Genomic DNA, 288,358 nt, shown 5'->3' with positions numbered 1-288,358 from the left:
GGAACAAGCACACAAGTGCAGAACATCTCCTGAGGGAGGTACAGAGAACATGTCCCATGAATCACGCTGTAGAAGTCCTTTTTTCCTTTTGACAGTAAGCCCAGATCCACCCCAGTGCCTGCATTGTGGGTATCTACAGTGAGATAAGACTAATTTCTCAATCAGATTTGAGAATGCAAACTCAGATAGTGCTGAAGAAGTGGCCTCACTCTTCAGTGAAGACACTAGAGTGACAAAAAATACTGCTGCTTTTCAACTCAATCCTCTGGCCTTAACATGTAGCTCTTTGCTCAGAGTTTTCCCACTATATACATTTACTTTTATTTTACAAACTAAATACTCTTTCGACACAAGAGAAGTCATTCCAAATATTATTCTTAGTTTTTCTGATACGCTTTGGAGTTTACTTTTCATGCATCATTGGATTCCAAAGGAAGCTGTTGTAATTTCTCCTTATACTATTGTAGGTGTTGATGTTTTTGGATTGGCTGAGTTAATATACTTCGCAGTGCTTCCCAATCCACGGTAGCAATTAGCATGAGTTTGTTGTCTTTGTTTTACCACGAAGTGAGCCATCAATTAGACGCATACTAACCAGAATAAGAGAATGCACTGGAGGCATTAGCACTTCTTTTTAAAATAGGAGCACCTGCTGAGTGCCCAGTGGTAAACCTGAAATGGAGGAAAGTGTCAAAATATTTGCTGGGTGGATACTTTGCGTTAAGTACCCAACCTGGGCTGCCTATTAGGCTTAACTACAATTAGAAGGAGAGTGGCTATCGCTGCTCTTAATTCACTAAGAAAACATGAATAAGTGGTTTCTAATTAGCTTCAGGCAGAGGCAGAGTCTCCCCAGAGGGGGTTCTAGGTCCACGTGGAAGCTCCCTGTGGGATAAAGCCTGAACATCCTCCAGTCTCATAGCATGCTGGAGATGGAGTTTTATTAGAAACATCTACTTAACCCCACTGCTGTGTCTTCAATGCCACAAATAACAGCACATGGAGTCCATTTTTTTTTTTTTTTATAAATCCTGGTTTCAGCTTGTAAAAAATCCAAAGGATATCTTATGCTAATAGCAACATCATGGGCTCTGTCTTCCTTGGCTTTACTGAGAACTTAAGCAAAATTCCCATAGACTTGAATAGATGATTTGTCTTTGGAAACTGGGCAAACTTATTGCTCATGTGACTAATTTAAATTTTCAGATTATCCATAAATGCATTCTAACTGCATTACTATTCTAAGAGGTGGTTATAAACTACTGCCTTTTTTAAGCTATTCACCCTCTTTTTCTTGGTTTGAATTACACAAAAGCACTATCTGAAGCTATCTGATTGGCTGTCTAACACTGAGAGTGTCTCTGTTCCTTGCTGGGTGAATCCCTAGCTCACGTTCCTGTACAGAATGCCTAAACAAACAACTCTGTATTTAACACTCAGGGAATGGCTTATCCACTCAGATTATTAAAATACTCTCTGTTCCTCACAGTCCTTTAGTACGCAAGATTATACCTATTTCCAGAAACTGGAAGTAGTCTGTTTCCAGGGTGAATTTGCATATTTCAATTGTATGAGCACAACCATTCTGTGAAGCCTTTGTTAAGCTCCAGCTCTAAGTAAATATGTCAAGATTTGTCTTATCACAAAAGACTGAGCTCAGTCGTTGCCCAGGATTTTAGCTTTAGTGATTAGTGATTCAACTATTCTTCAGAACTAATGATTTGGCCGGCATAGGATTTAATCTTAATTTTGGAACTGAACTGTCTCCTCTTCTTCAACACAGTTAAGAACCCTTGTTTTAGCTATTTTTCTTGATGTAGCACCGCATTCACCTGTAGTGCTAGTGAATCCCCGTCAAGTCCATGCACGGCTCTGACCATGCGGGAGCTCAAGGCAGGCATGAGGCATGTGCACTTCCCATCCCTGGGAGGGCAAGCAGGCACTCAGGACACCAAGCAGCCAGAAGCAAAATAAGGAGTCAAGGAGGAGGAGGAATTAGGAGGTTACCTTCTGTGAATGTTTGTGCTCTGGCCACCCAATATTTGATTCCTCATCTCCAGGAGATATGTTTTTACACGAAGCATTCACTCATCTAAAATGTCAGTTAGGGCCAGATTTAGGGAAGAACTGAAATCTTCAACTATTTTTATTAACAGTTCTATTAAAGTCTTCCTGTTACTCAGTTTTCACCATAAACTACTCTCTCTTTTACATCCCTCCCATTTTCTCAGCCATGGCAGGATGTGATATTGGCATGAAGAAATAATATGCTGAATTGTTATATTCCTCCTATTCTAGTCAAGTTCTTTGTGTTATCTGTCCCTTCAAAATCCAGACAGGATGATCTCATTAATACAATACTTCTTTAAACCTAAGCCAGCCTCCTACATGATGCTCATGATATCTTGCCACTTCATGTAGGACCTGAACTGAAGTCTTTCCTGCTCTCCAGAGTTTCTTAAATGACCATGGAAACTTTAGACCGGAGATAGAAAGCAGGAGATATTTATGAACCCTCTATCACCCTTGCATCGTTATTCACATGGGAAGGAAAGGAAGGAAGGAAAGAAAGGAAGGGAGGGAGGAAAGGAAGAAAGAGAAGGAGGAGAAGGCAAAGGAAGGTAAGGGAAGGCAAGGGAAATTTGCTCCAACATAAGAAGGCATCTGACAACAAATTGAAGTTGCTATTAAAGAGCAAGTCAAGACAGGAAACTAAGAATCAGAGATTTGCCGATTTCCAGGACTTCTACTGGTCTAGATGACTGTAGCTTTTTGTCATAGTTCATAGAACATTTTTTAAAATCTTTAATCCATGAAGATTGACAGTAGTGTTTACAAAAAAAAAAAAAAAAGAGAAAACCAATATAAAGAACATTTCAAGAGAGAATGAATTAGATGGAACCCTTTATGAAGCCCCTTTTTATCAAGCCCCTGTCAGATCTGGTTTATTCTATCTGATTTCTTCATCAGCAACATGGAAAAATGAGTTAAAAAACAAAATTCAGGAAACTGGCCCATCTCTTTTGAAGTAGGCCAAATCCTTTATGAGTTTTGTAGCCAAACACTCAGATCACAGAACTCAGTGCCTATTGCTGCCCATCTCAAAGCTGAACAGCAGCAAATGTCAGTATTTTTTAGGGGAAGATGAATGTTACACCTGGGAGAGGGAAAAATGAATTGTTTTCTTACTATTTCTTCTCTTCTTTTTTCCTTTGGACAGCTGCTCAGGATTTCCTATGCTCAAGGCAGTCCAGGCAGAGATGGATAAATGGGACAAGCAAAGGTGGATGATAAATGTAATTTATTTCTTGACCATATATGTGGGATATACTTATTTGCGAACAGTTTGGCAGGGTTCCAGGTATATATTATTCATTAGTACATTGCATATCAGTACATTGCACCGCTGCATGAATGTACTTTTGTTTTCATTGTCCTATTGGTAAATTTAAAGACTGAGCAAATCTGTAACTGGTCTTCCAGCCTTTTTTGTAATTTAGCAATTGTACTATGCCAACCAAAGGTTTTTGCAGAATTTGCCAAGCATTTTTTTTTAGCTTTGTGAATAATAGTACTTGCTCTAAAACGAATAAAGAAACACTCAAGCATGTTTTGCAATTGTGTAAAAAGCAGTGATGAAATTATCTTGGTCACGTTTCAGAACAAAGTGCATCCTTGAACTCTGGACCAGATCCATTCTATTCCATTCCACTAACACTCTATATTTAGGACATCTGCGCTGCAAATCCTTCTCTTTGTGCAGCATAAACTTGCTATTGGGGCATGACTGGCCACAAAAATCCCCTATTGGTTCTTTGAAAAGCTGAAGAACACAAGGTAAAATGTACAGCAAGCTGTAAAGTGACCAATATCCTTTAAATATTGTGGGAAAGGGCCAGGACTATGTGCATGAACACCAGCAGAAACTAGTTTTTCATAGATGGAAAATACTTTCCCAGAGGCAATAGAAACAAAATAAAATAAACCAAAATACAGTAATTCTGGAATTAGAGGGTATAACCAAATCTTTTCCCTGCACGTATTTTTTGTTCAAATGTTATTTCCGTTTCGAGGGGCTGCCAAAATAGTCTAACTTGTCTCCCAATAAAGTTATGTGCTATTCCCTCTGGAGCGGGTGGGGAAAAGGGAGTCAAATGAGGCATGTTATCAGGTAACATAAATAGTTTACAGTGTTTTGAAATCATGGTCCCTTTATCTGACTAAGGGAGATTTGCCAAGCATTGACTTTAAAAGCAGGAGGAACTTAAATAAGACTGACTCCTAGCCTGCCAGAAGATGTTTCTTTATGATTTCACCCCAAACCTGCAGCCCTACTATTTTTCTTAAAAACATGTTTTGGCTTCTCTCCATCTAAAACTTTTGCTGATCCACTGTACTTGGCACATTAATTTTCTGTGATGATTTTGGCAACCATTAGACATTGGCTATGCCAAGCAAGGGGGAAAAAAAAGAAAGGAAACATGGATATGCTTGACATGGGGTTAGAAAGTTTTCCTTTCTAATGCATTACTGATAGCAAGCACCACTTCGCTAACCGTAGATAATGTGTAAGAAAAATTAATAGGAAAGAGATTATGATCTGTTATTTTATCAAATCTGGCCATCTAAGGCAAGCTACTGGATACTAAGTAAGATCTGGTATTGCAAACTATAGTGCTCATGTTACAAGCAGCTAGCTCAAACTTAGTAAAAATATGTCTTTTAACAATATGGATGCAGTAAAACTCTCATAAGCTCCAGGTGATTTCACCATCTATTTTGGAAGTTCACTTTGCATACTAACAGCTGAAGAATCCACTCCTCACTCAACACAATAAAACTGGAACTGTGGTTGATAGATAGGATCTTCTGCTAATGTCCTAAAAGCAGTCTGCTGATCTTCCATACATTTTCATTTCTTCTTGTGTGATATCTTTCTTCTCTTTTGTCCTCCTTGCACCTGGTGGAAAAAGCCCACACAAAGCCCAGTTGGGCGATAAGGCCCAGCTATCTGACAGAGATACAAAAGCGTCTCCCTCGTGAAAAAGCTGATCGCCACTGTAGAGCATCCCAGAAGCATATGATTGCTGTTCACAAACCTCATGTTTTTCATATACTGAAAAAAAACATTGAGGAATTTGGGTTAAAGGAAGGAGCAAAGAGAAGGTCACTCAGAGGGAACATAAAGTTTGTGCTTTCTCAAAACGCAGTACATTGAACTGTTAGCTATTTACCGTACTTTTCCATCAAAAATATGGATTACTGCGGTGCTGGAGCGCTGAACCTGGAAGCACAGCATATGCTCATCACACTCATCAGTTGGTGGAGGAACAAGGGCTCTGGTGTAGCACAGACCAACAGAAAAAGGAGGAGGTGGAGAGGTAACCAAAGATATTGAGTATTCCTCAAGTTCACAGGTGGAATATCATCTCTATTTCCCATGTTCAGATATGTCTCAGCTCTGTAACTATGGATCATCACTGTTACCTGAGAATAAATCCATGTTTGTGTCTCTAGAGTTTCACTGGGATTTGAATGTGAAAATGAGCCTGAAATAAACAACAACAACAAAAAAAACAGCAACAGCAAAGAAAAAAGCAAAGAAAAAGAAAAAGTGAGGAATTTTGGTGCTTATTCAGGTCTGTTACACAAGAAGAGACCTCTCGTGGCAAACATAGGAACCACCAAACAGCTACAGTAAGGAATTTTCCCAAGCCAAGTAAGGAAAGTAGGGAAAATAATTCCCCCAAATAATCACAATGTTTTTTGTAATGTATCTTTTCAATAGCAGAATGCTATGGGATTGAAATAGACCATAATTAGGAGAAAATCAGAAATAAGAAGCAAATTTAGTGAAAGAGAGCTAAGTTTTCAACTAGATTACAACACGAAAATTTATCAGAGCCCCATAGGAGGATTTAACAATTCTGTACTGCTAATCAGTTCCTGATTTCCTTGTAATTGACAGTGGTTTATGGCTGCGATGCTGCAGTCAGCAAATACTAAAAAGATCTTTTATGCCAGAACTGGGCTAGTATCTTTCCCCAACAGCTAGTCTGAATGTGCATAGTACATGACATCTCTAAATGCATCCTACTGATGCATTTAGAGGATACATGGATACATGTACCTATACCTGTACATGTACATACAGGTACAGGATACATGAAATAAGAGAAGATCAATCGAGCAAAACATATACTAAGTTTAAACAAAATAATCTGTTACTTATGGTTCAATTTCAAACTTCCTTATTTAAGCTGCTTCTCTTTAATGAACAAATCACCTTTTAAACATTATCAGTGGAGGAAGCAATCAAATATATCCTGAAACATGGTGAAAATTAAAATGCAGTATGGCATGCATAATTATTTTGAAATCCATAATTTTCACCTAGTAGAAGATAGAATATAGTGTGTATGTATGTTTAAAATCAGGATTGAGGCTACATGTCTTGTGTTATTCACTTCTGTTCCCTGAGAAAATGACTATTCAGGCCAAACTCTATTAAAACAAATTCTACAATCTTTAAAGTAATATTCATGCCAATAGAAATTCTAAGTAACTAAGAATTGCACAGGTTGGCCAAATAAAAGTTTTTTCTTAGTGAAACATTGGCTCACAGTGCATTATTGAGCAATGTCATTCATTGAAAAATGCCAGCTTTCTGAAACCACCAAACTATCCTTGCATATCTGGATGTATAAATACAGCCATGAAATTTTAGACTGAAACCAAAATGCTTGAGTGAGATGTCAGAGCAGCCAGTAACCTAAAAGGCTAGGGGAATTTTCCTAAACGTCCATGTTTGTGCATTTTTCTAGACTTGATATTCTACAGAAAAAGCTGAGTGATGAACTGAATGTGAATTTTCTCTCTTCCCTGGTGAATTCCTTCACCGTGCCTTAGCAAATGAAGTTTTTTTTTTTTTTGTCTTTAAAGTATTCCCACCAAAACTATTTTACTCTAATTTAATAGTCATCAAGCAGCTCAACAGTTGGTTTCTGGAGCACTTCATGGGAAACAGCAGACACATTCAAGAACTTGCTCTGAATCACACCATGCTAGAGCAGGAACCTCCATGGATCTGGCATAACTCAGGTATGTGTCTACTGGCATTCTCCCTCCTCCTGCTCTTGGAATTTTTTTTTTTTTTTTTGGAAAAGTCTTGGTGTAGAGCAAAAACAATGGTTAAAATCTCAGAATATTTCACTCATTGTTCACCAACCAGCCCTAGCAAATGTAAAAAAGGTTTGTTCTGCGTGAAAGAAATACATGGAAGAGACACAACAAGAAAGTGTATTATTCTGTCCTGTTGATGATTTGTCCTAGGCTTCTTTCATTCAAATTATCCTTTGATAATGTCAATAAGGTAACGTCTCCTTTACGCATAAGGTTCGGTTTCCTGCACTTTGTAGCTTGTCACTCTTTTAGGAAGCTGCCTTTCTTCTGACTTCAGTCAAAACAGGGATATTTTGCAGAAATTAACCGAGGACTTATTCATGTGATATGTTCAGTTGCACTGTGGAAACTCTTTGGGGCTACTTTCCAAGAGCAAATATGAATGCATACTTTATTTCGACAGACCTCCCAGTACACCAGGGCATTGAGGAAAACTTTTTTAAAATTTCTTTTTGTTAGAAAAAATAAAGGGATAAAAAGCTAAACCTACAAGACCACTGTGCTGCCCAATTCTCAGACACTTGCTGCTATAATAAAATACGCAGCTGGAGATAAGGAACATAGGGCTCCATTCAAAACGGAGGCAGCAATATGGGTACTGGACTAGGGAGCTATAAAAGCCAGCACAGTGAAGGAAGAGTCACTAAAACACTCCAAGAGGAAATTCTGAGCAGAACAATGACTGAAACACGGTTCATCTTTGGACCTTAAGTCAACACTGCAAGACGAGGCCTCCTTCTTGGGATTCACAATTCCAAACCTTCCTTCAGAATTATCCTACTTATTTTTCCCTGAACAAAGGATTTTGCTTTTAACTCAGCGATGAAGCCTCTTGCCAGAAAGGCTTCAATTCCAGCTTCAGCTTGAGGCAGTAGAAAGCCTTTACTTCCCTAGCAACTGCTACCTTACTACGAAGGCTACTCAAAAGAGAAGATAAATGATGGTCTCTTAGTGCCTTTCTAATATTTCCCACAAAATTAAAGCGTCATTGGGTGGAGGGAAAGAAAGCATAGGGAAGAGTCTGATTGCCTTGTTCAGCGGTTAGAAAGTGGGAAGACCTCTAGGGTGTGTTTTTCATGAAAATGTCATTTGACTGTTTGATGAAGAAACTATCAAACAAGAGGATCTTAGTTTTATTCAGTGCAAATTTGATAAGCATGCTGTAAGAATATGCCATAGCCCATTTCATGACCCAGTAGGACATATAGGTAGTAGAAAGTCTACATCATGACCTCTGATGTGCCTATGTGTGCGTTACTGATATAGTTCTGCAAACATCCAACAGCAGAAATATAGGCTACTGCAGTGTGCCAGGGTAAGACAGCATCTAAGCCACATGTCAAGTACCTGAAACATGGACTTAAGCACCTAAAGTGTGAATTAGTTTCCCTAGCTCTTCTGTAACTCTAGCTGCTGCATTACTTACTCACTTTAGAAAATGATACCCTGAATCTCTGATAAAGGCCTCCAGACATTACTGCAATATAAATAAAAACCAGTGATTTTGGCGTACAATCACTTTCAAAAAGAGTAGCCAAAATGCAGTTATTTTTATTAGTGCTCTGCCAGTCTTTCCTCCTTTTTTTTTTTCTTGTGGATGACAAGCTACATGAAGGCAGCAGACAGAAAAGTTATGTGACAGCAATAAGCACTTATATATGGACTTAGCAATGTCTCTCACCAGATGATTGCCAGAACAAAGAGCAATGATCTAACCCTTTAAAAAAGAGATTGAGTGGTGTCTTGCTCTATCAAAATAAACACTAAATAAAACTTTTTAGAATATTTTCCATGAAATTATTGCATATAATTATCAGAACCCTAAAGAGAGCCAAAATACAAAATCTTGGAAAGGTGTATATGTTTCGTGTTTCCAAATGCGCTTTGATGTTTCAGTAGGAAATACAATTAACAGAACTTAACTTATGAATCATCTTTCAAGTTGTTTATACTTATTTCTTCCTACTTTTTTCCCGCTTTAATTATTTATTCAATATTCCCTCAGAGAAGTAGATGAGGGGAAAGAATTATTTATATAATGGAGACCACATACTGTATAACGAAACATTTCATAAGTAGCACACTCACTCTTGTCCTTCATAAGTGTTCACAAAGAATGGTTTTATCCTTCGTGGGGCAGGCTTATCCAAAGTAAACAATGTCCTCCTCAAGGAGTGTATGTTGACATGTTTGTGAAAAATGCATGCAGTCTGCAAGAGAGACATTGCTCTGGATTACTACTAAAAGCCAATAAAGATAGACATTTTAGCAAGAGATGGAGAAAATGGTTGCATTGAGGACATAATTCATGGTAAGCTTATTAAAAGGAAATCTTTATATTTAGGAACAAAAGCAGCATGTTGCTATTAATCTTCATTTAGAAGGGGGTACTATAATAGCATTGTGATAAGTGAACCGTCTGATTTCATTTTAGCACCACTTGGGAATTTTTCAAAGAGATTTTTTTTTATTTCCCTGCTTCTCGTTGAGGACTAACTTATGTATCTCTACATGGCACTGCATTGTGTCATGTAGATGAATTCATAAGAACTCTTAGTCTCATATCTCTGATACTATCCCTTTTTCCACACTTGGATTCACTTGACCAATGGCTCTGTGTAGTGTGTTTGGAAGCAAATTCCTGATTAGGAGGTAATTTATGATCAGAATAAAGATCACACTGTAATTGTAAATATTAAGATCTTTGAGAAAAAGACTACTTCTAACTGGAAATGCATAAGATTTGTGGTTTTTACATTAAAAACTGCATCTCCTTTAGAATGGAAATGCTTCACAAAATCTTGTTAATTTTATAGAAATCATATATCAAAATCAAGAAAGAAATAAAAAAAAAACCTTTGCCAAAATATCCTGCATGAATATTTCAGAAACATTTTTTTCTTTCTGATTTAAACTTCATGTTGAATTTTTCCATGCTATGATGCAAAATACAGTTCAAAAGGCACATTCAAATGAAATGCTTTGACTGAATGAAAGCAAAACTTGCCTCCTCCTAGCCATTTTGTTTGTGAAAAATACAGAAAGGCTAAGGGTTTGTTCTTAGTCCGAACATCTCAGTCATCTGAAAGATATCATTTTTATTCTCCTGCTAGCTTTTACCAGGGTCCAGAAAAAATAGTCACGGCCTCTAAGTTCTTTCACAAATATTAATATTTACAAAAAATAATGAAAGTTTAATCCATATACACTTCAGATATATATTTTAAATATCTAATAATTATCTACTCAGAATCATCTGATAAGGTTTTTTTCCAACCATGCACATTTATTGTAAATTATATAAATAAACCAGATGAAGAGATATTTGATTTTTATCTCATGATTTTAAAAGTTTGTTAACACTATTGTGTTCTCAGTCATTCAATTTGTAAAAAAAAAAGGTAATCACTTTTAAAAAGCCAAGAAATTACAGAGTTTTGGTCAATCTCTTGAAATACAATTCTCTGATTTTAACTTTTTGCTTTTCATATTCTTTCCTGAAGAAGGGTCACCTGTTTACTACTCCCAAGATTAACAAGCTTTTGAGAAATGTGGGAACATAAGGGACTTTTTCATCAGAAGTTTAAGCAGATAAGAAATGTAAACACCTAATTCACAAACTTTTGCTCCTGATTTTCCCCAGTTACAAGTAAGCTGTGGAAAAAACAGTTCCTTGGTCCTGGTGCAAGACTCAGCTATAGCCAGGTTCAGCACTGGGTCAAGACCCAGACGTGCAGGATCTGCCCCAGCTATGCCCTGGTACCCTTGGAATGTTCTTTCTGGACATGCTGTGCAGAAAAGAGTCATGATGAACTCCAAAATGTGACTGATCTGAATAATCAGGTATCCTGGGATATTATTTGTACGTTGCACTGTTTAAATATGTTTGTAGCCTAAAGTTCTGGTCAGATAACTCAGTGAAGACTCACGTGCCAAAATTTTAGCAGTTTATTACATCACCAGCTCTCTATTACCTAGAGTCCATGTTTAATCTATTATTTAACACCTTTTCCCATTTTTTAACAAAACCAGGAAATCTGGACAAATCAAATCTTCTATTAGATTGATGTATTATCCATTTATACAGCATCTTATCAACTATTTTTTCTTGGAATGATGAGTATTCAGGGTGCTTATGGTGGGACATCTGTTCAGACATGTAAGAAATACATCTCATTAAATTAGTTGATATAGTTCAAATAAGGAGAAAGAAGTATCCCAAGGAACAACTTTGGGGATTAGAAGCTAGCTACAATTTATTTGGGAACACTTTTAATTAGGATGTAAATTATGATTATGATACAGATTATTATGATTATGATGCAGATCATTATGATTTACCCTCACTGCACCTAGAGCACTAACTTGAGCGAAATATAGTAAATACATGTAACTCTACATTTAGCATATATGAAGCTGAACACCCAAAAGAATGGAACAAAAGAGTTTTTTTTCTTTTTTAATATAATCTTTTTGCAGTAAATAGCATCAGATTTATTTCCTGGTGCAGCTCACTATAGACGAGGATTGCACACAGAGACCTTCACAAGTTTCTTCTTCTTTGTTTCATACACAGCAAAGCTAGGATTTCCAAAAGGAATTAAAAGCACGAAAAGCCCATCTGTTAGGCAGAAATCCTTATAGTGCCTTCCACATGGGAGTGAATTTTACTTGATACGAATAATCGTATAGCTGTTGTAATTCACAAAATCTTTAGTGATATAAAAAACAAATGAGAAAGTTATCTTATTAGATTATATTTTTACCAGCTGCAATTTAGAATATTTTTATATGACATTGGATAGGTCTGTTTGACCTTTAATAAGTCTGATAGTAACTGTTTGCATTAAAAACTAGCATCACCAGGTTTATTTGAAGAAGTAAAGGCTCCAGTCACCCGTCATACGGCAAACTTGTAGGGTTTTTTTTAATAGCTTCTTCAAACCATACTTTGGAAATATATGCTATAATGCTCTGAAGAAATTAGCATTCAGTGTACCATGCTGGATGCACAGCTCCATGAAAGTGAATTTTCACATGTTGTTGTTTCAATACAGAGAGGTAAGGGGATTCATAAGAGCCAACTTTATCCAAGGCAGGCATGTCTCCTTAATATTTTTGAATAGTCACTTGGGAGAGAAAGTCAGAAAATTAGATTTTAGTACTTTTCTTTTTCTAACTGAAAGTCCACCAAACCTTAAAAATAAAAAAAAAAAAAATTAGTACTGAGTTGTGCAGTGTTGTCATAATGGTTTTCATTTATAACCAAATGCCCTTTCAAGGTTTGTTTATTATTTCTAAATTCTCCTAAATTGATTGTTTGCTTGTGTGCATATGCAGGATTTTCTGTACATAGTTTGGAGGTGTTTTCTGCAGGGGAAGGTTAAATGTTTCCAACGTTTTCATGAACTACCATCAGATGTCTTCCAGACCACTACTGGTTCCCAGAACACAGATTGAGGAGTACTGCATTAAAGGAGACATTTCCTTTTTCCATTGACTGCGGAGGGATTCTAAGGGGATTTGGCACCCAAGGCTAGGGTTAACCTTTGCAAACACCAGCTGTAGTTTAATTTTAGACGCATATTTTTGGGGGAGGGTGTTATGTGATTGCAAATGGTTGATGTTCGTGGTAGGCAGTACTTAAGCAAACAGAGCTTACATTAAGAAAGAAATGCAACATCGTGGGCCAGTAAAAGCTGTTATACTGTACTTCAAACTGTTATTAAGACCTTGTTGAGGTCTTAATAGTACCACAGATAAAAGCAGCAGAGACGATTGCCTGAGGCAGGAGAGTTGTTACAGTCCCTGTAAGGGAACTAAAAGCACAGTTTCAGCTGTCTTCTTGAATCTCTTATATATAGCTTCTGGGGACTACCTGGGTATCTACAGGCCTCTGAGAAGGGGTAGGACCAGGGACCTTAGCTGTGGATCCAGACTGTGTATTAGCATATGAGTTTTCATGCTTCTGATAAGGATTCAGAAAATGGCATTATAATGGATGCATCACAGTAGCTGCATCTGGCGTTTGCCACAGTAAGTGATATTATAAGGCTTCAATTATGGGTCCTAGGAACTCATGATCAGTTTGCAGAAAACTTTCATCTACTCTCCCAGTGCTAGGTTCCAAACTAGAAAAATAAGAAACTAAACCAAGTATATCTGAATAGATAGAAACCACCACCTTAGAGCTTCAAAGTTCTGTTCACAGAATGAGCTCAGGAAAGAAAGCAAGGAACCCCAGTGCTGGGAGTGTACTCAGCTTAAAATGAGTGCCCCAGACAATTGTATTTCAGTTCAATATCACTTGAAGTAGGAAGAAAGAATTTGAAAATTTAATATCCATAAAGGACTTTTGAATATGAAATGGAAGATTATCTTCCTTTCACACATGGAGTTTTTTATTGTCCAACCAAAAGGGACAACCACTTAAAAACACAGCATGATGTGAATGAGTGGTCAGTAGTTGGGATGTACAGCATATTAAATTTTTCTTTTAGCATTTCCCTTTTTTACACTAAGATCCCCCCTCCCAGTGCTCTTATACTAAGCTCTCAAGTGCTGAGACAGTTACTCTGCTGTTTCAAATTCCCACTTCATCTAGTCAGTAGCCAGAAACAGCCTCTGCAGCGAACAAGCAAAGGGTGAACTGCCAAAATGAAAATTTCCAATAAAACAATGAATTTACACTGTGTTTCCAGGCCTATTAGAGCAGTAGAGATTAAATGCACTTTCACAAGTGTTTGTGCCACAGAAGCCTACATTTTCTTAGGTAGTGAAGCTTACCATATGGAAAGATCTATATGTCGTTTACGTCTCAAAATATCTAAAAAAATGAGTGCTTCCTCCTCATGCATGAATAAATTATTCTAATCTTTCTTAACCAAGAGTGTATATGTATTTATGTGAACCTGTAGAGTGCATACAGTATCCTATAATGAATAACATAATGTATAGAACACAAGTAGTATCAGACTATTTTTATATTAATAGGCTTGACATTTTCAAAGCTGGTTGCAGGGGGAAGATAGAGTGAAATCTACTGCTTGTAGGGGAACTCATCCTGAAGATATAGCTGGAGGAGAGCTGTGAAGTGTTGAAGCAGTGCAGCTGTGCCAGAGCCAGTTCAAGTCCTGAGCTACAAAAACGGGAGAAGGCAAAGCCCAGATATTTATCTGGCCAAATGGGCTCCAAGAACCCTAACCAACTACCAGCACTGCCTTAATGCAAGGCAGAAAGAATGCGTCATCCTCTATAATTCACTAAAGAAATACCGTGTTTGCTGTGATAAGGGACATTAAAGCAGGTAAAAGAAGAAAAAAAAGATGATCTCTTGAACTTTTCAGGAACATACTTGATTGCTGCTGGGCTGCTGTTTCTTCTCATAGTAACTCCTGTTTTTTAGAGGCCGCCCCATCTCTCTCCTGTCCAGCTAACATGTCAGAGGCAAGACAGATGGTGCAGGTTATCAGTGGCCAACACAAGCAGGTTACCACTGTAACATACTCTTTATAGTTACATCATCTGACACCGCATTTTTGGATTTCTCTGGAACGTGGACATTGCTTTACTGTAGCTTCAAGACACATCATGTGGAAAAAGACATTAAATAATACAGAAATCAAATCACTATTATTTAAAATATCCCAAACTATCAGCAATTTCAAAAAATTCAAAAGAGAATTGTAAAATCTTGGCTAATTGAAATGTTTCTAATATAAATACCAATGACACATCTGAAGGGCTCCTGGGCCATTAAAAGAATGGAAAGTTTTATTGTGAGATGATGACAAGAGGGAAAGTGCTATCATTCTGACTCAGATTAGAGCTATTAGGGACCTTGAAACCCTGAAACCAATGGAAAAAGGCAAGTCAGGATCTAATATTACTTCCACAATTGCTTTTTTATGTACGAAAGCCACATGCTGTTCCATTGACAGAATATCTTACACAAAGGTGTTTCATTAGAGTGTAAGAGCTTCCATCTATGAGACACCATTCTTCTACGCTTTAACATGTGTGTAATGTTCACTTGCACAAGTAGAGTTGCAAGATTTCTTTATACAATTCACACAGGCTAGGATGGGCTCCTGAGCAGAGATGTTTTCTCCTGAGGTACGCTTTCAAACATATTTTATGCATATTGCAATAACACCCATTTCCACAGCCTTTTCTTGCTGTATTTACAGCAAGGGAGTAAAGGTATCATTCTTTCTGTTAGCTCCAACTAGCAAAAATACGATCGAAATGAAATAGTATGGAAAAAAAGAGATTTCTGCCCAACTTTTCTTCAGGTAATGTCACTTTGGTTCATATGTGCATGTTTAAACTCTATCAATAAATAGATGAGGCAAAGCAATGATTAAGTATTTGTGAAACATAAAGCAGACATTTAAAAGAGAGTCATTAAAGACAAAGACAATTAGTCAGACTAAAAAAACAAAACACTGAGATATATATGTCTAGCCTAGATACACACAGTAGCTGCAGTCTGGAAGCATTTATCCTTGGATTACTTTTTATCTATTAATAATATTTGAAAAATGATTCTTCCCCCCAAGTTATTTTCATGAGACAAGTATAATGTAAAATCTTGTACAGAATCAAAATGTAAATAACATTTATGGACAGTACTTGAAAAAATCTCCATATGTTGCAATCTCTGGACTAAGGTTTTTAACTCGTAAAGAATTTTATTCCTTTAAATTGAGAAAAATACCGAGTGTGTCTGTCCTGAACAATATAGAAACTAAAGCTTTTTAACTGTCATTGCTGTGACTAGCTTTAGGTAGTGATCAAGGGCACTTGAAAAGAACATTAGATGCACAAGAAATAGCATCAAATGATATACCCCAAAAAAGTATGTTTTTCAGTCAAAAACAGAGCCTGATCCAAAGCCCATTAAAAATAACTAGAGACTTCTCATTTGTCTGACTGCATCTTAAATCAGACCCTTAGCCACAACAAAGTACAAAATCATCCGCAGTTGACTGCTAGCAGTTGATTTTCTTCTTCCGGAATCATATGAAACTGCAAAATCAGATTGACAGTGAGAGTATAGTAATGAGAGTGGTAAAGGAGAAAATCTCGAGAGAGTATATAAAGTGGCAAGTCACATTCATTAAAAGATCAAAACCAAAGGAGAGTGCATAAATCACAAGGCAGCCCCAGTTTGAGCTCTGGCTGTTAATGCAGGTTTTATTGCAACTCTTTTCTGTGACTTTCAATAAAAAAAGCATCTGCTGAACTATCAGCAGTATTTGATACATATACTGCCTCCTAGATACAGAGCGCCTTCTGAAAGAAATGTGATCACTTCTGAGCAGTTTGAACTGTTGAATCTTTTACTACATTTTAAGAGAAAAATATGTTCCGTGTAATTCAATCATTTCCCTACTTTTTTTTCCTTTTAAAGTTAGGGCTTAAAATGTTATTGGTTCCTAAATCAAAAGCATACATATTGTTCATAAGAAAGGACACATAAGAGGAAGCCTGCAGACGCAGAACAGTAGCAATGTGAAACATATAGCATTTGCATTAATATTGAGATTATGGCTTCTTAGCAATTTTCTCTGTGAGCTTTTTCTCACTAGAATAGTGCAATAACTTTGTAGAAATCTATTGCCTTTTAACATCTTGGGAGAAGAGAAAGTATTCTGTTAATTCAAGTATTCTCAAATTCTACTTTTCTACCAAAAGTAAGTCTGCTTTGCTTTTGCATCTGCAGCCTACAAAGGAAAATACTATCCTCTTCCTATGTGAGCAATTTAAATGGATGAGAACACCATTGCTACACAAAATGTTTGGTGCTTCTCGATGCACAGACAAGGGAAACTCTTGCTCATCATAAGCACAATTAGTCCACTAGCATTACTGGAGACACAAAAAAGCACTGTCTGTTCTCAGGCGGCCGCTCACCTTTTCGTTATGTGGTTACCTGTCGTCTCTTCAACGGTGCGCCAGTTATGGAACAGGACCATTTGTAGGATGAACTTGGTGGCAAGCTTAGTGAACTGAATAAAAAGTATAAAATTGCTCTGTTATTTTCAGGTACCGTAGGAGATCTAGTATTACTAAACTCAGAGGAAGCAAGTACTTCTTCTGTGGGTTATCTGTAACTGTAAATAGACCTGTTAAATATATTTAAGTGAATCTTTCCAAATACACATAATTATCACAGCAGTAAAGAGTAAGGTGAGGGCCAGCAGGGCTGTAATATTCAGTCATCAAGAGGATTGTAGCAGCTAACAATAACCAGCAGGAAAATAAATATACAAAATGATTTGGTTGTGAGAGCTACTTCAGATGTAACTGGTTTTCTTCAAGTAAGATGGGTTTAATACCACTTGTACAAACCAGAGGGCTAGAGTTTACAGCTGTAGTAAATAACACTTTGAAATAGTATGTACAGGTGAGACAAACATGAAGTTGTCCAGTAACTCCTTTCTTACTACTACAACCCAAACTAGACTGCATTATTGTTACAGGTTGATTTATCTTTCTTGAAGCTGTTAAGTTTCATTACTTTTCATTTAAAGTAGTTGTTAGGAGAAAGACGTTAAGTGGAAGGCTGCTCAGAGAAGTGAATGGAGTGGGCAGAAGCATTTAACAGAAAACAGTCAATGTTCACATTGTTTATGAGCTGGGTTGTGAACCCGGGTAGAAAGTCACAGCTATGGCTCTGAAATACTGATAGAGAAAGAAGCGTTGCACATCTTGAACAGCTGTTGTTTGGCTTGGAAAGGGACCTGAACAGCCATCTTTTTGGATTAGAGTGCTAGCTGAGAGAGATGGTGCTGGGGGTAGGGAAATCATTCAATAGCACCTCGTTTAAGAATGCCAAAATTTGCGTTGTTCACGTTAATCAACAGAACAAAATGAAGGATACCTCACTGTGCAATTCTCCTATCTCCAAACAGAATAAGACCTCAATTTTGTGTAGTCATTTAATTCAAAGGAAGTTAAAATATTATGTTGCATATTATCAATAATAGTAAAAAAACTAGTTCTTTGCAAGCAAGTCTTCAAGAGTCACTCAAGGTTTGTTACCTAGAGATGAGCTGATATTAAAAATACTTACAGAAACATCTCCATACCAACAGAGGTCTGAGTAAAATGGTGTGACATAAAGTTTTTTTCTTTTTGATTTTACTGATTACATCCTCTCCTTCAACCTGAATCATGGGCTCGACTCCCCTTTTCAGTATTCAGTATAGTTCCAAAAAGGTGATTTAAGGAGAAACAAGTTGTTCTGTTGAATAAATAAGTCTTCAGATCAGAATAAGTGTAAATGCATGAATTTCAGTGGTGTTGTGGGTGGAGAGAGAAGGTCTGTGAAATCTCTTTTTATTTAGGATAATAGACATTACCTAAGTCATACAAGTACTGTTGTTATAACTCTGACAGTCTCAAGACAAAGAAGGACTTGTGTGCCTGAATTTCCCAACATTTTCCAACCTAATAAAAAAAATAGTGCCTCATATATATGTTTCGTAGTTACAGCAGAAAGAGTAATAGGCTTTTTCTGACATTAAAATATTAATGGAAATAATATTTTTGGTTGTCATGCAAAAACTCAGATTGTGACATCACATATATCTCTGCGTTGTTGTTTCTTCTAATGATTAATATCCCATATTTTAAAGCTTACCTGTATTCCAGAAAATTCCACATATAGTCCCAGAACGCCTGTCAGACCTGCTGGAACACATTTTAGGGACACGTCAGACTACCTTTAAATCAATGAGAAAGTACTTTTGGCTTAAGTGACATCAAGATTTCATCTGCTATATCTCTGCTCAACAAAGACACAAAACATTTTTTAAATATTATTATGCAAATATACCTGAAGTTTCTTTCTTTTAAGCTGTTTGGATATTATCACGTAAGCTGACTTATTGCAATAACTGAGGCTCGATAATTGAATAATTACAGTTCAAATTCAACAAAAAAGCTAGTTTGTGCAATTACCTTCTAAAGTTTCTTTAGCAAGCAATGGTGACAAACAGCTAGAACTGCTCTCGTCGATTTAAATTGGAAAAACATTCAAAACATGATCTTGCCAGAATGCAAATAACTGTGCTCAATTCATAAAGTGAAGAGAATTTGTTTGAGAATATGGCAAACTGATTATTTGTAGGAGTTGCAATAACTTAAATTTAGCTAGGGATTAAATTGTACTTAAGATGCAGTTAATTGTTTAAGTTGATGTTTTATGAGGTGATTATTTTTCAGCATAGGATAAAAGCATTACTTAATATTAACATAAAGGAGTAAGAAAAAGAGCATTTGACTTAAATAACGTTTTCATTTTATTTCAAGTAACTGAGTAATGATAGATTTTAATGTATTATTAACATCCCACCATAAGAAAAGAAGAAAGATACTATACATGATTATCTTCTCCATTATTTTATTTCCACCTAGTTTACTTACACACTCCTGCATCACCCTGGATGTATAACAAAACTAAACAGTTGGTGCTTCCAGTGGCTACAAATGAAAAGCCTTCATTTTTTTTCCCACTGTGTCTAAAACAAAATAAAGCTGTTTAACATGATTAAAAATATATAGTTCTGTTACTTCTCGTGACATTTGAATTGCTGGAGACATTCTGCTTTCCTCTTCTAATGAGGTGTATTAGTCAAGAGCTAAGAGCCCTTTGACCCTAGGATCAAGTGCCTACCCTGCAGGGACAAAGCTCAGTATATGGGATTATGGGTTGACAGGAGACAGCTGGAAGAAATACCTGAGAATTCACACTTAAAGTAATCCCTGAAAATTGAATGTAGGTATGTGGAAGTAACAATTATGTTCTCTAGTGAAAAGCCTTATAAAAACTTAACTAGGGTTTTGGGACCCCAGCTAGAGCTGTAGTAGCGAATGAAGCAGTCAAGCATGTTTAACACTACGCTCAAGGAGGACTGCACTTTCGTGAATGAGCTTAATCTCCAGTTGATTTTACTGCTGACGCCTTCCCTCTGCTAATGATGTCCTGTGTTGTATACTAATATAATACCAAAGGATTTACCCATTATCAAATAACAAAATACTGAATGGTTTATTTGTAAAGGTTCTTCAGAGGACAGTGATGACAGATAGTTATAAATGCTTAAGATCCATGGATTGATGGATATATAAATGTGGCAGAATACAAGCATTGCTCATGTTTCCTGTACAGAATAGTGATCAATCATCAGAAACAAAAAGCTTAGTATACTGTATATGTAGTTATTTTAATTTAAAATAAAAAATATTCAGCTACCCTTTTTGAGTTGCTTATCCCTTTTATTCATCTCTTTGTATCTTATGGCAAGAAAAGTATCTAAAAATAATATTTAAAAATTGTAAATCAGAACAGCTTTGGGTAAGAACTTAATTTTTTGTTGACTGAAACAATAACAATACAGAAAAAAAGATTGTTTTTAGCTCAACCTAAGAAGCAGCCATGACATATAACGCTTTAGGAGATTTTTTTTAGAGTTTAATTAAAATGGGTATGCTTTCTTTATTAAAATGTACTTGTAATTAAAATTCTGAATTTTTTTTTAAAAGCAAAGAAACAAAACATTTAGAGTCTTCTGAACATTTAGAGTCTTCAGGTTTGCTTGTTCTTTTTTCCATTAAAGACATTTACTGAAATCAAGCAAAGGTTGCTAGTTCTGCCAACTCAGTACTTCATTTTTCAATACAGAAATTGCCTAAAAATACTTCTACGTTCTCTGTCAAATTTTGCCTCCAGGATAAGAGATTGTTGAGATATATGGTCTCTATTTAAGTTCAAACGAGATATTTCTATCTGCATCTTGAAACTGTACTAGGACCTTCTATATCCACTTTTTTTTTCATTGCTTGTCAAAGCACTGGCACAACACTCTCATGCATTTCTAGCGAACTCATCTGAAGCTTTTGTCCCCGTTTTGTGCTTGAAAAGTCCTTATGCGCTCCAGGTAATATCAATTACTAAAGATATCGGCAAGTCAAAACTAGCAGGGTCTGACACGAGACGGGAACCTTTCTTTGTAGTCATTCTGCCTAAACCAGCAGGAAAGAGGTGAGTAGGATACAGCTGTCTTTTTTCCTCTCTCCTTCTCTCTCTCGCTCTGCTTCATTCTGTGCCAAGGAATTGTCCTGCACTGAGGTCATTTTTCAGTAGTAACCTAGGATCTGCTCATGCTGATGCAGGAATGAGTCCTAGCTGGGACACTACTACCTTCAGAACCCACCACAGAACAAATGAGCATAAAGTTAGTTCATCAAACCGATTATATGCCTGTGTTAATGATACATTCATATGCAGCTTAATGCAGATTTGAATCATATGCTTATAAAAATAAAATTAGTCTTGAATGAAGCCTGAATTAGTGATATAAGAGAGCCACCAATGGTCCAGGAAGGTCCTTCAATCAAAAAATAGCCTTAATCCTGCCTCGATGTTTTAGGGAAGGAGGTAGTGCAAGAATAGTTTGACTTAGTCAAGGCAACTGGAAGTTCCAAGAGAAAATTTATCTCTTTGCCAGCACAGTTTGGTCTTTTGTATGCAGCTACTGACTGTATGGTTGAAATGAGCACAAGCCTTACTTACCTTGATAACCTAACTAAGTATTCAGACACAATCACTGTGGACTGGTGCTGTTTCTCATGGAAGAGTACATCATTTTTCATATGTTGTATATGTTTTGGAGTTGCTATTTTTTTAAATGCAATTATTTTAAAAACACAATCAAGATTTTGTCCTGAATGATAAATTACGATCTAAAGCAAAGTGAACTTGTTTTGTGATAATCCTTTAAGATCAACAGCTGCATAGCTGTCTGGCTTACACTGGCTAAACAAACCTGAATACAAATATATATTGTCCATTATTATAATGGTAGGGAAAGGAAGTAAATCTGTCTTTCTTTCTGGAAAACAAAATAAATTCATGCCAAGGAGCACACTTATTTATAAATACAGCAATCACAAGGAAAGTAATAAAATAAATCCTGTAAACAATGCAATTATTCTGTTTATTGTAAACTTGACATTGCATTTGGAATGAGCTCCTGGGAGATTTTCCTTCCCTTCCCCTGCTGGCAAGATGGATGTCTCTGCACATGAAATGAAAGCTTTTGTCTCTGTGTAGTATATGCATGTTTGGGTGTGGGTGTATATATGCCTAAATTCTTGGTACAGAAGCAAGTGGGTAAAAAGGTAATGAATTTAAATTAAATAAATAAAATGTTCCACAGAAGAAACTCGTTGAATAGCTATGCTTATTTTGTAAAATGAGGCAATTTCAAGAACATTTTTAACTAAAAATAAACATCATGAATATGGTATATTTAGAGCATTGACTATATCTGTATTGAGACCATCCATTTTTTTAGGTGCACCTACTTAAATTCTACTATTTAGAAAAATAATCCAAGTCAGAGTGATAAAAGGAGGAAAAGTATGATCTTAATTCCAGACAATCTTTATTGTCCTCCCCATTCGCGAGGCACAGATGGATTAACTGCGTGCAAGTAACAATCAAGATTCATAAATATGAGCCTACTGAAAAGAAAATAATGAAGCTGAAGTTGCATCCATCTTTCAACCCTTCTCTTCTGAGGTGTCGTACATCTTTCTTAGTGTTCTGTAGGAGCCTTATATGTGATTGTGATGCTAAGACCAGTGAGAAGGAAATAGGATTATTTCTTTGAAAAATAATGAGGGTTAAATTAAGCTTTAATTTAAGTAAAATTAGGGTCAACTCAATAGAGACAAATGCAGGCAGCAAAGACCCATGGGAAGCCAATATGATATGATGTCCGCAAGCAAGGCTGGCTGTCACAAACGCTACTCCAATAGTGGATTATTTCTGAGCTTCTTCTATAGTTCTTGGACTTCTGGGAAGCAGAAAGACATGTAAGCTTTTTTACAGACTCTTTTCGTGTTCCACTCTCCACTGAGGGCCAAAACAGTAAGAACAGACTGATCCAAATTTTGTGGGGATTTCTGGGGTTATTATCTTCATCAATTAAAGCAAGTATCTTGGTCAATTACAAAAATATTAGAAAACATACATGTTCATCCCTGGCACCAGTTCAGTGACAGGGATTATTACAGAAAGTTAAGGAATATCAAATTATTTTTTAAATTAATGATAATTAATTATTTTAATTCTGATAGCTTTGGAATTTATGTTTTAAAATTTTTATAAATATATTAAAATTTATCAGTGAATTCAGAATCTGTCATATCCCTAACCAATTTTTTCCGGTTGCTATTTGTCTTCTGTTATAAACTTATTTCTGGCTCGTGTAGCTAGTCAAAGAGAGATCTAGTGTGAATTAGTAATAGCTGCAATTATAAATATGCTTGAAGCAATGAAATTTTACGTATGTTAGAACAAGCATGATATTTTGAGTTTCCGATATTATCACAGACAGTGGCATCGGTTGGCTTGTGCATTCAGTTGCAAAACTGAGATCTTTGAATGTAAAAACTTCAGAATAATAACTTTCCTGTGCCACGTAGGACCTAGTAAAAGACAATCCTGATCTCAAGTAAAACTTCATCATTCCATGTAAATGGAAATAAGAATAAATTCACAACAAGTGTAATGTCACAACAAGGAGTCAACATTAATAGTCTTTAGAAATATTGCAAACTTTTTTTTATAATATTCTAAATAGAGGGCTAACTTGTGTTTTACTTTAGCATTCTGTATGTGCTTTAAAATTGTTTCCCCTGTAAATATAAATGGTCCTATTTTTCTTCTTTCTTCAGTTTTAGGGGTTTTTTCCCCCCTTGATTTGCCTTTTAGGACTCTGATGTAAGTGCAGCTGTGGTTTTTTAAGAGGTGTTTACGCCATTTCTTGCACACAGCTCATCCATCACACTCTGCTCAGATACGGCAAGAATTCAAAATGCAGCCTGAGAGTGGCACAGACGTTTTTGCCTTTCATAAAGTGGCTTAGCTGAACCTGGAGCATCCCCAGAGTCAGAAATGATGTGTGTCACCAACAAAATGTTCCTGAAGTGGATGCAGTGGGTTCTCCGATGTTCCAAAATATGTCAAAGAACAGAAATACTGATGTTAACATTTGATATAGTCAAACTTGAGACTCATGAGCTGAAATGATATCACTTAGTAGTTACCGCAGCTCTTACAGTGGCTCTGTTTCAGGTGTCATCTTTGGTATGAAAAATTTTCCTTGGATCCAGCTTGTCCTTCCTAACTATTCCTAATGAAACAGTTTCTGACACCATATAAACAGATTATATGTGAATCTTATTCACATATAAGATTATGTCTCTGATTAAAAGCTAGATTCAGATATTTCATAATAAAAACATAACATCAGTTTCAGACATGACTTTGCTCCCTTGGACAAACTTTGATCAACTAAGGTTAGAGCTACCTTCCTCTGCTGCTTCACAGGGCCAGCCAAGCCTATCCAGAGTGATGTCTGTGATTGCTTTCCTTTGGATCACCTCCTGCTTTATATTGAACAGAGGCTACAATTTTAGTTTATATCTGAAATCTGCAATAAAATCCTTTCATCTTTATGAAACTTTAAATGTGCATGTATAGGTGGTACTGAATTCTTATTACCAATGGGAGAAGCATGGGGTGAAATCCTGTCCACTGAAGTTACTCGATGCGAAAATTAACGTTGCAGAGCCCAAAATGAACGCTGCATATAACCCTGCCTGCCTCACACCTGGAAAAAGTAGAGTTTCACATATGTTTTCACTTCTACCTTTCTAACCTAAGTTTACCTTGGTACTGAGAGTATAAAAACAGTAGCTAACCGGTTTGATCAGTCTGAAAAGCAGAGAGAGGAATTGAAAAATATTATTTTTCAGCACTAATTACAATGTTTGCCAATGAGAGCATAAGAAAAAAGAAAAATCAGTGGTAAACATATTAATATACAGCTAGTAGTGAGATAAAAATAGTTCATTAACTGGCAAATAGGGGGGAAGCTTGATGGGTGCTTTGGACACAAAATAAGGAAGTGCAAGCTCCAAGGAGTTATTACGGGCACAGATCTCCAGTCTAGAGGAGGAGTGGATGCACTCTGTTTCATCTCCACTCACAAACATGATGATTTCATAAGTACTCGATTTAGAAGCTAGGTATTCAATCCATCTTATAGTTTAAAACTTACATACTGGATCTCAGGTTCTTCATAAAGGAAAATTATTCATCACAGTTTAAATAAAAGAATATAAAAATTGTTTCTTAGCATAGAGAAGTTAAGCGTAAATTAGTTATAAGCAAGTGATACAAGATTGTCTTCTCTCTACCAAAAAACTTGGATTTGATCTAGCTTAGGCTAAGAAGCCTGGACTTCTAAATCTAACTCTAAGGGTTACAACTTAATTCCAAGGCCCGAATAAATATGGCTGTTGGCATATGGGAATTGTCTGCAGAAAATCTTCTTTGTAGATAAGAATAATTATAATCAATGAAAAAAGTAGCATTTATGAAATGTGGACCTAAAGTTACAATAAAAAAAAAATAGAGTGTGGTTTTATGATGTATCGATTACCCTTTTTTGATCTTACCTCACAATAAATATGAGATAATGTTTTAAGAGGAAGAGCCTTCAACAAACTGACAGTTAGTGGGCTTTACATTGCTGATGTGAACCACTTATCACAAATTAGCCTGTGTCGCTGAACAAAATATCCTTGCAACAAAACAATGAACTCACAACTCTGAGTGGATCTGCCTAGCACTAAGGTGAAAGTTTTAAGTCCCTTTGACCCTGGCCAGTACCTCAGTTCTCCTGAGATGTCTGTCAAGCACTTAACAATGAAGAAAACTTTGAAGAAAATTGATTACCATTGCAGAAAGAAGTTTAAAATCTCTTTGGATCCAACACTACATATGACACCTTCAGGCTTTCACTAGAGCTTGGAAATGTTTGGGAAAAGAGCCTAATAGCTATGCAAAAGTTTTACTAAATGAATTACCTAGTGAGGAACAAGGAGGAAAAAAAAAGAGAATTTGATATAAATTCAAAATGGCACCCAAGTTGTTGCTCTGAGCATTTGTTGTTTCCCTCAAACACAATGGTTTTCCACTTCACAAAATTAAATGCAAATTTAGAAAAAAATGGATAAAATAGATAAACAGTCAGATACCTTTCCTAATCTCATAGGGAAGAATGTGTGGCTAAGCTTCCTGCCTCATTGCAAGACTCTTCTACTGACCATCCTGGAAATTGTAACAGGGCAATGACCAATGGCTTTGCTTGTTCTTCTAAATAAAATATACCAAGGTTTTCTAAATAAAACCAGCTTGAGCACTGATCCCCCTCACTGTTTATTTGTCAGTACTGTCCATAGCACAGTCCTGGCTCATGCCAGGAAGGGCTGTCTGATGTAACACGTGCACATGACTTAAGGAGCAGTATACTCCAGGCACCATTTGCTGTAAGGAGCATGGACAAGACTGAACAAAATTAGGTTTCCTCAAACCTAAACATGATCCACACTGACCTAGCAAGACTTTATACTCCTAAACCACTCACTGTCCTTGTATTACAGCTCAGGATATGCTCTGTATTCCTATTTCTTGTAATGGAAACACCATTCTGATGGGTGAAGCTCAGGCTTCACACTACTTCAGTCACCCTCAACTGAAAAAACATGTACATAAATAATAACTTCCTTAGGAACACCCTCAGCAGCTAAAGGTAGCCCTAGCCCAAGTGCTCTGCAGCATGAATGTAGCTAGTTTGTACCAGTTGCGCACTGGACCAGAGGGCATGACCCTATTTTATTCAGCAGCATTGCTGTCTACAGGGTGTTGCAGTCATAACAAGAGTTCCACGAGGAATCTCAAGGGCCAAGGAGCAATAGGGTGAGCTGCTTTCATAAGTTTTGGAGAAGATTTTTTCTGTTCTTTTGTGCTCCAGAATCTACCTGGAGCTTTCAAAGAAAAAAAGAAACCCAGTAGTCTGTGACATTTTTATGAGGAAAGCATCAAAGTAGGAATCAGTTGCTAACTTTTAGTCGGTACATCTGCCTGAATTTATAAACATGATGAGACTCCCATTAGCATTAATGCCAAACCTATGTACTAACCCTGTACAGTAGCAAATCAACCTAAATTAGGCACTGATGTATGATTACACTTCTCTCGTATTACCAGAGTGCATAGTGCAGAACTTACACCAGATTTCTGCTTTTTTAACAGATTTATTGTAGATGCGGAAGGACAGACAATATCTTCTGCAGGAAAAACTTTGACTGGCATGCTGCTGGTAGCTGATCTGACAAAAAATCTGCCAGGACAAAGTTAGCTTACCAAAATCTTTGGATTAAATTTAAATAAATAAACTAAATATACATCAGACAATATTTTGCATTGTGTGAACATGATGCTTTTAATCAAATACCAAGAGCTCAAAAGCTGGATTTACTATCTCATCAAACTTTACAACAGAGAAGAGAACTAAGAGAAATGTAGGGCTACAGTGGTTCCTCACAGTGAGTTGTTACCTCTGAACGCTAACATTTCTGATCATGATTATTAATTGTTCCTTTACTGAGAAATAAATATGTGGTCATCGCATGAAGAACTGTTTAAATGGAGCCTCATCTGGGCACAGTGCATGGCTTGTAAATAATCTAAAGTAAACAGTGAAATACAGTCTACGTTCTGCAGAGCTTAAGGAAAAGTTGGTGGGATCTGAAAAAATATCCAGCCAAAAGAGGAAAGAGAAAGCATATATTTCATAATGCCCAAAGAAAGCCCACCAGAGGAGAGGCTACTACAAAGTTGATTGAACTATAAATCTGCAACCAATAATACCGAAAAAAGATTCAGGGCTTGAGAGAAAATTATCCTACATAGAGGAGAAATGCAAAATCTTTTGTATTTGGCCTATGGGAAGCCGTGTAAGCATATTAGGATAGTAGAGAGGGCACAGAGAGAAATATGTTAGGATCTGGGGAATTCGACTTCATCTGTGTCAGATTTAACCTTCACTACTTCTGCATATATTTTTAAATGATATCTCCATTGAGAAGCACTGAAAACTTCAAGCATGCAATATTCTGCATTCTTGCATTCCAGACTCTTTTTTTCCATATTTTTAGAGATTCAACAGAGGAATAAGTCCATGTTCTGTTTACTATCTGGCACTATCATATATAAGTACTTTGGAAAATTTCTTCTTTAGAGGAAGGTAACCCCAGATCAGAATATGCTTACATTTGGTGAAGTTTTCTTACAAATATGTAGTTTTAATCTGTTTTACCCCTCCTTGATTTATGTCATTTTCTATATAAAGTTTTGGAATACTTCTAAACTTTGAGGAAGTTCAGAAATAGATCCAAATCTTGGCCCCTCTAGGATTTTAAATGCAACAGAAGTGAATATGTTTGTCCTGTGCCATGGAAATTATTTCAATTTCATGTTTTAAGCATACATGCCTCTTGAATTTCCTTTCCAAAAAAAACCCTACCTTTTAGCCTACTCAAGAGTGCCAGCTTTCAGCCAATTTACCAGCAATCAGAGGTTTTTATTTATATTGCCAATAAATCAATGTTTTCTGCCAGCAGCTCTGTAACAAGCACTACTCTATTTTCTGCTGCATATATCTAGGAAACACAAATATGAAACTACAGAAGGATAATTGCTAGAAAGTAAGGCACAAGATGCCTTTCCCAGTACTGCTAGCTGGGCATATCACTTGCCATGGTAACAGGTCAGAGAGTGAGTAGTGGAATTATCTGGGGCTCAGCTATATGTAACCCATGTGAACTCTGAAAGCAGGGATCTCACCAGCCTTTCCTTTGATGATGGGCAATTTTCAAAGCAACTAGTCTCAGAGTGACCCAGCTTTGTCAATTTTGGTTTACAAGGTGCCAAAAGGCTTTTTCTTCATGTTGATTTGATCCGATGAAGAGTTTAGGGGGTTTTTTTTCCCCTTTGGTGTTGCTTTCAGGTTGTTTTTTAAGAGAAAATATTAGAAAAACTTGGAAAAAAGCAGAATAGTCTTATTCCCTTCTCTCTTTTCTACTTGCCTTCCCTCATATAATTTTTTCTCCCATCCAGACTTTTTCTTATTTCTTCCAACACAATAGCTATTTGCTATTTGCAAAGTTGCACTTGATTCCCTCTGTTCCAGCTGAGTTGTACTTAGCACATAGACCTGGGAAAAAATATTATTTCAAAGTTATTGCTGCTGCTTCTGATCATTTGAGCACAGCTTGGGGCCTGCCTGCCTATAACATAAATTAAAATAGTCTGAAGATCTGTGTGCAGCTGACAATGGTAACCTTAAATAACTTCCTCCACTGTTGTTGCAAAGGAGAGAGGGCCTCCTTCATCAGTTTTGTGTTGATTACAGAGTCACCTTACTTCAAAGGAGATCCACCAACTTTAAGATCCTAGTAAATCACCAGAGCAGTTGAAAGGAGTTGTAGGTGAATGGAGAATCATGCTTTTTCAGTTTCTCTCAAGCTAAACTTTCTAAAATCATAGATACACATGTACACTACTCTGTATATCCTTGAATCAAACAATAAAATGCTTTGACAGAGATATTGCTGCCAACAGGGAGACATCAGTATAAAGTTTTTGCTATTTCAGTTTAATGGTGGAAAACTGCTAATTTGCTGGTCCCTGGTCTGTATTCATGGCTTATGATACCCTCAGAGCATGTGCTGTGCGCCATATTCAACTACAACTAGAATTTTTTCCATCCATGCACGCTTATCTTCCTTGGAGCAGAGGCATATCCTCTTTCTCCTACTTTTCTCAGTTAAACTGAGATATCTGGCCACAGAAACTAGTAAAAAAAGCATCAGAAGCCCTAGGAGCATATTTAGTTCTTGTGTAAGGCAATATTTCTTTCTGAGAGCAAGGAACTGTGGCTGCTCCTGGCAGCTGGAGCCCTAGCTTTGAGTCTGCTGCGTGTTTTCTAAGCTTGGTTCTATTACTTCACTTAGCATCTTTTTTAATCTTTGACAGCTGAGAAACCTAAGAAATGTAGACAAAAACAGACTTCATAGTCATATATATTTTATATACATGTATGTATGTATGTAAATACACGCACACACATATGTTTCTAAGTATTTAGTCTACATATGCACATTTATATTTCACCTGTCCTTCAGCCTAGATGGCAGTTTTTGTGAGAATCTCTCTTTTTATATAAGACATATACAAAAGGAAAAAGTGTATACTGTTTTTCATGGGAACTCTGAGGGATAAGGAATCATAAAATGAATCTAGCAAAGCAATAGTGTCATGTTCATTATTGCAAGAGTCAAAGCACAGGATCAAAGGCTCAGGAAAAAACAAAGTTTGACAAAAAAGAATCAGTTGGGAGTAAGGGTCACAGCCAAACAGGAACAAAAGAATAAAGAGCAGAAGAAAACATCTGCAAGCCTTGCTTGTGGGGAGGGAGAAGGAAGTAGGAAGAGGGAGGAACCTTTCCACATACTTGCCCTCAGAGGTTTGCATACATTTGTGTACTCCACATTGTTTGAACCTGATTTATAAAATAGTTGCATTTCAGAGATAATGAACATCACGGATGACCTCCCCAGAGCTGGTCTCCCTTCCCCTTAAGGGATAGGGTAAGAGAGTTTTCTCACCACAGGAGAACACAAGATCTTTAGGGGCTCTAGCCACCTATCTCCTATAACTTTTGTGAGATGTGTTATATATGCTCAGATGTCTGCAGGCAATTTTCTTAAATATTAGTCTCCTCATTTCTTTCCTGGCTCCTCACTTCAATCTTTATGTATGTCTCTGTCAAATAGCAGGGCATGACAGAAAGAATCAGAGGAGCCAGATTCAGTCTGGGGTGCGCAGAACCAAACCGGCTTTGACTCCCAATGGACACTCAAAATCAGGAAACTGAGCAATGACTGAGGGCACAGACAGAGACAGCCCAGAATTCACTTTATATTCTGAGCTTCCCTACTCATCGTAGTCATTTTGGGATGGGCTGCAGTAAACCGCTGCAGACTAAGAAGGCTTTAATTTATACCAGAAGCTATCCTTGCATCCCAAATCACCTTAAAGGCAGAGAGGTACATGTATCTTCTGTCTAGTAATGGTCTGTGGGGAGGCTTTCATAAAGAAAGAAGTCACTTTCACAGAGTATTCACACAGGGTAACTTCAGGTAGGCAAGGTGATATTTCTTAAGCTTCCTCTACAGTCAATGAGGTGAAAAATAAAGATTAGCAGCTCCCTTTATATGGTCTCAGGAGACTATCACTTTTGATACATGTGTTTCCTGAACAGAAATACTCTTTTATTACTAGGGAATATTGTTCCTTCCCTAGCTTGCTTACGTCTCATAAACAGGTTAACAGTAGTAGATTGGTGCATCTTCGTGGACCAGTCATGGAAAGCATAAAATAAATCACCTTTTACACTTTGGCTTTGTATCAGGAAGTATCAGGATAGTCTTACCTACATGCAATTAGGCTATCCGGAAGATGCTCAGATGGATATATAGAGTAGAAAATAGCAACCATAAATGGGATAGTTCTTTATACTCCCTCTTAGATATGACTGCTATGTTTTCATAGTGCATCTTTTGCTCCTTATATTTACTTGGTTAATTTTTCAACTATTCCTGGGCCTTTCCCATGAATTATACTTTCCCTTATTGCTACAGAGATGTTTAAGCTAGTACAGTCTACTTATCGAAGATTTGGTTCTGTGGTATTCTTTTCTCCCTCATCCCTGTGAACTTTTGTTAGCAGATTAATTTCTCATGATTTGAATGCTCTGTGATGTAAATACTCAATGATCTCCAGTATACTGCAAACAAAGGTACAAAAGTCAAAGATGGTTTTTCCAAGATGTGACAGTAAATTCAAAATAAGAAAGATTCTTTCTCCAGACTTGGACTCAGATTTGTAAAACCTCTTTCTCATCCAAAGTACCATAAGTTAACAAGCAAATCGGTTCTGGACAGCATGTCCTAGCCAGACCTAGTTTATTAGGGCCCAGAATCAATTTGCGTGTCAATAAAGGAACGCAGTAAAATCCAGTAACTTGTGTAATATGGAAAGCTGGAATCAGTGTTACGACCTTCAGAGCTTTGGCTCTGTTAATGCACTAAATGTTTAATCTAAGAGCAATGACCTATCAGTTACTACTTCCACACAGCACTTGTGAATGCTTGTATCCTTTTGTCTGTAGCTTCTTTTAACTCTACAAAATGTAAATCAGATTTTTAGGAAAATCATAAGTGAAGATCAGTTTCTGAAATGAGATATAAATCTTACTTTAGGACTTGTAAATGTTGCAGGTTCAGAGGGTTATGACTGAGGAACACTTTACTGTAATATCACCTATCTTGAAAAATGCATACAGTTTCGGTTTCTACAAAACTTATTGCAGATAATTTGACAACTCTTTAAAATATATGTAAAAGAGTTCAAAAATAACCACCTTATGACATTAAAAATATTTGCCTGAATATTTGGAGTGTATTAACAACATATTGTATTATGCTGTCTTTAGATATTGGAACATAAAAATTCCGCATGGATATCTTTAATCATCATCACACTGTCTCATAAATGTGATAATAAATACTAAAAACTATGTAATGCACATACGGAAAATATAGACTTTTTTGAGACTTGCAAAGTCATTTCAGCTTTGCAAATCATGAATCTTAAGAGAGACATCACTTAACAGAGACAAAAGCAGGAAGAATTTGCGAACAGAGTCAAGGATTTATGATGGATCCATATAGGAGCTGTGGAAGACTTAGGCATCTAGCTACCATTTTACGTGCCTAAATCTGAAGGTTACAACCTCAACACCCAGTTAAAATGAAACCTAGCTTAAGGGTCACCTATATCTTCAATTTAAAATACTCCAGATGCCAAGAATTCTGTTCTGGATATGTCCTAAAAGGCCTTCATCTCCCTAGGCCCCAGTAGCACAAAGCACAGCTCGCAAGCAAGCTTTTCAGGATTTGCAAACTTCCTTGCAAATAGTGCAGTTGGTGGAATTTTCAGAGCATATCAAAACCCTACAAAGATGGGATTACCACCATGCTCTGCTTTCTCCAGTCTCAGCTGTAGATCTCTCACCCAAATATGAGATAGAGACCAGGCTCAGCTTCTTCTACCTGAAAAAACGGAATCATCATTTTTCACCTCAACACTATCCTAGCAATAAGACATCAGATATATTTGTGGAGATATGTCCTTTTATTTCCTTCTGTTGAAGCCATTCCGTTTTGCATGGGAACCTTAAGTATTCGTTATATCAGGAAAAAAGAGAGAAGGTATGAGTGAGTATGATTTCTGTCATCTAATAAATAGATTATCATCTGAAAAAGTTCCCACCCACCATGTTCCAGAGATAATTGTCAGGTTCTCTCATTAAGTATTAACAGGAGCAGAGGCTGGAGTCCTGTCCTGGAGTATTTCCTGTAATGAAATTCTCTTTGATGGCCTTGAGCTGAATGATAGCTCTGTCATATCTTCCAGTGAAGCTTTCTATCTTAAAGAAAGGCTCCTGTGCTTCAGTTGTTAAATCTTATTTCGGGAGCTGGAAAGCCACTTCTCACTTCATAACATCAGGACAAAGTAAAACTCATGAGAAAAATCTAAGGGAAGGAGGAACAAAAATGAGTCAAAGAATAAAAAAGAGAAGATAGTTTCTAATTCTACCTTGAAAAGCCATACCTGCCCCTTTTTAGAAAGGTAGAAGGACTAATTAGCTTAAAGAATCTTTAGGATAAGGTAAGATAAATGAGATGGCTTGGATCGCTACTAAAAATACAAAAAAAAAAAGAAAATGATACAGCATGGCTGTAAAACTAAAAGGAAATGTGTTGTGTTCTGTGATATATGCCAAAACAATTTGTTCTATATGAATAACATATCAAACAACAAATAACATCCCTGACATCATGTAGTTCATGAACGTTCTTTCCTTTCTGTTAACCTCCTCTCCATATCCAGTATACGAACTTCTTTCATGTGTTGGTCTGAGAAAGCTGCATGTAAAGGATCCCCTCATGACATAAGTAATGAAGTAATGAAGGAACTGAGCGCTGCTCCTTCACTGTCCATGGACTCTGCAGAAGGGCAGCTGATAAAGAACCAGCCAGATCCAGGGAGATACCCGTTGCTTCTCTGTCTCCAGAATTCACCCAGAAAAGTATATAACTTCAGGTTAATTCACTTCTACCATGATTCTCCCATCACCAGTATATTTACAGCCAGAGGGAGCTCTTGGCTGCATGGTGCTAATAAAAGCTAAGCTGCTGATAACACTTCTGTAGTAAACATTGGATGGAAGATGACTTTTGAGTGTGAATCATGCATGCTACAACAAGAGCAAAGACAGCACGAACTTATGTGGAAAAATGTGGTGGCCAGTACATGGAAAGCTATATTAAGGCTACAGGTGGGAAAAGATGTTGGACTCATGAAGAAAAGGATGCAGCTGAGGAAGAAAAGGCAGTCTGTAAAGTGAGTAAAAGGGCTAATGTGTAGGTAGCTGAATAGATGGAAGATATCCACTGGGAAGAGAATTAGGGAGTTTTTTAGGGGATGACAACTAAAAGTGAGGAAACTGAGAGGAAATCGTATGTTTGGTAATCTAAAAGAATTGTTTAATATATGTATTTGTGCCAAGCATTCTGCATATAATTAAGGAGAGTTTCTGCTTTGAGGTGTCACGAGGTGAACATTCAGGAGAACAAAAGGCATAAGATCATTTTTATATAAATCCACAACATCTTACAAGAACAAGGAAGACAGCATTTAAGAGAATTTGTACAGTCAGTCCAATCATTGCATGGGAGTGCCCTAACATCAGGACAGGGCTATCTATATGAAAGGAGTCATATAAGTTCCCACACAACAGCTTTACAAACATCAGTTAAGCAGAAGATAGTTTTCTTCTGGATATCAACAGAAGAAAAGCAGAGGAGACTTGCAAAGCCTTGAAGAGTTACTAAAAAATTAATTTTAGATTGATAAACAATGAAAAGCTGATAGAATGTGTGTGTGTGTGTGTGTGTGTGTGTGTGTGGCTTCTAAGCTCAAACTGGAAAATAGCAGCAACACTTTATACATGTGTTTTGGATGCCAAAGAGGAATGGAGGTGGCGAAGTTAAAATAAATAAAATGTCTTCTGTAGCAAGCTATTGCAGTTTATAGAATTCTTCCTTCTGACAACTTCCCAAAGTTTCTCAGTAGAGCATTGACACAGAGCGTAAATGGAAAATTGCACTTTTTGTTTTGGGCTACAGTTTCCGACAGAGTCAGTATTCTTGAAGAACAACAGAAAAGTGATTATCTCACTAATCCACAGGACCAAGTTTAACATATCAAAATATCATCTCTACAAATTCATATAAATATTAATTCAGCACGAATTAGTGCTTTTAGTAAGATTTTGAGACCTAGCAGAATACTTTACCCCAAGTATCATCCATACTGGATGTTTTCTGTATGATGCAAAAGTGATGAGAGAGGGAAAGATCTGTTTTTGTTTCATGAAAGGCAAATAATAAGCCATATTTCATCTGAAAAAGATAAATTTCTTCCTAGGGTAATAAAAATTCCTTGTGAACCCTGATCTTCCTCTTAAAGAGTGTAAACAGATGAGTATTTATAAAAAATGTTAGTCAAGATAAATGTGTTACACAGTGTTACTCAATCACTTGTTCTTTATTAAGATCATTCTTTTTCTATATCTTGTATATTTTCACTGCAAGCATCCTGGGTCCAGGACCTAAGGTCTGGTCTTCCTTGCACTTCTGGAAATCAAAGCAGAGATGCGGCTATAAAACTAGGGAAAGTAACATCAGAACTTGGTCCCTCATCTCCGTATTTGACTGAGAGACACCTAGTACACATTGAGGGAGAGAGATGCATGGATAATAAATAATAGCAATAAAAAGGAGGCAAGTGACCTTTTTCTCTTTTCTCAGCCTAATATCAGAAGACCTTGAGAACTTGACCTACTGGTGAATAAGGCATAAATCTGCTAAGCAGCTATGAATATATGCAATATAATGCCTTCTAAGGACTTGGAAAATTCTTTTCATTGTTCTGACCTCCCAGGGTTCAATATTCTTATCTCCTGGCAATGAAACATAGTTGAGACTGTTGTCCTGTTTTTGAACATTAAAGAGCATCTATGATGAAGCAGTCAGAGTTTGAACAACATAGATTTCTCTCAAGCTAAAACACGAATCCAGCTCTTGACTATTCACATAAAACTCATGAATGACGGAGTCCCTATACTTTCTAAAAGCTTTAGGATACTCAAAAGCTTTAAGGAGTCCATGTCTACTAAAGACTAGATTAAGACTTCTCTTTATTAAGAGAAAGAGCTCCTTCTAGCACAGTCAGTCATTTATCCTAACTATAACTTCAAATGCGACAACGGCAAACATTACAATAAAGCATCATCACTAATCACAGGTTTGCAACTGTAGACTTTGAGGTAAGTAGTGAATTAAGTTCCTTTGTGTAATGCAGAAGACAGATAACATAGGAAAATTCTATCTAAGAAAACAGTGAATATTTTACTCCATTCTCTTCTATAAATAGTACGTTACTCACTTTTTGGAGACAGAGGGGGGATTATAATACTATTTGGCTCTGCTGGCATAACTAAGGTTGATGAGGGTTGGGGAGGTTATGTCCTTAGGGTCATAGCAATAGCCTTCTTACCACTGAAATGTAGCTTATATGTCCAGTAAGCTTTTCCTCCACTTTATTACCTAGCCACCCCCTTGGGCTGGTACATAGCCTTCTGTTCCTACACAGCAGGGCTGTCTTTGAGCCATTGTATATCCTTATTTTTCTGCCCTTCTCATGGTTATTGAGCAGAACAGTAAGATATGGGCTACTGTGCATTTGTACCTGTTGAAATGCTTCTCCCACTAAAATAGAGTATCTGGCATAGGGCTGGTTGAGGAGAGTTAAAATTCCAACTTACAATTTAAAAATGCTATTAAAGGGTGAAGAGCTTTCACTAGAAATGGGAGCATGGGCTAATCTAAATAGCTTTGTAGCAAGCTGTTAACTCTTCTTATACTCTTCCAATACTGGAAACAACATAGTCACACACTGAATTGCTTTTGTTGTCCTATTAGTTTTCTAACAATTAGATGCCTTTAGACTATGCATTGGAGACAGTCTTCTAAAATAGCACAGGGTGTTCCTTATACAAATGACTATATAATAATGGCAAATTGAAGGATAAATATGGTCTCTGATACATATGCTAAACATCAAGTGAAGTTTTAATTTTGGCGGTGAATAACTGATCAGCAGCTTTTGGCAAGAAAGAGATAGCAAGGTGGGTGGACATATTTCTACACAGCCTCTAGGGAGGGAAGTAACCCTATGCTATCCTAGTATTTCTAGGTACATCTGTGATATCTCTCAGCACCCTATATTTCAGGAAGTCAGCCTGTTTGTGAAGTTATTGTAAGGTAGCAGTGGGCATAAGTAAAACACTGCTAATATAGTACTTGGCCAAAAGTAGCCTCCCCTGTAGGAGTTTGTTTATAAATTGCTTTGGTCCACTTGACAAGGTCAAATCCATTCTCTTAATGATGAATCTCATCTGTTCTGGTGCAGAAAGAAATGTTTTCTTTCACTTCTACGTGTGGTAAGAGCTCATTCATCTCTGTATGTTCTAAAGGGAAATCTAGCTACATCAGAGAGAGAAGGAGTATTCAGAGGGCAACTGATGGCCAGGAAGATATATTGAATTCACTTTCCTGGGACAGACATTCAAATGGTAACAAGTGATAGAAAACAGCTCTATATTTCAGCATGATGTGTGTTCTCTCTCTTATGATTAAACCCCCTGTGGGCCATCTGCATTTAATGGGTTAGAACTACTTTGTAGCTGCAGTTTTTTCCTTCCATGGCTCTTATTTATTTGAGAGGAGACCAAACTGCACTCTTAAAAGTGCAGTATGTAGGAAACACTGCCAAAAGAATGAGACCAAAAAGGCAAATTTATGAGCCAGTGTTGTTTTAAGCATTTAGCAGTATAAATAGGAAGTGTAGATAAATGTGGACATATAAGTGACTCTCTGTTTATCTCAGTTACATTATTTGCCTAAATTCCAGAAGAGAATTAGGCCAATTAGTTTATATAAGGGTTAATGCTCTGCCTCTGGACTAGCAATTTAGCATATGTGTAGAACTGTTTTCAAACTAAAACTAATATTCCTCCTTAGAACAGGCCTACTTAAAAATGAAAAGCGTTACTCAGATCATCCTTGTCTCTCGGATGTTAGCAAAAAAAAAAAAAAAGAGCAAAAAAAACCCCAAAAAACAAATATGGAAACTACTGTAATCAATTAGATGTAAAACAATGATTTAATAAAGTACAGTGTTTTAAAAATAGCAGAATGGGCTACCTAACAAGAAACCATTCATATAAACTAAGTAAAGTTATTCCAGGGCAATTTGATTTAGCATAGTAAATCTATTATGTATTTATTAGGGATCAGATTCTGGTCCTAAGTTAAGTCACTGGCAAGATTCCCATTAACTTCAATTAGGAATAGGATTTGTTCTTACGGAGATTTTTGAGTAGAGTTAAGGAAATTTCATCCCTCCTCACCAACACTGAGTTTTCTGGCTCTAAATATTCAATAAACTCTCCATCAATGATGTATTTTCCTCTTTTCTCATTGTATATATCACTTAAGCATTTACTAAATAATACTCACTAACTCAGATTTCCATTCCAGGCCTTTTTCTAAAAGGCTCCCCAAATCATTTAATATATAATTTATCCTATGTTTTCAAGTGACATCTGACATTTTTCCATATATGAATATGTTTTTCATTACATTAAAATGTTTTAAAGATTAATTTTAAAAAGTATTCTTAGTACTTTAGAATCTGAGTCATTCCCTTAATTTCACTTTGAAAGAAAAATGTAGTGACTGCTTTATATTGTCATTTTCATAGTTAAAGTTTTCAGCTGCTTCCATTTTTAATGATTAAAGCAAAATCATTTGAGTAAATACACCTGAGTATACACACCTTCATACAGGTCCAAATACTTCTATCTCTCTTTGGAGATACTATTTAACTTTCTTTTTAAGCATACTCTTCTTCTCAGGAATCAGAAGGGCAAAGCCATTGTGAAAATGTTAATTAGGACCACATACAGGCAGTTTGTTAATCGTACTGGATCTTCCTCTATTTTTAACAAAAATGTTTTAACCCTTTTAATAGTCCCTCTGCATATCAATAAATTGTTCAGTCACGGAGCAGCATTGGGAACAGGAGTTTAACCCTTTCAAACTACTAGACTTTAGCAGAAGAGTTGGCCCAGCTGTAATGAGAGTGGGTCTAAACTGTGGCTGGCACGTGCATATGGATGTTCTCACTGAAAGCACGGGGGTGCAAGGCAGGCAGAATCAAGCCTATTCCAATAATTTTTAACAACTAGAGGATGCAAAGATCATTGTTGCCCCAGTTTCTGAGAGATGAAGGGGGCTTCAGGGCAGCCAGCTGTAAGAGTATGTTAGAAAAGGGCTCTTATAGCACTATCACCTTGTGAGTCATCAAGTTCCACCAGGTATAACCCAGTCAGAAAGTACGAATTTTGTCCTGGCCCTGTTACCTGTAGTCTTGCAAGTAATCTTTCTCATGCTAATAGCCTCACTGACTTTGATTGGTGTTATTGCCTATACACTGACGGCTTTATTATATGCTAATTGACCCTATTGGAATAATCATTGTTATGAAGGCAGGCAGCACGAGCTAAGCTGAGGTTTCGACCTGTTTCCTGTGAAAGCTCCACAATAACCCTTATTCTTTCAGAAGGTAATAGTTTTGGAGGAATACATTTGTATTTTTTTCCTCATGTATTCAAAAATCAGTGACATCTCTTGCATGGACTGCATTTCAAGAAATTGATTTGGTCAGGAGTAGTGTAATCTTCCTATTTTTATTTAAATAGAACAACCCTTCCCCCTAAAATAGGTCGATATCTCAAATACATCTTATGTAAGACAGCTATGACAACAGATAGGTTCCTTCATTTGCATAACACAACTGTTTCAGGTTTAATAAGTTTGTGACGCAAGGGAGACAGGAGGTACTTCAGGAGTCTGGTAGTCTCACTGGCCCTGCTACCCCTGTGCTTTAGAGCTCTGCCCTAAAGCTGCCTGAAAAATGCAGGAAAAAAAAGCTGAAGTGCATGATTACAGAATTGAGAGACCAGATGCCTCTCCCCAAAATTATCCTTTAATTTCCCAATATGTTTTTATTGCCAATGACAACCATCTTCATACTGCCCTTGCTCTTTCAAGAGGTTTTTTGTGGGGGGGAGGAAGGGAGGGGACTCTTTCTATCCCTTGCTAATCCCATACTCTTCTTGCAAGCAGAGATAGGAGAGCTGGCGATAAAAGAATTATTATGTTCATAGGTCCTGGTAAAAATTAGGCAAGGGAATTTAGGCAAGGGTGGGAAGCAAGAGACCCCCTGGCTTTGCTTTTCCTCCTTACCCCCAGCACTGCACCCTGACTCTCCCCCCCGGAGCTTCTCCTGCCGTTCCCAGCCGTCACTGCATGCTCCCTCCTTCCCCCCCCCCCCAACACCTCCCATTCACTGCTTGCCCAGTCTGCTGTTTATTCTACACAATTTAAATCTGAAATACATCCTTTTAACTATCATGATTTTACCTTCTGGATATTTCCTTCATAAGTTTGCTTATACTACCAGTATTTCAAATGATAATTCACCAGTATACTGCAGCTGTTTTGTTTTGCACTGGCAATGCAAAGCAGCTGTGAAGCTGGTTGAACTCAACATATGCTTTAGCTTCTTTGGGCTCGTCAAAAGTGATATAAAATAAATAGGAAAAAGAAGTAGCTCTTGGACTGAGAGCTGTATAGCACACAATGCCTAACTATCCTCTGATGCCAGCTAAACCTGCAATATCACTTTAGAGGGGAAAGAAAGGTGTGTTCTGGAGATAGAGGATCAAGCCCCTTGTCACTTGGGTATGAAAGAGATGGGGAAAAAAAACAGTGCCTACCTGTAGAAAGAGCTTCCCTCGAAAATATTTTGAATGTTTGCACTTTAAGAGTTCTAAAACGAGTTTTAACACTGTTTCAGATCAAACAGATAGTTATTTAGAAATTTATCAGGGAAATTTATAGTCATTTATCTCATTCTAAAAACATTGAATTATTTAAATCTTTAAGAATAAAAATATTTATTTCTACTGTGTGAAAAGGTACCGGTATTAAATGTACTGTATTTGTTGTATTTGTTAAATAAGACACTTCAGGGCCTTACCATAAAGTTTGCAATCAAAACAAAATATTGTTAACACACGGAAATGAAGATTTTCAAAACTTGGCAGTATAAAATACTATGGCATTAAAAAAGTGAGGTGAAAAATACAATTCATTTCAGCTTATTCTCAGTAACAAAAAAAAGTCTTCCTTGATATGTTTCTGTGGTATGTAGTGCTGATGATTAAACTGTAGTAGAAATCACTTGTGTCCAGCTTTTCTGACTATCTTTTTGGTAAGGAGGCTGGGTCTTTAGCCACTAAATGTCATATTGTCTATCAGTCGGCAATCTGCACAAATCTGGAAGAGGACTTTAATTTTCATAGAAGTATTTACAGGTATTCAAAAATTTGGTTTCAAACACAGGCTTAAGTTTTTCAAATTGCTGATGAATCAATCACAGAAGCAAAAAGAGCACAGCAATATGTCATCACAAATTCTTCACAGTAATAATTACACCAATATTTCACTTTCTCTTTTAACAGGATAGGCACTCTTTGCCCAGAAGTTCTATAAATTTACTTTGCAACATTGCATGATGATCACATATCTCAAGCATTAGTTAAAATACTTGGCAGGAAGGCTATGTAAATCACCTCCTTTTGTTTTTAGTGCATTTGCCACATGTTGAAGAAGCAGTGAAAAGATTAGTTGCTCGTGCTAAGAAATCATTAAGTGGATAAAATCAAAGCACAAGAACACAAGTCTTGTCTAATGTGGGAGTATAGTCCAGCGGGAAAGAAAATCATTTAACTTGAATAGAAACTTGCTCAAATAATTTGCATATATTGAAATGCTTCTTTTCCAGAATTTTCTTATAAAAAGAGAACGCTACAAATAGCCCTGTTGACTTTATTCGCAGTATTTGTGGAATAAGGAGCTACTCATCCTGGTTAAAAAATCTGCGTCTGGCCTTTAGCCAGTGTGGGCCAGATTCTGCCATCCCTACCAGAGCTGAATAGTACCTTAAGCTGGGCCTGATTATGAACCGATTACTCATGTTGTGGTGAGCAGCTCTTTGCATGAATAGGGCCATTGTGAATAACCGTTTACAAGTGATTCACAATTTGGCCGATGTGAGTAGTCCCACTCACATCAATGCATCTACTCATGGAGTAAAGCGCTACTAAATAAAAGTGGCAGAATGTGACCCTGTTGTAGTACTTGACATCTAACATGAAGATACTTTTTCATTAGCTAAATGAAACGCTGCAACCAACAGACTATCATTCATTCTTTGAGACGAAGCTGATGCAAGAGCATGACAAGCTTAATGCAGGGCCTGCAACTTATCACACCTCAAGTTTAATGAAGGGTTGAATACCTGTTTGTCTAACGCATTAAGTTATGCTAGCAAATAATTTCCATTGCTCAAAATGGGGAGGAAAAATTAATTAGAATTTATCCTTTCCACTTAATAAAAATCAGCAGGAAGATGATATCGTCTTTTATTTTCCTCTTTGATTTTGGGAGCTTCAAGCATCTAGATATGCTGTGATGCTTGAAAATGGTTGTTTATTTTGCCCAAGCATTCTGTTACTGCAATAAATTCCTTGGAATTGTTTAATTTTACTCTTGACATAAAATGCCTTGTAAAATTGAACTTTTTTCTGGATTTCACGAGACAATAATTACAACTTCTGCTATTAAATTACATCAGTAAACTGAAGGAGAGCCAACAATAAAAATGGCTCGAAGTTTGCCAGTTAAGTTTTTGCTGCTTTATCCACTAATGATGCTCTAATAAAAATTATCTGGAAATCAGTTTGATATGTTCCAAATACTGTACCTTAAAAAATGATTGCGTGGAAACTGAAAAAAAATGAAAAACACATTTTAGAATTGGGAATAGTATGGCCTTTTTAAAAAACTATTTCCACCGCTTTTCTCGTTCAGCTTACGGCATAAGTGTCTATATAAATCCTCCATATTTACCTGTGCTAATAAAAAGCTTTTTGATTTAAATCATAAGGCTCATTTTACTGTTGTCTAAGCATACTATAAGAAAGAAAAAAATAAATTCTAGTCTGAATGTTTTTTCCCCAGATCCTCAGGCCAAAGTTGAAGTTCATTTTAAGAAAGAGAATAAAATTAAGAAACCACAAATTGAAGTATATATATGCATTAAACATTGAGTTTCTTACTAGTGACAAATAGGACAACCTTTCTTTCAACCAGCTTGGTATAAATTTGCTGTAAAGTTCTCATTTCCAACTGATCCTAATGGTTTCAAGGTTAAATTTATATATTGCACAGACGAGGAACAGAAAGGCTCTCTCTCCTATTTATGTTTTCAAGCTTAGCCTCATAAGTAGGAGGAGCAGGGCCAATCTGGGGGTTCCTGTGAGTTTGTTTTTATGAGTGCTGGTAGTTCAGTGTTGCTGTGATGAAATGTGCTTCCCCGATCTTCCCTTCTCCCCTCACCCACTCTCCACTTCTAAGTAATGGCCGGAGAGAAAAGCAAGAAGGAGCAGGGGGTGCCCAGAGAGTTGTATCCTGTTCTAATCACAGCCATGCAAGTCCTTCTTTATTTCAATTAATTTACTTTGCCTTTATGAACCTGAGAGACTGACTGTTGCTTTCAAAGAGGCTGACATTTCACTCATCTGAAGGAGCCTGGAATGTGACAGGGGAAAGGGAGGAGAAGTAAATCAAAGCAGATAGCAATTCTCCAGATGTAAAGTATTTTTCTTCCCCTCTATTTTTTTTTTTCCACCAGAAATGTCAGAAAGTCTGCTGACATTTTAATTCCTTTGTGATAGGCTGGGAGATGAGAGCCAAATCCTGCTGCCACTTCAGTCGACAGGATTTTTCCTATGGACTTTAAAGGGAGCAAAGCTGTCTTACACTCTGAAAAAAAAAATAAAAATAAGCAAAAGTATCAACAAACTGTAACTAAAACTAAGTGAAATGTACTCTTGTAACATCTCAAGATCAGTTACAGATTGAAACTGGCAAGCCTTGCTGGATAAGGTCTTTTTTTCTTCTCTTTTCAATTTGACCATAGCATAACAAAAGACAATTAGCAAGATTGACTCTTAACGGGGATATTTTCTAAATCTGGACTCTGCTGAAAGTGTTCCAGTACTTTTCCATGCTCTCTGCTAATCACCTAAGCTTCAAAATACTTTATTTGCTACCTTAAAAATTTCATTGAAACACTGGTTGATTTAAATAATCTGTGCACTTCTTTGAAAGCCCTATTAAACACCGTAATCCTGCTTCCAGCGACAGTTTTGGCAAAAATCTCTTTACCTTTAATAGGAATACACTTAGGTCCATAAAATAAAGGACTATCTCCCTTTCCCATTACATATGCTGTGGATTGATACACAAGTCCAATAAGCCCTACACAGACGTAGCAAAACAGAAGCGCTGACTCAGAGCAGCAGCACGGTGCTGAGAGAGTTAGGGCTACAAGTTCCATCTACAGCATGAATGGTCATATATTTCCCTCTCTGCACAGTGTGCTTAGAGATTTACCTCATGGCTTTAGTATAACAAATTTATTTTCCTCTACAGAGTTCCTCTTTTTCAAGTATTCATTTGTAAAGCATTAATTTTGCATGCAGGATTTTTAGAAACCAATAGAGTAGACATATTTGCTTAATAGTTTTATTCTTTTTTGCAGGTTCTATAATCATATTTCATCAACCAGTACAACGAAACATGTTTTTATATAGAAACCAAAACAAAGAGGGCTTGTTGAGCTTGATGTATGGTAAATCTATTTAGTTTATTCTTAAGTTTTATTGTTAAATATTATATTGCATTTGTTTAAGCAGACTTTCTGTATACCGTGATTTCTAGCATTCCACACACAGCAGCTTATTGTTGTGTCCTTTAAATATGGGAAATAAAAATGTTTTCGGTTTGCTATTAAAAAAAAAAAAAAGAAAGAAAGAAATTAAGAAAGGTTATTGCTATATTACATGGCCCAGGAAATATTGGCAGCATGCTCTTTGGCTTTCATCCGTAGAACTGCAATGCTGGAGGACCTCCTTTCAAATTCCGGCTTGGTTTCAAAAGCATGTCCATTGGTTGCCCCAGAAAGTAAAGAGTCAGTGAAAAAATTGTTGAGGGGCACATGGCTGAACTGATTCTGGTGGTTTGAAAAGCCTGTGTAGCCGGAATCTGTCCGGGGTGAATGGGAATAAGGTGTCATACAGGAGGAAGTATCTCGTGGTAGCATGCAGGAAGTAACCACAGAGCCGCTAGCCGCATTCCCTGCCCACAGATTGTTCTGAATCTGGAACATATAAAATGAATGAGATTAAATTTAGATATTTCGTCTCTTGTTTTCTGCATTATTTGTTTTGCTTCACTTAAAATATCCATAATTAGTTCTGCTCTGTAACAAGTACTTAACCAGTTCAGTGCAATCATATTAGAAAACACCATGAAGATACTACATGAACCAAAATACTGGATCATATGCCTTGGAGCTAGATCATTACATGAGTCAAAATGCTAGACCATATGCCTTGGAGCTACAGCTGCTAAATCGTATTCTCTGTTCCATCTTCCATTTACTCTGTGACTTTGCCCTGGGTATGCAACAGTGAACCTCAGCATGCCCATCAGTCCAGACAGTTGAAGGCTTTCAGTGGAAGCCTACAACGGAGTTCAAAGAAAAGGTGTCAAAGATTATGCAGTATCATAGCTGTTGTCATTATAAATCTTCTCCTACTCAGAAATTGGTCTCAATATGATGGAAAAAAATAGTGTAAAATGGTGAACAAAACAAACTAAGATTTCTCAAGCTATGAAGCCCAACAAATATTTAAAAAATGTAAATCTTGAATAGCCTTACACAGTTATTTTAAAACAAACAAATTCATAAAATACAAGCATGATTGATAGTACATTTACAAGTTCTTGCTACAGTTGTTTCATAGATGGCTTTAAGATAAAAATCCTTTTCATTATGTTGTTATACAAAAATCATACTTGAGGGCATTTCTTTCTCAGCTCTTAGCCTTAACTGGCTGCACTGTGTAGACCTGGAAAACATTGCAGGGCAGACTAGGAGAAAAACTTTGTGGTTACCAGCAATGTCTGCCGAAGATCTGGAGTAACCACGTATGCAAGCTTTGATGTGTAGTGCCTTCTATACTTAGCAGTCACTTAAAGCTTAACTTTGAGTCTCAGGCCTTCTCCATCTATATATACATGCTGTTTGTGGATATATATTTCTCTCATATTTATTATTTGATCAACAGACAGAAGGATTTTCAAGGCCTAGTACAAGTTAGCTCCTGTCATTATCCCTGACTGTACATTCTTTCATTCGTCCTCTCTTCTCTTCGCTGTAATCAAACTTCACATTCAGTCCTTCTCTGTTTTAAACTCTCCACTCTTTGTATCCCTCTGTCACTGCCATATGGATATACTCTGACCTTTTTTGTCATTTCTCACTTACACCTACCATTCTTCTACATAGCTTTATATTTCTTCTCTATCTTTACTTGCATCTCTTTCCCGAATGCTGATTTAAAAAAAAATCTAGAAACTGTAGTAGAGAAGAGAATATGATGATACAAGACATGTAGCCTTCATTCACAGTGGAGAACTTTGCCAAAAACCAAATTCTTTTCTTTTTCTTTCACTTTGCTAAACTTGCCTTCATCCTAAGAATCTGTTATCTGTTCAGTATACCATTGCTCTGATGCATTGGGATTGAGCCCACGTGTCTTTGTTTCTTCACTGCTGTATGTTGGAAGGACTATAATTACTCTTTGGTTAGCATGCAAAGTGAGTTCCCACTTCAGACTTAATTTTGCCTTCCCATTCCAGGTCCACAGACAAAGGAATTTTGGCTTGAAGATATGTAGGTTATCTCTGTGGCTGAGCGATTTTTTTTTCTGCCAAATTTGAGGTCAGTGGAAGTAATGAATTATGACAGTCACATGCACACACACATACACACGCACACACACACACAGTGAAAAAACGTTTCTAATGCTGAGTTGTTTTTTTTTCCCATTGTCCTATTACTTCGCAAGAGCACATACCCCCCAAACCACTAACAAACAGAAGAGATAAATTATGGTTCACTGAACTCATCTAGCTGAGATCTAGTGCAGATATAGAGGATGAGATAATTAGGCTCCTATTTTAAAAGTTAATATTTTGAAGTTACATGAGCATGGGTCATTAGGAGCTGACAAACTAATCCGGGCTCCTTGGCAGTTTCAGCGTTAGAAAAGAACCAGTCTGGGTCAATGTTCCAGCCCCGTTTCCTGTAAAAGGCTGGGGAACAGTCGGGGTAGCAACACGTCACCCCAGACTCTTGCTCTTCCTAGTCTCTCTGTTCACATGCACATGCATATGCACGCTTAAGACACCCACTCACACAAATGCAGCTTGCCTATCCACACACACGCGTGTGCACAGCTAGCCAGGCACACCTCAGGCATCTGTTCCTCCACGTCCTAGAGGTGCTGAGAGGTAAGGGAGTGAATAATGTGCCTGGGGGAGGAGATCAAGGATATTTCCTCCTTCTTGTGGGCCTTCTGAGATGTTCAGGAGGAAAGAGAACTCTCACTCTAGTGAGAGTTTCAGAGCTTTTTCAATCCCAGTACTTGCCTCCTCCCTTCAGCAGTTTTTAGAATATTCTCAAACATCAGACTCATGGGAGACCTTCCACAGCTTGCCGTGATCCTCAGCTACCTGAACCTATTTTGACTTGTAATCAGACAAACTTGTTCTTGGTCCTCAGAGAACAGGTAACTGATCTGGGGATTAAAGGATATGCCATATCTGGATCTATCTGAACCATTGCCTTGGTTATAGAAATTTGTCGCATGTAATAGCAGTCTCTGAAGGTTTCCAAAGAGAGCAATACATCTCTTATGGCTCAGCTCAGGGATCTCTGACTATCCTATTGCCTGGAAGATTTCTCATATCCTAAGATAAAGACATACAGGCTATGACAAAAAGGGAAAAGGGGATTTGCAATGTTTGGAAAGAGGAGAAGCATGTATGGCAACTGGAGAGTCACATAGTAATGCTCATAAGGCTTGCTGCCTCAAACTTATGGAGATTTGGAGTCACATAGGATGTGATGAAGGCACAGAGGAGAGTGGTTAAGAAAATTGCAGCTAAAAAAACTAAAAAAGCATGATGATATCTTCACAGAGCCTGAAAGCCCAAACTATATACATTCTATTCCAGTCATGAAGTGGACAAATCAGAAACTTGGTCATCCGCATGAAAACTTTCGTCTTTGTTATGTTCAGAAGCACTGGAATCTTTTATTTGTACTTTATTGTATTGCATGGTTGCTTATACATTTCTTGCAGCAGCAGTGACAGATTAAGCAACTGTTTGGGTGTTCTTTCCCTTTCTTCCTATAAAACAAGGTGCCCATTTCTATTCCCATACTGTTCCACTTAAGCTGTGCAGGTGCTGCTGTTTGCTGAATTGTAATAGGAAGCTGGCACGGTTAAACAATAATTTAGCAAAAAGGATACTGTTTTTTATACCTGAATAAAGCTCTGTAAGCAGGTTCACTGAACAGTGCCATAAACAGTACCAGCATAGCCAAGGGAAGAGTGTGGAGACAGGAGTCAGATGGGGACAATGGGGTGCTGTTTGGCACCCCCAGCTGCCAAAAAATGGCCAAGTAACCATGCCATACTGCTCTTTGAGAAAACCTGGCCTGTACCAACAACAATCCAAGTGTTATTAAACTCAGAAGTTGTGGGCCAGGCCATCAGCTCGTGGAAACTGGCTTAAGCTTACCTGAAGTGCCTGCCAGATTACTCAAGGTGAGGGTATGTCCTGTTATGCTCACAATAGATACTAATAAATACTTTTTTGCAAAAAGTATGTGGCATCTATTTTTCGCACTGCAGAATAAATGCAATGTCTTTTTAAAATATAAGATTTGGACTTCTTAAAGTGCTTAAAAGGGGAATGATCCAAGAAATAGAAAGCTAAGCTTTCGTAGTGCTGAATTTCTAATTTTAATTAATTATAAAGGTAGCAATTTTAAATACACACACACACACACACACACACACACACACACACACACACAATTGCATTCTTTCTGACGGCATTTCTGGGCCAAATGGTTAATCTCAGAACCTTCATAACAGAATCATTTTGCCCAGATGGGAACTAATGCATCTATGCAGCTCTAAAACATGAGCTAATTCTGAAGGTGCTCACCATCCCCAGAGCTAACTTATATAAGACAAAGTCTTATTTGTGTGACCCACTCAGATTGCTTTTTAAGACACCCTGTGCCAAATACTGCAATTGCCCAGGCTGCACAGATATAATTACTAGAAGAATTTTCCTCAAAATCTGTTTAAATGGGAACACACACAACTTACGCCTTTAATACGGACTTGATGGGCAGACTTCAAAAGGTTCAGAGGCCCAGTTTCAAAGTGTCCAATAACATATGTGGTCTGGAGGTATCACAAAATCAGTCTTTCCTTCCAGATTTCTATTAGTTTGGTCTGCAGCAAACTATAAATTTAGCACCACCAGTCTTCCTGATATTTTTATCCTAGACAAGCTTCTTTCAATTTAACTTCAGTGAGATTGCACAGGTGTAAATGAGAGCAGAATTCAGCCACAAATCCTAAAATATACCTGTGTCTTGTCAAAGAAGTATGTGAACAAACTACCAATTCTTAAAGCTTTCAGAGTGGTGCCCAACGTTCCCTCACTGGAGGAAGGAATCCAGGTTAGCAAACTGAAGTTCAGAAATGCCGTAAGTGGCTAGAAAAACTTTGCATCTTCTTTCACGAGACAGTTAAGCTTTTCAGAAGTATAATTATTATCAAATTTCTGTTCTTTAGCTGCTATACATGCAAATCATCCTGCCTGCATTTTAGTTGGCTCTCGGTATTATATCTTCAGTTTTTAGCAAGAAGTTACATCATAGATGTCTCATAGTGAAATTTAGGTGCGAAAGACATTCTTGTACTAAAAATAAATTCAGTAAAGTTTTACAATGAGTCAAAATTATCAGGCCTTCTTCTGGTATGTTGGAAGGAAAAGGGACATTATGTACATGAATTTAAAGAAAATATTTTTCCTCTTAAACTCTTGTGTGATCCACAAACTATATAAAAGGCAATTCAGAGACTGTGAATGAAGCTATACATACAGCACATCTCTGGTTTCTGTTAACATCACAAACAACTTGAGCTTTGCTCTTGTGGTTACCATGAAATTACCAGAGCCCTTCAATATATTTACCTACTGTATATTTTATACACACTCACACACACACACACATGCATCCTTCCCAATAGAAAAAAAAAAAATAGATTTCATAGCTGTGACAAGAATATAGCTGGAGAGTTATGGTTGTTAACATGATTACGATATCACGTCCTAAGAATATGACCTTCTACTTGACACTGCAGAGGAAAATTAGCTGGAGTAATAGGTCACCCCATTTGCTTTCATTGCTTTTCACTTTAAATTTTTGAGCTCCTGGAGTTTCAGTCTTCTTGTACAACGCTTGGATAAATTACATCAACTCAAATCTCCAATTTTTCTGAGAGTTTAGTTTACCTACCCTTAGTTCTTCCATCGCTAAATGGCTTTTCTTTTTTTTCTTTTTTCTTCCGTGTTATTTAGTTGCCTGCCTAGAGTCTCCTTGTAGCAGACACGCATAAGCACACACATTTTCTGTCTGAGTGGATGTGTGGTTTAGACCTTCACATGAAAAGAAGTGCTAATCTCTGTTAAGATCTCTAGATATGAGTGAGTAAATTATAATAAAGTAATTAGGTACTAAACCTTGGCTGTGTTCTCAGAATGATGCTAAGCATTGCAAGGGAGATAAGAGTGGCACTAACTGAGCAGTTAAGGATTTACCTGATTGTAGAAGGCATGTAAACATCAAAAAGATAGAATTGCTCTTTTTTTTTGTCATTCCTTCTTTTTCCCCAAAAAGAAACATCCTTGCACTGCCAGCAAATAAAAACATCCCGGGCTTGCACAAGAAGAGAGTTTAGTCAACTTAAACACAGCTACTCTAAACTGCTAGTTTACAGTTCATAATCGGTAGGCCGTTCCTGGTCCATCAGAACAACTCATGCCATCTGCCCTTGTCATAGTCTTTTTCTGGGGACTTCTCAGGAAGAGGCAAAGAATGGGCAGAGGTTTGCCATTACATACTGAGTATGCAGAATCATAGATTCGTAGAAAAATTGAGATTGAATAGGACCTCTGGGGTCACTAATCTAAACCCTTCTCACAGCTAACTTTTGAATTTAGATCAGGTTCCTCAAGCCATGCCCAATAAAGTTTTGAATATCTCCAGGTACAGAGATTCCACAATTTCTGTGAGCAACTTGTTCCAAGGCTTTACCACTCTCATTGTATTTTTTCCCATATATTGAGATAGAATTTTTCTTAATTTGTGATCATTACTGTACTGTAGAACAGCAAATCCAGCACTGGGCTTGGTGAACATGCCAAGATCATCTATGCTGTTAGGCACTTTAGGTTCAGGTAGCTATGAGAGAGCTGCAGCACACCATTCTCAGATATGCCTGTAAAAAGCAAAGTGACCCTTAGTAGCCAGAGGCTTATTTCATACCTTGGAAAATACTATTAAAAAGAAATTCCTATCCTAGAGTAACTCATTAGCCTTGTAATTAAACCCCAGTTAAAGCCACTCACAGAGTTCAAGGAATCCATGTTTTCACAAAAATACTGTAACAAGCAAAATGTTGAGACTCTGAGGACGACCACATACAGTGATGATTTAGAACCAAGAAAAAAATGAAAGTATAGTGCACAAACTACTTTGTGTAGAAGAGGCACCACCCAAAAAGATTAGAAGTGTTGTTCTTGTTGGAAGCTCAGTCACAGGAGTGCAACAGTCAGCACATATGTGGCAAGAGACACACTGTCCAGGTGGTGGCCCAGCCTGACTTCCATGCTGTCACAGCTAGACAGCATGAGTATACGATAAAATTTCTTTGAAGCTAGTTCAGATACGTCTACCACATCTACTCCTACTTAATCAGTGTGCCCATAGCCCTAGTGAACTATTGTGATTAACTGTCATTTATATGTCTATTACAGTTAAAAGAATTTTTAACTTATATAACATGTGGTATCTAATATATACCATATGAAAGATTTAATTGGAGCATGTAACTTTGATTATTGCTAATGAGAATTACCCATATGTACTAAGGCTAGAGCAGAACTGTAATGATGATCCAGGGGTTTAGTACATAACACATGTATATTGATAGCACTTCTACACTCTTTGGTTGCCAAAACAAATCATGTGATGCCATGATGTTCACCATATTTAATTTGATTTATCAATCTGGCAGATGGAACATACTTCAGCCTCTTCCCTCTTCTATTTTTGAGGGCTTCAACATTCTCCCTTCTTTCTGTACCCCCTTTCCTGCACTATTCCAATTCCCCATACTTCTAAAATCTTGCATCTCCTTGGTGTTCTCACCTAGATTTCACAATGCACAGCTGGATTTTCCAAGAAAAAATTAAATTCAGTCCTGTCCAACTCTTGCCTCTTGCTTGTATTTTCAAGTAAATACGAGGATCACAAAAAAAAAAAAATCTCAGAACTGCAAATTGTGTATGTGATCACAGAAAGGACAGTAGAACAGTAGGAGAGTATCAATCATTTTAGGAGAGCTTACAAGAATAATGACAAGTGAAACAGACTCAAAGAACAAACAAGACAAAAAGATGCAAATGAGGGTATGGGAAGAGGCTCATTGGGGGAAAATTGTTGCCCCTTATGTCTGCTTTTAAAGGATATAACTCAATTCAACTGTTTATTTATGTATGGATGTGCTTACATTTATGGAGATAATATCTATAAACTAAATTTATCTTACAGGGAAATCTGCAGGTCTACATGAGCTATGAATAATGTAAACTACCGATCAAAATTCCCCTCTTTTGTGTAAACAGAGAGGAGACGAAAAAAAATGAAAATTTCTCTCAGATTTTTTGGTCCCTTCCTATATGTTAAACCTTAAACATTAAGTCTGATAAAGTCCGGTACTCTTTGCAACATTAGTGTTCTCACAAGTCAGAGGACTTGACTTCTGTTTCACAGCAGAAGTAATCATGTGGACACCAATAAGGTAAGAGAGCAGCAAGGCTAAGCAGCCTTTTTTATTCTTCCTTTTCTGCACACAGTATATAGATCCACCTTAGGTAACTATAGATGTCTAGAGCCGAGCCAGACTATGGAAAGTAACAGACACTTTTGGAAGTCATTTTACCTTTATGTCTACTTTAGGAAGAAAAAAACTCCATTAACAAGATTTTCACTGACTTTAAAGGGAGCCTATCTCTAGCATAAAAGTCTATTTGATTAAGTTTCCTACACACAGGCACCTAATCTGGAGAACAACTGCCTCCCCTGAAAGGTGGATGCTTCCTGCATGTCCTGTATCCCGGCACCGTAACAGTGTCTCAGATAACCCAAGAGATCTTAACCAGTGCTTGACACTGTGTTTGGGTGACTGAAACAGGCCCCAGCATTTACCTCAGTGAACTGAAGTCAGTGTTTCCGTGGAGTGAATCTGCACTCGTTTTCCCCCTGCTAGGATGCTGCCTCTTAACTTTCACACCATCAGCAGAATATTGCTGGCTAATGAGGTGCAAAGTGTTTGGAATAAGAGCGTTATCCAGTGAACCGCTGCTGGCTGCACTTGAAAATGACTTGGAGCATAATGTGTTGCATCAGTAACAACAAATTTGAAGCCTGAATACTGAAACACAAATGAGATTGAAACGTCTCAACAAAATTAATTTTTAAAAAGGGTATATAAAATTTTTTCTAGAAAAATCTACTTTTCAGTATAATGTTATCAAAAGTTAAATATTTCGTCTGAATGAAAATTTGTTAACTTTGTGATATTTTTAATGCTAAAAATATCTAGTGTGTGGAAAATTTCAGCCGATGCTAGTCTTTACCGCTCGTCAATTTGATTTAATTTTATTTTATTTTTCCACTAGTATATTTTGCCAACAGGAGGTTCAGGAAGCCTAGAAAAATCATGTAAACAACAGATGATTGTCCCAAAATGTTATACTGACTGCTCTGCCCTGCAATCCAGGTGTTGCCAGTATAATTAATGGGAGAGCTATATTTCGCAGAACAACCAGCACCTACAGTCAACATACTGTAAAAATAATTTAGGTTAGATTGAATTAAGCAAAGCAATCTATTATGGTCTATAAAAAACAAAATTGTTTGTTACTATTTGAAGATTAAAACATGTAATTTAATAGCAAAGTTAGGCCGGATAATAGAAAATTCAGCGCTAGCCTTCCATGTGAAGTAAGTTGAAAAGATCGTTTCCTCACAGGAATATCTTTCAGGTTTATAGAGTCACACAATACATAAAGGTATTATGTTCTTAATTTGTACTTGATGAAGAGGGCTGGTGAAGAGATTAAGCAGGGGTCTCCACACCCTCTGTTGGCTGTAAAAGAGTCTGATTTTTCTGCTGGAGTGCAAATAGGATGTCTGTTTTGGGAACAGATCCATGATGGGGCTCCAAGAAGAAATCTTCAGACTGCAAATTCATATAATGCACAGCAGAAATTCACATTTTTTCTTACTCCTTCTGCCACACAGCAGTGAATATTCCAGCTTGATTTTATCCTTTTTGAACGTCATCCTATATTTTTTGCCAGCAACAGAAAATCTGTTTTCCTCCATGTTAGTAAAGGCTTCATAATCCAGCTCTAATCATCTGTGTTCTGCAATCCCCAAGAAAACCTCTTTTCTTGAAAGTATGGCCAAGTCTGTTTAATCTTGAGTGATGCCAGGATCACAATAAAAGTTCTTGCACACACAGAAAGCCCTAAATGAATGTTTGGTTTACTCTGTTGCATTAACTTTTCCATATGTGAGAATTCTCGGAGTAGTGAAATAATGGAATTGTTCTGGGAAGTCAATCTATAATAGTACCAAGACCAAAGATTCAGATCACAGTTTTAAATATCTCTTTCTTCCTTATCTGTAGGACAGTTTCATGAATTTATAAGTAAAGCATGTATTGTATGTTTACTTTCTATGACTGAGGCACTTATAAATGGAGATCTAGTTTAAAAAAATTGAATGTAGTGATGTTAGTGGTCATTGTGTTTTTAATATGAATTTTCATTTTCTCAAGTATTCTCCCTGTGACTAAGTTACATACATGGTACGTATACAGTTTTACTGAGGGTGAAGATTTAGGAATGTGAAAGACATTACCATGAGGTTAACAAGAATGTCAACTTACATCAGATGTTCTGCGATAATTGCCAGGATACATATTCATGCTCCAGCATATTGTAAAGTAGCTTTCTTCTTCACTGAGGAATAAGATATCTTCCTTTTATCATGGAGCCAAACTATGCACACAAGAACTCATCCAAAATACCCAATATACAGTGGGCTCAGACCTTAGTTTAGCTCCTTGTTTGTATGCGTGAAGTTCTATTGCAGAATAAATTAAATAAAACCCTCACAAAACTAAGTAAAAATGCTCACACATGACCCTAATTATGTGACTCCCCCTTGGAGTTAAATTAGTACAAGTTTCTCATGTAGATTACAAGAGTCTGTTAATGTGTGTGTGCCTGTCTATTTATCTGCAGCTTGTAGGCGTATGACTGTGTGCGAGTACTGCATGTTTATTTGTTTATAGATGAGTGCACATTTTATACTCCTATACATTTCAGAGATGCTTTATTTAAGATTATGCTATCAATATTTCCATTTAAACCTGCTTTTTTTAGGAATTTATGAATCAGTGATAAATAGTTTTACTAGGCTGAAACTTAGGTGTGGCATCAGCCTAGGAAAAACACTTTTTACCAAGTGCATAAAAAACAAATGCAATGAATTCATTCATCTTTTTTAACAATCTGAAAATACAGAATAGACATTTCATTAATTTCAGAATTTTGTTGGCAGTGTTCTCCTATAAATCAAAAGTGTTTCTTTTTTAGAAAAATTAATTTTGGCTCAACCATTTTAAATATCTACCAATGACTTGCTTAATTTCATCATCTTATACTAATGAAGCTCCAGACAGCTGGAAAATATTGTAGATGAAGTCTTACTTAAAATACAAAATGAGCTTGCAGACAGGTAATTTAGTCTAGAAAACTGAGTCAGGGATAGAAAGCCCAAAGCCTAAGTCCTATTCCTTCTGTGCCTGGTCACCTATCATGATACTACAGAGAAGTCATAAAGGCCTTCAAAAGATACTTAGACTACTTGAGTGAGATCAGTGGGTATCTGTGCACCTATATTTCCAAGAATCTGCCTAGGAGTGCTTAATTTTTTTTGCAACACACACCTTTCTTACCTAGGTAAGTCTCAGATAAGTATTGTGTCCTCCTACACAATACTATATACAGTGTTTTATGTAATGGTTTCTGATGTAATTTGGGCTAACACACTAGTGCATGATGAAATATTAAGAGGTAGAAAGATAGGTGCCAGCAGACCTGAAATAATTCTGCCTGAGTTATAAGCTGGTGGAATACAAGCCAGCTCTAGTTCAGAAACCATACCGAAGAACACTTAACTTTCTGAGAGACACATCACCTTAATTTGGCTACAGGACCAAGAAACTTAGGTTTGAGACCTCTGGTTCAAAGCTAATCACATTCAGCCAACACTGAGTATGAGCAAAGTAAGTCCATGTAGGCATATATGTCAATGATGCTTTTAAATATGACCATGTTACTGAGTCTGGCAAAGACATTGTTACCTGATCAACTAGAACACCAAGATACCAGAGGTGGAAAGATGTTACTGCAGAGACCCATAATAGATTTTTTTTTTAATGTAGTTAAAATAATGGGAAGCAAGGGAGATGAAAAGCAAAGCCTGTAAAAATAAAAGTATTAAATGCACTAAAACAGTCAGGCAGAAAAAAAAATAACACAGAGTGAGGTAAGGTAGGAAACAAATGGACTTGAGGATAGAAATAGAAGATTAAGATCTCATCACATGCATAGTCTCATCTGACTATGCAATAAGGGAGGAATAGCAGGGAAAAAGAAATGAGACAAGCTAGTATCATCCAAGAGAGATTTTCTGTCTCTCTGAATCTTTCTCCAGTCATATAGATTCAGTCCTGATTGTACACGGCCATAAAGTGGCTTCATGACAGTAGAAGACTTGTTGAATTCAACGATCTACTCAGATTCATAAAGGAATGTGCATGTTTAACAGGTTTGGGGAATCACAAGCAAGTTGCCTGGATGTCATGTAATTCATGCTTCATCTTATCAAAACATACAAGACCAGAGTGGTCAAGACACTTGTGTCTGTGAATGTATTTACCCGACAAGTTAAATCCTGGCCGTACTGTGGTCAAAATGGCAATATTCCTATCAATCTCAGTGGGTCTAGCCTTCACCCAGAATGTGTATATTGACCTTTAAGTGATTTAAATCCCCACATAATTTTACATGAAGAAGAACATAAGCTGCACAGCCATATTGCCAACTCTTTGGGTACAATTCATCCATTATAACTTATGTAAAATTCTACAGCTCTTAAAATCATTCTTTAAAAAAATACTTGTATTCTGAGAGCTAATTATTCATGTGAGATGTTGGAACTGTTGTTCACAATGGCAGCGCCTGTGGCGACAGTTTTTCATATTTATAAAGAGCACAGAAAGATAAACACAGTAAAGTCTTCACGGATCTTCTGTGCAGGTATATGCCTGGGGATGGAAGAGAAGATAAAGAGAGAAGTGAAGTGCTATTTGGTCTTTACCATACCTGAGAGTAGCTGTCAGTCCTTGGAAGAACAGATATATCATAGGTGGCAGCAAAATGGCTCTTAGCTTGCTGGATCTGACCATAACGTTCTCTTTTCCTCCATTTTGCTCTTCTATTCTGGAACCAAACCTACAGCAAACGAGGAAATAACCATGAAGGTAAGTTCACTCACTTACTGTCTAAAGAGTCTTACCAAAAAGCCAAGAGACTTTGGCCAGTAGTTTTCAAAAAGTCTGTGTATCTAGGAAAGAGAAGTCCTCTGCCTGAAAATAAACAACTTGCAGTCCCTGTTAAACATAAATCTTCTGAATATCAGATCTGCTTAAGCTACTTCTGGCTATTTTAAAGTATATATTATTTCCTTTCCACTGTTCCAAAAATAAGCTGAGGATGCTGGCCCAAGCTGCTTAGAGCTGTCAGGAAGTGCCAATTTTGAGAGAGTTGAACTTTTTAGAGGAACATCTCCAAGCAGCAGCAGGTCACACTGTAAAAAAAAAAACTTTCTCCTAAGTTTGCATGCTCACTGACTTGATGTGACAGCCCTCACACTGGCTTTTAGAGAAATACATAATCTTTATTAAACACTGTAACAAAAAGGCAAGAAAAGCTAGCTGCCAGGACTATAGTCTATGTTAAAAAAAAGGCTTCAGTGAGGCAGGGCCACAGATAACAATGAAGGAAAATAATAAATAATAATGAGATTGCAGACAATTTAAAACTACTGTGACATTTTTCATCTTTTTTGTTAGGAAACAAGTTTCTGCCAGTGGAAGACTAAAAATGGTATTTTGCACCTACTTTCTGAAACAATTTAGATTTAGATCTGAAACAATGTCGTGCTGGTCAACTAAAAGTTTCCTATATGCTAAAATAGCCTTTGGATTCATCCAGTAGTTTGAGCACCATGTGTTATCTCAAAGCACATTTCTTGCTGCCACTGGTATCTAACTAGGTTCTGTGGGCATCAAAAATATTCTCCTCTTTCCATTAATTTAGCTTGGAGGAGCCCAGGCTAAAAACTAGCTGAAGAGAATTACTCTGATGAATTAAAGGGATTGCTAGGAAAAGTAACTGTTTCCTTATAAAAGTAATATTATCCAATTAAGTCCTTATTATTCCGCTATAAACAAATTTATTCCAACTCTTTCAAAATAAATCATACCACTAATAACACTGCTTTTTTTATTTGAGCAATAGGGTTGGTTAATATTCTTGCTAAATGGATCGTGAACAGATTTAGATTGACACGGTGTACGAATAGATCTATTTTTGATTGACACTGCTCATGAATCACATTTTGAGGGATATTTTGTGATACCTGATAGTGAAATATTTAAAATAAAACTGCCTGTTGGACAATGCAATTTTTGGTCTGATCTCTGGAGAACTTAAGAAAAAGGGATGTAATTTTGCTTATTGCGATTCCCAATAACTCGTTACAAATTTAGTACATTTTAAAATGTACTCAGCAGTCAAAGCAAGGCCAATGCAACTGCTAAGTATGTATTGTTAGGGACCTTGTTGTTAAATTTGTATTATTTATTATGCCTGAGGCTCAGCGAAAAGAAAGAAAAAATTATCCTGTCTCCCCAGGAGGCACCAAGAACACACTAAGGGAATTTAGTAATGAGGCTCTTTCATTGAAAAAAGACCTCGACAATCTCCTTAAAATGGGTGCCAATTACTACACTGACATGCAGCAGGAAAGAGAACAACTTCGATAAATTAGGTTCAGGTTGGCTCTCTCTGCATGTATGCAGGACAAAAATTAAATTGGATCTTGATGAAATGGCGGTGAAGGGAAATGTGGGTAAGGTATCCAGCTGGTCACTCTGCTAAACTAAATCAAATAATTTGCTTGAATTTATGTAACTAAAGGAGAAAAAAAAAAGCATACTTATTTTTTCCTTTGACAATCCCGCAAAATGTTTCTATTTACATCGCTTTACTAGAAACTGACTTTTGGCAGAGATAAAGTAACCATTTGCCTCCACAAAGCTATGTAAAAATCTGCTGCTTGTTATCCTTGAATTGCCAGATGCTTGCCTCTAATGATGTAAGGCCTTTTAAATTGCTTAATCTTGTGATGGAATACTGTTGCTACTCTGGATTAAAATGATCACCATTTCCTTTCATATTTGGCTTATCAGAAATGCAAAGATCAGTTGTTTTTTAAGCAAAGGATACATGTGTATAAATAAAATAAAAATTGATGTATTCTGTGAAAGTCCAGTGCAGACACACAGAAGTTTTCACATTTTCTCTCTTAATTTTAATATTGTTACTGTACAAAGTTTCTGTAACTCAGAAGAAAGTCAATTGGTTGATTTTAACAGCTTTGTCATGTCTATTAATCTATTCTGGGAGTAGTTTGATGATTCCAGATCTATGCAACTGGAAGAACAGTGGTTGAACATTAAACAAGCATTTTTTTTTAAATCAGAATAATTCCTCATGAATGGAAGTCATATTTAGAAAGATCTCCCAAATTCTGAAGGAAAGGGATTCCACAGAGCCTGAAGAGTTAAAAGCCACTGAATGAAATTCCATTGACACCACTTATATTGTATCAATGTCAGTGATGGAAGAATTTGGACTCTGCTTTCAGATGACAGCAGTGAATATGCCAGCTGGTTGAATAGACATGAAAAGAACATTTATTTATAAAATTAATTAGCTGAGTTGGTTTCTGAAAGTGATCTTGGTTTAATTTTAGTTGTATGCATGTGCACTGATGTCTATTTCTTTATATACATGTGTGAGTACGTGCTTAATTACAAGTTGTGAAGTTGTTATCATATTCTAGTCACTAAATTAAAAAAATTAATCCCAGTCTGTAAGTAACTACAGGACTGCTATTCCCTAAGCTGAAATGAGGAGTATTACTGGAACGGGGAAGATCTCTAAAAATAGGACAAACTTGCAAAATGCAGCTCACACCCTTTTCTGCGGGAAGATCTCTTAAGGGGGAAAAGGCTATCTTTCCTGTGTATTTAGCTTCTTTTCTCACCATTACACATTCAAAACCATAAATATTGTCGAGGTTACTGTACATGCACATACTGAATAAATCAACTTTATATGTAGTTAAGATACTCAAATACAGCACTAAGTGGTCAACAGTATGTTTCACTCTTAAAATTAGAATAACATAAATTGGTTATGGAAGTTTAAAAACATGCAAATGTACTTCCCAGTTTTGCAAGCATTAAGCTCATTTCATTGTACAGAGCTGAAAAGATTGAGTTCCCACCATACACAGATACGCACACACGCACGCACACACTCATGCACGCACACACGCATATATGTATGTATACACACATGCATATATACACACACACAGATGCACATATATATGCAGTTTCACTGCCTACTGTTTGGTTAGAAATGAGGAATTTGATTATTTTTTAGGTTCATATTTCTCATTTCATAACACACACAGAATCCTCTGGTTGAGTTCTGCATCATCACTAGTCTGAACTACTACATCTCCCTTTAATAGAGTCTTTACACATTAACGCTCTACGTATTCACTGCCTGGAATTCTGACTATAAAACAGGACTACCAGAGATCAAGACTACTTCTGTATATGTCATTTTCTTGTCCTTTAAACAAGTTTCTAGAGCAGTAACACGAGTTATTTTATAAACAACCAGTTATTTTATCACTGTAGCGTAACACCTAATATCTATAAAGAAATAAAACAAAACAAGCTATTTACTATAGCTTTGTGGGCTTTCATACAATCCCCGAGAGCGTCCTTGATCAATTCCCACAATGCATAACCTGCCACGGAAACGCTGAGGTTTGGTTCCTACCTGGACTCTGGCCTCAGTGAGCTCTGTTCTCAGAGCTAGCTGTTCTCTTACATAGACATCGGGGTAATGAGTTTTCTGGAAAACTTTCTCCAGTTCCTCCAGCTGCAAACTGGTGAAAGTTGTTCTGTGCCTCCTCTTCTTACTGCTGGAGACGTTGCTGTCACACTTATCACCGAGTTCATCCAGGTCGCCCTTCTCCTGCATCCCTTTCACTGGAGACATCCTGAGATTGTTGCAATTGTCCATGGGCCTGTTCAGCTCTGTGTGAAGAGGCTGTCCTTCCACTTTAGTAATTCCATAGTTCACTGTACACGGGGTGGGGGAGGGAAACGACTGGTTAAACGGGGGTTTCAGACCCAAGGGTTCATATAAAACAGTTTCATAAGGATTCGGGTCCTATGCAATTACTTATTTCTACATGAGATTATGGAAAAGGAATCGATAATATTAAACACAAACAGGATAAAAGTATTAAGCCACCTAGAATTTTAACTGAGAACTGTTTTCAACAGTATCATCTAAATTTTTGTGGGGTAAGGAGACTACATGAGAATTCTAGAATATTTTTATTCTGCATCTAAAACAGATAATCATCTATGAAATCAGCTCCAACTGGAGTTGCCCAGATAAGGAATCTTAGCCCAAAACAGATTTTTATATAAATTAAGTAGCATAAAGCTATTGGCAAATGCTCCTTAAACTCGGAAGTAGATAAACGAAACCCTCTCAATTTATATGAAAACAACTATAAAATAAATTAAAAAGGTGTAAACTGACAAATCAAGAAGCAAATGAAACTGAAGATTAACCTCACTTTACAAACTCAATAGGATCCTCATACTTCCTCTCGGATTTGTAAAGTGGAATTGTTTCCAATTAAGTTTGTTATGGTTACAAAATACAGAGAGTTTCTGCAAAATGTTAACTAGATTGTTTCATATACTTTGTATCAGGCTGCAGGAACTGTTTGTCTTTAGGTAAAACCTGAGTGGTAGAGATAAGAAATATTCTTCCGTAGTTTCTTAATAAGAAATGAAAATAGTTTATATTTTTCTATTTTTACATATCTCACATCACTTAAAAAACATGCAATATGTTACGAGATTCGAAATGACTTTTTTTTTTTCAGAGACAGGCAAAAAAGTTAAAATCACTATTGTAATAAAAACCTATAAAGTTGACATGCAACTTACGATAAGAAGCTTGATTGGGATTTTTTTTTTTTAAATTCTCAGTAATTTCTTTTCTTTCAGTTCGAGGTGATTTTAACTAAACACTCCGAGGTGATTTTAACTAAACACAATTTTAAATACTTACCATCAATATATAGATCGGAAATGCCCCAAAGCCCCCAAGGCACACATTAAACGAGCTAATTAAGAAAAACTTCAATCTATAAATCAATTTTCTGCAGTTTTTCTAAGCTGCGTTTGCAGAAGTCTGTCATTATTTCCTGTGAACTATTTCATGCAAAAAGGGTGTTCTCAGAAAATACTTCAAGACCTACATAAAGTCAAAAAATGTAAGATATCGTTAGTCTCATTATTGCAATTGATTTTAACAGTATTTTCTGACCCTCTGCTAGACAAGATATTTTACATTAAGTTTCATAAGCATTGAATTATTATATTTTTTAAGTAATGGGTAAAATTATAAGCTGTGCACAAAATAGAATGATCGGCGTTGTCGTTTGCCAAGCAGCTGCGGGGGGGGGGGGGGGGGGGGGAAGGGGGGAAGAGAATATTTTACAAAGCGATTTGAATTAATTGCTTTTTTTTAACCTACATTATGAACCGGGAGGTCTGCGCGCTGCCTATTATTTAGTAACACGGCAGTAAAGCTTTGTCGCTGCAGACATTGCTATTTCAATGCATAAAACACGACCGAAAACACGACCTCCCGTTTCCATCTTCTAACGGGACCGAGCAGACTGACAAGCGCTACGTGCACAGCTCGCCGCAGCCCGCGGCTGCGTTTCTCTGAAAATTTGTGAGGATGGGGGAAAAAATAATAATAATAATAAAAAAGAAAAAGAAATCGCCGGCCGCCGCTGCGGCAGGGCCCGAGGAGGACCCCGAGGAGGGGGCTGGCGGGGCGGCGCGGGGGCTCCGCGGGACGGCGCGGGGGCCGGGGCAGGCGGGCGGTTTCCTGCCGGCGCCGCGGGGCTCCTCGGCCGCGGCGGGGCCCTTCGCGCCGCCGCCGCCCCCCGCGCTGCCGGCGCTCCCGGGCCGCGGCGGCGCCGGGGCCGGCGGTGCTCGGCGCTGCGCCCTCAGCCCTCAGCGCGGGCCGATGAGGAGCCAGCCTGGGGGCAGCAGCCTTCCTGGGGCGGGCAGAAAGGGCAGCAGCCGGCCGGACAGCCCCAAAAGGAAAAAAAAAAAAAAAAAAAACGCTTCAAACTGGGCGATCGCCTTTTCCCCTTGATTTTTTATTATCGGCATTTTTTTTTTTTTTACCTGACAGCGCCTCACGTACCAGCGCCCAAAGGCTGCGAGGCTCCCGTCGGTCTCCCCGGGCTGGAGGAGCCCTGGCCTGCCCGGGACGCCTCCAGCGAGGGCGAAGCGCAAGAGTGCGAATAAGCCTAGGATGGAGACTCACCGTTATTGTCCTGGCAGGGTGAGGTTCTCTCCAGCCTCACATGATGCTCAGCCCTTTGCAGAGGGTTGAAGGCCTGCACGCATTTGCTGCCTGACGTTTTGCTGTAAAAGGACTCATTGTCCAAAGTTTCCATAACGTGCTCCAAAGTGCCTCCTGCTCCCATGTAAAAGTCACTGTTCTTGCTCGGCTGGCTCTTCAGGGCAAACTTCTCGCTCAGAAAATCCATAATCATCTAAGGCTGCTTGAGAGCCTCTTCCCTAGACAGAGGCCAGACTGTGAGCAGGGGAGGGAGGGAGAGTGGGTGAGCAGATGGAAGGGAAGGAGGGAGGGAGGGAGGGAAGGAGGGAGGGAAAGACCTTCAGAGCTCAAGGAGCTGCTTTGCCTCTGAGCCTTTGATTTGTCTTGTCTTGAAAGGGGAACCCGAAGTTGCTTTTATATCTTGAAGCTCAGCAGGGCTCCTGGTGCAACCTCCCATTTCTAATGAATATGAAAATAGGCAAGCAGTGTAACTCCACCCCAGGTCCCCCAAGACCTAATCCCAACACAGGAGGGAGTTCCAGGCCCATTTTAGACAGACAGATCCGTTCCAGACGGACAGACACACAGCCCAGCGGGGAGGGTGAGTGGAGAAAAGGAGGGAGGACACATGAAAAGGACATTTCCCCTTCGCAGCAGACTCACATTTCTCCAAGCATTTTGGAAGGCAAATCATTCCCCTCCCCTCTCTCCCCCAGCTCCCCGAGAGGTTTAGAGCGAGGTAATGTCAGAGACAAACTCCTTCAGGTAATGTCAGAGGCGAACTCCTTCGAGAAAAGGGTCGTCTTTAACCGATCTGATTAATACCTCGGCAGCTGCAGTCCTGTTCTCTGAATCTGTAAGACTGAGAGCTGGCGCTCCTTCTTTATTAAAAGTTCAGGAGTTTCGGCCCAAAGTTAAAGTGAGAAAGAAATACTATGGGGTGTTGTTCGTGTTGTGGGAATGGAAAATCGGGGGACTTAAAAACAAAATAAAAATTCTGTTATATCAGAAACTGGCCCGGGAGAGAATTTAGCTGCTATGAAGTAGACCTCCAGTCTGCCTGTGGGTGTGTGTATGTGTAAAACAGCTAAAGCTTAAATCTCCTAGAAATTCAGTCACCACTGACTTGCAAAAAAAGTACAATTTCTGAATTGGAAATATCAGAACACAGTCTAAGGGCCTGGCTGGCATGAAGAAGAAATGAGGCATGTATGCATGTATTCCTACGGATACTGAAAAAGCAAATGATTTTCACCGATAGTGTTTGAACTTTAAAGCGCTGAACTACTTGATTCTTTTGCACATAGACAGGACTTAAAATGCAGACGAGAGAGATATGATATTAGGGGAATATTTAGAAACGGCCCAAAGAGTTGCTCCTTGCTTCCTATAGAAAGAAGAAAGCTGACATAATCTTCAAAATAAAGACAAGCGTGACACCGCTTCGGATGAGTATTTCAGCATTGTGGGCCCGAGCCTGTCTGTCTTCTTAAGGCTGGTTTAAACAGTAGTTTAGTGGGGCCTTCGCGCATTTGCGGGAGAAGGTGGAAGTGAAGCTTTAATGAGCAGTTGTAGCACAGGTGTGGGAATGGTCAGCCAGGACCGTAGGGACTTTTCCTGCGAGCCCAGGCAAAGGTGAGGAGGAGGCCGGTTCGGGTCCGGCGTGTTTCCTGGTGGGCAGCTCGCCTCCTCCTTCAGCAGGTCTCCAGCCGGGTGTTTCGCGGGAGAAAGGCGCAGCTAGGCGAGTGACGCTTGTTTTCAGCAGTTCCTCCTCGCTGCCCTCGCAAGCACACGCAGGCATCACCCAGCGCACACGCACACGCACACCCCCTGCCCTTCCCTGGGCGCCTGCAGACCCGGGTGCGTCCTCTCCGCCGCCCTCCTGGGGGACGCGTTACCGCGCCCCTCGGGCGCTGCCGCGGAGGGCTGCCCGCCGCGGAGGCCGTCGCCTCTCCGGGGTTTCTTGAAGAAGCGCCGCATTTCCCCCTTGCACCTTTTGGAGCGACGCCTGCTGCGGACCCGGGGAAGGAGGTCCTCTCCCTTCCCCCCGCCGCAGCCGCCCGCATCTCCGTGTGCCGGCGTTTCGGCGGCTTGTTTATAACTATGCCTTAAAAGCACTAAATGCCTTGAGGGAGGGGGAAAAAAAAAGAAAAAAGAAAAAAGCGCTCTCGGTGTCTTTTAAATGAAAGACACATGCACCGTTGTTGCAGCCTGCAATCTCCTTTTATCCCAATAAATGTCCCTCTTTAAAGGCAGCTAGTAAACTCCAGGGGAGCCGGGGACAAGGAGCATCCCATACGCCCGTAAAAGCAGCTCGCGGCAAGCAGCGGGGTTTTGGCGAGCGGGGCTGCCGGAGCGGCGGGTGCCTGCGGCCCTGGGGCGCCCGGACGCCCCGTGGATGGCCGCGCCGCTCCGCAGCCGGCACCCGAGGGTCCGCGCAGCGCCACGGCTCCGAGGGGCTCCCGCTCAGCCGGAGGCGGATGGAAATACCGGCCGCGGCTGAGAACCGAGCTCGGCACAGCCTGCCTCGTCCTCGATGCTCCCCTCCCCACCCCCGGCTGACCAAGCAAGACAAGCTCCCCCCCAGCATCTTCCTCCGAAGTCCCCGGAAGCGACTCCTCCCGTTTCTCACCCGATTTTTTGTAAAACTATGACATCAACTGCGAGATTAGCACCTTGTTCTGTACAGGCGTTCACAGTATCATCGGGCTGCGGATTAAAGATAGGGAGCGAGGCAGATGGTAACCCGGGTCTTTAAATACGCCCCTCAGCCCCTTCCCCGAGGAAAAAAAAAAAAAAAAAACCAGAATGGATTTCACATTATTCTTAGCTTCAGGGGCCAAATTCTGCTCTCATTTACCTCCGTACAGCCCAGCCGACTTCAAAGGGATGCAGAGATGTAACCTAGGGGAGAATTGGCGCCACGTATGGCATTCGTTCTCCTTAAAAGCTTGAAAACAGAAAGCTGATTTCAGCGGGCTAAAGCCATTTAAAAGGGGCTGGACAGATCCCGGGGGAGAAGGCGGCAAAGCAAGGGGGAAAAAAAATCCTGTGCTGAGGTGAGACAGCTTTGAAAAGCATCTTTCTTCGGGGACTTATTCCCTCCGCCCGGCAGCCCAGTTATTAAGAGCTGCGCGCAGATGTGCCGCTGTGTTTCGAGAGATGGAGTATCTCCCAAACCTTCTGTGGAAGGGTGTTAGGTGTGATGGGGAGACGTTTCGTGGCCAGAGGTGGTGTGAAGGAGCTCGCCCCAGCAATGACTAACTAGGAGCTCCTAGGGGGAAGCCCTCTCCCCTGAGATAACCCCGGAGCGCGGCTTCCCCGCCTCGGCACCCGCAGGGCTCCCCTGGAAAAGGCTTCGTCCCCCCCTCCTCCCTCACATTCCTTCCCTTCCTGAGATCACAAGTTACAGACCCAAACGTCGAAATGAGGATCTCGGATAAATTACAAGCGGCTCGCTGCTGAAAAATTAACTGACTTGAAAAAGAAATGGGAGAGCCCCGTGAAGGAAATCGCCCTGGAAAAGGTGGTGGATGCTGGTTCCTCAGCGGATGCTGTCGCTGCAGCTCTAGATACCAATTTCTAGCCCAAATATTGCCACTGCCCATTTAAGGGGTACCCTTAACAATGCACCTCAAATTCTTACTTTTGATTAAATAAAGTGAGAGAGCACCAATACGAGCGAGCGTCTGTCCTGGAAATGCCCAAGAGTCTCCATCCCCCTGTCCCTCCTCCCCATTTCTACCAGTATTTTTTAATCTTGGAAGTCAGGACACAGAAAAGGTGTTTTATCTTGGACTCTATTTTAGACTTCTCTTCCCCCTAGAAAACGTTACAACGCGAAATGTGTTTGTGGACTGACTGGAAAGAAATCATCGCTACCTGTGACGGGACTAAACGAATGTTGGGGATATTTTTTATTATTCTCTTCCCTCCACATGCACACAATCCCGCTATTCAGGAAAGTGGGGAGGTGAAATTATGGAAATGAGAGCGAGGTGTTTGAGCAGAGCGGTTGAGGACCGGCAATAGCGGGAACAAGGAGAGCGATACCCTTCCTTGAATATGCCAACAGCTACAGCAGGAAGTAAGGTTTATGAAATACGAAGAGAACTGAAGGCTATGTCAAAAGACAGGTGTCCAAATGGTTCCGTATTTCCATAAGCCTTCCGTTTTCTTTGCCAAGGCTTCACCTAGTCACTCATTTCACGTTTAAAAGCGGGGGTTATTATTAAATTAGATCAATTCGGAGTGAGGTTAAAGTGAAACCCACCGAGAAATGAACGCACCAGCTTCGATCACTCGGAAACTTTCTCCGGCTGCCAGTGAATATCGACCTAATCTGCGGAGGCGAGAGAAGGCGTAAAAAGACACTCAGCGATTCGCTCTAAGTCTCCCTTCCAGTGGAATGCGGGAAATTGCAAGTTATAATTTTAAAATGTAGCTTGACTGAGTTACATTTTTCCAAACGTCCTGTTTGCGAAAAAGAGTCACGTGAAGCATTATTACTGCAAGCACAAAATGTGTGATAAGTTTCAGTGCAGCCTAAAACAATTTGGGTTGGGGGGGGGGGGATGTTGGTTTGGGGAGGGGAGAGGGATCATTTTTCTTTTTAACATATTCCATAGCGCCTAAACTTGCTGATTATGCTTCGGATCTCCGTAAAGGCTACATAAAGGGATTGATCAAAGTCCCGTTTAACGAACTTTCTTTCTAAAGGGAGGTTTTTGTCCACCTAAGAAAAACAAACAAACAAACAAAAATCGGTTCTCATATAGGTGGGCATCCTTCAGATTTTCCGCTTAGAGGGGAAATGTTTAATTGACACTGTTTGGAGCAACTTTATTAAAACCTGTGATCTGTGTTACCACTGAAAAAGTACCACCAAAGCGACTACTCATCTATTCAGTAATTTAATGCTAATCCTGCGCCAGCAGAATAAGAGATTCGTGCATCTTCTTTAAGTACATATAGCGAAAGTTATGGTGTCGTTTCCCACTACGCTGGGCCCGAGCCTGGAGCTTTTTCCAGCCAAGACTCGAAGAAAGCGGGTTCAAACGCTCCCAGGTCTTATTCACAATCCAGCCAAAACATAATGACAGCAATCATTTCGCGGTTCCTGCAGTTTGGCGCTTTGACAATACCTCAGCTGTTTGGGAGGTTTCTTGCACAACACCTGCACAGATAAAATAAAGATTTCATGTGCCTCAAAGACATTCTGAGGGGGAAGAAAAGAAGTTGGGGAGTGGGTTCTTCGCCTTAAGAAAGTAGGATTGCTTTCAGAGCTGGGCGAGCTTTGATGATTTTCTTCTTGCAACACGTAATGACTCTTCTTAAACCGTCTAACGTTTCTTTCAACACAAAATGGAATGAGATAATATTTAGCGTGTGGATTTAATCTTAGCCCCATAGGAAATCTCAGCAGAGATGCTCTATAACAGCAGATTAATCTCTTATCTTGATCTAGTTCAAATTATAATGAATCCTACTTACATATGTGCTATAAAAACAAATCCTACAAGAATTTAATCTATGCGTTATCTGGATGCTATTATAGTCCTTTATCAAGTTTAGAAAGGATTTTAAAGTTGGGCCATGGGACTCAAAGTCCCATGCAGTTTGCCACTATACAGAGGAAGAAATCTGCTACTAAAGATGCTTCACATCTCATCCGATTTTTGCTTCACACTTCACAAAAAGAGTGGGATCCGGTTTTCCACTTTGGAATACAAAAAAGACACCCACAGACCTCCTCTACCTTCAGTTGGAGACGATGCGGCCCCTGGAGGAAGTCTCTGTCCCGGGCACCTTTACATGAGGGCAAACCTCGTGGCCGAACGAGCTGAGATGGGCTTTTCATGTCAGCAGCTGGATGTTCTCTTTGAAATCCAAATCCTCCCTCCCTCCGCTTATTTATTCTGCCTAATAGATTATAGAGATACACGGAAAGCAAAACACAAGCACCATGCTTCATATCAAAGAAATAGACGCTCAATAGAAAAAAAAAAGAATCAAACACGAACAAGAAATTCACTAGTACTTTATGGTTGCTGCTCTCTCCCCCTTTCCCCCCCCCCCCCCCCCCCGAACTGATTTCTTATGCGTTTTTTTCCCAAATAAGCTTGTGGAGAGTTTCAACTTTAAGAGCCTTCTAAAGAGACTAAGTTGATTTTTTTTTAAACCAACAATCCCTTCTTGCTCTACCGTAGTGAACCAACTGAGCCCTGACTGTAGAGCATTGAGCATTAACGCACCTTTGCAAAAAAACAAACCGAAAGAAAAGCCCTCCTTTGCAAGTTACACAGTCTTTTCTGCTGGCAGTTTGATTAATATTAGAACAATTTCGGATATATACGGGCTACATTACCGGAGCGACCCCGAGGCTCTGAATGTATCGAGGGGCCTGGAGAGTGTGTGTGGGGGGCTCCCTTGTCATCTCAGATGAATTGATTCTTTTAAGGCATGAAATATGGGTCGACATTCTGGTTTCTAAGCACGAAGTTAAAGGAAGGTGTGAGACAGAAGGCACAGGGTCTAAGAAATAGATCCCTGTTCAAGTTGGAGGCATTAACAAACGGATGCATTGAACTACTTTGACAGGGACTGCTGGTTTTCAAGACTGGCTCGTTTGAAAGACCTGTTGCTTTTTTCTATGTGATGTGTGCTAGATCCGATTAAAAAAATGTGTAATTCAGCGATGCTGAAAGCCACAGAGCAATTTTATTCCGGTCTTTCAGCACTCGGCTCTGCACAGTCTCAGCCTTATTTTGTCCTTTGCTGAGAGCTGCCTATATCTTTCGAAACGTGCATTAAGGAGCATCTACCCCCTACTAACAGGCTGAAGACTCTGCCCTTCTTACCAGAAATGGCTAGATGAATACAAAAAAGAACTTAGTGGTTAACCGATATGCTGCTAATATTTCATGCATGGGCCTCCCCCTCCTCCCTTTTTAAAACTTCAACTCCTGGAAAAACAACATATTTTAAGCTTTCCACACAAATATTGATATTGGCAAATAAAGCCAGCACCCAGTCTATGGTTAGAGACAGTCTTCTTTCTGTTTCTACCCCGGGCAATCAAAATTAATCCACTGTATTACAAATTGCTAAGGAGTATTTCACTTTTCCTGACAAACCCCGTACCTGGGATCCGTCATCGCGAAAGACCTTTTCCCTAGCACGTTTGTGTGGTTTTTGTTTCTAGCGAGTACCAGGGAGCGATCTGGGGGCGAGGGGGGAGGTTTCCTTGCCCAGCTTGAAAGTTTACTGTTCGGTCCCGCACTTGTGCCGGGACAAGAAGCTGTTATCGAGTAACCAGGGGAAAGTGGAGGTAGGGTAAGTGAAATGCCTTATTTTTCCTTTTGCTTTCAGAGCAAGCAGCTATCTGAGAAGAGAAAGGAGATCACCTCCTGGACCACAGGAAACCAGTGCATCCCTCCTAGCCGCCTGCAATGAGGGACTTCAGACTAGGGATAAATCATTTCAGCACTGCCCTGATCAAGGATCTGGGCTTAAACCGGCACAGTCAGGCTGTGTGCATTACTTGGACTCAACAACTTCCTGAGACATTATTTGAAATTAAAAATGAATAAAAATGGCACGACGTCATAAAGAGGGTGTATAAAATTCAGCTCTTTCTTATGGGTTTTTATCCAGGCAAAAATCACAGTGAAATCAATGGGACTGAGCCCGTAACGAAGAGTGAAGCCGTTGCTCGTAAGGAGAAAAACGAATTTATCTAACGACGTCTTTTCACAAAAAAATCAGATTTCTCTGTGCTCTTCACGGAACTGATGTACAGCGCTGCTGCTTCAGGGGACTAATGCTGAATTTAGCACCAGGAAGTGTATTCAGCTTCATAACGTTGGCTTTTATACAAGCTGCAAGCTAAGAATAAACTGCGAGGGAACAAAAAAGTCGTCAGAAATTACCACTTAGTTAAGACTGCGTGGTCCATGCATTCTCTTCTCTCCTGTCGTTTGCCCAGCAGTGCTTGTTTTCCGTGGCATGCCTTCTTCTTTTCGCACATAAAGGTCATTGTTTAAAGCAAAATTGCTGGAGAGCTGAATTAAATCACGTGAATGACAAATAACATATTAGACAAACCAGAGTAGGACTTACGTATTCTTGCAAAGTATTCTTGCTTGTATTCTTGCAAATGAATAACCTCTCGAATCTGCTACATGAAGTGATGGTGGTAGAAAGCACGTACTTTTGAAGGGACAGCCCTTATCTAATGATAGCATATTCTCAGGAAAATAAAGCCTTCCCCCCCATCCTCTTACATTCTCCTTTTTAAAGCGTGGCTTACAAGAACGGAAAACTGACACGAAAGAGAGGCATTTCTGCTTACTCTTTATTAGAAATTTAACTAAATAGCAATCGCGATCTCTCCTAAGAAGCTGTTCTATACAGATGCCCCTGGGTAAGAAGGTCGGGCATTTTGGCTGTGGCTCAGCTAATTGGTGGTGCTTGTTGGCATTCAGGCTTAAAGTAATGCCTCTCGGGGGAGTAGGGAAAGCTAATCTCTGATTTCGCTCTCTAAAAGTAATTTAATAAATGAATTTCCTAGGAAAATCCCACCCTCAGCTATTAACAAACACTTCTGATCACATCTAAACCTTGTCAAATAGACATTGGTTGTTAGCAATGTACAATGCTCTTGGCTGCCCTTATTATTAAAGAGATGGCTATTTCAGCCAGAGGCCAGTTTCTATCTGGATATAGGGGAGTCTTTAATGTTTGGATGCAAAAAAATAAGTAGTTATATAAATGGCAATCAATTAGCCAAGAAACTAAAAAAAAAAGTCACTAATTCCAAACCTCTATCAAATATTCAGCTGAAAATTCGTGGATAGGAACAAACGCTGTTTCTTGGCAGGTAGGTGTGTTATAATCCATTTTGTCAGTACAAAGGATCTATGTCACTAGAATAATGGAGAAAGTTCATCCTATGCTAATATATGAAAATCCATTTGTCCACCTGCTCTGTAAATAACAGTGTAGTTCACAATGACGTCATTCATTTCCATTTCTTGAAAGGACAGACAATCTGGGGGCAATTACACACTATTTCTGTTAAAATCGCTTTGAATTAACAGTGCTTGTCCACTGGCCATCACGGACATACAAAATCCCTTCAAAACATCTCTCCGATGAGTTTTTTTAGAGCTAACTCACCTCCAACATGACTCAACATCCCAAAAGTGCCTGGAGGATGAGGGTGAGGAGATGTGGTCAGCTACTTCCTGATCACTGTCTACCTTGAAAACCAGTGAAGCAGTTCTCCATAAGACCCATCTGCTACTTTAGTGATCTACAGTTACTTGCAGGCCACACCTATGTCTCTTTCCTGCACGAAGCATATCCTTCTGCCACTGTGTGAGAACAGAGAGTTGTCCTGTTTCTACCTCAACCAGAGCTATGTCCAGAACCCATTTCATGCATATCACACAGGCTCTTGGGAGTGCTGCAGTAGTTCACTGTAGATCAAGATTTTCATTTTCCCTTTAAGATCTTGTGCATGGAAGAAATTAGCAGTGACTTTGATTTGTCTTCTTCCTACAGACTACCAGTCAGAGCTCCTAGTCTGGGCTAATGTTTTTCAAAGTTCCTATATAAATGAAATTAGTTAATTTGTTATTCACTACCTTTCACTTTCACTGTAAAAAGAAACAAATCAAACTACAAAGTTTGCTATTGCAAGTCTTTTTTTCAACTACTATAGTTAAGTACAAACAGCTTGGATTTCTGATGTGAAATCTGGCAACTCAATCGTTTATAATGCAGTTGAGTTCCTTTCCTGCCTTTTTGGGGCCATCCAGTAATAACCTCTTTTTGTAAGGGTTTTTCTCATTACAGAAAAACATGTTAAGGTATTGCAGTGTACCAGAATATTCCCCTGGCTTTCATTAATGCTAAAACCAGTGAATTCAGTGTGTGTGTCAAAGAATGTACCTCCATAAGCACACATTTCCATGACCATGATGATGTGACACAGAAATCAAATGCATATTAATAGAGCACATTTCTCAGAGAGGGACAAACTGCTGTAGTGGGAGACCAAGTGACAGTTTTGCACCTATGTGCCTGAGGTCAGATTTGGACTCCACTTAACGGAATGTTTCTGAAAAATGTAAGTCTTACATGCTGCACATTGTCTTTAATGAGCACACAAGTTAATAAGTCATTATAATGAATTGTTAATAATCATAGTCTTCAAAGTCGAAATGTTACACCAACTCAATCTGAAAACAACATCACATTTCCTTCCTCTTTGCACCAAACCAACCTCTGTCCAATAGATACATTAGCTCTTTGCTATTTGGAGATCTCTTGAAACATAAAACCTCTTCGAATAACAATCTTTTGATTCAGTAGGGCTACTGTATAAAAAGCGTCTAAACACATTAGGAGGAAAATCTTTCTTTTTCCCAGTGAGAAACATATCAGCATTTGTCACATTTTATCATTCGAATGAGGCTTATCTGAGCACCGTTAACAGCTCTTTTTGTGAGGGATTCAGAGTACACTTTTTTTTTTCCTGTTGCAGCAGGCAATATGCGCCGAATACCGCTGTGCAAGCAATTGAGCGTTTAAAGAAGTGAGAACCAAGGTGCAGACTTAAGTCAGAAAAGAAACGGCACTTTAGTGTTTCGTTCCGAGGAGAGTTCACACAAAGCTTTTCAATTCGATTTGGTGAGTGACACCCATTAAAGTCATGGTGCATTTATGCACCCATAAACGCATCTCAGTTGTTTCACTCCTAATTTTGAATGAATGCTTTCCTACATCTCCGAGACTTGAATTTCATAGACGCCAATGACGATTTTTTAGCGCTTATTCACGTGAAGTTCCTCCTCCTTTATGTAAAAGGATCTACAAAGAAAATAACAAAGCGCTGAGGAAATCATGCTAGTGAGCCGTTGAGAGATCTGGAGCACCACAAGGACAGCAGCGCATCTAGAAAAATACAGTTTCGTGTAATTGTGGTTCCAGTTTTGATGGGCCATCCACTTCCACTGAATCCTCTGCATTCTACTCATAGCCATCAAAAGCAACTTTTAAAGACACTTATTTTTAAAAATATGTTATCCTAAACAGGAATTGTTCTATCCAGGTAAGAAAAACAAACAAACAAACAAAACCCGAGAAAGAAGAAGAAAAAACACATAAAACAACCTTCTGTTGTGCAGGATAGGGCTCGAAAAAGTCATGTCATAAATGTCACCGGACGTAGCATTCGTGTTACCACTACTCTTACATAGTGTAAGACATGACTATGAACAGCAGACATTTGCCCAGGCTCAGGGTTGCTTCAGCTTGTCCCTGAAAGCAGTAAAGGTCTTTCTGCTAGCTTAAACAGAAATTTGTGCCCTGCACTTTTATCCATATTTGACCAGACACACCACACTTTCAACCCTGCAATTCTAAAAAAGAATTGCATTGTTGTATACAACAATAAGACATCATATGCAGTATACACTGCAATGTTATATAAGAAAAAAAGCAACATATTTTGGCATGCTATAGAACAATTTCTGTTGGGTATGCTATTTAACATATGCATGACACCATTATCAATTTATGGAATACTGAAAACTGAAAAGTCATGTTACTATGAAACTGAAAAGGCATGTCACAAAATACTGTCACTCAAATTTTTTAACTTAGTAGATTGGATGTTAAAAAAACTATTTTCTCTTTACCAAATCAAAAGCCTTAAAAATATGTTGTGAAAATATTTTATTTAGGCTTGGAGGTTGTTCTCATTCAGGAACATCTAGAGGGCAAAGGAGATCAGGTATGAACTTCTATATGGTGAATCTTTATTATATAATAATAACAATACCTTATGAATTCTGAAACATGTCCTTACTAGATATTATTATTACATACTATAGGTTATTATATATATTAGTGACTATATAATACAATATTACCAATATTATATCCTAATAATATCTTACAAATTCTGAAATAAAAATATCCCTTATTCCCAGCTGTGGTGATGTGCAGATTATATGCACACCCTAGACCTACAGAGGGAATAATCTGCAAGAAGCGTTAAGCTGTGAACTGCTTGATTTTGTACTGTGCTCTCTAGTTAACAGACATAACAGTGGTGCATCTATTTACTGACTACTCTGCCACACATAATGGCAAACATTTTAACTAAGAAGATTTTTCCTTCAGAACTGATATCCTTTATGAATCAATTGAAACCATAGGGACAGCAGTCTTTGTGCAGTGACATTTAAAAGGCATCATACAGCAGACCGGGATATCAGATTAACACTTACTACATACATTGGGAAACAAATTAGATAATATAACCATTTAATCATATTTTATACCCTGCTGATGACAAGTAGGGTTTCAACAGCCAGGCCCAACAACTTGCACTGATCATCATCCCTCAGAGCAGTAATGAAATCTTTTCTGAAGTAAGCAGCACTGACTTTTCACATTTAAAATGACAGTAAAACCAGCACACTGATTAAAATGGGCCAAACCCTCAATTTTTATTAATTTTAAGTAACAAAGTATTCAATTTAAAGTTATCAACTCCAATACTGGAAGTTTTCCATGGAAAAAAAACATCTTTGAAGGTTACAATAAACACAAGTATTCAAAAAACAGAGATAACTGCTTTCAGTCCACAGTCATTTGTGCATATTCACATAAAAAGCACCTCATAAAATAATGTCATATGGAATTTAAGTACATTTTAAAAACAGCCACAACATAAGAATTTATGTTCTTCACTGACTGAAGTTTCAAGGCCCATTAGCTTCCCCACCTCTCTCAGTTTGTAGGGGGCTTAGGCTTCACAACACTGGACAAAAACAGATGATGAGGAAATACCAAAGACAGATTTCTCTAGATCCAGTTAGTAACTTCTACCCTCTAACTGGAAAGCATTAAAATAATGTTAGTCTTTGAAACCAAGGGGCCTTTTCTGTCCTGTATGTGGATGGGTAAAGCATTCACTGAAAGTAATGAGTAAGGTACCCACTTCAAGACTTCTGCCTCAAAGTAGTATAAACAGTAAAAATAGTATTTCTTCTGTTTCTTTCTCTAACTCTTTGTACCACAAAAGTTTTACACATGGGTCTGAAGGAATTTGGCTATGCGAACAAATTGAGTTATCAGTGTCCCTTAGACGTAATGTCAAACTACTCCAGCACAAAATAAGAGCATGGTAAATTTATTTTTTTTCTTTATTTCTCTAGAGAAAATGTCAGAAATTTTTGAAAGTATACAACTTTAATAGGGTGCTTTATCATATTATTTCCATAATTTCGGATGAAAACTCAAGATGACTTTTTGTATTATTAGGAAAAGATAGCTGAATCACCACCATTTATGTTTCTAGTGTGCTGTAAATTTTTGCTACTTCAGTAAAATATTCTAAATAGACTTCTCCAAGAATGGCATTGCTGGCTGTTAGAGACAGCTTACAAGCATATATTTTATTTGTGAGACAATGAGGATTTAGCATTTTGGTATGTGACATACATCCTATAAGCATGAACTATTATTGCATTTGCACATCTCAACCAGTTCTTATAAGCAAACTCAAACTTGTTTCATGTTTTCCATTTTAACAATTCTTGTACAGTTAATCGACTCTGTATTCCATACCACAAGAACACACAAGCAATTGAAAACACAAAGTATGATAACTTGCTGACAGGTATAAAATACTTTCACTCCCTAAAAAAGCCCACTGAAACCCACGTATAATAAAATAAGTCAAACGTAGTTAACTGAAATTATATATATTGGTAACAATCTAGAATCCAAAAATAACTGATATTCACAGACTTAAAAAGAAACAGCTCTCCACATGCTTTGGAAATCAAAAATTCAATTAACTCAACCAGCTAAATATTCTCTTACATTCAACTAATATTTTTAAGCTTTTGCCTTTTTTTGCCTGTTCCCCATCCTCCGCTGAGCTGTACTGGATGGTCTCGAAATGATATCCGTTCTTTACGAGATGGACCCAAATGTGATCTTTCCGGAGTAGATATATTCTTTTCTAAAATATAAACAAATATGTGAAATTAACAGCAAAACAAAACATTTCATTTCACTGCATTATTTTTAATATAATAATAAGCTATTCATATGTCTAATATGATAGCATAGGCATTACAGAATCACAGAATCACAGAATCATTTAGGTTGGAAGGGACCTCTGGAGATCATCTAGTCCAACCTCCCTGCTCAAGCAGGGTCCTCTAGAGCATATTGCCCAGGATCACATCCAGACGGGTTTTGAATATCTCCAGGGAAGGAGACTCCACTACCTCTCTGGGCAACCTGTTCCAATGCTCTGTCACCCTCACAGGGAAGAAGGTTTTATAATTTTATTTTTTTTTTTATAATTTTTATAATTACGTTTTTTCTCACTCTTTCTAAAAGTAATACAAGTATTTTCACAAGGTAGTATTTTTTAAAATAAAGTATTTATGAAAATAAACAGCAAAATTACTACACGATATTACCATATTTTTAAAAGTGCTACTACCTGCCACTTTGAAAATATTTTCAACAGATACAGAGATACACAGTGCTTTTGACAGTGATATTAGCAATGCCATGCAGTAGAAAGTTTATCTCTTTAACTTGTTATTGCTTTAATATATTAGTCCAAATAAATCAGATATTTCTTTCATGAAAACCCAGTAAAGCTTTCTTCTCCTTAGAGGTTAATATTTCAAACTTTGATGAAAGCTCAACGGTGCCAAAGCAAGTTTAAGAGCACACAGAAATACATGAAATAACCACATTCACTGTCATATATACAGACGCCTGAGTAACTTAGCCAATAGTTTCTACAAAATATTTAAGATAAGTTTTTTAATAGACAAAATAATCAGTAGAGCTGACCAAAGTTACGATATTTATTTCACACAAACCAGCATTTTGCAGTTAGAAATATCTTTCTTGGACATGTCTAATCATGTAAGCATCTGTGGAAGACAACAAACTCAGCAAGAGAATGACATGGTGTGGTGTTCATAATATAGCAGTTTGATAGATATAAAGATGTGTGTGTGTGTGTGTGTGTGTGTGTGTATACACATATGTATATATATATATATATACACATATATACATATATAAGCATGGCATCTGAGTTTACCAAATACATATTTTACAAATGTATTTTGCCATCTATCACAGGAAGACATCACAAATTATTTATTTTTGAAAAATATTTTTGATATTTTAACTTTTTGGCATTTTTTGATAGCTAATTAAATTTTTTAACAATAAATAGTCCCCAAAACTTAAAATAGAAAGCTTAAATAACATCACTGAATATAAGTCGATCTACTAGTACATATAGCATAGCTATATATTTCAAGGAGTAAGACCTTCCCTATTTTCTCATAGATGCTTTTCCATAGTCTAATAGATCTAACTGTCAGGAGCTTTTCCCAACCTGCAGCTCCCTCATTCTAAAGTTATTAATTATGGTAATTGTACCATACTAAATAGTCCTCTCTTTTCACTATTAAGAGCTTTCAAGTATTTTCAACGTAATTCCTGTTTTTTTTCTTTACGGCTCTATGGACGTCAATTATTTTCTCTTCAAATATATAGTTAACTCTAGGTTTACATGATAAAGGTTTAAAATGCTAGTGTCCGGTCTTTATAAGATGCCCATTTTCTTGCTTTTACTTAACTAATTTTCTCTGTTACTTTATTTATTTAAACACTCATCTTTCCATTAATTGTTTTGACTAGGAATCCTAACATATTCACTGAAGGCAGAGACCCTCAGATTAGTAAATTCAGTAGCTAATTTAGTGAAATTAAATAAATAAATCTAATAACACCTAATATGGTAATACTATTAAGCAGGTAGATTGCCTTCTTTTTTAAGTTAAAGAGATTTTCCTAAAATTGCAAATGTTGTTAAACAGCAAAAAGAATTAAGAATGTAGAATATGTTCTTTGTCAAAAAACCAGGAAGCAGCTGTTATATGTTTAAACTGGAAAAGAAGTTTGGGGCTAGTGTATGCCCAGGACTGACCCTCCCATGCCTCCCATGTCATCTTCAAGACTATAGCAGTGATAAAGGTAACACATCAATTATTTAGTTCTGTATTTTGAGGAAATAAATATTTTTATTACATTCATTTAAAAATAGAATAAATATAAATGTCAGAATAAAAACAACATTAAATTTGAAAGTTAGCTTAAAAGGGTTAAAGTCAATTTAGCAAAACCTCCTCCTATTTGCCTAAGCTGGATTCTTTCTGCACTAATAACTTCACTTGTTTTTGAACCTCTCTGTACTGCTAATTTTTATTTTAACGCTGGACTTCAGAAATCTGTAAATGTAGGGTTTCTTGCTCTCCACTTACAACCATATGATATTCTTTTTTACGGGATATATTGCCCTTTCATTACTATGAAATGTATACTATTATTTAATCAAAAAAAAAGACTTGCTGTAATTTGTTACAAGATACTTGTGAAAAGTCTTTATAAATTACTGATATATCTTTGCATTTTGGCAGAATGACAGCCATGTCTGCTACAGCATGAACTGTGCTTGTCTAAACTTCACGGTCAAAAGTTTACAGATTTTTTTTCAATTTTTAAATTATAATTGATTTCCGTATTGTTTAGAAGGTAGCAAAATATTTTGTAAACAAAAGGTAGCAACTTATTAACTTTGAGTGCATATAAACTGACAAAACAATGCTCTGTAAGTCTGTGAGAACCATCACTCAGAATTTGTAGACCCTGTGGTCTCAATAATAGGGCAGGATAACTTCCTCAGCCTGAAGATATTTTTGCAAGTTCCTAGATAATCTAAAAGTGTAGACTCTCCGCTCCCTTGAATTCAGGTTTAACAAATCAGAGAAGATGTTCCAAAAGTCTGACAGTTATGGCTCTCTTTTTCTTTTTCCAGCCTGAAGTGCTGGTTAGACTTCCTAGGGTGCACTTTACCATACAATAGCGATCTAAAGCATAGACTACTTTGTATTCTTTCTTTCCATTCTTCACACGGTCCTTCAACACTTTCAACCACATAAAATAAAACTTGTAGGGAATGGGCAACTAATTTAGAATGAAAGTCAGGTTTGTTACAAAGTGTAAAGACTGCAAATCACTCCCTTTGTGCGTCCCATCTTCCCATCTCTGAAATGGGCTTAATGTTGCTGGATCTTCTGATAAAGTACTTTAATGTCTACTAAATATTACTAAGAGATAGGTATTATTACTAGGATTGCTGTTCCAGTTACCAGTCCTACTACAGTGATGAAAGACAGAATTGGTATGAAGAATCAACAGCATTATCTTCCCTAAGGATGAATTCTCAAACACAGATTCGGGTCACACTGGCATAGAAGCTGAGTTATGTTGTTGCAAACGCTTGTGTTGACAACAGGTCTAATTCTGCATTATTAAAATAGCAATCTAGGTAAATTTTTCCCTTGAGAAATATTCCAATAAAGACAGGTCCAAATCAAATGGTTAGAATTTTGTTTAATTTAAGGGAAACTGGTAAGAGATGACAATGCCATTTTGAATTAAATGATTGAACCTAGAAATGTTCCTTGGGCATATAGCATCACTTACGTTCATTTAATGGTTTTAATAATTCATATGGAAATGAACACCTAAATGAAACCTTATTAAATCTATTCTGCTTACTTATATTTACTTATATATATACTACTTCTTCTTAGAGGTACACGTTTATAACTGCTCAGGGGAAGTTGTGTCATTTTACCATTTCACGGTATTTTTTCTATTAAGAAAAGGGTAGAAATTATAAAAAGTTCCTTCAATGTGCAGCAAATAAAACCAGGGTACACTAAAAATGAGTAATCGCTAGCAAATGAAAGCACTTTGCATTTCTTAAATGTTCTACAAAACATATACCCGAAGTGCTGCAAGGAGAGATATTCAGGTATTATTAAAATATTTAAAATCTCACTGAGGGTCTCTGTGAGATCCCTTAACTGCTGTTCTTCAAAGTGTACTTCCTGATTTTTTTTTCTGAGGGCTTATGGCTCTATCTTACAGTTTTACTAATGATATCTAAATATTTCTATTAGGTGGCATTGCGAACAGTTGCTACAACAAGCTTGGATTTGCAGTATCTCCCTTTTTTTCCCTAAAATGAGAAGTGCTCCTTGCAAATGAGGTATTAGCATATATGATGAAAAAACTCATATTATCAAAAGGTTTTGACTAGCAAAATAAAAGATTACATTTATTGTCTTATTTTGCTATTATATATAACGTGATCTATAAGACATATCTTTCATTTATATGCATATACATGTATATATACATATATACATATTTGCATGTCATTTATTTGTGATTTAAGACTAGTTGTAAGCGCTATTACTATACCTTCATTTCATGTTATATTCCATGAATATATTTGCAATTGGCCTTACTCAAAGGCAATAGCAAACTCACGCTGTCTCAAGCCTGCATCTAAGTATAAATTAGAAGCATTACATTGGTTTTACCCTATGTAGTACTGATATTTTTGACAATCATAATAATAATTACTTTTTATCATTATTGATACAATGATTAAATAGAATCTGGCAAGCGTATTAAGTATAATTTAACATGATATACAGTTATTCTCATACCTACTCATGTGGGAAAAAAATCTTAGCCAAGAAAAGCAAATTAATTTCTGCTATCCCAAACCAGGCTTTGGGAGATTGAAGCTGTAACAATAATTTACTATACTTTAATTGAATTGTAACATTTGACTACGTGAAACTCCAGTATATTTGGAGATATATTCAGATGCTTGTATATACCAAATAACCATTTCTTCTGAATATGTGCTGAAAGCTTGTCTTGGGTTCAGAAACATGCTTTTATTTTCAAGCAGTCACTTTTCTGTTGTTTAATCTGTTTTCTGCTATTGATTTGTTCTGGTCTTTTTTGGTTAAAGCCTGGGTCTTTTAACAAATGTCAAGGTTTACATATCCTCTGTTTTGATAAGTAATGCAATATGTAAAATGCTTTGAATGAAATTCTTGGTATCCAAGAAGAAAAGCTTTGTTAAACAGGTTATGATGGAAATTTTATGATGTATAGTATACGTCATAGGGTATTCATCGATCCATCTAACGTTGTGTGTCTGGATAGATAATTTATTTCAAAGTCCTTACCATATTGTATTACTTAACAGCAAATACAGCTTAAGGAGGCATGGAGAAAAAAAATTCAACATTTTAATGAAAGTGACCAGAACGAATCCTTAGCAGCAAAGCGTTTACATCAATTTAAGCTCGGGAAAGAAGCTAGGTTCAGCAGGTCTGTGAAAAAGGTAAATGCTACAGTCTAAGAAGAGTTGTTTTTTAATATTTTTATTTATGGCCATATTGGAGTCAGAATCATAAATATTTTGGTTTTTGGTTGCGCTGTTTACAATAAAAAATAAGAAGAAATATACATATATATAGTATTGCGACTTTATGGTGTTTTTTGTTTTGTTTTATCTCACACATATTTGAATAGCATTGAGAAGCCTCAGGAGCATCTTATCAGAAATCTCACAAAATCTGTAAGGATATGTCCCCTTTCCATACTGGCATTTGGAGATAAAACATCGTCCTGATTAGAATATTTTTTTTTAAGAAAATGATTAATTTTGATTACAAGTGTCCTTGACTTCAAGTTTGTAGGACTGCAATCTAAACTTAAAACTGTATAGAAACAATTAATTTAAATATTTTTTATTTATGAAACATTGAAGTTATTCTAACCTGATTATGCTGACAATTACATATGTGAAAATTTGAACTCTAACATGTCACTCAGGTATGTTAAGGAATTCACATATATAAGCATTTCCAAGAATGGTGACTTAAGTTATAAATCTTTATTGATGGCATTTCTACAAACCTAAATACAATACTATAGGAAAGATAACATTTCAAAAATGTTTCTGTAAAATGTAGCATTGTCCTAACTACAAACAGGACTTTTAGCACTATAGGTTATTAAAGTACAATACTTATTTTGTTTTCCATCTCCTTATCCATTTCACAAATTTTGACCATTTAGGCTGAATTTCTACATGTCCATTACCTGCCTTTGGCTGAAGATTTCTGAAAGGTCAGTCACTTCTAAGGAAAAAATATGTGAAACATTTATGTTGCCCTTTGCAGAAGAGATTGGAAATCTGTCAAGTAATGGAGTCTTTGCTTTTTTGATCTGTCCAAATTTGATGAAGTATACAACAAACTGTTGTTTCTACATGACTGGAAGAAACTTTCTTGATTTTTCTGGTTATATACCCTAAAACGCCAATCAACATGGAATACTCTTTCCTGTGACACTGCAAGGGGCTAAACAAGACTCTTCCTAAAAATAATGTTGAAGGTCATGCTAGGTCAAGGAACTTAGGAGTCTGCTTGTCATCCACTCTCTGTGTCAGACAGAGCCTAGCTACCAGTAAGCAGGAACCATGGAGAGGATAAGAATCAAATCTCCTATAGGAATGAGACGGAGAGAAAAGGCAGAGGGCTGCAATTAAAACCTAAGAGAGAAATAAGATTGACTTGGAGTTAAGGCAAGATGAACTAGGGCTAATTTAGCAAGCAGATAAAAACAATAACCTGATAGAGCACACAGAAGGGACTAGAATGACTTGACAACTAGACTGATATCGAAAGCAGAGAGAAAAACATTGGGAAGAAGGAAGTTATGAATTAGCAAAAAAGAACCGAGACAGAATAAAGAATTGGGATTAAGTGGCACTAGACGGGCCCTAACTCTCGGAATTTATACGATTAAAAGAAGTGGAAACATAGGTGATGACAAGAAAAGGGAACTGAGAATAAGTAGATCAAGAGTCTGGACTAAAGATCTGCCTAAATAGTACACTAAAACACATTAAATAAACTTGGAAGAGATTTAAACTAGGAGATAATGAAACTGAGAAATACTGGAAATGAATAGTTGGGTACAGTAGGGAATAGGGAGAGAGAGGAAAAAGTAATTAGATAGGGACCTGCAGAAACAGAATAGGACTGACGAGGACTTTGGAAAGGAAATCTAAGAGTGAAAGGGAGAGGAAGCTTAAGCTGGAATAAGAAGTCGAAGAAATAGAAACAAGAATTGATTATGTTATAAAAAAGAATTAGGGAATGCCAGGAGTGAGGAAAAGTCAGTAATGAACCAAAGACAAATTAAAAGAAAAAAAAAAAGAAATTAGGATCATCTTGGGGAAAAATCTGTAGACAAATCTTTTGCCCTCCAGTACAACTCTCTAGCACACCAACATTACCAAGTCTTCCTCTACTCTGATCTGAGAAATATTTCTGAAGCTACCTGACAAATGTCCTCCAGGAAATGATGCCTAATATGGCTATTATTTACTCTTATCTCATATGACAAAGATCCTTATGGTGGGTCTAATGGTTCTAAGGTTCCAAGTGGGTAACTAAGTTACAGGGCATCAATGCCTCAGAACTGAATTTTTCAATTTTTTTTTTACTTACTTTTTCCAAAAAAAACCTCTATAACATTCAGAAACACCCTCTAATAAAATAATATCAGGCTGTAAAATTAAGCATGTAGAACTTAGGAAAAGCCTGAGCTCAATTTCACTACGAATTCTTAGTTATGCTTTCATTGAAGTCTGCAGTGAGGTAGTCTTAATTACGTAACCGCCTTTTTTTTCCCCTAGAGTGAATGGAGCTTTTGTAATGAAGGAAATTGTTTGCAAACCTCCCTTTTCATGTGTTGCTTTTGAAAGTGTGAACTAGACAAGACAGAAGAGTGCAAGAAGTGAAGCTGAGGATGCCTGCTTAGGCAATTTAATATTGCCCTGAATTCGTCTTCTGCCTCCATTTTAAGAATGATATTTGGAAAATCACTTAAACTTTTCTTAAGAACGAACCGTGCATTTCTCCTTTTTTTAGTATCTAATTAGGGTCTCAGCTTTGCGGAAATACCTATCAGTCATAGCAGAGTCAATGGCAGTTGTACTTTCATAACAGTGCTTATAATACTATCCACTTTAAGAGAAACATGTTATAACATAATTTAAAATCAGTATCCCAAAATAGTCAATCTCTACTTTTGCTTTCTGATAAAAATACCCTCTCAGTTTACAGAAATGTTGTAGAAAGGCATTCTTGCCATATTTGTGAAATCCTCAATTGCTACATGAATGAACGTAATAAAAAAGGTCATGGAGAGATTGTTTCCTCAGGCCAGAGTTCGAATAATGTACAATGAATAATGAATAAACAAAGGAATGAAAAGTTTGCAAATAAATACACTGAAATACTTATATATTGTACTCTCTATGTCATTTTTAAGCATTTCAGTTTGTGCACTAAAAGTCAGGAAATGATTGGAAACAGAGAATGAGAATGTATACCATCATAATACATATCCGTAGAGGAAAGGGAAGGAGTAAGCCCCACTGAAATATTTATTTATGATTTTCTAGCTTTGAATTGATTTTGCAATCTCAGTAGTAGTCTCTTTAAAATATCTGTTATGTATAATTCCTTTTCTTTCTCTATGTAGAGATATTGTCTATATTTAATATTAGTATCTGTATATTATTACACTTTTTGAACTATTTTCACAATTCAAAACATATATGATGAAATTACATCAGATAATGTATTATTTTTCTCCTCATCCTGCTAAATTTAATGGAAGCAAGTTCTAAATGCCTTTTGAAATCTGGACTTAAATAATTTTTTAAAGTATGCAATCTCAAAGCGAGTTAAGCTGCATCTTGTAAGTTATCTCGTTCAAAAAGATGAGGAATGTTCTGTTAGATTGTTAACTGTTATAAGAATACATATGCATCTCCATATTCGTTTCATATGATTGACACAATAGTATCTTTCAACTATGATTAACCAGCAAGTAAATGTTCTGCTCCTGTGATATATGTGAAACTTTGCATGCATGAGAACTCTCATTATGCAAAATTACACACAAGTACTTTCCTGTTCAAAATTTTCTTCTTAAACACACTCGCCACAAGCCTGATTTTTAAACCGCTTGAGAAAGGAAATCAATAGGTTTGCTCTGATGAGTCAAGGCTTATATATAAGTTTGTTTCCTTAAATTTCAAATTAATAGCTATAAGTTATTAAGATGGTATACAGCAACAGGAAATACTAGGATATTATATCTGAGACTAGAGGAAAAACAGTAAAAAATGCATTGTTTTCCATGTTAGACACATGTGTCATATTGAAATCTTGGCTACTGACTTTGATTAAGCCAGGATTTCACTTTAGAACTTCACTTTTACCTTCACGATCATAGATTTGAACCTAATTTACACCAATTTTTGAGAGAAGCTCTCTTCTCAAACAGGTAATATTGAGATTAACAGTTCTCCATACCCATAAATAGTGACATCTATGTTGACTTACTTCCATTGCAAACTCAGGACATAAATCTATACTGAAAAGAAATTCATGGAATATACTTCATTTTTTTAGTTTTGTCATGATAAACTGTTGCTTTTTGAATAATATTTCTTCACCTAGTATTACACTTCTATTGTTACTTAAAGCAACTTCTCCCTACTTAAGAAAAAAAATCAATTACTTAATTTACAAAATTCAAGGAATGAGAATTAGACTTACAGAGTAACTTTTTTTTTTTTTGGTGAATTAATCATTCCTACATTTGACAAATCACTTGATTTTGTCAACATACTAACTATTTTGAGGTTTGCAGGGCTATACCTGTGTATATCTATTTGAAACATTACTCCTGTGTTGACCTTGCAGGTTCCAAATAATTTATCCACTTCACAAATAAAGAGGAGGCCCTTTCCCTACCCTAACAGTTAAATATAATGATGCCATTATCCTTTCATCAGCAGATGCATAAACATTATATAAAGGACTATCATGACCATCATTTCTGCAGACAGAAAAATTGATGCATATAGCAGCAAAATGACATTCCTAATATCAACTAAAGATCTAGTGATGGAACTGGAAACAAGCCAAAGCTCCTGAATTTGCAGTCAAATACTTTCTGTGGATAAAATATTGCCCATCAGCAACATTCATTTATCCTACATAAAAAAGTAGGTTTTAGTATCCACATCTGCACATGAACAAATTCCATTGTGCTGTGTGTTTTCACATATAGGACATAAAGTAAAGTTCAATATACTGAATCATGCTTAAAATAACATGAATAGTATTGAATTGATTTATTCATTTCTAGCACAATGATTTATTCTCAATGATTATTTAAAAGAAAGAATTAATATTAATGCCAGATGCAAAATTTGGATATGACACCACATTAACAATATAAACTCCGTCTACCTACACAATAAGCTGGCAGGATATGAGTAAGCTGTAGTTTGAAAGTCCTTAAAGAACCTCAACTTTATATAGAAGTGTGCCAATGCTAAAATACTCACCTCTCTGTAGAATTTTTTGCCTGGGTACAATTCTAACCTAACGTGTTTACGGGGATTCCAGATTGAAGCTATTCTGCATACTTTCAGCAGGTTTAATCAGCTTGTAACTGCTTTCCTCTGAACTTGCAGATATATGCTATGCATTAATGTACAGTGGATTGATAGCTCTGTTTCTGAGGCATATTTTGTCTCTTCTTTGGTAAGGCGTATAAAGGTATCTGAGTGGAAAGAATATTATGTTGAAAGTATGTTCAAAGTAATCAAAGATATTCATGCTTTCCTTCTAGGTATCAAAATCTGCTAAGTTTTAACTGCTTTAGAATTGTAGAACATTTTTTCATCCTCCTTGTGCATCCATTTTCTGAACAAAAATATTTTCATGGTACAGAATAATCTCCCTATCTTTTACTGAACACAGTACAGAGCTATTAACTTTCATATGGTCATCTTGCCAGCTATAGCTTACAGAAGAGATAGCTTTATTCCTAATATTGGGATAACAGTTGTAAATTCTAAGGTAATTTGGGATCAACATTTTACTAATTGAGGAAATTAAGTAATCAGTACTGCAAATATTCTCTACAAATGCATAGCATTTCTACACATTCCTAAGGAGAAAGACTAAATTTTACTGTTATCTTCCAGCAAGTCTGCTAAGCAGATAAATATGGAGGTACTAAAAAAGTACCTCCATATTTGATCTCATGGTAAACATGGTAAATTTCTAATGGAGACTGTATAAGCAAAACTAGCTTCATCCCTTACCCCCAAAGCCCCCAAACAGATCCCCCAAACAGAGAGAGCCTAAAAATGAGACACGAGAGACCACAGAGTCTATAGATCCTAAAAGAATGACAACAGCTATGGAACTGGAAAATGTAGGTAATACTAATGTTGAGGGAAAAGAAGCAGGAGTTTTTTAAAGATGTTAAGCTGTAGTGCTGTTTAAAACAGAGCTGAAGATTTTCTGAGGGACTCTTCATTATCAAAATAAAGGAAAGTAATAAAAAAAAAGAAGGTAGAGAGTTCTTCAAGAGAGAAAAAATATGGCAATTAGCAAAAGAATATCAGTTCAGATAAAAGAATAAAAAGGACAGTAAAAGAAAAGTTACTATTTTCTTGAAGTTCTAAGTCTTTCCTCTGTAAGAAAGGCCTTATTGAACTCCCCAGAGTTTAATAAAGTTACTTAACTCTGCAGAGTAACCGAACTGTAGAGTTGGAATTTATCTGAGAAACAAAATGGATAAATGTTTTGTAATGAAGATAGCATTTAAGAAGGCTGGTTTTAGAAACAGAGATGATTAAAGAATGACAGGATTCAGGCCCAAGGGTTGTTTTTTTTTTTTTTTCTTTCTGAAAAGAAATGTTTTATTGAAATTAGAGACTCACTGAAAGACTAGGATTTAGGGAAGAGAAGAACACAGAATTCCAGGCAGTATTTTAAATTAGAGTTAAAGACAAAGCTCCCATTTCATTTTATTTTCAAATTTTAGTACTTCTGGAAAAATCTCAGTCTAAAAGAACGCAGGTCAAAAGACAAGAAGTAGAATGAAAATAAAGTTTAAGATCAGTAGAAAAACAAAATCTTCTGCCTTGTGAAAATGATGGTGATAGGAAGATAATGTAGAAGATATAGACGAAACGCAACACAGGTTGGAGAGAACCAGATTAGGATAATAGAGTGGAGTTGAAAGAGGACCGATGATGGTCATTGCATGGTCACTAACTGCATATTAGAATAAAAAGAAAATCTCTTCCTATCTAGTTATCACAAATTAATTAATTTCTAATTATTGCAAAATCTTCTATGCCCACCTTGTAACTTGGCACTGATTACTCAATCAGGGTTCATGAAAGTATTCACAAATAGATTTTATTATCATCAATTCACTCCAATATTCATGGAGCTAAGAAAAAAACTGATGAGTGTAGGACTGATATTTGCATTTTACATAATGCTGACTGTAAACCACTAACCATCACGGCCCATGAATTTACGTTATAGAGAAGGCATATGCAGGGGAAAACAATGCAAGCTAATGCGAAATTGAAAGTTAGGAAATAATAATCAAAAGGTCACACATTTTCTTTTGCAACTCATTGGCACAAGGTATCAGAGAGATCAAGATTTAGCAGTGGTCTAGAACTGACAAAAAATGGAAAAAAAGCCTTGAAGAAATAGAAAACAAACATGAGTTACTAGAGAATAGAAAGAAATAATCATGATTTTGGGAAGTAATATAATCCAGCATGTTTGAGAATGACACCATTAGAGTCAAGGTACTAAGTTAGACAGATAACTAGTTAGTCTCATCGAACAACTGTTGCTGTCATCTTTTAGGTTTTTTTTCTTTTTATCTTTTTTTCCCCAATTCAATCCACATCAGTCAATTTTGCTTTTGAATAAAATGGAACCACATTAAATACCTTACTTAAATTGAGATACATAAATGCTTTACTTAAACTAAGATACACTGTGCCCACAGCACTTCTTTTATACCTTAATACATCTTTATGTTAAAGAACAGAATTAAGGTAGTTCAGGATTATATCTTTTTATTAATCCACTCAAACCAGGATTTTCTGAAATAAATAGTAATTTTCAGAAATTAAAAACCTTAAAATTCTTTAATAAGGTCTAATTTTAGAAATGCTAAGAATTTATCCCTGGAAAATAAAGTCTATTATAAGTACATCAAAGTACAAAGCAGTTTCCCAAAATATTTCTGAAAAATCTTGATTTAGCCTTTCTAGAAAACCCTGCAATAACTTTGAAGGATCATTTCTCTGTCTTCTTGAGAACACAGTCATTCATGTACAGCCATTTCCCTGAGGTATGTAAAATGCATTTTTTTCAGTATCAGATATACTAGTTTTTTTTTCTTGAGTAAATATACTTAACAAATCATTTATTCTGCACTCAAGTTTAGTAAAATGTTATTAATCAAAGCTTGTCAAATCATTGAGTTTGAATTCTCCTGAAAAAAGGGTGCAATGATTTGATTTAGCAACTAATTCAAATGGGGTCACCTCCAAGGTTAGTTTCTTTTCTAAGCCATTCTGAAATACAAATTTAGTGTTAATTCAAATGGGATACACCTACTGAATCATTAAAATAGTTTATAAGATTTTTCATTAAATATTCCAGAATGTAAAACCAAGAGAGATTATGCAACAGGAAATATTTTACAATGAATACAGTTTTAATGTCAAAATATAAATCCAAATGTCTAATGTTTTCAAATTGGGGACATCACGGAGTTAATTTACTGTAAATTATTGAAAAACAATAGTATTTGGCAAACTGACCTAATATGATAAACATGTCTATATACTGCATATATATTCTAACAAGATAATGGTAAGGTCTAGTTTTATATATAATATGCATGATAATTTAGTGTATCACAACTGTTTAATATTCTAAAATCAATGACAAAGAAATTTTTATAGATGCACATGTAGAAACATATATAGGAAGACAGGAGACAACACTCTGAGCCTTTTTTTCCTGCACCACAGAAAAGAGAATGAGTGCATATACATGGTATAGCAGATATATATTTTGCTATGACACACATATATGACCAGACACAGTAAACTCTCTCTGTCTCTCACACATGGCTCTTCCCGGTGATAGTTCTTTCCTGGTCCTTTCCTATTCTCTTCTTTATAAAGATATAATACAATGGCACTTGTTTTCTTTACCATACCCAAGCTCCTAATTAGGCAAGTCTTACATGGCTATCTTCAGAGAAAGAGCTTATTCTGATTTCTTTTTCTGAATGGCAGCATAGAATAGGTTACAATACAGACCATAATGGTATGTTGATATTAATATAGCGTATACTACTTAACTTAATTATGCAAGATTTATGCATACATCCTATTCTGAATATATGAATATAATGACAATTTTGCCATTGACATTAGTAGCTTAGACTTGCCTCATCTAAATTCAGGAACTTAATAATTAGCAACCTCACTTAATTTAAATGGTAGGGCTTCATCAGTAGCCAATGGAGAGAAACAGGAACATTCAGGACACAATTCATTCCGTTCTAAGATGGCAGGCAGATAGAAAGAATCATATTCTCTCTCCATGGAGGCACCTAGTTTAGACCAGGACTCTAAAATTTATCTAGCTTAATTTTAGGAACATAAATTAAGTGAATAAGCACTAACAACATTGTACTCACTTTTACTGTGGTGAACTAAAATAATGTAAATAAATCTTTATTCAAAAATCCTTTTAAAAATACATCATAAAGATAGAGAAAAGTATTTTTATGTATTTTATACATACTTAAATTTTAACTCAATTTTCATTAAAATTGAAAAGTCAGTACATATATAATCCTAATCAAAATAAGCAAACCTAGCAATTACATACTATTAGTGAAATAGCTGCTTTTCTATTTTGACATAAAGCATTTCAAGAAAATTCACTGCTTATACAGCTTTAGGAATTTCAATAATTTTGCCTGTTATTTAATAGTGCTTATATTTTCTATAATTTACATCTTTGGATTTTGAAGCTTTATTTATTTGCAAAATTCATCTTGTATAAAAATGACATGTAAAATATAGTATGTAATACTACATATACATTAAGATTTTCCTCAGTAACATTACGCAAAATAAAACACGAAACTTAAAATACTACCTTTTTATGAGCTTCAAATATTATTTTTTAATTATTTCATATACAGATTCTTTTGTTAATTTATACGATATTAAAGAGTGGTAACAATGTAAGGCTTTAAAAAGATTCTCTGCCACTAAGCTATAGTAAGTTAAATTCAATAGTAAGAATGTACTACATCATACTTGGTAATCAATATGATTGAAATCTGCGGCTTGATTAGGATATGTGTTCTAGTATTCAGTTAACAAAAGACGTATTTTACAAACCCATTTTGTTAAAATGTGGAGGGAGAACATTAAAAAAAAGCTTCTGGAGTAAAATACTCTATTTTATAATTAAGAGAGGGGAAAAATAAAAATCTTGTAAAAAATTAACCATCAGAAGATTTAATATACATCACAGGGGACCTCCTGTGGACTAAAATTACAAGAGAAAATTCTAAAGATATTAATGATTCAGTTTTTAAACAGAACGATAGAAAATGTATGGAAAGATTTTAGGTAAGAAAGAAACGGAAAGAGAAATAGCATGTGTTATTAGGGATTCCAAGCACACTCAGTTCCACCAAAGCATTTTAGTGATCTTTAAAACTGATATTGAAAAACCCCACAACTTACTTGATGATCTTGCTGAATGTCTGTGTGGCTGATTATTTTTTTCTCTGTTCTGAGTCAAAGCACTTCCACTGCTCATGGAAACAAGGTCTAAATCCGTGTCTTCTCTGCTTACAGGACTTGCCTGGGAGCAGTGGGAGAGAATGTACACAATCATGAAACAAAATATAACATTTTCTGAATGCAGCTCAAATTACCCCAAATAAACAAACAGGGTCTGTCAAACAACCTTCTTCAAAATGATACCACAATCCTTTATTGTTGCTTAGGCTGAACAAATGCACTATGTCAAAGCATTTTTGTAAATAAGAGCCGATTTTAAAATTGTGGTTTGTGATCTGAGTCAATGCAACAACAAAAGAAAACATTTTAGTACAGTAATTTTGAAGAAAATCAGTCTTGCAGATAGCTGATGAAACCTTAAACAGCTTAAGATCATTTACTGACCAGTCTATAATTTAAGCTATAGTTGAATGCCAGAGATGTCATATTGGATTATTTTCTGCAATATTTATGTTTTATCCAGGACACGTATCAGTTCAATCAGTCAAGGATCCAGTAAGTAATTCAATCTTTTTGTTGTTCACTACTTAACCATATCCATCAGAAAACATTTAAATTATACTTTAGGTAAGAGTATTATATTAATTATAAACTTCTAACATGCAGTGGTGGTATATTTTGGCATTAGGCATGTTACCTGAGCCTAAATATGGCAAAACAGAAGTGAAAATCATCTTTCATTTCAGTAACGTGTCCTGATTTTGTGAAAGTGTAGGGTAAAAGTTAGAAATACTGACCTGGAAGATACCACACACTGCAAATGGTAGATTGCTACTTTTGTAGAAATTACTTCATATTGGTTCAACAAGAGCTCCCTTACCTTGAAAAGAAAAGCTATTCAACAACAAAAGCAGCTACCTAACAATATTGTTGATCAGATACTGAGGGCCAGTCACAAACATGGGGAAAAAGAAGACATTGCAGAAGAGCCATCTACAAAATCCCCAGCATAGAGCTAGTCAGCTGGAAGTACTGAACTTAGGAGTATATTTAAATTTTCTAGTCCCTGGAACCTCAGAAGCAGAGTCCAGGATGTAGATCAAGTCTTCCCTCTGCTTGGGATGAAAAGCCCCAAATTCCTTTCAAAACCTAGGCATCTAACTGAGTTCACTTTTTACAAAAAGAAGGGAAAAAAAAGAAAAAAGAAAGAACAAGCAATGCTGGTGGTAATGTCAGCAAAATTGTACTTAATATCCTAGCAACTAGCCTGCTCAATCAGGAATTGAGAGCCTGGGTCTCAACTCCTTCCTCAGGGGGTTGAAGCCTGCTTCTCCCTTTTCTCAGGAAAACGCCATTACTACAAAGTTGTGGGCTATTCTGGAGGAGACGATCTCCAGACTTCCTGTTCATACTGGCTCACTGTACCAGGAGAAGCAATGCACCACTGCAGACAGGCAGGAAGATTGCTTTGTAGTCCAATTTAACTTAGAGGACTCGGATGAAATGGAGACCTGTTTCATTTCTTTGTCCTTATTCAGTGACTGTTTAATGTAAAATTCATTAAAAATTTAGTGTCATTTTCAAACCACCAACTCCAAAGACAGTTTTGCTTATGCTCTTCCTTAGTGGTTGTGTACCATTTGTGTCAGCACAGAAAGTTTATTCCTTGTTTCCTGAAGCCTGCTTTTTATATGCTTAATGACCATGAATATTAAGTTTTGTTTTGCACAGATTGCAGGCTGTATTATTGCTGTTAACTGTAATAATCTATTTTCTCTTCCAAGGCAGTATTAAGAAAATCTGAAAGGAGTGACAATTTTTTCCACCAGGTCTATTTATTTTCCGCCTTCTTACTGACAGTCCATTTAAGCTTGTTCAAAATCTTTAAATATAAAGTTTATAGTCTTTCTCTAGTAGAAATAATGCAATCATAGTGATGCTCAGAGAAATTCAGAACAAGGGAACTGATCAAATCATTTACATTTCCATCCAAATTGTCCCAACAGAGCAAAAAATTTGCTAATGTCCCAATTTCCCAAGACCCAGAAGGCTACAGTATTCTACACAACTATCTTTTCTATGGAATTATTATCCAATCCCTACCATCACAGATTCTGAAGCTTCATCATCTTGCAGACAAAATTATACTGTCTTATGTGCTAGGTTTCAGCAGGGCTGTCCAGTTCTCTGACTTAAAAATATTTGCTATATTCACTCAAACAAAGATAAGCATTTTCACTCAATTAAAGTCAAAGTAATAGTAAAAGCTGTATTAACTACTGGAGCAAATTTAATTTCAAGTTTATAAAGAAACTGACTGAAAGTCCTCTGAAGTAAATTAAAACTTTCCCTTTGAGACTAGAGCCAAAAACACTGGAAGCAGTTTAAGATGCTGGTACACTTCTTTACATAGTGCAGTATGTAGTGATGTCTATATTTAACTCTTTGGATATTTTGCCCTTACCTTTACCACTACAAACTTTTTTTCCCAATTAACTGGAAATTAATGTCAGTCAGGAGGAATATTTGCCTCAAATACCACTCTGAATCTGAGTATTTGTCTATTCCTATGTTGACTTACCAAGTTATTTTGTAACCTTCTCAAGGTAAAAAGTGTTCTCAAATTCAAACTATATCTTAATGATTTGGAGACACTGATCAATAATGAAGTGGTTATTTACTTACGTATCTTAAAGCAAGTATTTCACATAGATGAATGGGGAAATTAATTCTACGTATCATTCAGCAAAATTATATTTAATTTAAAGTGTTCAGCTTAAACTGTAAGTTAGAGTGCTTTTCTAAGCACTTATGTAGTAGCATTAAGCAATGTTATCAAGATTGACAAAATAAAGTCTTGGACTTACTGCAGGTTCCTAAATAGGGTTCATTCCCCAACCAGAAGGGCTGAGACTTTATTGTTAATATGCAACCATTGAAATACCATCACAGATCTGTTAAAAAGAAAGTCTTCAATTCTTGGAATGTGCACAAACATAAGTTAGAAAACTATATTAATCTAGAACTATCAGAATACAGGTTTTTGGAAACTCACCTTCAAATGAAGATAGGGAAATAAATATACAACCTGTACAAACTAGGGGATTTTATTATGCACCAGGAAACTCTACAAATGAGTATATAATAATGAATAAAGTATTTTTGCTAAAACTGCCCAGAAATGTTTTCCTGTTCTATTTTTTTCTGAATGCATATTTTCCTCTTTCCGATTGCCAGAGGTTTTCCTACTTTTTGATACCGATTGTTGCTAAATGTTAACTTAATTTTTGTCATGATTTTATAGCTTTTAGCTGACTTACTTTGCAAAAGCATTAGGCATATGTTCACATTTCAGCAGTCAAAATCTAAGAAAGCATATCTAATTTTTTAAAATGCAATTCTCCAGTCACCTACGCGTACAAAACACATCATTGTTTCATTGCCTATACAATATTGTTTTCCAAATTAGAGATATATATTGTTCCCTCTTCTATTTTCTGATCTTCTATTGCATTTTTCTCTCTATTAGATTCATGCGGAACAGCTATGTGATTATGTGGCACAATCTCTGACAATCCTGCAACATTGCTAGTTATGTGGGCACACCACATTAAACTGCTGTGGGATTGCAGCAGTATTTTGTGGACAAAACTGCTTACTGTATATCAGTTACAATCTACCTATGCACATATGCTTACTGATAATTACATAATGTGTATTTTTAGATATTATTACATTATGATTTGTTCAAATTATAACAATTACTGTTTTAGACTCTACCCAACAAATAACTACTCATGCTGCTGCATCAAAACCTATACAGACAGTAGCCTAGTTCATGATTTCAGATACCGAATTTTAAAAGGAACCTAAGAATTGGTCACACACCAAACTCCAACGAAAAATCTTAGACAAAATCTGACTTCAAGAAAATAAGAACAGTAACCTCTATTAATAGTGTTTTTTCAGCAGTGAATTTTATAAGTGTTTTATAAAGAGATCACCCATTTTTATACCTATTGCATAGGTGGTGAAGATAAGGAATGCAGAAGTTAGAAAGCACCAAGATTGCTCAAAGTACAGAACTAAGTATACAATTCTATTAAGAGGGGGATCATCTTACTGTGCAAAATTGTTTTATGCAACATATTACATTCTGTTTACAAATCTAAGACTTTGTCCTTGTCCTTCGCCCAGACTTGAAGTCTGAAGCATTTACAAATATTTGTCCTTTTTTCAGAGCGGGTAAGTGGGAGAGGTAAAGCCATGATTTTCTTTGCTTTTAAAACATTTAGCTCAAGTGATCCTCTGTAATTCAATGCAATGACTTCATATTCTCATCAGTATGTAGAGTGATTTTTATTATTTTAGCAATTACAGTTTTTTCAATAATAAGCAGTATAAACAAATATGGCAACAAAAACGTTGTCATATTTTATAAATACACAGAGAGTGTGTGTATATATATATACACACACACACACACACACACACAGACATATTTGCTGAAGTGTGTTACACTCACCACCCACTTCAATCAAAAGCTGTAAATATTTTATCTATTCAACTGCTACAAAATTCAGTTTTGGGGCACTTTAATTTTTCTGCAAATAGAGATGGACACATGGAATATATAAATAAATAAACAACTGCAATAGTATTAAGAACCCACTGTATACATTCAAACGAAAATACAGATCTATCATAATTAAAATTCTTCATAAAGCTAAATTTAGTATAGTTTGTAAATTTTTGCACAATTTGTTTTTACCCGCACATAATTATACCAACAAGAATATTGTTGTTAAGTCATATATGAAATAAGTGGGAGTACAGGAATAACAATACTGATCACTATCAAAGGAACTTTTGGAGCCTCTTCATCTTGCAACTGTTCAGACTGTTAAATGGCTTCTATTCCCCCTCCCACCAAACTGTAGAATTACCCATTTCATAACATACAGATTTTTTCTAAACTCTGCAAAGAAAAGAATCAAATGTGAAAAGAGTAAGAGGGTATTTTAAGATGTAAAGAAAGACAGATTAAGAAATATAAAAAAAGAAAATGTAGGAATAAGTCTAATTTTATAGACTGTTTTAATACTGTAACTTTGTTAACTTGCAAGCCTAACTTACTGTTTCAAATAAATCACATTAGGCATATAAGAATGATTTAGATATGTGACTTTCTTACAGAGGTTAAGAACATTTACACTTGTCTGATTGATATAAATACAAGTTTTCAGTCAATAACGTAACTGCTGCTGAAGCACCTTGCTTAAAGGCTTTTTAAAGGTTCAGTGGAAGCTTTATATAACGGCCAGTAATGTTTGATGTCTTAAAAATAAAAACCAGTACCAGATTTGAATCCAGTGCCTTACATATAAACATGGGTTCTTCTGTCCATACATGTTGCTCTGATCTCCATCAGTGGTCAATTTGATTGCCAAATAGAGACAACATTAAAGAATTATATTCAACCAAAAAAAGCTCCTACTTGTTTTTATATTAGGTACGCATTTGAAAATACGATCAAGGCTTAGCTGAATTCTGAAAAATTCTACAGGGAAACAAATTCTTACCACAAGCTGTACTCGTCCACCATTGCATACTGCAGGATCTAACTCAGGCAAAAAATGATTGCTGTGAAAAATGTAGAATGGAAAATTCAATAAACCCTACTGTACTGGGTTCACTAAAATACCTGCACAGAATCTTTTCCTGGAAATGCTCCTGCTTAAAGGCAGCTAATTAGGACTGTTTAAAATAAGCAGTTAAGATATATTTTAAAGTATTCGGATAGTTACTATTGTTTATTCAAATAATAAAACACTATTTTCAAAATGTGGATGTCAATGGATACAAACATACATGCATATTTATAAATACTGACATAAATTCCAGCCATAGGTCCTGAATCACGGAAAAGGGATGAAAGAGCTTCCATTCACTCACTGGGACTGTAATTCAGGCTTGTAGTTATTAGATATTATCAAATCAGTTGTCACATTATCTTATATAGGAATAAAACAGTTCCCAGTTAGGTAAGTGTATTAGCTGTTCCGATAACGGGAATTTTGCTACATGCCTAAATGGGATCTCAATCTTAACACATGTCAATACAAATTTTAGTGCATTACACACATCTGCAAAGGTTTGGTAAAATTTTTTAAAGATTCTCCTATAAGGTGCCACGTTTTACAACTTTCAAACATTAAATGTTCTCTTGCATTCAAATTAAAAGCCTTAAAAACAATCACCTTAAAAAAAAAACACCTTGGAATGTTTCACTATATAGATAGATACAGATAAAGATTTTCTAAGGAATATTTGCTGCAATATACTTGCTACAGTTATTGATATACTTTTGAAATGTGGAATTTCCATACAAAACATAACAATATGCAGTCCATTTCATTACAAATTAATTTTATTTTCATAAAAATATATCTAAAATACTAACACTAAATACTAACACTAAATTCACCGCCTATTGACACATCGTTCCGTTTTATTACAGGTGTTTAGCATTGTGACTACTAATGACTTCAATAGGATATTAATGGCTTACATTGCATTTATGACCAACATATATTGTCTATGTCTTCATAATAGTTTAGGGGATGAAATTAACCTTTTATTTAACTGCATTGAGATTTTATCTGTCTAAGAACCAAAATTAAGTTACTATAGAATGAGGGTTTTTTACAACATTTTTCTAAAATATCCTATAGAGATGTAAGGGTAGGGTTTATACTTTGAAGATAAAATACAAACACATACAATCTATCTAAAAAAAGTGTTGGCTTTTTAAAAAAATTCCTTAATCAAATCTAATAAGATAGATAATGTTACAGTTTATTTAATTACATAAAACCATATTATATACCAAATATACAATATATGAATAATAGACATATTTTTTCTATGCTCTTTATAATATCGAAACCATTGCCTTGCTAGTGTAAAGCTATGCACACATTCTATCAAAAATTCTGCATTGCATAGCAGCTCATTATCACTGCGGAAGAAGCATCTATATAATGATTAAATCAGTTCTAAAGGTATTCTGTTTGGGACCTGGAAATGTCATGTCTTGGCTGCTAGCTACCAAGTCATGTTTGTTTTAGGACAATTAACCTAGGTTTCATTTTATGAGATACATTTACAATAGAAAAAAATCTAATTTAAAGGAGATGACCTCACCACTTGATATTTCTGGAAGTGGCTGCTTCATAATCCCAAACCTGTGTATGAAGCCACTGGTATGTAAAGTCTTTTCTCCGCTGTAATTTCTCATCTAAAGCAGTACCCAGCTGAGAAAATTCTTCTGTCTTACCTGGGGAGGAAAAAAATATTCTTGTCTTTCATTATTATTTTAAAAGAAAATTTTGTGAAAGTCTCTGGATAAACTTTGAGCATATTGCATCATATAAAAGGCAAATATCTAATTTAAGAGAGTTTAAATAACTTGATTTGTTTCATTTTTATTATATGTTTAAGAAATACTTTTAAATTAATTTGAATTGTATAATTTATTTTCTTTTTTAGGATTAAATAGCTGTCTTCTGAATACGAGTACTTTTATTGAGAAAGAAGTTTTTTCTTTATTTACGTTGTTAATTTTTCATACAGCAAATATATATGAAGCATAAATGGCTGTTATAGCATCTGTGAACATTGCTTACTGTGCTATCTCTATGCCTAAAAAATACACGTTAATTTATATTTATAAGTCTATTTACCAGTCCATGAGGTAAAAAAAATCATCATTATATTTGAGAGTGGACACATGGCACTTCTATTTCTCTGATCTGTCTTTTAGTGATAGAATTTATGAAGACACTTCAATGACAACTTGTGACATCGGACTTCAAAGCAATTGTATACATTATTTTTCACTAATTAGTACATATTTTTGGACTATAAAAAAGACACAAAGATAGAGAACAGAGTACAGATATTACGTCAAAAAGCTGTGCATTCTAGGAGATCCTTCAGTTTTGAGGACCATTTTGGTGATATCAGATATGATTTAAACCATGAGAAAGAGCATGCCAGAAAATTGGAAGAGTCTGCAGAGGAATCATCACTTTGGCGTGCACATGAAGAAGACGCTGATATACATAACAGGAGTAAGAAACATTCTGCATGACTTCATAAGAGTCCTGGATACAGGGACCTTCTGTTTTTTACCCTGTGTTCTCCGATACGGAGAACATGTATTTACAGAAAAGCTGGTGCCATCTTTCTTACCCATAGTTGCCAGGAGAACTGTTTCTTCCTATTAAAATGATCAGTAACAATTACGTATTAACTAATACGTTGGTACCCTTTTCCTTCATTAAAAGGGAAATATATGTAGGGATTTAAAACTAATATCAGAACTTCACATCTTTAGTATGTGGGTTTGGTCAAGAGGTTGCATATACAATAAGCTATGTTAAAAATTGTAACAAAAAGAAATTACTTTTATCTTGGTAAGCCATGTTTCTGAAGTTATTGTTAATAATGCATTGCAGTTGTTTTTTGAATTTCTGACTGAATTCTCACTGCAGAACACTATCAGTTTTATTCAGAGCACTTCTGCATAGCATTATGGAAAACATGGTAGAGATCAAGATAAATATGTAAGTACACAAAATGAAACAGATGATTTTCTTTCTTCAAATCATATTAAACAGTATTCTTGTTCCATAACACTGTTAATAGTGTCTTTTTTTCTCAAATATGCAGGCATTGTTCACTGATTTGTTTAACAATTGTATTCTATTTTCTTATTTGGGACATATTAATAGTCTCACATTTTAATAGTAATATTTCTCTTTTTAATTCTTATGAAAAAATACTGTATTAAAATTAATTAATAATATATTTAAAATACAGCATTTTTCCTTTCTTATTCCACTTATGAACATCATGTGTTTTAGGATATGATATATTAGTATCATTAACATGTATTTGCTTGATAGTTTTCCTAAATCAGGGCTCTGGGTTTTTTAAAACCTGGACCTGATTTTGTGGAAGTACCAACACTCTCAAATTCCACAGAAGTGCTTAAGAGTTGTAAGCATTCTGCATCTTTGAAATGGATCAGACCTATAATCTTTAATTGTTAAACCCAGACAACTTGTGGAATATCAAAGAAAAAAGGAACACATCAAAGAAGGCACAACCCCATGGAAAACCAAATTAATCTCAGAAGTATTTAAAGTATCATAGACTCATTAGATTATCACTTCTAAGCTTTCAAACTTTTCAATTTTTTTTTTTACATGACAAGCACACTTTAATGTTTTAAGATCAGAATATACTTACATTTGGCATTAATACAGTAATGGTTTTTAGGTGTTGCCATTAATCACCCACACACAAGCTGTGCACTGAGGCCAGATTCAACAAAGTTTTTAGAGGCACTTACTGCCATTTCCCTACAGAATGATGGCATCTAAGTAAAGAGAATTTATTCAGAAGACCCACCCTAATTTTCTTAGGTACCTGAAATGTGCTTGGAACTTAGCATTTCAGGAAAATAACATACTCTTTTTCTGATCCAATGTGCAGACTTGTAAGAACCTGCCTTTGCTGAGCTGCTTACCTGTTTATTTCATGGCTAAGGGACTTTAAGGATACTTAAAAATATTACTGTCAATCTGTCAGACTCTCTGTTTGCCGGGCATATGTGGAAGCAGCATAAGTCATCCTCAGCTTAAAATATTAAAGTTATTTCTATTAGTTATTAGTTAAAGGAGAAGGGATAAGAATATGTGGATTACTTCTGGTGAATTGCCTAAACTTCTAAATTGAGTCAGTTGTTTCCTCAGAGGTTTTTCTTCAAGACTGATGCATCTTGTGCCCTTGGCTGTAGAGGTCAGCTTTAAAAAGGGGATTGAAAGACACCAAAGAAAATAGCTTGGACTGTGGAAGCTGGAGATTCAAATCCCACCAGGCTAAGGAGTACCTCAAACCCATGTTTTCCACTGCCAAGGCAAGCGTTCTTAACTACAAGCTATTATACACGAGAAGGAAGATGGTTATACAATTGCCTACATTCAGAGCAATGTTTCAGATTCTGAATTTCATTTTTGCAGAGTCCAGTCATTTTTGCCCAGGAACACCAATTCTAATTGTTCTGAATCTCAGTTAGCTACTGATCTCTTTGCCAATTTATGTATGGATCTGCTGGGGAACCCAACCAAATACAGTGCTGTTGTTCAAATCTACTTGTTGATAGGAAGATAAAAGTTCTAACTTGACATATATTTCTTGAAACAGAGAACTGTGTTGAGAAGTTTATACTACATCCAACCTTTTACAGTTAATTTTGGAGTTTAGAATATGATTTAATTCACTTCAAAACTTGCTTCATACAGAGTACAACACAAATAAAGTCAGAGACTAAGAAAACTAAGACCTACAATGTGAAAGGAGGGCTTGGAATTTCTTTAGCAGTCTAAGTTTTCATTCCTTAATATAAAAAATCTGTGACCAGAGTTAATTTTCTCAATATGTATTCTGGAAATGGTGCTCTTAGTATAAGAATTAAGCAGCTGAGCTTGGAAATAAAATTTGTATCAATGCTATTAATTCATTCAAATTTTTCTTATCTGCCAGTATTCTGGTATATATTACTGGCTAGCAATATGCATTCTATATGTGCATGTATCTGTGTGCATATAAGCCCTATTAAATAGTTCTCTCATATTAAAATTGTAAATACCTTGTGAGGATTTTTATAATTTCTCCTGTGTCATCTATAAAATGCTATTATAATACACATTAATAAAAAAACCCCAAAATTCAAAACCTAAAATCCAACTAATGAAATGACTTTATTTATGCTACAATCTACTACAGGTAGAGAAGAAAGCAAGATCAACATGAGTAGAAACATATTGATACCCAGGCAAGAAACTGGAGAATTTGGAAACAGACTAGAAAATAATAATAATAAAAAAAGCAGAAACATAGTCGAATATCAGAGAAATTAGAGGAATTTTTTCTCTTCTTCAGCAAAAAGGATAATGCATTTATCAGAAGTTTATTTTGTCAGAAGTTACTAAATACACCTAAGCACTATATAGCAATCACTACATCCCAAAAATACTGTTTTTTGGCAAAAGAATGGTATTTAAAGTGGTTCTTAGCATGCTCATAGGTATTCAACGAATATGTTAGGAATATATGTAGGACTTTCAGACAGCTGGTAGTATAGTGTGGCAAATACTGACGCAGAGTTTTCTTCACTTAATATCACCAGATGTGATGTTTCTTCAGGTATAACTCAGGTTATTTGGAATTTTCAAATAGCTGAAACACACACATTCCAAATAGCTACTTTAAAAAAAAAAAAAAAAAACTAGTTATAAGTACACTATACAGATTAGTTAATTTTAGTTAATTAAGGAGTTAATCAGTCTGAGTAAGTTTTGACAAAATCACTTTGCATCTCTAGGACCAGAATGCATGAAATAAAGAGAAATATTTAGAGCAATGTCTGAGTCAGTGCACTGATGATAAAAGTTCAGTTAGAAATTTCTCAAAAGAATATAGCATCAGGTGATGACCTGCAAAACTTGCCAGCCTTGTCCTCTTCTCTAATATGCTCATACTACATGCTCTAGTAATGATCTCCTTTTCACCATGCAACGGTTCTTGACCTCATCCTCACTCTCACTCTTCCGTCCTGGAAACCAGCTAACCATCACACTCAAAGTCATGCATAAAATGCTTTAAGATCACAGTTTGTTTTTTCTGGTTGTCATTTTTCTCTCTGTTTTTACCTCTATCTTTGTTATCTTTTGTATTATGCTCTATTTCTGAGTGATCCACCCCAGTAATACAGCATCTACTTAATTTGTCCTACTTCACTATTTGCCACATTTCAGCTTACCCCTTCTGTGTTATCTCTTCGACCTCTTTTCATTACATTATGCATAACCTGAATCCTTGCACTGAGATTCCTAAACCACTGAAACTGCACAAACTTCAATCTCTGAATTCAAGCAAAACAGAATTTCATACTTGGGCCTTCCTACACATTCTTTTCTATTTCCCTGTTTGCTCCTGCCTCTGCAGGATACACCACCATTAGCATTTAGTAGCAATCAGCATTTATCAGTAGTTTAAGGGTTATTTTCAAATCGTTCCTCTACCCACATTAAGGCAAATCCAGATCTTAATCTTCAATGGTATATTTTCAAAATATCTCATTTAATGTTATCTCTCTCTATTCATATTGCAACGTTGTCAATGAAGCTTTTCTCCCAATATTTCTTGATTATTTAATCTCTTCCATTGCAATCTTCTGACCACACAGGTATATTGCAACACCATTCCATATAAAGCATAATTGCTTAGGTCTTCTATTCTTCTTCTGAACATGGCACCTTTCCCTTTGAATTTCTTTATAAGCTTCACTTTCCTGGCACTGACTTCAAGGCAACATTAAACACTGTTCCTTCCACTTTATCCAACTTTTGCAATTTTCTATGCTGTTACCCCTTTCTTTACTCCACCGTTTATGCTAAACGCTATTTCTCATTTATCTTCTATACCTTCCTTCATAGCAATATCAGTGTTTCATATCACGCCATTTCTTAAGACATACAACACTTTTCTGACTTGATCTATAAACCTAAAGATATATTTCACCTGAAGTGTCTACACGAAGCCGTCAAACACGCAGCTGTTTATTTCATTTTTTGCTAATTTACAAGTGTTCTGATCTGCATATATTCATATAGTGAATCCTGGCACAGAACCTGAAGATTTCTTTTTGATAAAGATACAGGGATTGAACAGCATAGGACTATAATACTATAAGAATAGGTTGCTAAGGTCCATTAAAATAAGGCATAGAAATGGGGGGGAAAAAAGGAAGAATAGTGCACTGGTTTAATGAAGGTCTCCACCCTCTAATAAATGAGATCCCCTTGTCTAAAAAAAAAAAAAAAACTAAAAAACAAAATACAATTCTGCTGTACCATTAAAAACATTATATTTAGAGTTACGTAGACTACTGTTAATGCACATAAGCATCACGGTAATAGTCACAAAATTGGGTTATTTCTTCAAAGTACTAAGCTGCCATTTAACACTGGAATTAAATATACAGTTACAGTTATTTATTTTAACCTCACTGATTGACAAAGGCAATGTAAATTTTATGGGAAAGCAAAACAAAAGAAAGAAAACATGACCTGACCATTACTTTTGGCTAGTCAGCAATCAAAACTGTGGGGTTTAATACATGTCTGTAACTTTCTGATCAATATTGTCTCTTAAAATGATGCAAATGCTGTTGAAAAAAAAAGAAAATAATTAGGAGACTAATATTTCTATGTGCAAGAATGCATTTTAATTCTTTGACAGTGAAGAGTAAAATGACTTTTCAGTCATTTACTCAGTACGCTACAAACTAATGTTCCATAGACTAATGCTAACATTTGGACAGAGACAAAATGCATCCAGTTTTCTAAGGGACAATGCCAGCTTAAGTTCCTGTCATTCACTCAAACTCAGTGGTTGATCAAATATATTTCACAGTGGGAGGTAAGGGGAAAATAAACTGCACAAACATTCTGAAATGCTAAGATTCTAATTTCTCTGAAACTTCCCAAGTATGTAAGAATTCACCTCCCACACACATCAGTGCTGCTAGTTCCAGAGTGAGGTTTATAAAGAAAGCAGTCTTCCAGTTCTTGTAATCTGGAGGAATATCCAGATGTATGTCTTTGTAATGTCTGTGCCAGCATTCATATAAAACACATTCTTAAAACTTAAGCTGAAATTATTTTAAAGAAAAAGGAGAGAGGGGGGAAGAGGGAGGGAAAGAGAGACAGGTAACATGGCAACGTCTTTTGTGGCTCCAAAGCAAAATATACCAGTTTAGCTCCAAAGCTAAATATACTAATATAGCCAACAATTTGAATTGATGTATGTTTTGATCCTAAACATTTGCACCAGGCTATTTATGCAAGATATTCATTTTATGATCATAATATTGAAAAAACAGACAAAAACCTAAAGGAAAGTAACTATTTTATGACACTAGAAAGTCATATCTAGAGTATATTAAAAGATATTTTGGAACTTAAAGATATAATGCAACTTAAAAGTTTCCATTAACATGTTAGCTGAGAACCCCTCAATTTTTGAAGTATCTTTCATTATAATTATTATCATTTATCACTGTAATAATTAAAATCATTGAGATTTACCCTTATAATGTATTTAATGTACTTACAATACCTCAGAACTGAATTTCCCAAAAGTCAGAAGCAAATGCCAGTCCACCAAATCTAAGGTTAGTATCCAAACAATTGTGTCACTTTCCCTCTTATTCTACTTTTTGCTTTTCCAAATCGTTAGTGAAAAGTATAGAATTAAAATTTAAAACTAATTGTTATATATACGCTCTGTTTTAAGTACTATAAACTTTTCTGCAGCCACTATTTTTAGATCTGAAGTACCATCTCCCCCTCAGTTTAAATTTGACAAATAAGAAAGCACATAAGGAAGACGATAAGAGGAAAATGTAAATAATAAGTTTCGGTGAGCATGTCTGTGATTTTGTATTTATTAAGTTTTGGACTAAGCGCTACATAGTCACTGACTCCATTCACTGAGCCTACAAGAGTTGAAATATAGCAGCTGTTCTTGGTATTTTCGGTGTGAACTAAAGGTATAGATGTATTAAAGACACTCCCAACATTAAACTCCTCAACTCCAGTATGTTGGACTTGTATGTTGGACAGTATGTTATCTTTTGTTAACAAAATAATAAGCAATATTACTACCATCATTACATACATAAATTTTCATTTCGGATTAGCACTGAATTTTAGGAGACGCTGCAAAAGTGAAGGTAGACTGCAAGTTCCTCAGGAATAACTGTAAAACGAGGTGATGGAACAGCATATAGAGGATGGAAGACAGAGGATGGAAGAGTATATATAGAAAAAACGGCCAAATATCTCGCCCCCTTCCAGTTAATCACTTTTCACTTCCTCAGGTGCGCAAAGCTTAAAAAGATAGAAGTTAAAATCCTTCCCATTATTCTTGCCTGTAGCCTTCTATGAACAAGGTGCTCTGTAGTCTATAGCCTTTGTTGCTTCAGCCACTCAACCTGAACAAAATTTAATCAACAGGGCTATTGAGTAGTAAGTCTGAAGGATACTTAAGTCTGTTCCCCTAAGATCTTTGGATAATAACGGCCCTAGAAGAACCAAAGAAATTAAGAAGTAGTAAAAAATTATTTTGAAATGATATATCTACAGTTTCCATGGCTACTTATCTCCTAGTAAATGTAAAGAATAAAGATCATGGAAGTAGAACCTACATTGTTTATCCTTACTGCCTATTTTTTTCACATAATTCCTGTCTCTTCCCCCAAATCTGCCTAGGATAGACCTTGTCTCTAATTTTTTTCATATTCCTTTGGAATTAATGAGCCCTCTGCTGATTGATACACTCTACTAAACAGGAGGAAAGAATTTACGTTGCCCAGGAGAAAATTAAGAGATGCTTAAGGTCGAGAAAATTTTCTCCCGTTAGATGGATTTTATTCCATACATTCTGAGTTCTTGTGATTAACTGACAGCAGCAATCAAGGGCTTGAACACAAGTGCTTAGTTGCTCAGTGAACAGCATTCCTAAATATTTAAAATAAAAGAAGATCACTATATGTATGGAGTCCCCACCAGAAGAATATTTTTCTATAAAACCAACAAATCAACTCTGCGATTTAAAACATCAGATCTTCCAAAGAAATTCTCCAAAGTCAAATCCAAAAGAGTACTTTGTAAGAGCACAAAAGGTTTGACTACTCTCTTGCCCCCATCAAGTGAGCAAAAAAAAAAAAAGTTTACTTTATTCAGTGTGACAGTCATAAAGGTAAGTTTGTTTTAGAACTAAAGGATCTAAAGGTAGGAGAGGGATATAAAAATCCAAAATCAAGAAAAGACTTGTTCACAATAACAATTTGATATTGCTAAGTGACAACAAGACAACTATGCCAAGTATTTAAAAAAGCCAACGTTAATCAGGAGCAGCATGAAGTTAGTCAGGTTGACTTACACAGTATGCATATTTGTCTCCTAATTTTTATGAATGAATAATTAAAATATATAATTTTGTATCACCATTGAGAATGCACATTTTTAAAAAGTATACTTTAAAAAGTATTAAATATGTTTGAGAATAAATATTTCCTCATGATAGTTTATACATACATACATACATGTGTATATATATTCACACATACACATATATAAAATTTATATTACCTATATGAACTTGGTTTTAAGAACTTATATTCATCCACTGGGAGTGGCACATTTGATTGATACCTATCAATGCAGAATAACACTGACAGTGAAACTGAATGACATAATTGTATTAATGCCAATATATAGTTGCATTATAAATACCTATGGATTGGGTATCTACACTAACCAATTTATGTACATATACTATTTTCAATTTTGAAGTGTTTTATGTTGTGTGGGTGAAAGTATTTCTGGCTTACTCCTGGCTTACTTATGTTGACCTGAAATACCTACTGGTATTTGATGAAGGTACTGTGACAGCAACTCAGCACAGCAATGTGTAACAGTAAAACTATTCTACACAGTCAAATATACACATAAAATCTACACAGACTAAGCATGAAGCTGCTGTTTAATTTACTTCATAGCAAAACCAAGAGGTAAAACTGAAGATCAGGTCTGTCATTATGCTAAATGCTGTACAAATAAAGCTTGATTTAATGCTCATTGAACTACATGGAAAAAAATCTCATGCTTTAACACAGAGATAGACATGATTCTTTTTCTAAAGACTCTATATCTAAAGTGAGGTAATCGCCAAGTGTGAACAATTCTTATATATGTATCTCCAGTTTTAAAATAACCATAAATACTATGAACTTACAAATGATTCTAAGTTAACATAGATATAAAAGGACTAATTGTTCTTATTAAGCTATACTTAGTGAGGCGATACATCATGGAAGAGAAAAATTATATGAAATTCAAATATCTTATGGATCAATTCAAAAAAGAGAATTTCATTTGTGAGGGAGGATAGGTAAAACAATACAAAACAAAACACTGATTTGCCTAAAAGTTGCCCTAGATTAACACTTAATGTATGTGGCTCATAGGACTTAATATTTTTAGAAAGGTCTTTATTATTTGCAGTAGAAATTTTCTGCTTGCAGTCACATGGAAAACGCAATAATTTAAGTACAATAAATCATTTTTGTTAAGCCAACACATATTCAAGAGTATTCAGTGCCATGGAAATTGAACTGAATTAATTATACTGATTTTGAACCAGTTATAGTTACAACGGTACAATATTTCTATCTATGTAAAGAAAGTTTGAATGATTTACCTCACTGAATGAAGAAATCAGAGTTGAAGAAGGAAAATATTGGCTTTGACTTGTGTTCTTTAGTAGAACCATTTTGTTTTGAACTTTAATTTTTTTTTTGGAATAAGAGAATGAACAAAATAAAAAACTCAATTCCATTATTGAACACAATTCCATCTTTCCTAAGCTTAGGTGATGATTACCAGACTATTCTTGCAGTAATTGTGTTTAAATTCTTAGTTTAACTCTTACTAAACTTTTAAGCTACAGTCCCTACAAAGCTCTCCTTTTCACTGACATATCTATAGCTCTGTCATCTATATCTACATCTATATGATCCATCTCTGTCGGTATCTATATAGACAATATAGATACAACTTGTTTGAAAAGGAAGGAATGAGTTAAATACCATGATAATTTTGAAAAAGTAATTTTGTCTCAAGTTCATTCTGTTTATATTTGTAATAGCTTTCAGGACAGCCATAACTAATAAACTTAAAAGTATAATTTGTTTTACGAATTGCTTTTAACAACAATGGACAACAACAACAGCTGTCCATTCCTAACTCCGCATATGTGCAGCCAGTTAATGTAAGTTCCTGCTACTGGCACATGAACTTACAGAGCACTAAGGGCTGATCCAAAAAGGAGTGAAAGTCCAATTAGGGTAGTAAACTCCCATTTGAGATTAAGGTACTTCAATAGCTAACCATATACTCTATTCAAGGAGAAGGGAACAAACAGTTGTACTAGAAGTTTTACAACCTTACCAGCTAAACTAGACTATTAAAATTGTATCATCTGACATGAGAATTCTTCTAAGATAACAAAATCCTATTTTACTGATCAAACCAAGTATGATTTTATTTTCACTGTAACAGCCACTGTCATGAAGAACTAATAGCATTCCATTGTCAACTTTAAAAGTAAAAAGAAAACTTCTGCTTTTTAGCTTATATCAGATAACTTGTTAGTTCCCTTTTCATACAAAATATACCAATTTTTACACAAAATAACCTGAGTGAAAAGGTCAATAGTCGTCTTTAAACAGCTCAGAAATGGAGAAACACTAATTAACAATATTTACAGAGATTCTTTTAATTTAACTACAAAAGCGAGCACATACATTATTTGGTTGCAGTACTAATTTTCTACTCTTCTGATCTGAAAAGTTAAACAGTTTGACTAGAAGCAGTATTGCAGACGTATTGATACAGAGACTAGAAAAAGGTATATGTATCTGCAATGAGAGCACAGAAGACGCACACAGGTAGATAGATAAACTTGTCTTTAACTTGCACCACAATTCTTGAAACATTCCTTCAAATCTTTGAACTTCTCCATACTCTGGTTCAATGAATGCATCAACGGATACTAAAATTGGAGAATGTCTGAACACCATCATCATCCCCAAGGCTGCCTGGTCTCTGAACAGACTCTCCTTCAGGATTCTGGTTAGAAGAGGAGGAAAACAGGAGAAAAGAATGCAATGATGTAGCAATACAGTTACTAAAACAAAAAATGTAATTTTCAGTGATATTTAAAAAGGCTTAGTTCTACTTACCCTCTCCTGGATTCCAATCAGATTCTTCAGCTTTCACCTGACTAGACCCTGAATAAATATGTCTCATAGTGCTCTGGATGCTCATCAATATTGTCTTCTTGTGCAACTGCATTAATCATATTATGAAGTAAGGGGACTCAACCCTACCATTTCTATGATAACAAACGTATTGTTGATGGGAAGTCATAGAAATATAAAACGCTCTCATAAGGGAAATAAAACACATCTCAAAGTAAGCAATTAGCATGATGCATGGATAATATGCATGCTTAGTAACACAGTGAAATAGTAACCATTTGTATAGAGGTATAAAAATAAAAATCCCTAGCAGTCATAATTTTGGAAGAATCAATTTTTAAAGTTTATTCCAAATAGGTTTTCATAAATATTTCCATTTGCAATAAATAAAAAGAAAGATGTTTGAAAGAGATTTTTGAATACAGTGCACAGAGCTCACATGGTATGATAACAGCCTATGCAATGTTTTAGCATATGTAGACCAGACTACAAGTAGAGTCTGACAAAACCTAAGCAAGCAGACCTGGCTAAGAGTCAGGAGTCACGCTTATTAAATAGAACTCTCAGGGGTATCATGCAATCAGAGGTCACAATCGAGGCAACAGAAGCAATGTCACGATATCAGAGAAAGGGCCAATTCAGACCTGCTCCCTGACAGGCAGTGAGGTCAGGGCTTGCGGCAAATAACTGTATTAAAAGGGAATATTCTCTGCACACTTTTAGAACTGTCATCTGAACAAACAAAGCCAGGTCATCGTTAGGTTAAATCAGAACTTTCTGCCTTAGCAGTACATAGCTTCTTTTTTTTTTTCCTTTTTACATTCATTACTAATTTCTTAATTACAAGTGTACAACATCAGCTGCTAAAGTAAATTCTCAGTAAATTTTACTTTGAAATATGTATTAGTGTTTAAAATGTATTTTTTAATTGCATTCTATCTTTGACAAAAGATATCCCCGTTCTCCTCATAAACTGAAAAATACTAAACTTGCTTCATATTAGAAAACAGTAAGCATGCAAGTACTTTAGAGAAATGACTTTCCACTGTCAATTTCTTAGTAAGCTTGATACTCAATCTGCACTTGGAAAGCATTCAAAAAACATAGTTGTTCATATTCTGCTTGTTTAATGTGAAAACAAAGTAAATTTCTTCCTTTGTCTGACGATTTGGAGTTCTTTATCTGAACTGGGTTATCTACATAATTCTACAAGTGTAGTAACTTATGAAATTATAACCAAATATTCGATTATTTAACCCAACAATAAATCCACAAAGGAAGAATTATTCTAGTCAGTCAAATAAAATTTTATTGAAAAATATTACCCCTGTATGCAAACTTTCTTAGGAATCTGAGAAAAAAATGTATTTTATATACACATTCTATATATATATATGTACATATAAAAATAACTAGAAAATACAGTATTTCCAACTTAGTCCAGGGTTAAACGCATGGTATATTTTTTGCATGACAATTTGAAAATATTAATTGAGTGTTCCGTTATAAATAATTTTTTTAAATATATCAAAGCTGCACAAAACTGCTAAAATGTTTATGTATTGCACATAGTAAAAGTCAAACTGTAAAGTTATGAAGTTGGAAGCTACACATTATAGAAATACACAGCTTGTCATAGAAGTTGCAAAGCTATTACTACATGATTGCACATTTTTACTACAATATGAGTTACTTGTAAGCACTCCCACAAGTCCTTGTAAAATCTTCTAAATCTACCCTACTTACTGTCTATGTTTATAGATTATGGGAAACTTGTAAAAGCTATACGACTTTGCCACAAGAGTTTGTATTAAATAACATAAAATTTTCAATAATAGGTTTCATTTCTGGAGTCTTTTCTTAATGTTTTGCTTAAAAAAATGCTGCAAATTACCAAAATAAATTATGTTATATAACTGATCCACAACACTCTTAGTTATAAAAAAGAAAAAGATTTAAATGTGTGTTCAGTATTAAAAAAACTGTCAATGAAAACAACCTTTTCGGAATGCTGTAGCTCTCTGACCTCATAATTCTTCAAAACACCATAGTTCCCATTACAGAACAGAACAGAACAATAAGATTTTCGTTATAAGAAACTGTAATTGATTACACTTTCAAATCAACAAAATGCTATGGGATTAAAGACTTCCTTTAATCCACCTCTAACAGTATTTCAGAAGATAAAATAGGCAGAGCCATTGCTACTAAAATGCACAGCTACATGAAACTTTTAAATTGTAGTATCATGTTGTCCTACTGTAACAACAGTTGCACCTACAAACGTTTCCAAGAATTTATCATATTCCTTGTTCATAGCTTCATACAAAATGGAAATACTTTTGCAACATGAGTGTTTATGCAATATAAAATTCATGATCTTGCTCTGGACACAACCTATACACTTAACTTTCTGCGGCCTATGTTAAAATACCATGTGCATACCAATATGAGTTTAATGCTTGAAATACTCACTTTGGAAAATGCTTTGAATATATCTGCAAATGCACTTTTAATGACTTCTTCATGAATAATTGTTTTAGAAGTGTAAAAAGAGTATCTTTGCATTTAGATATTGTTTAGTAAAAGCAAAACAAATAAACAAACCACTCCAATATTGCCTACAGTGCCCAGGCATCCAAACAGATGACAACAAATGTAACAATTACTTTTAACTAGACTTACTAAATCCAAGTGTTGTAACACTTTATTTTAGAGGAATTTAGCCAAACCTATTCTTCCTCACCCCCCTCGAATGAGATCCATTTGGATTTAACTTGTTGCTAAAATTATCTGTCTTTTGCACTCTAAGACCTGGGTCACAACCTTACTTAGGGACAGGAAATAGTTATCAGGTCACTGAATGGTCAAATGAAAAAGGATTTGAAATGCTCTGGTAGTCAGGGGTCTATTCATCCAAAATGATTGTCCGATGTAATATAAAATGCTGTGGATCTGAATGTGGAGTCAACTTATTTATGTATATATTGGCTGAAACACAGATGTCTACATTACCTAGCTCTTGGACATCAAGTGCCAAGCACAGCAGAAAAAACGAGAAGAAAAATTTCAGAATGCTGTGTTACCTTATCAGCAACGGGACAAACTTGTTCTCAACGACTGCTGATTTTAGGCGAAATTTCATTCCTACTGAAGTCATCACTAAGCAGTCTTTAGCTAAAACAAGCAGTAAGATTTTTTTTTCCTAGTGTGGAGTTCACTTTAGTTTAAAGATAAACTACTATGACGTGCAAGCATAGGTGACAGCTTACCTGTTGTACCAAATCCAAATTTCAGAAGTTTGTTGGAACAATCTGACACAGAAGTCACTGTCATACTATATTAGAGATCACATTCAGCTATGATGCACTAATGAAGTCCACCTGATATCACTGCAAATTACAACAGTTTATAAAACCACAGAGACAGAGAAACAGGTAATACACAAGCAGGTCAAATATGCATTCAAAATCAGAATCCCTTAACACTAGAATTCAGGACCCTTGAAGACTAGAACCACAGTAAGACTTTATAATACGAAGCTGGAATATCTCTATGGTGAGTATCTCCAGCTTAGGAACTTCAGACAAACAGAAATGTTGTTTTAAAAAAAAAATCATGAAAAGCAAGAATATTAATAAAGATGTCATATGTCTAGATCTTTTACAAATATTTAGACACTGATGTGCACTGCATGAATGCACATAAATGATGTTTTACATTATTTATTTTTAAACTTACACTATAATTTCAGGATTGTTTCATGCCATGAACACTGAAAAAGTCCAACATTACCATTGATGGACAGGGGACTAGAAAATTAGGCACAGATTTTATTTTTTAGTTTTATTTTATAATAAGAAACTGGGCCACTAGAACTATGTAACTGAAGCTTGAGTGCGTGCACTGTAAGGCCCCTGCAGTCTTTTACAACTTTTCAGCGTACTGCTGTTGTGAACTGGGTTTGCACTCTGCCAGCAGAGCAGCTCTGACCCATGGAGAGCACTCCTTCAGATCAACACTGCCTCAGGCTTTACTGCTTTCTCCAAGAAGTCTTACATTTCAGGCATCAAGTTGAATTTCTTCTGGAGATGATTAACCCAAACCCATGACAGATTTTTTCCAAGATATCCAACTCCGTATGTTTATTTTATCCTGGCTCTTTTTGGATGTACTGGACACAAGTAACCTACTCATTTTACATGTTAAAGGGCTGGTGGAGAGCCATTAATTCCTTAAAATGAGAAAATATTTCAATGCAAGAGCTCTGTTGTGTGAGCTCACACTAGATAATAAGAAACAAAGCCATAGAATTCTGATGTTGAGAGATAGATTCCCTTCCACACTGCAGGTTTCTGTAACGCATTTTCATCACATTTTAGGACAGATCTTACGTTCCCTGGAAATGCAGTATTCTGTCATTTTCGCCAGTGCAATATCGTTTAGAAACTGCTTCTGCCATAATCTGGCATACAAATTTAAAGCCTGGAAGATATTTAATAACTATATTTTACTGTAAACATTGCAATACTTTAGCAGAATTGCAGGAATGCCAAATTGAGAATGCGGTTATTAATGCTTTTCGGACCACAGCTAAATAAAAGACGACTTAATTTAGAAATGGATGTTTACGAACAATGTGTGCACTTCCTGGGAGCTGATGCCATTTATAATTTTCCACTGAAAATACTTACTTTATTAAAGATGAAAACAGCTAACAAACAACTCTTAGCTACAGCTCAATGTATTTTTAACTGCCTTTAAATAACAGATAAAAAATATTATCAATTTTACAGTATATAAAAAGGTTAATCGTAGTGTTCCATTCTCAGTGCTTTCTCTTAACTCTCACAAAGAGGTATTTAAAACCATTAGTGATTTGAATCAACATAAATGCTATTTAATTACTACATATACTTTTTCATCAATGCACTCATGTTGAGTAATACAGAAAATCTACGAATTATGTTTGTCATTATGTAAAAATATTTTACTGAGTTTACATAATTAACTCAAAGGCACTCCTAAATGACCAGTTTCCAAAGTCTCAGTTTTCATTTTAAATCAGCGCTAGTTATAAGAAAATGTAAAAAATCCCTGCAACATTTTTCATTTGAGAATACAAGAAGCTTCATACTTGTGAACTATTGGAAAGCTGGAGAATAGACATAAATTATGCAGGTTTACCCAAAGTCATGCTATTAAATTTAAACGGATCTTTGATATTTGTTTTCCCACCATGTGATGTAATCACAAAATCACTTTTCCTCTTCCAATATGAAATATAAATGTTATTTTCACTGACAATTTGAAGAGAAATGAATAAGTATTTCTATTATTAAAAGCCACCTGAAAAAGCATAATCTATTCATTATCAAATCTGTACTGGTGCAATCTGTCTTAACATTATATTCATTACATTTCAACTTTTTACTGGTTAGTCAAAGAGCACAAAATGACAGGAAATACAGTATTGCCAATTAGAAACTACAGGTCTCAAAATACAATAAGCAATATAATCCAATGCAACTAATATAGCTGAATTTCTTGGCAGTGGGCACTGCGCACACTCCTGAGTAAAGTCCAGTTACACTGTTTTCACTTCTTTGAACTATATGGTACACATGTGCCACTGACAGACACAAATATGACTAAACATAAATGTATTATATGCACTAATAAATCACCTAATCTACAAAATTCATTAGAATATAGTGTCTGAAATTCTGAGAAACTGCAAGAGAATCATATCCAAATAATACAGGACTTGGATAGCTTTATTGGACTCCCAGCTAATCTCTACTGCACTTTTCCAACTTGCTCCTTGGATTGGAATCTAGCTGCCTATGCCACTGAACAGAAATTGTTTGGATGACCCACCAAAATTTTTGAGGTAGAGGGATTACAGAGGGCCTCAGATGATCTACAGTGCTTCCAATGCTTGTAGCAAAACAATGTGCTAGGCCTGGGGGCTCCTTTAGCTTTGTGTTGCTGTATCAGGAGAAAGGAGTCTCACTCTCAGTTGATAGAGTGGATAGGAACTACTTCTGTGTAAATGGAATTACTGAGACTAACACATAATTGATCTACTTTGTCCAAAATATTCTAGATTTTTCTCCATTATTTTATGCTTGATCAATGACTAAAATAGCCTCCACACAACCAGATGAGAAGCAGTCATAAAGCTATCTAAAAATACACTTCACTCCATAGTACAGTATAACAAAAATTATTTGCATTCCTTAAACTCTAACAAAATTTTGAGACCTTTAAACTGTCACTGCCTACAAAATATATTAAAATCTCCCAAAATGTTCATCAGAATAGTTAGCTGACATATTTTGTTTCTCAGCTAATTAGTGCTAACTGACGCTCAACAACCCTGCTGGAAGCATAACTCAACCATACCAAAAGAAGCAGAGTATAACACACAATCCTAGAAAATAACCAGTAAATCATCAGATGTGAAAGTACCTCAAGTCAGGTTTTCGTTTGCCTTCAGGTTTTTGATCAGGCTGTACTTTCTTAAGAGAAGCAGGAAAGCTCATATAAAGCACAGTAAATGCACATATACATTTGCATATTCTGTGGCACACTTTATAGTCTACTTAAATTAATGCAACTATGATCTGAAAATATTATTTATTTAAATAATAATTTTCATTAATCTATCTGTATTATACAATTATTACAGGCATTAAAATAATTTTAAAGAAAGTGAAATAGTATCTTGACAGAAAGCATTAAGATTACAAAATACAGCTACGTGTTGATGCTGCAAATGACACCAACGTATAAATGTTCATAATTTACTTTCCTTTTTAACTATATGAATAAAAATAAGCAGATAAAAACTATGTCTAATATACATATTGAATTCATACATTTATTTATACTTACAGTGTACGTATATGTGTGTTTATACATTCAGGTATTATATGTATACATATTCATACAGACATGTATATGCATACTTGTACACACAGAACACACGTATTTTCATTCCCTTTACCCATGCTTTTACACTTTGCTTTTATTTCTAAATAGTAAGCTCTTGCCTCTAGGCTTGCTGATGTTCCCCCATGTTGTTTATGAAGCATGTAATACAAACGGGTTTGTCTATTTTGATACAAACGTGAAATAATGGTACTCCAAAGGGAACCACTATAAAGTCAGTGAATAAAGTATGATAACCCTCCTAAAAGTTAATAACATTTTATAACATCACTCAAACTTTGAAAGATATATTTTCATTTATATCTGTCCAAGCAAATCATTATCCTATGATACATATGTCAAATTAAGAGCTATGTGAGTTGTCCCATGGGATCAAAGCTATGCACAAGTTTTGCAAGTTGGATTTCTACATTTATTTTGCATATCAGTTCCCCCTAACTGTTGCAACAGCATGATCTTCATAAAACTAGGTCCTCAAGCCCATTTTATAACATTTTAAATAAACTTTTAGATTCAGACTCATTTTTTCATGTACAGCTACTATTTTCTCAGAAAACAGATTTCAAATGAGAAATAAGCAAGAGATTTAAAATTAGAACTCCTGCACTTACAGTTTTTAATGAAAAAGATAAGAATAAAATATATAAATAATCAGCATACTGTCAGTAAACAGAATGCCGATTTAAATTCTTCCATGAAGCATCATTATAACTAAACTTAGGTTAAATAATTTGTAATAACTGAGATTTGGAGGAGAGAAAGTTATAGTCTTCAAAGAGTATGAAAACAAGAAGGATTAAAAAAAACCTGTTTAAACAGTTATCAACTACATTTAAAGTCAAGAAAGATGAGTATTAGATCAAATATGTCCTCACTGTGTTGCTTTACACATAGTACACATCATATAACACTGCCAGCGTGATGCAGTAGCTTGGATAAGAAAGCAAATTATGCCAGAATATAATCCTTAACTCAGCAATGATTTTTTTTAATTATCTCAAGAGAAGATGATATTATTTAAGTGCAAGGTTTTTCCTTTATGTTCAGTGAACTCATTTTTGGACAAGATTCTTGCTTTTTATTTGCTGTATTCTCATTGTTCAATAAATGTTTATCATTCAATAATCTTTAAAATAAAAAATATAAGAAAATCCTACATAGAAAACAAAAGCTATATTTATCACTGATATTTTAACCAACTAATTACTCAGGATAAAGTAAACATAAATATGACACCAACTGTTTAATTAAGGCATACAAACACTTTACATACAAGAGTCAGTCAGTTTTTAAGCTCATTCCCTTTCATACTTTATTTCCTACTAACTATTTTTATACCTCTTTTTTTATTCTTTTTGTGTTATTTGCATTAGGTGCATTTTTAGTGCTTTAAACATAAACTACAGAAACAATGAAGACTCAAGACATTCATCATATATTTTAACTGGATTACCTCCTACATACTCACTACCATGATGTGTTACAGTTTGAAAAGCTAAAACTGTTCTAATTGTTTCACTTCCGAGGGCATCCCCTTTCAAAAGTAGTGATTCGGTTATTTAACAGATAACACATGTGCACTTGCTATTGATGTTATGGTTTCTCCCCCCATTTTCCACTTAAAAGAAATAAAGTAGGAATATTTAGAATGCATTTTTTTTTCTTTTTTGAGATTAGTTAGTGGTTTATGAAGGATATGGATTGGAGTTCAAATTCTCTACCAGAACACTGACTACCAGTCTATGAATGGAAGACCTTGAAGTGAGGAAGTTTATATCCACCAAAAAATGGACTGGTCTGTGTTCTCTTTTGATTTGGAATATGGCACCCACAATATTTATGGATATACAGTGAAAATATTCCAACTTCTTGTTACTAAAAGAACTCCCACCACAGAGCAGACCCAAAGAAAGCTATACCAGACAAAAGAGGAAGAAATGGTCAAAAGGTGAGAGGGGAAATAGGAGACAAACTTTTCTGCAAGTGAGGGTAGAAGTGACTGATAACACAATTTTGTAAAACCATCATGCAGGTGCTTTGGCTTGTAGTTGATAACATATGAAGTGGTATCCAGATTCTCAATTAAGAAGCTCTGAATCCTGATAGTATCTCAGTTATATAAGTAAATGCTCAGCAGTGCACTCTAGATTCTAATTCATAATCTAACATTTTCTAGCCATCCCATCTGAAGTGTCAGTGACTTAAGCAGAAGGACAGTTTTACATTCTGGTCTACCAGAATGGTATTGTTTGTCTTTCTAAAGACTCAGCAGAGCCAGAAGCACCCAGAAACCCCCAGTAAAAGACTGCTGAACAAAATCTTTTTATTAGCTGGCCAAAGGAGTACAATTATTCTTGAAATGAAAGATAAAACTCAAGAGTACCACTAACTTCAGTGCTTGCCTTTTGATATCTAATTTGCTACAGTTTCTTCCCTCCACCTGTTCTAAATGTTACTGAATTGCTTTTTGAATACATACGCTGGCTTCCTAAAATGAAGAGAAATATTCCCAGGCAGGTATAAATAAACCAGTGGCAGAAAAGCTAGGCTATACCTACACCAACTTAGGGTGCTGAGCCTGGCATCAAGCTTGTCTCTGCGACACGCTCTTAACATTTGCACTACTGCTTGTAGGCTTCAGGCAACTGCAGCATTTTGCAGGTAGTCTACCCGCCTTGTTTCTTCAGCATATGCCAGAGGAACTGTTATGACACATAGGAAATGCTAAATCAGGCAGAGTATATGTAGTCTGTCTCTATGATATGTAAATTTATGCTTAGATCCAAAGCAAAAAGCAGTGCAACCTTATTTTTCTCCTTCATAATACCCCTAGCATTCTTTCAAACCAAATGTGAGCACGGGCTTGTGAATGTAAGGCAAATTTGGTCTTGCATATAGCTAGGTTACTTGAAAGAATTGCAGTTCAGTTATACTTGGATCCTTTGTAGACTTATCTCAGACAGGTTTTAACTCCTATTCCCATTCATTGAAGGTTAATGTAGTCTTATTATTATTTCTTTTACTAAATGGGATAGAGACTAAATGAAATATCATATGGCTTTTGACTTCTTTGATAAGGGTAAAATGACAAAGGTGACAAATGTCACAAAATGACATATGTGATTACAGTTTAGAACTGCAAGAACATTCTAAAACCAGGCCGCTGCAGATGCTCAGCTTCTTAAAATGAAGGCTTTTTTTTTTTTTTTTTTAATTAGACTCGGACTTATTCTAATTTTACTAAAGCCAAGGAGAATTTTATCATTAATTTAAGCAGTGAAAGAAATAGATGAATAATTAAAGGCATTTAGAAAGTCTAACTTACATTTACATGGTGAAATTTCTTTTCTTGTCTTCTGTCAAAAGGTGAATTTTTATGGAATGCTTATGAAAGTGGTTTCTTCTTTAAAAAAGGCTAATGACCTTCAGGAATCAAAAGCCAGCTTGAGATGGAAAATTTGAAATGGCATTTCATTCACAAAAAATAACTCTAGTGCTTTCTATTTCATATTGCTGTGACGTACTCGGCGTTCTTAAATGTTATTAAATGTGTTAATTAAATAGGTATCAGCTCATCATGAATTAATATATAAAAGAACCTTCCCTCCACCCCCTAAATGAACTGAAATTGAAATGCTTCACTGTTGTAATTTGAAATACGCTGGAACAGCTAAGAACCTTAACCTGCTGCCTTCTTCTATTTCTGCATTTTGTTTTATGTTTCAAGTAGCTAGCTGAAAAGATATTGAGATATATATGTATGCATGCATAAAGATAAAGTGAAATTCATGTTCATACCTTCAAAGTAACTGATATTTACAGGCTGTGTCTTCCTTGGTGGTTTCACAGGGAGATGTTTATTTTCATTGTTTTTGAACAACGCCAGGCGCACAGCTGGGTCTAGACGACAAGAACAAGTTAAAATCAAAGGTCAGACCCGTCTCATTCATTCCTTCAAGCAGTTTTTCACCTTTTAGCCATTTAATAACTGAAAAAATCTTTAAAAGTAGATTTTAGAGTCACAAAAAGTTATGCTTTCTAAAATAAAGCAAAATAAATACAGTGCAACTGAGTAGCAAAGTCACTATTTCTCAAGATTTTAACATTGTTGATCTTTTTGTTAGCTCATCTAAAGAAAAAATATATTCTAAAGCATAAATTGGCACAAAATATTAAAAAAATTTGCTTTTAAAGCTACAAATTCTATCGTAATTAACAGAATATATGCTGACCACTGTTTCTAAAAGCTTTGGTTCAGAAGTATTCAGCAGTCTAAATTAAGACATTTATTCCTCATAAATGCTATTATTAAGTATTAGGTATTATTTATGTTAAAAAGTAATAGCTTATTTTCTGAGGCTAAACTTAAAGATAACAAGCTAACACTTTAGCATATCCTATCCTAACTTAAGTAAAGCTGTCTCCAGAAATCTATAGTCATTTGCATGCCAGAGTACAAAATCTTAATTGGTTTCATAACTGTTATTTTGAAAACTTTGTAAAGGATCAAAGAACATCACATAACTGTATATAAAGCTAGATAATGTTTTCCTAGACTGACCAAAAAAAAAAAGTTTAATTAACAAAAGCTAAACTACTGCAAAACTTCAGACAAAGAAGGAAAAGAGAGTCTTGTGGATTATTTATTATGGGAAGGAAGAAATGTTTGCTTGAAATCAGAGGAAAGTATGTATTTAAAGGAAATAGTGAGTTAGAAAGAAGGTAAAAATTTTATGCACAGTGCAGAATAAACTAGTCAGTTATGAAAAAAAGAGGATTTGGAATAATAGAGGATTTGGAAGAATGCAGAGACAAAAGCAGACATATAATGAGAAGCAAAAGTAAAAAGGTTTTTTGGGGGACACTGAACACGCTGACGCCAATGACAGAAAAATCAAAAGGAAAAAACCAAATAAATAGGTTTCATACGCTTAAAAGATGAAGACAATCGCACAAGCAGACAAATACAGACTCAGGAAAATCTGAGAGACAGTGAGGCAGAAGAGGGTTGTCTACACAGGTGATTGCAAACTGTCAAAAAAAGTAGAAATTATTAACAATAAAGAGGTAAAACTCAGCAACAGAATTTAGCAAGAAAGTAGACATGGCAAAGAAAGGATCTAAATTTTCAGAAAGAATGCAAGTGTAGCAAAAATGAATATGTGAGACACTGCCAGAACTGACAGGGTAGGAAAATAAAGGATATGGGAAGACTGAAAGAACGTTCAGAAAGAAGAAGTGAACAAGAATAATTATGTCTGGTTCTTCATTCTGAGCCTGTTAATTGGATGACCTTGTAGCAGATCACTGGCACTTACTGAGGGAGGCTGTAAGAGCATCTATAATCCTGCAGTAAAATAAATATCTTTTTTTGTTTGTTTGCTACCTTATTTATTGAAATAAAGGATCAGAATGCTCTATGAAGTCAGTGGGCAGCTTCTTGTCAAGTTTAACTGTAACTTGGAAAGTTAGTTTTGAACTAGACCCACATGTTTGCTCTAGACACTTCAGTTAAAAAGCAGAATAAGATAAAGACATCCTAAAAGTTCCAACTTTTCTTGGAGAATGCTCTTCTGATACAAGTAGTGAAGACACAGCCAAAATGTATCTTTTCCTTATAAGCCCAGATAAGATCTCTAATGGGGTATGGAGATACACATTGACAAAACACTCCAAAGCGTTTACAGTATTCTTGGTCAGTCCACACTGCAGTAACTTTTGGTTGGCAGAATGCTCCTGATGGTGTTAACCTCTCAGAAAGCAGCACACATGATTAATCAAAGAATTGTTGAAAGTACAGATGGAAGTCAGTTAGTCCATTCCTTCTTCCAAAGCCAAAATCATCAATACCTTACACTTTCTGTTATCTCCAGTTGTCTAAGAGACCCTCCCTCATCTTGTATGATGATTACAGCTTCCAGATTTACCCAGCGGTTAGAAGAGATTTAACTAACTTTTACTGGCTACCTCAGGTATAAATTCATTGGAATGACCCACGAAGCACTGTAAAGACTGATTAGATCCATTAGTTTTAAGGCAGATTATTAGAATGCTTCAGATAACTAGATTACCTTTTCCATGAATGATATTACTGGGCTCGTAGATGTTTTAGCATCTACTTCGGTTAGATGGACAAAGTATATCTATTTTGGCATACCTCCCTACTAAAATACATTTTTAGTAACCTAGTGTTTGTCAGGGTAGTAAATGTTTGGAGCAGTAACCTGATGATTGTGATAAAATATCTTGAAATAAAAATACTTTTATATCAAAAGTTCTTTCCTCTGTAATTTTAAATGACAGAAATTATTAAAAATATTTTAATTGAAGTATAAACTTTATTTTCTATAATAGTAAGATTAAATACATGGTCGTATAAGCAACACACACAGATAGAAATGCAGAAAATAAAATTTTCTGTAGTTACAATTTTTCCAACACTAACCAGCACTGATAAAAGACTCCTAGGTTAAAAAACTAGTTAAAATAACATCAAAGACAGTATCTTTCTTCAAAAGAATTGAATACCAAAGACTAAGTGCAAAAATTGATTAAAATCTCACAGGACAAAATGTGATTGAGAATTTCCAAACTGTATTTTTGATTATCCTAAAACAATTCCTGCAACAGCGTACTGTTTTCCTATGGGTATCTACAGAAATTGTTCCAAAATGCTTTAAAAATGCCATCTTTCCTTAACCCAGCCTCATACTCAATTCTGTGAAAACACGGAACAGTCCAGAGTTAAACTATACTGAGAATATTCGTGTGAAGTCACACGAAGTTATTAGTACCACCAATATTTTTCAAACATTTATTTGTGCACAAATATATCAGCATTAAAGAAGGTCTATGAAGTGGGAAGAGAGGGAAATGATGGAAATTGTTCTTCTAAGAGATTTCTATCAGAAGATTTACCTTTGAGTCTTTGCAAAATAACTTAAATAATCTGCAGGGATTTAACACAGTGCCAGACTTCTTGAATTTGTACCTACCTGGATCACCTCAGCCATTGCCTACAGCTCTTTCGTTATTAAAAATGAGTATTTATCTAGTCCCAAATGTAGGCAATATTACACAGATTACTTTATAATACTAGTGCTTTTCAGTCTCTGACAGAGATGGGGAAATGAACCGCATGTACGCTTTGATGACAAGCAATCAAATGTTTTAAATTTCACACAGAGAACTGTGAAAGAGTCCAATAGTTCAAAATCATATAAATATCTTCCTGGATCCTGGCACACTCATTTAAATGTGGTTTATTAGATGATGATCTGTGCTTGCAATCTAGAAACCAGTAAGGTAATTTAATGCACATTGCTTGGCAGATTCCAAATATAGAATATAAGTTGGACAAACATTGTCCAAATGTTATAGAAACAATATGGAAGGAGTAGTTACTGCCTGATCTGGCACCACGTTTCTTAAACAACTTCTTGATAATATGCAAAACTGAAAAAATTAGAAGTTTGTCATTCATTTTTGTTGTGCAGTGTAATTGGAAAAAGATGTATCTGTGCCAACTTTGAAGAGTTGATAAATCAAAGTAGCACAAAGTGACAGAGGAATATGCATAAGATTATTCAGTTTGTAAATTAATCGGGAAGAAAGATCACACTTTGTTCCAAATCAGACAGTAATTAGCACAAGGGGATTCTCATCCATGGCTGGAGCTGAAAACACGATACTGAAAAACATGATACTGAAAAATGCAGCACCAACAAAAGCATCATTCTCTCTGCTGCTATGAAAATTCAGATTGATTGTCATTTAATTAATGGGTAATAATAAGTAATAATGTCCTCCAGATTTTCATTCTGACGTTAATTCAAAAAACTTCTGCAGTATAGTCAGATCATCTGTTTGGAAGAGTGAGGTTTGTTTTTTTTTTTTTTTTTTTGCACTAGTATTGCATTGCTGTCTTAAATTCTAAATTAGAAATAAAAATTTTTGCTGAACTCTATGAAATATCTATCTGATTCTAGGAGTAAATTCTCACTCCAGCTGCTTTTTGTGTTTTTTTTTTTTTTTCTCTTCTGTGTGGCAGCAAGAATCATCATCTCATGCTGTCAGTCACTGAGAAAAAACTCCTTTGCAAAGGGAGTGGTTAAGTAAGAAGCAATAGAACAGAGTAGGAGAGGCAAGTTGAACTCAAGACAAGGCCTCCCACTATCTTAAAAGAAAAAAGAAATCAACTTTCAGAGGCTATTATCAAATACAAAGAACCAATGATACTCAAAGTTAAGCAAGAAATTCTATACTCTTGTGATATCTTTCAGAAGCTAGCAATGCTATGAGTCACAGACGCTTAATTTTTAAGCACAGTGAGGTGCATTAATACCTGTTGTGTTTAGATTTTTAATTACAATTTGTATAGAATTTTATGCATCCATAATAAAAAGAATATTTTTGATATTATGCCAGTTTTACTTGGCTGCAAAATTTCTGGTCTCCTGCCCACACTTTTCATATTATCTTACTGTAGAGTAAAAATAGTTGAAGTAGACACAGCATACATTTGGTATGGTTAAAACACAGGCCACAACTTTATTTAACTACATAAACAAGCATACATAACCATAATGGATTAGTGCATAACAGGCCTTAAGGCTATTAGCTAGTGGGACTGGCTTACCTCAATATAAGCCTTGCCTGAATCACTCACCATTTTAAGATTAGGCTACTTCAAACTCTTCCTTGTAACACAGACCACAGGACTTAGTACATTTGCTAGTATTTTCCACATTTTTTTTCACTATTGAAAAGGTATATGGTCAGACATATGAGGTAAGATATTTCTCAGTTACTTTTACATTTCTACAGCTTAGTCTGTACTTCAGCCATTCACTGTAGGTTCTGTCTATAGGCGATGGAGAACTATAAAAGCTTTTACAGTGAGATTTAAGTAGCCTGTTTTTGAATTCTATTTTAGGAGGAAATTAATAACATTTAAGATGCTTATTTCTTTCCATAAGGGAAAGCAGATGACTAAGCTCAGATGTAAACTTCTGTAGTTAACTGGATAAATCCCCTTGTATCCATCACTGTTGCACTTAGGGAAGATAAATGATTGAGATGGAAAATGAATAGGAATAAATTCCCACACCTGAGGATGTTAGGAATTCAAGTTTTTCATGACTGCCCAATCCAAGTTCCAATTCAGCAAACATCTGGACATATTAAAGAGGAACTGTAAAACTCTCTGAGTGGAGGCTGATTTTACACTTTGCATTTGTGAATTTCAAGCCCTAGACAAAGGAATTTGATGACATTCGGAAGGAGACAGCACATTCTGACAGACCATGTGCAACCTACAGCTACACTCACTTGAAGTTATTTTAGTGTAGTTAGCATACCTTCAACAATTTTCAGTCAGAGAGCTAAGAAGGAAACAGCTGCAATTATAACACTGAAGAACCGGAAATTAAAGAGAGAAAACACAAATAATAACAATAAAAAGAAAAGCTAGAAGATTTAATATGAAGTTTCAATAAGTACCAGATGGATGAAGCTTATCTCAGAGGAGACAGAGTTGATATAATGCTAGTTTCTAGGGAAACACTAAAAGATAAGACAAAAGGATGATGCTGATATCTACTTATTCTGATGAATTTTACTCTGCCTCTCAATGTTAAAAGAAATGACCCTTTTGCTGAATTCCTGCTTCAGTAAAAGGTTAAACTCATACCAATGGCATAAGATCGTGAACCAAATCTCTGTCTCTGTCTCTCCAGTAAGTGTGGAATTGCTGGAAGTATTCTAAAATGAGCTGTACCACACAGAGATCCAAGGCCTCACAGATCCGGTTACAGTTTCCTGATCTGGGGCTGGCTAGCCCCAGGATAAGGTATATCTACTCTAATTTAAACACTGTAAAGTCCCTCTGTTCCACCAGACCCTCAGCAAGACTCTGACTTGCTCTCACTGCTTGAGAGGAGGTAGTTCATATAAAACACAATCATAATTATATATATGGAAGTTCTTCTTATATGTGGAATATTCCATCAGGATCATTTTTAGTACGCTACACAACAGTTAAGTTTTAGCATCAGTTCAAGATAAAAAAAACTTGCTTTAATTGATAATGCTCTGTTTGGTCCTTACTGACCAAACAAAGATTGGCTTTGCCAGCGTGCTGTGTAAGAGAGAATAGTTGCCTTGATAATCTTTATATGGAAAATGGCTTGAGTGTGCAACATTTTCAGTCATATTTCTTGGTTCTGGAAACAAGAAAGTAATTTTAACGACTGTCAGAGAACTTTGTACAGGAAAATTATACATAGAGGTTTTTTTTTTTCTTTAGAAAGACAAAAAATTCCCTTACTGGGTAGTATCAGAAAGAGAAAATTTGAACCTATGAAAATATTGTGCAAAGGTTTTGTTAATTTTTTCTAACCCAATAAGATACTTTGGGAATTTTCCAAATCATACATTTAAAAAGCCCAATACACACATACCCTATCAAATAATCTGAACAAAATGAATGTAAATATTTCGAAAAAATCCATTAGAACTACAACAACAATAGGATAACAAACCTGATACGCTCAAACAATCAAATATTTATGACTGGATTAATTACTGCTAACACAGACCAGACAGCATATGGAGAAAAGATGATATAACCTAATAAGCTCTATTGATTAAAAATGGTACACAGGCCACCAAGTGGAACACATGTCAAAAATCCAGCAGCACATCAGATATTTACAGTTATTTTTTAGGCAGTGTGGTAGGCCATGGTGGGAAGCTATCAAGGTTTAAATATAATCACTTTAACCTTCTGCCGATTCTTCTTCCTTTTTTTGTTAACAAGAAAGCACGGCTTGTTAATTACGTGCCTTTTTTTTTTTTAAACTAGAGATCTTTTTTGTCATAATTACTCTTAGGCATGATATTTAAGTGGAAAAAATATATCAAAAACCCCTTTAACTTTCTCTGTAGGCTGAATCCTTTTCCCTTTCCAAGACCAAAATATCTTTGAATATTTTCAACACTTAATACAGAAGAGGTTTACAAAATTATACAAAAGAGAAAATCTAACTGTAGCTTGCGATAACATTATAACAAATAAATCAACACTTACAAAATTAATTATAAATACAAGTATATTTTCTAAGCCACTTGTAAACCAGGCTCTAATATACTCAAACATTTCTTATATGAACATGATTCTTATACTAACATGTTTATTAACATATTACTTTGACATTTGCATTAGCATACTGTATTAACAGCTGAGGATTCTGGGAAAGGTTCGTTGACATAAGAAGTGTCTGAGAAGAATCAGAAGACAGTTACAAAGAAGATACTGAAGCATAATTTTCTCAATTAATACTACATACAGAAAGTATGATTTCATTTCGTACATATCACATGACACTTTCAGAAAGAGTTCTTGCACAATTAATCAAGTTTGATATGGAGATAGGAGTTACACAATGCAATTTTTTTTAAGGGCAAACTTTTAATCATGGGAAATGGAAACAAAAACAACCTGAGTAAGTCAATCATTTTAACCTGAGTATCCCCCAGGAAAAAAATATAAGAAGCATAAAACGCAGAAATATAAATTACACTTCTACAAGAGGAGATACGTGAACAAAAAGAAACAGTATTCCTGTTTACTGTATCTGTCAAATATTCCTTTCAGTATCCACCAGAATGTTTTTTTTTAAATTTGAATATGTTATCACTGAAACAAATCCATCTTGTTATGGAGCTTTAACCTGTGAGTTGTTTTTATTGAATCACATTCCTTCTTTATTCATATTAATGTTTAATGCTATACTAGCAAACTTCTTAAAAGGCGATACTGTATTTTGAGATGGAAGAACAGAACTATTACGTGCGATATAATCATTTTTATCTGTTGACTTACCCAAATTTTTATTAGGAAATTTTTTGGGTTTCATTTTATGTGCCCTCTTCAGCATTAGCTGTGCAGTAGAAATATCTTTAAAACCCCTAGGGAAAGAGAATAATTTACTATACATTTGACCTATATTATGTTACATCAACTGCATATTGCTGTATTTATACACTTTTTGAAAAGAATACAAATGTATAGAATTTCTTATGTAAGGTATTAAACATTCTGCATTACACATTCTGAATTACATCGATGCCTGCAATATGTATCTTAAAGCTACAATATTGCAACTTATTGAGCTGGCCTCTCAGACATTTGTAAAATAATTTTTACCTTGGTAGAAAATTAAGACACTTCAAAGGTTTTTCTAAGTAAAGGGGAATTTTAATAAAGCAGGCTACAACAGACAATGATATTGTACCTATTCCTGGAAGTCACTATATAAGAAAAATAGGTAAGTTTAACATACCATTCCTCTGAAACTTTCTCTTCTTTTTCTGACCTGAGTGAAAATTTCTTTTTTTCTTTCAAGTCAGAGAGCTGTGACATTGTTCCCTTCTCTGACCTGAAAACAAAGTATATAAGAGAGGTACTGAAAGGTAGGTAAATAAGAAAGGACCTGGGGTGACTGTTCTGCAGCCTTTGTTACTTTGCAAGTTGTTTGTGCCTTTTGAAGCTTGGAAATAATACAAAAAATTCTATTTTAATACGCTAGGAAGGCTTTATCTTGGAGAGTAATAAAAGTCTGCCATCAATTTGAAATGTTTACATTTCAATTACTTGAAGCATATTTCAGTCCTTTCTCTCGAAAGGAATGCAGCTGTGTAAGAAATCCCTTTTAATCCTTATCTAGTCTTAGAAATCTCTGTTTCAACATCTACATGTTATATGTGCAAAAATATAAGTTTTATGATGTATAGATTCATACACACATGCATAAATATATATGTATATTTTCTTGTACTCTTAATTCTGATAGTTACTGAAAAAATAATTCATTGAATTAAGTACATTTAGTTTTACCAATAAGTGAATATATTTGAACTCCAGTAACAGCACAACAACCAACAGTGGCAAAAACATCAAAAACCAGCCTCAATTCCTCCTCCTTTGGATTTTTGTCATATCCAAATGAATTAAACAATGAAAAAATATATATATATTTGACTTGCCTGCTATGAAAGTGGATATTTTGCGGTAAGCATGAATGTGGTCTGTCATCACACTGCCAAGCTTCATGCGGAGCCAATGGCAAACTAATTGAATGTTCACTGGAAATTGAAGGCCTAGAATACTTCTAAATAGGAGAAAGAAAAAAATGTAATTGATGATTCCTCCAAGTTTGTCACAAACCCTGCAAATAATTACTCAAAACCCTGAAATTATGCATATGAATAGTTTTTTGAGCATCACTGAGACTTATGTCCAGGACTTTAAAACGTGCAGGTAAGCCTGAGAAGGTTTGCAGAGTCTATTCTTATAACAGAAAGGATTCTTAATAGTGCTATGCCTGTTACAGACCTTATCTTCAACTAACTAAACAGGGCAAAAAGGTGGCCTCATTTACAAAGTCCCAATGAGTTATATACTTACAAGCCTCCTTTCTTTTAACTGTAGGAAATAAAAAGTTAGTAGTAGTACTCTTGTAACAAAGAGAGAAAAAAATATTAAAACAAAAAAGCAAAAACTTCGAAGTTTATCATACAACTAGCAGACATTACAGTTCAATGACCTCTACTTGTTCTGAAAATATTCAGCTGTTGTCATATAATGCAGATCTTAGTAGTTTTAAAGTAGTGTGTCAACTAACAATTTTTAATCCATTGCCAACTGTACAGATGAAATACATCACCCCCCCCCCTTTTTTTTTTTGCTACTGTGAAGTAGAGTGTTGAAAGAAATCCAAAATAAAGAAAAATTTAAGCAAATGAAAGAAAATCTAAAAGAAAAATTGCATCTGGGGATGAGGAGGAAGTCCAAGACTTCTAAAAGTAATTGTGTTTTTCAAGTCAATAGATTGCAGTATTAATCACCCTAGAACAGCATATCCTTAAGGAATGAACAAAGACTGAAGAGTAAGAAGTTTCTACAACATGTTACCTTTGGCCAGTGCTGCTGGCTTGAGAGCAGGAGTGTTTCTGAAGGGAAACGGGTAGTGTCTAGAGTTAGCCATTCCTTCTCTAAAGCAGCCTGTATGAATGAGTAAAGTCAAATAGTGCACTGATAAAACCAGTTTAGTTTTGATAACTTTTACAAAGTCTCTTATAAACTGTCTTACATACTGTTTCAAATGTTTTCAAGCGATATATCAGAAGTGCCACCTCCAGAGCAACCACATTCAAAACACCTTTGGAGATGCTGGGTTGTACCGTTTTATTTAAAGCTATTCAGCTCAACAGATTTCAAAATGAGGTGCATCACCCATTTCTCAAATTCTTGTAATTTTATTCCAGCATTGCTATTAACCCAAGTCGTTAAAAGAAGACCACCAACTCTGGAAGAATACAGACCTAAGGTTCTTTAAAGTTGCAGGAACATGAACAGCCTTGTTTGCTGTTTTTTCAGAAGTTAGTGCTTTCAATCTAGATTTAAGTGCCTGATTCTGTCAAAATTTATTTTGCTAAGTTGATCTTAAATGATTAATTGTCTTCATTGAAATCAGGGGTTAAAAAAGACTAAATGCACTTATTCCTCTAATTAATCAAACTTATTTTTTTACATAATGGAACTATTTGCAAACTAAAATGGTAACTTGGAATGAAAAGGTATGGCACAATTAAGTGCTAAATGGTGTCTCTAGCACTTTAAGGCAGAATTCAGTTTTTCCTAAATACAAAATTTAGATTATATTTCAAACTCAACCTGTATATAAATTATTTTTCTCGCGCTTTCTTGAGCTTTTCCACCATATGTTCTTTGAATATATTCAGATAAGTGAGAGAAATACATGACTCCCACACAGTAAGTAAATACCGCTAAAGAATTTGGCTTCACTTACACAGGCCTCAGTCATTGAGGCTCTTCTTACTTCAGCAGTAAAGAGCCTGGGGTTCGTTCTTTTGAAAATTACTAATTTATACAACCAGACTACCTTCCCCCCATTTACAGATTATTTCAGATTGCATTAATTTCTGATTCGGAGAATATGGGATAGTTACCCTAGCTTTGGACACCTCAAGACTGTCGTCCTTTATTGTGTAGCTTGCATAAATAGGACTCTGCATAACCTTAGACTGATGAGCAAGACAGGCCTTCCAGGCCCTTTGAAATTCGGACAAACAAAAGGACTGTATTTCAGTTATTTTGAAAATGTTACTTCAGGTACTGGTCACATAATTTTGTGACTCTACGACCACTCTTCTTTTTATAAGGTAAGTATGAATCAGTATTCTTTTTCCAGTCTGACCTGGCTTTATTGGATAAATTTTCAATACATTTTGAGTTTATTTCCAAGTCTTAAAAAGGATGCACTCTTACATCTTGATTCCTTTTTTTCTGGAATCCCTTGTCCTTGGATTACAGTATGCTTTGGTTTTCATTCCTTTATTTAAAAACCAGATAAATTCTATGCCCTCCTCATTAACAGCTGATGTCTCTTTACTGATCTTTCCCCTTTTGTTATTTCATCTCAAGATTAAAATATACAAAGTCATCCTTTTCATCTCATCTCCCCTTTCAGATGGTTATATACATTAAGAAAATAGCTATGTAAACAAATTGTAGAAGCATGCAACAAATAAAATGTATCACATTCTTTAACTGTTATATTTGCCTACAACCCACTAGCCTATCTCTCCTCAGTAATTCATGTTCACACTGATAATCATTAAGTAGTTTATTCAAATAATTTTTATAAAAAAACCCCAACCAGACAGAAAACCCCAAACTACAATTCCAAAAGTAGATTATAGTAACTCAAACCCTCAAGGCTATCAATTAAAAATGTGAGATAGGCACAATTCAGAAATGGAAAAACTGACAAGTTCATATCTCAACAGAGACAAAACTATCACATATTTAAGCTTTGCAGTTGCCTGGAATCTACGGGCAGAATATTCAAATTGCATAACTACAAAAAACAGAGAAAGTTTGAGCAAAAAGCATCTACGAAATTAGATATTAGTTCTCCTTATCCTCCTTGAATTTACACTTCAATTTCACTCTGCAAATCATATTTACATTTTTTTGAGGGTTTTTTTTCCCACTCACTTTCTGAGTAAGGGCATTTATATAAAATGACAAATTTCATTATTTTTCTCCTTCCCTATTTGCAAAAGAATCAGTACAGCTGGGCATGAGGTAGACTCTCCCTTTCTGTACAATTTAATTCATTTACCATTTAACTTTTATTTCAGTCAACTTCATTTGTGTGGTACAACGATGTGTCCATGAATGACGTGAGTATTTACATGCCCTACATTAATAATGAATACGATTCAGGCTAGTTTGTCAGATTTCAGGCCAAGCTTGCTTCCTAGTTATTTGAATTTTTACCTCTAAGACAAATTAGTTTGCTATCAAAATCAGTACAATCATGAAACATGAAAATTAATATTCCAAAGTTGTAGTCAACTTTTGGGAACAAGAATCAGTGAAGCACAATACAGGCTGAATCCTGTATCTCATTTAAGGTTCTCTGCTTTAAATGTTCATGTTGAAAGTTTTCTCACAACTACTTTCTTAGCCCAGTACTTGCCACTTATTTATGTAACAATCTCCACAGTGTTCTTATTTCTTTCATGGCCTATGAAATCTCTTGCAGTGTTTTGAGTGGTGAAAAGAAAAATCAGTGAAAATATAAAACGATGAATCAAAGCTACATACATGTAAAATAAAAAAAACCCCAAAAAACTAACCACCCAAAAAAGCCTACAATTGATTTATCATTAAGATTATATCTGCTGATATAAAGCACATTTGGCATGCCTAGAAATGTATAGCATATTATAAAAATATATCACACTGTCATTTGCTTTAGCCAAGAAAAATAAACACATAATTGATTTTCAAATGTGTGCTCTTCCACTGTTTATCCCTAGGGATTCTGACAGTACTAAGTTCAAGAAACGTTTGTCCATATCTTTACCATAAACACAGTCCTGAAATATAACTAACACAAAGTTTACAAAGAAACAGGTTTTGCCAATAACTAAGGCTAAAAATTAGATCCATTTCTACTGAGATTATCCACTAAAAGGAACAAATGCTATCTGAGATGAATTACAAAGCAAATAAAATGATAATGCTTGATTGTATGGTCTATGTAAACAGTTACCAACTCCTTTTATTCTACAAGACAGGAAGGGACGTACTGAATATATGTTTATTTCCAAAGTTAAACTAAGGAATTGATTTCACCAATACTAAGGTATATAAAATAACTTTACACATATGTGTAAAGCACATTCAGTTGAATTAACATGACAGTTCATCCAAAGGTAAGTTTTACCCTTTTACCCTTCTGTGTAGTCCATACATGAGCTCCGGTTTGTCTGAAAACAAAGAAAAACTGTATTGCTGATTTCAAAAAAGTCTGTGTTTACAAGCACACAAAACATACATATGACTATCTAATTTTTTCTTAAAACTTTGAAGAAATGAATTCACTTTAACATACTATTTTAAAAGGTTTTTAATAATTGGCCAATTTCCAAGGATATTTTTGTTTTGTTTCATTTTGTTTTTTCTGGATGTTATGTCAGTTTTTATTTAGTTCCTGCTCAGGACACACAAGACAATTTCCAAGACTAGTAAGAATACAGACCGCCAATTTCTCTATTAAACATAATAAAACTACCTCTGATATCATTCTTGCAACAAAAAGAAAGTGTGGATATATCTATTTTCCTAAATTTTAGCCATGAAAACATTTATAACATTATTAGCAATTTCTATTTATCCATAAGGATCAAGAACGTCTTACCCTGATTCCCATATATTCTTTATGTCCTGCGAGTCTCATCCTACAATTTTTCTTCTCCTGTTTGTCTTTGTAGATCATCAATGAACTCTGGAGGATTAGGGAATTTTTTTCCATGACATACTGTACATAGCTGTCTACATTTTGCCATTCCTTCCTATTCCAAATATTTATTCTAGCCCTTCCCTCACAAAATGTAATGATTATTTAACATAAAACACATTAAACTTCCGTGGTTCAGCAAAAAGAATCTAATCCCACACTCACCAAAGTCCATGAGAATGGTTCTATTAACTTTAATGGGGACTGAAAGCACTACTGAAATTCAGAGTTTTAGTGCAAAAGTCATTCATTTAGTCTAATCTATCAATCTTTTTGATGATCTGGATTATACTCTGGAGTCACGTATCCCTTTAATAATGATTATATATGCAAACTGGGCTGCTCCGAGTCATATCTAAATCATGAACCAAAAGTAGCTTTACAGGACACAGTATGAAAACCTGCATTCAGCTTTAAAGCTTTTCTGCACTTAACTTTCAGAACTGTAAATAATGTTATGATATATTGGCCTTCTCTTAGACCAAGGAGGATCACAAGAGTGTAATAAAAAACAAAACAATGCCCAAAACTATGCTATGGTTAGAAGGAAAGTAGAGGATGCAAGAAGGCAGCATTAACAATACAGGCTTACCAAAAAGGCCAGCGTTTGAAATGCAACAAGCTCTGTACTGGGTCAGACCAAAATGTCTGTCTCCATCAGTACTTTGTTTCCAAAAGGCTTCAGCAGCAGATGCTTATGAAAAGAGTGAAAGAAGCTGGATATATAGAGAGCAATCCTTCCCTTGCTATATTCTTTCAGACTCCGGAAATCAGTGGTTTAAGGAGTTTCCACAAACATCTAGGCAAAGAATCCTCAACTTAAAATAGTAACCTAACTTCTTATGACAAATATAACCATCCAGTCAGCGTATTTTGCAAGATCACCTCTATGGCAACCCAGACAGAAAGCAAATGATTTACATCTCTCAGAGTGCATAACTTCTGAAGTGATACAGGTTAACTTGGAAAGGCCTCACTATAATCACTACGTTGGCTGTCACGGGAGCTCTAGCTGTTCCAGCATTGAAAACATGGTAGACCGCAGAATCACAGGATGAACATATGCTGAGAAGGGGAAGCCTGCTATCCACTGATGGATGTTATGTTAAAAGTCCTCCACTGTGCCACAGAAGACTTAAGCTACCACACGCAGCAGCTACACAAGCCTGCATCTTCAGCTCAAACTGTAGTAAACAGTGCTTGTAGTTTTGGCAATTCCTGGCTTCGTTTGTGCTCTGTTAGCCAAATTAAAAGGTGTCCCACACATTAAAAGGTGTTCTGCTTCTCAGTCTGGTTGGTCTATGTTCTGGTTATTAAAAACATATAATTTGAAATGCTTCCTGTTTTTAAAATATAACAACTGAATCCTGAGTTAAATTTTTGTGAAGACTAGAATATACTCAATACTGAAAATATCTAGAGAGAATCCTGTTTACTACAGTTAAATTAAATATTGTGTTAATATATTGGGAAAATTAGTTTTAAAAAGTTAATAAAATTGGGGAATTCTATTTTTAAAATTAGGGAGGACTAACTCTTTATACCTTTTTCTTTTCTTCTTTCATTCCCTCTTTAACACATTTGCTGTTTATAGCACAGCAAACACTTAGCCAGAATACCTGCTCTGTTGCTATTCATATGGTTTCATATTCATTTATTTATGTATTGTTTTAAGATAAAATGGGAAAACTGCTCAACAGAATATAAATAAATTTTAAAAAATGAATGTCCAAAACTCATTCTGAACTCAGAATCATGGCCGGCCTTTGGGAATGCCAAGAAAATATGAAGAATGCAAGGGGGAAAAAAAAGCATAGCTTTACTTTTTAAACTATTTCCCCATTACAGTTTCACAGAAATAATGCGTGGAAGTCTCTGCTCTTAAAAAGCTTCACTCATTAGTCCACTTATCTGGTTTTGTTTCATCTGTTTCTTTGGACTTCTGTTCCTCTCCATGAGGCCATTCGTGCCATTCTCAGTCTTTTACATCATCACTACAGAATGGCCCTTTTCCAATCAGATTTTACAAAGCTTCTGCCCTCTCTACATTCATATTAGTTTTTAATAAAAATATATAAACAAATACAGTAAAACACTCAGAATGAATCTCAGAATGAATCTCTCTACTGGTTTTCACTATAGAATACAAGTTTAAACAAAATTCTTGAGGGTGGTGGTGTCTTTGCTTTCTATTTTGTCTGTTAGTTTTTAAAAAGTATATATGAATAGTGCAGTTCAAAACGTCTAGTCCACTCCAAGAAAACAAAACAAAAAAACAAAATAAAAAGACAAATTAAAGACAGTACTATGATCCAAAGTACAATATTCAACAATGTTCAACAGCATTCTTAAAATCACTATTTCCGATAGACGGAAACAATTTCTTTTTATGCAATATATGCCACACGAGGAAGAACTACTTCTCCTAGTGTTAGATATCCAGTGGGTAAGGTGATGGCTTTTTGGGGGGAGGGCAGGAAGGAGGAGTTGGGGTGATCAGGAAGAAGAGATCATAAGGTGAAGGCTACCCTGTAGATAGTCACAGTAGAAAAGGGCATATCAGAGAAAACTGCAGTGCATTTTCTTTCATTTAGCAGAAAGCTGTAACTTTCTCCCTTCATTTCTGGCAAACATCTTTCACTCTGTGGTGTATTTCGTTCCAGTGCCATGCTATTCCAGGAAAACACGTTCCATTACTTTTTAAACTGAACCTTTTTTTCTGCTAAGGCACTACTCTGTGCTAGAAATTTATTCTCCAGAAGCATATGTTCATTTTGAAAAACTTGTTAGGAAATCATGGAGTTTTAGCTCTTATAGCTGTTATGGAAAGACCAAATCACTTTTCTCTGTTCATTTATATATTGTTGACAGACTGTGATTGAAAATTGCCTTTGAAATTAGAGATCTGAATATTTTTCTGCATTTAACGGTTTCTTTCATCTCAGTTGTTTTAGGAATTGCATTATTCCATGGGCTAGTTTTCTCGAGAAATTTGAGTTCGTATGCACAGTTTAGTTCAAAACTACCAAGTTGAATATCATTTCAGAGCTTAACTTTCCAGAAAAATTCCAAAGCTGAGATAGTATCAAATATGAACATCCCTAACTGAATCATCTCTCTGTTGCATTATTTTTCCACTTCCAGTATGACCCAAGTCCAGCCAGAGTTCCGGAATCTTAAAACTACTGCAAATGAGTTGATCTGAGTCATCTTTTAAAAAAATCATAGACTTTTTTTTTTTTAAAGTGTAGTTACTATATAATGTATAGAGAATAGATCTCCGAATTGCAACCTCTAGGAAAAATATTTTTCCTGGGGTTTGTCTTTCATGTATATTTTATGTTGTGGAGATAAATAGGGTAGCATCCTAATAAAGGTTATTTTAACCTTTGGCAATGGTTCTTTTTCAACCCGCTCATTATATAGAATCAGAGAATTAGGAAGGAAAGCTAGGCATGGCTGCATTCTTTTGACTGTTAAAACCAAACAATGTTTCAAGCCAAAAAAAGTAGAGACTATCATCTGAATTCCAAAGAAACATCACAATAATAAATTGACCCCAAGAGATTTTAAAGACATAAGAAAGCTGGTTAATTATTAGAGTACATTCTTATAGGAAAGCTAAAGCTAGAGGACAGGCATAGTTGCACAGTTGTCAATGTAGCCTTCTTATAAATGGACAATTACTAGAAAAATTACAATATTCTTTTAAGAAAAATATTCAACAGAATTTTACTGGGGAATGTCTTCTCCAAATGCCATTTTTCCAAAATGTTTAATAAGCTCAATTACCTTTTTATTCAGATATGTATATATATTCATATATGTATATACACATACATAAAAAAAGTATATAGACATATAGAAGATATACATATATATGTACACACACATATGTGTGATTTTCTCTAAATATATATATAACTAAAACTATAAAATAGTAGATTTGGAAACATACAAAAGTAAATGAATAAAGAAAATCTAAGTGATCCTAAAAGTTTTCTTTCACAACAACTTGAGTGTATTTACATACTTAACTTTCAACATGTCTGAATCTAATTGTAGTTTACCAAAGCCATTCATAATGTAAACATCGCTTTTCTAAATATATGTTTTTTCCTTAAGCCTGATGGTGTTCAAAGGAAGCTCAGAGTCAACAGCTAACTTCTACATCTTGTTTAGAGTACAGGAATATAAAGTGCAGATAGGTAAAGAACTAACCTCAGTTTTAGAGTTTAGACATGATTAAAGTAAGCATCAGAAGGGCTTGGATGCTTCAAAAATCTTTTAAAGTTTCTACCCCCACTTACCCTCAGGAAACCTCAGACACCTTCTGGCACCTTCGAAACACCCCTTATATGGCTCTCAGATTTCCTACACAGTCTTCCCCCATGAAAATGCCAAAAATCTCCAGGTCTTCCGCTCTCTGATTCTGCCACACTACATAAACTTCAGCCTCTCCTATGGGCTTCAACTGGTATGTCCCTATAACCCTTTTTCCAAGTTTTTCTACCTTTGTAAAAACAAACAAACAAAATTCACAAAAGGTAATGAATTAAAAAAACCTAAATCAAGCACCTCCTCCAGCCCCTAAACATTGCACATTTTCCAAGAAAGATTTCCATTTTTCACTCAACATATTCTTTCAGGTTTTAAGAAGGAGCACTAAAAACTGTAATACTAAAATTAAAACTATGATAAAACATAGGCTAGTCACAAGTTTATAGTCATCCAACCTTTAATTAGCTTCAAAGTTCATGTGACATATGAAATTTGATTTAATTTCAAGATGACTTTTTGTTTACAAATCCCATTTCAGAAATGAAGAACGTATTTGACAGTTGGAGAGCAGATAAGCACTAAGTTTTAAGTATATATTTTTGAAACTGATAAAAATCTCTAATTACACGAAAAATGCTTAATTCTAAAGATTGTCTTAATTATCTCTCAATTTAGCTTATACCATACACCTTCTACTTCTCTAGCCATACCTCCCCTCTTTGAAGTAATACACAAATGAATCTGTAAGATGAAATTTGTTGATTCTTATCTGAAGTCTTGGTTCCTTAAACCTTTTGGGATCCGCACTTCACAATCTGCTACTCTCTGGGAAATTTAAGAGCTTCAGGTGCTGGTTCTTCAGTGTTTTCCTGTTGGAAACTCAGATTTGTGCAATGGTGCACAAATACAAACAAAATGGTGAGGTGAGAACCAGAAGATGCTTTTAACAGCAGCATTTAGGATACCTTAATTTGCTCTATTCAGTGATAAACTAGATAAAAAATTAAATATTTTTTAGCTAAAGTAAGATTGTACTATCAGATTTGGGTTTTTTTTTTTTCTATTCTGTTTTTCCACTTTTAGAAACTCATGAATTAGATGGTGAAGGCATCTGCTGAGAAAAATAAGCCACAGAATATATGCTACTTTTATGGGAAAAAACAAGAAGGTAAGAGGGTAAAGCTGTTCAAATGAAGTGTGATCAATGTCATATTTGTCTTATTCTCCATAGTCCTTAAGTATACAAACAAAAGAGGCTGCATGGCACCAGTATACAGTAAGGTAGTGTGGTTGTATTTATTGATAAGATTTTAGTAACCTTTCAGGAAATAATTAAATTCATGATTAAAAAAAATTGAAACACTGACAAACTTTAGGTATATGTGAAATGCTTAATTCTGAAGGAGCTGAGCTCTTCAGGGAAATAGATTTTTCTTTCTAGATTCTATTTTGAAAGAGCTGATCTCTCCTTTGAATCAGGACTATACTACTTATTAGTGTCCTTTGAAAACAATGAATTAATGGAAAAAGCAATTCTTCCTCACATTTAGAATCACAGAATCAGAATTTAGGTTGGGAGGCACCTCCAAAGGTCATTAGTGCAACCCCCCTGCTCAAAACTGGTCTGTTTAGACCAGGTTGCTCAGGGCCTTGTCCAGTCAAGTCTTAAACACCTCCAGGGACAGATATGTCACAGTCTTTCTGGGTAGCCTGTTCTTGTATTTAACCACCCTCATGGTAATACTTTTTTCCTAACATCTGGTTGGAATTTCCCATTTTCAAACTTGTGCCCATTGCCTCTAGTCCTATGATTATGTACCTCCAAGAACAGACTACTTTCATCTCCTCTCTCCTAGAAAGTAGTTGTAGACAGCAATAAGGTCTCCTCTGAGCTGAACAGGCGCACCTCTCTCACCATCTTCTCCTACAAAATGTTCTCCAGCCCCCTGACCATCTTAGTGGCCCTGCACTGGACTCACTCCAGTAAGTCCAGTTCTTTCACTGGGAAGACCAGATCTGGACACACTACTCCAAATGCAGCATTATAAGTATCTAACAAAGGGGAAGGATCACTTTCCTGGACCTGCTGGCTATATTCTTGCCAATACAGCCCAGGATGCTGTTGGCTGCCTTTGCTGCAAGACTAAAAGCAATTCCTCCTCACGTTTAGAATCACAAAATCATGATTTAGATTGGAAGGCACCTCCAAAGGTTATTAATGCAACTCCCTGCTGACTCATGTTCAACTTTTTGTACACTATGACCCCAGATCCTTTTCTGTGGAGCTGCTTCCTAGACAGTCCATCCTTAGCCTTCAGTGTTGAATGGGGTTACTCCATCCCAGACACTGGACTTTGCGCTTGCTCTTGTTGAACATTATGGGTTCTGGTCAGCCCATTTCTCCAGCCTGTCCAAGTTGCTCTGAAGAGCATCCTTGCCCTTCAGTGTATTGACCACTGTCCCCAATTTGGTGTCATCTGAAAACTTGCGAAGGGTGAACTCTGTCCCATCATCCAGTTTGTTAATAATGACATTAACTCTTTTGGTCCTGAGGGACCCTATATTAATAGGGTCCAATGGCTAGACTTTGCACCACTGATGCACACAACTCTGAGCCTGGCAGTCCAGCCAATTTTTCATCCACCTTATTGTCTACTTATTCAGCCCATATCTCACCAATTCTTGGCAAGAAAACTGTGGAAGACCGTCGAAAGCCTTGCTAAAATTAAGGTAAACAACATCTACTGCCCTCCCCTTGTTCACAGCACAGTCACCTTGTCATAGAGAACAATGGAGTTGATCAGGCTTGATTGGTAAATGCATGCTAGCTGGTCACAGTCACTTTCTTGTCTTTTATGTATTTAGAAATGGCTTCTAAGAGGATTTAGAATATTTCAGAGGATTTAATCTTCCCAGGAACTGAGGTGAAGTGGAGGACTGGCCTGTAGTTCCCTGGATCTTCCTTCCTGCCTTTCTTGAAGCTGGGTGTGATGTTTGCCATCTTCCAGTTTTCAGAAACTGCCCTTGATTGTCATGACCTTTCAAAGTGATAGACGGTGACCTCAAAATGACATGAGCCAACTCCTTCAACACCCTTGGATGCAAGTCATCTCTTCCCTGGGACTTGTGTATGTCCAAGTGGGTTAAGTTATGCTGTGGCTGGATAATATCCACTATGTTCTAAACTAAAAGGACTTCAGGCTACAGGCCACAAGATATGTATGAATCTGTGTGTGGAGGAGAGGTGGCTGACACCTCATTTTCCTCTTTGATTCCTCCACAAGGAATCTTTACTCTGTAATCTTTAAGTAAATTACAATATTGCCTGCATCAACGTCCTCTTCTCAAAGAGCACAGAAGTTGATACTAATACATTTAGCATGTTCTTGGCACATAGAAGTCTAAGCACTTTAGTAAGAGTATGACCCAACATTCTTGACTCTTTAGAAGCACTTTTGCACACGCTTATAAAGTTATGTCCTGCTACAGATTATCTAGGCCCCACATTACCTCATCTCACATGTAAAGATATCATATGTGACATGATAAATTTATTTAAGAGTGCAGATTACAGTGAAGCCAGATGAAGATTATATGGGAATTCTGAGAACTGAAGGTAGACTACTGGTTGAAGGAGATTAATGACATAATATCTTTGCATTTCAGCTTTGTAAAAGCTAAAACCATGGTAATACATCGAACTGAAAAAAACAGCAAATCCACAACATAGTGTTTCTTTTCTTTGCTATACTGAAACACTAAGAAGAAAATGATAGAAATTGGAGCGTAAATATCAAAACATTCATGTCAATCATCCAGAAAGCAATCATTGGACAAGTCAGGTAAGGAGAGTTCCTGAAATTTATAAATAGACATTACTAAAACCTTTTTCAATGGAAAACAATGTAGATGCATATGTTAAATAACAAACTTTTAACTAGATCCTTAAAAAATAAACTATTAACTGTTGCAATGTAAGTTAATAAATTTACATTAAAATGTCAATTTTAGCTTGACAAAAAAATTAAAGAACTTAGGGAAGTTATACTCAATAAATTTAGAATAGCTAGCTGAGCTTTCATGAGACTCCAGATGCTGAGAAGAACTGGTAGGTCTACTACCACTTCCACTTATAATGATGCATTTAGTTATTAGAGTTACTTTCCTATGAGACTAGAGCAATCAGTATAAAACTGCATAGGAAAAAAGATTTTTTTCCCTTTTATACATTGTTCCTGTGCTTGGTCTGCTCATTTAATTTAGACACTTGACTTTGTCTTTAGAGAAATAAGACTGAGAAGCATATTTAATTAATGACATTACAGTACTTTGATATGGCTAAATGTAAGTTAGAAGTATACTATATCATTCGGCTAAATACAGATTCCAAATGGTATCTTTAGTGTCATGCATCATTAGTTGGCTTTCCTCTGGAAAGTATTTGAATTTGGCTACTTGACCAAGAGGTAGATAGAAACAAACCATGAAGACAGTTTCTACTTAAACATTAAAAACACTTCAGTTGGCTTTACAGAACTGTGACTATGGTGGAAGGCCAGAAAACAATCAGAGCATATCCTACACATGCTGTGAAGGAATTGAGGTGTGGGCAGTCACCAGAACCTCCAATAACTGGGTTTCTGTTTTATCAGATACTGACTCCACAACAACCTACTTCCAAGGCTGGGGATATCTATCTACTAGATATCTAAAATACTGAAAACTTGTTTTCTAGGTAAGCATCATCGCTGAAAAAGCTAGAAAAAAATCTCATTGCTTTTTGTATCAAATTAGGCCACAGACTGAAAATAATGGGCCATTCATTAACCTAGCAGCTGAAAAAGCAAAATCATATCACAAGACTGTTGACACACATCCAATTATAAAGCTGCTCTCTCAATGTGTTACTTAGGATAGGGTATTCTTCTCCTTTTTCAAAGAGGAGGGGGGACCTGAGGATATTTTCATCACACACTTTTTTGTTTTGCCACAACACTGTAACTTCATAAACAAGTTTAATGAAAAAAAGAAAAGAGATCATACTCGTTGCAGCATAAAACACAGAAAGGCTTGATCCTAATCTGACACTTATAAGCAATTACAACAGTTAGACATGCATAAAAGTGTCAAGATACAAGAAGTGTTACAAGGACCTTCTAATCCATAGGCTGCACTTACTTCCTATTGTCAGAAAGAAAATATCAATGACTGTCACAAACCTGCAATCAGAAGTTCACAGATGAGAGAAACTACATCACAAAGGATTATCTGAAGAGAACCAAAACACACCGCACATATCCAATGTGGATATGTGATAAGAATGCTAAAGATCAGAGACACAAAAAAAAAATATTGTTCAATGTGCTGTTTAATTTTCAAGGGTTACTAAATATGTGCTAGCTTCTATCAAAACAAAACAAAAAACCCCGGATTCCTAGGGCAAATCAGAGCCAGGCTAAAGTTTTGTACCATAAATATACAGAGATATCTCAACATACTTCAGAGATTGATTTGATTTAACTCTTTTCCTGAAAAGTTACATAAATCTCCTTCAGCTCATCTCAAACCTAGCTGATTGGGAACTATGTTCTTGAAAAGATCTCTAAGCAGTCAGACTGCCTAAGACAAGAAACTGTGATATAATAAGGAGTCTGCACGTAAAGGCATTTATATACTCACAGAACTCAGATGACTGCTATAGAGCTGCTATGGGAAGGCAAGCAAAAAATCAGGAATGGTTATGTGGCTTAGTGTGGATATCTCAAAATGTCAGGAATTTCAAAAGCTTTCAAAGAGACTGGAATGAAAAAAATTCTACAGAATCAGTCTTGGAAGAAGAATAACCCTTCGTCTCAGAGCAACTGATTTATCCCCTTTGATGAAGGAAGCTGTGGTGGATTTCTTTTTAGTGTGGTTGCAATTTACATATGGTCTTTTTTTAAGGGTACGACCAGATAGCAAAAAGGCGGCCATAGTTTGTTTTGTCACTATTGCTGCATATTGATTCAAGTTTGAGTTCTCTAGGGAGAAAAGAAGATTTTGCCTTCCTTAGCTTATCTTGTCCCCTAGCTGGGGCAAGATAAGTCCACCAGAAAGAGTGAATGAACTCAGCAAGGGGGAACTAGAGCACAGCAGAGAACAGTGAGAAGAGCAGAGGCTAGAGAAAAAGCCAGCTCCTGACTCATAAAAATGACTGAAGGACTCCTCCTTCAGGACCCAGCAAATTTGTTGAAATTCAGAAGTCACTAACTTGTTATGTAAATGGCCATATTGCAAGGGCAAAGTTTACAAACTCCTTATTTCTGCTTTGTCTCATTTTGATCTTTCTCTGTTTTAAAGCATATTCTGCTACAGTTTATATTCTCATAAACCTTAGCTCTGAAATGTAAAAAAGTATTTGTTTTGTGACTGCACAATTTGGTTATGAAGAAATAACTCCTAGAATATGACCCACTAACGGTCTGAGTGAGCTGATAAACCCCGTAATGGATTTACGCTCAAAGTCACTATAGTGATGTCTGCTAGATAAGTGCCTGTTAGACATCACAGGTACACTGATGTGGAATGCCTCATGTAAGCACTGAAAGCAGTTGTTAAAATTTACAGTAAGCACAATGCCCACTTTCTGTTTTACCAGGTAGCATTTTCTTGAGGAAACTCTACTTTCTCTATAATCATTGCTTCATTTCAGGTGTCTAACACTATGAATTTTATTTTAGAAAACGTCAAGCCAAAAGTTAGGAGGCCTAATGAGTTACAGCTTTCAAGACTTTTATGAAGTAGAAGGTATCTGTGCAAACTATTGTGAACTTTTCTAAACTGATATAAACTAAATGCAACAAGTTTAATTTTGAAAAAGATAGCACTTACTTTCTCTACCATGTAAGCAACAGCATTGGTACGTATCTTGATGAGAATAAGACATATGCCCATACGACAACCCACTGCTAGAACATAATTTTTTCTACAGCTATTGTTCTCACTAGAAAATTGTCTTAAAAAACTGATCCTACTCAGCAGGTTCAGCTTAGCGTAACTGGTGCATTCACCCATTTTGTATTTGAGGCACGTCTTATTCTCATCAAGAAAATATAAATGCTTACAGTTTCATGGCCCAGCAAAAAAGTGCTGTGTCAAGCAAACGCGTTATCAGATTCTGTCCACCAGAGGTGAGGTGAGCTCTGCCTTGTAGACCATTTGCTACATGGAGGGACTGCTGATGAAAGGGTGTCTTAAGATTGGCTTTCTGGAGCATAGAGGCTGGAATTCTCCAAAGTCCACATGAAAGACATAAAATGAATATGAATACCAGGCTCATACTTTCTGAGACATCTGTTGGCCAGATACTTCATCTCATCTGGGACAGTCTGTTAGACGTCGCATGATACAGCGGACCAAACACTACTGCCATCAATTGCCTCTGAATGCCTTGGCAATGTATGGGAGCTGATGTGAACACAAGGAGATATCGGTAAACTGTTCAGGTTAAACGATTACTACTCACACTACTGCAAGTTAGCTAAAGACGTTTCCTCCAACTTAATCACAGACAATCCATTTTTCACATGATATGGTGCCACAAATTTGTGCAAATAATATACCACTGTTCAACACGCACAAAAGGAGCAAACAGAAAATCTTTGGAAGAGACTACAGTTTTTCCCATGGCATTTCACAGTCGCACTTTCCACAAAGCACTGGGTTTACTGAATGAAGATACTGAACAGTTATTTGATGACGTCTGGTTCCTAAGGCAATGTGGTATTGCACTGCGATATTTGCAAGTGGTTTTAATAGATACTGGGACACTAGTGATTTTGTGAAATGTTAGCTAATACTGACTGAAATTATAATGACTGAATCTTGCATAATACCGATATAAAAATAATGCTGACATTACAAAATAGTGTACTATTCTAAACTTTTGGACAAGATTTTGCAGGTTTCTATTGGTTTGAGATAAGGAAAGGTTTTTCTGTCTTTCTCTCTCACTTCACTCACCCTATCAGCAGTGAAATCTGCTGTACAAAATGGTGTCCAGATCTTTTCCTCTTCCTTCACACCCTAGCATATGGGACCTCTTAGATCATCAGTATGTACTCCTCCCTACACACTTATTTGAGGCCCAGTAGATAGCCACTGATATCATGTGTCACTATTTGGCTCTGCTTCAGTACTTTGCTATAAAACACTGAGGCCAGAAAGGAGGGGAGAGGAAGTATAGACTTCTTCAAGCTTCTCCTGTTGGTCTCTGCTGAAGTAGAAAGTCTATGCAATTTGGTATTGCCCAGGTCCAGAGAATGAAACAGGTAAAGACACACAGAAACAAGCAACCTAGTGCTGGGGGTGGCTACTCTGGGCTAAGCTGAGCAGAGCATAAGGCAAGAATCATGGAAACTGTAACAGAACATTAATACTAGTTTGCAATAAGCAGGTTTTGGTATTACTTGTATTTAACACGGTATGACTGCATCACCAATCATTACTGCACATCCAGTTTCAGTAGACCCGTTATAGTATATTTCTCATAATCACTCTTCAGTGAAGACACGATATATGCTTGAAACAAATAAACAAAAAAAAGACATTATGACAAACATCACAGAGTACGAGAAATCTCTGAATTCCAGTTACCGTCATCAATCTTTACTACTGAAATGCTCAGTCACTGAACGAAATATATCCCTCTCTGAGCCTATACATTGTGAACTTATCACATACACTGCTATGCAGAAAGTAAATATTCTTATATTTTTCTTTATGGGATGCTAAGGCCTTGAATAGCTTGACATCGATCCCCAGTTCAACCTTTGAGCCTTTTATACCAACTACAATGCCAGTTAATGGTTCTCCTATCATGTTCTGAACAAAAGAACTTTCTCTGAGAACCACTCCCTAAAAACACATTTTACTTCTTCCCTGAAAATTAGTCTGACAAGGAAAAGATATGTGGTAACACCAGAGGGTGCTACAGTGCAAGCCTCTCTGAAATGACCTAGTGTTGTCTGCTTTCCCTGCTCTGTCTTCTTCTCCCTGGTCTCAGGATCACCTATCCAAACGCAATTGTCTTGCTGAGAGACAGATGGAACAAAACTGCCTTGGTAGTTTTCAGCTAAGCAATTAAAAAAAAATACAGGATTATTGGGCAGGACAGAGTGAAACAAGCATGGCTCAATTGAATTACAGTATATGAGACTAGCCCTTTGCTGAATAATTCAAAACAGGGTATTTTCCTTCTTTAATACATATGAACAAATACTTCCTTCCTGTATGAAAAAAAAAATCCTTCAACTTTCTGCTTTTTATTATTTTAGAAAGAAGTCAGGGATCAGAGAACATCAACTAATGAGACTGCTCTTTATTGTATATATTTTAAAATTAAAAAAAAAAAAATCTAAAATTTAAGCCAGATCCTTGTGTTTATACACACACAACATTTCCAGTCTATCAAGTGATTCTTGGGATTCTTGCCTCAAACATTTTTTATGCCCTGACAATCAGATGGTCTGAATTCTGAAAATCTATCTCAAAAGAGCTGCTCAAAAAGAGAAGAAAAAATTAAATATTATTCCAGGTCATCAGCGGACAAACTGCCCTGCTCCAACTAGCAACATATTTGGTCTTCATAACTTTCTATGAGACATATAGTATGTGATCTCTTGCTAAATAGGATTTCATCCTGCCAGTAGTAAGAATTTCACATCAATCTCCTTTGCAAAATTGCAATGGAATGTTGACAAATGGCTCTTGTAAGGATGCAGCAGCTGAATAAGCACATCACTATTCATAGACAAATGTTCATTTAAAAAAACAAAACAAAACCCTCAATCATATCAACTTATATGGCTCAAATGGCCACACTGCTAACTGTTTTCTGTGCTCTACACGAAATCATAAAAACAAAGGTAATGAATGTGAACAATTAGAGAAAACAATACTCCAGACAAATACATAGGTGAATAAGTCATCAACAGCTGACTTAATATGCATACTGAGTCTAGAACTAGCCAGGCTGTCTCTTTTGAGGGAAAAAGGAGCAAAGCTACTTTAAAGATTCTTTCACTTCCTAACTGAATGACAATCGATCCAGTAGATATTTTTAATTTTCACTTAATTATCAATCAGGATCCTGTTTTTATTTCTTAAAGTGGAAAGTTCTGGCCCATTTTCAATCCTTTGAAACTTAAAGGACTCTTAACCCTCCATAACTTGTAAAAATTGCTAGCAATCATCTACTGATTTTTTGGATCACAGACTTTCTAAGTTTGTTTCTTTCCTGATTTAATTTTACTTTTTCATTATTTATCACTGTATTCAGAGTTAAGAACTTTTTAGCATCTCATATATAAGATCACTGAAGAGCTAGTAAGCGTGCTTCACCTCTGTTTAAGCAGTTTTGCTTTTACTAGGATTCTGCAACAATAAGTCTCAGCTGTATTTTCATTATTGTTCTCACTTGCTCACTTTCTCATGTAAATGAACAAAATACATGTTCACACATTCTTGCCTAAAGTTGATCCACTGCTAATATATCTCCTGATCTTTTAAATAAGTATTACTTTGTGATATTGAAAGAGTTGACTTAAGCAGCACATAAGAAATTTCCTGATACTGGTCTGCGAGGGTCAGAACAAAAAAAGTTTCGGGTTTTGTAATATTTGGAAACTACTTTATGTCTTACAAGTTAGATAGCATAATCAGTGTTATTAAAATACTAAAAAACTAAACATTTTAGAATGAAAATAGCTGTTTCCTTACTCCCATTTGTTTGTCCTCCCACTGTAGAAATACATGGGGTTCTATGGTGGGTGTGACATTAATAGCACGGTAACTACCAGAGCATCTCTAAGAGCAGGAAGCAATTAATCCATGACAAATACATTTAAATGAATTATATATACCAAATGCTTCTTTATCTCTGCACATTCAACATGTAATTCTAACCCCGGTAGTCCTTTCAATTTCTTTTATTTCAACACCTACACGATTGCTTTAAAAGAACAACATTTTATTTTTGTCCGGAAATTTTTATGATGACTGTGCTTACTTCATGAAATGTGAAATCATCTACAGTTATTTCTTCATAGTCATCCTCCACTTCATCACTTTTAACAGCTGCAAGAGCACTGGTCAGTTTCTTTCGCAAAAGAAAGCCCTTCCAGAATGCCTAAACAAAAAATTTAAAGCATGTTACACAAAGCCATAGATCAAGCCCAAATCCAGATTCTCTATGTTATCCCATTAGGAAGATAAAACATCTTGGGCCTTGGTTCAATAGCTCAATGATCTGTTTTCTGAACTTTATGTGACATTTAAAACTACAAGACAAATTAAATGCCAGCATATGTCTAAAGCTTAGAGTACTCAAGAGGCTCTCCACAAGTAAGCAGAAAGGAATCCTTCAACTCCCTCAACTACAAACCTGGGTCAACTAATTAATTATTTGACAATTCCTTCAGGGACTATTATAAACTGAAAGGAAAGACTACATAAGAAAAAGCTGAGTGTTAACTTTCAAATTACTGAGAATAAAAATATACTTGCGCTAAACGTCTCAGGGTTTACAAGTAGCAATTCTTGGAGACATCTCATGCAATTGACCTAGGTCAGTTGCTCTTTCTTAACTGTCTCAGATTTTTCTTTAAAAATATAATACCAGTAGGAATAATCATATGTAAAGAAAAAGGAGTATATAGCAAAAGAACAGGGAAGTAAAGTGCTAGAAAAAGAAGAAAGGCGTTAGGAACACATACATACTAGGCCATAGAATCAGACCCAGCAAAGCACTGCAGAGACCAGATTGACATAGATGGATCTACGAAAACTAAATTCAGGACAGCAACACATCCCCCAAATCATTGTTTGACACAATTAGAGTCCAAGATGCCCTAAACATTTAAAATATCATGCAAAAAAAATCCACTGTCCTAGATGATGTACTATTGTCCATAGCTAGTGGCTTTGCAGTGAAGGCACTAAGATAGGAAGAGTAAACCTCATCTTCCAGCTAAACATTTAGCTTATTTGATTTGCAGAAATCATTGTCTAACTTTATAAATTATTGAAAATATTGCTGTTTCTACACATACAAATCCCATCCTAGAAATAATAAAATGTATTAGATCTGCTTTCTTATTGTTTACGTTTTTGTTCTTTATCTAGAGATCATCATAATCATCCAGATAAAATACCTTAACATTACTGAGAGACCAAATTATAAATATTTCATTTAACAAATACAATTAATTGTTTACAAATGCAAAGGAGAAAAAGAAACTTAATGGTAAATGCAAAAGGATAAACTCTAAATCAGCTGTTATCATAGATCTCTGAATCTCTGATCTCAGTGCTCAATTATGATCAAAAAGATAAACAGTATGTTAGCAATTTTTAGGAAAGGAACTGAGATGAAAACACTGTCTCATGATATAAATTCATGATATACCTATCTCTGAAATGTGGTTATAACCACTTCTTTAAAAAAAGGAGGTAATAGAATGAGGTAGAGGTTCAGAGAGGGACAAAAAAAAAAAAAAAGAGAGAAGTATGGAGCAATGTGTGAAAAAAGACTAAATGATTAAATTCTTTTATTAGGGAAACAGATATCTAAGGGTGGATATAAGAGAGACCTATAAAACCATAATACACATAGAAGTTAAATAACAAGACTATTTTCACATAACATTGGAAATTATTCGAAGGTCTTAAATAAACAAAGGAAACACTTTTGTGTTCACCTTATAAATTTGTGGAACTCATCACTTTCATACGTGGTAGGGGCCAAAAGTATAAACAGGTTCAAAAATGGATAAAATACAGGTATGGAGAATAATGGTGATCATACTAGCTACACACTATATTGCAGAAACTAATTTCAGCTCAGGTTCCTAAATCACTGACTGCTGCATGCTGGAAAAGTATATTGGAGAAAAAAGTCTATATGCTTCCATTTCTTCCTATACATATTACTAAGCACTTTACTACCGGTCATTTTTTGAATAGAGACTACCGAGTTACGTGGACTTTTGGTCTGAAAGCAGAACTTAGGCTCCTAAATCACTCTGGTACTATTGACGTTTTTATCAAAGACTTACAATGTAGACTATTTTTAAGTTAACTTAAAATCTCAAATCACAAAAGTATCCACTTGCCTAAAAATGTAGAAAAAAACAAGATCTTTTGCAGCTTTGCTTGTAGACACTATACCTGTTCAGCTAAACGAAACAGAGCCAAGGTATGGACTTGAGTTCTGACATGCAGCAATCCATTCTGCTTAACTGTTATCCCAGTACCTAGCATGGCATAGCCTAGACCAAGGCCTGTTCCTAAGGCAGTATGAATGAGGCTATCCTATTTTTGGGACATGTTAGCTGTATAGATATGAGATATGATGCACCATTTACTATGTGTCCCTCAGTTTAACAGCATAGACGTTCCCCAGAAAGAACACAGGCACAATGCATCTTAGACATAATATTAGAATTAAATCAAGCAAAACTAATTCAGGGAAATATTTTTTTCCTTTTATACCAAACATTTTTATGCTTCTACAAAACTTTCCGAGCAAAAGGCTCTCTTTTAGAAACATTAAGCTTGTGCTGATTAAATAAAGTAAATGCAATAAAACTTTAATTATAAAATTATTAATAAAATCATAAAAAGAGATCACTTACAAGTTCACATAACTAATAAAATTGCTTCTTATTAAATCTGAAAAATAAGCAAAGGGAATACTGTAAAGTAACCTGGATTCGTGTGGCAGCTTCATGCTTCTGTCTTGAAGCATCTGTAAACTGATCATTCTCTGTTTTGGAGCAGCTGGTCTTCTTACTGGCATGGTACTTCCGCCAAATGGACTGGATCACTGATGCTGCCATATGTAGCCTAGTAGAGAAATAAGGACCTTTATGAATAACATAATCTTGCCAGTAAAACTGGATTTTCTTAGCTGCCAGACTAGGATCATAAAACCCTCAAAGAATAGCTCTGTCCATATGAAAAATGTAATGAATGCTCTGTCATTAAACTGTAAAGAAATTATAACCCACGTGTGACACATGCGTGTTCATAAACACAGTAAGATATTCACATTGCATAACTTTGGGAAACCTATTATTGAAGACAGTTAATCTCCTCTGGGCTTTGCTCTCTCTATATTCACTGGAGAGGAAGAGCTTCTTCAGGGAAAGACTGAAAGTAGTAGGAGTCTAACAATGACTGAATCACTTATTGGAGGAGGACATCTATCTGCATTGCCTATACAAAGAAATATCAGAGAGTGCTAAGTTAAATACTGAAATCTTCACAGCTTGAATATCCCCAATGGAAGGGATAGAAAATCTGAGAAAGTGCATTTCATCTTTTGCCTACTTTTATCCTTTGGTTTAACACTACAGACCATTGGTAAATGCACACATATTTTAAGTTGGTTATTCTTTAAAAAGCATTGATTATAGAATATTTAGATTTGTTCACTGATTATTCTTTCTAATATTTAGGTAATTAATTAAATTTTTCTGATGAAAAAAGATTAATGGCAGTTCTGCTTTATGGCTTTACTATTTTGGAATACTTTCCTCCACAAAACTCATTTCACTATGTTAACGGGCTTATGAAAAGACATTTAAAGCTCCCTCAATCTTCACAGTATTTACTTTCCTTGTGCAGTGCACCTACTAAAATAATGGCGTACTTTTCAGCCAACAAGATGCTCCAGCACAAATCACAGCACACTTCAGGGGTCAGGCAGAGAAAAGCAGTGCTCAAAATATTAAAAAAAAAAAAAATCCTAAAATGTGTTTAATAAATTTATCAACTCTAAAACTTGGTTTATTTAGCAGCTTTGCACCCATAAAACTGGTAGCTGACTTTAAAAAAAAAAAAAAAAAAAAAAAAAAAAAAAGCTCTACTGAACATTTGTATTTTGCGTTGAGGAAGATAGCTATCCAACAACGGGCTCCAGAATACACTTAAACTAAAAACTAAACTAACTAAAAACTTGAAATGAACTACTTAGAAAATAAACCGTTTGAAGCATTCAACTTCCAAAATACACTACTATACTGACTCCCAGCTTCCCGAGAGACAATGATGAATTCTGTGGTCTTTCTGAATAATACATTTTATGACAAATTATTAGTGTTTAAAGTAGAGATGCCCATTTACCACAATTCTAAAGAAAAGGAAGAAATGAGCCTTCCATACTTGATCCTCATGGAGTATTCAAGATGTACGCCTACTTATGAAACTTGAAACCGAATTCTTACAAGAGAGTCATAACTGAACTTTTCTATCATCAGGGCAAAAATTTCAGCTTCTATTCTCCCTCACCGTAACTCCAGAACCATATGAACCAGCGGCAAACATATTCCAAAGACGAAATAAACCAGTCTGTCTCATGCAGGAGAATATATGGGGGCACAGAACAAGTTGAACTGGCCCTTCACCCCTGCCTGTACTTGTAAGAAGAGGGTTGAGGCATGTTGGGGGAGTGCCAAGGGCAGGGTAGACTGTTAGCTCTTCAGTCATCACAGCAGCAGGAGACTGGCCTAAGGTCAGGGGAGTAAGGATGGTAGATTTGAGCAATTTTTCCCTCCTCCCTTCTAAACTACACTGACTGTAAACTCAGTACAGATGAATCTTGAAACTCTGACGGATAGTAAAGCAAAAATCCTTACACTAGCCTGTGATCTGAACTCTCAAAAAATCCCAAATAGTTTCACCCCTAATATTGTCTGTTACTTGAGTGTTCATGAGTGTATTGCAAAAAAGGAAGAAGTTAGAGACCAAGAGAAAATTTTAAAATTCTCTTATTATAGAGTTTAAGTCCTTATATATGTATATTCTAACTTATCAACCAATAGAATAACACATCGTATTGCTGTTAATATGGAGTCTATTGCGCACTAACTTAAAGTAATACTTTACTGTCTAATAAACTTTCAATTTACTTTCTTGATATCTGTTCTGTGTTTCTATGTTTTAAACAAGAAATCTTTACTCTTTTTGCCTATTGACACAGTCTATGTGAAAGCAATCCAATGTCTGTATCTTACTTTTCTGAATCATTCTCAAAATGCTGGAGATATCTTCCCATATCACTTGCTATAACTGGCTGTTGCAATGCAAGTTTGGCTGACATGTTATTGGTTTTTTTGCTCTTTCCATCAAAATTAATACAGGATTCAGTACTTCCCTGCTTTTTTCTATCATCTTCTTTATTTTCCTTTTGGTGCACAGGTACGGAGGAGTTAATGAACGTGGCCTGAATATGGTCAGTAGTAATCCATCTTTCAGAAGGATCCAACAGGACCTGTTTATTTTCTGTCGCACCCATGATAAAGAGGTTATTTTCCTGTAGGCAGTCAGTGGATGTTTGCTTTAAATGATTTTGCCGTGCTTCTGGTCCATCTCTGTCAGTAATGTTTAGTTCACCATACTCATGTGCACATCGATGTTCAATACTAAGTTTCATCAACTGATTAAAATACCAGCATTGTCTCTGTGCATCTTCAACGGAAGAGGCAATTCTGAAGAAAGATAATAATGCGATTACATGTATTTCAGATTGTAAAAATATTTTTTTAAAAACAAAATATCCCCTCTATTATTTTCTAATTTACTTTATATTCGCAAATACCCTTACACATTTCCATATCCTTAACACAATGAACAGTAATTACTCTGACTGAAAAACAATTTATAGTGTTTATAAATCCTAACTGCTTTTTCCTATTTTTGTAGTATCTCATATATACTAATATATATTAGATTACTTATTTTACTCTATTAATTATTTTTTTCAGTCTGTTTGGAATATGCACTTGGGCATGCGTTTCACTCTTATTTTTTTTGTGTGGTTAGAGGCATATGAAGCCACAAATTTTAAAGGATTTGAGGTAATTTTCTTTTAAATCAGGTAATAGCCTTAATAATCCAATTTAATTTAGGAACTAGGAAAGCTAATATAAAAATAATAGTAATTTTAAAATTTAGTTTAGAACTACAACAACGAACCCCAAACTTAGATTCTAATCAAGAAACCACAATGCCTAGAGAGAATTTTGGAAAACAGAAGCTTTAAAATGCAAATATTTTTAATAATGCAAGGGAAGGTGCTAGATTAATTTTCTGTGGAAAATTGCAATTCTTTGCAGTTTCTTTTTTTGCTGGTTAACTTCTAGTGGAGCGTCCTGTTGATATTTGTTCACTTTTGACTCATGATTTTAAATCTGCTAAGATGTATTAGCCTGGTAGAGGGATAAGATGCATACAGAGGCATACAGAGCACCTGATTGCCCTCCTGATTGTTAAAAAGAGCCTAGCAATGTTAATCTATGAAACCTGGCTCTCATTAGTTCTTAGTGTTACACCATCTAAATGACAAGGAGATGTAAGAGCAATCATAAACTAATTGTTACAGATATGGAAGGGTGTCGGCATTTAGATAGTGCTTATCCATGCTATTAGGTGGCAGATACTTTTGCAACTAGGAAAACATTTTCCTTTGATAGTAAAGATAGATCCCGAGATCTGTCACCTGGACCTATTTTCAGAGAAGCATAAAGCCAATTCTAGGTCAGCGACACAAGAGAAAAAGCAGAAACAAGACGGATTCTCTTGAAGGTCTGGAAAAATTACATTCTAAATCTATTCTTTAAATAACAGAATTTCCCTTGTGTTTATCATTCTTGAAAGGCAAAGCTTTTATAATGTTTTATTGTGGAAAAAAATCCTTACTTGTTTAACAATTTTCCTTAGTGAAAATCAATTAACAACTTTTTAAATTTTAAAGACTACACAAAATCATCTCTTACCAGAATAAAAAAAAAGAGACTGGCTCATTCTCTACTAGTGTAACTTCAATGCTGTTGCACAAATATGATTGGATAAAATGCAAGCCAAATCCACACAGCCTAATTATACACCATGCTACACATTTTTGAAAGCTGTACATCTGATTGCTCATTAAATATATTTCTCTTTATTTTTCTGTTAAGTCCACAAATATAACAACAATTCCTAAAAAGTCTTATGTAAACCAACAAATCTGTTTTCTTGAGGAATTGACAAAAATGCTAGCTGTTTCCTATTACACAGTGAGAATAAAGTTATTTCTTCAACAAGAAAAATTATTAAAGTGTTTAAGAAGGTAAATTTGAACATAAGGTGCCGTAACTGGTGCAAGACCATTTCCAAAGTTCTACAAAATACACAATGGTGAGGGCAGGAGAAAATAAAATAAAAATAAAAAAAAAACCCAACCGATTACACCAAATTCTTCCTCACCTTTTTCTTTTCTTTTATTTTTTTTTTTTTTTTGAGGTCATTAAAGCTTTTGTTACCAAAAGATTTCCTTTTTCAGAAGTTATTATAAATGGGTTTTCTGCCCTTCAGAGCTTTTTTGGTATTACAGGTAAAGGGGTCTGGTCACACTCCCTCTTACGGAATTACTTCTTGGTTAAGACACAACGGACACTTTACAAGTTGGCATCTAGACAAAACAAGAAATGAGATGCTCCTGATAGAAGCACCGGTGTCCATCCTGCCTGGCTACTTGCTATGCAGTGCAAGGCAGTCACATATGGCAGTCCTGCTACAGTCAAAGTTTTACAGCTTCCAGCTTTGGCCAGCACATTCCCTTATTCTTAATAGCTAACCATAGCCTTATTTTGATTTTAAGGAAGGAAGTATTTTTATTGTCTATGTAAATTTTAGCACACACGCAAAGGATGTGGAACTGCTAATACTCTGCTTTTCAACAAAGGGAAAAAGGGTAACAGGCAGAAGAGGAAGAGATGAGACTTTCGTAGTAAGGTAGAACTGTGCTAGAATAGCAGCCAGCTACTACCTATGGATCTCACTTTCAGAAAAAATGCTACAAACAGAATCCTACCTGTAGCTTACTTACTAAAAAGATACCTCTTGACATATGCTAGGGTTTCCCAGGGGCTTGGAGGAAAGGTAAAAGCATTAGAATTCAGATTATAAGCTATTTGGAGGTTCAAATCAGGAATTCATCAGCAATAACTGTTAGGACTCCAGTCCTAACATCCAGCCACCAAAAGCATCCATCAATACTTTATTGAAAAACCTAAGCTAAGTGCTGCTCAGTTTCACATGCTGTGCTTGGGAACAGGAGGGGCAAACTCACTGGCAGAGAGGCAGTCTGAGGACCTGTACATAGGCTGACTCAGCAGATAATGAAAAGAACAAGTTAAAGCCTTTCAATAGTTCTTAAATCAGTCCAAATGTTGCCGCTTAAACTTCAAGACAGCATTGGAAGCTTGCCCACAGAGCTGACACATTTTGCATAGAATTTCCTCTCCCACATGCACAAGGAGCAGCAGCATATTCAAAGAGCAACACTTTGTCAGAATGAGACCGTAAAAATCACATGGATAGGTGACATGCACACCTTCTTAGAGCAATTCAAAGACATTTCATTGTAGTGTTTTGGTAGTTTAGACAGATGTGTCCATAACCTATTTGAGACTGTATAATAAGAAGGAATAGGGCACAAAAAATAGCCTTTTTTCTCAAGTAAAAGAAAATCGTACTTGTTTCCATCTTCTTGGAAGTCATAATTTGCCAAACCAACAAGAAAAGGACTTCAGCCAGGAGCAGGAAACAGGTTATGTCCCTCCTCTCCTCAACAGAGAACAAACTTTACCAGAACAACTCAAATAAGAAATAATCCCTCATCGCTATGCATGTGTTCAATGCGAGAATTTTTCATTTCATTTCTGTGCCAATATCTACTGATGCTAATACTGATCAAAAACTTTCTCTATCATTTTCACAAAGTTGTTGTGAAAAACGTATTGGTAAATGCCGGCAAATAACCCTTGCCTGAACAAGCCAAGAATAAAGTAATAGAATGGAGAGAGAGCCTTTTCTTTTTCGATCTTGCTCCAGAAGAAAATATTCAACCATCTTTTCACCAGTACTTGAACTGCATTCACAAGCAATTCACTTGTATAGAATAATAACTTAAAGAAAAAAATGATATAAGACTTTAAATTTCCTTTGGAAAAACAGCCCAACAAGTTCTCTTTTGCCACCACAGGTAAATCATAAATAAGATCCTATCCCTAACTGTTTCTGTGCTAGCTTAACACACAGCTTAATAACATGTTTCTCATATTGTTGCCCTACTGTGATTCTTGTAAGTTAGTTAAAAAGTTAGCTCATTTTGATATAAAAATTATCATTCAATTCTGTTTTTAAGAGGAATGTGGAAATTCCAATATTTGAAATATTCAAATAGTGTACCCGTACTTTAAGTGCGCTTTTGTTGTAATTGTGCGGTAAAAATGTAATTTGTCTTAGGGGACACTTATATAAACATCATTACTGATGTTCAAGGACAGGGTACAGAAGTCCTTTATAAATATATGGAAGAGGTTAGTTTACACTTTTTCTCCCTGCAATCCCACTTATGAGATTCCTGTCATTTTCACTATATTATACATTTAGTATTTATGAAGTTCAACTTGCATAGGCCAGACATCCGCACATCTGATTACTGAAAAGAAATTACTGCAACCAAAGTGTTGCATTAATTTTGTGTATGTTTACTCACTACAAGATATCTGAAGATTATGTAACAAGAAGCATTTGTTACAATGGAGAAACTTAATAAAAAAATACATTTAATTCTTAAGCATCGTAAGAACAGTGACTTTGCAGGCAGAAACAGCACGGACAACGTAATTGGGCAGCAGTGGTGTATGAAGCATGGATTAGGGAACCAAGCAGTGATTACTTTTGGCAGCTTACATACTTCAGGTCATACCTACAGGGGCTCACAACTTAGCAAGATGTGAAACGGACAGAAGTTTGCTCTATTTGTGGCCTGTTCTTAAGCAACGTCACGTTAATTCAGTCAATTTGGAGAAAGCATTGCAGTACGTATGTACAATAGCTGTGCTGTTACGGTCTATATATGTACATGTTGTTTACGGTTTCTTTTACGAACTGCAGTTTTTAATGGTTTTTAAATCATCCATAGAAAGTATTTTTAGCCAAAATGAAACATAGGGGACTTTAACCCATAAGAAATGCATTTTACAACTAAATTTCAGATACGATGCTTGAACCATGTCAAAGTTACCAATTTAAAAGTTGCTGTGGATGAATTTTCAAAAACTTATAACAAATCTGAAAAGAAAAATTAGTTATGTTACGCATGAAAGAAGTGGAGGAAAGGAGAGACATTCATATATATTCCCATTATTGTTCTCAAACATATGCAAGCTCTTTCCAACAAAATTCAGTTAGAATTATAGAATAATTCTGAATGTAAGGTACCTCAGGAGGTCTTTAGTTCAACCTCCTGCTCAAAAGCAGAGTCAGCTGTGAGATCAGATCAGGTTGCCCAGGGCTTTATCCAGTCAAGTGTTGAAACTCTCCAAGAATGAAGACAGCTCAACCTTTCTCGGTTATCTTTTCCAATGCTTTACTACTCTAAGTAACGGTGAAAAGGTTTTTCCTTATATTCAGTCTGAAACTCTCGTTTCATCTTAGGTCAATGTCTCTTTTCTTTCTGCCATGCCACTGCTGCAAAGAGCCTGGCTCCATCTTCTTGATTATCATAGGAGCTGGAAGACTGCTATTAGGCCTGCTCCACCCCTGACTCCTTTTCTTTTGGAGGCTGAACAAGCCCCTTTCCCTCAGACTCTTCTCACAGGGCATGCGCTCAAGCCCCCTGACCATCTCAGTGGCCATGCGCTAAACTCCAGTTTATTGAGGTATTTCATGTACTGGGGAGCCCAAAACCGGACACAGTATTCTATCCATCTAAAAAGTGCAGAACAGAGGTGGATAGTCACTTTTCTTGATCTGCTGGCCATGTTCCTGTTGATACCGCCCAGGATGTTGCTAGCCTTCTCTGTTGCCAGGGCACACTGCTGGCTCGTGTTCAGCATGCTGTCTACCCAGACCCAAAGATCCTTTTCAGCAGAGCTGCTACCCAGCCAACCAGTCCCTGACTGCATTGCTACAAGGGGTCATTCCCTCCAAAGAAGAGGGCTTTGCATTTGTCTGTGTTGAATTCACAAGGCTTCTGTTCGCCTATATTCCTCCAGCTTGTCTTGGTCTTTCTGAATGGGAGCCCTGCCCTCAGGCATATAGATTGATACACTCAAATTTGGTGTCATCTACAGGTGTGGTAACTGTGCACTTTATCAATGACCTGGAGCAGGAAATTAAGATGTTAAAAGAACAAATCTCAGCCTGCAAATAGTAGTATGACCCATTAACCACTACACTCTGAGCCTTACCATCCAATAAATGTTTTACTCATCTAGTTGTCCATGCACCTGGGCCGTGGTTAAATAAATCATTAAATTTTGTGAACAGCATCTTCCTCCTGCACTAACTTTCTCACAGAAATGCATGTGAAAGTGAGAATTTATTACAGCTCTATCACAAATCATATCCTAACTAGATTAGCATTTTCATATCAACGAAACAGGTCCTAAATCCTGGACATTACAACATGATCTCTAGCATAAAAGGAGTAATCTTGTTCCTTTTATCCTTTTTTCCCCTCTCTTCTCCTTTCTTCCTTTTTTTAAACAGAAAAATAAAGGAAAGGACACTACTTCAAATGTTAAACAGATCAGAAAGCACCAGCTTCCCATCTGCAAACTAGAAGCCAAGAATTACAGAAATGGAGAAGATGCCTTCTCAAGGGCTCAACAGAGAAACACAGGAGTTCCAGGAGCCACTCAAGCATTACATCTGTCACAGAAACTACACTATATAATTTCTTCCAAACTAATTCCAATCTAAATTTTAATATTAATCCCTTCTCAATGAAATCTCAGTTTTGTGAGCTATGAAGAATTTATTGTAACTTAGTAATGCAGTTAACTAAATAGCACACTAAGACATAACATCCAATAATACCTCATTGGTCTGTCCCCACACATGGGACATAACAACCCATTCGGTTGTAATAAGACACCATAGATACACATACTTATGTGTACATACAAAATTACTAGATTATGAAAAAAATGTGGGTACTTCTCCTGAACTAACAAAGTATATAAGCAGATGTTCAGACTAAAGTATAGTCAAATGTTAGATGCTTCACCTGCTCTGGGAGAATGTTTAGTACCTGGCCAGCTCAGGCAAACCACCTTTCCAAACATCAATAGAGAAGCTGGATATTAAAAGGAGTGCAAAGATATCGTGGACCTGCTAAGAAATCAAAGTATCCATGGGCCTTGGCTTTTTTGGTTTTAATATTCAGAAAAGTTCAGTGCAAGGAATATTGCACCTGTTAATGATTTATAATTTCTTTCCTAACATAATACACGTTTCTAGGCAAAAACTCAAGTAAAATTCATAGGAAAAGTGTGAACTACACTAAGGATACATCAAAACATGCTTCTGAAAGCAATTTGTATTCACATCACTACATACCCCAATTCGGAAGCCTTTTTTTTAAGTAGAACATTTTCTTCAATTTGAGATTGACAAAGTTCCAGAAAACTTGATTCTGATCCTTTGATTCTTTCCGTTGTGAGTAAAGTGCAATCATTTAAGTTTTCTCCATTAAGAAACTGTAAACTATTAAGGACCTTAAATAGAGAAGACCTTAGAAAAGAGAAAGGAAAAAGCCATCATTAGCTTTATGAAAAAAACCCACCTATGCTAGAACTCCAATTTTATTGATACAATTAGATAAAGATATAGAATGTTATGATAGTTCTCTATAAATTTTCATATATTTGTTCTTACTTCATATTTTAATATATTAACTACAGGTATTTTCTTTAAAAATCTCAAAACTGATATGAAAAATCACTTTCTTAGCAATTTTTCTTCATACTTTGTTGATATCCAGACCACTGCTGAGACACTGAGGTCACCCAGTGAAGTCAATGAAAACAGTCTCAGTTCACTGGGGCTAGCGTTTCACCTACTTAAACAACAACAGAAAAATCTGACATGTCTGTGCAAAGGCACCTGCAATGCATTTGATCAGTAGGCAACACAGCAAACTAAACCATAGGATTAAGATACAGCACTGATTTTGCTGATGCGTTTAGAGACCTTGATTTAAAAACTGCACAGAATGCAAAGCCAGCACTGTCAGTCTTATCTTCTTCTTCATTTGCATAAATCTCATAAAATAGTAATAAATTTAGCCTGACTGACAGGAAAAAATCTATTGGCAATTACAGAAGTGCTATGTGAGGGGAAAATAGTGCAAAAAACTGTGTGCACAATGGCTATTAGCTCCATACATTCATGAGCATCAACAGTATACATGAGCATCTTGTGCCTTAAAAGAACTGATCTCAGTTTCTGTATTTACACATACGGAGCTTTTGTTGATTGCTATTAACTAGATTGCATTCAGTTCACCTCATTAAAAAAAAGGTAGCTATCAAAGCAATTCATTTTAATTCTTTCTAAGTATCCATTAAATATATTTACATATTTACACATTAGGTGTATTTAACAGTTACCTGCCTGGATTAAAAAATAACCCTATCAAGCACCTCCTTTAGGTTATTGTGAAATATAGTCTAGTACTGCAACTGTTTCACATATTTCATATGTCAGTCCAAATTTATTTAAAGTTGTAAGATTGTAAAAGTATTAAAATCAGTATGTCAACACTCAATATTTTCATTAAATTAGTTTTAAATAACCCAAATGAAAGAATGTTTATTGCTCCCTTTTTATTAAAAAATGATAACGTGGTTTTCAAAATGTTAGAACTCCCTATTTCCTGCAAAAGTAAAAAATGATTACTTAGTTCAGACTATAACATCAGGTTTCAAATCAGAGAAAGTTTCTATGACTGAATTAGAATATTCCAAAATGTGGCTTAATAGAATAGAATGTTGGTTCATGCAGATACAAAACTTTCCTCCTTCATTGCCCATTCATGTAAGGATAACACTATCTGAAATACATTTGCAATAAAATGATGGTTTTAGATAGACAGTCTCTTAACACAGAGAGGAATTACCAAAGCTGATGCTGAACGGTGATACATTAAAAAAAAAAAAAAAGTGTCATATCATGTTGATTGATACTGGAAGTATTGTGTCTTAGAGCTATGGGATCTCAGCACTAGTTTTTCCAGCTGGGTTTCTCCTGGTGAAGGGCTGAGTCAATATTTCATTTAGTGAAAACTTCCTGGTGAAGTTCTGTCACTTAAGAGGCTCTATAAATCATTATGGCATTGAAATACATTCCCCTAGGAGTGCTCAGATTGATCCCAGGGTTTAATTTTTAAAGAGCAATTTCTACTACTTCACTTTTGTTGGTGTTATCGCTGGCTGGACATGAAAGTACAAAACCGATTGGGAAATTTTACAACTAATTCCTTTGTTGGTATCAAGGGGTTAGGTAAAGTTCACTAGAACACATTGCCTGAAGTTACGGTCAATGCTGTATTCAGCAAATCCATATTCTATAGTATCGCATACTTTAAATCCTCTAGATAAATGAATCTCTTGTTTAATCGTAAAAGTTCTATTGGGTCAAACATCTAAGGGAAATCTAAAGTATCAGTTCTTATACTTAAATTGGAATTCAGAAAGGTTTTCCCCTCCAAGTTACAAGTGAAATAAATTAGTTCTGTAAAACAGTGGAAATTAAGGCAATGCAAATGGGAACTTAATATATTGTCACAGCCACTGAATTTTACTCACAAAACTACATCCAATAACCATGGGAGTGCAAATAGGTCCCTTCACTTAAAGAAAAAAAAAATATTTATAAAGTTATCTTTCAAAAAACTTGAACATTTCTAACTAAAAAAGCCAAATATGTTTTTCCACTGAAATACTAACCAGAAGTTTATACAAAGATCTTTAATGAAAGATATATTTGTAAGTTTTTCTTTTTTTTTCGCCCTCTTAATACATTGCATCCTCTAGAGCACAAATGCCCCCAATTTGGCTGTCTTTATACTCAGGCAATCCAAAATACTGCCTTGAAATTATACAAGGAACAACTTAAATTTTAAAAAATAGTTACAGAAATGAGTGTCCAAGTAAATATTTGTAAAAGCGATCATTATATGCTACTATTAAACACCTGGAAGTAGCTCTGGAAGATCCCATATACACACTACTTCTAGGAGCATATTTCTGTGGCTTGAAAATAAATTGTTCAGAAGGTGGTAAATTAAGAAAAGGAAATAAAAAATTCTGATCACTAATAATAATTCTAAAAAATAATTATATAAACTGTATATCCCTCCATTTTATGACAGCACTTTTGGCAGAAATGGAATGAAGAACGTTTCTACTTGCTAAACTTAAAAAACAAACAAAAAACTTTACTAATCAAAAATCTCAATCATCTATTTTAATTGCATCTGAAATGAAAGTCTAATTGTTATGTCTTACTTTGTATCCTCAGAAATATTTTATTATGTTAATACTTTCCCAAGTAAATACTTGATTTCCTTAGCTGAAAAAAAAATAATGATTTAAATTCTTATTGATTAAAAGCTTAATGGAATCACAGTAAGAGTTCACTACAAGAAACAGTCTACCACTTCAACACGTGTCTTCTGAAACATCACCTAAAAAACTAAAATTGAATTTTTAATTTGTCATTCTGCCCTTGAAATCTGCGGACTAGGAAGTGTTAACTCTCAGGGAAGTGAAAGAACACTACGTTAAATCAAGACTGCTACTGTACTTCTGATGATCAGTCCTCCCAGACACCTTTAAGTTTACAAGGTATTGGCCTATGTACAGGGTTTCACACAACCAGATTCTCAAGAAATCAGCAGACTTCTACTATAATACGGAAAAACTGTACAAACATCCCATCTATGTGCCTTTTTATTAAATTCTATCACAACTACTCATTTCAGAGACTGTGATGACTGAGCCTCAATATACATAGGAAGCTTCCTTTCTGCCTTTCCAGATTTTATGTATGCACATGGAATAGCCTCTGGAACCAATTCTCCAAGTTTGAGATACGTACTGTATGTCACCGGAGGGGAAAGAATAACACTATTTTTACGCCTGCATCTCTTGTAATCATAAGAACAACTAACTTCTGTTGTCAAGGATCTCTCAGAAGAACAACAACAGCAACAACACTTAAGCTTCAGCTACTAGAACGCAATCAACCATTACTTCCCACTTCTTCTTCTTCTAAAAATTTTCCCTTTAAAGAGGCTAAGCTAAGGATTCCTCTATGCATTCACTACAGATAGGAATGTACTACTGCTTTTCAAGTTGCCATAGCAGCAAGTCTTTTAAGCAGAAGATGGATGAAGTGATGGAAAGGAATAAACAAGAAAATAAAAAGTCAACAAAGCAAAAAGAGAAACACTACAAGGAGCTGTGGGATGGACAGTTAGTAACTGGTGGTTCTGAGAAGGACAAGCAAGCAGTACAAGAATATTCAGATTATTCTGATTAATCAGAAAAAGAAACAAAAGAACATTAAAACCACTGTAGGACTAAAGTAAAGGAGAAAAGGATGAATGGATGGTCATAGCTCTATGCAGATACTGTAATGAAATGCAAAATAAGGTAATAAAGTTTGCATCAGACAAAACCTCAGTCAGAAGGCTAAAGTCACTGAAGATAAACCAAACGTCGTAAACCGAGACGATAAAGGGGAACACCAGAATTCAGGCTGAAAAAGAAGGTATTGTGGACAAATCAATGGATAAAGTTTATAAAATAAACACAGTCACAAACAGGGCATATATCATCTTCATAATTTCTACATTTACCTTAAGAAAAGTACTCACTTAAGATAGCACTTAAACAGCATAGAAAACTCACTAACTTATGCCCAAGCTTACAATTAAACAGCACATTTATTTTCCTTAATTAGGAATTACAGAATCTTATACTGTATTTACCTTTGAATGAAGTAATGCTGACAGAATTTTCATGGAAGAAATGCTACCTTTATTTTACAAATACTGAAACTAAGGCAAACAGGAGTTAAATAACAAAGTTCTGATAGAGTCAATAATGTACATATAAGCCCTCTTAGGATAAACTTTAAATTTTCCTTTTAAAAATACAGGTTAGAGCCACTAAAAACACTGATATCCCAGAGATATGAATAATTATATGAAGGCATTTCATATATTTTTGCATTTAAAATTTAGCCTTATAATCAATTATTCAGAAAAATGAAAGGCGATTTCTGAAAAGCTTTTTGGTAGTTATCACTTGAATTATCAAAAAAGTATTCTGTTAGGAGCTGACAAGGCTTTCAGTTATTCAACCACATGTAACACAGTAAATCTGCCAATTTAAATTTATACGCTGTTTCAGGAGAACAGAGATGAAGCAATATGTATACTGCAAAATCTCTGAGTGATAAACGTCTGTACCAAATCAGCTCAATACATATTCCTATTCTGTGAATGGAACAGAAAATACTGAACTAAAATGTCCTAATTAATCTTTCTAAACCTATCACATAAAAAAAAAAAGTCTTAGAAGTATTGTATTTAGATGTCATGAAAACCTTTAACAAAAAAGATAAACTTGGGAGAAACCATGGCATGCAGATTTGGCAAACAACCTTTTATTAAGACTCCAAATACCAGGCCGAATATCAAGATTTCCATTTAAACAAAATGACAAACAGGAGTTCTTAGAAAATAAAGATCATAAATTCAAATTTATTTGTTCTCTTGAATAATTCTCTTCCAATTTGTGTTAATGTTTGCACGTACCTCACAATTTTTTTGTGTATACCTACACTGTTCTTTTTCATTTATTTAGAAGTGCCAAACTCTACTGTATGCAAAACTTACAAGGTAACATTTGCTTGGCAAGGCAAACACCAAGAAACTCAAGGCATAGGAATGTGTTTCATGAGAGTAAAGAATCAGCTGTTTATTCACTGGTCCTTTCATAGGGTTTTTTTCAGCTTTTTCTGGTGGATTAAAGAATGGGAAGGAATGAAGCAATACTTTGGCAGACTAATATTAATCTATAATGCTGTAATGATGCTTGCAAAACAGAAACTGCGGAAGCTGTTGGGTTTTTTTTTTTTTTTTTTAATTTAACCTCCTATGTTCCTTAATTATAAATTTTTGAAAGTAAAAGGACTGGAAGATTCACAGAGAAGTTTCTAATGGCGCTTTTGCCTTGTGTTTCCTCAAAAACTCTTTGGTTTTTCTTTGCTCCCTTTTTAATTTGAATGATTGTGGATAGAATTTTTTGCATTTAAGCTCTGGAACTGGAAATGGGCAAAGGAAGAATTGCGGTGAAGCGATTTTGAAACCATTAGACCTGACACAGCTCAATTTTCACCCAGGTCCTTGCACAGATACATTTGAGTAGAGTTGACTCTGCACAAAACAAGGAAACAAAAGATATCCTTTATATATATTACCACCATAAATATAGATGATGGAAATGTTCATCTATAGCTTATAAAAAGAATGGATTTTTATGTCATCGTAGACGCTGTTGGTACATTCTTTGTCTAGACATTTATTGACATTTCCAAAGAAAGGTAAATTTATGTCAAATTAATGAATTAACCTATATATTACCTCAAATTAACATCAAACAAATGTAGTTCTGCCAGCAATCTGGGTTATGTTGTGATACTTCTCCAGTTTCTTCTGGACAGTTAGCTCACTTAAATTAGATCTGAGTTTACCCTTTGGATTCGTTTTCTTTGCTATCTATTATACACTAATTAGTATTACCAGATCAAACCCTTGACTGTGACCAATATTTCATGCCTAGTGGTGGCGGGGAGCCTTGGAACTGATGCTAACAGTTAGACCTTTCCCAGTGACTAGCGGAATCTGTGGTCAGCTTCTCCTATTTTCTGTTCTGACCAGACAGGCTAGCCTTTCTCATTTCTCTATCAGTTCCAGATTATGGCCAACAACTGTTTAGACGGTGGAATATATTTCGCTCCCTTTTGGTTATGCCACAAAGAATTCAGAGGATAATAAGCATGGTGGACCTCCTCACAAAACTATCTATTTCTGATCAATACGTCTCTTCTTGTTAAAGTATCAAAAACTTCTTTCCCTTCACTTTGGATGACTTTTGCTGCAGAAGGCCACCATTTTCATCTCCTTTGCTCTCTCAGAACACTGTTAGTTCGACTCCAGGGTACGTAATTGGCTAGTCTCAAACGTGTTAAAATTTTCTGTATGTATGTGTTTGCTGAGAAGGGAGGAGAGGGATCAGGAAAAGGTAAAGGGAGTCCTTTAAACAATACACAATACTAAACACAGAAGAATTTTTTTTGTCCTGGAATCTATCTGAACTCACGACAAGACAGGCAGATATATGATGGCAGACAGGTTTAAGAGAATAACGGTTTGGAAATGAAGAAGTAGTCTTAACTCCTTTGCTACCTGGACTACTTTCTGTAGATTTACTATTATTAGGCCTGCAGCGGATGGACATTTTCAACAACTCAGAAGAAATCTCAGGTCACTAATCACAGAAAAATAAACTGAAGATCAGCCTCATATTTGAAATTAATCACGGATGTAAGATAATTCATATTTAAAACAATGCATATTTTTCCAAGATGGTAAACCATACTGGCTCTCTAATTCCTCTCATAACTACATATTTATATATGTCTTTGTATTAATGCAGAGACATAGAAGAAAAGATTGGTATTTACAATGCATAGGTTTTTCTCATTCACAAAAGTTCAGCCCTTTGGCTCAAATTAAAAATCTCTAAAATAATAAAATTCTTTTAACGTTATGTCACATGAAAAATTATTAAACCTTTTTTTTTCAAACTGTACTTCCATTAACACAAAAATGCTGGTGCACCTACATAACTATCTATACTGTGCATTGCAAATGTTGCCACAAATCTAGAAAAATTACACATCAACTTTTTAATGCATAAAGGCAGGTAAAGAATGATTCCGGACACTTATTTGGTGACACAAACTTAAGGTATTTGGACTAAAAATGCATTTTACTAATATCCTCTGATTACTATTTAACTAATTTAAGAAATACTTGCTTACATCTAGATTTTGGTTAATTTTCATTTTTCTATTTAACAAGTCAACTTCCTTACCTCCAGTTCCTTTCATGGAGAAGGGGATTTCCACTGAGTGACAACTCACTCAGTTTGTGGCAGCCATTTAACCATGTAATGACACTTTTAAGGTCTGTATTGTATTAGGAAAGAAAATTAAATATCAAGTTGAGCACGGAATCATATCATTTATACTATATCTGCTTAAAATCCATATGAAAGCAAAAGGTACCAAAACTATGAAGTACTACAAGCAATTCTGCTATACTGTACAGTTATTAGTAACATCCATGTTTGAAAAATATTTATATCCTTTATATATTAGTATATACTATAAATAATATTTGAACACTCAGACTCAACTTTAAGTTTGTCATTCATTTTAAAAGTTCTTGTTTGGATCGAGTTTGCCTTTATTTTATGGAGTTTTTTTGTTTGTTTTTAGACAACTCACCTGACAAGCGGTTATTTTTGAGATCCAGTTTTTCCAGAGATATACATGAATTTAAAGGTGCAAGCTCAGTCAAACTAAGAACAAAACAGAGCAATCTTTTCAATTAAAACAGCAGTAGTTCACAAAGAGGCAGGCAGCAGAGTCATTTGCAGTTATGGGAATATACTCATTTATATGAGTAAATATTCATTTAGCTATCCAAGGTGCTAAAATTAATTACTGAAATTCCTCCTTTAACTTGAAAGCATTTCTTTGTCTTCCAAGTAGCAATAACTCAGCTCAATTTTTGATACTTACTCACTAATGTTTTGTTTTATTTGGTAAACATTTTATTCTGTTTTTCTTATATTGAATTCTGAGGATCTGCAGTCTTGTAAAATGTACAGATGATTCAATTAGCTTTCCTTTAGGCATCATAACTAGCATCCATGTAACAAAAAGCCCTGATTCTGGAAATGAAAAAAAATCTCTTTTTCCTCTTTCTTTTTCCTCTATTTCTAATTACTCATAGTAACTGAATCACAATTGAATTTCTTAACAGATCAAGGCTGCACTGTCCTGTAGGTCCTTTTTAATGTTTCCTCTGTCTTACTAGCTCTGTAACACAGTGCGAGACAGCTGCCAGCTAGAGAATTGCTCTTTTTGCAAATCAGAGCTTTTCTTGCACAGTAAAGCAGCAAAGCAGTGGGAACGCTATGACAAAATTCACATTTGTAGCATTGGAAAGTACATATAAAGAAACTGAGCTGATATTCACCTGGACAAAGGCTATCTTGGACCATCACAACCATTAAAATTAATAGTATTCAGTGTCCTTAAATAATCTGTTTACCTACAAACTTACATTGCTGTACCTAAGAATATGTTTAAACCACTCAGTCAACTGCAATGCTGTTTCCAAATACTGCCTTTCAGATTAAAAAGTTTATTTTATCATAAATAAGAACAGGGGATAGCAAAAAGATCAGTCAAAAAGACAGTCTTCAAATGAATCCAGAATGTTTATGTACAAAAACATATTAAATCCACTAAATCTGTTTAAAAACACACTTTCAGGTAACTTTTTTCATTTCTGTAGCAACGAGGCCTAAGAAGCACCAGAGAAAAATAACGGCGATGTGTGTGGTCACTTCATAATTGTTAATTTTAAGGGAAAGTAATATTCTTTGAGGGTAATAAGTACCTGACTTTGAAAGCTATAAATCGGAATTCTTATGGTCAGAAACGTGACCATGTGAAAAAATGAAATCTACTCACTCAACAAACTTAAAACTGGTCAGAGACAAAAATGCTCATTTGCTGCCGAAATGTGTGACTATATCCTGTTCTTCAACAGAGGCATTTCAACTGAAAGACAGAGAGTTGGATTTAATTCTGGTTCACAAATTCTGAACTAAGTTTTGATTGTAGATTCTTTATTATTGTTGAAAATGTGCATATAAGCAGGATAAAAAAATGCATTTAATTTCCACATTCAGTTGACAAAGAAGAATTTCTATATGAAAATGTAACATTTTAATTTTAGATTTAGAGAAACAGACATGAAGTCAATTAAATATGTGTCACTACATTTTAATGTTTTCCACAAACTATACTTTAAAATAGTCCTGAGTTTAGTCCTATTTAGTCCTATTATCTCCCGGATAATCTTCCAGGGAATCAAATGAATATGAAGCATTAAATCTAAAAAGCATTAAGCCTCATGAATAGACATGGTACTACAAATATCAGTGTTTGAGCAAAGTTTCTCACGACCAGTCAATAGTATATAAATATATTTAATATTCATAACCGCTGTCAATATAGATATCAGTGGCAAACACTATGGCCACACAAACTAAAAAATCCATGAGCAGATTATAGATTCACATATTCCCAGGAAAATAAAGGTTGTACTTGGCACAAGCGACTGAAAAATAATTTTTGCAATATCTTTTTTTCTAAAAAAAAATATTTCATTATCTTTTGATCTACAGTGTGTGTTAGGTATGTGGATCTTTGTCATTTTATGCCGTGATGATTTAGAAATCCTATTTAACTGCTGGACTATCCCTGTCTGCTGCTGGCATTATGAGAGTTAAACCTTTCCCCCGTCATTCTATAGCTCTCCTTTTACTGACATTCTTTGTTAATTTTTTTCCTAAGAAAATTCAAACCAGAAAGACAAAGGACATTACTGAAAACTCAATACTACTTGACCTTGTCACATTAGCCCTGGGCATATGAGAGATATAAATTACAAAGAAGACACAAAAGTAAAAGATATTCACAAAAAAGTAAGCTACAGCTTCCTCTTTCTGCTCCCATTTAAGGTTGTAGTAGGACAGGGCATGACAACCACAGAAATTTCAAGTCAGAAAACAAGATTTAAGAGACTAGAAGAGTTGTAAGCATGCACCAGAGAAAATAAAGATTACATTTCAGAACATATATACCAATTACTGCTCAGAACGGTCCAAATTTTGCTTAGTGTCTGCTTTTCCCAAGAAAAAATTATCATTGACGTTAATGAGAGGTTAGCAGGAAAGAGGGCAAGATAATTAAGAATGAATTTTATATTGATTGAGATATTTAAGTAATGCTCATATTTCTTCTGCATTCTTTAAAAATAAGAACAACATTTTTGTTTACAATATTCATCATATCTACAAGAAGCAATCAAACATAACATAGGAACTCTGTCAGTCAGCCACTTGTTCCTTGAATAGTCTGGCAGGCAATACTTCAACAGTATTGTCCATGGCATCAGATTCTTAGAGATAAACACATCATCAGAAAGGAATTGCTGCAAATGTAAAAAAAATCCAGTCTTCTAAAGAAAAAAAATATATATATATCCAAATATAACTTTTTCATGATTGATTGAATTCAATATCCAGTGCCAATTAGTTTTATCAAAATGACTCTGGAAAAGTCATCAAATCCTCAAAATACAATAGCCTGAAGTGACAGTGAGCTCAACTCTTATATCGGAGATGTTGTTTTAAAAACATAAATGTCCTCTAATTTAAACAGCGAGAACAATACATATTAAGAAAGTAGTGAGCCGATCTTTTAACATTTCTATTATAAGCTGTTTAAGAATAGTATAAATGCAGCTGCAAAACATGCTATAAGCAACATGTTCACAAAGAATATGAATCTGGCCAAACCCCACCTCTCAATCCTCCTCCAAAATGGAATTTTTGTTCGTTTTTTGCTCATTTCAATTTTTTAAATTAACTTCTTATCTACCACCCTTACAATATCTTACATATAACAAAAAATGAGCCTTGCCATATGAAAACAGAAATGTTAAGAGAGATAAATTTGTGTATTTTGAAATTGCACATGAAAGTGTATTGGCTATCTGAACCGTAGCTTAATTTAATGTCTCACTGTAAAACTTTAATATGAAGAAGAAATTAGCAAAGACGCTAAATAATTAAGCTGGATTACAAGTAACTATAAATACCATAGGACCTTTTAATACACATTAAATATGTATTAATTTTGGTCCTACGGGAAAGGTTTTATTTCTCCTACAAAAAAGTGTTTACTCAAATAAAGAATAAAAGTGTTCCTTTTATAAACCAACTTAACGCTTGTGTTCTCCAGCTGCTATAAAAGAGAATGCAGATCTTCATAGCACCATTTCTATCGTGATAAAGTCAACATCATTGACTGCAAGGATTGAGATATGCTTGGTATGTAAAAGCCACAGGAAAACACGCTTTTTGATAAAAGCGGTAGTGGTGAAATAGCTGCCATTGGTATATTTGAAGGAGCGTATCAGCATGTGTTATTTAGCTCTACTGTTGTTTTACTGTAAATTTAAAATAGAATTATTTTTTATTTTGGAGTTTTTTCTTTAGCTATTTCTGGTTTAAGATATAGTCAAAGCATCTCAGAAAGAGAAAACCTGTAAATTAGTGTAAGACTTTTTTTCACAGTACTTTACTTTTAGAAAGAACACAGATTCACAGCATTACCATTATACGGGCTTCCTGCAATCACTAAAAAGGAAATGGCACTCAGTGCACACTCAGAAAAAAATATCGTCCCCAAAAAATCACAAAATTGCACTAGATGTAGGATAAAAGTAAAGAAACAGCTTTTCTTTCAACAGCTTACTCCATTACATTCATTGCTTCTATATAGAACATCGAGTTACTTATGCTCTAGCAGACACATATGGAGCTGCTTATAAGCGTACATAAAGTGAGTGTAACAGAGCAGGCTACTGAAATGCCAGGAATTTTGAGGCTTTTAATCTGCATTTAAGGCTATCTTGTCCTGCTTGCCCACAGATTCAAGATAAGCTATAAACAAAAAGGAAAAGGAATTTTTTTTGTTGTTTATTATCAGCACATCTCATTTGCTGATGCATAAATATGTGTTCTCTCCCAGTTTAGCAAGAGAAATTCAACTGACTAAACATTGCATCTCAGCTTGGCTGCTGGAAAAGCAGAAGCAGTGCAATGGAGAATAAAAATTATAAGACCATGGGATGGGTAAGTGACAGAGGGTCCATCTACATAGTCAGTTGAGCACAACCTAGATCCAGAGGCTGCACTCCAGCTATGTCTGATACCATACTCCTAATTTTGTTGTCTCCATGGCAAGCACGTCAGGCCTTCAAGCAGTTTTGAAAATAGCTTATGATACACAGTGCAGCCACTCCTCAACATTAACAAAAACAAAGCGGAGAAAATCTGCAAGAAGATATAGCCACACTAGCGTGTGCTCCACGGGAAGATAAATAAAGGAAAGAACACGAACAGATAAAACAAAAAAAAATCCCAAAAAGCACAATATACAAAACAATTTGTGAAATTCATGCATATAGCCTTATATTCTTATCTAAGATTCCAAGTTAAATTAATATGGATGGTTCAGAATCTAACGCTAATAAGTAATGCTCTCATTAGTCACAGGCAGGAAGCACTTTCTCCATCCAAAAGAACAAAAATAAAATCATTAAAAACTTGAAGACTGAGTTCTGATATATTTACAACTCAGAGGTCACATGCATGCTACTTCATTAGAAATGACCTGAAAACAATCTGAGAAGTTATATAAAATTTATATATTCAAATAGTAATAAATTTTCCATAAATAAGAACATCCTTTATGATAACTGGATTCAGACTTACAGATCCTTTTCCTCCCAGACTCACAGCTAGTTGACTTTGTCACATAGGATGGAATTCATCAGTTCAAATGTAGATACCTACACGTGAGCTGGTCATCTAGACTCTGTAAAGAGTCAATGAAGATGAACAGACACTTGTAGGATGTAATTAATCTCAAAGCAGACGTCTAAAAATTGCAGATGAATCACACTCCAGAAGGATCTCCTTTTCTTCACTAACTATAACAGGAACTGTGAGTGATTAGTTCAGAAGTAGGTACTCTTAAGTGTTTAAACAAGATAAGTCGTATTCAGAATGAAACTGACAATATGGAAAAAAAACATCAATTCATACTGATTTACTATCAAAATCCATTTTCCTACTAAAACATAGAAAATTATATTCAATTACAACAATAAGGAACAATTATAAGTTAGGAGAAAAGAGTGGGAAGAATCAAGATTTTGACTCTGAATACCTGGTCATTCTAATTCCATAAACATAAAGATCAGTTCACAAAACGTAACAGAAAATTAATTACGTAGTCCTTTAGTGCATGGTCTAGTTTTATGCTTTTTGTCTTGATTCATCCTTTTTATTTTATACTTTTCAAACTGAACCATAACAAAAGTCAAACAAGCAGTACTAAAGCTTATTTTTTGGGGCATTAACACATCATGTATATGAAATAAAAACAACCTAATGAACGTTGTAACTTGTACTCTTTAACTCCAATAGCTGCACTTAACATACCCTTCAAAGTCTTTTTTGAATAAGCTGGCTGTGAAATATGAAGTTCGACAGGGATACTCTCAAAACAGTTGCTAAAGTAAGGAAAAAAAGAAGCCACTATGTTTTTAATAATACCACAATGCTCAAAAATTATTTTCATATAACATTTAATAGAAAAATTTACTTTTCATAGTTACTGCTGTTCCAAATTTTCTTAGCTAAAAGTGGCCAATGCCATTACTTGTCAATACATTTTTTCAAAGAACTGGACAAGGTAATAATATTTTTAGCACGTTCAGAAAGATAAGTGTTATGTTAGTAAACACTGTATCAATTTTGTTAAATGGAAAAATGTTTTTGTTTACCTATTTTGAGACAGTGAAAGAACCTGCAACAAAGGCAACCAATATGAAGAAAATGTTCTCATAGAAGAGATGCTATTGTCATCCAAATACAGTTCTCTTAGCAGAACGTGATTTTCCAGTCTTGGAAGCTAAATTGAAAAGAGAAACTTATTTAAAATTAATATCAAATTAGAGAAACAACAATGGAATGCTTGCCAGATTCTTTTCATCAATCATTACTAAAGCAATACAAGTAAAAGCACACTTTGGACGTACGTATCATTTGCTTATTATATATGTATCAATTGTTATATATAATTTCTACATATCAGCTAGTAAATATTTCTCAGTCTTCTACGTAGACTGAATAGCCAGCATAATTTTTTAAAAGGGCTCGAAAGCCATAGTCTTACAATTTTATTTCTGCAGTTATTTGCTGCTTATTGAAAATGGTTTTCATCTCACATATTTAAGAAAGAGTCATTGTCAGTAAAGATAATTAAGTGTACAGTTAGCAAACTAGTTTCTTATTTTGAGCACTGCAACACACACTTCAACTTTTGAAGAATCAGTATTCATGAAATTAACCTAAGTTACTACTTCTCTGTAGTGACAATAATATTTTGGTACATTTTAAACAGAGAATCAGCATTGCATAATGCAAACTGAAGACTATCTGCTATAAACCAAGAAGGGAACTATAATCACTGTAGGGACAATTTTTGAAGGGCCTAGGAGCAAGAAAATACTTAACCATAGCACTAGCCATTTGTGTCTAAAAAAAAACCTCTCTCTAAAAGAAAAAAAAAAACACAAGCAAACAAAACAGCACATGATCAACATTCTGAACAACATTACTGGTAACAAAGAATTATGTACAATAAACACCACATTTAATTCAAAGCTCTTTACCTCCTGGAGGTTATTGCCTTGTAACTTCAGAATTTGAAGTAGGCCACTATTCTCAATGCCTTCAACCTGCGTGAGATGATTAAAAGAGCAGTCTAGGTGCATGAGAGTAGGCGCTTCACAAAGACCTTTTGTACTGATTAACTGATTATGATCCACAATTAATTGTTGAAGACTTTTCAGTGATTCCAAACCACCTAGGTGAAAAAAGAAAGCTGTATTAAACCACATTGAAATAAGAAATTGTTGGTTTCTCAGTATCAAAAATACTCTGAAGTTGTGATATACTCATATTGCATAAAGTAACAATTACTATTAGTCCCGTACAATTTTTTAAAATTATTACTCTATTTTGACCCTTTCAAACAGTACTTTTTCTTATGCTTAAAAGAACAAGTATATGTAGCTTTACAATGTGTACAGTTCACAGATTTCTGGCCCCATTAACTAGGTAATAATAACAGTTCATAACCCGTCAAGCACTTCTGTTGGAAGAGAATGTGATAAGCTACACTTACTATGCTAGAACGTTTTATAACTGCTATTCAGAACCCATGGGCTTTGTGAAATGCTAACAGCCCTCTTAAAATCAGTCCTAAGAATAGAAATAGCAATTCCGTTTAAATGTTAATTTTCATTATTTCATTTTAAAAGGTCTTTAGAAAGTTATCGGAAAGGTGAGAACAAACTGTGCTAATGGAATATACCTAGGCCAGCACCAGCACTATTAACATGAGTGTGTCTTCTTTAAGGAACTGTGATAAAACAATTTTTATGATGAATTTATAGAGAAGTCTAGTGTCTAAGTATAAAGCTATACTGATATAGTCATTATACTCATAACAAGCCTACTCCTGCCAGCTAGTGTAGAAAGCAAGAATGTGTGATATGTCTCGCACAAAAAGACACAAAGGAAAAGTTCATGTCAGTGTCCATTCCTTTCAAAGAAAGTTTCCCAAATCATCCTCTTACAACAGTAAAAGCAGACACTTTGTGATGCTAGACGATCTGTAACAACTACCTCTCTAGAGCACTGATGTATCTAGTTGTTTTGTGTCCAAGTACTTTTTTTTTTTAAACTATACTTGGCAGTAAAGCTCCTTTGAAAAGGGACAAATGGGATCTAAAAAAGGGACTTCCTCCATTTACTTTTTAAAAATTACTTCCAGTAATTTTTACAAGATCAAATGTTTGATGTAATACCCTGTCTCATTTTTACCTCACTCAAAGCCTCTCAAGTTTGTATAAGAGACTCAGACAAGCTCTACAAAGGTGAATCTGTCTTTGTGATTATCTTCTGAGAACAAGCTGGATTATGAGAGCAGCATGCACCATAGATTATTTACACTATGGAGGAGGAAGAAAAGATGAATGATAACAAAAAAATTGGAAGTAAAAAAATTAAACGTCAAAGTCAGAATTATATTAAAAAACAAACAAAAAAGAGAGCTTTGAATCATAGTAACTTAGAAAAGGAAAATATTTACTGGAAATAACACATTCTCCTGAAAAAGCATTAGATATTAAGGAGATATCATCCTAGACCTAAAACAGATATCTCATATTGTAACTTCCAAATCAAGCTTTAGGAAACAATATGCAAGCCTTTGAAATTCTTTCAGAATAATTAAACACGCCCATGACATACTATCCTGGCTGCAAGATCCTGTTCTGCGGTGTTTTTCACGCTTGGAAAAAATTAAAAAGGGAACTAGCACCATCTAGCGATCTCTAAACAATTTCATTGCAGACTAATAAAACTGACAGCTTCCAAGACTTCTTCACAAAAGCTGTTTCCATTTTTACATTTCTATTTTGAAGTGATCAATACTGCTATGCTGGTAAGTGAAAAAGCACCGAGTTATCATGGAGTGGGAGACAAAGGATAGACTACACACACGATAAGCAGAGGCAAGAAGTTAATACAGGACCTAGGAATTTCTTAGTTTGCATGCTGCACAACGCACTTTTTTACATCTCCTTCTCCCCATGTGTCTTGTTTAATTAGACTGTATGTCATTAGGAATAGCCATGCCCAGGCTGCATACAATGGGATCTCGATCTATTTTGGATGCAATCCAATCAATATATAAGAGGTAGAAAAATATAATAGAAAAGGTAGTATCTTAGTACTTGTTCTACATATATGAAACATTAAAAATAAGCATGAAAGTCTTCTGCACATTTCCAGAGGATACTGTCTGCTTTACATACGATGCAGCACACAACAGCTATGCTAGTATACGGGAAAATGCATTTTGCTGAAAAAGTATACGGTTTCTACAAGATTTGTGGAGACCCTTGACATAAGTAGGTCTCAGCAATTTGCAAAGAACGCAGTTGGACTCTGTTAGTGAGGGAGTCTACCTTAGAGGATCAACGAAGTTAGGAAGTAACTTGCAACAGAGATAAATGATAAGAGAAGAGTGAAAGCTAACACTGAACATGATGATTAAAAAAAAAAAAAAAAACACAGAAAAAAGCCCAATTAAAAAAGACCTTGATGGGTTTTCTTAAAACAGTAGGTCCAAAGCAGCTTGAAGAGCATCCCTGCATTGAGCAACATAAGAAATTTTACAAAACTCCCAGCATACTTCTACAAGTTATTTTTCTATGAATTAAGCTAAAATGCTGCTTTTTATGTGTATAAGAAAACCCTAGAGTATAGCATCCATCTTCCAAATACATACACTGAATTTCAATATATTACAAATGCTATTACATAGTTTGTGACCATGCATTATTAGGTGGACATGCATAACTGAGACATAAATTTTCACACTTCTACCTTTATTTTATGGGATTCTGGCAACTCTCATTTTTCCCCAACTGATGCTATATTTTAGTGAAAAAGAATCATAGTATGCTTGAAGTTTCCTACAATAAGTTATTAAAATAGAAGTATTATAAATAAGCCTTACTTCTTAGGGAAGAAAACACCTATTATTAAGCCTGAATGAAGTAAGTGTAACCAACAAAGAACACTGCACAGTGCTGCAACTTCCAAAACATAAAAAAAAAGAATAAAAGAACCTAAATGAGATAATATAAAGTATTAAATAAGAAAATAAATAAAAGAAAAAGCTGAATCAAGTTACACTATTCCATTTTTATAAGAATCTTGCAGATATTATTATTGAATGAAGTATATCTGAAAAAGAATCTTACAGAGCATTATTGACCACAAGGACACAGAAGAAACTTCTTACAACTGGTTTATTTCATCAGATCACCTTAAGATATTGATGTGCTTTTACAGTAAATATTAGTATTCCAGAACCTTTATTCTCAGGACTGTTCTCAAGTAATGTAAATTATGTTCACAAACATCAGCATTTCAAATTTTGATTATTTTCACTCATTGGCAAAAGATATTAAAAATATCAGCATTAAACCTACTAAATCTACATGAGGGTTTGTACGTATGAACACAATTTCTTGAATTTTTCTATTTCCTCCTCACTATGCCCTTGATATTTATCATGGGATTGCATTATCAATCTTCATATTGGTTCAGTCTCCTGTTTTTGACAACAGAAACCATTTTTTTAAAATAAATCTCATATGTGAATGTGTTTCATTCATCAACCTCAAAACTGTTTTATTTTATTTTCCCCCATCCCGGTAGTTCTCCACTATACATATTTTAAGGAAAATTAAAAGTCTAAATTAAAACAAAAAGTCAAAATAATATCTTTTCCACTGTCCCAACTCTGAAATCTTTCCAAGGAATATCTCCAAATTGAACACAGGCCAAGAACACAACTAGAAATCCACCTTTTTGAGTTTCCCAAACAACTTTTCAGTTTACATAAAATGAATTACTTCATCATATGAAATTTTTCTTTCTTGCCCATGAGGACATGTGATTTGATTTCAAAGGTAAAGCATCTGAAGGTTAATCTCTGTTGAAATGTCTGTATTTTGGTGCCCTTGACAAATCCCAGAGTATGCCACCTACCAACACCCCACTCCCTATAGCCATAGGAAGACTGTTAAATCTAGTTCTGTTCTATCTGCTGTGCTGCCTTCTTGGAGGAAACTTGCTCCTTTCAGCATTGAGAACTCCCTTTTAAGCAATGATCTGGCAATTTTCCTTTATTCGGCTGTTAACGTTTCTTTTTAAGGACCACTAAATGGTCTTACCTCCCTACATGATTCCAAACCCAAAAACCTACTTGCTCCACTTACATAAAGCAAGGCCCTCAGTTATTTTCACTGCACTGTAGTTTCCAGCTCTTCAAAGTGTCAGTGAGAAAACACTCTGGATCCTGATTACACCTATATAAAATCTACAAGGCCCACAAGTCAATATCTTTGGCTTGCCAGCAGCTGCGATACAATATTTGCCCCTTAGGCACTTTACATTCTCAAAGACAGTACAGGCAGACAGGTGAATACCTGTTCTGTATATGAGAAATTCCTGGCTGGTCAACAGAAAACATCTATCTCCTGGCACAAAGTTTTCACGTAGTGAGGCATCTGTTGAGTGATCTGGGGCCATGGGAATTCTAACTGGTTGACTGCATGTTAAAAGATACTTGTTAGGTCCTGGCAACTGTTGGATCTAACAAAATAAAACATGCTGCCTCCATAAATAAAATAGGCACAGCAGGTATGCCAACACCTAAATGAGTCACACTACTGTAACCTTAGACTCATTCTTTTTTTCCCAGCTTTGGAACAATCAGTAGCACTGAAGAGCCACAGTGGGAGGGAAGTGTGGAACAACAGTTTGGAACTGGAACGGGCAGCATTTCAGTAGAAAGAACAGTTGTGACACAGCGTTAGCACAGTCCATCCACTCATACAAATAATATGATTTGCATATACCTACTTACTGTGTCAGTCATAGGAACATGCTGGAACTCCCTGCAGTTGCAAGGCCAGTCTCTGAATGATTTGACTTTGTAGATAGGCTGAACTCAGGCTACTCACGTATTCCAACTGAGCTGGTGCAGGTGATATTAGGGGCTCTTCTAGGAAGGACTGTAGGTCTATTTGCCTGACAACAGCTATATAACATGGCAGATGGAATATATGGCAGTATAACTATAGAGCAAATAAATGTCAAGTTGACCGTGCTCTAAAACGTAGATGTATTCCAAGTCTGTTTCCTCATTCTTCTCCTTGGGCTTAGCAGTTGGCTGGCCCTGAATCCAAGCTGAGCATAATACTGAATGTAAACAGCACAAATATGCTTTTACACAAGTTGGAATAATTTTTCATAATTTTCTTACCAATTCGAGTGATTCTATTGCTGGAAAGTTCAAGATTTCTGAGATTTCTGCAGCCACCTAAGCCACAAACTGATGAAAGAAGGTTCTTATTCAGAATGAGAACAGAGAGATTTTCTAGATTCTCACAGTCTATGAGCTGAATGTTGTTTTCCTGTGACAAAGAACAAGAATATTAAACAAGCAAAATAGCAGAGTAAGCATACGAATATGGTAGACATTATCACCATTGCTCATTTTTAACTTAAACTTCTAGCTAATAGTAAGGGCATTGCTATTTTTTTCCATTAGGAAAATAAATTGATGAGTCGTAAAAACTGCTTGTGTGTCCACTGCAACAGAACAAAGAGATATCTCACATTGCATTCTGTCTCCAACAACGCCCAGAAGTTTAAAGAAATAGTATAAGTAGTCAATGATTGGGTGCTCCTTCCCAAATACACTTTCCTACCTACACAAAGTCTGGGAGACTGAACAAAAAACTGCATAGAAGCCATCACATTTACTAGATGCTAATGAAGATAGGTATGACTTTGATAGAATCCGATCTATTAAAAAGCAAAAAATTAATGAATAACTCCCTTTAGAGGTATTCTTTGGACACAAGCATTAACATGCTTTTTAGCTAATATTCTTCCCCAAAAAGCTCTTGCTCTTTTTTACATCCTCCTCAAGCCATTTTAATAGTGCTTCTTCTGACTTCTCTTTTACTATTTCCTGCTTTTAATATTTACTTCTCTTATTCACCTGCAGATGCCCAAAGAAAACAACAACAAAAAAAATATTAAATTCCCTGCCCTTATAACAAGTCAGTTAAGCCCAAGAGTCTAATTCCTATTCCAGAATTAACAAACTGACAAACTGACTTGGTTTAGGTGCTAGCTCCAACTGCAGGCATAGGTACACAGAGGTTTCCTTTGGAAGCCATAACACTGATTCCTGCCTTTGGACAGCCCCTTCACTTGTACAGGTAAGGCAGAGCAGGGAATTGATATGGCTTAAAAGTTAGTTAAAAGGGGCAATATCAAGTAGGAATTAATGTCCAAGTGAAGCAAAGGGGCAGCTACTTTAACTATGCCAGAAACACCCATGAAAGAGTCTTGGATTGTTTCAGCTGTTACAGAAAAGACTGTTCCTTCATTTAGGTTGAACGGAAGAAGACTGACACGTTAACTGGAACGATCAAAGTATAAAATATTATTCTTAAAGTATTATTAATATATATTGTTATTAAAGTATTAATAAAGTATAATTAAAAGTGTATCTTCTAAGAGGTTTTGCCAGAACAAAATAAAAACACACTTTGGAAAAATAGGATTTACTAAGCAGAAACATTCAAGACTTCTGTAAATAATACAGGCACATTAACTTTCTTGTGAATGGGTAGCGGCAAAAAAACTCAAATCAAAAAGGCAAAAAGAGTTGCTTGATATAAGTTGTCAAGTTCCATAACTGAGATGTTATAATATAATAAATAATAAAATGTTTTCTCTGGTCATTAAGAGAAACTTAAATTGCCATGTAAGATGCAAGAGCGTATCAGGTATCCAGAGATTATGCCTCTAGTATCAGTCATTATACTGACTGTATACATGAGTAATTTTAATGAATATTCAGGTGTTTGCTGCAAAGGAGTACCTTTCTCCTACCCACTCCTGCTAAGCTGAGCACCTACTATAGTCAACAGCATCTGCCCAGTCATGAATCAGAGCGACTGAGGTAAGGAAGATTTATCACTTTGTCATAGTAATGTTGTTACAGTACAGCTATTCATGATCAAACCATAGGAGACTAAAAGTCGCGTGTATGATTCTATCTCTGAAAGCTCTGAAGTTTTATAAATCTAAGCTATTTTCCTTTCAAATGCTACAACTATTACAGTAGGTAACAACAGTCACCTTGGGACTCATTTAACTATAGGTGGCTACGCAGACATCTACAGCTGAAGCATCTAGATTTCCTTCACAATCTACTGCAAGAAATAGGTGCATCTGAAAACTAGCCATCTCATTCCAACGAGAGCGCTCAAACATAACAAAAAGATAAGCTACTATTAAAATACCTACATATAAGTGAATTTTAATTTAGTCACTCACTTTTAGAAATCTTGCTCTGTATGTACATTAATTCAGACCAGCTCTATTATGTATCCAGCTGGACCCAACTGCATAACTGCCAGAACAGCAAAAGTGGCAGTTCTTCCCAAGTTATAATATAGAATCAAACGTCCTTGGTACCTCCACATTGATATACTTTAGGTCCTTGCAGTTACTTAGTCCTTCCAGTGCAACTAGTCCACAGCGTCTGAGAGTCAATACTTGAAGATCTGCACATTCGGATAACGTAGAGAGGCTACATTCTGGCAAATCTTCGAGTGTCAGTATTGTGACCTACACGTGTTTAATAATAAATAAGATTAATTGTTGCTATATTTACCACTCATTACACAATTTTATGAGCAAAGTTTATTTTCTATTCTTTTTTAAGGCCAAAACTACATTTTATGTATACCTTAATAAAATGTAAGTAACTAATATGTTAATTCTTTCATACAAAAAGGATGGCAATGATGGGTTTGATCTGTTAATTAGGAAATGATACTGTAAAAATCAATCAGTTTGATTTCGATACCCATCTAAAAATAAATATAAGGGATAAGCTATTAAACATATTGAATTTGAACAAATGGAAGATTGCCACTAAAGCAATTAGTACTGTGGATTTTGTCCCATTACAGTCCCATAAATAATGACTGAATGTACAAAAATAGACCAAAATAGTTCAGACTAAAGGTCTATCCAGCATAGCATGTCACCTCAACGGGGACAGCAAGAGCAGAGCCAGCATACAGTGATACTCAGTAAGTGCTGGGAACCAAGAGGTGTTTTTTTAAGGCAAAACACCATCTGTAAGTTGATCAGCAACGTCTTGCTTCTGGGAAAGGCTCGTCTTCTCCAAGTTCTAAAGAGGGCTAGAGGAGGAGGAGGTGAAACGCAGCTCTGGATACAAAGGCAAAACCTTGCGAACTTAGCAGAAAATGGGACCTAGAATCTCATGCCTTTTACAGAGTCACTGATATTGTCAATCATCCGAAGACTGCTACCATGCCAGTCTGCTCCACAATGCTCACAGAAATTCAGAGGCCTGTATCCTACATCTGTACAGAGGATCTCAGAGAGTTGTTGCTATAACCTTCCCAACTCTAATTTCTTCCTCATCCATTTTTCACAACAGCCTCCTGCTGATATTCAAGTAGTATAGCATTCGACAGAATATAGAAGCCAGCACTTCCCATTTTACTCTACCAGCACTTCCCATTTTACTCTACATCTTTTATACAGTTACCTGCTGCAGAGTGCTCCAGGGGCCACTATGAATGATCTTTTCTATACTTAATGGAGGCATCTTGCTAAATGAACTTTTCCTTGGCTGTTTTTTTTTAGTTACTTTCTTTCTTTGATCTTCTCCATATATTTTAGACCACGGCTTACATGTCTTCATCCAATTTAATCTCTTCTTTTCAATATCAGTAGGAAGAATTTCTAGTCTATTAGAATACTTAGCTACATCCTGAATTCTGTCCCAGTTCTCATCAACTTTCTCATTAGAGCCTTCCACTAGAGAAACAGCTGTCTTCGCTGTTTCAGACTGAGAAAATTGATCTTTGATTTCTCTATTACTGGCATGTGGCTGGGCATTCAGTGGACTACTGTTTATATTATTTATCATATTTTTTACCACATCATTAGCTCTAAAATCAACAGATTCATTCTTAGAAGTACATGTAATTGTAACTTTACTAAGATCTCCAGTTTCTGAGTAATTTTCTTCTGTGCATATTAGTGAATGTCTATCTATAGTCTCATTATATATTTGAGAAGAATGTTCCTTCTTCTCAGACCTTAATAAATTTGGTATTGGCAGTGTCAATTTTCTTTTTACTGGAATCATCCAACTACTTGTTTCATCCATTTTTTCAGTTTGATTTTCTTCTTGTTCCTCTAGTTGTTTACTCAGCTCCTTTCTCTGTTCTGTTATTGCGTTCGTATTTTCCATCCATTTTTCCTCTGTTATGTTTTCTTCGTCCTTTTCTCCATCTTCATCCATCATAGCTCCTGCTACTTTTAATTTTCTCTGTTCTTCTCTTCTTACTTGCAGCTGCTTTTCTCTTTCAAGTCTCAGGCTCACTTTCTTTTTCTCATATTCTTCACGCCTCCTCACCTGTTCCAAACATTTCTGTCTTTCCAGTTCTTCTTGTCTCTTCTTCTCTTCTTTTTTTTGCTTCCTTTCTTCCATACGCTTCTTCATTTTTTCCTCCTTTTCTTTCATTTCCTTCTCTATTTCTTCTTGGATATCCCTTTTCCTTTTAATTTTATCTTTCCATTCTTTTAAGATGGGAGCATATTTTTTATGGACTAAAAATGATCTAAGTCTAGCTTGGATTTTCACAGCTGCTGCATTCTGTTGTTCTGCCAAGCGTTGTCTTTGTTTTGCTTTCTCCTCTTCAAAGGCCTTTTTCTCCTCTTCCATTTGCAACTGTAGTTTCGTGATCAGTTCCTAAACCAAAACAACAATTGGGATAGAGTTCAGCCATTCTGAAAAGAAGACAGGTGTCGAAATATATTCATTCTTAAGAAGCACAATCTGGTGTATTCCCTGTTACAAAATAACATTTATCCTTAAATATACGACACACACATATTATCACTTTTTTGACAAAAGCTCTTTGTACAACCTTACCTTATGCTGCGTTATTTTGTCTCTCCAAGCTTTCTTTTCTTTCTGTAACTCATCTTCCATCGTATTTTCTTGTTTCTGCACAACAAATTAACTTAAATGAATATTGTATTGGCTCAACGTCACAAAACACCCTCTTCCTGAAGCCCCCATCTTCTTGACTTTCTAGTGATCCACTGTTGTGAAAGCCTGAATTAAAATGAGAAACTCAGCTGTGGGGAACAAAACAAATGACTAGATATTCAGATGAATAACGAAGATTTGGTCATATACTGAAAGAGGCATATCTTCAGAGACCTCAGCATGTGGTCCAAACAGCTCTCACCTTCTCCTAACTCTACCCTACCACTGAAAATGACAACTATGCCTATGAAGACGATATTCAAAATGTACATGGATTACGACAATATAACAAAGCAATCTCTTAAAACTGAAAGAAAAGTTCTGAGAGCGGCATGAACATACCTCTTTTAATTGCAGTGGTATAGTCATGCTAATGGTCTCACAGTCTTTCAGATAGGATTTTTGCTGAGTAAAGCTAAAGGAAAATTTTTCACTGAGATTTCCAAATTGAAAATGGAAGTTCAAGACCATTTTCTAACTGTTTGCAAATACATAGCAACTTTTTCCTACACATGCTCAATCAGAAAGAAAACCTCAGTGACCTGGAATTACATGTGGCTGAAAATTAGGAGACAGTAACTACCTAAAACATGGAGGATAATCCAGAAATCATCTAACTCCTGGTGTAATCAAGATAAATCAGTATCAGACAAGTTAAACATATAGTGATATGAAGGAACCAGTATATACAAACCAGCACTTCCAGTTTGGAGCATAATGTCTTCCAGGTAACTAAACATCACTTTTCCTGCATGTCTAGAAGCATGCTGTTCTGAAATAGTCCTTCTCTAACGAAGGAAGGTGCCTCCACTTCTCACTTCCAGAAAGAGTGCACTAGGCCCAGTACTACCAAATCGTCTGAATGGGGACATGCTCTAGCTTGTCCAGAGAAAGACAGACATTCTACAACCAAAAACAATGTACGACATCGAGGAGATGAGGAAGCCCTATTTTGTAGTCTGCTGAAAAGAAAAGCTTGGATTCTAATCTGTTCCAAGAGGTGCTTTTGAAAGATTGGTAACAGGACACACCTGTAAGGCAATTTTTTCACTTTCCTCTTTGATCTCAAGGCAACTTGCACTCTTTTATTCCATAATAGCCCAAAGTACGAAGGAAGGAGAAAGAATGTTCCATTCTATTCTCTTCTATGATCTGGTGATAAGCGCACGCTCCCATGAATCACAGGTTCAAACCTTATCAGGTTGAGGAGGATCCTGTTTTCCTCCCTTCTTGGCCAAGCACCAAAATCATTAGGGTACTGTACAACAGGAGGCTGATGACACTTGTTCCAAAACAAAGATCCTTCTAGGGATTGAATCATGAGCGAATGAAAGTACCTAAAGAGAATTCTTGTGTTAGACAGTCTCCTAGGTCTAGTATTTCTTGCTGGCGGCTCTCTTTGCCTCAGCATAGATGAGCAACGAATCAAATTACAAGGCCAAGGGAATCTAATTCTGTCTCCATGACGGAGACATCTCAGACACTACGAACTGGCCATCATAGATCCAGAGTTCTTTTCAATTACAAAGCGCTTCTAAATTTTGGTGATTTGAATTACCTTGTTGGGACGAAGATACCACCACTTAACAGAGCTACAAATTAGTTTCTAAAAATGCAGTGAGAATGCATCTCCTAAAATAGAAATATTTAGGCTAATTAAAAAAAAAAGAACACACAAAATATTTTGGCCCCACAAATACAGTGTCTCAGGGTTCCATTTTTCAAGTCCTTACTCTTCTTTGTGGAAAACTATGAAATGTTATCCTTCAGCATGTACTGTGTACTATCACAAAACATGGCTAGATATTCTGACAGTGCAACCAGTCAGCACATAGAAATATGTTCTGCTGTGACAGAACACAACAGATGAAGCCTGACTCAGCCTTTCAGATATTTATAAGAAAAGGGAATACCATAACTACAACCTGGATGAAGCACAGCAGGGGCATTTCTGAACGGAATCATTTTGTTTCAGATTCCTTCAGCTATGTTTTTTCATATGAGAAATGTTTCAAATGAGAAACGCGGGTGGGAGGTCACAAGTACGTAAATACTTTTAGTAAGGCATAGTGACCATCCTACATTAGTGAGTATTTCAGGACACTTATCTCAGGGGCTTTGGCTGGAGTCATATCATAAACATATAACAACATAACAAGGGCAAAGCCCAAAGAGTAATTTAACATTTAGTTAGTATATCAATTCACTGTTGATCAAAGCAAGAAAAAAAGCACAAAACCGAAACAACACAAATCATATTTAAATATGACTCACATCTCACTTTGGTATCATGAGTGATGGAGTTTAGGATGGCCATAAAGTTTAGGAAGTTCTCTTTTTCATATTAAATCTTGAATTAAAATAGTCTAGAAGGAAATATTTTGGTTTCAGGATCATTAATTACCTTATGAAGAAGCTCTAACTTTATTCTCTCAGCCTCAAATTCCTCCAGACGCTGCAGCCTTCTTGCTTGTTCCTCTTCATTCTGTTTTTCCTGTGCTTCCCTCTCAGCTTTCCACTTTTTCCTTTCCTCATCTTCAAGCTCTTCCTGTCTTTTCTCCCATTGCTCAAATTCTTGCCTGCATTTTTCTTCTACTTCATGGTAGGTAAAGCTTATGCTTATGTCAACATCAGCTAAGAAATTGTAACCAAACAAGCAAATCTTTTATTTAAATTCATAGTAAGCACCAGAAAGTACCTTAAAACATGGACAAAAAACACAACCAAAAGGATTCTGTGCTGGCATGGCCAGAAACATGGATCCTCCAAAAAGACAGAAATGCAACAAGCCTTTCGTATCAGAGACAGCCCTCCCTGTTTTAATCATGAAGTACACTTAGAATTGCAACCTGTGACAGCACAGTCATGCTTGTTCTACCAATGAATATTTCAGGATTGCACTTTGGCTTAAGGAGAAAGGTCTTCCATGGCTATCAACAGGAGTTTTATAACTGATCTACACCAACTCAAAACATGCAAAGGCCATAGTAAACAGGAACGATCCCATCCAATCTGATTATAAAAAATAAAGGAAGTTGTGGCCAAAGCACGTTCTTGATGCTTCCAGTTTGGCCTCCATTTGTATTTTTAATTACTTAAATCATTTTTAGGAAATGTTTTTTGGAACAAATTTATATCAAGACCTTGAAGACAAATAAGAGGATAATTTCCTAATCCTGCATTTAGATAGAAGCACGAGCATCTGCTCACCTACGTCCAGCTCATGAAGAATCTGCATCTACCGCATACTATCATTTTGTAACTCTTTACTAAGAGTACTAAGCTACTCATGCAAAGAGAAAAGAAAGAAATACTTATAGAAAGATTTGTTAATATGATGCTAAAGAACAACACAATCAAAAAAATAATGAATTTGCTTACCCGCAACAAAACGTTCATCAGTGACCACTTTAACAGCATCATCGCTTATGGACTGAGTATTATAATTAGGAATTGTACCAATTTGCAAGTCTTCATTTTCTATTTCAGACAATACCTAATATAGTTTAATATTGTCATTAAGAAACATGAAGTGTTGGAAAAATTAAAATAGAAAAGCAGAATATTATAAAAACTCTCTAGAGCAAGGATAATCTTTTTATCATACGACAAGTACAATAATGACCCTTAGTGCTAACTGGTACCCCTAGACATTGCAAAATGCAAACATGTGTCAGTCAAAGTATTGCTTTCTGGAGTAAGAAATAATAGATTATTTTCAAAAAAAGGGGGGGGGGAGGTTGAGAGATTAAGTTTTTTTGTGGTTCTGGGAGGCTTGTTTTTAAGTATTTTGCAGTATTTTGACTTGGAAAATGAATATTTTGTATTTGGGGCTTGTTTTGCTTTGCATTACAGTAAATACTACATATACACATTAATACTATTAAGAACATACAAAAAAAAATAGTTACATAAAAAACTTATTTGAAAATACCACTATGAGCACCAAGGTTCGCCATATTCCTTTCACAATTTTTACTGATATAATCTATCTATTTATCATATACACCAGATATACTATTTGTTTCACAATTGAAGTCATAGAAAATGATTGTGCTGTCCTGACAATGGTCTCTTGGGAATAAAAATTTGTGTTGGTAAAAGTGCTAACTACAAAAAACAAGGTGACAAATCAAAATAGTTAAACACAGGTCTGTGTTTCTCCAAGAACTTCAGGAAGCTACTCACTCAAATCCCCTTAAAATATAAGAGCGAGGTCCACGACTCTTGATCCTTTGAAAGCTATAGACATTATCAAATTAATACTTTCTGTAAGATAATGGAATATTTTAGGAGCCTGATTAACAGTAGCATCCTCCTAATCATCATAATAAAAGGAGTAAGATTAAAGAAGTTTAAAAGGATTATAATATTATTGAGATAATATTCTACCAGTAAAGTAAAATAATGAATTGTTTAATTGTGTTTAATTTTGTTGATTTTTGTGCTCAACTTTCCAACGAATGATATGGACATTAATTCCAAATTTTAAAATTTACAGACACAGTGTATTACAATTGATGCTGGAATTCTGAAAAAAGGTATATGCAAACTCATCCTTATACTGTGTGAATAATGCTGAATAAGCATTATCTAGATTACTTTAAAGAATCTTGTTGACCGCATAGATTGCTTAGATAGAGAATACCCTTTTTTTAAATTCTTCTGGATCTTCATTATATTCCAAAGCCACCTCTGCCAAGTGATTTGAAGCACTGCTAGAAACTACTTCATAAACATTACCTGAAGAAGAAAGAAAATATACTGTTTAGGACACAGACAGAAAATGTCTTTTCAGTATTCGAATTCTGTTCTACGTTCCTTAGTTACTATCTCTTTTCAGACTAGAAAGAAATAAAATATTTTTTCTTTAAAAAATGTTTTAAAAAGAAAAATCTCTATTCTCTATGTATTTTATATATGGGAGTCATTTTTCTAAATTACAAATAGCAAATATGTATAATTTGAATACCCACAGTGATACCATAGGAATCTAGCGATAGCAAATTGTATCCATGAAAGAGAATTCCACAGTATAAAACACATCAAAACACTTCTACCTAAACACCTGAATTTGTAGTTCTTACTCCAAACTATTGTGTGCTAAAAACTTGATAGTTTTATTATGAAAATAATAAATGAAAGTGTCTGTTACAAAAAAGATTTAAAAAAATCCCTAAAAATATCAACATATATTTTATATATATTATGGACTTCATATATTATGAACTTCTGTTCATAAAGACCCTTACACAGCGTGAGTGTGATGATGAGAATTTCTAAAATGGAGTAGATGATGCTGACTATCTCACGTAACACATATACTAGGGGCTTGGCTTCAGTCACACAGCTGGTACGGCGAGATTGTCCCCAATAACAAGGCAAGTTCATTTAATGTTAGCCTGGATATCTCTACAGATAGACTCTAAACATACCCTATAGAGCTCAATTGTATGTGAACTCTTAACTTCACCTCCCAGTGACTTCATCTTTGATCCTCATGAAGAGTCTGGCCCAGGTCAACAATTCCTGTTTCCTGTAACTTACCTCAATCTATGGTTTAGCATATGAATATATAAAAATATGAATTTTTAGAAAAAATCTGATTCATTCTCAAAAGCTAATCCTAGCAGACCATATTGAATGATTTTATTCCTCAAGATTATAAGTATGTTTTCCCTTCGATGTGTGTGTGTGTGTGTGTGTGCACATTACTTTCAAGGACATGGTTACCTGACTAGCCTGGTATTTAGCACTCCTCACGACTAACAGAACTGTGTTTTAAGAACTGGGCTTCCTAGTCTTCAGAAAAGGAGTACTGTGAATAGTATAATTAGGAAAACTTCATTTCACCAGTTGTAAGTATGCTGCATGAGTGAAATGCCTTACAATTAAACCTACTGAAACTATGCTGCTAATACAGAAAGTTGCAATCACTTACATTTCAGTAATGATGCAAAAAAGAATGCAGACTTTAAGAATGCTATAATGATAATTCAGGATAACAAGGTCTGTAGTAATAATACTGATAATGCATATATTGTTTTATTTATGGATTCCTCCTAAGCAAAAATGGATTTTTGAAACAATAGTTACAAAAACTAGTTGCCTTTAACTAATAGTTGCCTTTAAATCGTTTGCAAACTGCTACCCAAAGATTTCACACATTTAAAATCATTACCTTAGCAAATCCTTCATAAACGAATTATTATACAGAATAAAGTGTTGCATAAATTTTTTATAAAAGAGCATCTCTCTCCAGAAGATATGTAGGTACATTTAATTAGAATAAGCTGAAAGATCAAAGATGTAAAAATACTGGGAAATGAGTTTAAACTGATGCAATAGCTTTCCTGGCTTGCTGTACTTAAAAGTTTACATTGTTTTACAGACGGTTGCTAGCTCCAGTGGTAATATGAGGTGCATACATATTTTAACTGTGATCCCTGCTTACTTGTAGTTTCTTCATCTTCTAAGTCCTGCAGTATAAGCTTTTCAGCAACTTGATTTCTGTTCCTTGTAAAGTTTAAATAGGACAAAACTGATTCTGGCAAGTCATCTGAAATCTAGAAAACACGTCATTTGACATAAATTCTACACTTTAATCCCACAGCCACAACCAGAGGTAAATACTTAACATGCAAGAATAAAGACCCATTTGAGTTTCACCTATACAGCACTTAAGAATACAAATTTTAGTAGCTATTGCTGCTAAGATTTTTCCAATTCCTACACGCTTCCCATTTTCCTTGTACTGTTGTCTCACCACCCACTGAACAATTAATAATGCTAATGATTAATTACATTCTACTTAGATTCTAAGTAGAATACATTTTAATATCTGCTATCTTCTGAAGCACATTTCATTTAATATTTTTTCTTCCTAATTTGCTTGGACCAAGAAATTAAGAAAAAGGTTAAGAAAAAAATTAACCAAGAAAAATATAGACATATCGTGCACAGAGTCTTCGTCATAAAGACGCTACAGCTCTTCCAGAAAACAAATTATTTTTAAATTCATTATTACAAATGTTTAAAATATCGATGTAAATCAGACACTTCAACTTACTCCATTACTCAAATACTTTCTATTAAGAAGAATCTTTTACTGACTTCAGGGATTTGGGAAAATGGACCTTCTCTAGGATCTGTAAATTGCTGTAAACGTTGTTGGCATTCAGGATGCAAGTATGCAGATAATTACCAGTGATGTCCTGCCTACCCTGATTTCAGATACCCTACAGACCAGTCCATAGGCTATCAGTCAGAAAGATTGAGAAAGATCAAGACTGCAATAACAGACAAAGACCCAAGTAACAGAGTGGACTTCAAAGAAAAATCTTTCCCCAAAATACCACGTGGGGATGGGGGAGGCAGGGAACTTCAAGCCCCAATTCATATGAAATAAATCAGTATCAGGAGCTCTGCAAACATATTATGAAATAGTCTTTTGCAATAGTTAAATAGAGGATGCATTGGCTTTTTAATTCAAATTTTAATCCAGCTCATTAACTTAAAAAATCTTCCAGCTTCAAAGGATTCTAAAATAAACCATGGTCTACCAGAGCCTGATTTTCTCACTTGAGCAGAATGCTGATGCTTGTCTGCACTGGAAGTTACGTTTTCATACAGTAACACTAAACTAGACTAGATTTCTTCTCAGAAGAAATCCTCTGGTTAGATAACATATCAAGATAACGTTTGCTCATCAGATAGGCTTTCCAACACCTACACCGCTTTCAAGCGCAGGTAAAGGAAGTTTTAACTCAGTGAATACTTACTGACTCACTGTCACTCAATGCTTCTTCTGATATATCTGTTTCAGGATCATCTGCCTCGAAGGAAGAAACACTGATTCTGCTCAATTCAATTTCTATTTCTTTTTCAATTCTTTCAGCATCTTCTGACATTCTATTTTCCATAGTTTCTTATTTGCTTACAGTGCTACACAAAGAAAACACCAACTTTCAGCACCACACAAACCAAAATAAAAAGGGCATTAATTTAGCGTAAGTTTATTCAGACATAAATTTATTTAACAGTAGACTTAAAACACGAAAAGGAGCAGCAGAATTTTGTTCTGAACACCACCTTGCTCTGTAACAGAAATGTACAACAAAAAGGAAAGAAAAAGGTTAGTGTGTGGTAAGAAAATCCCTATCGTATTGTCTATCCCTCTGAATTTTATTAGTGCTACCAAACTGTAATATTAAAAGCCTCTGCCTGCTCTCTACACCTTGTGGATGATATCAGTGCTAAGCCCTATGCCTCGCATGTAACTTTTCTGACTGTAACAGCTGCTGAGAACTAAAAAATGAACAAACAAACAAACAAACAAATATATTTAAACATTAAATGCATAACAATAGTTACACAATAAAGATTCAGAAACCAGAAAGGTCTTGATGAAACCTCATTTAAAACACACAAAGCAAAACTGCACCCCTGCTTCAAGGCCAAGTTCCAATTTCTGGAAAATTTCGAGCTAGCGAAGCTGCAATGACAGAGGTGAGGAAGGGCCTAAGCCACCCCAGACAGGCGGGGAAGAGCTCCTTCGCCGCGGCCCCCCCGCTCCGCTCTCCCCACCACCGGCCCCAGCGGAGGCCGCGGGGAGGCAGCCGAGACCCGCTTCCTTCGAGACAGCGAGCGGCCGCCCCCTCCTCACCGGCTCCCGCCGAAGGGAGGCGCAGAGCCTCCCCGCCCCCTCCCCCCCAGCGGGGACATGGCCCCTCGCTCGCGGAACTACACCTCCCGGCGCGCACCGCGGGGCACCTGCGGGCCCGCCGCCGCGCCCCAGGCAGGCGGGTTCGCGCGCCGCCGCCCCTCGGCATGCTGGGAGCTGTAGTCCGTCCCCTCTCCGCACCCTCGGGGCTCCGCGACCTGCTCTCGGGAGCTACTCACCTCTCCTCGTTCAGCCAACCTGCTACCGGAGCCGCCGCCTTCCGAGCGGAGACTAACCGCCACCCTCCGCCTTGAAACCCCGCAGCTTCTAACCGCCCCCCGTTAGACACTTCGCGGGGACAGCGAGAGCCTCCCCGCGGCCTTGCTACACCGGGGCGGTAACCACGGCAACGGGAAACAAGCGGCGCGGAAGGCGAGCGGCAGGATCCAAACTAGTGAGAAGCTGGCGGTTGGCTCTCCGCGGGGGCGGGGACTTAGGTCTGAAACTACATGAATGCTGTGATTCTTCTGCAGTTATTTTAGAGCTGCGGTGGTTAGTTACGTGTATGACCGCCGCGCTTTCTTTCTGCTCCTTTGGAGTAAGGTTAACGACTATGAGCCTGATGTTCCTCTGCGCCCTGGACAGCGCTTACCTCAGTAACAATCTGGCTTCTCTGGAGTCAGCAGTGGATAGGCAAAATAGAATAGAAGTAGACCAAAGACAAAAAGTATACTAGAGGTAAATTAAAACACCTTGTTTATGCCTCCCTTTTAGGGAGAGACTTGCAGAGGCATAAAAATGAAAAACAGTCAGACCTCTCTTCTGTTTTAACACACTGGGGTCCCACCGTCGGCCGGAGATACAAGCTGTTTGTCGGCACTTGCGTAACCTGGGGCGTTTGGCCTACCAGATGCAAGGGAATTGGAAAGCTGCGTTACAGAAATAATTAATCTGAAAAGGATTTTAGAGGCTATAGCAGACCAGCAGCTCAGCAACATACTCTACTGGCAAACAGTGCAGAAAAAAAAGGTCTAATGTGATTCCTGCATGTAAAATGAGGGGAATAGTGAGCAGCTACGTGATTAGATCTTTTTATTTACCATTTTGGAAATGTCATTACTGGATACAGTTTACAGCTCAGTGTTTTAATACGTTCTCGTAGTAAAAAAAAAAGATGAATCAGAAAAAAACATGCAAATTATTTGAGAAAGTGTTCAGCCAAGAGAAGTAATAGTCCACATTAATTTAGTCTGGCAAAAATAAACTGAGGCAGGGAGGGTACATCTTAAAAACCAGGTTAGGAATACAAAGCTGCAAAGACAGGTGTAACAGAAAAATAAGAGCTGGAAATTAGACGGACACATTTCAAATAGAAGATGGGCACTTTTATAAACATTGGGGGTATATCAACCTTTCAAACAAACTGTCAGGGGTTGTAGGATTTTTTTTCCATCTCACACTGCCTTTAGAATAAACTGAGTACCTTTCGGAAAGACTTACATCAGTCGCACTTGAGATACTGGATTCAAAGGCAATTGGTTAATATTTTCTCACCCGTATTACATATCAGTATATCATTAAAATCTTAAAACTATTAAAACTTGCCCACCTGAAATCCACTCTAATAATGTCTAATAATTTGTAGAATCATGCAACTAGTAATCCTCCAAGTGTGATCATTTTAAGAAAAAAAAATTCAAACGCAGATGAGTGTTCACTTAATATTTGTTTTCTAATGTGACTTACACTGTGATCATGGCGACTGAAAGCCACAGATACTGCGTAATGCTTTTATCAGACAACTTACTGAGACAAGAAGAAAGACGTTTCTGTAGACATGTAACCAGGAAGTAGGACATGATCAGCAGAAGAAAACTTTTGTGTAGTAAGTATGTGGTTGAGATGTACTTAAGGAGGAAACATACCATTACAGGATTGTGCTCTTTAAGATAAGACAGAAATATTCAGAGCTGGTAAGGATTTTCTTATGAAGTACCAATTTATGTTATATTTAATGTTATAGGTACATGGTTTCATGAAGATAATATTTATATTTTTCAGATAAATAATTTAAGGGAAACTGAATTATTATTAAAATGCCTCAAAGTAAAGCATTGCAACTGCATAAGTACTGCACCAAAACATAACTATTTGAAATACAGGGTTTCAAGTGAAATATATAACCATTTAGGGTTATTTGTGGAATAAGCCATCAAGTCAATGTTTCAGTATATTCTGGATTGGAAGTTTCTGAAGAGTTCTAATTAATTTTAAGAGTATTAGATCTTCCTCAGGGAAAGTGCAAAACCAGTTATCTAATATGGTTCATAAGTTTACATGGTATATTATAGACCCAAATCCATTATAGAGCTGTTTTGAGAAACTTATAATTTTCTTTAGTCTGTGATTTAGCAGCTGAAGTTTTATAATCCAAAGAATGAGAATCTTGACAAGGAAAGCAAAAGCTTATGTTTGCTGAATCTTTTCTACTAATCAACAAATTTAGTGTGTGTGTAATATGCACTTTTTATGTAAAGTAAGTTGTTTACCTGAGATATATTTTAACTGTAGAAGCTTCATCTTTGTCCCTTTCTTCTATTTTATGAATAACAGAAGACAAAACTTCTTATTGCAGTCAATCTATAGTAACTCTGGCGAAAGACAAGAACTTTATACAATTCCACACAATTTTCTTTCAAACATTACATGCTGAAATGTCTTTACGTTAGAAAGTATTTTCTGAAGAGCATGCATATACTGGTTATGTGCACATGTGCATGCACATTTATGTGTGTGTGATAAGCTGGTAAGTGTAGAGCAATTGCAGTAGGCTGTAGTTGCAGAAATCATTTTCTAACGCTGCTCTTTGACTCCTCTCAGGTGGTATCACAAAGCAAGGCAGACGAGAATGCTGGAGTATATTTACAGAAGACATAAGACTAGGTGAAAGGCAACATGAGGGGGGCAAATGTATGAGTTTCACTCTCAGATCAAGAATCTCGATAGATCTATAATATACTATGGAATCCAATAATGAAAATAAAAATTATAAAAAAAAGTAGCTCTGCATCAGAGAGTTTAAAGAGCTAGGAAGTCTGTCCTGCTGAAATATGCTAAAATATGCTTAAATCATAAAATGCCTGCATGACTTCACAAAGGTTCTCTTTGTGTTTGCAAGTGGTGCAGCACACTAATATAATCAATAGAATGTTGCAGTTGGTAATGAGATTCTCATGTACAATTTCTTTGTATTTCAGGGGTTTTACGTTGGACTAGCTGTAGACTTGTTCTTCCATTGACTGAACGCCCACTTGCTGTTGATCACAGATGGAGCACATCTTTTGGTTTAGTTCTGTTTGAAAGGAATTCAGGTTTTGCACATCCTGTTACATTCTGCAACAAAAGCAGTTAAAAAAAAAGTAAGTAGGAATGACTGGGAGGTTCACTTCAAAAGTGTACTCCTGAGCTTTGGAAACTACAGTTGTTATATCTTTAGACAGTTCTCATGGCTGTGCTAGAACTGTATGTTAGATCTCATTAAATCATTTGACTGTATCTACTACTTTTAACAAAATTTGAATCAAGCCATGTAACACAAGGAGGCTTGTATCTTCACTGTGTGTCTCTCTCCTCTACATTTCAGCTGGTATCATTAGAAATTAGCAAACTGAGTGTATTTAAGAATTTGGGGACAAGCATACATCAGGCTGTATAATGCTTGTCATCTCTTGAATATAGATATTCTTACACCCTGCCCCAAATGTCTTTAGGAAAAACAGCTAAAAATAATCCATGTGCACAAGACAATATTAGAGATAATCAAGAATTGACACCATGTTGATGTTTCTGTTGATGCCACCATTTTTTGCTCAGTCTCTCAGGTCACTGTTTAAATATATAAAAATTTATTTATTATCTGAAGTAAATAAATCCTGTGGTAATCGCTTAGTTATCTGTTTCATATTGACTGAATATATTATTCTATTTTCAGCTGTGATTCAAAAAAGAAAAGCAGAAGAATGAAAATAAGAGATAAAATTCTAATACAGAAATACTTTTTAAACATCTTCAATGGAATTTTCTTGGTAAACATCCTGATTTTTTTATTGTTTAGCAACTTCATTTGAATTATTTTCATATTATTTGATTTAAAACAATAATACTTGTTATCTCCAGGTTCTGGGTCTTATGCTTTTGCAGTTTGGCCTGTGGCTTTTATATGACAGAAACAATTTGTTCAGTGTGTTATGTGAGTATAAACAGAATTTTTATTTTGTTTTGAATGACTGCAGCATACAGCAACAAAACCAAAGCAGCTATAGATTTTTTTTTCACAAGGTGGCAGTATTGGATTGAAATGCACAGGTTTTTTTTTAATTATGTGTATTTTCCATCATTATACAGTATGATTATCAAAACAGGGAAAAATATAGCACATATCATTATACCTGCAATTTCTATATTCATGATTCACTTGGTGTGTGGTTTACAGATGAATCACTGAAAAATCACAGTTCTATTGTTTTCTTCATATAATTTATCAGAGTGCATTTGACCTACAGCATGATTATAGATCATTAAAGCAGATATTTGGGTGGAATGACCAACAGCTGGAGCTTCTGCCTCTTCATTTAGATACACCCTTTTCCCTGGGTGTTTATGAAATTGTTTCACAGAGAAATAAGTTTTGGGTCATTGTAACAAGTTATACTCTTAAAGAATTGTCTGCTGCTGTGCCAAAGAGCTCCAGTTCCCCCAGACAGTAAGGTAATTCTGGGACAAGGCATTTGAGAAGGAAGTGGTAAAAACCCCAGGTACTTTTTGTATCTGTGCAATAATGGTTAAAGTGGGAAGGGGAAACTGGCCAGTCACAAGGAAGGAGGGTAGTGTTGAATCCAAGTCTGGATTTAATGAAAACTATGTCTATGTCTATGAAGGAGCTGGTACATGTGCTACTAATTTTTGGTGAGCAAAGAAAATCTATAAAATTGTAATTGTTCTCTGACTTCATTATGAGTCATTCACATTGTTCAATTAAATATGTTTTTGCTCACATCTTATATGTTATTACCCACATCTGAATTTATGAAAGCATATCTCTTTCTTCCCATGACTGTAGATAGCATAAGTAATAATAATATCCTTTTGTCAATCTACTATTTACATCTATTCAATAATGGCATTACAAAGGTTTAATTTTTTTATGATAAAACTTTTCTAAGTGGAAGTCCCAAATAAAAAGAAGTGACAGTACGAATACGTTATATTACAGTCTCTTCAGGTGAGAATCAGCTCGTAGGATATATTTCTTATATGTTACTTGGAACTGGATCTATTATAACTTTTACATCAGCCATGGGATTCCTCGGAAGTGTTAAGGAAATCAAATGTCTACTAATGACAGTAAGTGCAAATCAGACTCCAACTTCTAATTAAATGAAAGGGAGTTTTTTGTGCATGAAACTTCTATCATCCTGTCTTGATGTTGTAATTTTCACATACAATGCTTAAGAAAACTGCTGGTAGAAAGATATTTTAAATAAAATCTTGGCTCCAGTGAAATCTGAAAAAAAACTGAAGAGCCTTCCATGTTATAGCATGAATGTTTTCAGTAACAAAACTGTTGCAGTTTGGTGAAACAAAGGTTTTAACCACTGTGTTTATTAATTTAAGGGTTGTAAAAATTTATTTTTGAACTGAAGGTATGTGGAGTTAGTATGTGCTGAAGAAGTAAAGGAAAACTTGTCCCAAAATATTGCAGTTTGAAAGCACGAGTAGCTACAATACAGCTATGATATGGAAAGAGAGGGTGTGATTAAATAGCAGGATTTAGGCAAAATAGGGACAGCTATTACCTCTCTACACATACTCAGGTACTCCGTGTTTATTTATGATACTTCATTTTAAGGGAAGAACATTTTGCTTTCTGCAAAATTATCCTGTAATTATATATGCAGTTATATATTATAATAATTGTTTTATTATATGTTTTATGTTTAACTGTACTGTAATTATATATTCATATGATCACTTTGATTATATTATTATTTCCTTGTCTTTTTTTTATTGCCATCTTTTTCTGAGACCATAAGAACGCTGAAATAGAGAGCTATTCTACAATTCATTTGTTATACTGCAAATATCAGTAGGTACATCCGTGAGAGGAGTGTAGGTATTATTATCAGGACTCCTATTCCTTCTTCCTTTCTGCTACTGCCCTAGTCATTTAATGTTTACCTTATATTTTATTAGCTGATGAAAGAGAAAAAAGTGTCTAATTTCCTGCTTTCATGGAGTTATCTGAAAACTAGTTACTACAGGTGAAAATCTAGTCTTACTGGAAATGAGCAAAATCTATGAACATTTTGTTCTGTTTGTACATCATCTGTCTCCAAGGAGTCTTTGACTATGCATGAGGCTTTAAAATAGCTTGATAACTCAAAGAAGAAATAATAAAATGAAAGGTTTTTTTTCGGTGGGGCATAGTTTTTGTTCTTCATTTTATGGCTTTGTCCTTAAAGCCTGAAACAGCGAGTTTTCATTTGATATCTGATTCTTAATCACAAATACAGTGACAATGATGTCAATGATGAGTTTCCTGAGGGCTTCTAGGAGAAAACATGTCTTACTTTTGCTGGACTGACTCTAAATAATAGTCAGGAAGGATTATATTTCTGGAGTTCTGGAATATTACTCTCATCGATATTATGTTTATACATAATTTGTATATATTTTTTCAGTATATGAGTTTTCAAGTCCTGGTGTTCGGCACCCAATTTGCAATTTCAGTGCTGACATTTGTGAAGAAAGAAGAGGTATGTAATCTGTTATATGAGCCTTTTTTAAATTTCAAAATACTTTCTTCCAATGTATTAAAAAAATTCCAATAGTCAATCCGCATTGTATGCTGAATCCCCATTTGTTTGAATGTCTACCAAGTCAGAATATGCTTCTTATGGCATAGCAGAGGACATGGAAAACTTAATTTGAGGAATTCAGCATGGTTGAATAGTTGTAAAGTGGAATGCTTGGAAATACACTTCCAATTTCTTTTCTGCTGATTTGCCACAAAAGGTACTTCTCCTGTTCAGGCATATAGAATCAACAGTGTCTGGGACAGCTTTTTTTTCTGAGGGATAACCCAGCAAGTCTCTTTCCATCAGCAGACGTAAGGGATGACATTAACTGCTACTTAACCTGCTCCTACTTATACCTACTGGGTGACAAGTGTAGTCCACAGTGCAAATGATAGTAGGAGTTACTGGTATCATGGCATGCAAAGTATACCAATGAATTAATTTTGTCACTTGAGTCTATGTTTTAGATCCAAGAAGAATTCTATTAGAAGGATTGCATGCCTTTGTTTTTAACAACAGGAAGCAAAAATAAATACCAATGTACCGTACATAGCTGTTGCCACAAATGACTGTACTGCTTTGAATCTTTATATAGTCACTAATTTTTCTACAAATAACAGCTCCAATTGCTTAAGCACTCTTCACAATACTGTATGAGAGATCACCTGTGCTGAATCCATACCAATCCTATGTCTTCCCTTTTCCATATTTCCTAAATTTGTGGTTTGAGTCTGTGATACTGGTATCATAAGATTCATAAGGTTTTCCAAACTCTGCTCCTATCCAAGCAGAGTACAGTAAAAGGAGATTAGTTTTACTCCATCTCAGTGAATCTGTATCATCAAAATTTCTTTATTAAATGTTAATTAATGATGATGGAATGCTCCCTTTTTTATATACTGATTTAGAATATTGAAAGATTTAAACTGTCAGGAATTATGCATTCTGGAATCAACTATTTGTACTAAGAAAACTTGTTGAAAGATTGCAGTTAAATATATTTTATATCAGCTGTAATTTCACTTGATCTCAGCCTTGTTTAAGTGCTGCTAGAGTGTGAAGGTAACGTCATCATTCACAGTGCCAGTTTTCACATTTTGTTGTTAGGATGAATATGGTTCCTAGGATGAGTTGGAGAAGCTTCATGTTTTCTCGTTTTGTAATGAAACCTTTTGATGGTGTAGTAGTCCTCATCTGCATATATTCCTTGTTACGCTCTCTCTAATAGCACTCGTTCTGATCAGCTTGTCAGCCTTAGTTACAACTGAAGTTGTATATTAAAGATCTATGAGAAGATACCTGAGCTAGGGCCAGCACAAGTCACTGACTGCCCTAGTCCAAAGCAGGACATATCCTGCATATCCTGGACACACTGTAAGCTGTTCCCACACATTTATATTATGTTAGGTGCAGAATCCATTTTGTTGTTTTCATGCTTATTATTATATGGTGCTGTGCTTATTAATAATAAGTCTGAGAGGTAGGATTTAGTATTTCAGCGCATATCATGCATATCTAAACTGTGCTCCCTAGCTCTTCTGTCTCCACTTGTACTAAAGCACCCTCTGTCTTGTGCTATGTATGCGCTCTGGGTCACTTCATTTATCTTCTGCTTTTGCTTTCTATTTTCTTGCTAGTCCAATAGCTATGACACAGATTAAGCTTGGCAAATTGATTAGAATGGTGCCACTTGCAAGTGACCCTTGAAGAAATCTGAATGTCAATAGAAGGTCAAGGACTATACACTATCCATCCACGCTGTTTTCAATATGCATGTACTAAATGTTATAAATATTTATGAACAGGTCCATAATCAGTGGAACAACAGAATTGATGAAGTTATTTCTGAATACGGGAATAAAAGTCTGACTGAGAAGGAACCCGTGTGGAACATTCTGAATGCAGTGCAGCACAGTGTAAGGGAAAAATTCAGAAAATATCACCACCAAAAATATTGCATTAACCAAAAAATGTGCTGCATAACAGTGAGAACTTACTTCAATAAATAAATCCTGTAATAAAGGGCTAATTTTTAGGACGTGCTGCTAATATCTGGTGTGGGTGGGCAGATTGCTTGCTCTTACAGTGACATGGATGGGATTAGCTATTTGAATGACTTCTTGTCAATGTGCGTAGGAGCAGATACAGTTTTAGTCACTGCAGTTTACTGCAGCTGAAGAAAAGGATGAATTTGCTAGTATCTTGGACCGTGCTGGATACCATAAAACACACTGGGTTTGCTTAGGTCTGAAGGCTCAACCTGAACCATGGACAATCTAAGCAGAGCTCCTACTGTGAGAGCATTTAAATAGGCATTGCAGTGAGCCTTTCTCAGAAACAATGCCTAAAGACTCAAATGAGCTTGCAGATCAATACTTTAGCATGCACATTTAATTGTTCGTAATCACTTCTGCGGCATGGCAGCATGTAATTTGTTCTATTTTTCAGAAGTCCTTAACAGGATTTATATAGGATCAATTATTCTGAAAGTTGTTAGCAATGTTTTTAACCAGTGGCCCACTACCCACTCTTCAGATTTATTCTGGATCATCAGTTTTTAATTGCAAACACTCCAGCTTCACAATTTAACATACTTTAATATAGACCAGTTGTGATTCTCTTAATATGACTTACAAAGGCAAGCTATTTAGTTCTAGACAAACATTGCAGACAATTTATGATTCCGAATAACTCCCAAAGCATATATGTCCAGACATTATGTTTATAAATACATTTGTAATGTATGTTTAAAATCTGCTCTTTGAAAAACAAATCTTCTTTTATTGTGTTCATGATTTCTCTAGTGATTAATGGTGACCTCATTACGGCAGTGGTGCGACTAGAGGATATGCTGGCATACTTGAGTTCACTTTCATTGCACTGCTGTGGCAGTAGAGTTCAGCAAAGCTGCCTACCCTAGTCAGTACCTGGAATTCTGGGTGGGCCTGTATAAATTATAGCAGGTCCCAGAGTGCTGTGGATATTTTGTTGTTGGTATCTAAGCTAGATAAAATGATATAAAAATTACCATTATGAACTGTAATCACACTCTTAAAGGAAATGCTAGCATCCCCAAGTCTTGTATTACATGCTTCCAGCTCTTTACAACACCATCAGCATCTGTCATGAGAAAAATAAAAATCCTAAGATCATGGCTAGTATTAGAGACGAATTAGATTTTTGTATATTTTTTGGTAAAATATAATGTACTGGTTAAAGCTGGTGATTTTTTTTTTTTTTAACTGAAGTTATAGAGTTGTTGAAATTGAATATTTTTTACAGGAAAAATGTCAGTTTGGGGCTAAGTTATCTAATTTTTCAAAATCTAGAAGCAATATATTTTGGATTAACACTTCAGAATACCAAGATGTTTTTGTTTAACAGTCTCTCAGCCAAAGTATGTCAGACTTTTTGCCTCACAAAAAATCAAACATTTCTGAAGTTTCATCCTGATTTAGAATGAAAAACTGTTGGAATTTCCTGCACAATAAGATGTCCATTCTCCAAGCTGTTTGGTGGTCTGGTTTGGTATTACTAGTATTGAAACAGATTATTGGGAAGGACTAGTTTACAGTCTCTTTGAACTGGGCTTAACATTTGCTTTGTGCTTAAGGTCTTTGAGCTACATTTTCAGAAGACGTCTCTTCCTACTAAAACACAGCTTGGAAAAGCAAGTCTTTCTAAAGATCTCCTCTTACTAAGAGCTGAAAACTTTTGCAAATATAGCCTTAAAAGTGGCAAAGGAATAACTAAATGCTTTTCAAAATCGGATCCTTATTTAGGTTCCTAAATCAGACTGAATCAGGGTGTCTGTGTTTTTATTTTTATTTATTAAAATATGTTTTATAAAGGCCATCTCCAGCTACAGAAATAGACTCATTCATTTTTTTTTTCTGATAATGTGTAGTTTTCTTCTTTTTAGTGAACTTCACAGTAAGTAGGTCTTGAGTTTAACTGCTAAAAAAATTTGTAAACTGAAATTATTTGTTAACATTGTAAATTGCAGTGTTTGTGAAGGCTAAGGTTGATAGTTAAAACATTTTGTTTTAATCTGGGTCAATAACTTTTTCCATTTATGTGTGTTTTAGAATCCTTTCAGGGTCTAAAAGAAAGTTCCCTTCAAAAGTATATTTTAAGTTCATACCCTTCTTAAACCTGTACTATCCAAGGCACATCATTGCAAATTATACATACACAGAAGTGAGTCATCCCCTGTAGAAACCTCTCACCATTGAATGTAGAAGGAAACTATCTAGCTAATTTGATCAACTAAATTAAATGGCTAGCACTAGGTGAGGTGAAAATTCCACTGTGTGTCAGTCTTTATAGGTTTTGGTGTTAAAAGTTACAGGACTTCTCTTCTAGATGGAATGCTGTGGAAGATACAATGTCACACAGTGGGATAAGAATAAAAATAAAGGAAATAGTACTGAAATCCCATGTTCATGCACAAAATCTAGTCTGAAGAAATGGTTTTGTAACGTCCCAAGGAATTCAACGTACAGTATGGTAAGGAATAAAAACTTAGAGAATGCAACTTTTGTCACTAAATGGACTTTGGAAAAAAATAAACAAAACATATATTCCACTAAGACTTCCTTACAGATACTAAAATATACATACTGCTCATTGTTTTGTCTTTGGCCACCTTGAAGACTTGGTCCTTACTTCTTAGGTGTCAGTCACATAGAAAGTTCTAAATAAAGGATACTTCAAGATAACAGGAACTGGATATATCTCAGAATCAGTAGCATAGGGACATTTACAAAGTCGTAAGCATCTTGGCATTCAAAAATCAATTCTGTGGAAATACAGTGATGATAAAGGAAAGGAACAGTATATAAGAACTATACAGTATCTCTTCCAGTTGTAATTACTAGGCATTACTTATAGGATGTCAGTGATGTCTTCATCTGTGTTATCCTTTTCGAGATCATCTTCACATACTTTACTGGGTAAGAGGAATGAGCAAGGCATTCAAATAAGAGAAATGTTATCAAAGAACAGTTTATTAGTCAGGATTTACTAGTCTTAGTACAGAGGAACCAGTTTGCATTGGACTATCAGATATTATCACCTTTTGATATTAGAAAACTGGAGGAAAGAGATACATACTATTGTCCTGTCAACCCCCTCCAGGACTGGAATAATAGGACTATCCAATGGGAAAAAAATGTAAAGGCTTCTCTTTTGACAAGACAAGACAGTAAATAATAGAAGGGATGTTGTCAAATGAAATCTAGCATCCTCTTCCTTTGCTTATCAGTTTGGAATTGGTCACTGTTGCTACAAACTCTTACCATTATTAAAAGATCACTTGAAAGGACAGAAAGCATTTATTTATATGTTATTATATTTATAGCTACTTTAAGCTATGTAATGATTTATACATTCTTAACATAAGCAGTGTAATAACCATAGGCTATAATCTGGAAAATATGCACATCCATTTCAGGATACATAATGCATGAGAATCACAGAAAACTTGAAAAATATTGTTTCAAGCATTTAGTTGTATAATAATCTCTCGCTTATACTCCTACAAAAGCAAATTCCCTCTTGATTAAGTCTCAAGCTCTGGTACATTTCACTTCAAAAATATCAGATTTACTTAAGAACAATCTGCTTAGTTTAGATAATTTTTAAAGTGTTACAGCTAACTCTATGCAATATACATTGCTGTTGTATTTGCTTTCTGGCAAGTAAATATGAGAACCCATCACATCACACAGAAAGTTTTATTATATGTATTTTTAGCAGCATATTCTTGTTATAAATGTGCAATCTGAATTCAAAAGTCAAAATGATTTTTCTTGAAATTTTCTTGAAATTCATCTGTACTTGCTTAGGGATGTGAAGAATATTTAGATACATGGTTTGAAAACACTGTTTTGATCTTAACTGCAATTAACGTTGGCCTGCTAATTATACAGGTAAGATTTTAAGAAAAAAAAATTTATATATACTGACATTCTGCTGGGGGTAAAGTCAATTCAGTGCCATTTGGCTTTGGCATGCTCTCTGAACTTTTGTAACGCTTCTATCAACTTTAATTAGAAGTAGGATCTAGCACTGTTTACCAACAAACTTCCATATATTCAAGCACCCTCAGATACGTCAAAAGTTTATTAAATAAAATGTTTGGCTGGACTCATGAAAGCAAACTGCAGTATAAGGGCGTGAAGCAGTTAAAAACAATGTAAAGTCTCTGGAGCAAAAGCTCTTTTTTTTCCTGTGTTTGTACAGATTCTAGTCCCTGAATGTGCTAAATCAAGCAATACAAAATCATGAAAAACCCTCATGTACCTATGAGAACTTTTTATTCAGAAAAAAAGAATAAAGCTTTCAAAATCAAAACAAAAGCCTGTGAATAATGGCAACAGGAATTGATTCTTCACTCCAAAGACACCCCAAAGGCTGAATACCATCAAACACGCAGAAGGAACTTTGAATAGTATCTAAAATTGTGGGGTTGAAAATGAGATTATTTCATTTTTACTCAGAAAACTAAGAGTGTGACCTGTCCTTTTCCGTATGTAATACCCTCCCATACAGGTAGATCAGTACAACATTCCAGCTATGGAGTGGACTAGTTCATTAGTAAAACAGTTTACTATACATACTCAAATAAGCCCCATTAGCACAGTACATGAGTGTCTCTTGATCTTTAATGTATTATCATTTATTACACCTTTTTGTCAGATGGGAAGGAACTGTAATCTCCATCCAAGAAGTTAAGACCAAGAGTCACAGGGCACTCGAACACTTAATTGAATTATGTGCCACTTGAAATAGATTTCAAGATCCTTTTGTGGTTGTGGGCCTAAGTGACTTGCTCAAGGTAACACAGCAGGTCTATGCCAGCACAGAGAATTCAGCTTGTGTATTGAGGCATGTCCTGATCATTCCTCCTTATATCTTGCGTTGTCATTCATTGGAACCAGGTTAGCTGTCAGTTTGACTGAGTCATGAGTGAGTGTCAACACTTGCTTTGTAGTTTTTAACTCATCCTTTCTGCTTTCTCAGGTTTTTGTGATCACACTAACTGCTCAACTGTTCAGAAACATCAAGAATAATAATGTTTGGCCAAATGATTCATGAACTCTTCTGAGCATTGCTGTGGTGCTGAGTGATCTGATCCACACCTGGGATAGTCAACAGAATTACTTCCACTAAAATTTGGGGACTGGGCCCTACATATTGTGATTGCTAGTATATCAACATTTATAATTTAATGTGTCTATTTATTGTTCATAGTTGTGGTATGGCAGTATGCTACAGTTATGCATATTAAAGTATTAAGTACTTTTCCATTTACTAGCTGGTTAATAAAACTTCCTGTCAAACTGAATATTGGTTTTTGGTGTCTCAAGAACAACTTGTTCACAGAGCTATAAACAGTACTGTATACTTTGAAACAAGGAAACCCTTATCAGGCCCAGTGGAGAATCAAATACATTTACCAAGTCTTGCTGACATTTCTCTAAGTCTTTATCTTTTCTCCTGTTCCTTCTCTTTGTCTCTTTTGTCCTTGACTGTAGTTCAATTTAATCTCTGAAAATTTCACTGAGTCTTATATTGCTCTTATCAGTTCTATTCCAGGAAGTGTTGTGGTGGACACCTTTCATTCTTGCTGAACAGTTTTTATCATTCATTTGGTTGAATGGCTTCACTGTTTAGGTGAAGTAAACCTCAAATCCCCCAAACGTTCATTATATTATGAGCAGTGAAGTGACCTGAAATATCTCAAGGAAAAAACAACTGAAGGCATTGTATTACAAGTGTAGATGGTAACAATATCTATCATTGTTTGTCTAAAACTTCCCATTTTAGTAATCATTTTCTGATGCGTATAAATTTAGTAAGTTTTATTTATTTAGTCCAAAGATTTCCATGCCAAGAGCCTGAATTTCTCATTTAGAAAACTTCAAACAAAAAAAAATATGTGAATTCAGATGTGAAATTGTGCTTGGAACAGAATCTGAATTCCAAAGTTGTATCTTTTGTCCTGCTGTAAGCAAAAATCTAAGGAACACAGCATCCAAGTCTCTCTTCCCACTCCTGTGTTTATTTGCAGTAGGGATAGTGCTATCTATAGGTTATTCTGTTACCTTGGATTTAAGTCTATAAAGGATTAAGAGGTTTTAATCTAGTTACTGAAGTATACAATCTGAGGATATTAAGTGATAAGCAGTAAATAATAGTTTTTTAGTAATCTTCAGTTGGAAAGTTTAGAATTTACAGTTTACCTCAGAATATTTAGGTCAAGAATCTGAATTTCAGTTCATATATATCATTTTAAAATATAACTCAGCTTCACTGTAAGAAACATTGGGCATAAAAAGCCCAACAATCTGGTGAGTTAGGAGAAGCTACTTTTTCAGTAGGAAGCAGGCCTATTAGGTTGAACAGGTCAGAGTAGGATATGACAACCAACCATTTTTCATTTACTTCTTTGCATGCATCCTGCACTAAGACATGGAAACTAAACTCAGAATCATGCAACCATATAATAATAAGATTCAAATGGACCTTTAGAAATAGCCATCAATTATGTGAATGCACATCATCTTTCCGCAGTAGTCTGAAGTCCAAATTCTGTAACAAAGTACTGTAGTCTGTGCCCAAATATTACTTCAGGATTACTAAAAGCTGCTCCGGTTGTTCTCAGTAACAGCTTGGCATGCACAAGTGAGAGGAGAATTTGCCTCAGTATGTAATAAAATACCATACAATTCCTGCCAAGTCTTGTTGTTGACATTCACAGTAAAATGTACATATTTGTTGCTAAAATCCCTGGCAAGCACAGATAAATAGGTAGATAATAGATGTATGTGTGTGTGTGTATGAAGATTATATAGAGAGTAGCTGTCAATACTGCCACAGATGCTGCCAGTGCTTAACAAGAAAAATTATAAAATTGATGTTATTAATATAGTATTTATTAAAAAAGGAATAAGAATACAGAAGAAAATCTATAGGATAATAAGTTATATAATTATAGAGAACTTTTTTAATGTGTGCTTTGAAACTGGAAAATGATAACAAGTATTCATTTAGTCTGTTAATTTGTGCAATGTTGATAGACAAGATACCAGAGGACACAGGGAGCTAAAGGATTACGCAGGGCATAGAAAATTAAACACAAGATTCACAGTATGCCATAATGTCCATACCTTACACATAATTAACACCTTAAAACATACTGAATAAGTCAGAAAGTGAGAGCCATGTGAATCTTGGACTTTCAGTGAAAAGGATGTAGGAAGCGTGCTTTGAAGGGTTCTGTCTCAGGAAACAATTCACTGCAGCTTTCATTGTGTTAAAACTCAGTAAGGTAGTAAGTGAATTCAGTTCAGTTAGTTTAGGAGCTAATTTAGAAGCTGCATCATCAAAATTAGGAGATGTCTGTAAGGGGGTTATTGGTGTGGGAGTGTGTGTTGGGGGGGGAGGAGCTGTGGCTGCATAAATTGTACGAATCATTGAAGAAAGGAAACAGATCATGGTTACACAGTCTCTTTAATCTGGCCCAAAAGCACACTTGCTAAAGAGCTAGTCCAGTTCTTAGCTTTGCTTCCATCCCTTACTGGGTGCTGGCAGTGGCCCTTGTGGGCTTTGTGAGGAACCAGTTCAGAGCATTGACTAGTCTGAAAAGAAATCCTACAAAAAAAGGTGATCTTTTAGTTGTTTTTTTGTTTGCTTTTGATTTTTTTTGGCCAATACTAGTCCAGTGTAAAATATATATAAATCTCAGGGATTGGAATTTCAGTTCTGCCTATTCTGTACCGTAATGCTCTATACCTTCCGCTAAAAGTAGCCTAGTGTAGTCCTTTGGATGTCAACAAAGTTATTCCAGTACAAAGGTCATGGGGAAGCAGTACACATATTTTAATTATTCAGTTTGGGCTAGAACAGATGGAGTAATCTCAGGTATGTCCTCCAAGACTTTGAAGAACCAAGCTCAAAAGAACAGGCCAGATCAAAGAGATAATTTGTCTAGCATGAAAAGTTCTTTGTAATGAAAAATGGAAACCACTTTTAATAGAAGAATAGTACTAGTCATGATGCTATCATCCATCAACAAACAAAAAAGCAACACCTAGCACAGAAATGTAAATGAAAAAAATAAGGTGTGAACAGCTTTTTTTAGAGTGATTCAGAGTTGATAGCTCTTTGAGTAATCACTAACCAAGTTACTGTTATTCATTCTTACAAAAAATACTTAGCATTCCAAAAAGAGGACAACAAATAGTTTTCTATTTGCTTGAACGGAAGTAATGACATTAACATATGATCTCCGTGATCTAATGATATTTCAAAATGAAAGGTGACCTTTCTTTCTTTAAAGAACATTCTTAAGCCTCAATTATGCCAAATACACATGCAGGCAGTCTTGCATAATGCTTTGATCACAGATCTTACAGAATTTATCCCTTATGACAATAAGGTGATTAGAAGGATCTGTATGTTTCATTTTTTGTAAAATAAAGATTACCAGCTAGATTCCCATCATATATTTTCCCTTGGAAATTATAGATGTTTGCATTATAATTTTTCCCATCCCAAACTGTTTTTATGGTAAATCATATTTATTTAGTATTGTCTTATCTGAAGAGCTTTCAAAGAAAAAGGATTAATGTTCTATTCCAGCTCACTATGTAAGTGTTATTTTTTATGTAAATACATTTTATACCATAGCTTTATTTTAATTAAGGCTTTTTACCAGTCTTAGAGTGTTGCTGATTCTTAAGATTTTGTCCAAAGCGTCCTGAAGTTTGGTTTATTTCTTAAAGTTCTAACTTCATTAAAGTTAATTTGTAGCCCTCATGGCTGAAAAGAAAAGCTTGAAAAATGAGACCGATAGGTTTGAAAAGGAGGGAGGACTAAATACAAGTGAAAAATTTTAAAGTAAACATTTTTGGAATGTTGGCAAGGGTCTGCAAACACAAAGGGAAAAAAGCCACTGAAATATTTCTGTGTGTGTGTTCATAATCTTTTCTAATTTCCATTGCCTCAAAGGTAAATTTATTTTAAGAATAGCATGAGTATATATCTTTTAAATAGTGCTGTAATTGGCTTCTTTACATCGCACTTTGTTATGCCACGTATACAAATATACATATACATATAAAAGCCTAAGAGAAAGGCCTCGTTCTTCTTTCCCTCACATCAACTTCGTGTGGCTATAAGTCCCCAGTTCTAGTAGTGTTCCTCAAGATGAACAGCAGTGCAAGTGAGAATAGAGCCTGAACCACAGGTTTCAAACCCTGATGGTTTCCCCAGCTTTTGGAAGAAAGGTGTATAATGAAATGAAGGTATATGTTTCCTTTGTTATCCTCATATCAATAGATGAGTATTTGTTCATGTGTCAAAATGGGATGTGAACCGCTTTTGACTGTATTTTCTGTGTGATATATCATGTAAAATACTGAAGGGGTTACGTATACATAGGATGAGCTATTATGAGGATTACTAGAAATGTATGTAGAAAAAGGAGAGGTTTAAGACAAAAAAAAGTTTTTTGAGACCACTATTAGTTGGATCTTGATTTAGAAATAAAGTGTTGAAATCAGTTTTGGAAGGTTGTACTAGGAGTGATAGAGACTCAGAAATTCTTGATTCATTTTTTTTCTCTGTCACTAACATACAGACTAACTAACATACATCATTGTTGGCAAACTAACATACATCATTGTTGGCAAACTTTTTCATCTCTGAACATCCCTTCCCCCCTAAAATGGAATAAGAATACTTCCTTTTTTTATTCATTTGCCTGACTTCTTTGTTTTAAATGCTATGACCTTTGATTATAGGACTTCTTTTTCAACTCTTTATGTTTGTTTAGTATTCTTTGTTGGGAGTCACTAAGCACTACTGTAATAAGTAATAATGCCACTGTAACTAGTGAGGTTTGAGTCTGGTTCTCCAAGGGCAAGAGTCAAAATTCACATGCTAGGATCACAATAAACCTCATTTATAAAATTCAAGTGAAGCTGCTTAAAATCCAGCCATCAGCAGGCTATGTCTGCTCCTATTAGCAACAATCAGTGCTTCTGCTCTCTATCAGTGAGAAAGGTGTTCGAATCTTTTGTTGAAGCCGATTAAATCCAGACAAGGACCAGACAGCTTCATCCACGGATTTGAACAAAGAATATGTCATCAGTAGTAAATCCAGTCTAAAAAGACACAAGTTTGAATAACATCTCTGTTTATATTGTCAAGGTATTTTTACCAACTGCATTTTCAGTACTGCATTGTTAGGGGAAATGCCTGCAAACATTTTCATTTGTATCTGGCAGAGAAAAGGAAGGAGTTCCTGAAAATACAGAAAACAAAATTCTTGTAAAATATCTACAGTCATATGATAAGACAGTGGAGTAAATTTCAGATTAAATTATATTACCGGGTTTGAATTGCTAGTATTTTTAAATTGTTTACTTTGTTATGTGAAAGTGCTTTTGAAGAGCAGAGATTATTGTTAGCCATATGCACATATGGATGAAAGGTACCAGAGTACACTAGGTTATTTGAATGTTAAACTAACTTACCTAGGCTGGGTTGAATCCAGATTGGTTTCTTACTGAATTTAACCCTGAAACAATGATGAGGATGAAAGCCTGACCCCAGAATTTTTATAGTCTGTAATTCATAAAGGAGTTACCATACAATATATCAAATGATATAAAATCTCCCAGTCTTGTTATGAAGTCTGACATCCAATAAGGGCAAGGGGGAGGGAGTTTCAAGGTTACATCTGAATCCTTACCTTTTCATAGTTTGTCAGGTTTCTGATTTTATGCTTCATAGAAATTATGAGTATTCTCTGCTAAGCTCACCTCAAAGGCTAGAGATTTCGGTCAGCTAAGCTGTCCAAAATACAAATTGTTAAGATCATCACAGTTAATTGAGTTCACAAATTTTTACTTCTCCTGAGTCGTGAGAACTCCTCCTGCAAGTGTAAACACTGACAAACTGGGAAATATTCTCTTTTAGAATTTAGGTAACCACTTTAGGTTAGGTTAGGTTAATGGATGATTCCCTTCATAAGATCAGATTTGGTTCAAATCAGAAAGGCTTTGACAGCATCTTTCAAGTTTTCTGGGCTTTTTTACTAATTCTTAAGCAGAATTCTTCTCCACAGCTAGAGAAATATCAAGCCAGAGAATGATCTCAAAAAGGCCAGCCCTCTTCTGTTTCCCCCATGAAGGAAACTGGATACTGCAGCTCAGCTCTGCCAGTTAACATGTAGGAATCACCAGCCATTCTTTATTCCTTCCTACTCATCTGATCCAGGGTGGAGCCAAAGCAAGCGCTCAAGATATAACTAAGACACACAGGAGCTGTAATCTCATTGAACCTGCTAGTTGCTATGTTCTCAGGTTTAAGGCTGGCATAGCTTATGGAAGGCTATAAGCTTACTCACATACTCCTTCCCTTCCTTACTTGCATGTGCTGTCTGAGGCAAAACCTAGCTCAAAGTTGGCACATCCGTCCAGCCAAATACTTCCCAAATCAAAGGTGTGTTAGTATTCTGTTTCCTAGCTCTGTGGTTTCAAGTTCTTTACTGCAGTTCATGGCATGATTGCTTTTTTTTTTTTTTTTTAATTCCAGTACTTAAGAAAAGCAGACATCAATTTTTAATTTTTACATTTAGCAATTTCCTTTTGGTCTTTTGGCAGTTAAATGCACTTAAGCATGCTGTTTCACAAAATAAATATATATATTTAATTGCAAAAGTTTTACTTCATGAAGAAAAGAGCTGTGAAAGCTGTATGAAATAAAACTGAAAATGTGAGAAAAGTCATCAGCAGCTAATTCAACGGAATGGTTTATTGAGTTGTGGAAGGTCAGCTCAGCTAAGCACTCAATAGTCAGCTGCTAAGACCAACTTTGCAGATAAATTGTAAATAGACATAATAATAAAAGTTTCCCTGGACTCTTTGCTGACTCCGAACTGTTGTTCAGAGAGTGTAAATGATTTCTGTAAGATCACACACAGACACTCAGGCTACGGGTATCCGTTACGCAAGAGTCTGTGCAGCTGGCACAGCGCAGTGAGCCGCGTGGCAGCGAGAACAGGCAAGGTTGGAGGGAGAGCGCAGAAGCAAAAAGAGATTTAGGCCATTGCTACTGCCAAGAGGTTGTTCCCCAAATTACACCTTAACAGCAGTAAAAGCAATTAGAACCTAAATCTAATGATCTTGAATCTATATTTGATCCACTTGGTCATGGTGGAACACCAGTACTGTGCCTAGGAGGGTGTGTTTGTAACATCAGAGACGTTTGTCTATGACACAAAAGTGAGGTACTGGACTGTTTTATGACATTAATAAAAAAGTTTTTCATGTGGTTTCTAATGAGTTTTAACCTGTTCAAATAACATCACATAATAATTTAACATATCTTGTAATTGTCTTCAATAATTACAAACTAGCCTGAAGGGCAGCTGAATAACAGCTGCTCCTAACAATTTTCTTACATAAGCAGTTATAGAAACGAATTCAAACCCTAGGAAGAGAAGGTCAACTCCACTGAAATAGATGAGGCCTAGTTCAGCTCAGGCTTCACTGAGTTAACAGGAAAGCGTCTAAAGATATATTTGCTCACTAGATTCAAGTCATTTTTCTAAATGGGAAACAATCTTTCTCCACTCTAAGTACTGTAGAGGTATAGACTTCCTGCATGATTCTTTTTCGTATGGCTGGCTTGTCACAGTGCTTTTGGATTCCTTGACAGTAAAATCATCGTTAATAGTTTTAACATTCTCTAGGAATTACTTCAAAATGAACATGCACTATAGTTGTGCTGTGCGTGAAGACAGGCTTGGAGCTCTGCTATGTTTTGTAGAACCACCCTGTTCGGCATATTCAGCCCATGATGCAGGGAGGCCCTTAGATCCTGACATTTTTAAATCATTGATGGAAATATCTTTCAATAGTAAATGTGGTTCTTCTCTCAGGAACTGCTTAGCAATAAAACCAGTTAATTTCAGTTTCCAAAAAATCTGATAGTTACTGAAAATCATTGAGTCCTCATAATCCCTGAAAATTGGAATAAAATAAGCTACATTTCCCCCAGTGAGTCCAAGAAGTTATGAAAAAAAACCCAAGTGTTTATAAAAGACATTGGAAATCGATAGCATGCAAGGACTGTGCTATGCTTTGAATCCTTCTGCAGCAGTCCTGAGCCCAGCCCTTCTCTAATGAGAGGGGTGGGGGGAGACAGCTGGCAAGGTGCCCAGTACATTCCTTTCCCACCTACCAGCTGCTGTCCAGGTTTAGCTGATGTTAAGTGTCAGGTGATCTGTTACTTCTAAAGATCTTACAGCATAGAGTAGAAGAGGGAAAGGAATGGCCTAGGTGAAGCAATCAATCAGAGCTGGTTAAGGCAGGCTCACAGGAGTCTACCTACTAAGCTACTGCTTTTGGACAACAGCAATGCAGAATAACAATTTACCAGAATGAAAGACTACTAAAAAAGAAGAGTTTGTTTGTATCTCTTTCTGCTTTCCGTGAGTCCTCAGATCACACCACTATAAGCTGCTATTACTGTTAGGTACCCCCCTGCTATAAACACATTTGACATTTTGTCTTGATCATTCATAAGCAAATAGGGATGATAACAGTTTATTCACTTTAACTTAGAAATTAATAGCATTTAAAAAAACTAAAGTAACAACAAAATCAAGCTCTCATTTCTTTAGTCCCCCCCCTTTTTTTTTCATCAGCAAATGTTTATAAAGAGCTTGCTCACCTAAACTCTTTCTGTCCAGCTGGAGTCCTTGTGCAACTCTGGGGCTTTCTCTTTGTTTACCATCGGGGTCACTAGTCCCTGACAACTTTCTAGTCTTCTAGGATTTAAAGCCAAGAAGTTTTGCTTATCTAAAATGTGAAAAGCAACGTCATAAATAGCTGAGAGGGGAATCACAGTCCTTACTTAAGAGCTGTGATTTTGGTTTAAGTAAGGCTACACATTTAAAAATGTAGCTGAAACAAGTCAAAATCCAGAAATTATGGTATCTCACAGAGGAAACACCCCAAAACTCCTTTGAGATGGCAAGTAAAACTAAAAAGCAAAACTGTGAAAATGTCTATCATCAACTTGTCCTCCTTACATGGCTTTTTTCCTCCACAAATTTATTTGCAATTGATTTTGGAGTTTAAAACAAATATCAGATTGACTCCTGGAATGCCAAAGTAGGAGATTATAGCTTTTGTAACTGATTTTATTCACATTCTTCAATGAATGAATGACAGTGTACATCTTCTAAGTGCATTTTTATGCTATTATCAATTGAGTTGTGCTAACCTTTTCATTTTCGTACTTGTGGTAGCTTGATGAGGCTTAATTATCTTTCAAATAGTTTCAGTTAAAAAGAAGTAATAATTAGAAATGCCATTTTCTGAAAAAAAACAAAACAAAAAAACTAAAGCAGTTAAAAAAAACTTACTATTATATGCTCGCTGACAGATGTGTCATGAGACACACAGTTTCACAATGGTTCAGCATAGCATTTAATATTTTACAATCATAACACTTGTAAGTACAGGAAAAATCTTGTTACTGAGCAGATCAAACAATAACCAGACTTGCATGATCAGCTGAGTGCCCTCAGGTTAATAAATAGTATGATAATCCAAATTTTAAGAAAATAAAAGAATTAAATAAAGCTGATATCATTCAAAAGAAACAGGCATAAACACTCTGGAAAACCCAAGCCATGGGTCTGAAAAATCCCTAGATCGTTCTCATTTGCTTTTTTGTTTTTTAACTCTAGGTTGAGAGGTGCATTCATCTCCACAAGTAGAGCTCAGATTCTTGCTTGTAACTAAGATAAAAAATCAGAAACTATTTCTTGTCCCTTGAGGAGTTCAATCCAGTTAGTGTCCTCAGAGCTTGCCGAAATTTTGAGAAGCTCTGGCAGCATATGTGCAGCTGCACATTTAATCAGCACATAAAAGACCCGTGGGTGCTTGCAAATTGATACTGTAGAGACTGGACCAGGAAGCAGAGCTCTGCATAATGGGACAGGGGAAAATAGTGAGGTCATGATTTATTTTTTTGTGGCAAATATGAAACTTTCTCCTTCTTCTGCTTTGCCACTGCTTTTATCATGACAGGGCGTGGGCCAAAAGAGGAAGAGAAGGAATAGTCCCAGAGTAAACTCAGAAGGTAGAGACATACAGGCCAAGAATGACAAAAGTTCAAATGAGAGAAAGGTTAAAAAGGATACGCTCATTTTCAACTTCAGAAGTTTCTACATCTTGAACAGCTAATTTTGCTATGCAGTATTTCATCATTATGAGAGAGAGGAGAAGAGCAGCAGAAGTTTCCTATGGGACTGAATGCACAGAGGTGGTGAGCACTTCTGGAATAGATGCAGCAGTAGAAGGTAGTAAGTAGGTTTAACAGCCAATTTGAGAATGAGCTGTGATTTTAACAGCCATTTTGAACTGGCTCAAGCACAGATCTTCCACATTCAAATCTTGCTACCATTGTAATGGGAACAAATCCATACCTCTTAACTTCACGGCAGTGCCCTAATATCAGGCCACCGGTGAAGAGAAAAAAGAAGAACAATCTCCATTCCATAAAGTTGCTTTATATCATGGAAAATAATAAAAGATTAACTGGGCAAGACAGAATAAAAGCGAGAACGAACAAGTCTCTCTAGCCTAGCCATGCATCTGAGAGCGCAAGTCTGGCACTAGAACCTCCTCCAAAGACTGTTTATGTGAAATATATAAGTAAGCCATGAGGGTAGAGATCAGACTAGGCTTCCCTACTCCTGGGAGAGTGTCCCATTCACTGAATGAGACAGTCAAGTTCACACTTGTCGCCTCGTTATGGGTCCACTGAAATCTGGCACTATTTTCTTTCAGAAAATTGCTATTTCAAAGGCAGAGGTGAAGACTGCCCTCTTGCACGCTCTCTTGAAAAAGTTAATGAGTGGTAGGTAGGGCCTTAGACACAGCTGTAGGAACGGTAAGTTATAATATAACCCTCAGGCAAGTGAGTATGAGTGCTCTAACCACTGAATTATCAGCATCTACAGCTGGCTTTTGAAGAGGAATGAACAATCTCTGGTCCATCTTTGGAAGAAGGACATAAGTAACTCTCTTTTGGGAAGGATTCAGGAGCTCTCCCTCCCAAGAGGAAGACAGTGCTTTCTGGTAGTGTAAAACAGGGTGATATTACAGCCACTGAGCTTTCTGACTTTGGGCATCTCACTTTTCAGTGTGTTATTGGGGGATTTCAACTGTGAAGGGCTCTGAAGACTATCCTTGCACTGGGCTGAGGAACCTGAATGCATGTTTGGATCAAGGCTGACTCCATGACTCCAGTCATGTCAGACAAGCCTGATAATGCACATAATAACTGGCTTCAGACATGATGATTCTACTATGAAGTGACCAGTATTGTAAGACATCAAAATAGATGCCTTATACACACTGCAGTAATAATTTATGCTTCAGAGATGCTTTCCATATGAAGATTACAGTTCTACTTTTGCTTCAGTCATCCCCATGTATTTGACAAAAAAAATCTTAGTATCACAGAAACAAGGAAAACTCAAATTCAGAAAGCCCAAATAGAATACTTATACGTTTAAAGTTAGCAAATATTCAAATGTTTTCTGAGCAAGACAATATGTAATTTGCCCATAATAATAACAGAGGAAGCTCTGGCAGAGCATATGCATTCTGGTTTGAACACTTACCTCACAGAAGCCAATAATAAAGTTTTCTTTGATTTCAGCTTATATCAGCTTGAACCATGGATCTTTTAATTGTCAGTACTTTACCTTAATCACATCATCCTTCCCTGCATGTGTGAGAATGAAGTATGTATTTATGTCTGAGAACTTCTTTTATAAATATTTTTTTTTTACTTAAAAGGGATTTAAGATGTGTGAGGTTATTCAGGTCAAAAAACCAGCTAGTATTAGACGGTATTCAGTTTTTACATATTCAGAAATGTTTCATGTTAATTAAATCATTCCATTAAGATAATTGCTTGGATTTTTTTTTTCTCTCTTGCTGAATGGTCACAAGACAACTGTTCTCTTTATGGAAATGATGCTGTCGCCACTCCATAAATTGCCAGTGAGGCTGATCTAAAGGTCTAGGCTTACAATGACTTCCATTCCCAAGGAAAACCTTGAAAACAATTAGTGAGGAAGTTATCTGTCCTGGGGTATGGAGGCTAACAATGGAGTAAGCAATCAATTGACACCTATAAAGTACTTATCGGTCATCTGTCATTTGTGTTTTTGCAGTTTCATTTTCTGGCAAATAGTGCTAAGCCAGAGGTATTCAGATCTTTTCAAGCTGTGCTTTTCAACAGGTCCCATATGTTTTTCAGAGAAAAATGCAAAGATTTAACCTTTCAATCCCTCCCGACATTTATTGGACTACTATATTTCAGCCTCATGTATCACTTCTGAATCATAGGAACAAATTTTAGCTTTGTCCCAGTTTTTTTAACTGTAGAGTGTGTCTGAGTGAAAGCTATTATTCACTAACAAAATATAGGGAGAATTTAACTTGCATATTTTCTGAGGCAGGAGCTGTTCCTATAAAGAGCAGTCTAAAGCAGAATCTCCTACTGAACTGTATTACCTGTTTGTGCTCAGGCTTTATGGGTAGTTTCCACCTTAAGAAATTTATCTCCACTTGGGGCAGGAAAACAAGTTAAATTGCATGTTGGCCCCATATAAAGCTGGACCTGTGTAATGTTGGGTCCTAGTGGTAACAGCAGCAGTATACCCACTTCTCTATTGTTCTCCTGATGTAGCTGGGCAGGAAGTGGGTGGGTGGCAAGGAAGGTTAATTTTACTGGCTTCAGGAATGTGAGAATCATGAGTAAGGTCCCAACATATTATGTGACTGACTTGAAACTCAAAAGATTTAAAAACAAAGAAACAAGAAAAAAAGAAAAAATAATAATTTTTTTATTTGATTTATGATTTATGAGCCTCTAGAGTGCACACAGGTTAAATGTTCAAGCTTTTTTTCCACATATGGTAGGATTAGAGCAATATATTATTATAACGAAAAGCTGAAATTCTCACCTAATCACATCATTTTTGGAGCAAGAGCATAAAAAAAAATCAAATAGCATTAATTTTACAATAAGGCTATGGGAACCGACAACATGGAGGAGATGGCGCAATAGGCTCCAAGGCTCCATTTAGCCAAGCTGAAAACAGGAAAATTTGCTACTACTACTCAGAAGAAATTCTATGAGAGCCCCCCCCAAAAACGCACTGCTTTCATACCAGTTTACTTTTACAGACTAGCTCCCAGATGTCCCAGAGACCCCTGTTCTCTGCCAGGAAATTTCCTCCATGGCTGCAGCAGCAGAAACCAGGTTATGCATCAGCACTTTCACGCTGGAGTTGCTGAAGCACAGGCACATGTCCCATGCTTTGCTGCAGCTGCCTGTCCTCATAGCAGAGAGCAGAGAATGGAGTATGTAATCTGGGACAACTGGGAACTAACACACTTTCTGCTGTCCTTCACAGGCATCCTTCCCATCCCTTCCCATCCACTTAAGCTGGAACAGCCAAAAAAAGATTTGCCTCTGTATGTCTAACATAGAGCAGCTGAGATGACCAAATATGCCTTATTCTCTGCTAGGAGTAATGCTTGGAGTAATTACTTTCAGCAGCACAGCAGAACAAACGTTATATTTTAAATCAGTAAATTCAGCCTCTGCTAGACTGTGATGTGCCTTTCACCAATCACATACCTGTTCTTTTTTGATGTAACCGTTTCCATATTTACTGGAAAAATGTATGAGAAAAAATTATTCATTACCCTATTTTGAGAATTCTTCTTTAATTGATCAATCAACAGAAAAAAAACGTAATGGCAAAATTTGCTTTGCCTAATGAAAGCTTACCTAAACCAGCACCGTCAAAATGACTGCTGGTTTATTTTAAATTAACCCATTACATCTTCATCTCTCTCTTGAAGACTTTATTACTGAACAAGGCAAAGGTTTCTTTGAATGTAGTCAGAACAGTATACTATCCATGTTTAGAAAATAACATCTGTGCATATGTGAAAGCAGAAGAATCTCATCTGAATGCAGCTAGGCATTCTCCTGAAGGGATTGGAAGTATATCCAACAACACTCTCAAGAAACTCACCATCCCTAGAAGAAATGTGGGTCTGACTGTGCTGTAAGTGTTACATAAACATGGGACAACATGGTTCTTACTCCAAAGGATACATAATGCAATGGTAGGTCAAATACTTAGCACTAGCCCTTAGTAAGAGCCTAAGTATAGTTCTGTGGCTCTGAAATATTAATGATTGTTTTAAATTGTGATTCATATCATTTTCCGTCTTTCAGGAGGAAGTATATTGCATAACTGTATAATATGTTTGGTGTATGGTATGGTATGTGATAAGGTGTGTGTGGTGATTCTTATTTACCGCTCTTAATTATTGGCAGAGCCACAGTGACTGCATTAGATTGGAGCAGAATCAGCTTTCTCTTACACTCTGCCTTTACCTGCAATCAAAAGTTTCTGTTTTCTGTGTGTGTAAGCTAGGTAATCATCATGTGGTTATAAGAGGGGAAGGACTCATTTGGGCTGAAAAGTGAAATTAGGGATTAAATTCCATGACAGAAATTTAAATGTCATAGTTATACCCAAGAGAAGGTGATCAATGGTCCAAAAGGTCCAGTCCAGGACCTTTTATACATATGTCCAGGACATATCCTATGTCTTTGCAAATGAACACTGGATGATATTAGGATTCTGCAGTAAGCCACTAATATTTGTGGCATTACCAGAGGCATTTCTGAAATGCTTCTATAAAAAGAAAATAGGAAATATTTATCTTAAAGTGAAGATTATCTCAAACTGATCCTTAGCTTGAAACAAATTTTGGCATAGGAGGAGTTTAGACTTGCAACTTCCACCTAAATTAGAGATTGATTGAATGTATATTATAAATCTAAGAGCACGGATCTAAAAACTCTTCAAGTTTTGGAGAAGCTCAAAAGATTGATCTGAAAAAAAATTGCATCTATATTGCAATTATCTTCTTAATTTCATGTAATGAGGGCTATAATACTGACTGGAAAAATACAGTGAGTCTGTTGTCTTGCAGAATAGATTAAATTAAGAAAAGAAATATCTGAGTTAATAGACACCTCCATTCTGTGTCACAGTAACACAAATCACAAAAGAATTGTGCCACAAAAACAAACTATCTTATTGAGGAAGAAAGACTGAATTCTTAAACCTTTTAGCTTCTTACAGGTTCAGCAGAAGTAAGCTTCCTAATACCTAAGTGACAGTGGGACCACTGTCTTTTTTGCTGTGTCTGTCCTCTAGGTAAATTTTTTTATGCACTGTTTTGGACTGAGAGAGTGCCCTCACATATTACCCAGACTGCTTCATCTTTCCCTCTTCTCCAAAGAGCTTTTGTAATTTGTACCCCTTCCCCACTGACTGCAACTAACTTACTCCAGTGCTGTGAAGGGAGGCTCCCTTCAGCCTGAATTTGTCTCATGCTACCTCAAGAAATATTCCCTGCATGGATCATGGGCACCTTTCTTCATGTATTTTTTTGAGAGCACTTCACGGACTGTTACCTTTCTTCCCAGGGCTTGTTTTTCCACTGAAATCCCTTTCATCTCTTTATTGAGATAAAAGAATCACCTCTGGAGAACTACAGGAACAATGGAGTGGAGTAATAGGGAAGGAAAAGAAAGTGTAACGGCAATTTATCAGTTGTCCTCAGTAAATGCACAAATCAATAAATGGACTGAGAAGGGTGTCACCATGTTTGTTTTCATACGCTGTGACTGCATTGTGTTCTTTGTATCTGCAGTGATTTTTCTAAAGAAATAAGCATTTCACTTTTAGTGTTTCAGTTTTAGCCATCAGTAGTGAATTATAATTTTGCTAGTCCTGCGCGCTGTAAGGATTTCAGCCCTTAATACATTCAGTGAGAAGATCGTTTAAAGTTTTACATATTTTGCATTTATATTGTGAGCCACGATAATTCAGACTATGAACCAGTTAAGACTTCTCAAAGCTTAAACTTGCACAAAATGTAATACTCACTTTCTGCAAAGCAGTTTCTTTGCCAGTCTTGTGTCTTTCTTTTCCAAAAGTCATTCTTATGCCTCTAATAGGATTGTAATTTACAACACATTATCTGAATTTTTAACTAATGTGACCCTTGAAAATGTCTGAGTTCATCAGCACTGGCTGATCTACTTTGCACCAATTACTGGTGGGATGAGCTTGCTTGACTAGTTAATCGTGGCATCACTAATATAAATGACACTTTATTCAAGCCTAGTTTAAGTTTAGATGTCTATGGATTGCAAATATATAATGTGATTTTTGAACTGGATTCTTAAAGATGCTGAGTATTTTTAAACATTTCTGTGCTCAGTGATGTTTGAAGGTGCATCAGTGCCTTGTAGAAATAGCTTGCTATACTTCAGGATCAGACCTTTTAGTTTCTAAATTACCCATTTCTTTGGCTTATTAACTTAGCACAGTGATTTATATTTACGCAGTGGCAGCCAGCCTGATCTTTACAAGGATCTTCACAAAATTTACTAAATCTTTGTCTCCCGATTCACATGAACAGATCATTCATGTAAGACCCTTCACATGGATAACAGATGAAGCTGCTACCTTATACAACTTACCTACAAAGGCATCATAAAAAAAGCAAGAGCTGCATAGGCACTAGTTACCTTGACTGCAGCATTTGGTTTCCTGTAGTCATTCATTCTATCGGCACAATAATCTTCTTCCAATATTTAGGTTTCCTGAAAGTTTATCAATATAATGATATTTTAAATGAAGATATATTTCAACAACTGTTTTGGTCCTTAGAAACAGAAAACAAAAGAAAATCAATAATGAATTTTAAAAGGTTGTAAAATACTTTTAGGAGGTCTTTTTTAAAATGGTATGGAGATTTTTACAGTGCGTTAGGTCATCGAAATATATTCCTGGTCAGTAATAAGATTTAGAGAGTAACAATTTGAATACATTTTCTATAAAGATGCTGACTTATATTTCTTCAAGGCAATAAATATACACTTGCACACACACATGTATGTTCATATGCATATATTTACTTAAACTTTGTCTGTATTTCCTGGATGAACAATGTTATCTCCATTCTGTTATTCATGAATTAGTCACAGTATGTTTCTAAGAGCAACAGAATATTAATAAGACATGCTCTGTGTCTCTTACTGTTGAAGGAAGCCATAGATCTAGTCCACTTTAACACTAGGTACATACTTTGCTTCCACTACTGTGTTTGGAAAATTGTTGCAGAAATTTCTCTATAATTTACATCCCAAACGTTTTCCTGGCTATGTTACTCTTTTGCCGATATGCTCTAAATAACCAAAACAAACCACTTTGGGCTCTCGCTTGTATTGGAAAAAATTAAGCTGTTAAATATAATGTACTCTCACATTTTTTTGTCCAGAGTAGCTTCCGGACAAAAGCTCAAAAAAAAAAAAGGTATTCCTGAAAATACAACTGAACTAAGAGAGGCCAGGCTTGAATGAAGAGACACAATTCCCTATACTCTTTTTTTTCCACCTTTTATCAAAACTACGCAGGCTTGGATTTTTCAGTTACGCAGACTAGCATAGCATTTAGGCCCTGAAATGCCAATGAATCTACTTTCGTCTCTAAAGTCAGACAATTTAGAACAACTACTTATGTCTTTAAAGTTAGACGCTGCAGAACTAGGTTGAATCAGAGCCTTAATCTTATTTACTGGCCAGAGATACATATTTAAAGTGATTGACCGAAAAAGGTTAGAAAATCAAAGCCATTTGTAGTGAAACAAAGCCAGGCTGGTCAAACATTGGAGCATGTTGCCAAAAGAGTGTGAAATCTCAGGCCCTGGAGTTTTTTGGAAGTCAACTGGACAAGATCCTGAACAAGCTACTCTAACATCAACGCTACCCTTCCTTTGGGAGGCATGATTAACCTCCTGTGATCCCTTCCAGCCTAAGTTATTCTGTGATTCTATGGTTAGAGTAGGAAAAAAATAAATCCAGTCAAGATATTTTGAACTGCTTGAGAGTGGATAAGCAGCATTACTATGCAGAAATGCCTCAGACAATTTGCAGTATTATTAAAGGATGCAACAATTATGACATATTTTTTAAAGATTCATTTAATTGAATGCATAAATCTGTATGACCAAGTAAAATAATCAGATATTTCCTATATGAGTAATTCTTTAGGAAATCTGAAGACTTCAGAGTTTTGCAGGGGAAAGTGTTATCTGCATATCTCGTATCTTAGTCATGCTTTTGTTTTATGGATAATGTTAATGCAATCAAAGATATTTCAAATGCAGAATAAACTTGAACATATACATCAAGAGTTAATATATTTCTATAAAGTAAAGGGTGATCAGGAAATGTTATAATATGTTTGACCTTTATAAATATACATATTGTATATGATATTTATTGAAAACGACTCCTAAGAACCAATTTCTATGTTAAATCCAAACAGGTGGATGGAAACATGATAGATTCACTCTCACCATCGAACCCTTAAAGAAACCCCTAGTAATAACCCAGCCATTTACTCTGAGAACTGCCTGCATATTTTTATCTGCCTAAATAAAGGATGACATTTCATATGAGATCCATTTCATAAAGAAAAACTTTACCCCTTTTGGAGACTTATGATTCAAATCCTTGCACAAATGGCCAGATAAATCCTTCTTTCCCAATCTTTTCTGCTCTCTTTTGTATCAATAGAAGCACAGTTATAGTTTAATACTTCACTGTATAGAGACTTAAAAAAGCAAAAGTAATGTGTAAGGCAAGCCAATAAAATAAAAAATAGTATCATTAAATAACTATTCCACAGGAACTCAGCTTGCCAGTCAACTACAAAACAATTCCCTGCCCTGTCCCAGCCACAGTGTAGACAGATATAATGACAGGGTAACACAGCTATGAATGACAGTCAACTAGCAGAGCCTGGCTGCTGTGCACTTCACTCTTGCAATGTTTTATGTCCTACGTTTCCCTCATGCCCTGGAGACTGAATGTTAATAACCAGCTTTACGTCTTTTGGGGAGATCACCTTGGTGAGGGAACTCACACCTGTGGCAAGTCATCCACTCCTGCTCTCCTTGTGTGACTTTCTGAAACAAAACGCTCTCCCCCCCCCCCAAAAAAAAAAAAAAAAACAGAGATGTATATTTTAAATCTCCCAGTATTGAACTGTCCCTGCATGGGACAATATGGAGTTACTTAATCACTGAAAAATTATTTTCAGATATTTCTACCTTCTGAACTAAGGTGTCAAGACATCAAAGTTAACCTCTGAACTTCTTATTCATGTAGGGTGATATTTTGACTAACACAAAACCTAAGTACTGTAAAAACCACATATTTCTTCCATACTAAATTGACCTCTGACATATAAGTGTGGAATGGACATTTATCTGAAAGAGCTAATATGAAAATAGTTGCCAGTATTTTATAAAAGTAGGCAGAACCCAGCTGTGATTGCTGAAGACCTGTGCCAAAGGTGATTTTTGAATTAAGAACAGTCTGACAGTTGCTGAAATGTTTCTGAATTGTTCTAAAATTTTGTTATCTTGCTACAACAGAAGTTAGTTGCTAATGAAATTGTAATGGAATTCTATTTCTTAAGAGTGATAAGATTTCAGGCAATGAGGATAATTTTACAATTCATTTATACTTCTTAGCCTTGCAATATGTTTCTACAGCTGTATCTCAGTTGCTGCAGACTATGCTTTTCCTTTTTGTCTCCTTACTCTTCTCCAAAAGATACAGGTGAGAATAAAAGGCATTTCATATAGCATTTTTATTTATCAAAGAAATTTTTGAGACTCCATTTCTCAAGAACAACAGAAACTTCATACACAATTTCAATTTATTTTTCAGTAAAAATTAGAATTAGCTTCTTCTTCTCCCATTTGCACAGCACAGTTAACATTCTTTGAAATCAGTACTGCTAAATGTGGTGGACTCATTCAAAATGAGGAATATGCTATGCCTCTCTTTAATGAACTGATATTTTAAAATCGGTTCGGTGAACCAAACAACCAAACAATAAATGCCTAGTTTTACTCATATGATTGTATCTTCCCTACGAGTTTTTCCAGCCCCTCTATGTCTATCTGATTCTCCTGTGCTCCCTGAATTCTTTCATGTGGATGTTATCTAAGGTACCCAGTCAGAAGCAGGTGACTCCTGCTTGATTAGAGATATAGTGCTTTATTAAAGATATAATGCATGCTAGCCTTTTCTCAGAGCCTGCCTGGGAGTAATGTATGCATCCCTGTCACAGCCACCAAGGACATACTGACTAGTTGGTTTGGGAGAGAACGGCAGCCTTTGGGGCTGCTGCACTGTCCATGAAACAGGGTCAGATCCCACCCTGCAGTCACCCCTGAGTCCCAGGCTGCAGTAGCCCATATCACCTCTTGTCCACAAAAATGTATCTCTCCAAGCTCTTAAAATCATTAAGTTGACCTCCTAGTTCTGTAGGCATCTAATCTGAGTCAACTACACAACTAACAAAAACATCCTATAATGGGGGAGTGGGCACCTATCTCCCAGCTAAGAATCTCTGTCATATGTTTAAGCCAAGAGCTGTTGATATGCTGCTTTCTTCTGTGGAAAAACTTAAACAGCTAGTTACAGTTAGTGGGCAATTATTCATCTGATGATTGATTATATTTATTCATTCAAAAACATGGCTGCCAGGGGAGATGACTACCTCTGCATAACATCAGAGCGATTAGAGCACTGGCCAAGGAAATAGGACACCTATTTTAAAGATGTAGGTGCTTTGGTGGTTTAGGCTATGATGCTTTGGGAAGGAGACCAAAATTTTAGATATTGCAGGAACTAATTTGCATAGTTTGGATCTGACCCAGAGATTCTGAAAGATTATTTGTCTGAAATGCAATAAGACCTCGAGCTGGTTAAGCAGTTAGTGGCGTGTTGTATTAGGATTGTATTGTCAAGAACAACCAGGCTAAGATCTGAAGAGAGAAGAAAACAAAATGGAAGCAATTTTTAGAAGATCTATTTATGGCTTCCGGTATTTTTGTAAAATATAACAAAATATTATTGTAAATAAACATAGCTGTTGATAGGTAAAAAAGGATATGCTTAATCTATAGGAAAGGTAGTAGATAGAGATTAACTTCAGAGTCTGTTCTTATGTCAAGCTTGATGCACAAAGTTTATTCATAAATTGGGATGTAGCTTCGCACTGTTCTCTGCAACACACAAAAGGATGGAAGACGTCATTTAGTCTATTTACTAACTATTTATTGTTCTCAATGTCAGGCAACCCAAAAGTTCTGAGGTCATTCTTGAGAGGAAGCTACCTTAATAAACTTCTAATTCATTCCACCTGGGGTTGGCATAGTGGAATTCTTTAAGCAAATCAATCATCATCTGAGATATTAGAGTTAGTTGTAACTTATGGCTACAGGGTTTTTAGAAAATAGTCCTGGAAATTAGGAGTTTCATGATGCCACTTAATTGCACCTCTCTACTCAAGTACTAGAAGCAGCTACTGTATACCTAGTATGTTTTTCACCTGCTGAAGTATCATTTTGTAGCCAAGTTCTGTTCATTGGGAGAACAAATAATGTTATCCATCACTAAATTGCCTAGCAAGCTTTTAGCAACATTAATTTGCTTTTTTTCCAGATAATCCCAAGTATATTGATTAAAGGTGAATATTGCTTTAAAAGCACAAGGAAAATTCTGGCTGTGTGAGGTTAAAAAATGGTAATGCTAGAAGCTTTTCTGAGAGGATATTATGAAGATGCAGTAGCATAAGGTCAGCTATAATGCTCAAGGTGAAACAAAACACATTACAGAGCTGAAAAAAATAGTGTGTGGAACAAGGAAACTTCAAAACCATACTTGTGCTGAATTTCTTCTACATTCTTCATTTTAGAGGGGTTATTACTTCACTTAGAAAGGAAGAATTTTTTTTTTCTGGATGTATACAAAGCACTTCACAAAGGAACATTTCAAAATTTTCAAAATGAAAAATATGAATTTTCCTAGACAAAAAGATTATAATTTAAAAACTGAATGTAAATGTAATACAGAGTCTAAAAAAGTCAAAACTGAAATAAAAATACTTCATGGTTCAACATTAGGCTTTTTTGTTGCTGTTTTTGCATTTTGACTGTTTGTCCTGATTTTGAATAGAAACGTGTTTACTTTCACAGAACGAGAAGTATGGTACCTAGCTCTTTGCCTGGCTGCTGTTGTGTCTTAAAACACACCTAAGATAACATAGAAATGTCTGTATCGGAATGATGTCACAAGATACAACAGTAGGGCTGGCACTGGGAAGTCCAGATGGCCAGTGATCACAAGGCAGTAGTAGAACTGCGGGTGATCAGAAGAAACACAAGAGACACCAACCGAGATGTAAGTGGAAATTTTCAGCTATCACACTGCCTACTATTTCAGCCTAACAGTTGCAAAAATGGCAAGGGAAATAGTCAAGGTATCTCCATAGGCAGAGCTGTTTGGGATAAGTATTTGAGATTTGTCCTGCAGCAGTAGAGTGGAGTGGAGTACAGAACTGACAGCAACTGTGCTGAAGACACTATTAACTGAAATGAGGTTACTCTTAAGCAAACTGCGGTTAGTCAGCAGGAGACTGAGAAATGCCAATTTTAATCAGAAATATTCATTTCAAATACAATTTACAGCTCTTGCATGGTGAGAAGTGATTCTCACTAGGTGAACTTTCCAGGTCATCCATAAAGTTAAATAAATCAAGTTCTTATGTAGTACAGACTTCTAATCAGACATAACACCTTTCTGATGACTTGAATTTGACTTCTGACAGCATTTAGGGAGAAGCTACATTTTAAAAAGTTATCTATTTTGTAATAGATTATATTTTAGCAATGAAATTTGGAAAAAAAATGATTTTCTTCTATTACCACTTGGGACACTGAGAACTGTATTTTGATATCCTCAAGAAATGAGTTCCATGCAGTCATACTTTGTGTATATGTGTATGTGTGTATGTATTTGTGTATGTCTGTATGTGTGTGTGTATGCATGCACATTCCCCGCTTTTAGCTTTCTAATCTATTGGTAGATATCAAAGATGAAAGAGAGATAGACGCCTCAAAGCTGTTACATTCATTGAAATACAAATTTTACGAAAATAAGCAGCCTGCACAGAGGAATTTCTCCCAAAAGTGTGCTCTCAGTCCTAATTAGACGTAAAGATTCCAACCACAATACACAAATACGAGAGGGCACTCTTTGCCCTCTTTGTTCCACCTTTTTTCTTCCACTGCTGAGCAGCATGCATACAATATCCAAATCAGAAAGTTAATGCAGACTAAATGTGAGCAGCATCTTTACTACTTAGCAGTGATGGAGTAATGATATCACAAGAGGTGACTGGACATGAAGAGAATATATACTCATAACAAACAAGAAAAAAATCCTCCTTAGGCAATAAAGTTAGGTTTCGCACCCTATTTTCACCTTATGCATCCTCCGATATAGATGATCACCCTCTTGATGGTAAAATGACTTCAGCAACAGCATATTCCTTGTCAGCAGGGACCATGAGAGATGTTCATAAGGCTTTCTCATGAAGACTCACTTGTTCTGTTACAGATAATGCATTAGGAGAGGACAGAGGACTATTATGAAACATACAGCATATGGCTGTATAGAGGTTTCACCCATTGCTGATCCACACAGTACTGCCTGTCAAGTGTGTTGCTGGCTCAGCCTAAGATCAGAAAAATATGAAGTTGATTTAAAGCCGCCCTAACTGCCTCTTCTCAGTCTATGAACCCTGCTGTGCTTTCAAGAAACCCTTTGTAGAATTCTGAGGTCATTGAAATTTTAACATAACATGTTTATAGAAAAATCAGTTTTTCCATTTTGACTGTTTCTAACATTATTCCCATTTGTGAATAATTTGAAGAACTGGGAACAAAATCAAGATTTTTGATACCTAATCTTGATCTGCATCTAGACAACATATAGAAACACTGAACTGAAATCAGAATTTTTGGAAGTTGTGAGTTTTCTTATTATTTTTATTTATTAATCCGTAATGTGCTGCAGCTCCAGTTTTTAAATCCCTCCAAACATTTGGCATGCATTACTCTGAAATAACAACTGTTATGATTATAGTCTTCAAATCGACGAGCTTGCACTTTGTCTATATAAATACAAATTACAATTATGTTATATTGTCTGGCCAAGATCCCCCACAATTTAAAATTCCTAAGCTATTAGAAATATATTCAGAATGCAAGTCCGGGAATGTTCAGGTTCTTTCCCTGTAAATTATTTCAGTTGTAGATTTTCCAGTAAAACAAGCTCAACAATAGACAATTTAACAATGCCATTCTGCCTAGCAATAGACGCTTTAAATGCCTTTGGTTATTGTTCTTTCATTTTAAATGTTATTGTAATAATTTTTCAGGAAAATGACTATCCAAAGGTGGACAATGGGATTTACATATGGAAAGCTAGAAGTTAAGATTAAAAATAACTTTGGGGTCTGACTAAAGTGTTGTTTATGTGTAACACTAATACCCGCTTAGACCATTCAAGGATATGAGGGAACAAAAATAAAAAAGGGAAAAGATGCAAAAGAAGTGCAGAAGAAAAAAGATAAATTGCCTTATAAAAGAACTTCCTCCATGTGAAGGAGCTGTGAAATGCAAGTGTATTTGTCATGATCAGTCTATTACAATATTATACCATTGAAATTAATTCAGCCTCCCAGTGCTGGACTATGTAGAACTTCTATAACTCTCAGACTTATTACAATCACATGCTACTTTTCCTCTTTGATGACTTTCCCAATTATGAGATACCATGAGGCAGGGAAAACTTAACTGAAAGTGGTAATGCTGTATGCAAATCAAAACACTCCTTCAGATTCCCTCTTTGCTGCTCTGAAATCTCTGATCTTGAAACAAGAGAATAATCTTGATATAAGAGATTCAAACATTCATAGAATTAAACTGCATAATATTACTGTGATTGAGTGAATGTGGAGCAAAAAGGCTATAATCATTCCATTTCAAATTTGCAACTCACTTTCAGTGCAGCCAGCCGTTTGAACATAACTAGCTGGATGTGCAGCATCCAAATTTCTGCTATAAGTGATTTCCGGTAATGATGGCACCAAGAAAGCAAGTCTAATGAGAAAGTTATCTAATTTAGAATATGCAATGTAAGGCTTTTCACATCACAAATATTTAGCTTAGATACAAAACAATGCTTACTTTGTTTTTTTTTTTTTTCCTAATTACTTGCTTTGCACACTTTCAGTATTAAGTCAGGTTCTTTCCATTTCTTGAATCTCTGCATTTAATGAGGCATTTTTTGGGGTGGAAAGCAAGTTTTGATTGAGGAACTTAAGCTTCCAGCAAAAAGAAAGAGGAAAATTAGGCATTTCAGAATGGACTCCAGAAAGGACGGTACACTGGGCAAAGGACTGGTCTGCACAGCACACTGAGGATTGTACTTTTGAAATACTGGTCTGCAAATGAACACCCTGGCCAAGGGTTGTGGGAGTGCACTTTTACTTTGAAAAGCTCCAGGTGAGTATATACAATCTATGCCAGAGACTTCTAAACATTCTTTTAAATGGTTGAGGGAGGCTTATTCTTCTGGAAAAAAAGCGGGGTGGGGGGGAACTAGAAAAGAGAAAGAGATGTAGCAGTGACTTGTTTCTTATACTTCAGCTAGAAAGTGTCCCCTACTCAGATTCAAAATTCTCTGCAGTAAAAAGATTCAAAGCCATAAAGCTCTCCTCATTAGATAGTAGCCTCTCCTCATTATGTGGTATCAAGGCCACACATTTGGATATTATGCACGGTCATATCCCGTTTCCTTGCCCATCTGCTGTGCCAGCACTAAAACTGATGAGGCAAGTGAAGGAGGGCTGGATGCCATTAACTGGGGGCCAGGACATGAACAGGCTGGAGGATTTCTTGTCCTTTAAATCAAACAGATGACCAGGACTCTACATTCTCAGATGGGTGCCCAACTAAGAACAGAAAACCCATCTGACTTCCCCAAAGAGCCTCCTCATTTTAACTCACAGCAGTGAAATGCAGCCAGAATAAGCAAAGAGCGCCCCTTCACATTCCTCCTTTATTTCTGTTCCCTCAAATAACCTACAGTTTCGTTGTTACATGATTCTCCTGGGAGGTAGGTGATGTGGGTTTGAATCCCTTGGGCGAAGGAGAGGACTTGATCCACATCGCCTAGTTCCTGGTTGAATGTTTGGATCTCTGTGGCTACTACTGCCTCCCCCAGCCACAGTTGGAAAGCAGGCAGCCACAACAACATTTTTGTGAGGTCTTGTCAGCCTATGTCAGAACCTGAAGGAGCCTGGCAGAGGAGCACCTGGTTTCTGGATCTTCCTCAGGCTTAGGCAGGAGATAAGCATTGAGCTGCTGGGGCTGGGGAAGGCATGCACTGAAACAAAATGCTAAAAGTTTAGAGGACTTTAAAATCAAACAGGAAGGAACCAACAAATCTTAACAGCCTTCAGGGTTAGACATCAGTTGAGCAGGAATGTGAGGGGATTTTTTGATTTACTCATCTCAGATCTGCCTAAATCCCACTTGGGTTTATTAAATCTAACTGAAAGTTCCTACGAACAAAATCAGGCTGTTGCGTATGTACGCAATCTGATGATCAGAGGACATATGTGTAACCAGCTGGCTTGGGTTTATATGCTTAGCGGCTTGGGTTTATATGCTTAGCATGTAATTCTGTTCTTGAAAAAAGGAATTTTTGCAGAAAAGTATTTCTGCAGGTAAGCATTTCCATTTTAAGATAAAATAATTGAAGTATAACAATTAAGTCATTCATATTAGAAATATGGCTCAGACAAACAAAAAAAAAATGGCATGTTATCCAAATGCTTTTGACAATTTTATTTCTAATGCCTTATCCATCTGACCATCTTTTGAGTGATTTTCACTGATGCTGTTTGAACACAACATACCTGTTGTGTTAATGTTGTCTAACACATACTCACATCAGCTGTATCCATCAGCTGTATCCAAGGTGTAGGTATCTCCAAGAGATATACACTTCAAAAAATAGAATAGGACAACAGCACAATATTTTGCAACTTCCATGAAATGAAATTTCAAAATTATTTCTATTTTATAGTTATTCAAACATCCAAAACGTGTATTGAACCAATACTGAAGGTTTCATATTATCCAAAATACAATTTAAACAAGAAATAAAAAAGAGAGATGAAGAAAAAAAAGGAAATAGAATACTCTGAGTTGTTATATTGCATTCCCACAAATGATATCTCATCAAACTAAAATGTGTAGCTTTTCTAACAAAGCAACAGTGACGTGGAGATTTTTAGTTTGCTATAGACATAAATGCTTCTAGATATCTACTGAAATTAGGATTAATGAAAAATAGAATTATTAGCTTTAAGTTTGTGGGATATGCTAGGAGCATGCCACTCTGCCAGACTGCAGAAATATGTCCTGCATATAGGGGCTTGTTCAAATTTAATATCTGCATATGTAGACTTGAAGTCTACGAAAACTATTTCTCAGCCTTTGTTCTTTAACATTATTTCTATTCTCAAGGAGACAAAACTTTGAAAAATGAATGAATCTCACCTTTCCCTGTCAAATCTTTACATTTTATTTTTTATTTTTAATATTGAATATATGCAGACATAGATGAAAAAAGCTGTCTTTTCAATGCTAATAGAAGTGCACCTGCTTCATTTTTTTGTAAATATAATTCTTAGAAACATATCTTATAAAATTAATTTGGCTGGCAGTATTACCCACAGAGTTTTTTTGAAACCTATCCTTTTTTCCACCAGAATTATCAGTTTGCATTATCATTGCAATGCACTGGGAAACTCCAACTGTCTGAATCAATATTTCCATCCATCTCATTTAAATCTGTGCACTCATGGTTGCCGGGTGGCTATAACACATAAGAGCCATCACATGCTTTTCTGTTACTAGGGGCAACAGTGCGGAGGCCGAGAGCTGGTCGTTGTGCATCACATGGTGGGCTGCAATGTGCAACCGTTTTAGACGGACGCTCCTTGAATTGCCTAAGCTGATGTTCAGATCACACAATCTCCCAAGAATGGTCCTAGTGCTAGTCAGAAACAAAATTATTTGTTCTTTATGTCTATAATAGACTTACCTAAATATTGCATCAAAACACGTCTGACTTTTTCTACTCTAAGCAAAGGACAACTAGCTAAGCAAAATTTATTGTCCTATTATGACCCTGATCATTCATGCTCTAAAGGTATCTCAGATTTGACTTTATCAGGAAATTACGTTTTTGGAGTAATCACATCTAAATTATGGGCAGCTAGACATCAGTTATTAGGCAATGGTGTTATAGGTTGGAGAGTACTGTGTTACTTCTCTGAGCTATGTTATCGGGAGAATTGCTTCAGGTCACAAGCGGAAACAAATTTGTTGGTGTTATTTTACTGTTAACTAGCTACATATCCACATTGCTGTAGTTTGCCTGACTGTCGGAGTTTGCTCAGGGGAGGCTTAGAACTGGAATAGCAAGGGTATTGCAGGTCAAGCATGCTGTGCATTGGAAGAAATACAAGACCCAGTTCTAAAATGAACCTCTATCACTGCCATGACATTTACAGTGAATATCACGGAAAAAAAAATCTATTTTTCCTGTTTATATGCTTACTTTCTATACTAAGCCAGATGCACATAAGTAAAAAGCAGCAACCAGATATACCAATAAATATATTCTTACTGTTTCAATTGTTAATGTTAGTTCACTTGAAATGTTTTATTCAAAGTATCTTCAGGTTCACAAACTGCCGGCAAATCCAGTGCAAGTTTTGGGTGGAAATCTCAAATTGTTCCTGGCAGGCAATATCTGGTACTGGGATCCCAGGCAGTCTAGCCATCCTTCCCTAGGGCAAAAAGGACTTATGGGTCTACCCCAGAACTTAGGATCATAGGAGCTGCTGGTACCCAGGTTGTGGTGTCCTGATTAGGAGACTAAGTCTAGATTCCAGAATGCTGGAAACCCTTAGAAAGATGTAAGAACAAGAAATCTTTCAATTTTTTGACTTTTTTAAAGATTTTATTCTGAGAAATGTAAGCATCTCGTGAATGGGAAAATATGCTTTTCAAGAGATCATGCTTATTGAATCAGCTAAACTGCTCATCATAATTCATCAAATCTAACATTTATCACAAAATAGCCCCTTCTATCCCAGATTATTAGCCTATCTCTTTCACAAATGCCTGGGTTGAAATGTCAGTATGGAGTGGAAACTGTACATGACAGGTACATGAGATACTGTACATGGTGCACCCATGGCAGAAAAAACAGAAACAACTTGTTATCCACACTGAAATGTTACTGTCATCTTTTTTCACACTTTTTAAAAATGTGCCTCACCTATTCTTGCTGTATACAGTTGAACTCTACAGGATATGTATATTTGTCCAGAGGGAAAAATGTAAAGAGGAATGGTCTTTCTTTCACTTAAAGACGAATGTAGGAAAATATTAAATAGTTTCATAGACTCTGAATTAAGCCATAACCGCAGATTTGAAAAGAAACAGCTGATGAAAATTATTGCTCTCTCCAAAACATAGGAACTCTGTGGGTTAAGTCTGTGTCTTTTTAATCATTCCTGCAACATGTCAGGGCACATGAAAGTGATTTCTCTCTATTAGATTCACATTCACTCAGCAAACTTACAATAAAAGAGAACACAAAGTAGAAAGTAAATCCCTGTTCGTAATTAATCACCCACAATGAACTTTGCATTATTAGAAGTCTATTTTTTTCTGGCAGTTCTTTGATGTTTGATTTTACAGAACTTTTTCCACTTCTTTATCAAGATACTCAGCTGATGAAGAACCGAGGTTAATATTTTCAAAAGCACTTGGAATGCAACTTTTATAATCCCAGTTAAAGAAATTACTTAGGCTGTAGGTGAGACAGGAGAGATGGCAGGTTCTAAACTGTGTTCATTTCAGTAGGATATTTACTTCTCATTCTAGACCATTTTACATACATTGCCAATACCAATTGTGGGGAAATGAGCTGTAAAATTTGCAGGAGATTAAGATGTGTGGTGAAAGACCAAAAATACTATAGCAGCTGAGACTTTCTCTGACGCTGTTGAATGTTCTTTATAGAATCAAATAGCTAGGTTATCTCCTAAGGGAACTTATCTGTTCCTTGTGGGGTTTTCTGTAGATCCTATCACTATGGTGCATAAGTAGTCACAAATATATCCAATTAGAAAAGCAAATATGAGCTGGAATTCCTGAAGGAACCTCGATTTTAGCTCCCCAAGATTCTAAAAAGCTGGAATATGCAGTTAGCAGTGTTAAGATATTTTTTTTTAAGCACAGTAGAAAAGACTTACTAGAAAATTTAATTATATGAATGTGCTGCAGAAGCTCCCATATCTTATGATGAGTAGATGTATAAGAACTATTTGTCCAAGTGACAAGTATTTTGTTCTGTTTACTGTGGTTAACCATATTTTCTTCTTGCCTTGACGCATCATAGAGGAAGATGTATCCATTGATGTAGCTGGGTCCTGTCTAGGTCCTGTCTAGTCTTTTCTGACTGGAAAATACTGATGAAATGCTCCTAACCTGCAACCCTTAGCCTTGCAGTAAAGGTGCTCAACTAAGAAACAGGAACCCCAAGTTTAAGTCTCTATCTTATGATTTGAAGTAAGGACATGAACCAGTATTTCTTATATCCTAAGACCCCGTAATCAGGATCCCTGATGAAGCTGAGAAACTGGGAGATAAACTGCATAATCTGAATGAAGGAAAACAGGATTTTAACCCATGAGCTCCATAGCCAAGACAAGTGCTATAAAAAGTAAAAGTATTGGTTATTATATGGGGAGAGAGAAAAGTCCTGTCTTATTCTTTATTTCCCTCCCCACACCCCCCAAAAAGGGAGGTCTCATTCCATTCTGAACTGAAAGTGTAATTTCTGGAGCCATAGTCTTGATATATTATTGTATTTATTATGAAGCTAAGGAATACAAGTTATTGAATGGGGAATGGGAAGTGATCATGACCTAATGGATGAATTAGAGCCCCAAGGAAAGGGTAGGTGCTTATTAGTGTCCCATTACACCTCACTGGAACTCTACTCTGCTCACATCTGGAGCCAGAGAAATAATGGTATATAGTAATGTAGTCTGGAGATGAAAAGCATGTGGAAGAGATGAAGATTTTCACATAAATGTGGTATCTCCTTAATGGAAGTCCATGGGAAAAAACAGTTAAGATTTTTCTGCTCAGATTATATAAAAACCTAATTTTGAAATCTGTGCTGGACACTTTGTTCTATTCCAAAATAATGTGCGTTCATTGTAGCGCTAAGATTTTTTATGTTCAAAGTGGAAGCAATAAAAATACATACCACCTTACAAGAGTATGAGTTCTTTTTTTGTAGAATAAAGTTCAAGAAAAGAGGCAGTAGCCTCTCAACAATGGTAGCCTAATGGCATCAGGGAGACTGAACACAGATAAAACATTACTCGTGCCTAAATTGAAACTAACACTCTACCCAATCAGCTCTATAAAAATTGCTTGTTACTTCCTAACCAACTTTCTATTCTTATAAGTCTGTAAAAAATCTTGTGCAAGAAAAAATACTGAGAAAAGGCCACAGAGCCGTGTTCTGTGGTAAAAAGAAAAATAGATAAGTATGTCCAGCTTTTTAATTCTAAGAAAAATCATCCTAGATATCACCAATAAAATAAAAAGATAATTTTAAAAAGAAAAATTTTAAAAAGATAATTTTAAAAGTTGCAGATTTACAAAATGCATTTTCACTAACATTATTTTTAATTAAGAGGAGCTCAATATTGAAATCGCTGGATGTTTTGCCTTTGACTCTAGCAAGGGTAAAGTTTTTCCCTAATTTTTTATATATTGCTTTTATTTGTTGCTCCTGTATTCATATTGATTCATATCTCCTACATTCTTGTTCGCTTTATGGTGAATCTGGGATTCTGTATGAGCAAGAGAAGGTAAAGTCTTCAGGCTTCAGATTTCAACCTACCTTCATTATATAAACGAACCATAAGCCACAAATGTTTCATCCCACCCCATAGCATAAGAAAATCACCGAGAGTTGTTGCTAGAGACAGATTTAATTATTCTACGGTTTCACAGAAGCCTTAGCACATGAGCACAGAGTGGACATGAAGTGTCAGGGTCCGTTTGGCAATGTTTCAACTGCCAAGGGCAAGACCCTAGATCAAAAGAAAGAGTCAAAACTAATCTCTGTATGAAAGGCTCATGCAGTCCAAGCCTGCTGGCATACCCTGATCAGATTATTAATCATTATTATGTTTGCTATTTCTGCTTATAGGAGAAAAATGAGACTTGCCTATGAACGTTTTAACATGACAGACAAAGAGATTCTTAAGCAAATCCTATAGCTAATGGACGGAAGAACATATTTTTTCCTAAATTCGAATCCATTTGAATATTATGTGTTTAAATTTTAGAGTAAAATTTAAGTCCCTTGTGAATGCATGAGATTCCATCAGATTTTGTCTGTATGCTCCAAGTCCAGACAGCTGCAATAAAAACAGCCACACCTGTTGACTCAAGTGGATTCACTTGAAATTGAGCTTTGGAGTAGAACAATAGATTTTTTCTTCAGCGGTTGCCTCCAGCATAAATGAGCAGCAAGCTATGGGTATCACCCAGCTGAACTATTTTTAGTAATCCAATGTAATTGGATTTAGTAATCCAATGTAATTTGTATTAGAAGGCATATACTTCTTTAGGGACACAGAAGACAAGAGAACTGTTTGCTTCAAAAGAGGGGGAAAAAATTTCATCTCCCTTCCCTCTCCCCACAGTGAATCCATAAAAGAAGGAAGGAGAAGAAATACACATGTTCCTACTTACTCACTGCATTCCTCTCTCTTCAGGGATAAAAAATCTTTCAAAATGAGAAGACAAATACATGTACAGAGGAGAATTTATTGGAATCTACTGTTATTCCTTTCCTCTAAATCAAAAAATCTTAACCCTTGCTCAGCTGGCATAAACACAGATTTCTGGGTGCCTCAGTTTGATTTTTAAAAAGTTTGACTTCCCCAAATTCAAACTAAGTTCTGAAAACCAAACTAGGTATGTATTTTTTAATCTAATTATTGAGACATAGTTTTTAGTAGGGGAATGTAAGATAAAATAAGCTTCAGTATTGGTATTATCAATCCCTGTGTAAATCCTCTGGCATTCAAAGGCAACAGAAAAAATAAACAAAACAATTGGTTAGTAGCTTGTCTGAGGCCAGGAAAAAACAGATATTTTGTAAAATATTTGTTTCATAGAAAGCCTGTGTATGTAAAGGTGATTTTTTGACCATATTCAGGAAAAAAAAAATCATTGACCTTCTGGTCTCTTCATACTGAAAAAAGTCCAAATGATCTTTCACTATTAGTATAAAGTTCTCTGAAGGCATTCTTTGTTTCAGATACTAATTCATTATACTGCTGTGGGAAGAAAGAATAAACTTTTATTGTACCCTCACTGTACTCACAAGATGCATCTCATATGTCCTCTATACTTTCATAATTACAATATTGATGCATTTGTTTTCTCCTGAGCCTATGAGCATAGACACATGATCATTAAATTATCTTAGCCTTCATATCCAAATCTTTTGGATAATCCCTTATCATTAACTTTCTCAGTGATTAAATAACCTTAAAATCTGACAGAAATAGTAAAACTACTTTTTTCAAGCTAAATTTGAAAACAAATCATTAAATTCCAACACAACATACTTACTTATCTCATAAAGTAGACTCTGGTTCTGTTTCCCATGAAGCCAGTGGGAATTTTGTCATTGGAGTTCAGTGGGAGTGGGACAGGACCAAAAGATAGACTAATTCCCTGGGAATACTTCAGAACGTAGATTTCCTAACTAGTTTTCCCATACAGCCTTTGGGATTTGACTTTTTCACATGACCAACATTTACTATAATTGGCACAAAAACAACTTTACTTTTACTTTACTGGTTCTCTCTGTTCATCATATTGCATTCATTGCTCAAGAAAGATACAGAATGCAAGATTAGATGTAGTTCATCAGCCATGTGCCAGTGACCATACAAAGATCACGTCTATTAATTTTGTTTATTGACTGCATGAAAACAATTATCTCGTGCTTGCTACTTTTCACACAGAGCCATACACGATGATCAAGTTCAACAGCTGGGATACTGGACTCCAAACCAATAGTTTCCAAATTTTTAGCTGATTGAGCTTCAATTTAAAAATACTGTTGATCAAATGAGTGCAGCTGCTGACTGATCTCCTCTGACCCAATTCCAGGATTCCCGGAGCTGCCTTTTCTTTCTTTTTTTCCTTCTCTCTTCCCCGACATATTCTGTTTCTGATTCACACAGCACTGACTCTCATATCAGACAAAGTGGTACTCTGACAGAGTTGGGCTAATACGCCTAGCTGGACCTGTATGAGATTCTCCAGAGACACTAAAGTGTCACTCCATGGTGTTTCTAAGCATTTGCAGTGCAATAACATCCAGCCCCTAGTTAGATCAGGTGACAGTACAGAGCATATGGAAATTTACTGCAGCAATTTTTGTTGTTGCCCAGCTTCTTCTATAAGTTATACACCCCCTTTTGACACTAAGAGGATACTGCAAGGGTACTACAGCTGTCTTGCTCTCTTTCTTCATAAGCAGAACATGAGTCTAGTCAGGCCTGGAGATTTAATGTGAATTGAAGCTCAAGAGTGTGGAATGGAGTGAGAATTGGAAATGGAAAGTCAGAAATGGAAGCTGACAATGGATGCACTTCATTGTAACAGAAGCATTTGAAAAGAAGGGTTTAGACTGATTCCCAGTGACTTTTATGTTGCATGAACTTTTAGGAGTTGTTTAGAAAAGAAGATAATTTTGAAAAAGTACCTAGGCGTGAAACCGTAAGTCTTTGTGGAGCTAACAGGTATTTTAATTGTTACTTTTTCATAGTATTATTATTTGTAGAATAGAACTTTTGTGTCCTGAACAAGGACTGTCACACACTGCATGAGGTTATCTTACCGAAAGGGTAATGCTGTCCCTCCTAAACCCTTGCGCAAAAAAACAAACAAACGTGGTTGTTTAGTTAGAGAATCTGTTACTGTTGCCAAACTTATGATGTAGTAATCACTTGATTTTTGATCATTTTTCTTTTAAATGTCGTAAACCTGCCTTGCTTTTGGCTTCAAAATTTAGGAATTTTCTAGTAAAATAATGTTGACAAATAAATATATCTGGAACTTTCAAAACTGAAGTTAAAATCTTAAAAACTGGTAATCAGGTGACAAATATCCTTTGACAGATGCATATGCACACACCAGACCAGATTATAAATTAGTCTCCAAAAGGGATTTTTTTGTGGTTATGTCTGAGCTGCTCAAGCTGTACAAGGAGACCTGACAGAAATAGTTTATATTAGCTAAGTATTAAGAATAAATCTTATGATACAAATAGATTTAACTTTTGCTAACTGAAAATTGCTTCTTAAAAGGATCAGTTTAAAATTTCTTAGAAGACGTGGCCTTTGGTTACAAAAAAAAGATAGGTTTACATATTGTGGGTACTATTTTATTATTTACATTATGCCTTTCTAATGTTTTTTTCACACGGCAGCTGATCACCAGTCGCAGACACAGGCTACCCATGTACAGTATGGAGGATCTCATGACTTTGTCCAGTTTACAACCCTAATAGCTTGTCCTAGGCTGAGCAATTGTCCCTTGCTGTTGGATGGCCTTCCTTGGGCAGTGTCACTGGATGATGATTGCATCAGTGGGCTTTAGATAGAAGAATAATAATCACCTGTGAAGATTAGCAGAAATATAAAAACCAAAGCCTATTAGAAAATTAGATGTGGACAATTTAATGGCTGTATTACCTGTGGTTTGTGATGCCAGAAGTGGCTCTGCAGCACCTACAAACACTAAAAATGTTCACAATTCTACATTTACCTTAAATACCTTAAAATAGTCTCATTACTGAAGATTAAACAGTAGGATACTAATTGAAAAATTGTAGTTCTGTATCTTCCAAACGTTTTCTGTAGAGTATAATTTTTATATTATTCATTCTCCTGAAATTACTAATATATCTCATATGTTCAACTTTTCTGTATGACTGTAAAAGATAAAAACTTCAAAAGGGCTCACAAGAACAAATGAGAGAGTTTAAATTGTGGTCTATCAGAAGAATGTTGAACATCATGTGAATATCCACACTGCAAATGAAGAAATACTAAGATGACCGTAGGAAAACATTTTAAAAACTCTACTAAAGACCGATGACTTTCTGTGGACATACTATCTGAGAATTATTAACTCATTGTGTTGCTAGGGAAAGTGGGAGAAAAGATATGAAAGACTGATATAACAGAAATATCACTCAAAATACTCAGAAGAGAACATTTTATGTTCATCTTATGACCCCAAATGACCAAAAGATGTAATAGAAACCTTTGAAATGTCCCTTAAAAAGAGAGAGATTTATTGAAAATACATTTGGTAGCATAATTTATAGTATACGCTGTAAATACATGCTCAGTTCAGCAAATTATTTAAAGATGCGTACACTTTTGGCAATTAATTTAGTTCAACCAATTACACTATTTATCCTTAAAAACAGGAATCTTCTAAATTACATTAAGTGGACTTACTCAGTCAAGACTATAGAAAAATGAGATATTAAATCACCAACTTTGTGAAAGCCATACCTGAAACAAAAGTTTCATTATTTCTACTTCCGGTGCAGAGACTCTATAAGACACTTCACACCTCTTTGCATCAAACCAGATCTGGGAGAATGAGTGTTAGCCAATAGCCAAATCCTAATATTGAGGGTATCCAAACTTGCTTAGCTCTTATATGGCCAACACAAATAAACACATGGTTCTATTTTCACTCCTCAAGGCATGAAAATTCAGAAGTGCTAGACAAGCCAGATTTTACATGACAAGAACATGAAGTGAGGTATTGAAATCTGACCTTGAATAAAATAGTGGAGAGGACTTCTCCAGTCGCAGCATGTCTAGAGTTGAAACTAGCCAGCTGAGGTGCTGCTGGCAGTGCAACCATACTAGAGCTGAGTTCAGTGTTGGTTGGATATTCATTCTGCTTCTCAGGAGATTTTCAGTATGCGCTAAGTTGTTACCTCCCTGGTTATCTACCTAGACATTCAGTAGTGACTGAACAAGTTTAAATTAAAAGGGAGAATAATTAGAGGTATACTGAAGATACCTTGTCATTTGCTTTTATTATGCAGATGATGAGTGAAATGTGGCAATTAGGGCTGGAATTCAGTATCAAGAAACTTGCTCGTGTTGTTGCTCAGTCTGGGCATACCAGCCTTGAATACCTGGCTGCACAGCAGATCAAGTTCAGGATTAGTGTCTGAGAGTATCCATACTGGAGACACCTTATGGGCTACTGACTAGAAGAACTGTCTGTCAGGTGGAAGATGTGGTTTGGCTTTTAGGTTGAGTGGGGCCTATAAGCTAGGTCTCTCACTTCGCCAGTAAGTGGTCTAACTTCAGACTACTGAGACACAAAGTAAGCATAGTTATAGTCCTAACTTAGTACAGGAAAAAACAAATGAGATCTCAAGTGGCTAAAGATTCCTACCACTAAGAGTGTTTTCTTCAGTGAAAAAGGGAAGTGTCCAGTTTAGCAAGACTCCTGCCTCCAATAAATCTTCACAGGGTTTATATTTCTCCGTCTAGCGTACATAAATGCCAGTAGTTTGGTGCACTAGATCCCCATACCCCTTTGAGGCTAGCCATCAAAACTTTGAGGATAATAGTGCTTAACTGAAGCAACCTTACTAAGAGAGTACTCTAGGTATATTCTTAAATCTATCATTCCATACCTGCACAATGCATTAGAAAACTGTGATGACAGGAGAGCTGAACTACCACAGCTAAGATCTGCGTACACATTACGGTGAACCATCTTAGTATGATTTGGGCTTGTACTTTCACTGTTCTTGTTATAGCAGTTCCCCAAAGGAAATAAGTTGGGGCATTGAAAGCCTGCTTAAACCGTGACTGCTTTTGGATTTTTGCAACTGTAACAAAAAACAAACAAACCAACCAACCCCACAATCCAAAAGTTATAACAACTAACATTTACTTTCGTGCCAAAGTCTCTGCCATAAACACAGCTCGAACAGTACGAGCCATCTGTAACATGATGTTTCTGAATGGAAGCAAAAAGAAAGAGCTTAATTAAATGGATGCTTGTTAATGGATTGTTAGTGTGATAGAGAACTTCTCTTTCCTTGGAAGCTAGCTATTCTTTTTAGCATGCTAAACAAAATGAGGATTACTTAAAATTTGTAATGAGATGATTAGATTATCTAATGCATTTATTTGTTCTGCAGTCTGGGTGGATTTAATTTTTTTAAGAGGAAATGTGAGAAGAGAGGCTTATCTATATTTTTTTTTTAGTTAGTCAGAGAACTCAGGAATGAAAAAAGCACACCTACTTGCCATTCTGACCTCAAGGAATCAAACAATGGATGAAATTTCTGCTATAATGCTGAGCTAGTTTTAAAGTGTATATATTTCTATATTATATGTACAAGCGCAGCTACAACTTGTCAAGAACTGTAGACAAGTTAAGATGCTGAAAACTATATTCAACCAGAAATGCAAAGCCGTAAAAGTGTTTGATTATTTTGGGAGGCAAATTTTCCTGAACATGCAGCTTCACGCACCAATAATGTATTTGTAATTAATCTCAATTATTTTTTGCACCTTTAATCCACGCTTTAGTCCACAGATCTGTTTAAATGATCTGTAGAAGTCACTTACTGAAGTTGCTACTTAAAGTGCGTGACTTCTGTATATCACTTTACATACATTATTTCCTAAAAGGAAAATGTAACAAAGTCAGAGAAAATGCAGCCACAGTGACATACTCTCGCCCTGAACAACTATTCTTGTTGGGGAGCTGGTAAAGAAATAATTCAGTAAGTCCAGGATTATGGGGAAGAATTCAGACCGGTTAAGTGTAATCAGGTTTTGAAATCACTCAACTGCCTGTTAGAACTTGCCTCTAGCATGCCCTGCTGTGCATTGCTGGTCTCCTCTGGTCTGGAAAGTGAGCTTTCCAGAGTATTGCTCCATGCCATTTTTTTGTTTCCCTAGAATAGCATTCTCTGACTTGGTCCTTTAAGTTTCCACACCTGGCTGGGGCAGGAAAAACCCAATTCCTGCTATTTTGGTTCATACTGTTACACCAAACAAAAGAGTAAGTACAGCAAACCCTTGAAAAAATGATGATGAGAAATTAAAAAAAAAAGGCAAAGTGCAATAGAATAGATATTTGTCTTGAAGTAAAATAGATATCAGTGCTGTACAACTTATCGAGCTGTGCCTGAATTTGCAACGGACTTGTAGGCTGCTCTTAGAATTGCTTCATGATGTAAATACTGCCCACAGCAATACTGAAAAGTATTGCAAACCACTAATGAAAAATTAAAACAAAAATCAAAACATTAAGCCAATAACCCTAGGCAAATCTTTTCCAAATTTAAAATAAAATTAAATAAAATGCCTGTAGCTATGCAGTGGTGTGTTGGTAAGGGCAGGTCTACTGAATAGGCTCAAGTGTGTGTCAAGTGCATATTACAAATCTTGGTCCACCTACAACAGAAGTTTCCTCATTTTTCTAACAACTTCTGCAAGAAATATCTGGATGAGGTCTCATGAACATTTACACAAAAGATTTCCTGAAAAATGCATTGAATCTTCTTCATTCTTCAATGTAAACCAAATTGAAATGCATCTGTATTAATTTCAGCTTGCTGTGTAGAAAAAATCAGGTGATTCTTAAAAACGCAAAAGGAAACCAGAAAGGCTTTTGCCAATTTTTAAAAATATATGTACCTACTTGCATAAATGTCTGAATGAACTCTTGGACTAAGGACTAAGGATTATCAGAAAAGCTAGCTCTACATACTGACCTGTCCCTTGCCAGGCCAAGGTACTGCATACTTTGTAAACCAGACGCATTTTAGTATGAACTTTAAGAAATCTAGGACTACGGGTATTTCAAAATATTTTATATGTCTTCAAATTGCTTCTTTCTATGAATAGCCAAAGGGGCTGTAACAGGACTTACTGCAGGGTAATATACAATTCAGCATAAGTCATGGAGGCCTAACAAAGGACTAAACATTTCATGGATGAGTGATAACAATGTCTGCTTTGTTCTAATTCAGAATACTCATATAAACTTTTATTTTTTGTAAGTTGAAATTTAAAATGGCATCTGCATATGAATATTGGCAATATTTAGCATATAAATAAGAATGTAAGGTAATTTTAATCTTAAAATTGTTTGAGATTATGATTTCTTGTGTCCTGTTCAGGCTAAGGCACTTAGAAATAAATGCTGTCTTGATACATATGCACCTGTCTCTCAGGAGAAGAACTGCATGCGACACAAATCAAGAAGCAAACATTTGTACGATCTTATAGACTAGTAAGCCCTGTGGATAGAAGAATAGGGGGAGGAATAGGCAAGTTCTTTTTGTAACAGACAGAAGTTAAAATTGCAGAGGAGAGGGTTAAAATGATCAGAAAAGTATCCTAATCTTGTTTCAGTTTAGCCTATGTACAGTGATCACTAAATTCAATTCATTCCTTGAAAAAGAACATTTTTAGTACATCATATTTTTTAGGAAGACATTACAGCTTTTTTCCCTGAAGATACCTATTTCAGATCTTCAGCTATTTTTTCCCTAACGTTTTCAATATAAACATTTTAAGTGCTTTGTATCTTATGCTTATAGAGGGTTTGGTTAACCTCATTCTTGTCCACTTTTTGGCATGGCATTCATACAAAAAAGCCTGTGCAAATCCTAAAATTTCTTAATTCTATTTCATTGATAGCAGGTGCCCTAAAGGTGCCTTGTACAGGAAGTTAAAGATTGGCTGTTGGAAGCAACACAAAGGAAATTGTAATTGAAGCAGAACTGATATGGACAACTTTCCCCTGCCTATGTGTCAGTGCAGCATACAGTGGTGGTGCCCAGAGCAAACACCTGAAAATCTTTTCTACGTAATAGTTACAGATGACGTCTCCTATGTAATACAGCAACCATAAAGCCCAGATTAATGTTTTAATAACATGAACTATAGCAATCAGGAAATCACTGAGAAAATGGCAACACTATGAAACAACTTATTTAATGGGACTCATCTATGGGATGAGTCTGGATTTTAGAGAGAAAGGACTTGCTTTCTAACAGACTAACTGATCATGAACTGACAGAAAAGAGAAATAAAATGCCTAGAACATTTCTTTAGGAAATGGCACCATGTTAAAACAGATATGGTAAGTCCAGATTGAATTTATACATTACTGACTATATTTTCAACAGGTGGGAACCGCTTTTGATTCAGTGAAGAAGAAAAAAAGTTGTTGAAATACCTTAGCTCCGACTTTGATTGTAAAGTGAGGTATGTATTCTGAAATGAAATTCATCCTTTTACTAGCCATTCTGTATGGCTGAAATGTGAATGAATCTGCTTTTCTGCGGAGGGAAGGAACATCATTATCAACTGATACAAATCTATAGACTTGGACAGCTTTCCTCCTAGTTATTTCAGGATAAGAGCAAAGTCATATGCACTTGGCATCATATGTGGGTTGTCAAGGGATATATCCTCTTCTGCATACTTAATGATTAATCAGAGAAATGAAGTAGAAAAGAAAGGTATCTGTGCCAGAATTAGTGCTTTTACCATAATCAAATATCAAGTACCTCAATAAAAAGCTCTATAGGGTCAGACTGGTTTTTTACAAAATATTCTATAAGCAAATACAGCTTTTAAAAGGTAAAAGGCTGGTTTTAAAAGATATGAAGCTATCCGCACACAGTGATCTCTGTAATTATTGTAAGACTAAATGTGGAAAAAGGAACATGTAACAGATAGTAAGTAGATAAATTACGCATGCCTAAGCTTCTCTTTGCCAAAAGGACAATTACTTTGCACAGTGCTTGCCAAAGAATGCTTATTTTCCTCATGACTTCTCAAGATGATAAGCTATTAAAAGAAAATAATACAGATGAATTCAAATTTTCGCAGGGACCTGATTTTCACAGGATAATTGCTCAGCACTTTTTAATAACTAGAATCCTTTAAAATAAGGTACCAAAATACTAGGTTTGCAAAAGCCTGGTCACTTTGGGAAATTTAGGCTGTCACAAGAATCATTCCAAAAAAGGAAGAGGAGCTACCTTAATTTGAAAGTTATATCTTTACCAAGTAGGAGGTTAAAGGTTCTTCAAAGATTCAGTTGTACTTGAATATATTTTCAGACAGCGGTGTGCAATAACTGGGTGGTTCCCTGAGCACAGCAGCCTTTCTTTGTCATGGGCAGCTTACAGGCTTGAGTAAAGTGAAAGATAACACAATAAAATGATGTCTCTATTCAATAACAAATTCACGTAGTCATTGTATGAAAATTGTTGGCACCACATAAGCTAGTATCCAGAAAAGACAGCATGTACAGATGCAGAACTGAGTTAGCAGAGACTGAATATCAAACCCTAAAGAAACAGAAAGAGGTCAGGGAGGTATGGGACCCATGCCACTGTCAGAATGGGAAAAATAATTGGAAGGACTGTATTTAAAACATCAAAGTCTTCACATCATTGAAATGGTTCTCTCTTACATTTTTCGGCTCATAAAAATCAAGCTTAAGGTTAACCCTATAAATGCAGTACTTAGTGGGAATAGACTTATTTTCTTTCAATTTGCTTATGAACTCAATCCTGGAAAAGGGCAACCCCAAAATCTCAAATGCAAAAACACTCCTAAAACAATAATTAAAAAAAAAAAAAAGCCTAAGAGAAAGAAGCAGAGCAAAAGCGCATGAACTATAAATAGAGAGAAAAATGTTCCACAAAACTCCCTAGTTTTATGCAGCACACGAAGACACGGTACAAAGCAGCCCAGAATACCTGAGGGACTCCCAGAGGACCTGAAAGCAATTTATTTGTGTTAGTCTGGTGCTACTAATAACCTTAAACTTTCAGTATGGCTAATTACCTGGCTGCAACACTGTACTACTCCTCTTTTGAAAGTATTTTGGACTGTGATCACCAGCCACATTTGGAAGAGTAGGTAACAGAAACTTAAGAACAGCCATACAGATCCGCAGTCCATCTACCTCAGTACCGTCTCCAGCAGTAGCCAAAAATCGGTACCTGGTGAAGGGCAGAAGGAGCATGTTCTTCCCCTCAAAACTCCCCCAGCTTCAACCAGCCTCCCAGCCTCTGATTTTCAGCTCCTACATCCAAGGCTTGACCTCTGCTAGATTCAAGCTACCTGCCTCTGCCCTCTCTTGCCAGTTCCCAGGCCGCTGTTGGGGTTGCTCAGCTGCTTGTGAAATAGTGAACTGCAGCAGCTTACAGCCTGTCACATTAAGGGTTTTTTTTTTACATGTTAGACTGTGATTTGTGGCTATTCAACAGATCTAAGGCTCTGCCCCATTCATCCCTGCAGCACATCCATGCCCATGGCTTATGGTCCATGGGTACCATACTACTTTCTTTGCTTCTCAAGTAGAAGTAAGTATGTTATTAGCCAAAAGCAGGATTGACATGTGATGACTAAAAAAGAAAAAAAAAAAGCCAAAAAATCCAGTATATAACAGTATATAATAGCACCAATTTGCTACATCATTTTTGATGAAATATTTAGTAGTTAATGGCTGGTGTGGTAGCTCAGCAATTCCAATACTCTGTGACAGACATAAGAATTAATATTTTATTGGCTGTAAACTGGCAAGAGGCTGAATATTGCTGCCAGTTACAGCTATTAACCTATTGCCTCACAGTCAGGTACTGTTGTTATTGGCTTTAGCACACGTTGCAGTGAAGGGGGACATTATTTATTGTATGCAGTGGTGCCATATCATTTAAAAAGGATTATGATTACTAGCAGGAATAAAGGGCCCATTAAGGTTTTATACAATAATTTAATATCAAATAAAATTCTACATTCCTTTGCCTTGGAAGAAAAAGTAAAATATTTAAAACATCCCTTCAGACTTCCCTTACTTACAGTTTGGATAAACTGTATAACTTTCTCTTCTCCTCTTATTATCTTTAAAGTGTGATGCGCTTTATAAACATGAATGAGATCTGAACTAGAACAGTGAATGAGTTCCATACAGACATAGAGCAGAGGTATAAATGCAGACGTTGACCCTTTTTTCCACAAATTGCCTATTAAAATACAGTTTTGTTTGTTCCTCACTAAAATGTATACATTTAAAACTAATATATGGCTACTTCCATATTTTACCAATGAAATAAAAACATATTTAGTAACACAACGAAATGTAATTAAAAATAAGGAAATAAATGTAGCTTATTTAAAACAAAACAGACAACAATATTTAATTGTACGCTTAAATATGAACCTATACTTAAGATCTATTAAAGTTAATGAAGTACTCAAATCTTTAAAGTCTATATTGAATTGGAAATTAATATTTCATGTATGAAATGGTATATGATCAGCTATTTTCTATTGAGACGGTTATCTGAGATGTATAAATGAAGATTATATTTTGAGCTTCCAAAAATCCAAGCCAAGAATGAGAAGAAATTATAGACAAGTTGATTCTTGTATCATTAGCTTTTTTCTCTTAGTATTTTAGCTTATTTTTACAGTTCCTATTTTTCCTTTCCATCTATTCCTTTTGTATCTATTATGTCTTTTCTCATAAAATACTAGCACACATTTATTGTTTTAGCTGTACTTTAACAAGATACTACATTTTAGACTGCACATTTCTGTAGATAATGAGTCTGAGAATGGATTTGACCCTTGAAAACAGCTCAGACAGGAAAGACGTACTAGTTTAAAATATCAAGAATAGTAAAAATATTAAAAGATATATTTATGAGGTATATTGTTATACTGCCATAATATGGGTGTCAGATTTTTTAATAATTGCTTAGCTTATGACTGGTGTACAGTTTTTCTGCTAAAAGAAACAGCATCTTTAAAAAAATTAGTTCAAAAGATTGTGGTTATTTACAAACTGTACAATCTTGTGTCTTCTCTGTGTTAGAAGACCTGTATTCAACAGAAAAAAATAAACTAGATGAAGAGAAAAGTATCGTTCTTTCTCTTCTTGCCTATCACTGTAGCTTATACTATTCAGTACATTATGCTAACACTTCAGGTTAAAAAATATTAAGGAAATACAAGACTTCAAAGTAATTCTTTGAAATGACTTTGTGTCAACACTATGAGTCTTAATCAGTCTTAGGGCTTTCAGGGGGGAAAAAAAAGAAAAAAAAGAATGAAAGGAAAGAAGACCAGTCAAAATATTAATAGCCAGCCTACTTGCATTCTTTGAAAATCATTTTGAGACTAGCCAGCAATTTTCTTTTTTGTAGTGATGAGAAAGACACTGTCTTACATGCTGCCTGGGAAGTCACGTTTGGAATATGTTAAATCATAAACCACAGGTGAAAAATTCCATTTCAAGAAGTTTCTAAATTTACGGGTAAGCAGGAGAGGGCCTGACTAACAAATAGAAACTATTGATGACATCAGAAACAAAAAAAAAGAAAAACTAGAGACACTTCAAAATGCAGCCAGAAGGCTTATGTTAGCTTTGAAACTAATTACTAGAAGACAGAATATGTTTCCTCTTACCTATGAAAGGACAACAAAAGCAACCTAATCCTTCAAGATGTAGTTAAATTAGTGGTACCTAAAAACAGTTTAATACATTGCATAAAATAAAAGCTATTTGATCAAATCATACATTACAGCAACTGTTATTTCAACAATAATAATACTGATGACTCCGAATTTTGAAAATTTACATTTATCCTAGTCATATTGACAATTTTGGCTTTTTTTTTTTTGTTTGGAATTTTATTTTTCTATTCCTATGACTTCAAATCATTGCCAAGTAGACAACAAGAAGACATGATTTTAAACCTAATTAAAACGCTTTGGGATTGAAAATAATGTTGTGGAGTGCAATGTAGCACAGCAGAGCTCAAACTACCTTTCCATGATCTGGCTGAGGGCAGGGAATTAGTTCAGTGGCAGCAGGAGGGAAGACAGTGCAACTAGGCCACGGACAGATGCTCAACTTTGCAAACAGCAGTGACCTCAAGGGTGCATTACTCTCTTTCCCTTTGCCAGAAGTTCTCACACCCACAACCCACGATGCAGTGCTTGCTCCCTAATTATATTTTTAAAAAGTCAGCTGGTCATGTTAAACAGCTGACAGAATTTTTAGTAGAACAAATAAATCAATAAACTCCATGGCTTAAGCAAAAATCATAGAGGAATTGGTCTAATAGATAAAGCTAACCCTTTAGTATTGCCTAGGAAGCTAAACCAGACAGAAATGGAGCTCTGTCTAATATACACAGACAGATAGTGCTAAATTTTAAGAATTATCTTAGGCAGAAAATTGTCTAGACTAGCCAGATTTATCCTAACTTAAAATATGTTAACTAAAATGATGCTAGATGGAAGGATTTTATGAATCTGGAAAAATATTAGATATAGAGAAATGAGGTTAGTCTATGCATAGAACTAAAGTGAAGTATGACAAGGAAAAAAGTGTTTAAAATAACAATGCTTCTTCTACTTATTAGATATTAAAGGGTGCTTTAACATGTATTAATAACACTTTATAAGTGAACACATTAAAATGCAACTTGTTTTTCTAGTGTAAATAAACATAGAAATAATACCTTTAATTTTTCTATTAACTTGCTATGCGTTGACGATTTTAACTAAATTCTTCAAGAGAGCACAATAATAATGAATAATAGTTACAATGGAAATAAGTGACTGGCTTCCACCAATGAAATTATTACAGGTCTATGTTAAAAAATTGATAAAGGAATTCTGAATATATATGCATTTAGCCATTTTAAACAAAAATGCTTAATTTTGCTTTTACTACATAGTAACTATTTAATAGAAGATTTTTTCCTGCCTCTGAAAAATTAAGTGAAGAAACCTCTCTCTTTTCTCTACTTTATTTTATTTATGTTCATTTCCTGAAATTAAATTTTAATATACAATACCTTATGAGTGAGTCCAGTCCTCACTCACACTGTAGTGAGTAATTCCACTTTAGTGGGATTACACACAGAAAGGTTGAAGGACTGGGATGTATTTGGTTTCTTTAACTTGCCTTATATTAGAACTACCAGCTTTATTGACAATATAAAACAGAGGACAATCACTTTGATGCTTACTATACTTATCTTACTGTGGAAATAGTCTGAAGGCAAAAATCTCTAAAGAGCTACATTTATTCATATTCATTCCACTAATGCCCACAGAGAGACAACTTTTTTTTAAAACATAACATTTCACTAAATAAAGCAACAACAGAGAAAGTGGTACCTTTCAGGCTGTTATCAGGCAGAAACAGATGGGAAGTTGTGACTGTGATGAAGAACATATTAAACTGTAGATTTCTTTTTTTGAGTATGTTTTCCCCCAAGTTCATCCAGTTGACTGTTTCATCTAGCATTTAATGTCTCATCCTTCAGACTATAAGCTTGTAGGGACACAGACTTTCTCATCAATTACATTCATGCAGAGTCTAGCAAAATGAGACCGAGGCTTCTTTTCAAGTGGTAACAAAAAACAAAACAAAAAAAAGTAAATATAGATGCCAACTACAACTGCTTGTAGTGACTACAAGCTACATATATAGAAGTGAAACAGGACTGAGCTCTGCTAGTGCGTGTTTGTTTTTTGATGTTGACTACCATGTTTATTTTTGAGTATATCTCCACAATCTTTTAGAAACCGACCTGAATGAGCATTGCCTGACTCTGAGTAAGTCAGGTGCAAGCCAGCACTCAGCTAGAAGCCATGGAGTTGTGGATCTGACTCACCATCTGCCAGGTTGGAGTGCAAACAGAGATTGTTGTCATCTGCCTCCCTGTTGTCATCAGGGAAACTCCTGATCTGGTGTGAGGGACAGCATTTGCTGTTCATTCTTGGTTTTGAGAGGACTTAGTTGCAGTTTAAAAGATGAGAACAGATGCCCAGTGTGTTGCATCTTTCCTACAGAAGCCACCAAAGGAAAAAGACAGCAGTGAGAGCTGCTTGATCTCACATAGAGGCTAAAGAGACTGCAGAGAGGAACAGGGAGCAGACATACCTCAAAGTGGTCAGAAGGAACTTCCTAAGGACCAGAGCAGAGGCTGTGTCCCTCAGAAAGTCACCAAGATGGCTGAAATCAAAGCCCAACCTTCAAGAACACTGCTGGCAGAAGGGGAGTTGTGTACAAACCTTTCAATTTTTGTTTTCTTCCCTAATTACTTTGAATCTTCTCTATTTTAAAGTTATATCTGTAGTTTCAGAATGGAATTTACACTCTCTTTTTAACTAAATCAAAACTTTTGGGGGGATTTTATAAGTTTTTCATTTTTTGGTAGAGCAAGAAAATCTGTTACTAGAATTATATGAAATTTAAAATTAAAAATAAGTAAAATGTTGCAAGATAAATTTCTTGCAAAGGAAGCCAGAACCTTCAAAAACAGATAGAACTGGTCAAATCTGCAGTCCGTCTTGCATCTTTAGCATTATCAAGACTGTGGAATCCCTTATATTTGCTTATATGAAAAAACTCAAGCTTGCTCATGTGCACTCTGACAGTGTGGAAGGCCTAATGAAGAGAGAAATCATTGTCTTCCCCTTACTTAGAGCAATTAACAATTAGTAATAATAAAAATATTTTGAAAGGGTAAGGATTTGTATGATACTGTTAGTAAAATAACCTATGCTCTTTTTTCTTGAATGCATATTTTAAAAGTTAGTGCCTTTTCTTCATTTCCATGTAGAAAGTCTTATTAATGTATACTGTTTGATGTCACATTCTGACGATTAATATTAATTTTATATGGCTAGGGGAAAAAAGAAAAAAAAAAAAAGTGTGCCCATGTAGTCCAGATAAACATCTGCTGCCATTTTATAAAACGTCCTACAGTTTGTGCTCTTGTGCTGTTTTGTTGAACAGGATACTGCTTTATTGCAGTACTTTCATCACCATGCTGCTCAGAATTTCCAGTCTCACTTCACACACACATTACACTTCGAACACGTTGGAGAGGAAGTTGTGAGCTGGAAAACACTTTAACGTAAGGATGGTAGGGTTGCTGAGCCGACACGGGGATTGTGTCGTTTGCCCTTTGGAACAACGGCTATGCACTAAGAAGCAGAAATGGAGCTTGACTTTCCTCAGATGCTGATATGAATATATTGTTCTGGAACCTGCAAGATTCAGTGTTTTTTGACCCAGCAGCTCTTCAGGTGAAAGCAGAGCCAGACAGAAAGGGAGGAGCTGGAAAGCCACACTGAGCTAAGCGGTAAGGATGGGTAAACAGATTATACACATGAGATAAATATAGGCATTTGCTCCCCTTTTCTTACAACAGTTTTAGCAATACAAATCTCAGTCTGTGCCTTTTCCTTATCAGATATAAAATGTGAGATACTCAGGTGTTCTCAATATTTCAGGATGTACTTGAAATGGTTATCCGATAAAGGTGCCAGGCATGGTTTTCCTGCATATGCGAAGGAGAAAACTTAAGTGGGCTGAAGTGCTTTGCCAGGCTGTATGTGTGAATACCACTGTGAATACCATTCACAGTGAATAGTATTTGAAAATTACTTTTAAAAACAGAGAGCCATTCAATAAATCAGGAAACCCTGAATTAAGAATTGAAGGTGAGGGAGCCAAGGAATTCCTACTGGAATTCTGCAAACCAGAATCTAATAGCAATTTTGGAGGGTTGGGAGGAGACATTCTGGCATATGAAGAGCAGTACAAATTATTTCCTTTTGCTTATCCTTTGCATCTTAATGAGAAGTCAAGACCTCTTATGCCTGTGGAACATAGAAAACCTCTCTAGCCGTATAGCAGTGAAATAACCCTTGCCCTGCAGTTCTGGAAAGTCTGCTCAATGGGAAACACAAAAAGAGTATTAACTCAAAAGCTTCCAGGCTCACTATCTCTCTAGCACATCTCTTCTTGTTCTATCCTCCTCTACTCCCACCACTAAAACCTGGTTAGCAAAATATGGCTCTGAAGTCATTCAGTGCCAGAGAATTATCCACCTCTTTCAAGTTAATGTTAATTCCACCTCCCCTCCAATGCTGCAGAGAGATATGGATTTAGAAGTGGATAGATATGGATAAATTCATGTGTAGGTACTCATCATTCAAGTATATCAAGAAATATTTCAAATGAAGATATCAAATAAAGATACACAGTAAATGTATTATATTTACAGATGTTATTTCAATTTTATTTTATTTTTGTATTCAGTTGCATTTTATATATTTACATAATATATTATTATATTTGATAAATATGTATTATACATCAAATACATGGTACTATTTGCAGCATGAGCTTCAAAATCTAATAGTTTGTTTCTCAGATCATTATAGTTCATTTCACATGTTATACCCCAGTCTTTAGTCACGATTAACTTATTTAAATATAGCCTTACTTTCTGTCTGCATTACTGTAGCTACTATAAATTTGGTTTGGAATATAGTGAGTATAACAATAAGAGACTGTTTTTTTTATGATGTCCTTCATTTTAAATAAGCAGAACTTGCAAATGATGGGAAGGGAGTCAGAGAAAAATGGAGTATTTTCCTGAAGTCCATGCAGTATGATAGTGTCCTAAACAAGAATAGAACCAGATTTCTTCAAACTTAGTGCCTTCTTACAGGGAATCACACTTGCTCTCAATATACTGTGAATTATTTAAAAGATGGTATATTTTTATCCAAACCTAAGGTCTTATACCTTGCTCTTTAGTAAGTATATATGTATGAGTGCTCTGTTGTTTTGTTTCCCAGTCATCATTATCTTTTCTTTTCCATTGCTAATCAACACCCAGTGTTGGAAAACTGATTCGCAGTAACAGGCAAAATGGCAATTTTTTCTGGGAACTTTTAAAATTTAGGTATCTGTAATAGATTACTTGTGTTGAAAACGTAGCCATTGAACAGTAGCAAAATGAAGTTCTTAGCCTCATATCTTCTTCTAGCATTTTCACTTACAAAGCAAAAGGAATAGATTGTATATCAGGCAATTTTTAAATATACGACTACGTTGCTACTTATTCCATATATTTCTTCAGTTTTAAAATCTCTATTATTTCTATTCAATATAATCTCACAGCATTTTCTGTAAGATGATATGCAATTATAATTACATTATTTATGGTTTCTTTTACAGTTCTGTCACTCAGAAATGGCTCAGTGATTCTTTACCTCACATGCTCCAGAAATGGCCCCTATAGCAAGGGAGTCATGGGAAATCTTTGTAAATATGAGTGAATGAGAAGATTGCAAACCTCAATCCTAACAGCAGCACTGCAACAAAACCTCAACATTACGCTAAATCCAGTCTGAGAAAAGACCTCCTGGGGATAAACACTGGTGACAACTTACATAAATCCGTTTCCCACCAGGAGTTCCCAGATCTCCGGATAGGAAAATTCCCTGTAGCTACAGCTGAGCTTCAGTCAGGCCTTGCTACAGGGCTCAGCGACTCCCGGGGGAGAGAAGATTTTCTGGCCCTGACTCCAGGCCTCTGAAGCCTTGTACTTTGTGTAAGACTCAAACAAATTTACTCCCTCCTCACATGCAACCTTCTTCTGCTCCACACACAATGGGTTTTTGGATTCCTGTGATCCACTGACCTGATGTTGGTGGCTTCCCACCTGCACGCTACCTCCCCACCGAGTGAAATGGCTCATGGTAGAGAAAGGTAGTTTCTCATGAGCTAGTAAAGACGAAGGTCAAGAGGTATGTGCTATAATGGAGCACTGTGAGTGAAAAAGTGCTGATTTATTACCTCATAATGTTTGCTTGGGACTTACACATTAATGTAATGAGGCTAGAGATGTTACTGGCTTTTGTTATTTGGATCGGAAATTACTTTGTAAAAAGAGATGTGATTGCCGGCTTTTTATTCATGCTGATGGAGATGAAGTTAGTGGCTTATTTTTCCCCCAGTCTAGCATGTCTGCAGATTTTAATTAGAAAGCAGATACCTTCAAACAAAGTCTTCACACTGTGGATTCTAAACTTGCTTTAAAAATGAAAATATTCAAGTAACCAAAATACAAACTGGAAAAAAGTAAATAAAAGCATCATTGCCTTGTGCGGATGAAAACAATGTTTTCCACTTACTCAAAATATGGCTTATTTTAGGCTAACACTCAGGTTAAAGCAAGTTTGGACAGTCATATAGGGAAACTGAAAAAGATGGGAGGAGTAAATGAAGAGGATGACAGCTTTAACTGTTCAAGTAGAGATAGCATTAGCACAATTACTGAACTTCACGGGGAAAAATATTAAATAGTGATAGCTGAATATTCAGCTGAATTCAACTATAAAATAGTTTCAACAGTTCAAAAAATAGCCTGTAGTCATATACACATATTAAAATTGGCCTCTTTAATCTGTCAGCAAGATTCTGAAATCTCTATCTGGTTGATCAGATAAAGCACTGCTTTACTGAGGGATTCCTCTGTTCCTGTGAACTTGTCATTTTTTTCCAACCACTTTTGTTGCCCCACCAGGTCTTGGTCTAAATTATAAGTTATTTTAAGATAGTATGACAATATTTTCCTGTTAAAGAGGAAGCTGTAGGAACTTGCAGCACTGAAAGAGAAACGTGCACGGTAGGGGATAAAACTAAGGTCATGAGGACCATAAGAGCATGAGGCTAAGTTAGTGTCATTGTTTCTGACAAAATTACTGTCATAGACATAGGGATTTCAACATGGACAGAAAATGGTATTGAAGTGGTAATACAGTCTAAAAATACAAGCACACAACAATCAGATGTTTCAGGTTGTGTTCATTTCTTTGTCTTATGAATGCTACCTTTCAGTTCTGAAAATGAAATTTGATGTCAAATTAGTGAAGATATTTATCTCTGCCTTCTTGCTATAGTTATTAGGGGATAGTTTGTAAGTCCCAGTTATGGAAATTAAAAATAGATTCTCCTGAATATGTCAGACTAGGCTGTGAAATCAGTATTGACTTACACGTTTCTGCACCCTTTCAAGCAACTATTTGGTATATAGTTTGGCCTTGCGTTTTTTAGTTTGCTCAATATCTGTTCATATTTGTTTTAGTAATAGGATGCTACTGTGAGATTAAACTTCCTAGGAGTTAGACGAAAAAGTCATCACTAGTACAGAATTATTTACTTTGATAACTGGAATCCAGAAAGAATAAAATCAGCCTGGCTTTCTGATCATATACAGTGAAATATTCCCTTCTTTACCTTTTTAGAAGAGGGAGAAAAGAGAGATTATGCTTTGGACAAAGCATCCTTCGGTTCTGGTTCTCATACCCAGGCTGAATTCTTCTGTGATTGCTAGCAACTGTCAGTTGCTTTGCAGGAGCAATGAGAATAGTATTCTGAGTATTCTGAGTGTAAATGCTTAATGATATATTTCATTATTATTTACTTTTTCTATAAAATGCTTGACAGACATATATATAGCATAAATTAGAATATTTTGCCTGTTTAATATACAAGTGTCCCTTATAATATTTTGCCTGCTCTTATATGTTTCAGAGGCATAGCTGCTTCCACATTTGATGGTATCTGATTGCTTCACCTGTTTCCACTGCATCTCTTACACAGAAATGTATAATGAGCAATAGTCTATTTTTTTAATCTTACGTTGAAAGTAGAGATTGGAAATGATAGTCCTCACGATAGTGACATACTAATGAATTTTAAGAGGATCTATTTCTGCAGTGCAAAAGGTTATTTTATAGGATGTGGAATTTCGTTAAACCTTAATGCAATCTTATAAAATACAGGTATATGTTAAAACCCCAAACATCTATGGCCTATATTAATTTCAACTCCTAAAACTGGTCTAGCATTCTGGGCCTAGTCCTAAATCAATTTGCAACATCCTGCTAGTTTGAAGGGCTCTTAAATTTAGCATGAGTTACATTTTCTCACTTAAGACTCTTCTAACACTGAATGTAAATGGAATAAGGTCCTATTTATTTGATATTTCACATGTGCATGAACTTATAAATGCATAATAAATTCAGAGATTTTTCAGCCAGTATAAAACTTATAATCCTTTCAGGCTATGATCTGCTGATTATGACTTTATGTTTTGTTTTGTTTTGTTTTGTTTTGTTTTATCTGCAAAGCAAAATTTGTATTACAAGAAAAAAAAAATACAGTGTTCCAGGTTCAGGAGCTCAGGGTAAAACTTAATTAAAGTTCAATGGAGACTTGTAAAGAAAATATGTGAAGCAAAATTAAACAAAAAACTCGTGTTGTTTCTTAATTATTCTTTGAGGTTTCTCTCCAATTGTTTCCCTTCGATGCCAAGTAAAACTACTCTGAGTGAGCACTGGCGTATTATAAATGGATTAGAAGTGGCACACGTTAGACCGTATATCGATGTTTGATTTTTTTACTTACTATCATTGTTAGCTGTCTCCTGGTAGGGAAATTTCTCAGAATAAGAAAAGGGGTGCATGCATGTGGGTGTGTGGGTGTGTGGGGGGGTGTGTGTGAATATGTGTGTAAACACAGAATAGTGCAGTTATTCCTTGAGGTAGGTGAGTCACAACAAGAGCTCATATTTTCCAGATCCAAACTCCACTCATTATTGGTATGATTACCTGCAGGCATCATGCAGCAGGCAGCTGTGGGCATGCTGATATTCATACAGACCTACGTGCACCCATGAATCATGGTGCAATATGCAAAAGTGTGTAAGGTTAGGAGGAAGCACAAGGAGCTTCTTGTCTGAACCAAGAATATAAGCTTAGCACAAGCAAAAGTTAAAGGTTTGTTTATGAATTCTCTATTGCATCTGTATTTATCTATATTTTTACATGATAAAGCCTCTCTCCACTGAAGACCTATAAAATTAAAGAAATACTATTAGCTACCAGCAGTAATACCAACAATAGCAAGAATAGCACATACGTAATTTGCCTTTCATTGCTCTGAAATGCTTGCAGTGCTTGAAGATCTAAAGAATGCATTTCTTGATCCCAGACCTCACCTTACTAACGGCAAACTTTGTAGCACCCTGTACCCTGTGTGTAGGTAGTAATTGTATATCTAGCATTTAATATCTTGATATTCAGGTCTTGATCTTCAGAAGAATAAGTTGAAAAGCAGAAATTCTATACTACTAACCAAAATGTCAAAACTTCAAGATGACATGGCTTTTTTTCCCCCCAGCTCTCAGATCCCTCCCTCTTTTTAACCCCCTTCAGCCTGCAAATTCAGTTCTAATAATATGTGGACATTGTTTCTAAACACACATTTTTAATCTTCTGCAGTCAGCAGAAAATGCTGCAAGTGACCGTTTTGATTTGACCTTCTACTAAATTACATAGACCAAATTTGGTATGAAAAAGACAATCCGGCAATGAACAGAGAAAAGAGAATGAAAGAGAGGAGGGTGAGATAATAGGAAAGGACATTCATGCGATTTTCTGTCAGTACTAACTGAGCTCTATCAGAAACCAGTTTACTCTTGCTAGAGTATGCACAGCATCGACCAAACATAAACTTTCAGTTACAGCAAGGAGAAGCAAATGGCTAAACTGAATCAGTTTTGAGGGGAAAAAAAAAATCAAAGACAAAAAACTCTTTCAGCCAGGCAAGGACATGCAAGGCAACACGTGATGTTGCCCTGAACTTTGAATGTAATGTAATACTCCTAACAAGAAGTTAAAGCAGAAGAAAATGAAATTATAAATCCAAAGCTAAATGATATATTCATTTTGATGCATTCTGAAATTTTTCACAAAAGGCTAAAATTTCTGGACTTAATATGAAGTATGTTACTAATTTATAGTTTTAAAGAAATACATATTTTAGCAAAAATAGTTCAGAAAAAAATTGTTCAGCCCACATTACTCCTTTCATGTTTTACTGATGCGTCTTCTTCTCTTTTCTCTTTAGCAGATACTTTTTGTCTCCATGCCCACTAATATCTGAAAACCTCTTCCATTCTTCCACCTCCGTTATAGTAGTGATTGTCTGGTAACAGTTTCAATCATCTCTACATTGCAGTATTGTTATCTGCATGCATAGCCACGAGATACTAGCTTTTCTCTACCTCTGCATGTGTCTGCAAGCTAGTAGTTTTTTTTGAGGGGAAAAAATATGGCTTTTAAATTTTGACTAGATTTTGGCCAGGAAAAAATTTCTGATTCATATAATTATTTTTATTCTATTTTCCACTAAATTAGGTCTGATACAAAACAGTTTGCAATTGAGAACGAAGTGTGAGTTCTCCAGATCCTAAGAATGCACTTTGAAATTGATGTATTTCATTTTTTTGCTTTTGGATTGACCTTATTTAAAAAAAAATTGTTTTGTGGAAAATTCTGGGTATCTAGAATTTTCAAATCAATTTTTTAGTATATATCTTTTGCCTGCAGGCATTCTTGTCATTAAGAAGTAGAGCTGCATGTTTGGAATCATCTAACCCAGGAATGAACTACTTTTTTGACTGCATAGCGAGTATTCCAAGCATTACAGGCATTTAAATTTATTTCCCATATTTTACAATGTAAGAACATAAATCTAAAGCTAGGTTTCATTTTAAAAGTCCCCATGTGATATTCAGATGAATTTTTAGAGAGCATAAGTATAGAAGGGCCATTGTGTTCCACACTGCATAAGCAAATGTGTCCTTCTCCCAAATGACCTGCAATCTGAAAAGTTGAGTGAGGGATGAGAGACTTTTAGACTCAATACCTAAATATATTATAAAACTCACATACATAATGCATTATGATTTACAGTAGTAAAATAATTAAAGATTTCAAAAACTTGTTAAATGGAAACACAGCTCATTTTCACTAAATAATAATTCTTGTTTCTTTATTACTATTTCACCTCTTTTGCTTCTCAGTGGGAATATAGCCACATCTAGACCACTTTTGAAACAGGAGGCCAGAGGAAGGAAGATCCTGAATAACTGTCAAACCGGCAATTACTTTGGGGTGCCCGAGATGTGTACTTTATGGAAATTCAGGATTTGGAGGATGTTCTTACATACCTAGACTATGACCAGACCACTTTTGAATTTGCCCACCCAACAATTGCTATGAGCCATTAGTGAACAGATTTTGGCAAGATGACTACCTTCCTCGGTCCCAGGAAAGGGATCTTTATCTTGTTATTGTGGTACTGCAGAAGGGTGTACCCAGCCATATCCCTTGCTCATGACTTTGAACATGGCATCTGAAATGAAGTTTTGGACCTCACTTCTGGTTATCTCAGTTCTGAATGACAATATAATCGATGTGATAGCGCTTCTCTACCCCTCCAAAACTGTCACTCAAAAAACAGAAGACTCTGCTCTGGGTACTATCTACTGCCTTGGGGAATAAATGCAGAATCACCAGAGAAACAACATGCCTTGCCCAGTGTCTCTAATTCCAAGGTCCACTCAGCCTGTTGTGGATTGTCTTGCTCCATCCCATAGAGTTATAACCCCAAGGCAGTTCTTCATGACTTATTTTCACCATAGAGACAAGCAGTAATAGGTATTTCTTCTTCATAACTCAATGGTCAACTTACAAATAATAGAATGTGAAAAAGCTGACTGAATTATGTATTAGGAAAATATAGTATATTTAAGATGACATATAAAATGTATCCTACTCCCCAAATACTGAATATTTTATTGAAATTAATCTTCATACTGAAAGCAAGTTCAGAAATTTCTGTGGTCATAAGTAAGTCCCATTTTTTTAATAATCAATGCATCTGCTTTTAGGTTATTGGACAATCTAGTCATTTAAACATATGGTTAAGCAATATTTTCATTTTAGTGCCATCACTGTTTTGTTTGAAATGTCACAACAAGTTTATTTTTCCCTATGGGATAAGAGTGGGAGGACTCTCTATGCTATCATTTGAAAACAATATATTGGGGAAAAGTTTGTTTCTCAAATAATAAAGCAAGTAAGTGTATAGTATCAAAAATGACTTCATTTATACATATTTTCTCATATGTATAAATGACTCAAATAAAAAAGGAATTTGTTCTCATATATTGAAGAATTCGAGTGTATTTTTACTGGAGTGAAAGGAGAGCAATTTTAATGTATCTATCTCCATGATTCAGAGGCATTGCCTCATTCCAAATTGATAAAAATCATTCTTTGAAGTACGTTTTATGCTTTTGAAAATTAAAGCCAGGAGCAAATACCTATTGTCAGGAGAATACGATTATATCCCAAGGGAAATGATTATAATCTATATACCAAAATATTCCAGGGGAATGTATAACTTCATTGCTTGTTTCAGATACTTTTATTTCAGATGTCATTTGGCACAGATCTTCATCCCTAACAGCTTCAAGGAAGACTTTCTTCTACTCCATAGAAAAAGAAATAATATTAAATCCAGTTAATAATAAAATAATAAGTGATGAAGTTTACACTCAGTCTAACAAGATGCAGAAAGTAAATCAGTCCTGCATACTTGCAAGTTATGACAACATTTTAAACTTGAGTTTCATGTTGCCAGAGGATATACCATTTATGACTCACAACTGGGAAGCTGGCATGGTATCATTGTTCCTGATTATGTACAACGGACATAACGTTTTTTAATATATGCCCTAGAATACACTCACACGAACATGGAAAGTGCATAATGTCTCTGCTGTCCAAAATGAGTGAAGCACTAGCTCATTCTGATGCCTTTTTTAGGTGGCACAGTCTCTCTACGTGGGCAGGGAGAGGATCTTCCAGAGCAAGATTCAGAGCTCTAAAGTGGACACCACTGTCTGCCTTGCTCTTGCCTTTGAGCATGCTACTAACTCTGTCTGATCTCCTCAACATAGCATACCACCAGGTGATTCCTATGGTAAACCTATATTGTGCCTAGTGACAGCATGTGTTTTAAAACATCCAGTCTCATTCTTCACAGACCACGAATTCAGAGTTGTGAATGCTGGTGGACCTGACACATGGATATGCATCTTTTTATATGTTTATGCATGTATTATTATATGGATAGGATATACATTAGCTCCATTAAAAAAAAAATACAATGTTATCTGATAACAACACCTCACGGCCACCAACAGTTAACTTTTTAAAAGTTTAACTGTTTTCATGTTAGTCCATCATTTGAAGGATGACTGATCTGATTAATGCCAGACTTGCAATTAAGAATAAGAAACATAAGTGATATGATCATGAGTAATATAATACTATCCATTTAAGTATCACAAATGTACCGTCATACTCTCTTTAAATCATCATAAAACAAAATAAGTTAATTTGTTATATTAAAACTCTACATGCTAGATTGCTAACCCATTTGTTTTCAGTGAGCTCTGAATTTTAGCCAGAGGTATTTTACTTTACACATAGACATCTCACAACAATCCCTATTTATTCAGTGGCTTAATTTCATCACAGATAGCTCATCTTTTTCAAAGATATTACATTTCTAAATGCAGCTGTGGAATGACAACCTTTCTTCTGTATGTAATCTCAGAATTTTTTTACCAGTTCCCATATTATGAATTCAGATGTATTAAGTTTACTTTTGTTTTGTTTTGTTTTGTTTTCCCTTTAACTACTAATCTGTGTAAAAACTGCAGGTAAATTTTTCACATTAGGACTTCTCTTCAAAACAGGTATCACCCTTTGGCTGATGTATTGTAATAAGAGCTATCTATATTTTCTGCCTGGAAAGCAAACTGTTTGAGTTTGGATTTCATAGTAGTGCATCTATATTCATTTATACAATTTTTCTAAGCATTTAACGGATTCTGTTTGCAGGAATTCTGTGATTTATAATCCTATTTCTCACCTCAAGAAAGGTGGCATAGAAAGTATATATCTTTATAGAAAAGATAAAATTATATATATATATATATATATATGCATATGTATATATATGAATATATGATATAAAAGAAGATATCTTCATATAAAAGATAAAATTCTAAAGAAGAAACCAAACATCAAATCTGCTAAACCACTGTAAGTAGAAAATAAAAACATCTGTTTTTTATCATTAGCTTTCATTTGTTTCTAAACAAATGAAGTCTGCAACCACCTTCCCTTCCTCTTCCCTCAGTTTAGTTTTTACATGAGAAGGCCAGACCCTCAAATGCCGTATTGGAATGCTAGCAAAATTCAATTTGCACGAACTAAGAAGTTGCCCTAGGGAATTGATATGATAGATCATTTACACTTTTAAATAAAAGGTTGAATTCTTCTTTAAGAACATAAATATTTTCCGCCTGCATCTACAGAAAGTAATTAGGCTAACATAATGAGAGATACTCAAATAATCTACAATTTTTAAAGTTTTGTCTTGAATTTTTTTTCATCAGCTGTCTCTTTTTAAAATTAAATTTCTGCAATTGTGTTACTTACTGTAGCATTATCATTATCTAACTAGCTTGAGATAAGGAAAATGATTAGAGAAATTCAAATGACTGGACAATTCACTCAGCTTGTGAAAATCCTCAAAAGACAACACAGTCTCTACCAGCTTACTAAAAACTGAAGCATAAGACGTTCCGTTTATGCACCAGTGTGAATATATGTATGCATTGCATTTGAAGAGCTAGACTTTCTGAACTAAATCACCTCTTTCAGCATAGTCCACTCTTCGCTATTCTGGTAAATGCTGAACTGAGCCCTGTAAGCCAACATTTCTACTGATGTTCCAGCGAATGCTATACTTGTCATTCATATGTATATTCTTCTGCCGGCTGCCAAAAGGACACAAAAATCAGTTGCTAGCATGAAGTCAGGAGCAAAAAAAAAAAAAAAAAAAGGCAACAAAGCAAACCGCATTAGTGAGCATAATTTTTATAGCTAGGAGCTCTGTTCTCTATTCATTTTTTGCCAGCTTTTCACAAATTCATCAAAAGCTTTTGGAAATACATAAATCTCTGTAAAACAGCTGGAAAAATACTCAGATTAATTTAGTAGCACTTATCAATTCTATTTGATAAGACTGAATGTCCATACCCCTCTGCCAACGTGAATAAACAGTTTCTGTAGTTAAAGAAAAATGTTTGCTTGCATGCAATTTGTTTACTGCCACAGGTAGAAGAATGATGATACTGTTTGCATACTTTTTCACTGTGATCCTTTAGGAAATCAACAATATGTTTTCATTTCTTTAATAATAAAATCCATCCTTTTCATTAATTAAACAATGGTATCAGCCCTACAAAGTAGATAAGGTTTGTTTTGCAGGGTTTTGTGGTCCCCATTTGTCACGTCCCTGTAAGACCATTGCATTTTAAAGATAAGAGACGAAGAAAATTAGCTACGTGAACAGCTTTCTAACTGGCGCTTTCATTTGAACCCAGCATTAATTATCTCTTTGTAAGCATATACAGTATATTCTTTACTTCGGACATACTATTTTGTTGTGAGCAAAATGTATATTTGTGCACAAGGTTTCTGTTTGTTAAATCATATACTTCACCTAAACAAACAAATCAAACTTGCCAAACTTTCTCAGCCTCGAACTGAGATGCTAGATCCTGAAGTCTGAAACGCGGTGGGTTGTGTGCACGTATTTTCTTAGAGACTCGGACACTTCTAGCTCCTAGCCAGTCTGACGCATAAAGCGGCAGTGGTCACAGGTACTACAAGGGTCTGCCCCAAGGCACCCCCTCCCGGGCAGCGCATTCCTGCTTACTTCTCATACACTGGGGAGTATTTTCTGCTAGTTTATACCCGCAGCAAATTAGAGCTTTTGTTCACATGTACTTATAGACACGCTGCCAAGGGTGGGGAAACTCTAACTGTTACTGTGGAAATTTTGCCATTGATTTCGCTAAGCACATGATTGATTGATTCTTACTTTTGTAGCCCACTTCCTTACAAGATAGGCAATATCATAAGAAGAACAGATAGAGGATTCAGCTCACAGTCTACTCCTTAGTGATTTCAGTTTGACCATGCAACACCCCACCGTGACCTCAGCTATATAGTAAAGTCTAAAGTAAATCTACAGCTCTAAGAAAAAAAAAAAAACAGAATTGCAAACCCATGTCTTGCATACCAATGCCTACAAATTGCACCAACACCTGTGCAAATTGCATTCAAGATTTGCTTTTGAATCACAAGCTCTGTAGAGCTGCGTATCTATTACTTTAAAGCTTTATTGTTAAACTGTGTTGTTACAATGAGTCTTCAAAGCCTTGACAGAATTTCAGAAAAGAGTTTCACTGAAGTAGTATAAAATTCTTGAGATATCTTTTGTCTAGAAGTAAAGGGAAACCAAATTAGAGTGTTCTGTTAAAAAAAAAAATCATCCTACAGGAATTTTAGTGTAAATATTGGATGTCTTGATTTCTGTATACATTATAGAAAAGTTTTTTTTGTATTTTCAAGTAAATGCTAGTTAGTGTTTTCTGGCATTTATAAATATATATCCAGAAAAATCTATTTTGAGCAAGGTTTATGACTAACTTGAGTAACTGTAGTCTTTATATAATATTCAGACTAACTATATATGGAATCCAAAAGAATTACCAGTCACTTTTTCCATAGCTTATTTGTTGATATTTTAAATCAGCATTTTTCAATAATCTAGTAGTAAAAGATGTCATTCTAACCTCACAATTTTTAAACCCTTGCTGTCACACGCATATTCTTATAAAATGGATTTAGTCAGAGAACTACATATCTTGAATCCCAAGGTGATGCCAAAATGTTTCTGTGATAGTGAGACTAATTTAAGGACTTGGTATCTGAAAGCCATACCTTAAGATGCATGAGTGGGGGTGGAATTTTCTCAGCTACCTAGAAGTTAGGTGACCGGACTAAGCCAGACTTCTGTCTCCTTTTCCGCTGATGGACAAAATAGGTATCCACAGGGCATTTTATCCCATCCCACAAGAGGCATGTATAATAATAAGAGGTATAATAATGCTAGGATGGTTGACACTATGGTAAATAAATTCTACCTTTAAAGTAGTTGTGATATACTCATGCCTGAGACATTCTCCATGTTAAAGACTGAAAAAAAATCTGATTTTCAAGTATGGGGCAGTGTTTGATGTTTGAAGGAATTTTTAATGTTATTAGCCCAAACTAGTTCCTAAGGACATCATTGTAAAATAGAATTTGGTTTAAAATTTTTTAAATGCTAATGAATGCTAAGCAAGAGATAAAATTTTGAAAATTAACTATAGGATGTGATTTATTGTAACTCATAAAACTGAATGCAAAACTCCTAAAAGCAGTAGATTTTTAAAATAAATACAGCGTACTTTCCAGTGTTATAACTTGTACTCACATGTCAATAGTTGAAATTAATACATCTATTTATTATAAAAAAAAAAATGTTTCGAGTGGGTTACCAATTATATGCTTTCCCTTAAGACAACATGATGCTAACCTTTCTGCTAAAGGAAGAGTACTGTCTCTCAGAATAAAATGAGCAAATAAAATAAACGCAACCATAACATAGGCTTTTAAACTATGCGTGATAAGCCTTAGCTTGCGTGTAACGCTAGCAACAACCTCTCTTAATGGAATAATGAGTAATCAAGTAGTGTTATGGCTTGCTTCGTGAGTAAATACGTCTACATTAATCAATGTTATTAACAATATTTAGAGAATAACTCCTTGATAACAAAATAGTTAAAATAAATAGATAAAATACAACATACAGAACCTGTATGTGTGTATCCAATTTATTTCAAGCTTTTCAGTAATTTAGAGGAGAAATAGTTGCCTGAAAACATATTTCATTTTCAATATTGTTCTTGCAGGCCAATGAAAATAATGAAATAAATATAGAATGATCGAAATCCAACCTTTGGACAAATACACTGATTTTGATTTTATTTACCCCAAAACTTTGGATTAATTACTAGAAATGCAAAGCAGTATTTTATGTTGTGATTTTACAATGGCCACTGCTATTAACCTTGTCCGAAACACAGATAAACTGCAAGACAAAAAGATTAAAATACTTGTTCATAGGCTGCATAGAAAAGTGACAGAGCCAACAGTAGCACAAAAGGGTTAGAACATACTTTTTCTGCTTTTTAATAGTGTGTTAGAACTGCAAATTTGCTGGAAACTGCTAAGTAGCTTTTAAGATCCATAGCAGTAATGGATTCCCACTTCTACCAAGGAAAGAGAAGATGGTAAAGAAAAGGAAGTTGTCTCAGTAGTAAAAATTAAGAAAGAGGAGAGACAATCAGAAACCAGCTGCGAAGTAGACAGGATGATATATTAGGAAACACGAGAAAGACTGCAAGATAGAACAATCTGTACACAGTAATAGAACAGATGGTCTGATATTCCCTAAAACATCAAGAGGCAGGTCTTTGTGGTTAGAAATTCCAAATTAAAAAGAATTAGAAAGGGGTCTGCCCATCAAGAGGATTCAGACATAATAAAGATTTAAGATATTGCCTGTAGGCTGAAAAGGATTCAGACAGAGAAAAATCACTGACTATTCTTCATATCTGGCTAGATGACCCCCCATTTTCCACCGAAAACCACGAATAACTAGCAGACGGCAGCAACATTTGCTGAAATGGAAAGTCAATGGAAAGTCAGCACAAGAGCTCTGCTAGTCTAGCGCTTCCGATAGTGGAGTCTGACCAGGACGGAAGTTTGAGCATTTTGAATGAGACAGCAAGCCTCTCTGTGATTATTTAGATTAGCATTTGTGGTTATAAATCCTGCAGAAGGGAGGCCCACCAGTAGTGGTTTTTGGAAATCCAGATCTAGACAACGAGCCTTAACGGAAGTTTTAAGGGAGATGTCCAACTGTTGGGAGATATTTACAGGAAAAGAACTCTTCTCAAGAGATGCAGTCTATTCTACCTAAGCATGCAAATAAGCCCAGGTATTCAAGATCAAAGCTGGCCTTTGATCACATAACCTCTCTACTTACTTTTAATAACAAAGAAGAGAAAATTAGATAAATGGAGTGCTAAGGAGTAAAGAAAGTAAAGAATAGGATTCTAGAAAAAAGAAAATATGAGCAGCGATGACAGCAGAAAAGAGACGAGCAGAAGTCAGGAATATGAGGCAGTTAGAGGAAAACTGCCTAATTCAGCTAGGAAATTGGACAAACTCAGAGAAAATAAGTAATATATCTTTTCATTAATGCAAAAGCCTCTGCCAGTAAAATGAAAGAATTAAAACTACTGGTGTAAGGGGTATGGAACAAAGACAGAGTTAAAGAGGATGTGTAGTATTCTGGAAACTGCAGCTGAAAGCTTTAATTAAATAAGAATTGAGCATGAATAAAATATATTTTGGTTAAAATAAATACTAGGGAGAACTATAGAAAAGTTTGTTTAGGAGGGAAGGGACTTTGGAGGGGCTTTTTGTTCTGTGAAAGTGTCAGGGTTCCAATATAAGCCCTCAGGATAAGATATTGACAAGAATAAAAAAAATTAATATTACTGGCAAGATAAATACTACTGAAGCCTGTGTCATACAGATAGAAGCTACAGATAGTTTGGAGCAGAAACATTACTATCAATAGCAATTATTCCTGAGCATGGCATATGATAGATTTCTTTTACAAGTAATTAGTGAAGCAAAAATAGGTGATGTTATATTAACTTGTTTTAGGAAGCAGTGAAGTCATTACAGAAAAAAAAAAAAACAATTAAGGAAGGAGTTATGGAAAATCACATGTTAGGTGATCACTATTTAGTTCAACTGAATAAGCAGAATGGTTAAGAAAGTCTGTGACTAATGTTTTTTATTTTAGAGGAACCAAAGAAATTAGAGAAACTTATTATAAAAGCTTGTGGACTTACACTGTGAAGAAGCATAGAATTTATGTAAGCAAAATATGCAAGAACTATGAGAGTTTGCTTAAGTCTATAACAAAATGGATGGCATAACTCTCAGTGGCAAAGGCAGCTTGGCTAATGAGAACAAATGGAGCAAAATTCAAAATTAAAATTTAATTTCTATGTAATTGGAGGCAGTTGAGGGAGAAAAAAGCCACATTTTTTCTATCCCAGAATACTGAAAGTACTCTGCATGAAATTAAACATTTTAATTTTTATTAAATTACTGATTAATTTTAAAAAATAAATATATCAAGTCAAAGATTGTAGATATGACCGGAAGTACTTTTCTTTAGGTAAGGACAAATAGCAAGCCTATTAATTTGACTTAATTCATATACAGATTTTCCAATTACATTTGAAAGAAAAAACACTTAAAGTAGGGAAATAAAATCAGGAAAGTTCAATATGAGTTTACAAAGGATAATTCATGCCTATTTATTAGCTTCATATTTTTCTTCAAGAAACTATTATTTTACTATACTACAGTTTGTTTGAAATTTATTAAGCATGTGATATAAAGCAAGAAATCATTGCTAATACTAAAACAGGAAATTTGTATGACTTGTGAGTTAAAGAATATCTATAAGAAAGATGAAAGAGAAGTTGTAATGCAAATACAACTTTTGGCATTAAAACAAGTTATGAAGGAATTTCTTCAAGGATTAGTCTAGGGACTTTTACATTATTTATTAGTTTCATTAATGCCCTTGGCTGCTGATGAAGATTGCTGTTAACACAAAATTAGTTTGCTTTTAAGCAAGAGTGACAGATCCAAAAGGAGATGGCACTCTTAAGGACTACAATAATATAATATAATAAAATTTAAAAATTCAAAATGCAAGAGTCATGCATTTGGGGACGAGCAAGAATTTTTTGCTCCATCTTGGACACTCATCAGTGGGAAAGAAACTTAAAAAAAATCAAATGTAGTAGCAACTTCGAAAATATGATCACAAGAGTCAAAAGTACCTGGAGTATAGATAGGAAATCCGTAGCTATTGTTTGGCTCTCATCTAGAATCAATGTATAACACTGCTTATGCAAATAAGCATGAACAAGAAAGGATGGCTCAAACTGGAACAGTGACACAAAAGGGCTACTGCAATGATGAAGGGACAAAAAATTCATTTAAAATATTAAATAAAGGGTATGCCAAGACTGTGCAATGAACTTGTAGCAACACCATGCACTGGCTCCCGTGCCAACCACACTAGGACTATTCAGTCTGGATAATAGCGAGATATGTTAAATATTATAGAATTACGAGTTGAATAAAAAGGCTTCATTATTTCTTCTAGTTCAAGAAGTGCGGACTATTATATGAAACTAACCAGAAGCAAGTTCATAAAAAAAGTAGATGGCTCTTCACACCATATGGTAATAGTACAAAACTGTTGTTGCAAGATATTGTAGATGCCACATGGTTGAAAATGCATTGACTGCACAAATCTGATTTCACAATGTGTTTGACTAATTGTGGGTTATTAAAAAAAATTCCATTTCTGACTCAGGATGCCCCCGAACTCCTTATTATAGAAGACTGTAAGACTATACTGGGTAAGTGTCAATACGTACTTGCCCTATTCTTGTGCTCTTCTATAAATATATTCCTTTTGCCAGCGCTGGAGACAGAAACTGGACCTTGTTCTAATCCCACATATGACTAGAAACAGCATATGCTACATCTATGCGGTGCTGTGCATGAGCTAGTTAGTCTTTCACAGGGATGTAATTAATTCCCTCAGGTACAACACTTTACTATTACAATATTGTAGTAAATTATCCTATGTCTGCTGCTTTTGAGATTCAAGCTTCAACATCTCTTCAAAATTCACTATCTTCAGGATGCACATGACTAATATTCATGTATATAGCTTTATACGGTCTTTCATTGCTCAAAAAGACCTCAGTTTATACATCCTACCAAAAGAAAGAGAGAGGGATAGCATTACTTGCGCTAAATGCATGATGATACATAAAATTCAGAGACAGAAAAATGTTTAAGACATTTTTAGCACAAGAACAATTACAATGAATTGGCCCTGACTGGATGTTTGCAGGTCTCTAACCATCACAGGAGAGAAGTTCTGGACCAGCTTTCCAATAATATTACGTGGTGGTAAAATCTAAATAGTTTCAAAACTGAATATGATAAATTTACAGATAAATTTATCCAGGTAAATTGATTATGATAGTACAGAACTAGATTTGCTAATGCAAATTATCCCATAGGCCCCTTATTCCTGTGAAAGAAATACACATCTTAGTCCTCATTCTTAATTGACTGAGCTAGTAACTAAACTTTAATTCCATGACTATCCTATAAGATCACTTTTCCTCAGATTTGCTTTACGATGATAGGCTTTTCAAGTAATCAATCAAAATGCACTTGCATTTCAAATGATTGCTTGTGTCTTTTCATGGCAGGGTCAAGTGGTAGCTGATGCTTAATGCATACAGCTTAAGGGGCAGAGAGTTTGCAGAAATAGTCCACAACATATTTTTCAGAAAATATCATTCAGGAATAAAAAAGAAACTTCCATCTTTGTCTGCTTGTAACTGAATATGAATTAGTGAATGTAAGACATAGGAAAAATCTAACATGGATTCGATACTCATACCCAGTTATTATGCTGCAAGTAGATAATTATGATTGTTTCTGTGGCCAGTATCCCCTGATAGGATTATAGAGGTGACCGAAGCCTTGTGTTTGCTCATGCTAATTCTGAGATTAAGAAATATGTTCAGATTTTCTCAGCCCAGAAGCTTGTGATCTGATGTCATAATTTGAAATATATTTTCAAATTCTGCAATAGCACTAGTTTGCTTTGAAACCTCACTGAGACACCAAATACATACTCACAGACATTTCAAACTTTTCCTTAAATCACAGTTTTCCTCATGAAATGTAAAGAGAAGCATGGGCTTGGCCCATGCTATCCATAATCCTAGAATTTTAAAGTACATTTTGGAGGTGCTTGGATTTCATTCTGACTCACCTTATTATAATCTACAGCAAATGCACTGTAAAAATGTATGTTTAAAATAGTCTACTTAGTCAAAACATAAGGAACAATTCTGGGTATTTTGTCCCATTCCAGATACAAATTAAACAAAAATACTGTTCAGAACTGAATCCTCAGTACAATATCAAAATGTGATGTCTAGTACGGTTCCACAAACAATTATAATTTTCTTCAGAAGGGATTTCTACATTCTTTTTTTAAAAAAGAAGAGCACAGCTAGGCACAGTCCAATAGGTTCTTGCAGAACACTGAGGATAGTTTTTTGACACAGGTGCTAGAGAAGCCAACAAGGAGAGGTGCAATGCTAGACCTTACGCTAACAAATAAAGAAGGTCTAGTTGGAGATGTGAAGGCTGGGGGCAGCCTTGGCTGCAGTGACCATGAGATGGTGGAGTTCAGGATCCCACGAGGAGGGAGCAGGGCAATGAGTAGGATTGCAACCCTGGACTTCAGGAGAGCTAACTTTGGCCTCTTGAGGGACCTTCTTGAGGAATCCCATGGGGTAGGGCCCTAGAAGGAAGAGGGGTCCAAGAAAGCTGGTTAATAGTCAAGTATCACCTCCTCCAGGCTCAAGATCAGTGCATCCCTCTGAGGAAGAAGTCCAGCAAAGTGGGCAGGAGGCCTGCATGGATGAGCAAGGAACTCCTGGCAAAACTCCAGCAGAAGAAGGAAGCATGCAGAATGTGGAAAAGGGGACAGGCCACTTGGGAGGAATACAGGGACGTTGTCAGAGTCTGCAGGGAAGCGACAAGGAAGGCTAAGGCTCATTTGGAACTAAATCTGGCAAGGGATGTCAAGGACAACAAGAAGGGCTTCTTCACATACATCAGTAGCCAAAGGAAGACTAGGGAAGACTGTGGGCCTGCTGCTGAATGGGGAGCGTGCCCTGGCGACAAAGGATACAGAGAAGGAAGAGATACTGAATGCCTTCTTTGCTTCAGTCTTCACTGCTAAAGGCCAGCCCTCAGGAATTCCAGACCTTGGAGACCAGACAGAAAGTCTGAAGAAAGGAAGACTCTCCCTTGGTGGAGGAGGATCGGGTTAGAGATCATTTGTCCAGACTTGACACCCGCAAATCCATCGGTCCTGATGGGATGCACCCACGAGTGCTGAGGGAGCTGGGGGATGTTGTTGCTAGGCCACTCTCCATCAACTTTCAAAGGTCCTGGAGATCAGAGAGGTGCCTGAGGACTGGAAGAAAGCAGACATGACTCCAATCTTCAAAAGGGGCAAGAGGAGGAGCCAGGAAACTCCAGGCCTGTCAGCCTCACCTCCATCCCTGGAAAGGTGATGGAACAGCTCATCCTGGAGGTCCTCACTAAGCATGTGGAGGACAAGAAGGTGATCAGGAGTAGTCAGCATGGATTCACCAAAGGGAAATCATGCTTGACCAATCTGATAGACTTGTACGATGGAATGACTGGCTGGGTAGATGAGGGCAGAGCAGTGGATGTTGTCTGCCTGGACTTCAGCAAGGCTCTTGACACTCTCTCCCAGCACTTCCTCATAAGCAAACACAGGAAGTGTGGCTTGGATGAGTGGCCAGTGAGGTGGACTGAGAACTGGCTGGATGGCAGAGCTCCGACGGTTGTGGTCACTGGCGCAAAGTCTAGTTGGAGGCGTGTAGCTAGCGGTGTCTCCCAGGGATCAGTCCTGGGTCCAGCCTTGTTCAACTTAGTCATCGATGACCTGGAGGAAGGGACAGAGTGCACCCTCAGCGAGTTTGCTGATGACAGGAAACTGGGAGGAGTGGCTGACACAGCAGAAGGCTGTGCTGCCATTCCGAGGGACCTTGACAGGGTGGAGAGCTGGGCAGAGAGGAACCTCCGGAAATTCAACATACACAAGTGTGGGATCCCGCACCTAGGGAGGAGTAGTCCCATGCACCAGGACAGGCTGGGGGTTGACCTGCTGGAAAGCAGCTCTGCAGAGAAGGACCTGGGAGTGCTGGTGGACAACAAGGTAACCATGAGGCAGCAGTGTGCCCTTGTGGGCAAGGCGGCCAGTGGGATCCTGGGCTGCATGAGGCAGAGTGTTGCCAGCAGGTGGAGGGAGGTGATCCTGCCCCTCTCCTCAGCCCTGGGGAGGCCTCACCTGGACTACTGTGTCCACCTCTGGGCTCCCCAGCACAAGAGAGACATGGCACTCCTGGAGAGAGTCCAGCGGAGGGATACCAAGATGACGAGGGGACAGGAGCATCTCTGCTATGAAGAAAGGCTGAGAGAGCTGGGCCTGTTCAGCCTGGAGAAGAGAAGCCTGAGAGGCGATCTATCTCATCAGTGTGTCCAAGTATCTGAAGGGAGGGTGTTGAGAGGATGGGGCCAGAGTCTTCTCGGTGGTGCCCAGTGACAGGACGAGAGGCAACGGACACAAACTGAAACACAGGCAGTTCCGTGTGAATATGAGGAAGAACTTTCCTGTGAGGGTGACAGAGCCCTGGCACAGGTTGCCCCGAGAGGTAGTGGAGTCTCCTTCCTTAGAGATATTCAAAACCCATCTGGATGTGATCCTGTACAATGTGCTCTAGATGACCCTGCTTGAGCAAGCGGGTTGGACTAGATGATCTCCAGAGGTCTCTTCCAACCTCAATCATTCTGTGTAATCTTTCTGCCATTTATTGTTTTATCCATTTATTGTTCTCAAAACAATTCATGAGCATCATTATGCTCAGCTGCATATTGGCTTATTATGTCATGTTTATGTATCTATGGCCTAACAGCTAATAGTAATGTTTTACGTCGACTGCCTTTTGAATGTGCTAAAACTGAGCATATGACAAGGTGAAAGCATTAGATTTTTATTTAAACATTTAATTTGATATACATTGTGTTACAACACAAACCTCACAGGCTTCTGGGGCAAAGTAAGTAATTCAATAAACTGCTGACTTCATCTCTTTCAAAGTAATTATTGTCTTGCTTTAATACAGCCCAGCCCTAACAATGACACCCATGACTATGACAGAAGCTGCCATCTTTCCTCTTTCATTTTCTGGAGCAGAGAATTAATTCCTTTTCCATGTCCTGGATTGCCATGTTAGAACACTCTGACCAAATGTGCATTTACTTGCCTAAATACATTTAAAATCTCTTGTGGATGGCTTACAATTGAACATATTGTGCTATTTATTCATTGCTCTCCCTAAAATTAATTTCTCACTTATTCAGTCTATTAGAGAATCTTTTTGGGATTCCTGTAGCTAAATCCTCTTCTTTTGTCTGAATATTGCATTCAGTTATTTACACTATATTCTGAATTACTGTAATTGAAATAATAGTCCTTAGCTGTTGCATTCTATCATCCAAGTATTAATTTATTTAAAAGATATGTATTCCCAACAATTTTCTGCAAAAATGTGTCATCTCAGATATAAGACATCATGAGAGGAAACTATTTTTAACTCATGCATCATAGTTTTGATGTGATGCAGTGATTTTCTTCCAGTCTCAGCAAGTTTTGGGAATCAGAAAGTATTTCCCATTGGTATGATTTTATTGCAATCTAGTAAAAGTACTGGTCTTCTGGATTTAAATGGAGCATATAATTTCTAAGATTTTCATAATCTCTTATATAGATGAAAATAACACATGGAATCATTCCTTAGGAAGTAGTACATTCTGCATTATTTTTAAAAAACAAAGTCATGTATTTATGGCTCAGCTTACACTTTACATGATACTTTGTATCTAGCTGAACAATGTTTTCGATGCTATTTCTTCCTTCTGTGAATTAAATAGAGTACTTATTTAATTTACTCAGCTGAAGTAATGATGGTCAATATATAGATCCATTAATTATTCCTACACCTTCACTTTATGTCAATGAAAACTCAATTTTAAATATACACTTTAGAAAACTAAATAACCTAACCCTTAACTCCTCACGTTCCTGGAACTGATTAGTTTAATTTATTTATATACAAGCAAGACTATAACTGCACTAGGATTTGCCAGAACAATGTGCCTTCCAAAATATATCCTGTACATGAAAAGAGTAAGTTGATGCTGTCCAGTCTGGAGAAGAGCAGACTTGGGGGGGGATCTTATCAATGCCTATAAGTATTGGAAGAGAGGGTGTCAAGAGGATGGGGCCAGACTCTTCCCCACGGTGCCCAGCGATAGGATGAGAGGCAACAGGCACAAACCGAAACACAGGCAGTTCCATCTGACCACGAGGAAAAACTTCTTTCCTGTGAGAGTGACAGAGCCCTGGAACAGGTTGCCCAGAGAGGTTGTTGACTCTCCATCCCTGGAGATATTCTAAAGCCATCTGGACACAGTCCCGGGCAACATGCTCTAGGTGACTCTACTTCAGCAGAGGGGTTGGACTAGATGATCTCCAGAGGTTCCTTCCAACCTCAACCATTCTGTGATTCTGTACAAATTCATGTCCAAAGGGGAAGGAGAAAACCTCCTTCAGAACCCTGACTGGCTGCCACCTCCTAGATAGCTAAGAACAGCTAGCATGATTCTACAATAAGAAGTCATGATTGATGGATGACTTGTCAGTGGTTCTGTATTGTTCAATTTCAGTTCTTACAACATGTTTATTATCATAAAAAGAGTGGCAATAGGAAACGCACACAAAACATTTGCATCTTGTCATTTTTGTAATCCTGCTGCTGCTGCTGGAGACAATGTATTTTGACTTCCAAGAACTAAAGTTGTTAACTAAATAGGCTTGTATTTAAAATAAAAAATGTAACTTCTGTAATGGCAATCTTAAGTGATTTATAATCACTGGATCACAAAGCTTTATGAAAAATACATAAAAAAAACCCCTCAGGAATACTATCTCCTTGAAAACTGTACTTAGTTCTCCATTATATAATATGGTAAAGAATTCACATTTTATCTTTGCCTAAGAACCTATTACAATGTTCTGCAACTGTGGTAGACGTTTAGCACAGGCTATTTTATTTTTCTAGTGGCTGTGTATATTGCTGGGGGATTTCTTAGTTTCTAGCCTTACTTTCAACCCATTCCACCACACTATTTTTAAAACTTTTTTAAAATTTTGATTTGTACAGCATGACACAAATTCTTGTATCTGTTGTTATATCTTCAAGAAAAGAAGGTGACTTCCATTTTTCTAAGTAGCTGCTAGCTTTGTACACTGCTTTCATCAAACAGTTTGGTCAGAATTAACAATTTTGTTGGAATTATCTCTTCATTTTCCACATTCTCAGGAGTAGCATAACCGTCTGTGTCAGATATAACAGCTAAAATACAATTCAGAGTTGCATTTATTCTTTTAAAGACTTTATAGGAGCCTTCTGCTTGGTTTGGATGCAAACTTAAGGTAACAACGCGTTTTATAGGCAATGTATCATGTGGTGCTCTGAGTATCCGTGATTTGCATATTCATCCAATATTCTCTTTTATCAGTCAATATGATACCACTGTTTCAGATTTGAAATATTCATGATAGGCTTTCGTTTGCTTGTTTGTTCTCCCAGCAGGTGAAAGAAGGGCACATTTAGTCTGGCCAGATTTCTGCAAAAGTGCACAGCTTCTAGGAAATCATTTCTGTTATTCTCGACTAGAACGGGATAAGCAGAGTTCCTAAATTAGGTTGCTCAGCCACTGAAGTTACTGTCAAATGTAGCTGCCTCTGAGAC

General features: G+C 35.9%; 3 protein-coding genes across 3 annotated transcripts; 1 reads left to right on the top strand and 2 right to left on the bottom strand.

Moving 5' to 3' along the window:
* Positions 1 to 45,073: 45,073 nt before the first annotated feature.
* ALX1 (ALX homeobox 1) lies at positions 45,074 to 65,071 on the bottom strand. Its single transcript, XM_009674581.2, has 4 exons — positions 64,663 to 65,071; positions 62,068 to 62,372; positions 58,246 to 58,374; positions 45,074 to 45,718 (listed from the first exon to the last, which is right to left on the bottom strand). The coding sequence occupies exons 1-4, from the start codon at positions 64,892 to 64,894 to the stop codon at positions 45,398 to 45,400; spliced, it is 987 nt and encodes a 328-aa protein (XP_009672876.1). The 5' UTR covers positions 64,895 to 65,071; the 3' UTR covers positions 45,074 to 45,397.
* A 12,108-nt stretch (positions 65,072 to 77,179) lies between these two features.
* LRRIQ1 (leucine rich repeats and IQ motif containing 1) lies at positions 77,180 to 200,235 on the bottom strand. The gene is made up of 27 exons (XM_068936546.1): positions 200,045 to 200,235; positions 198,925 to 199,087; positions 197,598 to 197,709; positions 195,792 to 195,886; positions 194,525 to 194,639; positions 193,548 to 193,777; positions 191,024 to 191,098; positions 189,629 to 190,840; positions 188,521 to 188,673; positions 186,287 to 186,437; positions 181,050 to 181,243; positions 180,159 to 180,286; positions 173,948 to 174,021; positions 173,533 to 173,626; positions 165,920 to 166,093; positions 158,539 to 159,012; positions 156,229 to 156,367; positions 153,531 to 153,650; positions 134,281 to 134,370; positions 133,353 to 133,477; positions 132,650 to 132,745; positions 132,190 to 132,275; positions 124,104 to 124,205; positions 101,594 to 101,726; positions 99,970 to 100,030; positions 94,388 to 94,508; positions 77,180 to 78,727 (listed from the first exon to the last, which is right to left on the bottom strand). The coding sequence occupies exons 2-27, from the start codon at positions 199,063 to 199,065 to the stop codon at positions 78,588 to 78,590; spliced, it is 4,635 nt and encodes a 1,544-aa protein (XP_068792647.1). The 5' UTR covers positions 199,066 to 199,087; positions 200,045 to 200,235; the 3' UTR covers positions 77,180 to 78,587.
* Positions 200,174 to 213,846, top strand: TSPAN19 (tetraspanin 19). Its single transcript, XM_009674583.2, has 10 exons — positions 200,174 to 200,259; positions 203,063 to 203,224; positions 203,797 to 203,890; positions 203,982 to 204,054; positions 205,078 to 205,208; positions 206,546 to 206,620; positions 208,468 to 208,578; positions 211,028 to 211,171; positions 212,512 to 212,595; positions 213,689 to 213,846. Exons 3-10 carry the CDS (start codon positions 203,825 to 203,827, stop codon positions 213,761 to 213,763), a joined length of 759 nt encoding a protein of 252 aa, XP_009672878.1. The 5' UTR covers positions 200,174 to 200,259; positions 203,063 to 203,224; positions 203,797 to 203,824; the 3' UTR covers positions 213,764 to 213,846.
* The last annotated feature ends 74,512 nt before the right edge of the window (positions 213,847 to 288,358 follow it).

This window comes from Struthio camelus, chromosome 1 (genome assembly GCF_040807025.1).
Source record: "Struthio camelus isolate bStrCam1 chromosome 1, bStrCam1.hap1, whole genome shotgun sequence".
Lineage (NCBI taxonomy): Eukaryota > Metazoa > Chordata > Aves > Struthioniformes > Struthionidae > Struthio > Struthio camelus.
This window is presented reverse-complemented; position numbering and strand designations above follow the sequence as displayed.

Coding starts and splice junctions, on each gene's coding strand:
- TSPAN19 (XM_009674583.2), top strand. CDS start 203,825: ATGAAAATAAGAGATAAAATTCTAATACAGAAATACTTTTTAAACATC. Junction 203,891..203,981: donor TCTTCAATGGAATTTTCTTG/GTAAACATCCTG, acceptor TGTTATCTCCAG/GTTCTGGGTCTTATGCTTTT. Junction 212,596..213,688: donor TTGGCCTGCTAATTATACAG/GTAAGATTTTAA, acceptor CTGCTTTCTCAG/GTTTTTGTGATCACACTAAC.
- LRRIQ1 (XM_068936546.1), bottom strand. CDS start 199,065: ATGGAAAATAGAATGTCAGAAGATGCTGAAAGAATTGAAAAAGAAATA. Junction 195,887..197,597: donor AGAAGATGAAGAAACTACAA/GTAAGCAGGGAT, acceptor TTTCTTCTTCAG/GTAATGTTTATGAAGTAGTT. Junction 153,651..156,228: donor AAGCTGCCACACGAATCCAG/GTTACTTTACAG, acceptor TTTTTTGTTTAG/GCATTCTGGAAGGGCTTTCT.
- ALX1 (XM_009674581.2), bottom strand. CDS start 64,894: ATGATTATGGATTTTCTGAGCGAGAAGTTTGCCCTGAAGAGCCAGCCG. Junction 62,373..64,662: donor ACCCTGCCAGGACAATAACG/GTGAGTCTCCAT, acceptor CCCCGTGTACAG/TGAACTATGGAATTACTAAA. Junction 58,375..62,067: donor TCACTGAGGCCAGAGTCCAG/GTAGGAACCAAA, acceptor CGTTTGCTGTAG/GTTTGGTTCCAGAATAGAAG.